This window comes from Mustela lutreola, chromosome 8, assembly GCF_030435805.1.
Source record: "Mustela lutreola isolate mMusLut2 chromosome 8, mMusLut2.pri, whole genome shotgun sequence".
Lineage (NCBI taxonomy): Eukaryota > Metazoa > Chordata > Mammalia > Carnivora > Mustelidae > Mustela > Mustela lutreola.
The window spans coordinates 103,735,137-104,023,494 of NC_081297.1; the positions used below are offsets into that span (position 1 = coordinate 103,735,137).

At 40.2% G+C, this 288,358-nt stretch overlaps 4 protein-coding genes, 1 long non-coding RNA gene and 1 pseudogene across 7 annotated transcripts; 3 read left to right on the plus strand and 3 right to left on the minus strand.

Annotated features, from left to right (window-relative positions):
• Positions 1-67,178: 67,178 nt before the first annotated feature.
• Positions 67,179-184,127, plus strand: FRS2 (fibroblast growth factor receptor substrate 2). 3 transcript variants are annotated; one of them, XM_059186297.1, is made up of 11 exons: positions 67,179-67,366; positions 118,456-118,551; positions 119,734-119,776; positions 130,529-130,575; positions 157,728-157,826; positions 168,019-168,113; positions 173,746-173,837; positions 175,077-175,263; positions 176,079-176,237; positions 176,625-176,788; positions 178,365-184,127. In XM_059186297.1, the coding sequence occupies exons 7-11, from the start codon at positions 173,772-173,774 to the stop codon at positions 179,313-179,315; spliced, it is 1,527 nt and encodes a 508-aa protein (XP_059042280.1). In that variant the 5' UTR covers positions 67,179-67,366; positions 118,456-118,551; positions 119,734-119,776; positions 130,529-130,575; positions 157,728-157,826; positions 168,019-168,113; positions 173,746-173,771; the 3' UTR covers positions 179,316-184,127. The 3 variants fall into 3 exon arrangements, with proteins under 3 accessions (XP_059042280.1, XP_059042279.1, XP_059042281.1); XM_059186296.1 differs by lacking the exon at positions 130,529-130,575; XM_059186298.1 differs by lacking the exons at positions 130,529-130,575; positions 157,728-157,826.
• Positions 90,639-91,131, minus strand: LOC131839146 (macrophage migration inhibitory factor-like; annotated as a pseudogene).
• Positions 184,128-188,608: 4,481 nt separating the features above from the next.
• Positions 188,609-206,099, plus strand: CCT2 (chaperonin containing TCP1 subunit 2). The gene is made up of 16 exons (XM_059186299.1): positions 188,609-188,764; positions 189,514-189,588; positions 189,691-189,756; positions 190,393-190,504; positions 191,030-191,106; positions 191,218-191,330; positions 192,130-192,332; positions 194,412-194,512; positions 194,704-194,831; positions 196,862-196,965; positions 199,698-199,817; positions 200,180-200,308; positions 200,508-200,611; positions 200,896-200,995; positions 201,969-202,110; positions 205,816-206,099. The coding sequence occupies exons 1-16, from the start codon at positions 188,762-188,764 to the stop codon at positions 205,844-205,846; spliced, it is 1,608 nt and encodes a 535-aa protein (XP_059042282.1). The 5' UTR covers positions 188,609-188,761; the 3' UTR covers positions 205,847-206,099.
• Positions 206,100-206,589: 490 nt separating this feature from the next.
• On the minus strand, positions 206,590-211,012 carry LRRC10 (leucine rich repeat containing 10). Its single transcript, XM_059186300.1, has one exon. The coding sequence runs from the start codon at positions 210,953-210,955 to the stop codon at positions 210,116-210,118; it is 840 nt and encodes a 279-aa protein (XP_059042283.1). The 5' UTR covers positions 210,956-211,012; the 3' UTR covers positions 206,590-210,115.
• Positions 211,013-232,730: 21,718 nt separating this feature from the next.
• LOC131839151 (uncharacterized) lies at positions 232,731-238,956 on the plus strand. Its single transcript, XR_009356827.1, has 3 exons — positions 232,731-232,796; positions 233,991-234,069; positions 238,854-238,956. It is a non-coding gene; the product is annotated as an uncharacterized LOC131839151 (long non-coding RNA).
• On the minus strand, positions 237,580-274,726 carry BEST3 (bestrophin 3). The gene is made up of 10 exons (XM_059186301.1): positions 274,511-274,726; positions 272,834-272,999; positions 269,590-269,684; positions 268,863-269,096; positions 258,206-258,360; positions 256,735-256,812; positions 256,494-256,646; positions 252,968-253,048; positions 251,079-251,230; positions 237,580-239,697 (listed from the first exon to the last, which is right to left on the minus strand). The coding sequence occupies exons 2-10, from the start codon at positions 272,983-272,985 to the stop codon at positions 238,755-238,757; spliced, it is 2,043 nt and encodes a 680-aa protein (XP_059042284.1). The 5' UTR covers positions 272,986-272,999; positions 274,511-274,726; the 3' UTR covers positions 237,580-238,754.
• Between the last annotated feature and the right edge of the window lie 13,632 nt (positions 274,727-288,358).

Genomic DNA, 288,358 nt, shown 5'->3' on the forward strand with positions numbered 1-288,358 from the left:
AATGAATAAATAAAATGTGCTATATCCACACAATGGAATATTATTCAGCCAAAAGGAAGGAAGTACTGATTCTGCAGCATCATGAATGAACCTTAAAAACATGCTAAGTGAAAGAAGTCAGACACCAAAGCCACATATTGTATGATTCCATTTGTATGAAATTGCCAGAATACCCAAATATTTAAAAACAAAGTTTATCAGTTGTTGCCAGCAAATGGAGAGAAGGGGATTTCTATTTGGGGGTGATAAAATGTTCTGGAATTAGTGGTGATGATTGCACAATCTTGTGAATACATAAAAACACTGAATTGTACATTCTCAAAATGGTTTAAATGAACACTGTAAATTTGATCTCAAATTTTAAACGTTTAAGTGGCAAATTTTGTCTAGAGTTCTACAGACTTTAAAAACATTCTACAAGCTCTTGATTTCTATATCTCCATTTGTCTACATGTAGAAGAGAATATTTATTTACCAAGGAATAATTCATTGAGCTAAAGACTTTTTAAAAACAAAAGAAACACAGCTAATGAGGCAGCTCACTTTTTACAAGAAGATTAAAACAGAAGTTTCATTTTTCTGCGTAGTGGTAAATAGTGTTGCTATCCAAATTTTATACATAGGAAACTAAGGGACTATAGCTAGATGTTGGGTCAGCCAACAGTGTGACTCAAATTAGTAATTAGTGTGACTCAAGAAAGAAAGACTTAATTTTTATGTTCAAACCATTAGCATTTTAAATTATTGTTCATCGCTAAGTACTTCTCAAATCTCCTTTCTTTGACTAACTGGATTAATTTAAGAAATAGGAACATCAGGTGGCAAGAATGCAAAGTGTTGAGATAAGAATCTGGCTAGCTATTAGCAACATTTTCAAAATCTTTGGGGTTAAGTTCTATTGGCTGGAAAATAAAAGGATAGATAACTGGAATCTCATGTGGAAGACATTTCAGGTACTTGTTCCTAAGCATTATCCCTAATATCTGCAGGGTGTTTTTAAATCTTAAATAGTAATAGACTTTAAATTCTTGAGATTGAAACCAAAGAATGAGATCATGGAGGTATTAGCTAGAGAGAACATGAGTAAATATTTTTTGAAATTGGAAAGAACTGTTAAAGCACAGAGGGAAACTCAGAAATCGAAAAATTCTAGCTCAAATGGAATGAGTTTGGGAATCTCTTGGGATTTGCTTTAAAAATAATCTGGGAATAATAGAGGGGAATAATCTAGGGAATAATCTATGGGAGAAGGTAGGGGGAATAGGGCATATGATGAAACATGACCATATGTTGATAGTTTTTGAAGCTGAGCAGCAGGAATTATTCTTTCTACTTTTGTATATGCTTGAAACTTTTCATAATAAAATTTTTTAACATCAGATAGAAGAAACTATTAAAATTCTACTTTTCTTCTTCCTGAAGTCAAGAACTGATAAAGTCATTTTAATCATAACACACACTCAGAAGATGACAGTAGCTTCCAGCTGCATAGTTTACATTTTTACTTCTGTATCTCTTATTTTAATAATTCTAGCAGATTCTTCTCTATTGATGGGATATGATAAAAGTCTGGAAGGATGGGGGTGCCTGGGTGGCTCTATCAGTTAAGTGTCTGACCTTTTATTTTGTTTTTGGTCATGAGATGGGGCCCCAAGAGGGGCTCCACACTAGGGGAGAAGCCTGCTTGAGATTCTTTCTCTGCTTCTCCCTTTCCCCCCAAAAAAAGAAAAAAAATTCTGGAAGAATGGATGGGAGGAAGAATGATAGACTGTTGCTATCTACATTATATATGTGTATGTTTGAATTTTTGCAGTAAGAGTGAATTTCATTTGAGTGGAAAAAATAACAAAATAGTTTAAGTGAAAAGGAAGAATAGATGTCTTTTTTTTTTTTTTTAAGATTTTATTTATTTATTTGTCAGAGAGAGAGAGAGAGCACAGGCAGAGTGGCAGGCAGAGTCAGAGGGAGAGACAGGCTCCCTGCGGGGCAAGGAGCCCGATGTGGGACTCGATCCCAGGACGCTGGGATCATGACCTGAGCCGAAGGCAGCTGCTTAACCAACTGAGCCACCCAGGCGTCCCTAGATGTCTTGATTATCAGAATATTGCCTCCTGTGAGCCAGATCATTATGAAGTGTCATGTGACAGTTCAGAAAAATGAAACATGACTTGTGAATTATTAGAGAAGCTGATGAACCAGGACTTCAGAAACTACTGGAGGGACTCCAGTAAGCATCATCCCTTGAACTGGGATAAATAACATCATGAACTCTCTGGTCTGGCTTTTTAATTATTTGTAGTTATTTTTAATTATTTGTAGCTGTTTTTTCATTAATTAGCCACCTAGATTTCTATAGCTTTGTGGTTTTTTTTTTAAGTTTTACTTGTCTTTTTTTTTTAAAGACTTTATTTATTTATTTGACAGACAGAGATCACAAGTAGGCAGAGAGGCAGGCAGAGAGAGAAGGGAAAGCAGTCTCCTTGCCAAGCAGAGAGCCCGATGTGGGGCTTGATCCCAGGACCCTGAGATCATGACCTGAGCTGAAGGCAGAGGCTTTAACCCACTGAGCCACCCAGGCACCCCTAGATTTCTCTAGCTTTGTATAATATGTTCCATGATATTCCTAACTCCAGGTAGCCTCCCCTTCTCGCACCCCAGTCTTGTTTACTTTGCCACTTTCACTGGCTGTGCAGCCTGGCTTAACTGCTCTCTATCCTCTACGAGGCTTCATTGCTCTGCAGTAATTCTTTGTCTTCCCTTAGTGAATTCATCATTGCTGTTTGAAAATTTCCAGTGAACCGAATCACCACTCCCCTTATTTCACTAAATAAGAATCATAAAATCAGAAGAGAGTTTAGAGAATATTAGACTCAATTCCTTCATTTGATGAGGGAATACAGTCTTGCAGGAATTAAATGGCTTTCAAAGTCACACAATCTTTTGGGGCCAGGGATAGAATTTGAATTCAGCATTTCCTGACTGAGCAGCCATAGTACTAGAGCACCAGAGTACAGCTCCATCAAGGCTTACACAAGATTCTATGAATTGGCTGTCCCCCTGAAATAAACTTGCCAAGAATGAAGGAGGGATGTACTGCTACCGATTCAGTCAAATCCCTATCATCAAAACTTTGGTTTATTCTCCTTTCAGCTAATCTGGTCAAATCATGGTCTCAAAATTAATGAGAATTGTCATCCCTACTTGGTTTAATTACATGCATGAATTGAAACCACAATTCTATTTACTCTTATTGTGCACATCAGCAGATGACCTCAGTTCTTACATCATTGAGATTACTGATGCCATTCAAATGGATCCTGCTCACTTCCACCCAGCCAAATTTCCTCTTTGTTCTTACCAAATCCTTCTTTCTTTCATCCCCCTAATGTTGTTTCCATCTGTAGTTTTGATTCCAATCTATACTACCTACTACTGCAAATTTATAATTGGGGAAAAATTGCTTCGCTCTCCTGAGCCTCCGTTTGTTTTAGTGAATATGAATATACTACCCACCTCAGAGAATTCTGTTTAAGGGAAAATGAAATAACATATGTAAAAGCACTTCGAGTGGTAAGAATAAAGAACAATAATTCTAGCTAGCTGTTTGTAAACGTTTTCAACAAAATACAAACTGAACCCAGCAACATACAGAAAGGATTAAGTGATCTCATGATCAATGGGCTTTACACCAGGAATACAAGGTTGGTTCAACATGCAAATACCACTCTGTGTTAAAGGCTGTTAGGGGTTGAATGGTGTCTCCTCAAAATTCATATGTTAAAATCCTAACCTCCAGTACCTCAGAATATGACTGTATTTGGAGATAGGGCCTTTAATGGGGTAATAAAGTTAAAATCAGTCAATATGACTGGGTTCTTATAAAAATATTAGGAAGACCATACGAAGAAGATAGCCATCTAGGAGTCCTGGAGAAAGGCCTCAGAAGAAATCAATCCTGCTGACATTTTGCAGTCAGACTTCCAGCTTCTAAAATTGTGAGAAAAATTTATGTTGTTTAAGACATTTATGTTGTTTATGGCTCTTTGTTATAGCAAGGAAACTAATAAATACACCATATAATAATAATAAATAATGAATAATAATAATGAATAATGAACAATAATAATGAATAATGAATAATAATAGAAACACTCAACAAACTAGGAATATAAAGGAACTTCCTTAACCTGATAAAAGCACTTATATAAAACTCATAGTGAACATTATACATAATCGATGCTTTTCCCGTAACATTAGGAACAAGGCAAGGATATTTGACCACATCTATTCAACATCTTGCTGGAGTTTCCAGCCAGGGCTACTAGGCAAGAAAAAGCAATAAAAGGCATCCAGATTGGAAAGGAGGAAGAAAAACTATCTCTATATGCAGAGAACATGATCTTGTATCTAGGAAAATCCTAAGAAACATACACACATACAAACTACTGGAGCTAATAAATGGGTCTAGTATGGTTGCAGGATGCAGGATCAATATACAAAAGTCAGTTATATTTCTATACACTAGCAATGAACTGAAAATAAATTTTAAACAATTTTATTTATGACAGCATCAAAAAGAATACTTAGGAATATTCCTAAATATTTAGGAATATGACACCTAAAGTTCAAGCAACCCAAGAAAAATAGATAAATTGGACTTCATCATTGAAAATTTATGCTTCAAAAATCATTATCAAGAAAGTGAAAGGATGATTCACAGAACAGGAGAAAATATTTGCAAATCATATGTCTGAAAAGAGGTTAGTATCCAGAACATATGAGGAACTCTTAGAACTCAATAATAAAAAGAATTAAAAATTGGACAAAAGATTTTAATTTCTCCATTTCTCCAAAAAGAATTTTAAGTGGACAACAAGCTCATGAAAAGATGCTCAACATCATTTGTTATTAGGAAAATGCAAATCAGAACCATTATGAGATACCATTCACTGGGATGACTATAATAAAAGAAAGAGACAATAACAAGGGTTTACAAGGATGTGGAGAAATTGAAACTCTCATACATTGTTGGTGGGAATGTAAATCAACATAGCTGCTGATGAAAATAGCTTGGGAGTTCCTTAAAAAGTTAAACATAGGAATGCCTGGGTGGCTCAGTGGGTTAAGCTGCTGTCTTTGGCTCAGGTCATGATCCCAGGGTCCTGGGATCGAGTTCCGCATCAGGCTCCTTGTCCAGCAGGGAGCCTGCTTCTCTCTCTGCCTCTGCCTGCCACTCTGCCTGCTTGTGCTCTCTCTCTCTCTGACAAATAAATAAAATCTTTAAAAAATAATCTTAAAAAAAATTAAATAAATTTTTTTAAAAAGTTGAACGTAGGGGTGCCTGGATACCTCAGTTGGTGGAACATGCAGCTTTTGATTTCAGAGTCATGAGTTCGAGCCCCACAGTGGGTGTAGAGATTGCTTAAATAAATTAAAAAGAAAAAGTTAAACATAGAGTTACTATGTGACCTAGCAGTTCTATTTCTAGGTATTTACCTAAGAGAATTGAAAACATATGTCCAAACAAGAACTTGTACATGAATATTAGTAGCAGCATTATTCAGAATAGCCAAAAGTAGAAACATTCCAAATGTCCATCAGCTAATGAATGGATAAATCAGATGTGGTTTATCAGTACAATGGATTATTTGGCAATAAAAGTGAATGAAGCACTACAATATGTTAACAATATAAGTAAACCTTATAAACAGGCTAAATGAAAGATACCAGACACAAAAGGCCATATGTTGTATCATTCAACATATATGAAATGTATAGAATTGGCAAATCCACAGAGATAGAAAGTGATTAGGGTTTGGAGAGCCTGACTAGCTCAGTCAGTAGTGCATGTGACTTCATTTCGGGATCGTGAGTTCAAGCCCCACATTCAGCATACAGCCTACTTTAAATTAATTAATTAATTAATTAAATTTTTTAAAAAGTGATTAGAGTTTACCAGGGTTTGGGGGGTGGTATGGGGAGTAAATGGTACAAGATTTCTTTTTGGAGTGATGAAAATGTTCTGGCACTGGATTGCAGTAATGATTGCACAACCTTGTGAATATACTAAAAAGTTTCTGACTTGTATACTTTATGGTATGTGAAATTACACTTTAATTTTTAAAAAATATCATTTACTGAATACTAAATGGCCCCAAACTTGGCTAAAGACAACTCAGTGAATGAGATTAATATTATTATCCCCATTTAACGAATAAGAAAACTGAGGTTCAAGGAGATTAAGTGCTTTGCCCAAGGACACATACTAGGAAGCACTTGAGCTGAGCAGACTCAAATCTAACTCCAAAGCCCCAGTGCTTAATCACTCCCAGCGCCAATCTATCCTGGTCTAAAATCATTAATATTCCCATTACATGTCTGATAATACCCAAATATTTGTGTGTACATAAACAACAGTTTAAATACATTTTAATTTAATTTAATTTAGTTTTAACACAGTTTAAATACATGCCATATTTTTATAGTAATGTATATGTATGCATATATGCCTAACAGAATGCATAAGTATACTATATAGTACATGTAATATATAGTAATATAGATCTAAGAGGTGCCATCTGACTCTTGATTTCGGCTCAGATCATGATCTTAGAGTTGTGAGATCGAGCCCCGTGTTTTTGTTAGCTCCTCGCTGGCCTTGGAGCCTGCTTGATGTTCTCTTTCCTTCTCCTTGTGCCCCTCCCCACCCTCTTTAAATTAAAAAAAAAAAGATATAGGTGTATTATAGCTATATATATTACCCACAAATCAATAAAAACATCAACTCAAAAGAAAAATGGGCAAAGAATATGACTAATACACAAAAGAAAAAATAAAAATAGTGGTCAATAAATATTTGAAAAGATCTGTAAACTCACTACTTATTGGGGAAATGCAAGTTAATACAAGACCATGCCTCCTTCATTGTGGGGACAAAATTTAATGACTTCTAATAAACAGCATCCCTGAGAGTGAAGGGGAATTGGTACTCCTACCCTGCTGGTGTGTATCAACATTGACAGTGATTTAATATTATCTATCAGAATTTTATATTTATGATTTAACCAAATAATTTCACTGCTAGGAAACACTCTTATTTGTACATGAGGATGTTCATTGCTTATTTGTAAGTGAAAAATTGGATCTAAATTAAATGTCTACCAATATGTATACAATTTTATGTAAATTATTTAATGAATAAGAATTACTTTTGGAAGAAAGCACTGAAATTGGAGTGGTATTGGGGAGGATGATCAAAGGGTTAATAAAACTGTTTTCCTTTATGCATGAGAATTTGACCCTTGGTTTCTCAGTCAACTTGATAAAGATAGAGTGTCCACCCTGCTCTTAGTCAACACTGCACGTGGGAAAAATGATCTCTGTTTGGTAATTGACATCTGGAGTGAGAGAGCTATCAGTCTGCGGCAGGAAGTCCCATCTTCGGACTGAGTGCTGTGACTGTAATTGTTGTGTCTCTCACAGAAAGCCTAGAAGCTATACCTATGAGGAGCGAGGCCTGTAAGCTAAGGCAGCTTCTGTGCTTGTCAGATGGGCACTTTGCTTCCTTGGACCCAAGCTGTATGCTCAGTGGACTGCTGCCTGGACTCCTGGGAGGGCTGGCCCACGCCCTAATGGTGGTCTGTGGTTCCTGTGCCTTTGGAGGGTCCCAGTGTGGTCTATCATAGAGTTGTGAGTCAAGGTATCATTGAACCGAAGATCTTCCCTGTTAGGCAGAGTCAGAAGGTTTCCACGGCAAAATGAAAATAAAGTTGTAAGTGAAAAAATTAGTTTACAGGGACACCTGGGTGGCTCAGTCAGTTAGGTGTCTGCCTTTGGCTCAGGTCATGATCTCAGGGTTCTGGGATCGAGCCCCACATCGGGCTCCCTGTTCAGCAGAGAGCCCGCTTCTCCTCTACCTCTGCGCCGCAACCTCCCCCCAACTTGAGCTCTCTCATTCTTGCTCTCTCTCAAATAAATTAATTAATAACAAAGTAAGTTTACATACACCCCCAATTTCAGCCAGCAGAATCTTCATGCTACTCCTTAAATATACCCTGCCTTCTCCTGCTCGTACACCTCTGTCTTCTTCCTTTGTTAAAATGTTGCTTTTCTTCCAGGCCCCAATTTCCCTTTCCCTACAACCAAGTAAGCTTATTTCCTCGAAACTACCATAGTACCTTGCTGCTTCTCTTCCGGGTTGTAGTTCGTCCTGCTGCGAGAAAACTATGATACGCTTCTATTGCCATCCTTCAGATTTTCTTCACTCTTGGCAAAAGAGGGGAAGTTAGTTTTGTTTATCTTGACAACAGTTTGTAAAGCGTTTGGCATGCCTAGCACCTAGAAGTGATCAGTAAACAGTCACTGGCACTTTAGTGTTCTCTGTCCCTTGGCCTTTAGTATCTGCACTAGTTCTAGTCCATGGTGAGGCACAATTCTAGTGGCAGATCTTGGCTTTTCCTTCATCAAGTCTAGCCTGTCCCAGGACTGGGCACACAGTCTTGCCCAGCTGTGTCCTAAGATATCATCAGCATAAATAAGTCGAAAATGAAAACTGAGTTTGGCCTGAAATGTGCAAAATTCATATGGGTCGAATTATGACAACACTGTTCATACTTAAGACTTTAGGAAATTTAAGGGTGCCTGGCTGGCTCAGTCCGAGGAACACGTGACTCTTGATCTCGGGGTTGAGTGTCTGAGCCCAAATTTGGGTGTAGAGATTACTACAGAAAATAAATAAATAAGGGACACCTGGGTGACACAGTTGGTTAAGTGTCTGCCTTCGGCTCAGGTTATGATCCCAGGACCCTGGGATCAAACCCCACATTGGGCTCCCTCCTAAGTGGGAAGCCTGCTTCTCCCTCTCCCACTCCCCCTGCTTGTGTTCCTGCTCTTGCTCTCTCTCTCTGTCAAATAAATAAATAAAATCTTTAAATAAATAAATAAAATAATAATGATAAAAGCGGTGCCTGTGTGGCTGAGTCGATTGAGCATCTGGCTCTTGATTTCAGCTCAGGTCATCTCAGGGTCGTGAGACCGAGCCCCATGTCAGTCTCCACACTCAGTGGAAAGCCTGCTTGAGATTCTTTCCCTGTGCCCCATCCCCAGCTCAGGCATGCTCTCTCTCAAAGAAATAAATCTTTAAATAATAATAATAAATAAGAGGGAAAAAAGACTTAAGGGAATTTGACAAATTTATAGTTTTTTTTTTTTTTTTTTTTTTAGTTTGGTGATCCTAACTAAGCTATTTTTATATCCTGGAGAGTAACCTATCCAGTCTTTTAGGGTAGGGGTCTGTCTGTCTGTCATCTTTTAGAAGGCCAGAGAATATTTTAGGCTTCATGAGGTTGGTTATACGTTCTCTGTCACTGCTCCTCACTTGTGCTACTGCAGCAGAAAAGCAGCTGTGTACTAATGGAAACTGAGATTTGAAGGTCCTATAATTTCCACATCACACAATAGTTTCCTTCATTTGATTTTTTTTTTTTTTTAAGCGTTAAGAATGTCAGGAAACATCTTTAGTTCACATGCCATGAGAAAACGGGGGAGGGCCAGATGCAGCCCCGGAGCCCTAGTCCTGCTGGTCTTCTGTTTCCAAGACTAGGTAGGAATATACAAGAATCGCCAACCCCAAGAGGGAGCTCTGGGATTTGCTCTGTGAATTCAGCGTCGCAACCTCAGTTTGGGCCTTTGTAAAGGTCCCTGAGCTGACTAGGTTAGTCCAAGTTGCTCCGTACAAAAGCGCTTTGCAGGAGAACCATGAAGCACAAGGACACGCTGATTTATTTCTTCCATTTAATCACATGAAGGCTTGTCAAGTCCCTGTTTCATGAGTGGCTGCAAAAGCATTAAATCATGAGGAGTTCATTTCCTAACCTCCTAAACTTACTGCAATTTGGTTTCTTCCTTCACACTGATGCCCACATCATCTGAGACCTTGGGGTCATACCAACTGGGCATGTTCGGGGTTTATCTTATCTAACTGAATTGATCACTTTCTTTTCCTTGAAACCTCTCTTTCTTCTCTGCCTTCCTCTCTCCATGATCTTTTTCTGTTTGTTTTCTCACTGGTCCTTTTGGCCAATTTTTCTCAGTCTCTCTCTCTCTCTCTCTTTTTTTTTTTGTTTTTAATTTATTTTCAGCATAACAGTATTCATTGTTTTTGCACCACACCCAGTGCTCCATGCAATCCGTGCCCTCTCTAATACCCACCACCTGGTTCCCCCAACCTCCCACCCCCACCCCTTCAGACCCCTCAGATTGTTTTTCCAGAGTCCATAGTTCTCAGTCTCTTTTAGTATTCCCTCTTTCCCTCTGTTTATTCTGTAAATATTTTTTAATTTTCTAGAGTTCTATCTTAAGCCAGCATTTTTATTCTTACTTATGAATGACTGCAAATACTGTTTTTTTGTGGGTTTTTTTTTTTTAAAGATTTTATTTATTTACTTGACAGAGATCACAGGTAGGCAGAGAGGCAGGCAGAGAGGAAGGGAAGCAGGCTCCCTGCTAAGCAGAGAGCCCGATGTGGGGCTCGATTCCAGGACCCTGGGATCATGACCTGGACCCTGGGATCATAACCTGAGCCGGAGGCAGAGGCTCCAACCCACTGAGCAACCCAGGCACCCCTGCAAATACTGTTTTTATGCTTATTGTCCTAAGTCTAGATTTCCAGTCCAAATTCCCATGCTGAAGTCTGTACATTCATTTACCTCCTAAACAATATAGTTAAATGTTCTGTGGGCATCTCAATTGAACACGTCCAAAACCAAAATTACTGTCTTCTGTTCTGATCTTTTCCCCATGACCAACCCCCTACCTTGGTAGATGGCATCACTACCAGTCCAGTCTGCCATATTGTTAACAATATACAGGATCTTGTCAACTGCGGCTCCTCTGCCGAGAGCTACAGTCTCTAGTCAGAGGTCAATCATGTGGCCTTCCTCCTGCCCCCCAGAGATGATTGGATTTGGGGGGATACTTAACCCAATCTGGATCGATCGGATTATCTCCTGGGATTATTCTCAGCCATTGTGGGTGCTTGAACTAGAGCTGGTGCAGCTGTGCACATGGAGAATAGAAAATTGGTCTATCCCGAGGGATTGAAGTTGATACACAAAGAGGAGAAGGGAGAATTGAAGAAATGGTTGGAGTAATCTTTTTTTTTTTTTTAAGATTTTATTTATTTATTGGACAGATAGAGATCACAAGTAGGCAGAGAGGCAGGCAGAGAGAGAGGAGGACGCAGGCTCCCTGCCGAGCAGAGAGCCCCATGCGGGGCTCGATTGGGGCTCGATCCCAGGACCCTGGGATCATGACCTGAGCCGAAGGCAGAGGCTTTAACCCACTGAGCCACCCAGGTGCCCCTGGTTGCCCCCCCAACTTCCCAGCGGCCTGTGTCTTGCCTGCAGGGCTGCCTGTGTCCTTGAATCACCACCCTCTGATAAAAAAATAGCTGGCCTCTTAATGTTTGTAATCAATTACTATATTGAATTTTCTCTACTGAGTTATCTAACATGAATTTTGTGTTCCTGGCTGGACCCTGACTGATGTAAATATCTTTGCAAATGAGCACAGAGGTTGACATCATTTATTTTAAGAGCTGCTTATGTTTCACTGTACAAATTTCTACAGTTTGTTTCATCATTTGGCTATTGATGAAAACTTGTTTCCAAGTTTTTTGCTACTGCAGTTAGTGCCGTAATGAACATCTTTGCATATATAGGTATTTCTATAGGACAAAGTAAAATTGCCAGAAGTAATATTGCTAGGTCATAAAGGGAAATATGTATTTTTTTATTTTAATGATATTCCCAAATTTCTGCCAAAAGTTTGTACCAATTTATATTACCAACAGTTGTGCATTAGAGTGCCTATGTACCCTATCCCCCCCAGCTCTTGGCTGATCTCACAGGTGAAAAATATTCCATTGTTTTGATTTGCATTTCTTTGCATTTTGAATGAGAATAAGTAACTTTTCATACTTTTTTTTGGGCATTTGAATTTCTTTTTCTGTGAACTGCCAAGTAACTGGTTTTATTTTTTGCTTTTTTTTTTTACTATCATATAACATGAACTTTATCTAGAACAATAATAAAAAACATCACAGATAAAGACTGCATATTATTCCATTCTGACTATACCATAATTATTCTTTTACTATGGGATATTTAGATTGTTTCCAATTTTTTTTCATAGAATTTATAAATTCTTAGATAAGGAATTATCAGGACATAAGGGTGTGTGTGTGTGTTTGTGTGTGTGTGTGTGTGTTGTGTTTAAGGCTTTTCATACACACTGCTGGGTTACCCAATGAAAAGTTCATCCCAGTTTGTGTTTCCATCAGCAGATTAGGAGGGTGTTCATACATAAATATGAATTTGTTCATAAATATAATATAATTATGTTCATACACAAATACACAAAAGTAAACAGCCAAGAGGTAATTTCCGGAGTTTGTATCATGGACTCTGCACATGCAAGATGATCGATTGCCTGACTTGGGGCCTGCAGAGTCAGTCTCCAGAATTGCACATTGAAGCTGCTCAGGTCTCCAGCATGAGCAATTTCCTTTATCCATAACGGTGGAGTCAAAACTCCAGACTGGTCCTTTTCAATACGTTCTCGTTCATTCCCAAACTATTTGTTGAGCACGTATTGTGCTGTGAGGGTTCTTCTTGTCCTGGAGGTCTCCCATCAAAAAGGGTGAGAGCCATAGTTACACGTAGTTAGAAATACCGTGTATTTAGAAAAAGCTTGGGTTTTGCAGGCGACCCAATCTTAGACTTGTGTGAATTTGGGGAGGGTGCTTAATTTCTCTGAGCGTCAGTTTTTCTCTTGCATACAAATGAGATTATGAAACTGCTATCAGACGACTGACTTAAACAGCCTGAGTGCCTGGCACATGTAGGTGTTAGCACAGGAATTAAGTGTGTGGGCTCTGGAGTTAGGCTACATGGATTTAATCACGGCTCCATTGCTTAATGGCTCTGTGATCACAGGCAAATTACATAACCTCTCTGTGTCTTCTTTCCTTAATTTAAAGTGGGCATAGGGGCACCTGAGTGGCTCGGTTGGTTGAGCATCTACCTTTGGACCAAGTCATGATCCCAGGGTCCTGGAATTGAGCCCTGCATCAGGCTCCCTGCTCAGCGGGGAACCTGCTTCTCCCTCTCCAGCTCCCGCTGCTTGTGTTCTCTCTCTCTCTGTGTCAAATGAATAAACAAAAATAAAATAAATAAATAAAGTATGCATAGACATTCTTCATACTGTTGTTGTCGAAGATCAAATGAGATGATATATGTAAAGTACTTAGCATAGTGCCTAGAGCCTAGTAAATGCTCAGTTAATATGAATTGTTTTAAAACAGCTTTATAGGGGTGCCTGGGTGGCTCAGTGGGTTAAAGCCTCTGCCTTTGGCTCAGGTCATGATCTTGGGATTGAGCCCCGCATCGGGCTCTCTGCTCCGCAGGGAGTCTGCTTCCTCCTCTCTCTCTGCCTACTTGAGATCTCTGTCTATCAATTAAATAAATTAAATATATATATATATATATATATTAAAAAAACAGCTTTATGGAAGTACAATTTACATAGAGGCAGACTTTTATTGTGCCTCAGTTTATTGCACTTCACAGATACTGCATTCTTACAAGTTGAAAAGTTTAAGACTTTAGTGGGAGGAAGTAACTGCAGATGTGATGGAAATAACAAGGGAATTAGGATTGGAAGTGGAGCCTGAGGGAGCACCTGGGTACTCAGTGGGTCAAGCATCTGCCTCTTGATTTCAGCTCAGGTCATGACCTCAGGGTCGGGAGATGGAGCCCCACATCGGGCTCCACACAAAGTAGGGAGTCTGCTTGGGATTCTCTCTCTCCTTTTCCTTCTGCCCCTCCCCACTCCCAAATAAATAAGTAAATCTTAAAAAAGAAAGAAAGAAAGAAAGAAAGAAAGAAAGAAAGAAAGAAAAAAAGAAAGACAGACAAAGTGGAGCCTGAAGATGGGACTGAATTCCTGCAATGTCATGATAAAGTCGAACAAATGAAGAGTTGCTTCTTATGGGTGAGGAAAGAAAGTGGTCTCTTTAGGTGGAATCTTGTCCTGGTGAAGATGTCTTGTCAAAATGACAACAAAGGATATAGATTATTAAATAAACTTGTTGATAAAGCAGAAGTAAGTTTTAAGAGGACTGACTCCGATTTGAAGGAAGTTCTGTGGGTAAAATGCTGTCAAACAGCATCACATGCTACAGAGAAATCATTCGTGAAAGGAAAAATCAATTGATGTGGCAGACTTCATTGGTGTCTTAGTTTAAGAAATTGCCACAGTCGCCCACCCTTAGCAATGGCCACCCTGATCAGTCAGCAGCCATCAACACAGAGGCAAGACGCTGCTTAAGCAAAAAGATTATAACTCACTGGAAGCATTTTTTAGCAATATGTTAAAATTAAGGTATGTACATTGTTTTTTTAGACATGATGCTATTATGCACTTAATAGTCATAGTGTAAACACAACTTTTATGTGCACTGAAAAACCAAAAAATTCATTTAACTTCCTTTATTGTGATACTCGCTTTATTGCAGTGGTCTGGAACCAAACCTACATTATCTCCAAGGTATGCAAGTAGTGTTAAGGGCTGAATTGTGTACCCTCCCAAATTCCTATGTCAAAGTTCTAACCCTTGGTATCTCAAAATAGGTCTGCATTTAGGTGGGGTGGCCGGGTGGCTCAGTTGTTAAGCATCTGCCTTCAGCTCAGGTCATGATCCCAGGGTCCTGGAATCAAGCCCCCCTGCATGGGGCTCCCTAATCAGCAGGGAGCCTGTTTCTCCCTCTCCCTCTGCCTGCCATTCCTCTTGCTTGTGTGCTTTCTCTCTCTGTCAAAGGAATAAATAGAAAATCTTAAAAAAAAAAAAATCTACATTTAGAAAGAAGATCTTTCAAGTTTTAATTAAATTAAAAAGAGGCCATTAAGGTAGACCCTAATCCAATGTGACCAGTGTTCTTGTCAGCAGAGGACATTTGGACACACATGTGGATGGAGGGAAGATGATATGAAGCTAAAGGGAGACGATTACCACCTACAGGCCATGGAGAAAAGCTTAGAACAGATCCCTCCCTCACAGCCCTTGAAAGGAACCGACCCTGCCCACACCTTGATCTCAGACTTCCAGCCTCCACCTTTGAGAGAATACATTTGTGTTATTTCAGCCACCCAGTCTGTGGTGCTTTGTTACAACGCCCCTATCATAAAATTCACCTATTTTCGTGTATAATTCAGTGATTTTTAGTAAATCAACAGAATCCTGCGATCTAATGCTAGAACATTTTCTTCACTCCTCGAAGAAACCCTTCCCCCATTTGCATCTACTCCCCATTCCCACCTTCAGCCCCAGATCACCACGAATTTTCTGTCGATATGAATTCTCTGGTCATACAAATCATCTCCAACAATTAGGCGATCTTACATGTCAAGAGCTCACACATTCTATATTCTGATTTTCTGTTTGTTCAAATATCTTTTATTGAGTTTACATGGGTTTCCTATAACTTCTACACAGTCACATGCCTTCTATCATTTATTGTAATATTAGGAAGACGAAAAATATTCCATGGAATTGCAGAACTGTCGGAATGGGATTGAAATATTCAGTCAAAATGACCAGCGTGGTCATAAATTCAGAAATTATTGCTTGTTTTTAGCGATCAATAAGGAAAAAATAAAGACTCGGGGAAGAGTGCCCTCTTGAAGTACAGGAGGATAGAGCGCCCAGGCAGAGTTACCGTAGAACCGATAATGAGATCCACTTCCCATGACGAGACCTGAACTGACGAGCTACTCCCCAGAGCTGCTCAGGCCCATTTGGTAACTAATCGGGACATCCCATCAAGACCACACATGCAGGGCCCACCGGGACAGCAGAGCACCCTTACTGCCAAATGCAGTGTCCAGACTGCACGTAGAAGGGGCTTTGTACAACAACCCTTGTGTGGAGAAAATCCGCTTAGATGCAATCAAGTGAGGGCCTTATGTCAGAACTACCACTGGAGAAGTCTAGGCTTTTCTCACCCGGAAGACCTGGCCCTTCTGTTCACTTTATCAACCCAGAATAACTTTACACTGAAACTATGGATCGTGGTACTGATAAGTATCTATGTGACCATTTATTTAAGAATATTTATCAAGTGCATTCCGTGTGCCAGATATGTCTCTAAGCCCTTGGGAATCTATCTGTGGGTCAACAAAGGTCCCTATGCTGGGGAGCATTTGAGAGGAGAAAGCCAGCAAATGAACACTAAACAGAGTCAGAATAAAGAAGTTAACTCAAGTGTGAGGTCGGAAGGTGTGAAGTTAAAATTAAAGCGATGGAAAGGGGTTGGGAGCACTAGGAGTGAGCATAGACAAGGATGCGACTTTATTCTTTTACTTTTTTTCCCCAAGCCACTTTACTGATGTGTGGTTGACATACAAAAGGCTGTATGTATTTATTGTATCAACGTGATGAATTTAAAGATACATAAACAGCAGAGAAATCACCACCACTCTGCACGCCTTAAATAGATCCATCACCTCCGAAAGCTTCCTCCTGCCCTCTTTATTATTCTTTTCTTTTGTCAGGAGTTTGCAATTTTAAATAGGGTGATCTATGTCAGCCTTATTGAGAAGGTGGCATTAGAACAAGACATAAAGGAGGGGATGAAATTAGTTAGCAATTCTCTCTGTGGTGCAGGCAGAAGGAACAGCAAAAGCAGTTCCTGGCCTGTTCGAGGAGCACCCAAGAGGCCACCGTAGCTGGAGTGGAGTGTTCGAGGGAAGAGTAGCTGAAGTACTACAGTTAAGGACTTCAGTTGTTATTCCAAGTGAGGTGGGAAAACAGAAGAGCAGTGTCATCAGAATCAAGTTTAGAAAGACCCTGTGGATGGACCGGAGGGGAGCAAAGATAGACACAGGAGAGTATAGGTTAGGAGCCTGTTTCAGAATCCAGATAAGACATGGTGGTGGTTGAGACCAGGAGTAGAAGCAGTGGACATGCTGTTTGTGCAAATGGAGATTCATTTATCCAGCAAGTAATTCATAGGCACGGTACGTGTGCTGGAATGCTGTGGTGACCAACCTATGACAGTCCCTCCCCTATTACTGTAGATGATAGTAATAGTTACCAGGGATAGAGGGCTTGCTACAAGATGGGTTGGCTGTAAGAGGTAGAAAGGTGTGTTCTCAGTGAACCTGGATCTACTTTTAAAAAACTCAGGTGCCACTCTTGTCCCCATTAAAGGGGAGGAAGGTCAAACCCTGAGAGGGTTAGTGAGTAGCACAACAGGCAAAGGCAGAACTCAAGTATAGTCGGGGGTGGTCCAGAATGCCTCCCTTAAAGATGGCAGCCATGGCAGGGTTATAACAGGACGGTTTGGGAGGGAGGGGATGACTTTGAAGCTGGAGTTTTGTTTTGTTTTTTAAAGATTGTATTTATTTATCAGAGAAAGCAGAGTGAGAGAGAGAATGGAGGGAGAGCGAGAAGCTGAGCAGGGAGCCCGATGTGGGGCTTGAGCCCAGGACCCCGGGATCATGACTTGAGGCAGAGGCAGACACTTATTAAACAGCTGAGCCACCCAGGGCACCTTGAAGCAAAGGATTAACAGTTTGCCAGGGGAAACGGTGAGTGTAGGGAGAGGAGAAAGCAGGGGTAAGAAGGGGGATGTTCAGCGTACAGGGAAGATCATGTACAAAGACAGACCTAGCAGAGAGGAAGCAGGGCCTTGCGAAGACTGAAAAAAACTCCACCATGGTGTTGGATCCCCAGATGTGTGAGGGCTGGTAATATAGAATGAACCAGAAAAACAGACAGGGAATGCAGCTTTGGATACATGCGTCTATGGGTCAATAATCCACTAATCGTGTTTTCTTTCTCATGTTGCAAATGTATCGACTGGAAGAGAATGGATTTTGGAGTCAGAGAAGCAATGGCAGCCCAAGAGGCAGCTTGCAGTGGGAAGGCTAAAGCCCCAGATCTCCATCACCCCTCCATCCAACCCAAATAAATATGCTAAGTAATACTAAGTAAAGCAATGGGCTAGCTATGCGAACACAGCTTCAGGAGAAGTCCTCTGCCTGCATTTCCAACTAACCCTTTCGGAGCCTCCATTATAGATAAGACTAACTAAACCCTTTTCTACCATTTATTAGTTGAACATGAATTAGTTCACATCTATAAGCTTCACTTATCTATTCAAAAAAATTTACATAATATTACCCATCTCAGGATTATCATCACTCTGAGCTCATGCAAATTGCATGTTTGACACTTCTATTCATTTGCAAAGTTCAAATATCTAAATAACAATTCAACATTCTGATAAATAATGCATTTTGATTATCCCACAAATTGGATATATGATTCAGTTTTGGTTTTTTTTTTTAAAAGATTTTATTTATTTTATTTGACAGAGATCACAAGTAGGCAGAGAGGCAGGCAGAGAGAGAGAGGAGGAAGCAGGCTCTCTGCTGGGCAGAGAGCCTGAAGTGGGGATTGATCCCAGGACCCTGGGACCGTGACCTGAACTGAAGGCAGAGGCTTTAACCGACTGAGCCACCCAGGTGCCCCAAAATGATTCAGTTTTAAGTGATAGAAATAAATATTTAGTTCCACAAACTCCATTCACCTCAGCCCAGAACTTCCCATTTATTCCAAAATAAGATGGGAATTTCTTGGCATGTGATGTCTGGAAGGAGGGGAATGCACTGACGTGTCAAGCAGAAAATCCCCTGGACTTTGATGGTAAGAGCTGGTCCGGCCCACTGAGAAGTGCACCTGACAAATGGGGGTTATCTGGGGTACTGTGGTTGATTTCATCAGTGGCATTGGGAATGAATTTGCACTGCCTTGCACTTACCTGACTTTCTTTCTCAGAAGAAATGTTACCATAAATTGTTTTGTGAGACATGAACGACTGGGCAAGGAAGAAAGTCTTCCACAAAATACTGTAGTCATTGGGAGGACAAAACTCTGGGAAATTCACCCAAATTCTCATGGGATGCTGACAGATGTCTGCAAAGAACATAAGCAGAGCAGTTCAAAAGCCCTTTATCATGCATAGTGTGAGCCCACGTGCATATGGAGCAGTATTTTGTCCTCAAAGCCAGGGGCCCTCAAACTTGTACCCCTCTATTAGTTTTTTTTTTTTATATATATATTTATTTATCCATTGTGGGGGAGGGGCAGCAGGAGGAGGGGTAGAGAAACTTCAGCAGAGCCCCGCCTAGGAACCTAGCTCAACCCCATGACCCTGAAATCACAACCTGAGCCAAAACCAAGGGTTGCAAGCTCAACCGACTGCGCCACCCAGGGGCCCCTCTAGTATTCCTAACTTAAGTTAAGTGGGCAAAGGTCCAGTGTACTCAGTGGTTCCAAATCAATATTTAGTCTCACAAAAGTATTTGGAGTTGGTCATGGACCCAGTGACGGTGACAGTTTCAAAACAAGTATGGGTCCAAAAATGGGAGAGAAATACCCCTTTGGGCTTGGTACACCCATAAAAGCCAAGACTGTCTGTGTGTGGGGACAGGTAGAACAAAAGCATGTGTGCAGGGAGATGACTACGCGAGAAATGGACTCAGGGGAATCATGTGTGAGGGCAATGCAGGGAGGGAGAGCACGGGACGAGAACAGAGTAGAGGCCTGTCCACGAGGTCCCAGGCGGAAACAGCCGCCCTTCTTTAAATGTCATGTGCATCGCTGCCTGAAGGTGACATCTCTCAGTCTGAAGGATTCCTATGAAGATTAAGAAGTCTTGAAATATATTTGTGGAGGGTCAGTTCACATCTGATTTCTATTCGCCCGTCATGCTCTGAGAGAACAGAGCCATCACACCAGCCTTGGAAGCTAGAGGCAGGGGGATCCTCCAGGCCTAGCCTCTCCTGAGCCCATGGTCCCACCTCAAGTGGCAGAAGAGTAGAAAACACTGTGGCATCCCATCTCCGTCTCTGCCACCCCCACTAACTCTTACCTGTACGCTGTGCTTCGAAGAGCAAATGGGTACAAAGAATGCAGCCTGCTTAGTTGTTCTCTTGCCCACGAAACAACACAGCAACAAACAACCTAGAGGCTCTTCTGTCCTCTGGTGTGTTTGATTTGTTATCTCACAAGCAGTAAAAAGAAATTCTCCTGAGTTTTATAATATTTACAGTCCTCTAGCTAGGAAACTGGAGTTTGCCCAGGAGGCATAATGCAAAGTGATTGTCTGGCCCCAGGGAAAGCCCAGAATTCAGAAACACTCCTGTTGGCCTGGTGATGTTTATCAGAACGGTGAAGATTTCCAAATGGCGCTTATCAGTGTGTGAAGGCACTTATCACAAGTAAGGAAAGACTTCCATTGATTTGGTTCAAAGGGCAGCCCAAGACACACAGTGGGTCACATTCCCTGCCCAGCTCCCTGCAACCCTCCCACCACCGCTGCACGACCGCCCGGTTCCCCGGGGTCTGGGTTTAAAATGACAAGCCGTCCATGACAGTTCACTTTCCTCTCACATCGGAATGAAATGCTTAATTTTGATTGTAAGAATGCTATTGGTGGGAGATGGATGGGTCAGTACCCACTTGTGTCAGGACCAGATTTTCAAGATCTCAGCTGAATGTCTTCAAAGTTTCTGAACAGAGGAGAAAGGATGACCAACTCCTAATGCATGAAGGCAGTATGGGCAGGAGGCCCAAACTCCTGTGACTGTAAACCCTTTGCTTTTCAAATCTAATTCTCAGTGTTCTCCACTAGTGATCCTGCGATGTTTTAGGACTAGATTTGCTGTGTTTCTAGGACTGCTTATTTATTGGTGTTTCTGTGAAACAAGACAAAACATCAGCCATTTGTTATTGTGGAAACAGTCTCAGTGGAAATCACAAGGACTTAGTTTGATGTGGGCATTTTTGTTGATGCCTCCCCAGAAATGCTTGAGTTAATATTTTTACTAATAGGAAAAAAAAAAAAAAAAAACCCAGCAGGAAAAGCTTTTGAAGACAGATGTCTCTTTAAAAAATTGCTGATGGGGAGTCTTTTCTCATGTCGCGGTTTCAGCGAAGGTGATCAAATAGAATCCATCATACTTAAAGTTTCTGGCTTTTTTGTTGATCTCAGTCAAATAAAACTGTGTATTCTAGTGAAGCAACCAAAGGTCAAAGGCCAAAGGCCAAAGACAGATTCTGGTGATTGTCTTGTCTCAGGGAAGCCATTTTAGCAGTGACTTCAGCCTTGGCATGTGTTCAAGTCATGTTCAGAGAATGGAAGAGCTCCAGAACCTAAGTCAGTTTTGGACTGCAGACACTGTGCTTGCAATTTGTATAAGGCGCTTTATACTAGTTTTCTGATCTGTACCAAATCTTGATTGCCAGCTATCTCTGTTAAATGTCAATAGGTAAATAAACGCTAGTCTAAAATACTCACTTGTCAACAATGCGATGTATGTTTTGGAAAGAGTCAACAACCAAGAATTAAAGTGACTTCAGCTGGTTTTTCCCCACTCATTTCCCTTGGTAGAATCCATCCTTGTGTGTTAGTTAACTCTTGGTTCTTTGTTTCATACTAGACTAAAACCCAAGTAATCTAAATACGATGGGGCTAAACCCTCAACCTGGTTACTTGACCACCGTCATCATCGCTGGTAAATTTTAAGTATAGTTGACTTAAGTTTCACTTCAGTCCTTTCTCCCGCCCACCTCTCTGACCTTTCTTCCTTTAGTGCCCGATTCAAGTGTCCCATCCTCTGAGCCCTCGCTTTCCTATTCTCAGTCAGTCCTTCGTGAGTGAAATCCTCCCTTACTTTGCACGTTTCCCTACTGCTCACCATACTTTACAGTCATGTGTTTATGTGTCATTCTCACATGTTGAGAACCGCATCAGGGCAGGAGCTGTTCCACATCCATCTTTGTATGCCAGCACCTGGCTCCCTGTCTGGCATTATAGAAGACTTGTCTAAATACTTGTTGATTGAAAGGATGCCATGTGTTGGGCACTCAGCTGGGAAAAAAGATGGAGAAGGAGTCAGTCCATTTTCTCAAGGAACATACAACATAGTGGGCCAGAGAAGACCCGGCCATAAATACAGTATAAGACTGTATGTGACAGGTGGCATTATCAGTGAAATATTTGAGATGGGGCTCAAAGGATGCTGGGAAGACCTTCCAAACTATAGACCTGCGTCAGCGAAGGGAGAAAGCATGAGGTATCTAAGTTGTCTGGTGAATTTCAAGTTGTCCAGGTGGCATTACACAGGTGTCATGAAATGGTGGGAGGTTCGGTTGGAAACCTTCAGATGGCTGAAGGTCATAAGTTTGAGATTTTTTTCTTCAAATGATAGAGGACTACTAAAAGTCCCTGATGCACTAAGAACAGTGTGGGAGAGTGGCCTGTCATTGCTTTGAGGTTTAAATATACCTGAGTTGCTGAGAAGAATGTGGACAGGAATCTTGACTAATTCTATGTCTCATTCTCTTAGCTACTGAATGTAGAGTAGTAAAGAGACATTATCACAACAGTGTTTTAGAAGAACGAATTTGCCAGGGTACAAAGAATGAGATCTGGAGAAGGGGAAGGTCAGGTGGCCAGTTGGAAAGCCAAGAGCTTTGAAGACCTGAAGAAATGCCTTAAAAGTCAAAGGAAAGGAATAAGGTGGTTAGTAGACTGGGTCACTCTGAGAACTTCATCAACAGATAACTAGTCAGGAGGGACATGTTTTGCTTAACGGGAGGGGACAAGAAGCAAAGATGATGAATTACATTTCAAATGCATTGAGCCTGGGGTGCTTGGGTAGCTCAGTGGGTTAAAAGCTCTGCCTTCGTCTCAGGTCATGATCTTAGTGTCCTGGGATCGAGCCCCGCATCCGGCTCTGTTCAGCGGGGAGCCTGCTTCCCTCCTCTCTCTCTCTCTGCCTGTCTCTCTGCCTAGTTATGATCTCTGTCTGTCAAATAAATAAATAAAATCTTTTTAAAAAATGCTTTGAACCTTGAGGTGCTGGAAGCACATCCAGGAGGATATTTTCAGCATATTACTGGAGATATATGAAAAGAACATGAGGAAGAGAGCAAGAGACGTTAGAGACAGAGAAATTTGGAAGCTCTTCACGTGAAGGGATGGGTGGCAAAAGCCACATGATTCAGTGAATCCATGGAAGTGAGTGGGATCTTAGATAAAAAATTCCATGACTAAATCTTAGGAAACGCTTTCATTTAGGGGGCAGGAGAAAAACAGCCAGCAAAATCCCCTTGTATTAGGGATCTAAGAGAACAGGAAACAGGAGGCTAAGGGAGCCAAGCTGGTGGTGGTTTTTGGAGAGGTTTCCATAGATGCAGAGAATTCAAGGGCAATGAGGATGGAGGAAACACCTGTCTATCACATAACTTGAAGATCACTGGTAACTTTCAAGAGGGCACCTCCCGTTGCAAGATAGGAAGAAAACCAAAAGTCTAGCAAGGGATTGCAAACCCAAATGCTCATAAGGACCAGACAGGTAACAGAAGTGAGCAAGGAGACTGTGATGATCTAGCAATCACATGCCCCACCCAATGGTAGCAGCCATGCCCAGACCATTGTTGCCACATGGAAAGGGTGACGCAGTATAGCCAGCTATCTGACCTTTACAGGGAAGACTGAAGTTCTTATTTTTAAGTGAAATTTTCCAATTTTAAAAACATGTGAGAGTCAGATGAAACACACCTATACACTGTATCTGGTATTTCAGTCACCAGTACTGACAACTTATACTAGGTTTGAAGGCATTAATGAGAGGAGAGGAATCTTTTAAGATATAACTGGTCTGTTGAGTGTTTTAGAGACTGGAGTGCTAGCAGGTAAAGACAGAAGATGGAAGATTCTGGAAAGAGAGGTCCAAGGGAGGAGGTGGAAGTCGTGAGATCCATAGGAAGAAGAGATACACTTTCCTTTCAAATGAGAGGGAAGAAGAGAGTAAGAGAAGTGTTAAATATTGAGAATGAGACTTGAGGAAAATTAGGGAAGATTAAGGACTTTGAACTTAATTTCATCAGTGAACTCTTAGAAGTAGATGTTGAGATTTCCTGCTGAAGAGGAGGGAGGTGAGGATTGCACTTGGGCCATGGGAGGGTGGGGACTGTAGCAGTAGTCCCCAGGGTTAGGGTTCACCAAGTGACAAATCAAACAAAGATGTGGTTGAGGTTGATGGGGTACGTCTATAGGGATTTTACATTTAAGCAGCACTTATTAAGTGGATTCTGCATTCTGGGCATCTGGGTATTCTAGTCAAGTTAAGGAGATAGGTGAAGAAATAAGTAATTATCACAAGGCTATAAATGTCACAGAGGGGTGCAAACAGGGTGCTTTTGGGACAAGAGGAGAAACCTCTTGGAAGACTTTCTGAGGAGAGAGGGTTTACGTCTATGTTTGAAAAATAAGTTGTAATAGAAAATAAGCTGATGGTTAACAGAGGGGAGATGGGTGTGGCGATGGGGGAAATAGGTGATGGGGACGAAGGAGGGCTCTTGTTGTGATGAACACTGGGTGATGTATAGAAGTGTTGAGTCAGTCACTATGTTGGACACCTGGAACTATTGTAACACTGTATGCTAACTACACTGGAATTGAAATTAAGACTTATGTAAAAAAGTTTTAGTCATTATGAAGGCAATGGTGAAATTCAGAAGAGACAACATACAAAATATTAGAGGTAATAGCAGGCATGGTGCATTCTGGAATTTCAACTAAGTCCCTGTGTCTGAAACAGAATGCCCTTGGCAGAGCTGGAAAGGATGAAAATGAAGAGTAAACACAAAGAAACATGAATGGTCATGGAACTTCGACTTGCCCTATAGACAAGAAAAACCCATAGAGGGACGCCTGGGTGGCTCAGTTGGTTGGACGACTGCCTTCGGCTCAGGTCATGATCCCAGAGTCCCGGGATCGAGTCCCGCATCGGGCTCCCGGCTCCATGGGGAGTCTGCTTCTCCCTCTGACCTTCTCCTCGCTCATGCTCTCTCTCCCTGTCTCTCTCTCAAATAAATAAATAAAATCTTTAAAAAAAAAAAGAAAAAAAGAAAAACCCATAGAAAGATTTAAAACATGACAGTGACATTATCAGTTTGTTAGAAAGAACATATTGACTATAATTGAGATCAAGAAGGAAGCCAATTTTGATGTACAATTACATACTCAGTCACAGAGGATATATCTTGATTGATTTAAGTTAATAATGGCAGTCTTAATCTCTTTATCCACTGATTAATCTAGGGTTGGGATGTGTAGCCCACTTTAGGTTAATAGGATATAAAAGGATGTCTACAAGTAGCCTCTGGGAAAATAGGCTTTGATTAGTAGGAAGTACTTGAGAGGAAAGTTTCTGTTTCTCTATTCTTCCTCCCTTTCGGGATGTTGTTCTGTGAAGACAATAATGTTTGGACCTGCAGAAATTATTTTGAGATCATGGGGCAGTAAGTCTAAGGATGAAAGCAACAAGTTGAAGATTGCAGAACACAAGACAGACCTTGAGCTCTTGCTGTTGGAGGAGGTCATCAAGAGGATGTGACCACTGGTTGACCCACAAACTGGACCCAAGCAATCAGAGGTTCTTCACCTTCTTCCCTGTCCTTGGAGTATACCTTTCTGCCCACCATTTCTATAGCCAGAGCCATTTCAAGGGCACAACTTGAGAAAGTAAAGTGTCGTTGAGACCATCTGAACTGTGTATGTGAGTAAACTCCATTAAGGCCTCTAAATATAAACCTTTAAGATTCTGGTGACCAGGCATAGAGATCTACTAATCTTGTGCTGCCCAAGATGAACCTTGTATGAAAGTCCCCTTGCTTATTAAACTTCCACCTAGCAATCTGGAGTTGTCCTCCTCTTTTTTTGATCTTTCCTTGCCCCCATGTAGAGGGTCCAGTTTCAGATTTCACTTAGGGAACTCCCAAGGTTGCAAACCAACTATGGTGACACTTTTGTTTCCAAAACCACTCTGGGATGATTGGCCTTGAACCTAACAAACCAGTAATCGGTACACCCATGACTTAAATCATGATTAGTTGGATATTTTGTTAATTGCCACATCTTCTATGTGGCCATCACAGTAGAAAGTTTAAGAAGAAAGTTAGAGGTAATCACTCATGTATAGTCCTATTTTTGTGCTCAAGAGATACAATGCATACTATTAGTCAGTCTTCTATATCTATCACCTGTCCTTACCCTTCACTTCCACATGTCACACTCAAATTAGACAAAGCTACCTTATTCATTCATGTTCTCATCATTGCAGCTTTACTTGCTCTCTCCTAAATAGAATTCATTTCTTTCATTTAAAGTCCCAGTGTCACATGATGTAATGAGCACTTGGTGTTATATATAACTGATGAATCACTGAACTCTACCTCTGAAACTAATAACATACTATATGTTAATTAATTGAATTTAAGTAATAAATAAATAAATAAAGTCCCAGTGTTGGGGCACCTGAGTAGTGCAGTTAGTTAACTCTTGGTTTTAGCTCAGATCATGATCTCAGGGTCATGAGATCCATCCTTGCATCAGGCTCTGCACTCAGTGCAGAGTCTGCTTGAGATTCTCTTTCTCTTTCCCTCTGCCCTGCATGCTCTCTCTCTCTCTCTCAAGTAAGTAAATCTTTAAAAAAAATAAAAAAATAAAAAAAATAAAGTCCTAGTGTCTTGGGACCCCTGCCGGCTCAGTGGATAAAACATGCAATTCTTGATCTCGGGGTCATGAGTTTGAGCCCCATGTTGAGTGTGGAGATTCCTTAAATAAATTAATTAATTTTTAAAAAATGAAATCCCACTGTCTTGATATTATATTTAACTATAGTTAATTGTGATGCCAGGGGTCTTGTTTTCTTTATCTGTGTGCCCCAGCACAAAGGCTGGCAAATAATGGGGCTCAAAAAAATGTGTTTTAATGGAACTTTGATATAGAGGGTTTAAATAACAATAAAGAGAATATTGGACCTATTTTATATGTTTCCCCAGGTTTGCCTCATTGACCTTCAGGCTGCTCCCTGATAGAGAATCCTGATGGTGTTTACCTCCCCTGGTGTGAGGAACATCTCAGGCATGGCCTCCATCACACCCATATAGTAAGAGTTATAGTGGAACCATCAGTGTCAAACCATCTCATCTTGGCTCATGGAGCCTCTGACTCCTCCAACCACTTCCAGACTCAGAGGCAATACTGTGCTTCTCAGGCTGTGGCTTCTGAAGTGGCAGCCTAGAGAGGTCTTGGGTTACACAGCCCAGGAGTATAAAGGACTTATCACTCTGTGAGGTCTATTTTGACCAAAGAAAGACAGGAAGTGAAGAGGAGCTAGTACATTAACTCTTTTCCCTTCCTCATTGATGTACCACTCTGGGCACCATGATTCTATATGGCATGAACAAGCAACTCACCATGTTTCTCATGAAGCCATCACCAATCCCCTAATGTGCCACTTTGTATTTACTATTTCTCCATCACTGATTGGCTTCCTCTCTACTCACTTTTGCTGCTCTGGGATTTTATCGCCTTCTTTCTAGTTATATTAGAATATGCCCTCGCCTCAACCGTTGTTCTTTAGGCTAAGAGAAAGATTCTATTATTCAGCATCAGTTTTCTTATTGCATCTTTAAAATACATTGTATATTTGTGGATGCCACCTCAGTTTATATTCTTTGAAACACACGTAGCCAGGGATGCCAGATGGTACAGGATTTTTAAAAACTCTTTTTAAGTAAACATTATCCATGAGAGATATTTCTTAAAAACCAGTCTGTCCAATTTTTAAACATACTTTTTTTGTTTGTTTTAAGGTTTTATTTATTTGAGAGAGAGAGAAAGAGCATGAGCTGAGGAAGGGGCAGAGGCAGAGGGAGCACAATGAGGGCTCAATCTCAGGACCTTGGGATCATGACCTGAGCCGAAGGCAGAACTTAACCAACTGAGTCACCCAGACACCCCCAATTTTTAAACATTTTTTAAAGGAGGTTAAACAAGGTCTCAAGGGCACCAAATTAATGCCTATGATAAGCAAATATTTAATTGTCCTTGATTTTAAACACTGAGTTGTCAGTTTGAGTTTGATAATGACTCCTTTAAAGTGGCATCATTTCTCAAGGCATCGGGCTTGTGTTGACAAGTTTCTTTGGAAGACTAATGGAAAGAAACACAATTAACTTTTGCTTAATGTTTGGTTATCTTAATGTCATCTTATATCAATAAAAGCTACAGCAAGTGATCAGAGTATATGAGTTATTTTTCTTTTGACAAATGTGGAATACTAGATTATTTTTAAATCATTATTCTGTTTATCAGAGACTTTTTTTTTGGACACAGTCAAATTTGTTTTATACTGAATACACGGAGGAGTTATGTATAATTAATGGAAATATCCTCAGGGGAAAAATGAGGCTTCCATCTCAGTGGCAACATAATCATCCTGAATTTATGGATGACTCTTAACTGTAGGGGTCTGGAATCATTAGCCAAAGTAAATGAAAAACATAATTTACAATAAAGATATTAACCTACATAATTTTATTTGAGATAACAAAGTCTGAAAATGTTAGCATATTGCTAAGCTACCCAGAACAGAAATACAAATACAAAGAAAAAGAATAAATATTAGGTCTGCTATGGGAAGAACTAACAGAGGAATTATACAAGTCAAAAGGACATTTCAAGAAAAATAAAAAAGGAATACAATAAATCTGGCAAATATCACATTCTCGATAATTTGAATTTCAAATTATTCAAGCATACATTCTCAAGAATAGAAAAGCCTTCAGAAGTCTCCCAATTGAGGTTGGAAAATAATAGCATTAATACTAAAATATGCACATATTAAAGACAATCAACTCTCAACCATCCACTAATGGATGAAGGTACAGAGGACCTAAAAATCAATCAGCGAATGTTTATTAAATGCTAACTGTGGTACTTTTGTCTAGAGACCTCTGCCTGGATACTTGCAACTATGTTCCCTGACCAAACTGGAAATTGCTAGTATAAGCTATGACCTGCTTAATAATTGAGCTTGCCTAATCGCCAAGCTCTCTGGAGAAGAAAAGATAACAACAGATATGGCAGGAATGGTAAGGGAGGTAGGATGGTCTAAAGTTGGAGAATTCTGTGACCTAAATGTTGCCACCAGTACAAGCAGAATAAGGAAAAACTTTTGGAATTACTTAGAAGCAATCACTGGTATTCTTCAAAAGAGCAGTTTCGGACACTCCATCTCCTGGCCATGTTAGAATAATTGGAACTGGAATCAACCTTAAGTGACTAGGAAACTGGACAAAATATAGAAAAATACTGTTTTCAGACTCTGGACAATAGGTGTGGGATTGTGATTCCTTGAAGAGGGTAGCTCTAAGATGGTCATGGCTTTCTGTCTGGAGACACCTGCCTGGCCACGGAGTAGGAAGGCGTTTTCCATATAAAACACAATAGTTTTACTAAGTTGAAGTGACAAAGTTCAGAATTCAGGAAGGCTGAAGCTGCTGGAAGTTTGTAGGGCGAAGGGGCGAAGTAGCAGAGAGGAGGAAACTACCTAGAAAAAGACTTCCAGAAGTTTGTATGGGTTTAATTGGAGTCTTTGCTGAGTGCAGTGAAATTCCACAGTTTGGGTAGAGAAAGCCTGGGGAGCTGTGAGCTGAACAGTTTCTGAGTTTACATAGAGCTGGGATCGCTCAAGTTCTCACTAGGCAGAGAGGAGAGTCCCCATTGATCACTGGGAGTATTCTACAGAAACCCTCGAAAAATCATGCTTTAGTAATGTTACTAAACTACTCCTAGAATAAAGGCCACTTTACATCCATTCTAAAAAGGGTTAAAAACAAGCCCCCAAAGCATCGAGTACCTTTATTGCCTACCATAACAAAACACAACAATTTTTAAAGGAAGACAGCAAAACCCAGATACTCAACAATGTAACTCATGATGTCCAGCATCCAATAAAAATTTACTAAATATGCCAAGAAAAGGAACATGTAACTTATAACCGGAAGAAAAATCACCCAAAAAGGACCCGGAAATGATAAAGATGTATAGAATTAGCAGATAAGTTTGTTAGAGCAGGGCACCTGGATGGCTCTGTCAGTGGAGGGTCTGCCTTCAGCTCTGGTTACCATCCAAGAGTCCTGGGATCGAGTCCTGTGTCGGGCTCCCTGATCAGTGGAGAGCCAGCTTCTCCCTCTCCCTCTGCCTGCCACTCTGCCTACTTGTGCTCTCTCTCTCTGTCAAATAAATAAATAAATAAATAAATAAATAAATAAATCTTTTAAAAAATTTGTTAAAGCAGCTCTTATAACAATGTTTGGCTATATAAGTGAAAACATGAGCAAAGTGTGGTACCTGGGTGGCTCAGTCAGTTAAGCGTCTGCCTTCAGCTCAGGTCATGATTTCAGTATCCTGGGGTCCAGCTCTGTGTCTGGCTCTCTGCTCAGTGGGGAGCCTGCTTCTCCCTCTCTCTCTTCCTCTGTGTTCTCTCTCTCTCTCTCAAATAATTAAATCTTTACAAAAAAAGAGAAAGAAAAGAAAACATGAACAAAGTGAGAGAGAAATGGAAGACATTTGGAAAAAGTGCAATTTCAACAGAATGGTGGAGAGAGATGCCAGACCGAAAAAAGGGAAGGAATGAGGAGCACAACTTGAAAGTAGTGGGCAGAGACCGTTTATTCCAGAAAGATGGCTGCAAAGACAGAACGGGGCAGCAAGGCCTATCAAAGACTTGGATTATTGTTGTTTTTCCCCAGGCATGAAAATGAAAACTAAAGACAGTTGTTAGAAAGAAGAAATTATGTGAGGCTGATGGATGGTTCTAGGCAGCTTTAGAGAGAAAACTTTTATCTCTAAAGGGAAGAGGAATGATTTTTCCCTGAGATAATGGAAAGAGGCTGAGTATAAAATAGAGACAGAAAGTTCAAGGGAATTAAACAAGGCCTGGGTAATTAATGGAGTTTCAGTAAACAGGAGGCAAAATCATTTACTAAGAGGCCACGGGATTGGGAAATCCAATGAGTAAAAAAATGAGAAAGAGGAGCCTGAATCAGAGAAAATATAAGCAATGAATAAAAGAACTACAGCGGGGTAGCCCAAAACAGCCCCATTTCCCCAAATACTGAATTCAGTGGATGCCAGAATTAGTAAGAAGGAAATAATAAAATGCAAAAGAGCAGGGTTTGAGTTCAAATGTGAAAAGGAAAATGATTTCCCTTTTTATTTTAGTATGCTAAATCCCAGTGAAAACTTTCTGGGAGAATAATGTTGAGGGGGTTAGATGGTGAAGACAATGTGTCCTGGAAAAGAAGGAAAATGAGAGGTGGGAGAAACCAGATGAGTTGGACAAGAGTAAATGGCTGTAATCTTCAAGCCACAAAATGTTATTTTTGAAAGTACATTTGTAAGCTTGAATAATAAAACTAGGCATAAGTGACCCTGGGTTGCACTGCAAACTACAAAACTGTTAAATTTCTGTGTTGCACCTTGAGGTGGAGGAGTCAGGTCCGGAGTCAGAAGACATGATGTTGTGTCTGGCCTCTGACAGTGACCGTCTTTACGGGCTAGTTATCTCATCTCTCTGAGTCTGTTTCTACATCTGTAAAATAGGCAAGAGGCCAATGATGCCTACTCTGGATGAATTTGCACAAATCAAATGAGATTATACACAAAAATGCTTTGTTCTCTGTTTAGTGTTATAAAACACAAGACACGTGTAGATGTTTTTTGGGTTACCCACCCAGCTCCCAGTGATTCATCTTTCTCTGAGAGTCGCTTTCCCATCCCCCAGTTGGATTTACTACATCACTCCACCCACCTACCCACAATGGATTGGACCAGGATCGAACAACTAATCCTAGATGGGCCAATCAGAGCCTCTGGGAAATTTAGACTTGGGACCAAGTGTATCCAGTTTGAACTGATTATCTGAACAGAAACGTAAACTGTGGAGCAACAGGTTGGTCATCTGCTGCCTGCTGAGGGTGGGGAGATGGGGAGAAAGCCAGACTAGAGAGAGAATGAAGCTGATAGGCAGCGGGAGCCGAGATAAGAGTGAGAGGGGTGGGGCCGACGACTAATACTTTGGATGGCTGTACAGTTCTGGGTTCTTCCTCTTGGCCCAGCTGCTTTATTTGTCTGGGTTTCTGTGAAACACTCCTGTGTCCTAGACAGGACAAAGACTGTCTTTTTTTTCCCCCCCATAATATGGCTCATACGTTTTTCTGTACTTTTCAACTAAAGAATCTTAACTAAAGCAATATAGTGTCCCTCTACCCCACCCAAAATTCATGTCTACCCAGAACTTCAGAATGTAACCTTATTTGGAAATTAGATCTTTGCAGATGTAGTTAAGATGAGGTTACACTGGATTCAAATGGCTTTGAATCCAGTGACTGGTGTTCTTAGACAAATAGAAGGAGATACAAGGAACGCACAGAGAAATCCATAAGAAGAGAAAATAGGCGGGGCACCTGGGTGGCTCAGTCAGTTAAGCATCTGCCTTTGGCTCAGGTCATGATCCCAGGGTCCTGGGATTGAGCCCTGTGTTGGGATCCCTGCTCAGCAGGGAAGTCTGCTTATCCCTTTGCCTCTCCCCCTACCCATTGCCTGTACTCTCTCCTTCTCTCCCTCCCTCTTTCTCTCTCTCAAATAAATAAATAAAATCCTTAAAAAAAAAAAAAAAAGATGAAGGTAGGCAGAAATTGGAGTTATGCTGACACAGGCAAAGGGTGCTTGAGGCCACCAGAAGTTTGAAAAGCCAAGGAAGAATTCTTCCTTAGATCCTAAAGGGGGAGCATGGCTCTGACAACACCTTGATTTTGGGCTTCTGGCTTCCTAAACAGTAAGAGGATAAATTTATGCGGGTTTTAAAAAAATTTTTTTGAAAAGATTTTATTAATTCATTTGAGAGATACAGAGAGAGAGAGAGAGAGAGAGACAGCATGAGCAGGGGGAGAGGGAGAGAGAGAAGCACATTCCCAGCTGAGCTGGGAGCCCAATGGGGCTTGATCCCAGGACCCAGAGATCATGACCCAAGCCGAAGGCAGACCCTTACCCATCTGATTCACACAGCTGCCCCAAATTTATGTTGTTTTAAGCCACCCAGTTTGTGTTACTTCATTACAGCAGCCCTAGGAAACTAACACAAGGAGTATTATAGGACAATTTACCTCAAAATTGCTGTTTTCAAGCTTTGTTGTCATGGAAACAGCCAGACTCTATACTAGAGAGAAACTTCTGAAGCTCTCAAGTGTCTTCTAGGCCCACAGCCCCCTTTCTGAGAAATAGGTCCCTCATGGTTTGTTCTGCATAAAGTTGTTATATTTCTTACCATGTGAAACCACTGCTACTACTCCAGCCACATGTGCTTAGAACGCAAGTTTCCTGGGAATGAGCTAGTCAGAAGGAGGCTAAGAAGAGTTTGGTGTCAAACTGCCTGATAGGGTTCACTCTGTATTAGATGGTGACAAATCAACTCAACCAGGTGATACAAATACTAGCTAAACAAACAGTAGGCAATATCCTAATCCATGCTGAGATTTTGTTTCATTTCTCCATGAGCCTATACATGTCCCCGTCTGGGAAGCTCTGTGACCAAGAATGGCTGCCATAAGCAGAGGACATCCCACGATGGCTCATGAATCCTAGCAACATACCCCCATTATCAGGCATCATCTGGGCACACATCCTGTTTCAACTTGTTTCAGTCTGCTCACAATACAATAAAAATTCTATAGGCTGGTGCCTTAAACAACAAAAACTCAGTTCTAACACTTCTGGAGGCTGGGAAATCTAAGGTCAAGGTGCTGGTCAATTCAATTCTTTTTTTTTTTTTTTAAGATTTTATTTATTTATTTGACAGACAGAGATCACAAGTAGGCAGAGAGGCAGGCAGAGAGAGAGGAGGAAGCAGGCTCCCCACTGAGCAGAGAGCTCAATGCGGGGCTCGATCCCAGGACCCTGGGACCATGACCCGAGCTGAAGGCAGAGGCTTTAACCCACTGAGCCACCCAGGCACCCCTGGTCAATTCAATTCTTGAAGAGAGTTCTCTTCCTGGCTTGCAGATGGCTGCCTTCTTGCTGTGCCCTCACATGGTCTTTCCTCAGTGGGTGCACAGAGAGAGAGAGAGAGAGATCTCACTGTGTCTCTTCCTTTTCTAATAAAGCCATCAATCCTATGGGATTAGGACCCGAACTTTATGACCTCATTTAATCTTATTAACTCCTAAAAGCCCTATGTCCAAATATAATCACATTGGGGGTTAGGCTTCAACCCTTCTCCCTAACATCTTGTTAGAATTTTTTAGCAAACAGCTGGCTCATTCAAGATTCTAATGCAGGGGATTGAAAGACAATCTTAGATCATTTCTATTACCTCAGCAAGATACAAAATGCTTCTAATCACATAAACGAGGACAAACACACATATACGTATATACACACACATGAATATACATTTATAGTATATATATTCATAACTTCCTACATGCCAGATGTTGTGCTAAGTGATTTATATATATTTAAACATATATGTGTGTGTATCTATATATATATTTTTTTTTCATTTCATCCTTACAACAATCCCTTGAGGCAAGTAGTATTACTATGCTCATTTAACAGTCTAGAAGAGCAAGGCACAGAAAGGTTAAATAAATTGTCCAAGCCCATACAGCTTGTATGTGCTGATGTTGGGACTCAACCCACACAATCTGGCTTCAGAATTCATGAATTAGTAAGCCATAGTCCCAGTTATGAGAGACTGCTAGTATAGTGGTTGAAGCAAGGCACAAGCAAGGAGGTATAGATAGGAAGATTGAAGTCAGAAAATTATGGGCAATGTACTCTTATGGATGAATCCTCTCTCAGCCTAATAGTCTCCATGGATTTTGATGGCCAAGTAATAACTGACAATCCCAGAAGTAAACACAACTTGCCTTGGAATAAGACTGTATCAGTGTGTGGCTCCATGTGTTTACTTTATCTGTCTCTGGACATTGGGCAAGCCATCCAGTATTTGTGGAAAGAGATGCAAAACCTCTCTCATCACATGCTGTATGTACCAAGTAAAGAGCTGGTCGCTCAAAAGTTTTGTCCCCAGGGCAGAAAAGGAAGAAGATTGTGTTCCTTCCCATTGCTCTTACTAATCAAGTGCTCCTGTGTGCTCCAACAAGAAGTTCTTCTTAGTTGGATGAATGAATGTGTAGAGAGGCAAGAGGCCAGGACTTATGGGCTCAAGAATGTGTAAGATTTATTGGAGCTGCTGGTTAGAACACTGCTGTTTTCGTGAACTGGACCAAAATGCTCTCACACCAAGCTTTCACCAATAAAATAAATAGCCTCAGGTGTCTATCGACCTAAGAGGACCTGCCTGTAGTTGACATAATTGCCAAACCACTCACCGGGAACTTGACAGATGAGTCCTTTAGCTTTCAATTCAGGATGAGAATCTGCACTAAAAAAATGAGATTAATCCTTTTCAAAGATAATGTGAATTCCTATTTTCTTAATCTTTCATTCATTCAACAATATTTATTGAGGGCCTACTATGTGGTAGGCACTATAATTGGAGATTGAAATAGGTCAATGAGCAAAATAAAGATTCATGCCCTCATGGGGTTTGTATCCTAGTGTGGAAAGATAGGTAATTAGCAAAAGACATAATGAATAAGTAAGTTATGCAGTGTATGCCAGGAGTCTATCAGTGTTTTAGAAAAAGAAAGAAGAGCAGAATAAGAGGAATTGAAACTGTTGGGAGCTGGTTGCAATTTTTAATTAGAATAGTCAGGGTAAGCCTTATTGAGAAGGTAACATTTGAGGGAAGGCTCGAAGGAGTTGAAAGGATTGGCCAAGTGGACATCTAGGGAACGAGCACACCAGACAAAGGAAACAGCAACACAGGAGTGTACGTTTGAAGAATATCAGGAAGCCAGGGTGGCTGGAACAGTGCAGTGGGGTGGGGAGGGGATTGTGGTTGATGGGAGAAGGAAGAAGGACATGTAGGCCACTGTAGAGACTTCTAATTTTATACTGTAGGATTTTTATTCTAAATGACCTGGGACACTCTAGAGGGTTTTGAGCAAAGGAGTGACATGTTCTCTCTTATGTTATAACCAGATCACTTTGACTGCTGTGTTGCAAGCTGATCATATGACAGCAAGAGCAGAAAGGGGGAAACCAGAGAGAACGCAATTTCATTTATCAAGAAGAAAGGCAATGCTGGATAGACTAGGCTGTAATAGCGGAAGTGATGAGAAGTAGTCAGATTTTGGATGGCATTTGTGGGTAGAGCCCATTGGAGTTGCTATGGATTGGATATGGTGTGTAAGAAAGAAAGGAAAAAAAAACCCAGATGAGTTAGAAAACTGTCATCATCAAGATGGAAAAGGCTGCAGGTTGTTGGGTATATAAATATGGAGGTCAGGGAAAAAGTCTGGGCTCGAGTTATAAATGTGGGCGTTATTGGCATACAGATGGTATTTAAAGCCAAAGGCTGAATGAGATCACTAAGGGAGTGAGTGTGGCTAGAGCGGAGGCCCAGGGACTGAGGCTTTGAGCACACCAACATGAAGGAGCTGGGAGGAAAAGAGGACTCAGTAAAGGACATCAAGATGGAGTAATCAGGAAAGGAGAGAATGCAGGAGTGACGTTCTTAACCAGGTAAGAAGGGGTGCGATCTGGTGGTATACAAGTGGAGGGGTTGGCTCTGGACAGGAGCACAGGGTGGTCTTCCGTACTAACCACACATTTTGGCTAACTGAAGGCCCCTTCATATATGGTGCTGTCTTTACATAGTAAAGATCATTCTGGTTATCAAGGAATTATTTTATGGTCTTCTGAAAGCTGTTGCTCGTTGGCCATTTGGTAAGTAATAATTTCACCAACAGTCAGTGCTTCACAGGTGCTGTCCCACAGATCTCACTGTTGAACACAACATATTATCTGTCTTTCTGATGAGGTGGCACAGCTCAGAGGAGTTCAAATCCCCATGACCAAGCCAGGAATGTAACCAAGTTCTTGGTGTTCATTTGCAAAGGGCTGCCTTAATAGAGTACCACAAACCAAGGGGCTTGCCAACAGAAATGTATTGTCTTCCAGTTCTAGAAGCTAGAAGAAAAAAATCAAGATGTTGGCAGTGTGACTTCCTCCTAAGGCCGAGAGAGAGAATCTGTCCCATGCTTCTCTTTTGGCATCTGGTGATTTGTTGGCAGTCTGGGGCCTTCTGACCTCATAGATGCATCACCTTCATCTTTACCTTTATGTTTACGTGGTGTTCTCCCTGTGCTTATCTTTTTGTGTCTGAATTTTCGCTTTTGATAGATTCCAGTCATTTTGGATTATAGGCTCACCCTACTCCAGTATTACCTCATCTTAACTAATTGTATCTGTAAAGACCCTATCTCCAAATAAGGTCACATTCTGAGATACTGGCAGTAAGGGCTTCAGCATGTGAATTTGGGGTGGGGTGGGGTGGGATGCCAGCCTTCATGGTATAGATTAGGCAACTGCAGAGCTTGTAGGATTGGAGTCAGTGGGACTGAAAAGGTCTTCCTTGTGCTCCTCTCTGATGCCGGTCTTATCATTTGAACCTGTCGTCTTTGATTTGACTCTTCTTTTTTTCCTAACACTTTATTGAAAGAAAAGCCAACAGAAGTAAATGGATTCAGCCTTTTATGTGACTCAGATGTGACTGTTTTGACCTGTTTTAGAAAACAGAACCTTAAAGAAGAAGAGCTCATGATTGGGAAGGTGCAGAGGGACGGGATTTGCAGGGATAGGTGCTCCTTAAGGCGGTGTCCATGTTTGTTGAATACACGTTTGCCTTTTATTACAACCACCACCACCCAGCTTCCTCCCTCCTCACTCCTGAGATTCTAATGCTGCAGGTGTAGAGCCAGGACCCTGCGTTTTAGCATGCCTTCAGGTGATTCGGATGCTGCACCTTGACAGGTGTGAGAATATTGAGGTTGGAGCCAGACCAGGTCTCGCCCTCCAGAGAATGGGCAGAACTCCAGCAACCCCGATCTCAGAGCTACGGGGGCCAGAAGAGACCATCAAGATCACCTCTTCAGATAGAAAACAGAGCCCAGAGGTGGTGAAGCCAGAGCATTTTGAGTGCTTAAGAGCGGAGAGAGAAGCAAAACAGGACTTAAATATAGTAAGAGGATTACGATGGATAAAATGAAAAGAGAGAAGAGAAATGTGAGGAGTTGCCCTTAAGCCAGTGTCTAGACTAGATAATGTCTCCTTTCTCTGTCTCACGTCACAGAAGTTGTCCCGCTTCAGAGGAGGCCACTTTCCTGCTTCTGAGGTTGGTTTGGGTTCCTGAAACAGGTTCTTACCCACCAGACAAAGGACAGGCCTGTGTTTTAATGGTTATTTGTTGGAGCCCACTGCTTCTCCTGGCGCTGCACTGTCCTCAGCATATGGAGATAAAATAAGAACCCAAGAAAAACACTCAGAGCGTGTGATTGTGTGATGCAATCCGCAGATGACCCACAGCTAACTATGATTAGACTCTGATAGGTGGACTTCCCGAGAACATCCGGAGAAGAATGATCTGTGTCTGGGTGATTTCTTTAGTCTTCTTTCACCTCTTGACCTCACTTAGTGTTCACAAGAACCCTGGAATACATATTGCCCTCCCTTGACAGGTATTTTAAAGATGAAAATATGACATGCCCTTTTCCTGCTTATAATCCTTCAGGGATTCCTCACTGTTTACCCGTTGGCTCCTTCCGCGGGGAAATGTGTTCCAAGTCAATAACCTAAGAGAAAAAAGGGCAATTTGTACAAGGATGTACATTACAGCTTTATTCACAATATTCAACACTGAGAACAAACCAAAACCCAATAAGAAAGGGGAGGGCTGGGCGCCTGGGTGGCTCAGTGGGTTAAGCCGCTGCCTTCGGCTCAGGTCATGATCTCAGGGTCCTGGGATCGAGTCCCGCATCGGGCTCTCTGCTCAGCAGGGAGCCTGCTTCCCTCTCTCTCTCTCTGCCTGCCTCTCCATCTACTTGTGATTTCTCTCTGTCAAGTAAATAAATAAAATCTTAAAAAAAAAAAAAAAAAGGGCAGGGCTAAGCAAATCCCACCCTCCACAACACTAGAATACTCTATACCTGCTTTATTATATATATTTTTAAAGACTTTGTTCATTTGACATACACACAGAGAGAAAGTACAAGTAGGCAGAGGAAGAGGGAGAAGCAGGCTCCCCGCTGAGCAGAGAGCCCGATGTGGGGCTCGATCCCAGGACCCTGAGACCATGAGCTGTGCTGAAGGCAGAGGCATAATCCACTGAGCCACCCAGGCGCCCTCTGTACCTGCTTTAAATGATAAGAATCTGGTCTACCCTGAGTCTGTGTATAAAGGTGGCAAATGTGAAATCAGTTTAATAAGCAGGATGAACGCCCTGATTTCAATTCTATAAAAATACGAATATGCCTATTAACAAAGACCCAGGCAGTAACAAAAAGTAATGAAACGTTTGACACTGTATGTGAATCAGATCTGCTGTTTCCATGTGACATAAACATTTCAGTGGGGGAAAATAATGCCTTTGGAATTTTCTTCTGAGGACTCTCACATAGGATTTTATACTGTAAAGAGAAAAACGAGACATGGAACTCAAAACCTTAAGACGTCGATACAAGAGGGCGGGTAAGGACATGGTGACTGTTTTATGTTGGGACGGCCGTGTTTGAGTCAATTCAAGTCGGAGCCAGGGCAGGGGCTTGGCCACCCAGGGTGGGTTCACTGAGGGTGCTTAGCGAGGCACATGTAGCCTTGGCTTGGGGTTCCATCAGCCCCTGCTGCTACCACAGCAGTTCAAGGCCAGTGGGAAATCACAGCAGAGAAAGTGCCGCCCTATTAACTGAGAGAAAAACTGGTCAGACTTGATCAAGCAGAACATTAGCGTGTGATGTCAAACTGACCTTCTGTACAGTTTCAAAGAGGCTCAGGAACAGTTCACCAAGCTCTCTTCTCTTTATTGGTCTTTGCTGTGGCCGAAAGCATAAAAACAGGGCACCAAGGGCTTGCTGTCAGTGAACACAAATGACAGCAATACCCCTGGGGCACCTGGGTGGCTCAGTGGGTTGAAGCCTCTGCCTCTGGCTAGGTCATGATCCCGGGGTCCTGGGATCAAGCCCCGCATTGGGCTCTCTGCTGAGCAGGGAGCCTGCCCCCCCCCTTCTCTGCTTGTCTCTCTGCCTACTTGTGATCTCTGTCAAATAAATAAATAAAATCTTAAAAAAAAAAATGACGGTAATACCCCAAATTCTGTAACTATTCAAATGTATTCATGAGGTCTCCGGCTAGCTTTTTTTTTTTTTTTAAACTTTTTTTTAAGATTTTATTTATTTATTTGACAGACAGAGAGATCACAAATGGGCAGAGAGACAGCCAGAGAGATGAGGAGAAGCAGGCTCCCTGCTGAGCAGAGAGCCCAATGCGGGACTCGATCCCAGGCCCCTGGAATCATGACCTGAGCCGAAGGCAGAGGCTCAACCCACTAAGCCACCCAGGTGCCCCTCCAGCTAGCTTTCTTTCAAGGTTCTTATCCCAACCCTAAGTCTTACAGTATTTGCCTTTTGTACCTTTCAGCAAACAACATTAGCATCCCTTGTATCCCCTTTAAGTTTTGTCATTCACTGTGTACAGGTGGGGAGTGAGGAGTTGGTCAGAAAATGTTGCCCTTCTAGATTGTCTGCATTTTTTCTCCTTATAAATCTGGATCACTCAATCTTGGCTTATCCTGGCTTGATCAGGCCCTGAGAAAAAACTGGCTCTTGCATCCCAAACTCATGTGAATCTAATTGGTATCAGAAAATCAATTTAATCATTGACGATGAGAGATACAGCAGCCAAGTGGGGCAATATTTATGTTGGCCAGTTTGCAAGTTCTCTACCCACAAATGAAACCAAACAAAGATTCGTAGTCTTTTGCCGCGTGAGCGTAAGCTACTGTACAGGGAAGGGTTTGATAGAGTTTTATGTACAAACTGATCTACCTAGAATTCCCTGACTTACTTCCAACGTGCATGACCTCTGAAGGCCCAGTGCACACCTCACCTGTTCTTTGAACCTCTTCTACTTCTGGGTTCTTGGGAAAAATTGATCACTTACCCACTCAGGTGGCCATAATTTTCATACCTCTATTATAGCACCAATCACCTTGTATTCTAATAATTCTTTTTTTTTTTAAAGATTTTATTTATTTATTCAACAGACAGAGATCACAAGTAGGCAGATGGGGTGGGGTTGGGGGAAGCAGGCTCTCCACTGAGCAGAGAGCCTGATATGGGGCTCAATCCCAGGACCTTGGGACCATGACCTGAGCCGAAGGCAGAGGCTTTAACCCACTGAGCCACCCAGGCACCCCTCTAGTAATTCTTGATCTATCTGTCTCTTCTGCTGTTTCCATCACAGGGTCAGGACCTCTCTCACCCAGTTGTTGCTCAGTGCCTTACACATATTAAGTGCTCAGTTCAGGATTGCTAAGTGGAGTTATTTCTCCGTCTACCCTAACAGCCTTTCTAAATCAGTTTTTATTAAATAGAGGTAGGTGGATACTAAGAGAGGGAAAGAGACAGAGAGAATCCTATTCCCTAACCGTGGGAAACCTGTCCAAACACTATACTGTGGAGAAGCCGTAAAAGCTAGTCTTAGGCAATACTCAGGGTTATGTTATGTTTTCACCCGGACTGATCAGCTTCTCTGATCCTTCTATCATTATTCTTTGGCCTCCCTATAGGCCCTGGCTTATTTATACCTTAGTCTGCCTCTTTATTTTAGTGAACAGTTTGATCCCTTCCACAAGCATATTGATTTGGATTCTCCTAACTCCCCTTTACCCACCTCAAGCCCCAGAAATGCTGAATCAGAATCTAAATTCTAACATGACCCACAAGTGATTTGTAGGCATACTGACATTAGAGAAGCTCTGCTTTACATCTTCAGGGTGCCCGCTGCTCCTGGCTGTGTGGTTTTCCTTTCTATCTTGTCCCCTGTCATTCTTCAGACATTGACAGCCCTTGTATTAGTTATCTATGGTTGCATATAAAATCACCTCAACTCACCAGCTTAAAACAATACTTATTATCTTACCGTTTCTGTGCATCAGAAATCTAGGCAAGAATTTTTTTTTTCCATAAAGAAAGAGAGAGAGATACAGACAGAGCTGGGGATGGGGGAGCAGAGGCAGGGAGAAAGAATCCGAAGCAGGCTTCATGCCCAGCCTGGACCCGACATGGGGCTCGATCTCACAACTCTGAGATCATGACCGAAGTGGAAATCTAGAGTGGGATGCTTACCTGGCTGAGCTTACAAATATGTCCACAGTAAAAGCAACCTTAACTCAATCACTGTCTCAAACAATGACTTCATCACTTTATTTCTACCATCAAATTTATGTTTAGTTTTATTAGAATATTCAAATATAAAGGAAAGGAAAGGGAAGGGGAACTTGGCTGGCTCAGTCGGTAGAGCATGCAACTCTTGATCTCAGGGTTATAAGTTCAAGCACCATGTTGGGTATAGAAATTACTTAAAAATAAAATCTTTAAAAAAAATAGTAGAATGCTATAATAGCTACCAATATACTTGCTCCTAGATTGAGCAATTATCCATTTCTTGTTTATCTTTCTTTTTTTTTTTTTTTTTGGTTTTATTTATTTATTTGACAGACAGAGATCACAAGTAGGCAGAGAGGCAGGCAGAGAGAGAGGAGGAAGCAGGCTCCCCACGGAGCAGAGAGCCCGATGCGGGGCTTGATCCCAGGACTCTGGGATCATGACCTGAGCTGAAGGCAGAGACTTTAACCCACTGAGACACCCAGGCACTCCTTATCTTTCTTTTTATGAAGTATTTTAGATTAAATTATAGACACCATGACATTTTACTCCTAAATACTTTAAAATGCATCTCTTAAAAACAATGTCATTATCATAATTAACAAAATTAATAATAATGTCTTCATATAATGGGACAGACCATATTCATATTTTCTTAAAGAGTTCAAAAAATATATTTTACAGCTTTTTTTCAAGACAGGATTCAAATGAAAACCACGTGTTGCTCAGGTTGTTATATGGCTTAATTTTCAACTGTTGATTTCAACAGTGCTCCTCTCCCTCCTTTTTAAGTCTTTGAATTGTTGTATTGGGCCCATCGCCCCTAGCTTTCTCCACCTTATGGACTGATCTGATTGTTTCTTTTTTGGTGTCATTAATCTTGTTCATCTACCCCTAAATTTCCTGTAAAGAGGAGATGAAATATAAAAGCTGATTTCAATTCAAGTTAAACATTTTTGTTTGGAATTTTCTTAGCTGGTGTTATATACTTTATATTGTGTCACATTTTAGGCACATTTCTTCTGATTGTCCACTTTTAGTGAAGCTAACTTTTATTACTGGGTTAATGTGCCTCCTTAACCCAGTAACATTTTTGGCACCTCTATAGATTGTAAACATCCCCTCTTCTGTATGAATGAGTATCAGTCATGGTTCATAGAGGAAACAGAAGCCAATCTAGATTTGTCTTTTTCATCAGAGAGAGAGTTAATTCAACTAATAAGCGCTTCCAAATTCATTGGAAGAGCTGGAAAGAAGGCTGGAGGTTAGGCCTTCAGGGGGCTGAAACAGACTAAATTTAATGACTGGGTCCCAAGGCTCATGAAGCCATGTTGGAGCTGTATCTCTGCATTCTCAAATCTAGGACCTAGATTGCCATGTTGGAGCTGTATCTCTGCATTCTAAAATCTAGGACCTAGATTGCCATGTTGGAGCTGTATCTCTGCATTCTCAAATCTAGGACCTAGAATTTAGCAGAAAAACTTATGGTCTCCATGTCCATGCTGACCAGATGCAACGGCCAAAGGAAAAAGTTGGCCTGCACATAATTTCTACCTTCCATATCTAATGCAAGTGCATTTCATTTTTGGAACCTAATTCACATCCTAAAAACTAAGATATAAAACAGTCTGCATTTTTTAAAAACTTTCCAACCAGCCTCTGCACATCATAAACATTGGAGTATTTGTTGATTGGGATAATCTATGACATCTACCACAGTAGGACAAGGGCAGGAAAGGGGACTATACCTGAGACTTCTAAGGTTCTGTGGCAGGAATAAGGATCTTTCTCCTGGGCTCCTTGCTCTGCAGGCACACTGCAGAATGGAGATTACTAATTCTCTGTATACTTTTTATTTCTGAAGATTTTGCTGATCTCTCTCATCTATTCTTGCCTCATTTTACATTTTGTTGTACTTGATGGTTGTGATTTTTAAATTCTCATCTTTATTAGAGTTTTGGGAGAAAAATAAATAGCAACATTTTCATATCTACTAGATGATTCTCGAACTGTTCCATGGACATGTCTGATGATAGGATAGCCTTCCATGTCCTTGTGTGGAGGATTTGTGGGATATACCAGCATACCGGAGTGCATATTAATAATTTTTAAAATTCCCCTAAGTAATTTTAATAAGCCCTACCAATACCACCATTTTTGTATTACTTACTCATTTCTGTGTACCACATTACTCTAAAACTTAATGGCAGGTAACAATAAACATCATCTCACAAACAACAAATATAATCTCAGAGTTTCTGTGGGTCTGGAATCTAGTCTTTATATTCTTATCTGGCTATAGTTCACTCATTTTCATTGCTATAAAATGCTCCATTGTTTGCATGTACCAAATTTATGTATTTATTCTTTTATTAATGGACATTTAAATTTCTAGTTTAGGGCTATTATTAACAATGCTGACGTGAAGAATCTCTTACATGTAGCTCATAAAAAGACTTGTTAGCACATACTTCTTGGGTTTATATCCAGGACTGGAATTGCTGGGTAAAAGGTATGTGTATTTCCAGTATTTATTAGATATTTCACATCTTCAAAGTTGTACCAGCAGGTGTGTGAGACTTAATGATGCTCTCCATCCCTAGCCAATGCTTGGTATTGTAAGACTTCTAAAATTTTTGGCAGTCTGATGGTTATGAAAAGATATCTCACCCTGCTTAATTCACTGACATTTGAGGTTGGGTCCCTTTTCTTATGTTTATTGGTTATGTGTTTCTTCTGTGAGGTCATTATTCATACCTTCAGTTAATGTTTCAGTTGATTGTTTTTGTGGGTTGTTGTTTTGGTTTGGTTTTTGAGAGAAAGAGAGAGAAAGAGAGCAGAGGGAGAGAGAGAATCTTAAGCAGGCTCCACACCCAGCATGGAGCCCCACGAGGGGTTCGATCTCATGACCCTGAGATCTTGACCTGAGCTGAAATCAAGAGCCAGATGCCCAACTGACTGAGCCACCCAGGCACTCCTCAGTTGGTTGTCTTTATGTTTCCATGGACAGGTAGGAGCACTTATAGATTCTGCATATTACCTTTTGTTAGTTAAACTGATTCGCTCAACAAACATTTATTGAGCACTTAGTGCACGTAGAGGCTACAGCAGTGAAGACAAACCAAAAAGCTTCTTAGTCCATGAGGCATACATTCTAGTATAAGTAGAGAAACAATAAACAAAATAAATAAGATTATGTATATTAGATTTTACATATCCTGTGATAAATGCTATAGGAAGAAATAAAGCAGGGAAGGGGGATAGGGAGTTCTGGGGAAGTGTTACAACTTAAAATAGGGGGGTCAAGGAAAGCTTCACGGAGAGACTGACATTTGAGTCAAACCTGAGGAAGGTGGGGAAATAAGCCACAGAGATATTTGGTGGAAGAGCATCTTAGAACAAAAAATGCAAGGGCCTTGTAGTTGGAGCATAAATGGTTGGTGCAGGAACAGCAAGGAGGCCAGGGGGGCCAAAAATGAGTTATAAGAGAAGAGATTTGAGCAGTAAGGTGGGGAAGGTGTGTATGCAGAATGTAAAAAGTGTTGTGGGCCATTACAAGAACTGGACTTTTTCTCTCAGTGAGGGGATAAGCCATTGGAGGAAAGGAAAGATTTGAGCAAAGAAGTGACTCAATCTGATTACTGTTTGCTTATTTGTTTAAAAATTTTATTTCTTTTAAGTACTCTATACCCAGTGTGGGGCTCAAACTCACAACCCTGAGATCAGGAGTTGTATGGTCTACCAACTGACCCAGTCAGGTACCCTGACTTACTGGTTTAAAAGGTCCACTGTGGGGTACAAGAGCAGAAGAAAAATGAGTGGCTTTCAAAATAATCCAGGTGGAAAATCATGGACTGAGGTGTTACTGAGGTGGTAAAAAGTGATTAGAAAAAAAATTAAAAGATAACTTATAAGTAACTGTGACCCAGCTGAGGTTAGGTAGCATTTGTTGGGATTAATTTTTTGTTTTCCTATTCTAGAGGAACTTTCTCTAGTGATGCTTAGAACCAAAACTGTAGATGGAGAAAACAAAGGTAACCAACCTGTGGGGATTGGTATGATGATAACAGTAAACAGGCACAAATGGTAATAGCATGGGCTAAGGTGGTACCAGTAAAAGTAATGAGAAGTTTTCAGAATCTAGATTTTGAAGGTAGGATTGGTTAATAAATTGCACACAGAACATAAGCAAAAGTGAGAACTCAGGAATGACTTTAGGTTTTGTGTTGTTTTGTTTTGTTTTTTATCCTAGAAGGTTAGAGTTTTTGTTAGTTCATAATGATAAAACTTCAAAAAGATCAGGGTTGGTAGAGAAGATTGAGAGCTTATTTTGGACCTCTTGTGTCTGAGTTGCGTGAAAGACATTCAAGTAGAGGTGCCCAGTTGGCAACTGGACATGTGAACCAGGCATTCAGGAGAATTTAAAGGGAGTTTTACTAGTCAACATTGATGAAGTAACAAAAAACCTCCAAATCTCAGTCAATTAGAGTAACATTCATTTCTTGCTCTTGTTACATATGATTATGGCTTCCACTCTAGGCTGTGAGCCAGCTATGTCTGATTCAAGTGTATTCTAATTTGAGCCCTAAGCTGAAGAAACAGCCACTATCTGGCGCATGCCACACTTGTGGCAAAGGGCAGAAGCAAGAGAGGCCAAACTAAACAATGCAATACAATTTAAAGTTTCTCTTTGTGGTATGAACCACATGCTTCTATTCTATTCCATTCATTGGCTCAAGAAAGTCATACAGCCCAGCCCTGCAATGAGACAAAGATGTATACTGTGCACTGAAGAGGCATTTCAAGACAAATCCAAAAGTGTGGATGTACAATCTATAGAAGAGAGGGAGCAAATTGTTGTAAACCATAGTTCAATCTACCATAAAGTGTCTACAGACATTGGAAAGAAGAAATCCAAAGACTGAGATATTTCAATGTTCAGAGGTCATGGAGATAAGGAAAAACCAATAAAAGAGTCTGAGAAAGAGCAAATAGTAAGATAGGGAGAAAACCAGGTTGGAAGTCAAGTAAAGAAAGGGTCTCACGAAGGAGGAATTATCTTGGTCACACACATTGCTAATAGGTCAAGCAAGATGAGGACTGAGATTGACCAATAAATTTAGCCACATGGAATCTTTGGTGATCTTGACAGGAGAATTGATGACACAGTGTGGGGGCAAAATTCTGATCAGTGTAGATTCAAGAGAGAGTGAGAGGAGAGAAGTTAGAGATAGTGAGTATGGGCAGACTACTTTTAAGAATTTTTGCTTAAAGGGAAAGGAAGGAAATGAAAAAGTAACTGGTGGGAAAAGTGAGGTTAGTGGTAGTTTTTGTTTTGTTTTGTTTTTTAAGATGGGATAAATAAAACCATAGTTTTATGAGGATAAGAAAGGTCCAGTAGAGAGGGAAAAAGTGATAATGCCAGCGAGAAAGTAGACAACTGGTGTACTGAGATCCCTAAATAGGCTGGAGGGGGTGAGATCTAGTTTGTTTATTTATTTCTTTAAAAGATTTTATTTATTTATTTGACAGACAGAGATCACAAGTAGGCAGAGAGGCAGGCAGAGAGAGAGGGGGAAGCAGGCTCTCCGCTGAGCAGAGAGCCCGATGTGGGGCTCGATCCCAAGACCCTGAGATCATGACCTGAGCCAAAGGCTGAGGCCTAACCCACTGAACCATACAGGAGCCCCTGAGATCTAGTTTAGAGTGGAGGACTGGTCTTCATTAGAACTGTAGACACAGTCTGTTCATAGCAACAGGTGACAAGGCAGAGCAAATGGACACAAGTGCAGGTAGGTGAGTAGATGTGATGGTGGGAACAGATGGTAATTCTTTTCTGGTAGCTTCTGTTTCTCACCTAAGTAAGATGCAAATCATCAGCTGATGGAGCAAATAGGGAGGTATTGTCAGAGGTTTGAAAATGAAAAGAAAGTATGAGTAGTCTATGAGAATGAGAGATTGAATGCACTAGAAAGCAATAATGATTGGTAGGTAGCATTAAGGGCCTACTTGATGTTAATGATAACTATGTGGGTTTGTTTGTTTTTTTTTCCTACACCCACAGTCAGCAGCAGAGGTGTGGGTGCAGAGTAAGTGGAGAATTGGATTTGTCCAGATAACCAACAGGCAGAAAGTCAGATTTAAGTAAAATTTGTCATGTTAAAAAAAAAAAGTAACAGGGACAAGGTAGATTAAGATGTATGCCAAGAGGAGTTAGATAATGGTTGATCATGGAATTTAAATTGGATAATAATGGAAGTAGAACATGGCACAAGGTAAGGAACAATAAAATGGTGGAAGATTGAATAGATTATAGGTCCAAATATATTTGACAAATTATTGGAGTCAGAAATAAGCTTAAAGAGTAGAAGTCCTTGGGATACGTGTGTGGCTCAGTTGGTTAAGCAACTGCATTCGGCTCAGGTCACGATCCTGGAGTCCCAGGATCCAGTCCCACATCAGGCTCCCTACTCAGCAGGGGAGTCTGCTTCTCCTGCTGACCCTCCCCCCTTTTTGCTTCACTCTCTCATTCTCTCTCTCTCAAACAAATAAGTAAAATCTTTAAAAAAAAAAAAAAAGAGTAGAATTCCTTGGTCAGAGAGTGGGATGCTTGATATTGGCATTATGGAGGAAGTTGCAGCCATGGGTGATAAGAAGATCTAGAGCAGTACTACTCAACAGAACTTTCTGTGGTGATGGGACTCTTCTGTAACCATTGTCTAATATGGCTGCCACTCAAGCTACCGATCACTGAAAATGGGCCAACCAAGGAAATGAAATTTAAATTGTATTTACATTTAATAAGTTTAAAATTAAATGCAACATGAAGTGAGTAGCTACCAGATTGAGCAGTACAGTTCTAGAGATTCGACCATGTTAGTGGTGGCTAAGTTGGAAGACAACATTACTGGAGAAGAGGGGGCCAAATACTTAGAGGCCAGATTATTGAAAGGACCATATCAGGAAATGGATATTGAAGTCACCAAGAATTATGAAAAGAATAGGTGTGGAGTGACAGTGAACTGCAAGCTAAAGTCTTCAAGGAAAGACAGGTGTCTCAGAGTAGGAGGAGGGGTATATCAAGGAGCAAAGTAAATGATATAGTCACATAACATGTTAATCAAAACAGAGGGTTTTAGGAAAGAAGGAGGGAAGGAGAAAAGTTTAATCAGCAAAGAAGGAGGACACTTACCCCTTGGTCTACATCCAGTGGTTTATATAGACTTTGAAAAATATGTTCTTTCATTGCAAAGACAAGTTTGTGGATTCTTTTTTTTTTTTTTTAAGAATTTATTTATTTATCTGACAGACAGAGATCACAAGTAGTCAGAGAGACAGTCAGAGAGAAAGGAAGAGAAGCAGGCTCCCTGCTGAGCAGAGAGCCCAATGCAAGTCTCCATCCCAAGACCCTGGGATCATGACCTGAGCCAAAGGCAGAGGCTTTAACCCACTGAACCATCCAGGCACCCAAGTTTGTGGACTCTTATTACTTATTTATGGTGTCTTTGGTTGAATAAGATTTTCCTTCTTAAATTTGGAAAATGTATTCACTTTTTTAATGATTCTCATTTTTAAATCTTAATTAAAAAATCCTTCCCTACTCCAAGGTCATAAATATATTACCTTAAATTTTCTTCTAAAATGTTATGGGTTTGCTTCTCACATTTTAGTTTTTAATTCCTCTTAAGTTTATTTTTATACATAGTATGAGATAGAAAACAAATTTAATTTTTCCATATAATCTATTTTCTGAAGTACAACCTCATGAAGTTCATTCTTTCTTACAGTGTTATACCATCATATTAATTCTGTAGTAGCTTTTGAAATTAGTTCATTTTATTATAAAGTATTAATGTAGATGTATGCTGTTTAGTACTCAGTGTGTGTGTGTGTATGTGTGTGTGTGTTTTAATTCTATAATTACTTGGTTATTATTTCTTTAAATATTGTTTTTCCAGCTTCCCTCCATTCTTCTGGAACTTGTATTGAATGTAGGCTGGAGCCTTTCAATCTGTTTTTTATGTTTCCTAATTGCTTTTGCTTTAGCGAGCTAGCTAGCTCTTTGGCTGTCTGTGCTGTATCTTAGGTAAGTCTCTCATCACCGTGTTCTAACTCAGTAAAAAGTCATTCTTCAAATGTATCTAGTCTAGAGTTTAACCCATCTATTAAATTTGTAATGGCTATAAAAATGTGTACTTTTGGGTGCCTGGGTGGCTCAGTGGGTTAAAGCTGCTGCCTTCAGCTCAGGTCATGATCTCAGGCTCCTGGGATCGAGCCCCGTATCGGACTCTCTGCTTGGCGGGAGCCTGCTTCCCCCTCTCTCTCTGCCTGCCTCTCTGCCTACTTGTGATCTCTCTCTGTGTGTCAAGTAAATAAAATCTTAAAAAAAAAATGTGTAAGTTTGGGGCGCTTGGGTGGCTCAGTTGTTAAGTGTCTGCCTTAGGCTCAGGTCATGATCCCAGGATCCTGAGATAGAGCCCTGCATTGGGCTTCCAGCTCCATGGTAAACCTGCTTCTCCCTCTCCCGCTCCCCCTGCTTGTGCTTCCTCTCTCACTGTGTCTCTCTCTGTCAAACGAGTATATAAAATCTGTTTTGAAAAAAAAGTGTAGGGGTGGTTGGGTGGCTCAGTGGGTTAAGCCGCTGCCTTTGGCTCGGGTCATGATCTCGGGGTCCTGGGATCGAGCCCCGCATCGGGCTCTCTGCTCAGCAGGGAGCCTGCTTCCCTCTCTCTCTGCCTGTCTCTCTGTCTACTTGTGATCTCTCTCTCTCTGTCAAATAAATAAATAAATAAAATCTTTTTTAAAAAAGTGTAAATTTTGATCATCTTTAGTTCCTCCTTTTTTATATCCAGATGTTTTATATTTTCTGTAAATTCACTTTTTATAAATTATTATTAATATTACTAGAAGTAATTCCTTGACTTACATTTTTTAAAATCCTAAAAGCATTTATTTAAAAATAATTGTCAGGAGCGCCTGGGTGGCTCTGTTGGTTGTGTCTGCATTCGCTCAGGTTATGATCCCAGGGTCCCAGCATCAAGCCCCGCATTGGGCTCCCTGCTCAGTGGGGAGTCTGCTTCTCCCTCTGCCCCTTCCCTGCTCATGCTCATGCACCCAGGCACCTCTATTTTGGTACAGTTTTGAAGTAGGGCTCGAACTCTCCCTCCAAATATCTAACCATTTGTCCTCATCTCATTCAACAAATTATTTATTGAATTGTCAATTTCTGCACTGGGCTATTTTTTAAATCACCTCCAAGTCTGTCTTTTTTTTTTTTGGTCTTAATCTTTGTATTCCCATTGTTACTACCCGAGTTTCAGTCATTGCCATCCTGCTGACTGTTACTTAGATTCCTGCCTAGCCCCCTTTTTGGTCTTCCATTCCTTAAATATGTTGCAGTCGAAATGACCTTTGTGACACAAAATTGATCACATTCCTGCCTGCGTGAAACCTTCCAGTGACCATCCCACTCCCCCAGGATGCAGAAAAAACCATTTAATGGAGTTTACCCTTATGTCACTTCATTTTTGTAGCTTCATCTCTTGCCATTTATTCTCTTCCCCCTCGTTTCTACTCTCCACCCCTAAAGCATTTGGCCTTCTGAATATGCCACAGTCTGCCTCCTTTCTAGGCACATGCTATTCTTGGCCTCTGCCCTATCCCACTGTATCTTCGGTGACTAACTCATCTATCCACAGCTTTACTACAATGTCACAACCTCCAATAAGCATTTTGTGTTTGGCCTTGAGCCCAGATTACGGGCCTCTCCCATATGAGACTTTCCCTATTATAGTACTACCCATGTGGATTTACAATTGGCTATTTGCTTCCCTTCTAGACTGTAAAAGAGTTGGAGAAATTCTGTGTTCTACTTCTGAATCGTTTGCATCTAATACATAGTAATTTTTTTTTAAGGTTTTATTTATTTATTTGACAGAGATCACAAGTAGGCACAGAGGCAGGCAGAGAGAGAGAGGGAAGCAAGCTCCCTGCTGAGCAGAGAGCCCATGTGGGGCTTGATCCCAGGACCCTGAGATTATGACCTGAGCTGAAGGCAGAGGCATATTAAATTTCTACATGTTGTTTTTGAATTTGATAAAATTTATCAAATACAAGGGCACCTGGATGACTCAGTACGTTAAGCACCTGCCTTCGGCTCAGGTCATGATCCCAGGATCCTGGGACCCAGGATCCCTGGGATCCTGGAACACATCGGGCTCCCTGCTAAATTGGGGACCTGCTTCTCCCTCCCCTCCCTGCTCGTGCTCTCTCTCCCTATCTCTGTCTCTCTCTCAAATAAATAAAATAAAATAAAAATTTATCAACTACATGGTATATAGCAGACACCATGCTGAACTATGGGAATGAAAGAGAAAACAGGAATGACAGGATCACTCCCCTCATACAGCTTATACTCTAGCAAGAGAGACAGGCAATAAAACAAAAAAATAATGAAAAAAACCATTGCAACTGGTGTTAGGAAGAATATAAAGAGTTGGGACACCTGGGTGGCTCAGTTGGTTAAGCAGCTGCCTTCGGCTCAGGTCATGATCCCAGCGTTCTGGGATCGAGTCCCGCATCAGGCTCCTTGCTCCACAGGGAGCCTGCTTCTCCCTCTGACTCTGCCTTCCACTCTGTCTGCCTGTGCTCGCTCTCACTCTCTCTCTGATAAATAAATAAATAAAATCTTTAAAAAAAAAAAAAAGAATATAAAGAGTTGGCTCTGATAATGAATAATAGAAGGTCCTACCTAGATAAGATGGCCGAGAAATTCTGCTTTGAGTAACTGGCATTTAAGCTAAGAACTAAAGAATTAGAAGAGGACAATCATGTGAAAAGCTGAAAGTAGAGCATGGAGAGCAGAAGGAAGGGCAAGTGCAGAAACCCATTTCCCAAGGCTTCGTGCTGAGACAGATGAGAGCTTGGTGTGTTCTGGAAACCCAAGTTGCAGAGTTGTAACTGTGGGGATAAAGTGCATGGCATGAAGTTGGAGGCTTTAGGCAGGTAGCCAGATCATGCAGGGTCTTTACACCACAGCCAGATACTTGGATTTGTTGTAACAGGCCTGAAAATCACAGAAGGGTTTTAAGGGTTTGAGGAGGGGAAAGACATGCTTCAATTACATTTTAAGAGTTCACTCTGGCTGTGTTGATAATGGAACATAAGGAGTTCCCCCATGGATGTGGAGGGACTAGTTAGACAGCTATTGCAGTCATCTAGGAGAGGGAGAGTGGGAACTTCAAGGAGCACAGTCACAAATAGAGATAGACACAAATTAATTCAAGGTATGTTTTGGAAGTAGAACGATTTGAACTTGCTGATGGAGAGACTATGAAGGATAAGGGAAAGGGAGGAAGCTAGGAGAACTCCCAGGCTTCTGACTTCAGTGACTGAGTGAATGACCGGTGTTACTATTTATAGAGTTGGGACAGTGGGGAGGAACGGCTTGGGGAGAACACAAGGAGAGTAGACATTCTATTTTGACGATGTGAAGTTTGAAATGTCTGTGAGACAACAAAGTAGAGAAGTTGTATTAGCAGTTTGAATATGTCAAGTACATTGAGTACCTGGAGCTTAGGTGAAATGTCTAATCTTGACACAGCCTTCAGCACAAAGCCTTGGGAAATGGGAGAGCTCTGCAAAGAACAAAGTTCTTGTGAGAAGAGAAGAGAGATCAGTTACCAGAGTGTCTCTTCTCCCTGGCCTTGTCATTGGATTGAGCTAGGAAAGAAATGCATGCATATACATAAATATGTATTCACATACATACATACACATATTGTATACATATATAAAAACACATTTACATCCACATTTATTTCGGTATCTATCTATCTATATTGAAAACTGTGAGTACACACTCACATGTTCCATTCCAATCTACTACTACAGGGGCTCATTCTAGCTTTCCCCCATCACTATTTATACCGCCTTCTCTCACAGTGAGAACCTGGCCTGTCATTATCCTCAGGAGTCTACAGATTTCCTTGATTTCCCTGTGTGTGTAGCCAACCCATGCTAGAATGCCCTCCCTGAGCAGGACCTGTCTGTCCCTCATGAGGTTCTTCTGCCTAGGAAGAAAGTTCATTTCTTTAAAATGTAGGTTCTGCATGTCTTATTATGTATAGTCTTTGATATTTTCTTTGTTCTGTTGGTGTTTTGAAAAGGCATTTTTAGGGGTGCCTGGGTGGCTCAGTGGGTTAAGCCTCTGCTGTCAGCTCAGGTCATGATCCCAGGGTCCTGGGATACAGCCCTGCATCGAGCTCTCTGCTCGGCAGGGAGCCTGCTTCTCTCTCTCTCTGCCTCCCACTCTGCCTACCTGTGATCTCTGTCTGTCAAATAAATAGATAAAATCTTTTTGTTTTTTAAAAAGGCACTTTTAAAGAGTTACATTTTCTGATTGTTGCTTGTATTTGAAAATGCTGCAATATATGGTTTCATTTTTCATGGTGCCAGTTTGAAATGAAAACTCTGTTTTTATTTCCTTGCTTTTATTGTTATCAGTAACACTGAACATATTTCGAATGTTTACTGGCCATTTAAATGTATATTTCTGTGAAATGTATGGATCCCTTGTTTATTCTATAGCAATTTTATCACTTTTTTGGGGGAGTAATTTTTCCCAGGTATTTTATTCTTCTTGATGCAAATGTGATTGTTTTCTTAATTTCTCTTTCTGTTACTTCATTATTCGTGTATAGAAACACAACAGATTTCTGTTTATTAATTCTATCCTGCAACTTTACTGAATTCATTTACTAGTTCTGATAGTTTTTAGTGAAGCTTTGGGGTTTTCTATATAGTATCATGTCATCTACAAATAGTGACAGTTTTACTTCTTCCCCACTAATTTGGAAGACTTTTATTTCTTTTTCTTGTTTGATTGCTGTGGCTAGGACTTCCAGTACTATGTTGAATAAAAGTGGTGAGAGTGGACATCATTGTCTTGGTCCCGAGCTTAGAGCAAAAGCTTTCGGGTTTTCCCCATTGAGTGTGTTGTTAGCTGTGGGAGTGTTTTTGTTTTTGTTTTTAAACCAGGCTTCCCAAATTCCTTATCAATTCAGGAGAATATTAATCATTTTCTTATCTAAGTTGTCACCAATATCTTTCAGTTTTTTATTTGTTTTTTAAATCTATCTTATTTTGATTTTTGACATGTGGAATTTTTCTTTTTTTGTAGTTAAATTTTGTTCTTTAGTGACTCCTCCTTCCCTTAGTTTAGTTTAGAAAGAGACCTCCCCATCCAGGGATTTAATAAACATACCCCCGCCCCCTCCCCCAACACACACACTTCTCTTTCTTCCTCCTTCTCCTCTTTTTCTCCTCTGTCTCTTCCTTCTTTTTCATTAAGGTTTGCCTTAAGGCCAGCTTTAAGTGAAAGGAACCACTAAGCCAGCCCCAATCACTTTGGTCTCCTTTGCTGGGGTCGGGAGGGGGGAGTCTTGTAGACCAAGAAAAACGTGGATTTGGGGTAGATTTCTCTACAACACAACCCTCTCCCTTTCCCTCCTATATAAGCAGTTCAGTGTTGAGCTGCCTAATAAGTGTATGCACATCTGACAATTCATAAACGGCCACTGTGAAAGGGGGTCTTTAAATATTCTGTATATAAATTTAGCCATTTATACAGAGAGAATGAAAAAAAAATATGGCCTGATTTTGATCAGATGCTGCTTGTTTCTCCTTACACCATGGGGTTCTGTTCTATGTCATTTCCTTTGAAGTCAGCGGGAGCTCTGCACCGCCAACACCGGGCCCCATACACGAAGGTGAGAACTGCCATTACGATCAACTCTTCGGCAGTGCGGTGGAGGGAACATTGGTTCAACACACTTGGTGGCTGCCCTGCAGATCCCACTGTCTGTGAGAGCTTTGTTCAACTGGAGCAAACAAGAACTTTTTGAATTTGGACACACAAGGGCTCATTCAGCAGAGCATCCCCAGTTCTGAGAGGAAGCACAGTGCTGGGCAGACATTGCAGCTTTCAGCCAGCACACTGACGGCATTTCTCTCACATTCTCTCCGTCTGCAAAGAGACTGTTTTCAAGACCCCGGAATGGTTTTCTATAGATTGGAGGGATGTATAAATATTTTTCTATGTTTGTACTCACGTATTATGAGGGGCAGACTACATTCCTATCAAAGGAGTTGGGCCTTTTCAACGTGGAAAGCAAGAATTCCTTGCAAATTGTAGCTGAGCATGTTATGGGTTGAGAAGCAGAGCTTACAAGAGAAGCAGGGAGAAAAACTTTGATGAGGATATGATACTGGAAATAAAGAATCATGTACATTTGCTTGCTGTCTCAGGAGCCGCATTTTGTTAATTAACCCATAGAAACTCTCTCTTTTCCCCCCGCTTTCACAATGAACAATATACCATTTTTTAGGAAGCCAAATCAAATGGTAGTTCCAGGTTATTGTTCTATAGGCATCCAAATGAATAGAGGGCAAAGAACAAATTGCCCAAATTGAAGGATGATTTTTATTCCTCTAGTCATTCCTGACTTTGAAATAGTGATATCCCCTTACTGACCCCCTCCTCATATCATTCTGCTCCTATCCCCGGGCCTTTGCTTAGGCTATAGCATACAAGTCCCCTCACTTCCAAGGACCCCTCCCAGAGCAGGATGACAGCGTTTTGTGTTGATAACGTCTCCTACTAGATGGCATCGGAGTGCAGCAGGCATTTTTAATCTACAATTTCAAATTCTTTTTCAGAAAACTTGTATCCGCCCCGAATATGGAATACCCTTTCTTTCCACAGGCCATCAGGTGGGTAGCATGTAGACAATATTTAAATCCCTGGGACTGGATGAGAGGAAATAAATGTAGATGCTGGAGAAGAGAGAATGGAATTCTGGGACATTCCAAATTCAGGGGACTGGGGAGAAGAGAAAATATATCTGGGAGTACACTCCATATGGTACATGAGTAACAGCATCATTCTTTGAAGCAATAGTTATGCTGTAATATAATAAACTATTCTACAGAGTGAATATGCCTTCATTTATATAAGCTATCTTCTACCAATAGCTTTTTTAAGTATATGTGCTGCCGAAGAGAGCCATTCCTCCCGCTCTCAGCTTATCCTGTACTCCTACCTTCCCTTCATACAGCTTGGTTAACCTTGGATGAATTTTAGTTTTTTGTGTCCAGATGAAAAAAAATGGAAAAATTCAGTAAGCACAACATATTACATTTATATGTTGAAATACAGTGCAGCTGTGATTTTTAATAAGAAAATATTCACAAAATCATGTTGAGTTAAGAAAGAACAATCTCAATTTATACACAAACATGCACACATACACACAAAAATATAAGACCAGGAAAAAATGCTGTATGTGATCCCACCAAAAGTGTAACATATTTCTGGGTGGTGGTTTTCCAGGTGACTTTTATTTTATTTCTTAGGCTTTCCTGTGTTTTTCAAATGTCTCTCATTTAAAAAAAAAAAAAGAGAAAAAAATGGTTTTTTAAATTAATTAATTTTTTTTACGTGTACCTTAATTATGTTGCTTCATAGTAGGGAAACCAGCTTTGATTCTTTACTGCCTGAAAAGATAATGCCCACATATCTTAATTTAGTTGTCAGCACCCTTCAAACTACAGGCCCAACCAACCTGCTTGCCCAATCTCTTTGTTTGGGCTAAAGGGATCTACTCAAGGTCTTCTGAATGTGCTCTGTGCTTTTCTACTACTACGCATTTTTGAAAGCTGTGATCCTTCTTATTCCCCTCTTTCCCTTGTAATTTCTACAAATCCTTTAAGACACTTCTTACGTCCCACCTCTTACTTGGTCCTAAGACCACGCCTGAAGGAAGAGGTCTCCAAAGAGAAGAGGTTCTATTATTCATCTAGAATTTACCACAGAGGATTTTGCACTGCTGTGGTTCCTCCTCCCTGAGTCCATAACTTCTCTCTCCAACTGGCCTTTTGATTCTTAGAGGGCAGATTCTGTGACTAGAATTCTTAGTGTCCCCAGACCACCCCCACCCCTGTGTCTTTTGTTTTGTTTTGTTTTTTAAAGATTTTTTATTTTAGGGGCGCCTGGGTTGCTCAGTGGGTTAAGCCGCTGCCTTCAGTTTGGGTCACGATCTCAGGGTCCTGGGATCGAGTCCCACATTGGGCTTTCTGCTCAGCAGGGAGCCTGCTTCCTGCCCCCCTCTGTCTGCTTCTCTGCCTACTTGCGATCTCTCTCTCTGTATAAAAAAACTCTCTCTATAAAAATCTCTCTATATATAAAAAAATAAAATCTTTTTTTAAAAAGATTTTTTTTATTTATTTGAGACAGAGAATGAGAGGGAGAACATGAGAGAGGGGAGGGTCAGAGGGAGAAGCAGACTCCTTGCTGAGTGGGGAAGCCAAGGGTACTCCAGCCTGGTTCTCTAGGATATGACCTGAGCCAAAGGCAGTCACACAATCAACTGAGCCACCCAGGCACCCCTCACCCCCGTGTTGTCTTATATATTTTTTAAGCTTTTATTTATTTATTTGACAGAGAGAGATCACAAGTAGGCAGAGAGAGAGGGAAGCAGGCTCCCTGCTGAGCAGAAAGCCAATGTGGGACTCAATCCCAGGACCCTGAGATCATGACCTGAACTGAAGGCAGTGGCTTAACCCACTGAGCCACCCAGTGGGTTAAGCCCTCCCCCGTGTCTTATTGACAGTATGTGTATAATAAACATTTGTAGTAGTTTTCAGTTGGGGTTATTTCAAGTACATCTATATCTATAGATCTCTATCTCTACATATTCGATCTCTCTCTTTACATATATGTTTGCATCTTCTAAGTACAATGAGCTTATTGAAGGAATAATAAAATTTCAGCAGTTAATTGACTATAAGGGAAATATTTTAAATATTTTAAATATATGTAGTTATAAACTACTTCTTTCTTCCATTACAAAAGGTCATTAATCTTCTCTTTGGGGAGTGTTCTCTTCTTACTGTCTTCTGAAGCTACAACTCCCCCTACCCCAGCCCCTGCCCCATACAGTCTCCACATGTGCTCTACCTTTGTGGGTGAAATGCTTCCTGTCTCAGTAAAATCCAGCTTCTAAACGAATTTCTGTTAGTTTAGAGAGCAACTTGAGGATTCTGCACTTGGCACTGTTTGATTTCCTTGGCGTCTCTCCATAGTCACCATTTAGAAAGCTCCTGGTCGGCAGGGTTTCTCTCCATCATACACTCTGAGGAGATTAAAAAAGGATTGTATTACTTTGGCTTGAAAATGTGATGGAAAATGAGATTTGCTTTACCAAGAAAGAAAGCTTTTGAAACTTAAATTGTTCTAATAAAGCCCTTATACAGGGATAGTTCTTGATGGACTAAAATGATAGATACCGGAAAAGTTCCTTCTTACTTGGGTTGCCAGTAAGTAAATAGCACCATGTTTAAAATCACTCACACAAATAAAGCAAGCTACAAAACAATATGATCATATTTATGTTTTGCAAAATATAGGTGTTTATGTCCTTTATAAGCAAGTTTGGGGGGGCGACTGGGTGGCTCAGTCATTAAGCGTCTGCCTTTGGCTCAGTTCATGATTCCAGGGTCCTGGGATCCAGCATGGCATCGAGCTCCCTGCTCAGCAGGAAGCCTGCTTCTCCCTTTCTCACTCCCCCTGCTTGTGTTCCCTCTCAATAAAATCTTTTAAATAAAAAAAAAAAATTTTAAATTGGGAAGATTAATATCTTAAAAAAGGTCTGAAGTACTAAAGAGCTAACAGTACATATGAAATAATATCTTTATTATTTACTTCAAGATTAAAACCATGCTAAAATTAAATAAGCATAAGGAAGTCTCAACAAATTCTGACTTTTAAAAATCTATGCCTTTGTAAAAATGTCGAGTTCTTTACAAAAAAAATTTTGGGGTCCTGGTTTATTGGTGCCTATCGGGTAATTCTGTTTTGTCTGTCTATTAGGTAATTCTGTTCTGTTTACATGAATGTAAATGCACAGAAAAAGTTCTGGAATGAGAACACCCAATCATTAACACTGGTTCCACCTGCATAGAGGAGTAGGCTGGGGAATAGGGGAACCTTGTACTTTTCCATTTTACTCTATTTTTTCTCCTCATCATCTATACCCAAAATGTAGTCATTTATTTCACATTCAATTATTAAGATAAACACATTGGGAAAGTAAAATGCCCCACCTTTTCTTTTTTTCTTTTTAATTTTTAAAATTTGAGTGTAGTCGGGGCGCCTGGGGGGCTCAGTGGGTTAAAGGCTCTGCCTTCAGCTCAGGTCATGATCCCAGAGTCCTGGGATTAAGCCCGCATCGGGCTCCCTGCTCCTCCTCTCTCTCTGCCTGCCTCTCTGTCTACTTGTGATCTCTGTCTGTCAAATAAATAAATAAAATCTTTTAAAAAAATTTTTGAGTGTAGTCGACACACAATGTTACCTTAGTTTCAGGCGTACAACATAGTGATTTGATAGATCTATCCCTTATACAATGCTCACCACAGGTGTGGCTCCCATCTGTCAGCATACAATGCCATTCAGTCTGACTTATCTCCCTTAGCTGAATACCTTTAGTTCCAGCCATTTTGTTACAGATGACACAATCTCATTCTTTTCTATAGCTATGTAATATTCCACGTATAAAGAGATATATATGTCTATATTCCACCACAAATTCTTCTCAGTCTTTATTTTGCTATCAGATTTTAATATGAAATGCTTCTATTTGATAAATGTTCTCATAATCTGGAAGGCAGCTCAGATCATCCTCCCAACGGAGTGTGCCCATTTTTCCTTCTTTCATTCAGTAAAACATGGTTACATAGCTATCTGCTATTAGTCCTTCTCAAATATTGCTGTTAGTCATCAGCACGATTACTAGTCAGTGAGCTCTTATGATCTGCCAGGTCCTATGCTCAGCTCTATGTAACCTCTCACAACAGTCCTCTGAAGTGGGCTTTCCTGTCGCTGTATTTGACGGTGGAAGGAGTAGAGGCTCTTGTGCGAGCTGGTTCATACAGCTGGAAGGTGAGGCAGCTGAGATAGGTCTCTGGCAGACTGACTGCACATTCTGCAAAGAGAAGAGAAAGGAGGTGGAACTCGTCTGTAGCTTAAGATTGTTACTTTTTTTCATAGGTGGCATATACACTTTTGCCTAATTGCGAGGTGAATAAGCATCTGGGTCTGGTTGATGTGTTGGTTGAAAATTACTATTATTATGAGGATGATTATTATAGTATTTAGTAATTATGCAGTGCTTTATACTTCAAAGAACTGTGCTTTATAATCATTTATTAGCTATGTCTCACAACATCTCTATGGTACAAGATGCACTTATTGTGCGTATTTTGCAGAAAGAGAGAAACTGAGGCTGAGTAAATTGGGCCACAGCTGCGTGAGACACAATGAAGGTGGAATGCGACCTCTTAAGGTCTCGAGACTCATGGAACCGCCCAGTCTGGACAACAGAAGTTTAATTCTTGAAAGCTTTTAAAGTGAGGGGTCAGTTCTAATACTTTCCCTTGATGTTTACTTAAAAATTAAATGTAAAATATATTAAAAATTGATGACCACTCCTTTTTAGATCCTCCATTTTTGAAGATTTTTTTATTTATTTGTCAGAGAGAGAAAGAGAGAGCCCACGCACACAGCAGGGGGAGTGGCAGGCAGAGGGAGTGGCAGGCAGAGGGAGAAGCAGGCTCCCCGCTGAGCAAACCCCCCCAACCCCCGCCACCCCCATGTCAGATTCTATCCCAGGATCCCAGGATCATGACCTGAGCCTAAGACAGACGCTTATCCAACTGGGCCACCCAGGGGTTCCAGATCCTCATTTTTGAACTTTTTTTTTCAGTTTTGAACTTTCACTGCATTTATGTCAATGTGACATTTTTGCTTGAATTCGACTTCGTTATCTCCCATTTCCCCCCACAAGCACAATTTATCCATGGATATTGGTTTCCAGTGTCAATATTATATTGCTTCAAATTGCTTCCATTGTTTTAAAGCTATCTTTTGTTTGCCACATCCATAGGGCTGTTCACGGTAACTTGATATAAAAACAAACTTGGTGCAAGAATTATATTGGAATTAAAAGAAGTCTTAGATTTCTTTCACTTAGTTTTAGACTTACACATTTCAAAACTAAAGATTGTAAACATGTCAACATGACTTGGGGTGGGAGGGAGAGATGAGAAGATTCTGTGTTAAGTTTATTACAGTACCTATTAAAAATCTGGAAGCGATAGCACGCACTCTTCCATAAATCTGGTAGTCTGAGTTGAGGGGCAGCCATGGCTCTAGCACATGGGAAAGGCTCAGTAAATATTAATTTAGTGGTCAAGACCATGTTGTGGAGACAGATTGCCTGGGTTCTAATCCTGGCTCCATTACTTACTAGAACTGCAGTATTTTCAAATTTTCAGCTTGTGGGGGTGGGGTGGAGTGGGGAGAAAAGGCTCATACTCCATTAAATTAGTTATCATGAAATTTATTCAAGTATTTGCTATTATTTGTTTTTTCAATTTTCCAGGCTGTTGACAAGTAACTTTAGCTACAATGCCTTTAAAATGTCAGTGGTAATATTTATCATTTGATGTCTCCATTTGCCTGGCTTGTTTAGAAACGGTACAACATGGTATCCCTCAATTGTCTAGCCAGGAAAAAAAATTTAAAATTACCCTAAAATACATTGCAGTAAGTAGTTATGAGCACCTGTAAAATCTGCAATCTTCTATACTTGTTTCTTCAAAACAGCCATGTAACGCCACACACCAGACAGAGGCTCTAAACTCAGTGCCCACCACAAAGATTTTACATGTGAATGAGGCTGACTTATTGTACTACCTGGATAAGGAGGCTGCATCTGAGCTAAAGACACTGACGCCTTGTGGGGCACACAGCCAGTCTGCCAGAGTGTCTGAATTCTCAAGAGATGCTGGAAATTGGGATTTTTACTTGATATGATATTTCTCAATTAAAATATTTGACTGAATTTATTTCTTTTCTTAATTTTTACCTTTCAGTTTATTTCTTAGTACAAAAGACTGTGGTCAAACAACACATTTGAGAGCCATTGAATGTCAACTGTCAGCCAATTACACTAGCAGATACACCGTGTTGGTAGTCCAATCAGCAAATACATCCAATAACTTGCGCTAAGGCATGACTAAAAGTCTTTACAAAACTCATTAAGTCTAATGTGGAGATGGGCAATAATGTCACAGAAGAGAGTGAAAAATGCTGGAGCAGAGTGTGGAACCCAGGGACTTCTGCCTGGTGAGTTAAGCACTTGATCAGGCCTAGGTTAAAACAGACAAAAAAACAAAGACGCCTATTATTTGAAAGCTTGGCAAATGGTGGACACCCAAGTAGATGGCTCTTTTGTTTCACAAAACACCTTAATGGATTTTTGGGGTGGGAGCTCGGCATGGACAGGGCCAAGCCTTGCACGGTTGCAGGGGGACCATTGCTATTGTGGCTTGTGCAATTGGCACCCCTTTGAGCACCATTCAGGTTGTATTCTTCATGAATGGTACCCCCTGGATTTGTGCAACCTGGTGATTCTGTCAACAAAGATAGGCCTGGAGTCTGGCCCGAGAGGAGGATTGAGCTAAATCCTTCTACATAATAAAGAGGAATTTTAAATCTTTGCGTAGTGGGTGGAGGCAGGAGGGTGGAGGGGTGCCTGTAATGGGGAGAAGAAAAGGGTTTGGAGGAAAGATCTCTAGAATGAGGGTGGGCCAGCCATTGGGCAATAACCTGGAGCCTAGGAACTTGGTGAGAGATTCCCTGTAATTTTTAGAAGAGATTCATAAAACCCTCTGTCATCTTCTCTAACTTCTAGAAGACACTGACATATGAAGTCAAACAACTTTTTCTTTGGCATCAAGTATAGCCTTTGAACCTCTTATGTATGAATCAGCAGATAACCAGGAAAAGATTCAGTGCTCAGACTCACATAGCAACCCTGGGTTAAATATACAATACTGTAATAACTTGCCTTTTTACTGTTTTTCTTCAAAAAGCTCCAAGTGCTTATACTTTTATTTCCTCATTTGTTCTGACATTCCAGTGTGGGAGGGGAAGATTTATGATAACATTATTTATAGATGGAGAAATTGAAATAGAGATTAAGTCGCTTACTCAATGTTGCATAGTTTGGGTGGTGGAGCCCACACTGGAAATTGGTTCTCCAAGCTCCTGCCACGAAGTGGAGTGAGCATGAGTTCTGGAATTAGGGAAATCTCTGTTTGAACAATCCAGATTTCTGCCCTTTCGGTATGAATGTGGCCTTAAGTCAATTACTTCATCTAGGTCTCAGTTTTTCTCGTCTGTAAAATTAAGACCATAAAACCTTATACTGGTGTAGTGAAGATTAATTTAGAAAATCCATGGAAAGTCCTGCCACAGAGTAGTTCCCAAATAAGATTAGGTCCACCCTAACCCAGTATTATCTGGTTGAATTTCAGTACAGATGTAAAATAATCAAAAAAGAGTCCTCCATGAATACTCATTTTTTTTTTCTAGCCTTATCTCCCACTGAGAGCAAAACATGAATAAAAGTGCTTGCACACATCATTTAATTCAATGGGAGAACTTTTGCTTCAGTGGAGTTATTCCTGTTGGGAATTGTGGAAGACAAGATGGTAGAGTGCAGTGTTTCTACAACTTGAGAATGTGGCAGAATCACCTGCAAGGCCTGTTAAAACACAGATTGCGGGGCCCCACCCTGGAGTTTCTGATTCACCAGGTCTGGAGTGGGGCCTAATAATTTGCATTTTTAACAAGTTTACAGACGATGTTTATGTTGCTAGTCTATGGACTACACCTCCAAGAAGAACTAGCGTGGTTAAGTGAAATCCAGGAGGTGGAGCCCAGCAATCTGTGTTTTAACAAGAACTCTGGTAATTCAGCAGCATTTAGCAGTTTGAAAACCACTGGCATAGTGAGCGCAAAGCATCTGAGGAGACAGGCCCACATTCAAATTCTGACTGGGCCATTTACTCGTCAGGTAACTGTTCGGTAACAGATCTTTAGTCTACCTGAGTCCTGTGGGAAGCCTGACAAAGTTCAGGATTCCTTCTGACTGTCCATCTAGGCTTCTATGTGGAAAGAGCAATTAGTGAGTTCTGCCAATCCAGGCTCTGTTTTTCACTTCTTCACACTGTGAAGCACGAAAGGCTGTTTAAATTTGGGTATCTGGGAAGTATTTACCAACACTTCTGCAAACACAAAAATAAACAAGCAAGACAGCGGACAACGCTGTAAATAAAGCCAATGGCAAAGGCATTGTTTACATCTTAAATTCATAATAACGGGTTCTGAACCATTTCCATTTTCCTGCCTTTCTTAGTAGAAAATTTAAAAAAATCTTCCTCCCCCACAGTTTTAAGAGATGCTTGTAAATTTGTTTTGCAGACAGGATGCCTGTTAAGAGGATCCCCCACCCTCCCTCCAATAGTCTGGCCCTAGATAGGGAATCTGCTTCAGATGTTCTGTGCCTTCCTGATTTTGTGGCTGAGGAATTCCCTTTTTCTTTAACTTCTTTCCCTGCTTGGCATCTGACCCTGTGGGTCCTCAGACTGTCTCAGCTCCCAGAGTCACAAGTGTCGAGGCTGGCCCCAGGATATTCTTTGGCTTACCTACCTTCATTTTTCTTATTGCAAAACCCTCTACTCTTTATTTCTAATCTTTTCTGTTGTCTATTGCTAACCCAGTTTTCCAAACTGCCCCCATTAGAGTGATCCACAGGAGGAGAAATCCTTCCTATTGATGGTGACCCAGGAGAATTGTTGACTTTTATCCAGTCCTGCTTGGTACCAGGTACACTTAAGTGTTTATCGCGCAGGTTCATTTTGAATTCCTACACAATCCAGAGGTGATTATCCATGAATGTATACGCACACACGCAAATGAGGAAAGCGAGGCTTAAAGAAGTCAAGCAACTTGCTCAAGGCGAGAAAGTAAAAGTACCTAATAGGACGCAGGCAGTAAAATTCCAGGGTCTCCTGGCTCTTGGCTTCTGTTCAAATTCAAATGATGCTGAAATATAGGACTATAATTTGCCTCCTGCTCTTAAAGATCTTAAAAATTTTGCTAGGGGTAGATGAGATTTACACACACAAGTTAAAATCGAGAGCCACTGTTCGTGGCATTGGGTTTGGTACCTTGACCGGCTTCTTCCTCTGCTTGATACAGGTAAGAGCAACAACCTCAAGTGGTTTGGAGATGATTGACCGAGTTAAGCGCCCAAAGCGCATAATACAGTGCTGTCACGTAGTAGGCGTTCAATAAATGTCAACTATCACTATTCTTTTATTTTTTTTTTTAAGATTTTATTTATTTATTTGACAGAGAGAGATCACAAGTAGGCAGAGAGGCAGGCAGAGAGAGAGAGAGAGAGAAGGAAGCAGACTCCCTGCCAACAGAGAACCCGATGCGGGACTCGATCCCAGGACCCTGAGATCATGACCTGAGCCGAAGGCAGCGGCTTAACCCACTGAGCCACCCAGGCGCCCAACTATCACTATTCTTAAAGGAGGCCGACGGGAGTGGAGAGAATACTGGAAAGTCGGGAGGCCGGCTGTATACAGCGGACCCGTGCACCAAAATTCTCCTATCCTCTGTTTCGTGGTCCGGAAAATTAGGTGGCTGGAGTGGACTAACTGGAAGAGCAGTCAGGCACGCAGCCACCCCCTCGGAGATCCGAGGGGCCTCGGGGCAGAAAGGGTTAGTGACGACTCTGGGGGCGGCTTTACGGAGCTCAGCGGGAGAGGCCCCGCCCCGCCGCGCCCCGCCGCGCCCCGCCTCGCCCCGCCTCGCCCCGCCTCGCCCCGCCTGGGAGGCCCTGGCAGCTCCAGCCCGCGAGCAGTTCCGGTGCCAAAACGCTTCCCTCCCCCGCTTCCCCGGAAGTGCTTTTCCAAGGTTCGGGCCGGAGAGAGGCCTTGTAGGCACAGCTGCTGAGCCTCGATCGGCTTCGAGTAGGAACTCCTGCCTGGGTTGGAGCCCGGGGGTCCGCGGCTGCCGACCCGTGCCTGCCTCCTCCCAGCGCCCGGGCCGCCGGTGAGTGGCCGAGGGCGAGCCGCCGGACGGCCGCGGGCCGCGTCAGGACTTGTGCTCTCGGGCCCCTGCCGCCCGCTCTATGCTGCGGGCTCGGCTGTCGGGATCCGGGGATGGGGCTTGTCTACCGCAGAGGTCCCCGCCGAGTCCGCCCGGCGGGAAGGAGCGGGCGGCGGGGCCTTGGGGTGGGCGGGGCGGAGCCGGAGAGGGGGTTCCTGGAGTTGTTGTAGCCGTTGGGACTTGAGAGTGGGGATGGGCCGGGCCTCGGTCCACCCGTCCTCCTCATTTCTGCTCCCCCAAGTCTTCCGCGTTGCCTCTCCGATTTGGTTTCCTCTGGCGACCTGGGGCCGGGAATCTGGACACCAGACTCAATCTTGGGCTCCGGTTCTCGACTTTGGCGTCCCCCGGGTCTGTCCTGGGGTCGGTAACTAGCCCGGGTCCCAGGGGTGTCGTCTCCTCAGTCTCTGGGCTGGGCGATGCATGCGTAGATGCCGGGGATCTTTTGCAAACATCCAGACCCGCCACGGGGTTGCCCTGGGATCGATTTGGACTGCGCCCGGCACCGGTTCTGAATACGTAGGTCAGTGTGGCACCACCGTGCCTCCCATGGTCTTTTACTCGCTGGAAAGCTTGCTCGAGCTGTTGCCGAAGTCATTTAGGAAAACAGCTTGCTTGGGGAAAATCAGTAGTTAAGAAAAGTTCCCTTATTTTCCTGCAGGCTTAATAAAAGGATGCTATTCTCTAATATGCACTCCTTATTCTGGTGGCATGGCGAGTTTAGTCTGCGGCTATTGCACGAACTGGTTACAGAGAGTTGGAGAATTACTTGCACACCCTCTTCCCCGAAGTTTGTATACTTTCATATTTGGATCTGTCATTTTCCTTAACTTCTAAAAAAACATTTTTGTCAGTAACTCCTCAGAGGTCCCCTATACTGTTAAGAGTTGTGCTGCAATGCAGAGGTTCACATAGGTAGACAGAGGTGATGAGTGTGCGTGTGTTTTAACCTATATTTTGGGGTATTTACCTCGGATAAGTTGAGAATGTTTAGAGGAGAAAGTGATGTAGGTAGTTTTTTTAGTGAACAGATTTCAGGTGGTGAACTGCTGGAAGGTTTGTAGGCGATAAGGGTTTTCCGCATTTAATAGTGATTTTTAAATTAGGATCACAAGAGAGTGTGGTTGTGACTGTCTGCATTGTTTTTGTTTTTGCAGTGTAAAGTATACACAAACCACCTTTGTGAATCATGACACTTAACTGCGTTTCTCATCTTGTGCTTCTATTAGGACTTATACTGTAGTTTTTTAGGTACTTACCTCATTCTCTCTCCTCCCACTACTGGAAGGGGAGGTAATAGGGAAAATAGACTGAAGTGGTAAGTTCAGTGAGCTCTCCTGTGCAAAAGAAAATGTATTTCAGTGTTGTTGATTTTCAGCAAAGTGTGGATGACTTTTAAAAAAATTGTTTCTTTTATTCCTTTATTGACTGTGGTCAAAGGGTGGTTGATTTTTGAAGTCCCTGGAAGTCCCTGGAAGAAGTTGTGGAGGGAAGATTAGTTGCCCAAGTTTTAGATTTAGATAGAAATTGTAGATTCTTAGCCTTTGGAAGTACTTGATTGTTTAGAGCTTATGGTTGGAATTTTGGAATCGAGAAAATGTGCAAAAGGGGTCAAGTTAGATATGATTATGGATCCACAGTGAGAGTATGATAGATAATGTGTTTTGAAGGGAAATATTTGAAGAATTGTAAAGAGGTGATCAGGGAATTTCACATACCTTTAGGTACTGTAAATTTTGTTATGTTCAAGTCCATTCAATAAATATTAAATAAATAAATAAATGAATATGAATATTTGCATTGTAAATTTTATTGTATTATTCAAGTCAATGGGTACTGAATTTTTTTTTTAAAATATTTTATTTATTTGACAGAGATCACAAGTAGAGAGGCAGGCAGAGAGAGAGGAGGAAGCAGGCTCCCTACGGAGCAGAAAGCCCAATGCGGGCTCGATCCCAGGACCCTGGGATCCTGACCTGAGCCGAAGGCAGAGGCTTTAACCCACTGAGCCACCCAGGCACCCCTGTGGGTACTGAATTTTTGCTATGTTAGGCATCAAGCGATGTTGGGCAACGATGTAGGAACAAATATACAGCCATAACCTTTAAAATTCATGTTTTGGCAATAATTTTCTAAGGTATGTCAGAAATCATGAAGAGGTAAATTGTATTGCTTAAACATATTACAGATTTTTTCTAATCATAGGTGGGTGTTGTGTGGTTCATGCAAAACACGGAAAAGGCATTATAGGGAACAAAGAGTAAGTATTTGGTTTTCAGGAATTTGAAATCTAGAAGGGGATGTAAGATATTTACATAAAAATGTAAATACTGTGTGAGGGGCTTGACCTAAAGTTTGGAGCTGTATGAAAGGAAAATGGGTTCATTTTTAATGGACTAATCAGCTAAAAAGTGGAAAGTGGTGGAGGTAAAGAAGTACTCTGAAGCTATTGAGCACTTAGCATCGTGCTCTGTGCTAGTTGCTTTCCATACATTTCCCAAGCTTCATAACAACATAAAAACATCTTTCTTAATTAACAAGGAGGGCAGTGCTCCAGTGTATTAAGTAGCTGAGCCTCAGTGTGAATCCAGGTCTGCTTGGTGCCAAAGCCCATGCATTTCCATTATATCATGCTACGTCTCAGTGAACTGACAGCCTGAGTTTCACATTGCAGAGGGTAAGACTTTTCTAAAATAAGAATTTTAGGGGTCGGGAGTAGGTGGAGGAAGGCTTTTCAAATAAAGGGAGTGATGTAAGCACAAGGGTGGAGGTGGGAAAGTTCATTGTATACCCAGAAAATTTAGTGGATGGCTTGCTTAGAATATAGGGTTCATTTTTGGAAATAAGAGATGAGGTTTGAAATTCTAAGTGGGTCTGGGTTGAGGAGCATGTTTAAATGCTGTATTTAAGAGTTCAGCATTTAGGAGGTATTGAGAAACTACTAGGTCTAATAGTGTAGTATGTGAAATGGTTTGAGGTAGAAAGCCAGCTTTCAATATAGTATCCATACTGGGTGAGGACAGTGGCATTGAGATGGGGTGGGTGGAGGAGGGCTTGTTGGGGAAAGTTTGGAGAAACTGGAAGTTGCAAATTACATTCATTTTAAATGTATGTGACGGGGATGGTGGTACTCTTAGTACAAATATAGGCAAAGAGGTGCATAATAAGATAAGTTTTGAATATGTTGAGTTTTTTTTTATACTTGCAAAACATTGGAATTGCCCAGAGGCTTTTGGAAATGTGGGTTTGTAGTTCATGAGAGAGGTCAGTGCTGGGCATATATTAAACATGAGTGTAGAGAATAATACAAATAGATGTACTAGTTGAGTCTGTATAAAGAGATGAAAGAGCTGAGAGGGAGTTTACAAGGAAAGAAAAAAAATGAGCCTTTATTTTAGATGGCATCTGTTTAAAACAGAAGGAAAAGATAGTCTGTACTGTATTCTGCTCCCTCTCGTTGCAGATTCAGATGGAGTACAAAGAATCTGATCATGGGAAAATCCAATTGGGAAATAAAATAATGCTATCGTTACCCCATTTCATGGAGGATGAACTCTTTCAGACTCACTTGTTCCAGAGTGTTAGGCTTTAGTTACTTAAGAGCTGTCATTTCTTTTGGGCATTTGTTGGCAAGTGATATGTGAGGATTTGGATGCAGATCTCTGACAGGTATTCTGTTTATTCATATTTGTGACTTTCAATTTTGGTTTCAATATCAAAGGCCTTTGAATATTCAAATACAATTTTTGTCCCTCCTATTTCTACTGGCTGCTAGTAGTGCCTTTCCTGGAAAATTGTATTTATTTATTTATTTTTTTAAAGATTTTTATTTACTTATTTGACAGAGAGATCATAAGCAGGCAGAGAGGTGCCAGAGAGTGGGGAAAGTAGGCTCCCTGCTGAGCAGAGAGTCTGCTGCAGGGGCTTGATCCCGAGACCCTGAGATCATGACCTGAGCCTGAGATCATGACCTGAGCCGAAGGCCCAGGCTTAACCCACTGAGCCACCAAGGTGCCCTGGAAAATGGTATTTAATTACATATTTTTCTCCCAACTCTCTTTTATAAGTACTGATCAACACAGGTAGTTTTGTCTTTCATGTCCTGATTATCCTAGAGGGATGGAATGGTAAGATACTTTTGTCCATAATGTAATGATACATATATAAAAATTATGTATTTTTATTTGGAAACTAAGGACTATAGACTTATGAAATTACATGTAGTTTTCTGTTTGATATTTAAATATGGGGAACCGGTGTGTTAATATGTAAAAGATTGTAATAGTTTGTAGAATGAGGCTCAGATTTATAACTTCTGGAGGGCAAGGTTATTATTTTTAGACTGCATTTCCAGGGAAATGTTTATTTCCTTCTTGAGGATTAACACATTCCTTTTTTTTTTTTTTTTGAGAAATATGTTTTTTACTATATCAGAGGCTCTTGGGAATGTCCTGAGTCCTGCGTCAGTCCCGTTGGAGGCAGGGGTGTTGTGTCTGCTTTGTCTGGGCTGGTTGGCTTAGTTGCAGTGAGCCTGGTATTAATGAGGCAAAGGTCAGGAGTTCCATTTAGCTTCGGTCTCTGAGTGATGGCCAGGGAAGTACACATCTAGCCAGCTGTCTTGGAAATTCTTCAGTTGTCATTGGTCACAAAGGTGACTGGCTTAGGATGGATCTTTATACCACTGAAAGAATATTAGAGGAAACTTAGCATAATGGTTAGTAATTCTGACTTGGGAATTAGACAGACCTGTGTCAGATTTCTCAGTATACGATGTTGGGAGAGTCCCTAAACCTCTCGGAGCTTCTACTTCCTCATTATTGAAGAGGTTAATATTTGGTTTGGGCTTGTCCTACTGTTGTTTTCTTTTTCCAAGTGGGAGTTAGCTGCTTACACCTGTGGTTCCCCAGTTCTGGACTGTGGAGAGGTGTCAGTCCATGACAGAGTTTTTTCTCACTTGTCTGAAATGAGAATGGATTCACTTTTCATGAAGCTAAATCTGTTGAATTTAAAAGATAATTTTTTCCCCTAAAATTATCTTTTACCATTTTTGATGTAAGCATATTAATTCTTTTATGAAATAACGGTGGTGGTAATTGGTAGTTATTTTCTTTTTAAATGTTCTTGGCAAAATAAAAGTTGGCAGCTCTACGCTGGTCTTCCAGTTTTGTTCTTAAGATGATGGTTCTGCGAAATCTGAAAATCTTGGCTTAAACGGAGCCAGGGAATTGGGGGAGATTACTCATCCAGTATATTATACATAGTCAAGTTAGGTTTGGGGGTACATTCTACTGTCCTTTTACCCTATAGGGACTGTATTTTGATTCTCATCACTCACTGCTGAATTAGTTTAATGTTGTCGAGTTTTACATTAAGACTTTCAAGGAGCAGTTCAGATTGTTTTCAGTTCATACAAGTTACTTCAGATTATTTAGGGCTGTATTTCTCAACCAGAGTCCCAAGAGGAAACCGGTGAACTGGAGGGGGGGTGCTGCCTGGGGGTGCTGCTGTAAGTCATTACTCTGTTGATTAGTCAACAAGATAAATAACTGGCCTTTGATATAATGAAATATTAGAAATTGGCTTTCCTTTTCACCTCTTTTGCAGGGAAGATCTTTGAAGCTAGATCAAGAAAAGTTTTTTTATTTAATAAAGCAAGTAAACCTTATACAAATATCAGTATTCAGAATGCTTTCTAGAGAAAGAATGGTTCAGCACTTTGCATAATGGGTTATGTAAGTGGAGCCACAGAAGTCCTCCTGGGGACACAAACCAATTATTAGCATAAGCGCTATTGAAATTGCATTCAGTTGTCTAGATGAGGAGCGTTTTGACTCCCTTCTTCACTTAGCAGCATGGGGGTGGGGGGGTGCAGAAAATTTAAGGTGCAGATCTAGCCTAGATGTTAAATTAAGGTTTAACATTTGTTTCCTTTTAGTGTTTTGGTTAAGTAACTTTAAAAATTGGGAGTGCTGTAGAAATACTGAATATGTTAGAATGCCTAAAGCAAAATTTCAGATTAGGCTGAAATAGCTTTGGCCCTCTGTCTTTTAATTTTAAAGGAGACTGGAGTTTTGCTTCTTTCGATATTAAGGATGTTATTGTTTTATAGAGTTTTGTTGTATATTACTGTTCATTCTAAATAAAAGATCATATGGAATACGTTTATTCTAACAATGCTTAGATTTTTCCTCCAAAGTATTCCTATTGGCAGAAATGAATGGTATGCTCAGAAGTCTGGAGAGGTAGCCCGAAGTGTCCTGCTATAAGTAGAAAATTTCATGATTCCTGTAGAGTTTTATTTTTAAAAATTCACATGAATTTCATGTTTTGGTATTTTATGTATATGTAAACAGTGTCTTAAAGTCAACTAAAATTAGTCCCCCCAAGGGCCGTATGTTCATCCTATGGGTTTTTCATATCTCTAGGACATGGCTTGCATGGCAGTTTAGTGGCACTGTGCTTAACTGCTTCATTTTGACTCATTTTTTTAAAAAAATGCTGTGTTCTGTTGGTTTCTGTGGGGATGGTGGACAATTATTGACACTTTTATATGTTTTTAACAGAGAGCAAACTGTTTTGAATACTAATCAAGGAGCTGTAGTTTCATAGAAATAAAATGCCTTTAAGAGGAGATTTAATCAATTTTAAGATGTTCTTTTACATTTAAGATTATTCAATTATCAGTATATTTCACATGTTAAAAATATAGCATCAGTGTCTAATTGAACTTTCTGTAATGATGGAAGTGTTCTGTATCTTTACTGTTCGGTCTAGTGGCCCTCATATGGCTACTGAGCAAAAATGTGTCTGGTGTTACAGAGGAACTAAATTTGAAATTTTGTTTGATTTTAATTGATTTCAATGTGAATAGCCACGCTTGGCGGCCAGTGACTACTGTATTAGATAGTGTTGCTCTCAAGGGTTAGGAAGACACGGAGAAGGGATGTTAGAAATCTTCATGTCATCCCTCAGCTCATTTATAGGCAAAATTAGGCCCTCGATAAGTATTTCTTAAATGAAATAAAATTTTTATTGTTTCAGTTTTTTTGAAAGATTTATTTACTTATTTGAGAGAGAGAAAGAGAGGGCGCGTTGGAGCTGGCGTGCACATGTTGGGGGGAGGGACAAGGGGAGAGGGAGAGAGAAACTCTAAGCAGACTCCACGCTTGTGCAGGTGCACACAGGCTTGATCTCCCCTTCCTGACCCAAACCCAGTTGGAAGTTTAACAGATCATCCCACTGAGGCGCCCCTGTTGTTTCAATTTTTAAGACCAAGGTTTGTGAAGTATTCTAGATTTTTAGAGAGTGATCACTAGTCTTGATTTTTTTCTTTTGTGTTGATTTAAAAACTTTACTTTTGTTACAAAAGCATACAGTATACTGAATATACAACTTAAACAATCGTAAAATAAATTGCATTGACTGTATCTCTGAAGTCAATTTATACTCCTTACCACTTGTGTTCTCTGACCTGCTTCCTAAGAAACCACCATCTAAATTTTGTGTTAATCATTCCTTTTTCCTTTTAATTTTCATGAATTAAAGAAAATTTCATTTCCCTCTCTCTTCCAGTTTGGAAGTTAAACTTAATGTAGTTTTCCTTTATTTTAGTCTTCCCTGACTCCCAACAAATTAGATATGATTACTTTTTTAAACACTGTTCCTTTAATTTGCCTCTGCTTTACAAGTATCTTTGCTAATCATTTTCATTTGCATCTCAGACCTCTTGTTTGGGGTCTAAGATAATTTTCTCTCTGCCTGAAATGTATCTCTTAGAACTTTCTTCAGTGAGGGTCTGTTGTTGGAAAATGCTTAGTTTGTTTGAAAATGTCTTTATCTACATCTCATTCCTGAAGATGGGTTTTCTGAGTATGCATCCTATGTTAGCAGTTATTATTTTTCTTTGTTCATTATAGATCTTATTCCATTCTCTTCTGGCTTTTATTGCTGTTGAAAACTCTGTAATCCATCTAATTGTCATTCTTTTATTAAATTATATTTAGAATATTTCGGATCTGTTTTCCACATGTTCATCTTGATATGTCTAGACGTTGATTTTTCTTTATTTATCAAGCTTGGAATTCACTAGGCCATGGAATCTGACGATTGGTATCTTCAACCATTTTGGAGAAATTTTGGCCATTTTCTCCTCACTTGTATTTGAAGTTGGTCTTCTTACTCTAGCCTCCACGCCTCTTAACCTGTCTTTGCTATTTTCCATTTCTTTGTCTTTCTGTGTTGTGTTCTGGATAATTAGATCCTTTCTTCCAGTTATTTAATTCTTGCTTCATTTGTGTTCAGCTAGTTTATTGAATTAAAAATTTTTTTCACTTTAAGTATTATGTTCTTTTTTATAGTAAAATATGCATAAGGAGAATTTACCACTTTAAATCTGAAAGTGTTCAGTGATGTTAAGTACATTCACTGTCACCTCTGTCCATCCCCAGAACTTTTTTTTATCATCAGGAACTGAAATCTGCCCATTAAACAATAATTTCCCATTGTCTCCTCCACCCAGCCCCTGGCAAGAACTATGTTACATTCTTTTTCTATGAATTTAACTATTCTAGGTACCTCATATAAGTGGATTATACACTATTTGTCCTTCTGTGTGTCTGGCTCATTTCACTTACCATAATGTCTTCAAGGTTCATCCATGCTGTAGCATGTTACTAGGGGCGCCTGGGTATCTCAGTCATTAAGCGTCTGCCTTGGGCTCAGGTCATGATCCCAGGGTCCTGGGATTAAGCCCCACATCTGGTTCCCTGCTCAGTGGGGAGCCTGCTTCTCCCTCTCCCACTCCCCCTGCTTGTGTTCCCTCTCTTTCTGTCTCTCTGTCAAATAAATAAATAAAATCTTCAAAAAAAATAAAAGTTTTATTTACTATACCTTTTTCATTTTTAGAAGTTTCATGTAGTTCTTTTTACAACTGCTTTATCCTTATTAATTTTTGGTAGTCTTATACTTTTTCTTGGTCATGTTGTCAAGCTGTCTTTTATTTCTTAAAAACCTATTAAATATACTTATTTTATACATGGTCTCTGATAATTCCAATATTTGAAGTCTTTGTAGATATGATTCTGCTGTTTGTTTTGCTGTATGAATTTTGCAGAGTGATTTTTTTTTTTTTTAAGATTTTAATTCATTTATTTGCCAGAGATCACAAGTAGGCAGAGAAACAGGCAGAGAAAGTGGAGGAAGCAGGCTCCCCGTGGAGCAGAGAGCCCGATTCGGGGCTCAATCCCTGGACCCTGGAATCATGACCTGAGCTGAAGGCAGAGGCTTTAAACCACTGAGCCAACCAGGTGTCTCTGCAGAGTGATTTTTAATAGCACTTTAAAATTGTATAGATTAGATCTTACAAATAAACCCCTGGAGGTTAGTATCCTGTTTTCTTAAATTTTGCTGAAGGTCTTATCTGGTTTATTTACTGTATAGTTACTTTTTTCCCCTTACAAGTAGTAAATAACTTGTAGGGAAGTATCCTAGTCCTAGTGTTTTTTATTTTTTCTTGATGAAAAACTTAAGTATAGTAATATACCTTACATTTGTATAGGGCCTTCTAGATTGCTAAGCATTTTTATATTTTATGATTTTATTTTAAAGTCCTGGAAATAAAGACTCAGAGACATAGCTAATAAGAGGTAGCATTGGAATTTAAACCCTGGTTTTCATAAGATTCTTTTTACTAGTTATGCTTGCCTTTTAGGTTACTAGATAGACTGTAATCTCAGGGTCTTGTCTGTGACTTGTTCACTGTTACACTGTCAGTACCTTAGACTTTTGAATGAATAAATAATTATCATCGGGGTTCCTGGGTGGCTCTGTCAGCTAAGCTTCTGCCTTCAGCCCAGGTCATGATCTCAGGTTTCTCAGATCGAGCCCCAGGTCAGGCTCCCTGCTCCATGGGGAACCTGTTTCTCCCTCTCCCTCCACTTGCCTCTACCCCTGTTTGTGCTCTCTCCCTCTCTCTCTCCCAAATAAACTAATAAAATCGTTTTAAAAACCTAACAACATAGACATGAATTGCTGTCTGACAAGTGTTTTATTTTATTATTTTTTTAAAGATTTTATTTATTTATTTGACAGACAGATCACAAGTAGGCAGAGAAGCAGGCAGAGAGAGGGGGGGAAGCAGGCTCCCCACTGAGCAGATAGCCCAATGTGTGGGGCTTGATCCCAGGACCCTGGGATCATGACCTGAGCCGAAGGTAGAGGCTTAACCCACTGAGCCTCCCAGGCACCCCTGACGAGTGTTTTATAAGGTGGTTCTATTGTAGTCATGTTATTTATGTATTTTGTGTTTATATTTACATATATATAATTATGTACATATAATCATTGAGAGCTTAGAGCTTGTGTGGAAGGGGTTTTTAATGCTTTGTATAACTCTAGCTAAGTTTTTTTAGATCAAAAATTTGATGTATTTGCCTATAGCAAAGAAAATTTGGTTTTCTTGAAAACATTAGATGATGAAGATTAGTGAAGTGGACTTTCTGATACTAGTTCAATTCTTTTTCTAGTTATTAAACAATTCTTTTAAGACTTAGGTGATGGGACGAAATGATTCAAGGTTTTCCTAAGGTCACTTTTTATCCTGATAAACTAGGGTGAAGTGTTGGTTAATGTAATCTTTTGATCTGGTGAATTGGTAGAAGCTGGTCCCTAGCTAAATTCATGCCTTTTTTTCTCTGACCTCTTACTTTCTATGTCCCATTCTTGGTTAAAGCTGGAGGGACTTGGGCATTGAATCTTGGCTAGAACATGGATTCATTCACTGAGTTGGTGAGTCCGTAAATGGTTCTTGCGAGCCCAGGTATCAAGAACCATTTTAGGCATTGAGGTTAAGACGGAGGGTTAAGATGGATGTGGTTGCTGTCAAGTAGCACAAACTAGAGGTCATGAACTATTATATCCTTTGTCTATATTAGTCATTTATGTATTTAAATTGAATATATGTAAGAAAATCATATTTCTATCTGTTGAAACTTTTCTGGCAAGGGAGAGGATCCTGAGGGCTGTTGCTTAATGGAATATATAAGTATAGGGTTTGAGATTCAGAACTATTCAGTTAAGCATATTCTGAAAATTGACTGATACTTTCATTTAAATTGAAGCCTTTTATTAAAGCCTTTTATTAAACCTGACCTAAGTAAGTTATGGTTCAATCTAAAGACTGCTATTTGCCTCATACGTGGTTTTGTGCATAGTTAGTATGTAGTAGTGTCTTGGAAATTCTGTATTTCATGGCTCATTTTACATTCCTTTATCTCCCACCCCCTCAAAAAAAAAAAGCATAATATATTCACAAGCACATGTATTTAAAAAAAAAAAAACACTTTTATTTTGAGGTAGAGACTCATAGGAAGTTGCAAAAACAATAGTGTCCTATATACTTCTTACTTGGTTTCTCCAGTGGTGATATCTTACGTAGCTGTCATAGAATATGAAAACCAAGAAGTTGATATTGGTACATTTGTGTTAACTAGACTATAAACCATACACAGATCTCACCATTTTTAAAAACCTGCATTTCTGTGTAAGTGTGTAGTTCTGTACAGTTTTATCCCATGTATTGTTTTGTGTAACCACCATAATCAAGATTCAGAACTATTCATCACCACCAAAGAATTCCCTAGCATCACCTCTGTGTATTCACAACCCTACCCAACACTAGTTTTGCCATTATGAGAATATTATGTGAATGAAATAATACAGTATGTAATCTTTTGAGGTACATATTTTAAAAATATAATTTATTTTAATTCTAAAAGTAGAATAACATTTCAGAAATGTTAGACAATGGAAAAAACATACTTTGAAACCACCACTCTAATAGTCATCATTTTGGAGTTTTTTTACAGCCTTGTTCATATGATGTTTTATATCCTATTTTAGTATATGCTCAATCTTGTTTTTTTTTAACTTAATGTTATATTAAATATTTTCTGTTACCATCATACTTAATTTTCACTATTACAAGAAATGTTGCAGAAAACACCTTTGAGCATATAGATTTCTTCATATTTTTAGTTATTTCCTTAGGGCAGATTCCCAGATGTGTGATATTGAGCCAAAGGATATGAGGGTTTATTAGTCTTGAAACATTTGGTCAAATTGCTTTTCAAGAGGATAGTATTACTAGTACTGTTTTACGTATCCTTCTTAGATTGGATATTAGTGTTACTTCCCTTGCCCCCCCCCGCCCCAATTAATAAGGTGAAAAAGGTACTTCATTGTTCTAATTTTAGAGTGCAGTTCTTTATGTAACTTTTTTTTCCTTGAAGAAGAAAATTGGTTGTAATGTCATAATGACATGAACTTTTAAAAGTGTGCAGAGAAAGACAATTATCATATGATCTCCCTGATATGAGGAAGTGGTGATGCAACATGGAGGCTTAAGTGGGTAGAAGAATAAATGAAACAAGATGGGATTGGGAGGGAGACAAACCATAAGTGACTCTTAATCTCACAAAACAAACTGAGGGTTGCCGGGGGGAGGGGGTTGGGGAGAAGGGGGTGGGATTATGGACATTGGGGAGGGTATGTGATTTGGTGAGTGCTGTGAAGTGTGTAAACCTGGTGATTCACAGACCTGGGGATAAAAATATATGTATATAAAAAATATATGTTTATAAAAAATAAAAAAAAAAAAAAAAAAAAAAAAAGTGTGATTTTACTTTTAAGTAATTTAGAAAAGCATTTAAATATCTCTGTTAGTGTTCAACAGTTCCGAGCAAGAGGTTGAATCACCAGATCCTTGTCTTTACCTTAACTGTAACCTCCTTAGTTGGCAGGTTTGTTACCTGCCAAATGATTGCCAGTTTCTGCATTGGTTCTCTTTGGTCTCTGCCATTATCTCTTAATTACTATCCTAAGTCTGGATCCTTGACCTTTCCCGTCTAGAATGGCTGCTCCCTCCAATGGTAATACACTGGCACCTCATTCATTTTTCTTATGTTCTTGTCAGCTTTAGGTGCACGGTCGTGCAATCATGTTAATGCATTACCGTTGATGTTTATCCTTATGGTTAAGTATAATCCTAGGGACTCTGTATAATCTGGGGCATTCATTAGGATTAAATGTCTTCCCTTTTTTGACAACCACTGCAGAAGTTATATGGCCAATAATGTATGGGGCATGTATAATGTGCATGAATAAAAAAAATAAAAATACAAGGAAGTTGTATACTTTTTGCTTTTCTGTATGTTTCAGAAATGTTATTCTTAGAGCAGTAGACCGTCAGGGTAATAACAAAACCCTTAAAGTAAAACAAGTTTTTAGTTGAATGTTACTAAGTGCCATGCACTGTGCAAGTTCTTTATTTAGTCTTCACAATTTTCCCTTAAATTTTTGGGATAGCTAGATAGGAGGATCTCATACGTGATGTGGAATAGATAATTGAGAAATTTGATTAGCAGGGAATTATAAAAAAGATACATTATTTGTAACTTGAATATATACTACATTCCTTCACCGTTTCTTTCCCTCTACAGCGTCAGTGTTTTTCTTTGTCGATGGGTTCTTTGATTAGAAATCTGGATTGTCTAGGAGTGCCTGGGTGGTGTAGTCAGTTAAGCATCTGACTCTTAGTTTTGACTCAGGTCGTGATCTTGGGGGTCTTGAGATCAAGCCCAACCTTGTGCTTTGCACTCAATGTGGAGTCTGCTTAAGCTTCTCTCTCCCTCTCCCTCTGGGCCCTGCCCCCACTTGCACTCTCTTTCTCCAAAGTAAATAAATAAATCTTAAAAAGAAAAGAAATCTGGATCATCTTTTTGGCTTAATCTCCACCCAGGAGTCATTATCTATTGGATATCATAACAGTATCCCTTTCCTATAGAAGAGAGAATTTGAGGCATTTTCAATGTGTTCTGTAAAATCTTTCTATGTTTTATGATTTTTTGGTTATACTTTTAAAGCTGTTTTATGTACACATAATTCCATATTAACTTTTTAAAAGTTAATTAGCCTTTGAATCTTTTTGAATTTTTCAACACAATTTTCAGAGACAGAATCTGTCAGAAACAGCTGGCTCTTATTAAGTGTCTAGCTCATTTGGTGAGCAGAAGGGTGGGGGCACATTAAGAAAGTGATCTGCTTAGAAGACTCTACTAGGTGCAAGTGGTCAGCCTGCGGTGGGCATCAGGGGGTGATTTATGGAGGGACTGGAGAGCATTATTTCTGTAAGATGATAAAATAGAGGACTGTTAAAAGAGTTTCTACTGAATTATGAACCTTACTTCCATTTTACAGATGAGGAAGCTGAGTCCTCAGGGAGTTGAATAACATTCCTGAGACAGATACTAAGTGGTAGAGTCCAGGATTTGTACCTGAAATGTGAATAGATTGAAATATAGTGTGTCCTCATATGTACTGTGAAGTGTTCGATGCCTTTTAGGTCATCTGATTTAGTCAGTTCAGTGAGTACACGTGAGTGGTCTTCAGGTTGTGCTTGGGGGTAGGGTTTTTGTGGTTATTCCACATCTTGGGTCCTAGTTTTATTTTGCACTTAAGTATTTCTTTTGTGCTAAAAGAAAAATAAGAGCTATAAAAAATAAGAGCACATACCCAGGTGAAAATTAGGCTTATAGTAATTTGTTTTGTTTTATATTGGATGTGTGTATGTGACTGCAGTCACATACAGTGTTGTAACTGCTGAGGAAATTGTGAAATGAAAACTTAACGGGAAAGATGGAGTGGAGAACACAGACATACATAAACTATGCTCTTCCTCCTATGAAATTTCCTTCATAGTTTGGGATCTGAGCATTCATCTTTATCCATGTTATTACTTGCTATTTCATGAAGCATCAGTTGAGCTAGTAATTCATAGGTTCTTTCTGTGCTCACCCAGAACACATTAACCTTTTCCTGATAAATGTTTTGTCAATATTTAGAATCTGGTGTGTATTTTTAGTTTACATTTTGCTTTTTTAGAACAGTTAAAAAAAAAAAAAGCGGGGTGCCTGGGTGGCTCAGTGGGTTTAAAGCCTCTGCCTTCGGCTCAGGTCACGATCCCAGGGTCCTGGGATCAAGCCCCTGCATCGGACTCTCTGCTCAGCGGGGAGCCTGCTTCTTCCTCTCTGTCTGCCTGTCTACTTGTGATCTCTCTGTCAAATAAATAAATAATAAAGTCTTTAAAAAGAGAAAAAAGAAAAACCTAAAATACTCAATTTCCATTGATTTCCAGATGTTAGAATCCAAAAAAGTCTTGCCACAAAATAAAATACATATATTACATAATAATTCATGAGGTTTTCTATTTTTATCACTACAACCGGGGCTTCTGATCACTATGAGATAATTGGTGTTGCCACATGGAGTTTAAATTCCAGCCTTCCAAAAAGAAATTTAATTATTTTAGTTAGCATAGAAAGCTATATTTCAGATAGTATATGAGATTATTAGGCTATTTCTAAATCTTGAAAATTGCTTAAGGAACTCTTGGTTTTACCTTTGGTGGTCCTTGACTCAGAATTAAATTCATTGATATGAATTTAAATACTCATTTGTGTAGTTGTTAAACCCTGACTTTGATTTGATTATAATTAATATTATTATTAGCAGTACTCTTTTTTTTTTTAGCAGTACTCTTTAATTGAGTGTATCAAGTACCTCAAATACTCTTGAACCTAATGAATAATTTAGTAAAAAATACAGAATGAAAATGAAAATTGTCAACTGATAACATTCTTGCCCTTTTTCTTTGTAAATGTCAAGATATGTAAACCCCACCCACATAATAATTGGCACTTTTTTACCTCCTATTTTCTTAAGTACATCTTTATTTCATGAGTTTGTTTGTTGTTTGCATTGGTCTAAGTATTTGAATCTGGCCAAGGAATATATAGATTTTTTGATATGCCAGCTAGCATCTTTCATTTACTTGATATATTCTAGACCTCATTAGACTAATTGGTTATGACAACAAATCTTTGTGCTATATAATTTGCTTTTGTTTTGTTTTAAACAGATCATTAAGTCTGTAAATTTAGAATGGTACATAGCAATATAGCTGTGTGCTTAGATGGAAATCAGTGTTGTTAACAAGAGATCCAGTAGAAGGATTTCTTTCTTTCTTTCTTTTTTTAAGATTTTATTTATTTGACAGACAGAGATCACAAGTAGGTGGCAGAGAGACAGGCAGAGAGAGAGAGGAGAGGAGGAAGCAGTCTCCCTGCTGAGCAGAGAGCCTGTTGCGGGGCTCCATCTCAGGACCCTGGGATCGTGACCCAAGCCGAAGGCAGAGGCTTTAAACCCACTGAGCCACCCAGGCACCCCAAAAGGATTCCTTACTTTACAAAAAATAAATGTGATCCTCTCCCTAATTATTAATTACCATGTTATATACTCCACCCCCTTCAAGATTTTTTTCCCTAGTTTTTTGGTTTTATAATTGAACAGTCAGATTGTAATAAACTTTTTTTTTTTAAGATTTTTAAAATTATTTATTGGACAGGGAGAGAGATCACAAGTAGGCGGAGAGGCAGGCAGAGAGAGGGGGAAGCTGGCTTTCTGCTGAGCAGAGAGCCTGATGCAAGGCTTGATCCTAGGACACCGAGATCATGACCTGAGCCAGAGGCAGAGGCTTAACCCACTGAGCCACCCAGGCGCTCCTGTAATAAATATCTGAAGCAGAGGTGGAAGAGGGCATCAGATTAGTATTAGCAGCTTTGTTATTTGTTCTTTTCAGGTAGTAGCAAAACCAAAAATCGTATTAAGTAGCAACATTTAAAACTTAGCTTTAGAGTTTGAACTGTTTCTTTTAATTTCTTGAGTTTTAGTTGAGGGACCATTTTCTTCAATGTTACTTGAAATTTAAGAGATAAGAAGAATTCCTTTAGAAAAATGGTATCTTAAAAGTTTGTTATTTTGCCATTGGAAACTTATTGTCCACGACTTTGTCCTTCCCCTTCACCCTGCTTTTTTTTTTTTTTTTTTTTTTAAAGATTTTATTTATTTATTTGTCAGAGAGAGAGAGAGCAAGAGCGAGCACAGGCAGAGTGGCAGGCGGAGTCAGAGGGAGAAGCAGGCTCCCTGCGGAGCAAGGAGCCCGATGTGGGACTCGATCCCAGGACGCTGGGATCATGATCTGAGCCGAAGGCAGCTGCTTAACCAACTGAGCCACCCAGGCGTCCCTTCACCCTGTTTTTTAACTGCCTTTTGGATTCAGTGATTTTGGTACTTAGATTTTTACTAAATATTTCTGGTGCATGTAGCCATTTGTGATCTAGACCCTAACAGGAATTTCAACCAGATAGTTTTTTTCTTTTTTTTTTTCCTTTTGGTAAAGTACAGTTTTTAAGAGTGCTGACAGAATTATAATGCATCCAGTTTTATTTATGTTATCAAAGTTGCAGTGAGTGAGATAAATTCTTCACGTATTTCTTCATCTCTTATACTTTGTTTTGAGTGATTCAAAGCTGCCATAGTTGTACACATTCTCACTAAGGAGATGTGCCCTCTACTCTGGGACGTTGGTTGTTGGGTAACCTCTAGAAGCGTATGTTCTCAGTTCCACTTAACATTGCCTGCAGATGAACAAGTAGAACTATTTATGCATCATAAGGTCAGGGAGAATTGTCTAAATTCATTAACAAATTTTTAACTTATTCATTATTTAATAAGATTTATTTATTTATTTGAGAGAGAGAACACGCGTGCGCGCACCAGCAGGGAAGGATGGAGGAAGAGGGAGAGAGAGAAAGATTCTCAAGTACTTTTCCCGCTGAGTGGGAGCCCATCACAAGACTTCATCTCAGGGCCCTGAGATTGTGACCTGAGGTGAAATCAGAAGTCGAACAGTTAACCAGCTGAGCCATCAGGTGCCCGTTAACTTATTCATTTTTAACCAAAAGGGCAGTATGTGTACATGGTCCAAAATCTAAAGGTACAAAAGGGTTTATTGTGAAAAGCACGTCTCCTTCCTACCTCCCTGTCTTGTAGGTCCTCCCCTCCCTTGAGATAGTTGCTGTTTGTAGTGAATTTTCTACATTTACAACTATACCTACTCTTTTTATTAGCTGTGTCCAATCTGTTGTGTTGAATATACTATAAATTCCCTTTTTGGTGGACATTAAGCTTCTTTCCTATCTTTTATAAATAGTGTAGTAGTATTTTATGTATATTTCACTCCTGTGCAAATATATCAGTACTTCAAATTGTAGAAGTATAATTTCTTTGCCAAAGCTATATATTGCAATGCATTAAAATTTTTGATAGGTACTGACAAATTGTTCTTGGTGTATTCATTTTCTAAAGTTAGAATATTAGTTTTATAAGGCAGTGTTTGCATAAGTATGATCACCAGTTGGTTGTGTTGTTTATAACTAGATTTATCTTCTTTATTTTTATTTTTTTATTTTATTTTTTTATTTTTTTTATTTTTTAAGATTTTATTTATTTATTTGACAGAGAGAGATCACAAGTAGGCAGAGAGGCAGGCAGAGAGAGAGAGAGGAGGAAGCAGGCTCCCTGCTGAGCAGAGAGCCCGATGCGGGACTCGATCCCAGGACCCTGAGATCATGACCTGAGCCGAAGGCAGCGGTTTAACCCACTGAGCCACCCAGGCGCCCCTTCTTTATTTTTATTAATAAGGTAGTTGCAAATGGATTGCTCACATTGCACAAGCTACCGACATTTGCTTGTTTACTTTGTCAAAATGGATTGTTTTAATTACTAGCAGTCATTAGAATTTTATTCTTTTACATAGGTAGCCTCTGTCTTGTAAACGAATTGCTTAAAAAGGGTTTTGGCTAAGTGCTGGGTATAGGGGAAATGGGGAGTTGAAAAAAAAATTGGAATTAGGAGCCTATTTTTCTAATTAGTCTTACAAAAATGGTGTTTAGCCTACTCGGTCAGACCATAAAAAATGATGTAATCCGTTATATCACAATGTATTCAAAACACCCTTTAAAATACTGGTGGAAATTCATTCATCTGGCTCCATCCCTACCTTAAGAAGCTGGGCTGTGATTTCCAGGACTTGGGGCTGGAGCCTAGGGGTTAGATAGGGTGAAGCCTGAGGAGCAGAATGCCTGGAGGCGGGCAGTGAGTGAGTTGGAGGTAAAAGAGTGAGAAAGAGCAATAGAGTGAGCCCGAGGTGGTTAATTCTTTCTTTCTGTTGCTACCCGGTTGTGCTGGGACAGGGTTAGGGAGTCCCATTCAGGAGATCCTGATATCTGGGATTCAGGTGACTTGAGATGTATTAGAGCTTGATGGAGGTGGTGGAGAGGGATGGACAGTGAACATGTTTGTAAATGTCAGAAGGTTTCTAGAGGCTGAGGATGGGGAAGTGGAATAGAAAAGATTTCTAGTGATAAGACAAAGAACCATCTGTAAAGCATTTATAGCTCTCTTTTTAAAAATCTTTTATATTTTTTTGGAGGCAAGTGGGTGAGCAGTGTTGAGGGCATTTTAAGCATTGTTTTGGGGGAGAGGACAGTGACATCTTGGCTTCATACAGATTTTTTTTAAAGGGTACTCTAACCATTCTTCCTTGAAGAGGAGACATACACAAAGGCTCTGACTTAAAGAGAATGTTCTGTTATATCCTAGTTGGTTTAAAGGTATCTGGGCTGGTCCCCCTTGAAGTGGTAGCAATAATTCTCTTTCTGTTTGGTTCCATGGTGGAGCCAAACAGAGTTGACTATACACCCGTTGTCCTTCAGACATGTCTGAATTTCTCAGCCTATTTATGAGCATCAACAAACACTTTGTGCATACTTCTGCCATGGGTTGAATGCGTCTATTTTCCTTTAATTTAGCTTAAAACTAGTAATGGAATTCCTGAGGTTTTGAGAGGAATAGTGTTGGCAAGCTTAGTTTTGAAACTAAAGGCAAATTAAGATACCAAGCAAAACAGGAGACTATTACTTTAGAAAGGGATCTTGAAACTCTGCTGACATTTGCAAACCCAATGTCTTATATTTATATAAGCTTTAGATAGGAACTGCTATTTTTCTAAAATTGTTGGTTTAAAAATAATTGTTACATTTGTGCATTTAAAAAGTTGCTTCTAACACACTTTGGGTATGCTGGAGCTCAGCCTTTTCAGCAAAGTACTCAGACATTTGGGCATCAGCCCTTTTGGTCTTACTCTGTCTCAGGCCATTTAAGTTAATTAAGATGGATCGTGGATGTTAGGAATTTGATAAGCTTCCATTAAAATCTAATGTGGTTTAAAAAATTGCTTAAAGTGGCCTTGGAATATGTTAAAATATGCCACCATCAGAAGAATTAGGAAATTTAGCTGAGTATTGCTAAAATGACAAATGATGGCACTTGTCATTTTAATGTTTGTTTCTTAAATGTACTGTTTCATCGCCTTTGGAAGAGATAAGCTGCAGGTACCCTGAAGGATTATACTAATTAAAAATAGGACCTTCCCTGATTGTCTATTTAATTTTAACTTTTGTATGTGTGTCATTAGTATTCATTTATGGCCTCAGTATTTATGTAAATTTTGCCCATCAACCCATGTTGTACTATATGTTGGCTAATTGAACATAATAATAATAAAAAGAGAAATGGCATAAAAAAGTGTTAAGTAAATACCTTCTAATATTACAGAGTTAGAACCTTTAGGTGGTATATTATAGAGCAAAATACCAATTGCTTCAAATAAACGAAGACCTAGAAGAAAAACTGTACATTGAATATATTCGGCTTAATTTACTTTGTGCTTGGTGGCCTAGCCCTTTCCTACTAGTGTTGATTTTATACTATTAGAAATTCCATTAATTATTTTCTCATATCTCTGCTTCAGTATAAGTATATCCTTGTTGTGTGGATATACCCGTTAATACCTTTGGACTAACTGGACTGTAGTTTGCAATGCTAAACTCAGTGTAGGTTGGTGGTGTAGTTCTCTAACATGGGAGTCTCTCAAAATTGAATATATAATGAATTTTAGGAATTCTAGGAATTTTGAGAAATTCCTAATTTTTAGGAATATTGAGAAATAGTATCTACAGAACTACTAACAGCATGAGAGGTTTGGAATCTTAAATAGTTGTAACTTACATTTAACTTTTTGATAAAGCATTAATATTTGACTTGTCATAATACTGTTTTCCTCCTTTATTTTATATTGGTAGGATTGGGTCTAGATTATAATAGCTAACCTGAAAAGTTAGTAGAGCAGAAAACTCTTATTATTACAGGCAATAGAGAGTCATTAAAGGTTGTTGAATAAAAGAGTAATTTAGTAAAGATAACTTTTCAGGAATATTATTCTTATAACTGTATGTATAACATATTGGGCAGTAAACTTCATAAAGGTCAGTTTAGAGGCTAGGCAAGAGGACATAATGAGAGTCTGAATCAGAATGCTTGAATAGGGAAGGAGAAATGAGTCTGGATGGGAACATTTTATAGAATATATTTTTTCTTGATTATAAAAATACAGTAAATGTATAAAATACAGGAAAATGTGGGGAAGATGGTACCTATTTTTATTTCTATCATTTAGAAATATAACCACTTTAATATTCTCAGGCATTTCTTTTTAGTTCTGTTTAATCTTATATCCTCCTGAGTGCACCCCCACCTCAAAACTTTGGAGAAAGAGTCTACAAGGCTTGATTCTCTTCTCATAGATTATGAAGTTTTAAAAGAAAATGGTTTTCTAAGATGATATAATTTTATTCATGTGCTACAGGAACCCAAGACGTGTTTGGGAATGAGTGAATTTGGTAACTGCTGGAAATCAGTGAGTAGATGAAGATAATGCCTAGGTTTGTGAGATTGTGTGAATAGTGGGAAAGGGGAATTTGGCTAGCTTCTGATGGTGAAGTTGGAAGTGGTGTTGGTAGTGATAGAATGATCCAGAAGAGAATGGGTTTTATTTGAAGGTATTGCATCAGATGTTCTGGCACAATATCTGAAATTGAAATATGAAGCTTCGTTGAGTATTTGGGGTGATCACAGTGAGAAAATGTGGAGGAAGAATTGAGTTTAGAAATAGCCACAGTTCTGGTCAGAACAGTGTTTCTGATGTATCACTGTTTCAAGGACCACTCCAAAATGCAATTATTTCCTTATTATTCTTTAAGTGACTTTTTAACTTAAATACGTTTATTTTAAAGGGAAATATTATATTGGTGCTAAAAATGGCAAACAAATATAACTTGCTTTAAGCAGTTGGCAATGGAGAAATGAAAGTGATAACACCAAATAGAATAGTAATAATTTTAGCTAGATAAATCCTCTGAGTTTCAGTTACTCAATTAAAAAAACCAAATGAAACAAAAAAAAAAAAAACAGTAAGACTTTGTAATTTGAAGGCTCAAGGGCTTGACAAGCTAATAACTTTCTCATGAAACGATTCATTATTATATATATGTCACCTACTGTGGTATATATCCCATGCTTTGGGAGATGCTGAGCTGTGGTAGAGGACGAGGAATCTGCTGTGGAAACAGGCAGTGAGTGGTCACACAATGATAACCAGGAGAGAGCGATGATGTCCTAGAAGTCTTAGGGTGTTTCAAAAAGGTATGTGTGATGCTGTTGAAAATCAAGGAAAGGTTTTTGATAACTTGCATTATCAGGATATGGTTATGTCCATTTAATGTACACTAAGAAGTTTCTGCATTCTGGTAATTCTGATATATTTGGATTCAGCCAGTTGCCACTGGCAAACATGTAGAGATTGATAAAATACTTCCTTGGTGCGTTAGCAAGTTTTATCTGGGGTATATATATAAATAGTGAATAAAAATGTGGAGAAAGAACAAGACATTTATGAGGAAATAGATTCATGGCTTTGAAATAAGTAACTGTTAGAATATTATTTCAGTCATGTTAAGCTTATGACAGATTTTAGCAGGGCTAGTTACTTCAATAGTCATGATTAATTTGTAGATCCAGGCACAAGCATAAATTAGGCTGCCATATATTATAGACAAATACATAATACACTTACCTATGTATGCACATTTGCATGCACACAATTACAGTTTCCCTAAAGAGGAATAGAATTCCCCTGCCCCCTTTTGGATCCTATTTTTAGGAAATTTGATTGTACATCTTCATAGGGATAGGGAATAATTTTGAGGAATAATTATTATGCAGTTTTTGTCTCTCTGTCATACTCCAGGGTATGAACCAACACTGGTCACAGGTGTGAAATTCCTTTAACTTTTGGTGGGTTGGTGAAGTTAGTGTATTAACACTTTACTTTTATTTTTGTTGTCTTTTTTTTTTCCTAGCCTCCAAACTGTTTATTTGGCCGGACTTGGAAGTGGGGGTCGCTGTGGGAGTGGGGGGTGGAGTGGGCACAATATTGTGGATGGCAGGGCCTGGTGCAGGCGTGTTGGGCAGGTGTGGCCCTCAGGCGAAGGTGGAGCCGTTCCAGCCCACGTTGGCAGCGTTCAAGTCGCAGTAGTTGATGTAGATCCTATCCGGGCTGACTCGCAGGCAATCAGACGGCAGGCGATCGGACAGGAGGCCGCACAGCAACTTGCTGTAGAAGCGGTTCTCGGGCCTCCGATCTGCCGGGCCTCCGATGCTGTGCAAACTGCAGAGTGCGCACGGCTGGCTCACTGGAGCCGCCGAAGGCCCTGGGCTGGTCTGGGACCACGTGCACCGCGATGCACTGGGCCGGCTTGTCGGTTGCCTGCGCCAGCTGCTGAGTGAGCGAGCTCGGAAAGGAGACCGTCCGGCACGGAGGAGCGAGGAACGTTGGTGTTCACCACGGACAGCCGCATGCTGGCGGAAAAACGGCCCGGACCGGTGCACTAACTGGCGAGCCTCCCACTGCAGCCCGGGAACCTGAGCTCTTTGTTGTCTTTAAAATGAAAATTTGTCCTTGAACTCTGAATAAATTTTGGAAGTGCTTTGAGTTTATAATGCTAAAATCATTCTGTGAATTACCCATAATAGTGCTTTGTTTTTCTCTGCATTATAAAATTTGTTTTCAGGAATGTGTGCTTTCCACACCCTTTTCCAAGCTGAATTTAGGTGATCCCGATTTGAGATTAACCTTTTTAAATGTAAAAAAGTTTTATTTAGGAACTGGAGTACTTGAGAAAATTTATCAAATTGATACATATGATGATTCAGCCTTAGTCCCTTGCCCCATTTTAAAGAATGAGATGAGGGGCGCCTGGGTGGCTCAGTGGGTTAAAGCCTCTGCCTTCGGCTCAGGTCATGATCCCGGAGTCCTGGGATCGAGCCCCACATCGGGCTCTCTGCTTGGCAGAGAGCTTGCTTCCTCCTCTCTCTCTGCCCGCCTCTCTGCCTACTTGTGATCTCTGTCTGTCAAATAAATAAATAAACAAAATCTTTAAAAAAAAAAAAAAAAAAAAGAATGAGATGAAGTGTAAGTAGACAAAATACATAGCGGCAGTTGTCGGGGCCCCCAAACCCTATAACCATCCTGAAGTATAGTACTGCATCATCTAACCATCATTTAGAACAATGATTCTTTGGGGCAGAAAGACGTTCATGACTCCCAAGCAACCAACCAAAAAAATCATTTTTAGGAATGTACCTTGTTTAAGTTGGGAAGTGCTGTAGAAGTAATTGATTCTGGCAGAAAAGAAATGTGTTAAAAGAGAATTGGGTATCTCTTTTGCCATTACATGCTCTGGAAAGTGCTCGAGTCTGAAACTGTTTCTAGTGGAAGTATGATTATTACGATATTTCTTTTATATCGTATTAGGGCCTTTAAACTTATTTTAAACCTATTTTGAGCAACATGGGATTTGTTAGAACAAAGAAGCGAGATGGAAATGTGATCCACCATGTAGAAATATGCTCTACTGCTCACCTGGAGATTTTTCTGGTTCTGTGTTTCTTCAGGGATATTAGATTCTTCAACTCTGGCTCTGCAGAGATGGGGTGGTGGTGTGGAAAGAGGCAAGGACTTGAACTGGCCCCATCAACTGAAAATAAATTCTTCAGTAGTTTTATGTTGGGATTTCATGATCATATTGTTTACCAAAATGCCATTCTGTTATTATTGATATGTTTACCAGGCTGCAAATATTCTTTAATGGATTGCATCTGTTCAGGCATCTGTAAGAGCATCTGTGAAACAACTATATGGAGAGACATGGATCTTTTTTTGGATTTTTTTTAAGACGTCATTTATTTATTTGACAGACAGGGATCAAGTAGGCAGAGGGAAAGGGGGAAGCAGGCTTCCCGCCAAGCAGAGAGCCAGATCCAGGGCTCTATCCCAGGATCCTGAGATCACGACCAGAGCCGAAGGTAGAAGCTTTAACCCATTGAGCCACCCAGGTGCCCCTCTGTTTTGTATTAAAGGAAAATTATTTATTACGATGGACTTTGCTGGGTGCAGCATATTCAATTGATAATGTAGTTATCTCAGTTTCTTAGTCAAAAAACTTCATATATAACATGGTTTGAATTTGGGTTATAGACGGCTCATTCAGGAAATATGTATTGCCTGCCTACGTGTCAGGCATTTTTTAAGGTGCTTGGTGTGCTGCAGAGAATGAGAGACATGTCCCTGTTCTAATGGTGCTTTCATTCCAGTGAATGAAAGAAGCAGCAAACAAATCAATATGTTTGGTCTGGTAATGATAAATATGAAGGAAGTGAAAGCAGGGCAGTTTGCAGTTTCCAAGCATGTTCTTCATTATGGTGATCCTTCTTTAGTTTTTGGTCAACTGTATGCTCTGTATCAGGCCTTCCTGTTGTGGTGTTGGTAAAGGTAAATGGAAACTTGCCGCAGTAGCAGCCTACACCCTTACCCTCCAAGGAGTCCCTGTATTCATTTCTGTCGCTGTGTAACAAATTGCCACAAACTCAGTGGCTTAAAACAACACCCATTTATTAACTAGCGCAGGGTTCTGTATGTCAGAAGTCTGGGTGTGGTGTGGTTGGGTTGTCTACTCAGGGTATTGCAAAGCCGAAATCGAGTTGTCATATGGGCTGAGTTCTTGTGTAGAGGATCTTCCAAAGCTTACTTGCAAAGCTCAAATTGTTAGCAGGACTCACTTCTTTGCAGTTGTGGGACTGAGCTCCCATTTCCTTGCTGCTTAAATAGGAGCCACGCTCAGCTCGTAGATACTGCCTGTATTGTTTGCCACATGGCTCTTTCCATCTACAAAGTCGGCTGGGGAGATTGTTGCTCACGTCCAGTGTGTCTCACCCACCAGTCTCCCTGGCTTCTCTGTCTTACTTAGACCTAGATTTAAAGGGTTTATGTGGTTAGCTTGGGTCCCCCTGGATAATCACTTTTTCTTAAAGTCAGCTTTATCATGGGAGTGAAATCTGTTATCTTCACAGCCCCATGGGTAGTGCAGGGTATGTACCCTCGGAAGTAGAGATCTTGGATCTTACAGTTCTGCATACTGCAGATGGTTACTGTTGTGTGGCTATCAGTAAGCACTGCAGTTGCCACTGCTGTGTGTGAAGAGGACCATCAACAGCTCTACTCAGTACATTTATTAGGTATCACGAGGTTCTACAGTGATAGGAATGGGTTTCTCTCGGGCTCCTAAGAGGAGTTTGAGTCATAAGCTGTTAGTAGGAAGTAGCCAGAGTGGTGGAGCAGTATGTGTCTCTGCATTTTGCTTTTCAGTGCTAGGAATGAGATGGGAAATAGTGGCTCGGGAGAAAGCAGAGGAAAAGGGTAGGTTCTGAAGGCCTACTTCACCCCTGGGGCTCAGGCTCAGAGTTGAGCTGTTTCATAGAAATGAGATCACCAAGGGTTTTTTGCCCCCCAAAAAGGAAAATTGGTATTAGTTAAATATTTTTACAGACTTTTAAAGATTTTATTTATTTGAGAGAGAGAGAGAATGTGAGCATTGGGTGGGGGGAGTGGGACAGAGGAAGAGGGAAAGAGAGAGGATCTCAAGCACACTCCACGCTGAACATGGAGCCCAGGTGAGACCATGAGATCATGACCTGAGCCGAAATCAAGGGTTGGATACTTAACCTACTGAGCCACCCAGGTGCCCCTTTATAGATTTTTAAAGTCAGAGCTTTTAAGGGAATTTAAAGCATAGATCTGGGAGATGGAAATGAGAGTTTATTTAGGAAAACGAACGAAACAAAGTATAGTTTATAGAGGAAAATAACTTGTCTACTATGTTAGCCATTGCATCCCATTACAAAATATATTTTTTCAGGTAGAAAAATTCTTATGATATAAGAATGTCTTTTCTATTTAATGCACTACCGTGTAACTTTAAAAACACACACTTAACTTTTTCTTCATCATCAAAATAGAATCATGGAGTCTGATGTGAGTAAATGGACAACCAGTTTTAATTCCGTGCTTCCTAAGTTAGTCACAATTGTGCATCTGGTTGTAGAAGTCTTCTAATTCTTAACATGTTTCCACTTTCCATTCTTAAGGAGTACTGCATGTCATATGGTACCTGATATTACCAATGAGGAAATGGAAACAAAGGAAATGTCAACCTTCCTTTGCAGTAGACAGTTTCTGGCTTATGTGTTGGGAGTGTATTTCTTTGGAAACATTTCTCTGCTTTTTAGTGGTGGGAAAGTAGGATTCACTGTGTACTAATCTTGGAAAACTAATTACATAAAACGAAGGATAAATTAATTTGTTTAGCAGTAGGGTTTAGTAAGTGCTAACTAAGATTGTATTCTAATATTAGGGAAAAATTCAGATCTATTGAATCAGTGAACAGTATGTCCCATAAGTTTTGATTTATGTTTTAAAATACACAGGTGGTCTTAGTTACAAGTAAACAAGAATACCACTTAAAAGACTTGTAGTGGAGCATAAAAGTTTTATTAGACATGGAGCTATGTTTCTGCCAGTAACTCGACATTTTGAGGACAGATAGCATCCCATTTCCAATTTGAGATTGGGTACAAAAATATCCTAGGGCTGAGAATAGGCATAGTAAATTGTACCAACAAAAACCTTTTGTCTATTTGTAATGGAGGGAAAGTCTTCATTGAGTATGCATGGGAAAATGTGATATACGCTCTTTATGTTTTAGATGGGACCTCATGTTTTCTGATGATTACTCTGTACCATTAATTTTCAATGCCAATTCCAAAAAATGTCCCTGCATATGAATTCCTTGTTTGTTTGTGTTCTGTTGTTTTCATCTTTGGCTAATTAGAACCCCCCCCTTCTGTTTCATTAATTTTTCTCTTCACATATTCTTCAGTTAATGTTTTTATAATACTCTAACCTAAAATTTTCTCCTAGTGTTCAGTAAAGTTGTCTTCAGATGTCTTTTATTTTCACCCTAACACTGTTTGAGTTGGCTTTAAGACATGCTTATTTTGCATAAATTTCTCCTTATGGAGAAGAATCACATGTAGCATTAACACTTCTGGGAATTGTTTCAAAATTTAGTTTATTGTCTTAATGTTAATAAGACTTCTCAAAGTCTGGTTTTTGGTTCTATATTCCAAAGAATATATTTGATTTTGTTGTTTTAATTGGGTTGTGTAACATTCAGTTTGATCCCAAATCCTCCATAAAATTAAAATTAACTTTTAGTACTCTTTATAGTTTATCCAGTGTTTCAAAATGGTACTACAAATATAATATGCTGATAAATTTGGGAAGTACCAATATGTATTCTTTAGGGGAAATTATTTGAATATGATATACTACTATTAATAACAAATGTATTTAGTGAGATTGTTTAATAAATATTAATACTGTGCTTAGCTATTAGATAAAACTTTGTGGTGGCAGCAATTAAAAATTGTATGATATAATTACATAGAGTTTTTATAGTTATCAGTGAAATGTAACTACAGTGAAGTGGTGTCTGTGTCCGTTAGGGAATATTTTGTTGGTCAAATATTTAACTAGTTTAATACATGATCATTGAAACAGACTATAATACACAATAGTCCATATTCTGTATGTTGTGTGTGTGCATGGCACATGAACTGATATATTTTCAAAAAGTTAAAACGAATAAATTCCTGAAAGGCTAATGTAGTATTTTAGTTTAGTATTGTTACTATTCGTTACTGAGTTTGTGAATATGATGATTGATAAAACACTTATCTCAGTTTCTGGTTTGTTCTTGATACCTACTACAGTTATTACCTTATTGATAGGATACAGAAAATGAAATGTTAAAATTTTTTTTTTTTTTTTTTACAATTTATTTATTGGGAGGCCTGGATGGCTCAATCTGTTAAGCACCTGCCTTAGACTCAGGTCATGACCCCAGTGTCCTGCTATGGTGTCTTGCTATCCTGTCCAATTTCCAGCTCCTGGCTTAGCAGGGAGTCTGCTTCTCCTTCTCCCTCATCGCCTCCCTCTGCTTGTGCTGTCTCTCTCTCTGACAAGTAAGTAAAATCGTAAAAAACAAAACAAAATCTTCATTAGCTTCCCCTTTAAAAATAAGATTTATTTATTAGAGAGAGAGAGAGAGCATGTGCGTGAATGAGGGGTGTGTGTAGGGCGGAGAAGGAGAGAAAGTTTTTTTTTTATAAAGATTTTATTTACTTGTATGACAGAGAGAGACACAGCGAGAGAGGGAACACAGCAGGGGAAGTGGGAGAGGGAGAAGCAGGCTTCCCACACAGTGGGGAGCTGGGTGCAGAGTTCTATCCCAGGATGTTGGGATGGGGAGCCTGAAGTGGGGCTTGATCCCACGACCCTGGGATCATGACCTGAGCCAAAGGCAGATGCTTACAGACTGAGCCCCCCAGGCACCTGAGAAGGAAAGAATGTCTTAAGCCAACTTCTTGCTGTCTTGGGCTGATCTCGTGACCCTGAGATCACAACCAAAGCCCAAATGAAGTCACATGCTTAACTGACTGCGCCACCTGGGCGCCCCTAAAATGTTAAATGTTAATCTAAAATAGAAGTGGTCAAGAAGATGTGTACTAAAATCACAATATATCCAAAGGTAAGTAGAAATAATCCATCCAGAGCTACATGGCTGCACAAGAGCATGGGTTTTAGGGTTAGATTCCCTGAATTTGAATCCTGGCTCCACCACTTAGCTCGGTGACTTGGGTAAGTAGTTTATTATCTCTACTTCAGTTTGTTCATCTGTAAAATGGGGATACCTATGTCATAAGGCTATTATGAAGACAAAAGAAATTGTAAAGTGCTTAGAATAATGATACACATAATAAACACTATATAAATGTTGGTTAAATAAGATTTTAAATTACAGAGTATAGGACCATTCATGTGTTTTTTTTTAGTCATTTACTAGAATCATAGGATTCTCCAGTTCATTCATGTTGCAGCCTTCGATTCTTTACCAATTCCTAAGGCTTACTGCTCCCGCTGTCAGCTCCACTTCTCTATTTCTATTTCTGTATTTCTGTTTCTTTTACCTCTGCTGCTGCTTCCATTTTGTCTCCTTTTTCTGCATCTGCATTATCATCATCATCATCAAAGACTCTGCTAAGTTAAGATAGTTTCCAAGATGTGCCATTGGAGGCTAAGTATGGCAAGTAGAAATGCTCAAAGGTGGTCACTCAACTAAGTAGTAGTAAAGTGGCAGATCTGGGATTAAGGCTCTGGTCTTCCACTCCAGGTACAATTGCTTTTTTCATTGTGCCACAGCTGCTTTAGAGGGCTGAAGGTTGTCCTTGGTTATTTTGTGCCTCTATTCAAGACTTCTTTTCCCTGCTCCTCCCAATAACACATAAACACACATAAAAATATTGGAAAGAGGGCACCTGGGTGTCTCAGTTGGTTAAGCGACTGCCTTCAGCTCAGGTCATGATCCCAGGGTCCTAGGATTGAGCCCTGCATCGGGCTCTGTGCTCAGCTGGAAGCCTGCCTTTCCCTCTCCCACTACCCTTCTTGTGTTCCCTATCTTGCTTGGTCTATCTCTATCCCTGTCAAATAAATAAATAAAATCTTTAAAAAAATATTGGAAAGAAATTTAATTACACCCTTTGTATACTAAGTAAATGGGATCACTTAATTCGGTGGTGGCTTTCTGTAGGAGGAGGAGGAAGCACCTGGCTATTGCTCAGGGCTGTTTTAGGTGGGAATGTAATGGGGAAGCATAGGAGTCTTCTGCTTTTGCCCATGTGGAAACAGAAGGAAGTGAGAGAGAATATAAGGGACTACCTGCTAGACCAATGAGTGTTTTTCAGTTTGTGATGGATATATATTTTTAAAGACTTTATTTATTTATTTGATGCAGAGAGAGAGAGAGAGAGAGAGAGAGAGCGCGTGAGCACACCACCACAAGCAGGGGGAGGAACAGAAAAGGAGGGAGAGGGACAAGCAGACTCTCAGCTCAGTGCAGAGTACCATGTGAGGCTTGATCTCACAATGCTAAGGTCATGACCTGAGCCAAAACCAAGAGTTGGGATGATCAACTGACTGAGCCACCCAGGTGTCCCGGTGATGAATATTAATCTAGTTTGGAATACACTAGTAAGAATGGATACCATTTGTATATGTGCAAAAGCTAATAAGACCTTATTAACTTAAAGAAGGGAAAAACTTAGGTATAACAAGTAATATAATTTCTGAGAAAGCTTTTAATAAGTTTGTGACTGATAACCATATGGCATAATAACTTGTGCATTTCATGAATGTTTTCATTTAGGTATATTAAGCATTTTTCTTTCTCTTTTTAAAGTTTATTATTATTTTTTTAGTAATCTCTATACACAATGTGGGGCTGGAACTCATGACCCCAAAATCAAGAGTTGCATGCTCTATGACTGAGCCAACCATGTACCCCAGGGATTTTTAATCCCTTTTTATGTTGTTGTCAGTTTACAACCAAAATAACTTAAAAAAACACTGGAAAAATTCTGTATGTGAATTCTTGAAACCATGACCAGCTCTGAAATTTGCTGCCTAGCATCATCCTCCCTTTCTCTGACCATTAGAATGGCCTGTTGTCTAGAGGACACACTGGAATGGTAGCATGTCTCAATTTATTGGAAAGACCATGGTTCTGGTCATGAAAGTTTGATGGTCTTAAGTGAGACCTATTTGGCTAGCATGTATTAAATCATACTCAAAAATGGGTGTTGTTTCTTTTTTACAGTGACTGTAACATTCTAATGTTCTTTGTTGTTAGAGGAGATTGAGTTTGATAATGAAGTCAATCTAGTGTAAAATACTTAACATGTAAAGTTGTATGCAGTATAATAGATAGATTATAGGACTGGGAGTCTGGAAATCTCAGCTATCCTTACATACTTTTGTTGCTAAATAAAACTTTGTTATTGTCTTTATGGAAGTGTGATTATAACACTCCTATTCTTCTTCAAATAATAGAATGAGGCTATTCAAAATAGTATGAACATTTACTGATACACAAGATAGTATGGTTGTTGGTTACGGTTTATTTTTTCTTCGTATGTAATTTTCCCCTCTGTTTGCTGCTTCATTTATTTTCCTTTTTCTGGATCAGTTCTCTCTCAGATTACTTTTTAAAAATTTTGCATACATTTGCTTTCAGTATTTCATTATGAAAAAGTTTAAGTATACAGCAAAATCTAGAAAGAGAGCCATTGATCTTTCTCTTCAATTTCTTCAAATGCTTTTCTACTTGGAGCCCAGTTCAAGGCCTCATTCCATTTTCAAGGCAACCATTATTTTTCTCTTCTTTAAATTTATAAGTATCATTTTTATTTCATAGTTTAATACTCAGCAGTTTCTTTTATATTGTTCATGAATTGTTTTCATGTCTTAGTCTTGGCAAGCCCCACCCCACACACTTCGTACCTTTTCTGCATTGCTAAATTTCAGACTCCTTGAATGCAGGAGTCTTGTCTCATATGCATCTCTCCCTTTCCTGTTTCCTAACATGTGGACACTTAAGTTTTCCTTGGTTGCTGTATCTGTCACTGTTTCTTGTTTCAGTGTATGGGTGTTCAGTGTAAATAATATAACATGCACTAGTACCTGCTCATCTGCAGGGGATATGTCCAGGGATGCCTGACACCGCAGATAGTACCAAACCCTATTATGCACTGTGTTTTTTTCCTATACATACGTACCTGTGGTAAAGTTTAATTTGTAAAATAGGCACAGTGAGACATTAACAATACCTAATAAAATAGAACAACTACAATAATACATTGTAATAAAAGTTATGTGAATGTGGTTTCTCTCAAAATATCTTATTGTACTGTACTCACCCTTCTTGTGATGATGTGAGATGACAAAGTGACCACATGATAAGATGAAGTCAAGTGAATGACGTAGGCATTGTGACGTAGCATTAGGCTACATTGATCTTCTAATATTATGTCAGAAGGAGAATCATCTGCTTCTTCTGGACTGCGGTTGGTCAAGGGTTTAGGAAATCATGGCCAAGAGGAGGGGGATTACTGTATATGATTTTAAGGCTCTTAAGCCTTTGTAGAAGTTGTTTATATTTAGAAATCTGTTATATAGTCCATACATGAAATTGAGCAGTTATATGTTGTAAATCAGCACTGGTTATTATTAGTACTACTAGAAGGGGAAACCAAGATTCATGGTTTTTTAACTTTATATGAAAAGAACTTCATTAATTTAAAAAAATTAGTAGATTTTGGGCGCCTGGGTGGCTCAGTGGGTTAAGCCGCTGCCTTCGGCTCAGGTCATGGTCTCAGGGTCATGGGATCGAGTCCCGCATCGGGCTCTCTGCTCAGCAGGGAGCCTGCTTCCCTTCCTCTCTCTCTACCTGCCTCTCCGTCTACTTGTGATTTCTCTCTGTCAAATAAATAAATAAAAATCTTAAAAAAAAAAAAATAAAATAAAAATAAAAAAATTAGTAGATTCTGATGTAGTTGCTCATGGTTTTAATCTTGTGCTTTGAAGTGTTTTCTTTTTCTGGAATGAGGTTCTTGGTTCTGACTGTGTAGAAGAAATATGTTAATTAGATTATATTTAGTTGGTGAATTTGTACCCACAAGAATGTGACTTTTAAAAAGTTGCAAGTTGCTACAGTTCTTGCAGATAAGATTGTTTCCTGTTTTCTTTTGCATATTTAGTACTTTGTATATTTTTCCATGAGGTAGCCTTTCAGTTTGCCCATTTGTATTGTTTGACATTCAGACTTAAAGGTAAATTAAACACTACCATCCCTGGTGCTTACAAATGCTAGCCATTGAAAATGTCAAAATTTGGATTTGACCCAAGAGTTACATATAATAATAAGCTTTTGTATAAATATATCTAAATATATATTCTTAGGGGGGAAGGAATAAATAAAACACTGTGTTCATGGAGTAGTTTTAAACAGTTAGGCTTTAGAATTGCTACATGCCCAAAGTATTTCTCCAGTGAATTATATACTGTATCAGTTTGTGAATTGTGTTATAAGAAAGGTATTTAGTACACTGGGCCTCAATACTACTGAAAACTCAGTAGAATTGACAGAAATCAACATAATAGTTTGAAAAAATGATGTATATACAACTGAGACAATTTTACATCTTTTTTACATGACAAAATCAGCTTTACCTCTTTAAAGTTTTATTTAAAAATTATATTTGTGTATATATAGTTTTATTGAAGAATAATATTTCAAAGCTTATAGAAACAGCAGTTTTCCTCTCTCTTTTTACCTCTGATTCCCAGTCTTTAGAAGCAGTTAGTTTTAGTTCTTTCAGCTGTTTGTTCTGATACTTGCCTTTATTTTTCTAAGTTAGTTCTGCTTTGTGTTGGCTTTTCGTTTTAGACAGTAGTTCATTTTAGTGGTAGTTCATTTTGATTTCCTTCTAAGAAAAATGAGGATTAGTCATCGTAATTAATCTACTGCCTGCAAACATTTACATAAACTTCCTTTTCTGTCATGTTCCTTTTATAGGATATCGGATTTGGGGGGTAAATTCTTTATTTAATATTTAAATTATTATGACTATGCAAATAATTTTCACAGCTGAGTCACAAATTCACTGGGATTGCGTTTCCTTTATTGTCCAACTTAATTGTTTTTTCAAATAATTATCCGAGCTTGGAATTTTATGTACTTTGTGCCTGTTACTAATCCATTCGCAGTTCTCTGACAAATCTAAGATGCTTTCAGTATCGCTGGGTATATCAGGCAATCTGTCAGTCCCATCTTCTTCTTGGAGACTGCCTTCTGTATCCCGTGTGGAATGCAGACTTTCACATAATTCTTCCTGTTTTTCAGTCAGGGATTTCATCTTGCTTTCATTTGTGGCTTGTGTTCCTGAGATTGGGGTCTCTGCTCCATCCTCCCCAGAGATGCATCTTTAGACTCTTTCATCAGGGCTGAGAAGATTGGTGTTTGGGAGGACTTAAATGAGGTTTCAGTCTATGATCTCGTTTCTCATCCCATGCTGCGTTTTTGTCTTCATCATGCTTCCGTTCTCTGAATTTCTCCAGCATGAATCCACTTACTTCTCTTTTTTATTGTGGTAATATTGTGGTAATATGATAAAATATACATAACCTAAAATTTTCCATTGTAACCATTTTAACTGTACAATTCAGTGGTGTTAAGTACATTCACATTGTTGTGTAACAATCACCACTGTCCGTCAGTCTTCAGAATTTTTATATCAGCCCAATCTGAAAATGTATGTATCAAACTCTAACTCCCATGTCTCCTTCCACTGCAGCCCCTTGCAGCCATTTCTGCTTTCTGTCATCACCATCTTGTTTCTCGATGACTTCGTCGTGGATTTAAGTTTCAGCTTTCTTGCTTCTGTTAATTAACACTTTTCTCCCTTCCTGGCTTCCGGAATATTATTGACTTCTCTCATGTGCTGTTGTGTCTTTCCTCATTTTCTTTATTCTTGTGGGTTTTATACTTCTAAAAATTGTAAACTTTTAAGGTGAGGTTTTAGGAAGGAGTCAAAGTCAGTCTCGCTTAACTGAAGGTCTGCTCTCCCCGCTACATGCCTCATTTATCATTTTTAAAATTTATTTAAAAATATTTATTTGAGAAAGATAACAAGAGAGAGCATGAGCAGGGGCAGGGGAGAGGGAGAAGCAGACTCCCCGCTGAGCAGAGAGCCTGACGTGGGGCTCGATCCCAGGACCCTGAGATCATGACCTGAGCCGAAGGCAGCGGCTTAACCCACTGAACCACCCAGGAGCCCCTACATGATGATTTTTGATAGAAAAAGTAAAATGACCAATCTGGCTACTATTAAAATATTTAGTTCTTTGAATTTTGTATATGGACAAGTTCTGGAATGATCTCCATGGACGATAACAGATTATGGCATCTAGGTAATAATATAAGCTGGGAGAAATAGTATCCTCCATGTGTTATATATCTGTTAAAATTCTGTATTCTTTAAATATAATTGAAGATCCCCAGATTGTCTTCAACAGAAATGTATTAGATTGCAGTGTCAATATTCGTGCTCTTTTCTTCCTAAGAAGAGTTTTAGGCAGCTCATTGATGACTTTGATATTTGGCATGCTTGTTGTCTTCTAACATCACCCTTCTGAAACTGTGTACTGAGGGAAGAGAACCCTCCTCCATTTGTTCAGCAGTTATGGAAAACTTGCTTATGCACCTAAGCATTTGTGGATACAGGGGAGAAGAAGGCATACTTGTTTTTTTCAAGGAACCATCATCCCTTCATCATTTCAGTAATATTAAAATCAGATGTTCTGGCAGAATGTGCTCACTCACACTCTTTGACCCAGAATTCCATTTATATCCACTTTATAAATGGAATAAAAATGTGCAGAGAAATTTATGTATAAGATATTCATTAAAATATTAATTATAAAAGCAGTAAAAAAGATATAAATTTTGGTATAACCATTATATTTTCCAGGCTTTCAATAAAAAACATGATATTACTTGAATAATTAAAATTGTATTAAAACAAATCTGTTCTGGTCAAATTATGTGGGAGGATGGATAGAGGATTAGGTCAATTGTTGATTTCCATGATCCATTAAGAGAAGTGGTAAAGTGCTCAGATCTGTGTTAAAGGTTGTTGTGAAGATTAAATCAAACACTGTATGTAACCTAAAACAAAACAAAACAAAACAAAACAAAACAAAAACCCAACTCAGTAGATATTTGGGGTTCTTTCTCTTACTGTTTTTCCTTACACGCATTCCCTCCTTAATGTTTTTTTTTCTAATCTCCCTCCAGTCATTCTAAACCAGGATTGGCAGTATTTCATTTAGTCTGACAACTCCCATTGCTCTGTAATAACCATCTAGAGGTTTCTGAGGCTTTCGCCAAGCTGCAAGCTCCTTCACCTGTTACCTGTTTCGGCCAGTTTTGAAGGAGGGGAGGTAGCAGTACTGTATATGACCTTGGGTTTGTAATCCTAGCTCTAAACTTTCTTTATCTCTTTACATGACCTCGGGTTTGTAATCCTAGCTCTAAACTTTGTCTCTTTACACACCTAGTCACTCCCTTTTCTCTTTGGGTTTTCAGGTATTTTTTGTTCTTGTGCCTTATTCTGATATGAGTATGTTAGCTCTCATCTGCTTCCTTTTTAAAGCATTTTGATTGTTACTGTTGTTTGATACCATAAATTACTCATTATAGAGTAGTACTCCAGAAACAGTCTTAGGGCCTCCTTAGTCTTGTTTCTTCTAGGCCTCTCATGAAACATAGATATAGTTAGCTTGTGAGGCTGACTTGAACATGTCACATTCATTTTATTTTTTTTGAACATGTCTCATTTAAAAAAGAGTTAGGTTCTGTTTGAACATTTTCATTTGACTCCCTAAGTCGAAAGCTATGTTTAGCTTTAACCAAATGCAAAGAAACTTTTCTGTAAGCGATAATAGTTTTCTTTTAGGGCAGGTAGATTATAACCAGAAACAATTTGTCATTGTTAAATGGCATGTTTCAATTTTGTTGTTTAGGTATAATTCTTGCAGTAAATTACAACCAATAAATTATAACCAGTGATTAATGAAATATCCCTTAGCACATAAGCAGAAATGATTTCGCTTTGTAACACATCAAGTTATATAGAAATGAAGTTATGGACACCATAAAAAGTCTTTACTTTTCTTGACTTTTTCTACATTGATAAGGCCAGGGTATTTTTAAAGTATCATAAATCAGACCTTTATTTATATTAAAAAGAGTACTAACAGTTGGATTTTGAAATCACTTGCCTTGGCTTTAATATTTTTTTGTTATTTTTAAATTCAGGAATTAAAACCATATGGTGCTCCATTAACTTTATTTTGACTCAGTTTGAAGGACAGGCTGAAGATGTTTTAGTGATATTACTCAGCTAGAAATCAGAGGATGAGTTCCTTGGGTAAGCTGTGTTTAACTCTTACAGCCTCAGCTACTTCTATAACATAATTTAGGACACTTAATGCATAATTGTCATGAACCCTAAAAATCTATGGCCTTTTTTCTTCCCCCACAAATCTCTGCCAAAATTCAGGGTTTTTTCTACTGAATTTTTTATGCTTTAGGTGTATATTAGATGTCAGTATGCATTTCCAAATGCTTGATTATTTTTTCTGAATTTTAATCTGAAAAGACTGTCAGGTCTTTTTAAAGCTATATTTGATTTTGTTTAGATTGTTCTTCTAGTCATTAAAGCGTAGTTTTAATTCTATATGATAACTGGCTCCTGAGATTCAAAACAAAACAAAACACATTTAGTCCCCCAGTTTTACCTTCCCCACAAAAACAAACCTTGTATCACATATGTATTGACAGGTAATAAAATTAACATATTTGAGCCTTAACGTTCTAAACAGTGGGAAAAAAGCATTACTGAACTGTAAAAAACTGTGTTTTATATATTGAAAAATCAGCCTGTGACAATCAGGCACTTACTTGCTGTGCCCCGTTTTAACAGAGAATTGAATAGTTTTGTTAAATACAGGTATTTTATGGAGTTGTTTGTTACAAGAGGACTACTTAAGGCCTTTTGATAATAATTTTTAAAATTTTGACCTTAAGATAACCCTTAAGACGCAGAGGGAGTCCCTTGGTGGTAGAACCTCAAGTGAATAGCTCCTGCCCCAAAGCAAGCTGTTGAGAATAGATACAAGGTGGTTTTAGGTGTGTTAGGGTCATTTCTGTTACCTCAATAATAGTCACTCCTTGCATTTAGTTACACTTTCTTGTGTCATTGCTTATTATTGACTGTATTCCTTTGAAAGAAATCTCAAATTGATGAGTTATTTCCCATCTTCTGAATTAGGAAAGTGGTTATCTAAAATGTATAAAAATAAGATTTCCAAGGCCTTACAGGATAAAGCAGTTGGTTGATAGTGAACAATACTTTTTTATCTCTGGAGAGATTTAAAATAGAGTCTCTTTTCCCATGTGGTGGTGGGGCAAGTGAAAATGGATGTAAACCGTACCTGATTTGTCAGTAAGAATTCCTGGTGGCAGTAAAAACCAATTCAGGCATATTGCGTATTTTAAAAGGATACCTAGTAGAGCTCAGGGGCTCATCAAATTGTTGCTCCAGGGTTAGAGAACCAGTATTCAGGGCTAAGCAGCCAGAAACAATGCCCCAAATCATATTGCACAATGATTCCCATGAGGATGCTGGTAGCATCTAGAGACAGACTGACAGACGCCACAGCCTGCCCCAGTGACGTGGCTAGCTCTGGATGGCTCTGAATGCTGCCACCTCTGCCCAGGACTTGACCTTGCTGCAGTTACTCCACCGTTAATGTGGGAGCGAGTTCCTTTTGGTCTCTGTTTTGCCTGCCCTCTAGTTACCCATTCATATTCTGGGCTGGGCGTGTGTGTTTGGCAGAGCCCATGTCCTACATGTATACAACATGTGGGAAAGTGTTTAACTTTTGAAATCATAAAATTGGTGGGGGGAAGTGGACTCTCAATTTTAAGATGTGGAAAACTATTTGACCTTCTGAAATCACAAGGTGGAAAAGTTCCCAAACTTAAGGGAAAGTTAGATGCTGGGCAGACCCCCCCCCCCCCCCAAAAAAAAGATAAACTATTGACTCCATATGATGTTTTATATGTAGTACGTGTTGAGTCCTTTCTGTGTGATAGTCATTGTGCTAAAAGTGTCTTACAAGCTGTGTCATAGATCATCCTCACAGTGTTAGACATGAACTAGTAGGCCAAGAGGGATCATATAGTTAGCCCGTTCAGAGCTGAGACACAAACTCAAAGCTATGATTCCGAAGCCTGTGCTTACAACTTCAGTATTAAACTGACTCTTTAAAAACTCCCCTACTCCCAGTATATTTATCTCAAATTCTTGTAAATAAATCTGTTTGACCACTCAGTTTATTAAAATCTTATGTATCATATATATGTATTTAAAGGCAGTTGAAAATTTGTGGCTTTAATTTTCTATATTTTCAGCTGACTGAATAATTTCTGATTCTTTTTCTCATTTTGTGATTTGTAGTTTCTCATTTTGTGACTCTGCCACATGCTATAGTCTGATACAGTTCTTTTGGAATATCAGTGCTTGGAAGCCAGTTACTGAGTATAAGGGAGACAGAAGGACAGTCTGTGACCAAGACTGAAGACCAAGACTGAAGCAGGAAGAGAAAAATACACACACACACACACACACACACACACACAGGGAGAATGACACCCCCCACACCCCCCCCACTAGGGAGACACAGACAAATACATATGAAAGGAATGGGGGGGCATACAACACGTGTTATCCTCCTATCAGCATCATTCTTTGTGTCCTTTGTTACTTATAATGGCAGCTTGAAACACAGTGGAACTCCCCCTCCCCTGCTTTAGGAAGGTCACTGAGGCCTTTTTTTTTTTTTTTTAAGTTGAAATCAAGGCTTTCTCTAGAGTAAACAGTAAGTTTAAGCCTCTATACCAGTTTGCATTTTAAATTGACTTATGAACTATTTTAAAGCTAAAAAAGTATGTGATATCTAGGAGTAATAAACAGGAGCTGTTATTTAACTTGGGATGTATCCAACTTGGTTTGGGGGGTGAAGAATCATGAAGAGAAACTCCCATAGTTACTATGATGTCAGCCAAGTTAGAGTATTTCTTCATAAACCACAACTCTGGTTAATTATTGCTTTAGCACAAGTCTGTCTGTCCTGCAGATTTTTCTGTGCTACCAAAATAGAGCTTTATAATAACGTTTTTTTATCCATTTGTGCCTTTGGGACTAAATGGGCAGCTGTAACTTTTGTGAAAGTGAGTAGATCAAGTGCCCTTCCACACACATACTCTTGTAGGCAGTAAATGTGGGTTGGGTGCTAGAGAACTACATGATGTAAGGTAAATGTCCTTTAAATTAAAAATGATTTTTGTCATCTTTACATATTACAGTTTTAATACTGAATATATTATGTTTTTTGTCCTTACCTCTGTCTCATCTTTCTTAGGATATAAATTTTAATTTGAGAACTCTTTATTTTTCTATGAATTTCTTGTTTTGTCCAGTGCTGGGTGTGTACAAAGGATTTTTGTATAAATGCAATTGTTGTTATTTACTCGACTTTTCTGCTACTTTAACTTTGAGATTTATGCCTTTTTTTTTTTTTTAAAGATTTTTATTTTTTTATTTATTTGACAGAGACAGATCGCAAGTAGGCAGAGAGACAGGCTGGGGGCAGGGGAAGAGCAGGAAGCAGGCTCCCCGCTGAGCAGAGAGCCCGATGCCAGGCTCCATCCCAGGACCCTGGGATCATGACCTCAGTCGAAGCTAGAGGCCTAACCCACTGAGCCACCCAGGTGCCCTCCTTTTTTTTTTTTTTTTTTTTTTAAAAAAAACATGTTTAGTGGGCCAGCGATGCTCAAATGGGCAGTAGTCCTTTTATTAAGCTACCAGGTTGAAAATATGATGTTGGCATATAGACAAGTTTCTTATCTTGATGGACGTTAGCTAATGTGAATTTAAATAGTCATCTTTTAAGAGATGTCCTGCTGGGCCAAAACAGTGATCTGTCCACCTGAGACTGACCTAAAGAGCTACAGCAAGGAAACCGGTTACTTGTTCGAATTCTGTCATTCCTAAAGGACACATGGGCCATTTCTGATTTCCCTTAACTTACGTGCTGTATTCAGAAATCATGCATTTAAACTCTTCAGCATGGCACTCCGTTCTGCTTGTATTATGTATGCATTAAGCTAAAATACTTACTATAAATTTGTTGGAGTGGGTAAGTCTGGGGGGAAATACCATTTATAATGTGAACTTCAGTTCTTTCTTTGCTCATAAGCTGTTTCAGTTTCTTCACCTGTAAAATGTAAAATGATTTCACAGGTTTTTTTTCCCCATTACTCTCAACATCTGTTCTGTTATTTCTAATATGGCCAATTTCTAAGGCTTGTCTTTCTCATTCTCCTTCCATCCTAGCATTTCCTCTTCTACGTGCCATTTAAATATAGACTATTAAGCAAGTTCTTTATGTATCATGGAGGTACAAGTTGTGTAGGGCCACTGAATTCCTTTGAATTATCTAAAAGTTGTGTGGATTTTTAGGAGAAAAGTATTTAATAGCTGAAGTTCAAAGAAAACAGGTATAGCTTGTATTTAGTATTTCAGGATATGGATTTATTGAAGGTCCTTTCATGTGACATGAATTCTGCTTTTTAATTTGCTGGAAACTAGTTGAAGACACTGGTCATTCCTTCTTTTGTCCCTTGTACGATACCCATCATGAGAGAGTATCTTAAAAAGAGTTTGGTTGTGGAGAAAAAAGTCTCTAATATATTGCTGAAAACTATTTAGAGCCCACCAGAACTTCTAATGAATGAAGGTGATATTTTCCTCCTCTAACAGATAAAGGAGGAATTTAGAAAAAAATTACAATGCTTTCTTGGTTGATTTCTATTTTTGAAGTTACGGGTTACCATCTAGGAAAAAAAAGGGTAGAAGTGAGCATTATAAAAATTGTTTCTCCTTTTGAGGGCATTAATGGAGTTGGGTTATAGTTCCTGGGACACATACGTATGATGACAGCATCTTCAAGAAGAAGGTATCAAATACTGAGGTATTTCGGTATTCAAGTAACTCCACTCCCTGAAAGAAGAGTAAACCTGTTTTAATATCAAGCTACTTTCCTTAGTGACTGTTTTATTGTGTGTAGTATTAAAATTCATGAAAAACAATAAACCTGCAGACTCTGTGATACTTAGATTTGTATAAATGTCCTTGTTATGTGTAATGTTGAAGACACTGAAGAAATTAACTCTGGAAATATTTACCTTGATGTTCTAGGTAGAATCACATGTTAAGATGTCTTGTTTCTTACTAAGAAATACATTTTATATCATGACCAGCGTGTGCCTAGCATGTTTGTATACAAAACAGAAGGTTTTAAAAATAATAGTTACTCATTCTGTGTGTGTGAGTGCCAAGGTAAAGAAAGGAAGGAGAGAGAGAAAAAGACAAACATTAACTGTAGGAAGAGATTGTATATGTGATAAAGTTTTAAGAAACAATACTGTGTGTGCTATCTACTTACATTTTGTTGAAATATAAAATAAAATAACAAAGCTGTAGGTAATGCCCCCAATGTTGACTTGAAAACCATGCAGTTTGGAGTGCCTAGGTGGCTCAGTGGGTTAAAGCCTCTGCCTTTGGCTCAGGTCATGATCCCAGGGTCCTGGGATCGAGCCCCACATCGGGCTCTCTGCTCCGTGAGGAGCCAGCTTTCTCCTCTCTCTCTCCCTGCTTGTGATCTCTGTCTGTCAAATAAATAAATAAAATCTTAAAAAAAAAGAAGAAAAAAAAAAAAAAGAAAATCATGCAGGCATTCCCATTATCCTTATATTATCCTTATTTAGTCTTAATGATAGGCCTGCACACAAAGTATTTCATCTTTGAAAAAGAAACACTAAAATTCTTAAGTTATTTTGAAAAAAATAAGGTTGTATTATTCATAATTGGTGTTATGGGGAAGTGTGTCCTCTCCTTAAAATTGAGAGAGATTTTTTTTTAAGTGTTAATTTATGCTGACAATTCCCAGGTCACAATCAAGTATTTAGAAGACCAGCATATCTGTTTAGGCCTTTGGAAACTTTAAGTCATCAATCTGTTGAGTCTCTTCTCTGTGAAGAGGTCCATTGTTTAAATGGTACGTTTTTTAGTCAATGGGGATAATTTGTTCCAAGGAGTTTTCACTTTCTTTACACGACTAAGGACAATTCAGTGAAGCAAGGCTACCTTTCCCCAGTGATGTGTCCTGATTATCTTTGTCTTTTTATTTTACAATAGGTATGTTACTTTGTTTTATTGTGTCATAGGCAGTGGGTGCATCTAATAATAATTAAATTTACATTTCTGAAAAAATATTTCTACAGCATTTTTAAACTTAGTTTTTATTTTTTATTAACATATAATGTATTATTAGCTCCAGGGGTACAGGTCTGTGAATCACCAGGTTACAAAATATTTTCTGATTGATGACTCATTAAACATTAGGTTCTGTTCGTTATAAAGAAGTGAGGCCAGTAAGTGTTATCCTATCCCATGGAGTCAGGAACTAAGTTGTTTCACATGAGAGAATTCTCTAGAAAAGGAAAATTACAATCTTAACTCTACTAATTCTGTTGTAAATTTTAAGAAATTAGTGGGGTACTCTAATGTTTGTATTTGTCTATATCTATATTACCAGGAGTGAAAGAAATATTTCAAACATCTGGAAAAGTACAGAAACTATTTTTGATAAATACCTGTGTACCCAGTCTATTGTATCTTAGTGTTTCTTGCCTGACTTCTCTGAGTGTATGGAATAACTATCAGTGACTTACAAGAGATAGAAGTTAGTCATAGTGAGAGAATACTAGTTACTGAGCCGTGGTGTGACTAGTTAGTTACCCAGTTCCCTTAGACCTCAGTGTAGCATATTTTTCTGATTCATCTCTTAATGCCATAGGTTTCTTTTCAGTATATGTAACAGTGAACTTTCCCCTTTGTCCTTTTATCTAAAGCAACTTTTGAAGAATGGAACACATTTCTTGTATGAGCTGCCTGGATTTACATGTTACTCCTATAGGACAGATGTGGTATTTGTGACTAATAATTTCATTCCAGTTTAGTACAGATCATACTAGTGAAAAGAAAAATTTTGCATCATGGAGCTGTTTCTTTCTGGTTTGGACAAGTTATTTAACCACTCCGTGTGCTTTTTTAAAATAGCTTTCCCATTGAAAAGTTCTGAGAATTAAGTGAGCTAATGTAGATAACTGGTACACAGACGTTGCTCAAGAAGGGGCACCTGGGTGGCTCAGTCCGCTGAACTTCTGACTCTTGATTTCAGTTCAGGTCATGAGATCAAGCCCTGCTTTGGGGCTCCGTGCTGGGTGTGGAGCCTGCCTGAGATTCTCTTTCCTTCTCCCTCTGTCTCTGCTCTCCTGCTGCCCTGCCCCCGCCTGCCACCTTCTGTGCCCACAGGCACTCCCCTCCCCCCCCAAAAAGGAGTTGCTCAAGAAAGGTTACTTTAATATCACAAGCCTTCTTTGAAGTGGTTGAACTTGCTAAAGTCTGATTTCTAAACGAGTGGGGTATTTCTGCACAAAAATACTCAAGACTTCTCTTCACCTCCACCCCCACCCAGACACAGCTGATTTTAACATTAAATTTCATCATCCAACTCTTAGAATCCCTGCTGTTTGTTTTTGGTTTATTTCTGTACCTAAGGTCTGATAGGCACATAACAAGTGCTTTGTGAACCTTAAACTAAGTGAAAATAGATTGTTCAGATGAAAGGTATGTGGATAAGTCAGTTTTGGGGCAATTCTAGAGATCTCTTGCCAGAACTGGTATCTTTGTTTTGGTCTTCAGAGCCTATTAAATGTGATCACTGAGTCATACTTGCTGTTTTCTCTGTCCCCTGGCTATGTCTCTTAAGACTCTGAAGCTTGCCAGCCACAGGATGTTTAAAAGGCAGAGTAGGCTTTAGCCCAGGGGAGTTTGTTTATTTAAAGAAAAATAATTAAGTTCAAACATCCCTACCATGTCATAGCTAGTCTAGTCATGTTCGAGTTAGTGAGTTCTTTTGATTCTTTCTGGTGGTCATGGTACCTAAAGGTATCAAATTTGAAAGTAGTTTAAACTTTCTCTGAGATTACTTGGAACTTTATAATGTAATCCTAAAGAGAAGTCCCTAAAGGAGTGGAGGAAAGGGCCAATTATTTTGCTAGTTGTTGTTTTTTGATGGGACTCATTTATTTATTTATTTTTTAAAATTTTGGGACGCCTGGGTGGCTCAGTTAAAGCCTCTGCCTTCGGCTCACGTCATGATCCCAGGCTCCTGGGATCAAGCCCCACATCCAGCCCCACATTGGGGCTCTCTGCTCAGTGGGGAGCCAGCTTCTCCCACCTCTGTCTCTTCCTGCCTTTCTGCCTGCTTGTGATCTCTGTCAAGTAAATAAATAAATAAATAAATTTTAAAAACATTTTATTTGTTTGATGGGGCGCCTGAGTGGCTCAGTGGGTTAAGCCTCTGCCTTCAGCTCAGGTCATAATCCCAGGGTCCTGGGATTGAGCCCCGCATAGGACTCTCTGCTCAGCAGGGAGCCTGCTTCCTCCACTCTCTCTCTCTGCCTGCCTCTCTGCCCACTTGGAATGTCTGTCTGTCAAATAAATAAAATCTTAAAAAAAAAAATTATTTATTTGAGAGAAAGAGAGTACGAGCAGTGGGAGAAAGCAGACTCACTGCTAAGCAGGAAGCGCAATTCACGGCTCCATCCCAGGACCCTGAGATCATGACCTGAGCCGAAGGCAGAGGCTTAACTGACTGGGCCATCCAGGTTCCCCTTTAATGGGACTCATTTATTTTTCAAATCATTTACCACTCCTTCCTAGAGTTATGATACAGGTGATTTAAAAACAAAATAGCACCCCCAAAAAAAGCACTGTTGTGGCTTTACCTTCATTAATTCTTTGAAGTTGGGACCTTAAGAACCTTTTTAAAGGGGGCAGTGTAATTCTGCAGATGTTTAGGCACAAAGATACAGTAATTGGTCACTTTCATATTTTGGTTAATTACCATCTCCAAAATATTTCTCCTTACATATTCTCTGCCAGATAAGAATATCTGAGGCAGATATTTTGTATTTTGAGCTCACCTAGGGTACCAGGACCTATCTCTTGATAAGATAACTTAAAAACTAAGCCCTAGAGGAAGTGGAGGAAGAATAAGACAGATACTGTTCTCCAGGCAGAGGAAAAGAAAGACAAGTCCTTGAAGTGAGAATGTGCTTGAAGTGTTTAAGGCAAGGATCCTTAACAAGGAGGAGAATGGTAAGAGATCATGTTTGAGAGAAGTGGAAAGCAAATATAAGATCATGTCCTTATGGCCTTTGTTAGGGATTTTGGCTTCAGACTGGTGAGATGGACTCAGAGGGTTGAGCGGAAGAATAACATGATCTAACTTTCTTTTGTAAAAGACTTATCTGACTGACTTATTGAGTTGAGCAAAGGGAGAGGCTGAGAGATCAGATAGGGAGCTATTAGGGTAATATGGATGAGAACTAAGGTGGCATGGACCATGGTGGTTAGAGTGGAAATGTTAAAAATGGTAACATTATGGATGTCTTTTGAAACTGGAGCTCCCAAGATGAACACTTAGTGTGTAGCGATAAATATTTCTGCACACCATTTTTTAATGATGTTAAATTAATTGCTGGGTTCAAAGTTTGTCTACTTGATTTATCTATTATAAAGTTTCCTTTTAGTTTTTTACCTAATGGTTTTAGCAACCATTGATCATTATTTATTTACTTATTTTTAAAGATTTTAATTTATTTATTTGACATACAGAGATCACAAGTAGGCAGAGGTAGGCAGAGAGAAGGGGGGAAAGCATGCATATATATATATATATATATATATATATATGAAATATATTTATATATAAATATATATATTTTTTTCTTTAAAAGATTTTATTTATTTGACAGAGATCACAAGCAGGCAGAGAGGCAGGCAGAGAGAGAGAGACAGAGGGAGGAGGAAGCAGGCTCCCTGCCTAGCAGAGAGCCAGATGTGGGACTCGATCCCAGAACCCTGAGATCATGACCCAAGGTGAAGGCAAAGGCCCAACCCACTGAGCAACCCAGGCACCCCTTTAAAAATATATTTAATGTTTTGGAGGCACTTGGGTGGCTCAGTCATTTTAGCATCTGACTCTAGGTGTTTTGCTCAGGTCCTGATCTCATGGGTCATGGGATGGAACCCCACGTTGAGCTCCGTGCTCAGTGGAAGTCTGGTTGTATATTCTCTCCCTCTGTCCCCTTCCTCTGCTCATGTGCAGCCTCTTTCTCTCAAATAAATAAATCTTTAAAAGAAAAATATATATTTAATGTTTCAATTAGTGGTAGTCATTCCACTTTGATGTTCAAAATGTCATTACCATTGATATGTTCATTTGATCTTAAAACATGTCTCCAGCATAAAAACTGTAAAACAAGGTTGAGAAGTCTGACTTTCATCCCTGTCCCTTCCATCCTGCTTTCTTTTTCCTTTAGATAACCATTTAAACATGATTTTGGTTTATCCTTCCAGTGCTCTTTTCCTTTTGAAAGAAAAAACCCCGAGGTTTGTATTAATATTTGTAGTTCCCCTCCCCGCCCTTTTTTTAAACAAAAAGAATAGCATTGTGTGAAATACTAATTCAGGTATAGTATGGGAAGTAGAGAGTTCCTGGTTTCCTTCGTGGTTATCGCCCTCGACCCGCAAGGACGACAAGACGCCCCAGTTCGGATGCATCTTCTCTCTCTTTATTTCCACAAGTCTACACACTTATATACACTTACATGACCAATCAGCGAGCAGGGTACAGGAGCGAGCAAATCAGGCTGTGCACCTAAAGGAACAGCTTCGCTAGCAACCAATGCTGTTTACTTCCTCTTTGGGCGTTCTGCTTAGTCTCACGAGGCAATCCTAACCTGGCAACTAGCCAGGCGCCATCTTTTAATGGCGGAGGCCGCCCTGGCCAGGGGCCTGCCTCCGACACGTGGTTATTCTTGAGATTTGTCAACTTTTTATTCCATGTAAAAAAATTTCTTATATTCCTTCCTGTCTCCACAACTAGTGGTTAAAGAACATACATGTTAAAAAAAAAAAATAGCCTACTTTACTATTGGGACTTCATCAAGATAAAAAACTTTTGCACAGCAAAGGAAGCAGCAAAACCAAAAGACAGCCGGCAGAATGGGAGAAGATATTTGCAAATGACATATCAGATAAAGGGCTAGTATCTAGAATCTATACAGAAATATCAAATTCAACACCCAAAGAACAAATAATTCAGTCAAGAAATGGGCAAAGACAGGAACAGACATTTCTGCAAAGAAGACATCCAAATGGCCAACAGACACATGAAAAAGTGCTAAGTATCACTTGGCATCAGGGAAATACAAATCAAAACCTCAAAATACCATGTCATACCAGTCAGATGGCTAAAATTAACCAGTCAGGAAACGACAGGTGTTGGTGAGGATGCAGAGAAAGGGGAACCCTCCTACACTGTTGGTGGGAATGCATGCTGGTGCAGTCACTCTGGAAAACAGTATGGAGGTTCCTCAAAAAGTTGAAAATAGGGGCACCTGGGTGGCTTAGTGGGTTAAAGCCTCTGCCTTCAGCTCGGGTCATGATGCCAGGGTCTTGGAATTGAGCCCCACATTGGGCTCTCTGCTCAGCAGGGAGCCTGCTTTTTCCTCTTTCTCTCTGCCTGCCTCTCTGCCCACTTGTGATCTCTGTCTGTCAAATAAATAAATAAAATCTTAAAAAAAAAAGTTGAAAATAGAGCTACCCTATGAGCCAGCAATTGCACTATTAGGTATTTATCCCAAAGATACAAATGTATTAATCCAAAGGGGCACATGCATCCTAATGTTTATAGCAGCAATGCCCATAATAGCCACACTGTGGAAAGAGCCTAGATGTCTGTCAACAGATGAATGGATAAAGATGTGGTACACACACACACACACACACACACACACACACACACAGAGGAATATTATGCAGCCATGAAAAATCGGAATCTTGCCATTTGCAGTAATGTGGAAAACTAGAGGGTATTATGCTAAGCGAAGTAAGTCACCATCTGATCTCACTGATATGGGGAATTTGAGAGACAAGACAGAGGATCATAGGGGAAGTGGGAAAAATGAAACAAGACAAAACCAGAGAGGGAGACAAACCATAAGAGACTTTTAATCTCAGGCAACGAACTGAGGGTTGCTGGAGTGGAGGAGGGTAGGAAGGATGGGGTGGCTGGGTGATGGACATTAGGGAGAGTATGTGCTATGGTGAGTGCTGTGAATTGTGTAAAACTGGTGAATCACAGATCTGTACCCCTGAAACAAATAATATATTATGTGTTAATGAAATAATAAGAAGAAAATAAAAAAGAAATAAAAAAAAATAGCCTACTTGCAACATTTAGCAATATTTAGCAAAATTATATATCTAGCAATTCCCCGTTTGGAGTTTTCCCCCAAAGATTGCAGTAACAAAATTACATAGTGACATATGCCTTTGTTCTGTTCCTTGAAGGCTGGTACCGTGTCTTGTCTTTTAATTATGGGCTTTGTTTGCTGGGGAAAATACAATAACGATGACATAGTTGGCATTGATAGCAATGGTATATGTGTGGAAGAAATATCATTTTAAGAATTTACCATTTTGAAATAGTACCAGGTTAAATATTTCATCAATTAAAATTACATCACTCATCAGTTTATTCAGTCTTTCACTGAATATTTACCGAGCACTTACTGCACGGCAGTCATTGTCTTAAGTGCTCAAAAGATATCAGTACATAAAGCCAGTAAAAATCTCTTTTGGAGCCTTCTTTCTATAGGGGTGTATGGGGGGGGGGAGAGATACAAACATACATTATTAGTTAATTTATTTTTTCCAAATGTGGAGTTTTAGGGCTTCTCTCCTACATCTTCCTTTTTTCTTTTTCCAGTCTGTAAATGGCATTCTTAGGAATTGCAAGACCCTGCTGGGAGAAGGCATTTAGGACTGAAGAATTTATAGATCTTTATACTCAGTATGTGTAACGTAATTCTGGTCTCATGGGGTGATAGCATATATTCGAGCTCTCTCACTTCATCCTCAGCCCTGGTAATGTTTTTTATTAGAAGGTTGCTCAAGAAATTTTTTGATAACTCTTTTTATAGACACTAAAATTTAGGAAATTGTCCTTAAAGATTTGATGTTTTTGTTATGATATGTTCTTAATGACTATGTCTTTATTTCAGAAATGACCACTAAGAAGTAGACGCCCAGATGCAAAAGTGATGAAACAGTCAATTTGTCATAAAATAAGATGCAGCTGTGGCTTTTCAACCAGATTAGTAAGTGCGGCCCGAATTTTTTAAAACTTTATACTTATTTTATCTACTTTGAAAAACATTTACTAGAAAGTATAGTGGACATTTTCTTAAGTGTTAACTTGTGTTTCTTTTGTTACTTTGGATTGTAGTACAAAATAGAGCATGTAGCTCTACAGAATGTATGCTGTGTTGTACCTTTTTAAGAACCGTAAAGGTTTATAAAATCAGAGCTTTAGAGGAAATACATGAAAAAGAGTCACTATGTTACCACTATCTGAATACAGCTCTTTTTAAAATGTTTGTATATTTGTTTTCCTTCCCAGTCTCTGTTCTGTACATTTTTTAAAAAACATCATTTTGATCTTAGTATTGTGAAGAGTATGCTTCTTTTATATCTTTTAAAATTAATTGTTTTAGATGTTTCTCCCTATGAATAAAAATGTACTCTTTAGTACAGGGTTTCTTATTGGGGTAATGAAAATGTTCTGGAATAATATGGTGGTGATGGTTATATAACTTTGTGACTGTAGTAAAAACCACTAAATTTTACACTTTTTTTTTTTTTTTTATTTTTTTTTTAAAGATTTTATTTATTTATTCGACAGAGAGAAATCACAAGTAGGCAGAGAGGCAGGCAGAGAGAGAGAGAGGAGGAAGCAGGCTCCCTGCTGAGCAGAGAGCCCGATGCGGGACTCGATCCCAGGACCCCGAGATCATGACCCGAGCCGAAGGCAGCGGCCCAACCACTGAGCCACCCAGGCGCCCCTAAATTTTACACTTTAAAGGGGTAAATTTTATGACATATGGAGTACACCTAAAAACTACCTTTCGGGATATCAAATCTTGGTAAAACCCAATTGAGTACCGGTTTTTAGAATATGAAAATGTGCTGAGACATCACTATGTACCTAGAAGAAATGATTTGATAGTCAGTAGAATAGTGTTTTTGTAATAATAAAAATAATGAATTTTATATTTTAATACAAATATTAAAATACTTTTTAAATACTTTATAATTTTATACTTTATACTTTTTATACTTATTTATTTTGTTTAAGGGACTTACTGTCTCTTAAGTTTTGGTAATACCAAATGTCATGACATTCTGAATGTACTGGATTAGCATTTTGTTAACTTTTTATTTTTAAGAGGCTTCCTGTTTTAAAACCAACATTTTAATTTTTCTACCTGAAATTTTTTTAGGAACAGAATTGTATCTATTCTTCTCAGAAGAGAATTCCACAAGGTAAGAAGTTGTTATTATAGTAGTAAACAAATATAGTTGAATATAGGCTTAATTACTCTTTATTTTTTAATCCTTTCCCTGTATTTATTTCATGTCTTTTCTTGATTATTACAAGATTATCACGAATTTTTTAGCTCCTCCTTTACTACCTCAGAATTTGCAAACAAGGTATATCTCATCTTATTTGAAGTTAAGATTAAAAGGGTATGACAAAAGTAGTCACCTTTGAAACTCAAATAATGCTTTTCACGGTATCCTTATTCCTAATATTATTAAGGAACTTAATTCCTAGGATCCTTAGGATTGGGTTTGTCCATTTTAGAAAAGAAGTTTTCCTCTTCCTTTGGGACACATTCAGCTTTTTACCTTGGTGGACATTACCTAAATGACTTGGGGTGGTAGAGGAGTCATAGAGGCTCTATTAGAGGCCTTAAGTTAAGGGAGATTATTTACCTGGGTTTCCACCTATGAAAATTATAGAACTCCTACATTCACATTAAAAAGTAGAATGCTTTCTCCTAGGTAATTAATAAAATATTTAGTAACAGTTAGTATTAAAAAAATTCCAAATGATCTTTACAATGAATTTTAAATCAACATTGATTTAGATTGTTAGACTTTTTAGACTTCTGAAAGATTGAAATGCTCAAGTGAGTAGATAGTAAAATCACCTCTTGGTGTGCTTATTACCCTATGCTAGTCATGCTTGACTTTAACCGGTTACATTTACAGGAACTCTTTGGTACGGGTAGTAGTGATCACTGCAGGTGAATTTAATCTGTCAACTGGAAAAATGCTTATAAAATGAATTATTCAGATCAATAACTGTTTCTCATTTATTGTCCTTTGTCCTGAGGGGAACATGGGCTCTCAAACACATCTTTCCCACCTGTTTTTGAAATTGCCACAGATTTAATCAGGTCAGTTTTTATCCTGATAACTGAAAACACAGGGTTAAAATAAAGAGACCCATTGGTTCATGAAGAGGGAGTGGGGAACAAAGCATCACTAGTTTTCACTTCCAGGTTTCTTGTGAAGCTTTTCCCCTGTATTTTTCTTCTATCTTTGGACAGTTAAGAGAGGGAGTCATGGAACCTGTGTATAGCACTATCTGACCCTCCAGGTGCTATTCAAAGGCAGTGCTTCAGGAGAAATCCAGATTGTTCTTTTCTTGGACCATTGTGCTTAAAGTGAAAACAGAAATTTCAGAAGATTTAATTATAGTGAACTTGATCTCTTACACCTTTGTCCCTGTTCTTGGGGCAAATGGAGTTTGAATTCTTAAACATTAATACAGTCTGTTATACAATGGTGATGGATCATGCTATCTGATATCCTTAGGGCTCTCCTGTAAGTGTTCAGTAAATACGTATGTTTATAAACACTCAGATTCTTTCATAGCTTTTTTTAGAGTAGAAGATAATCAAAACAAGATTATTCATATTTATATAGTATCATCCTCCTACACTGTCAAAGGTATTAAAAGGACAGTGACAACTTTAATAAAAATTGTTAACTGTACACTCGCAGATGGTTGAAGTGGTAAATTTTATGTTATATATACTTTACCACAATTTAAAAAATTGTTTAAATTCTTGAGCAACTCTGTTTACTGTGAAAGAGGATGGCTATGCTTGAAGTATCAGTTTTTAACCTTAATTACTAGAGTATTGAGTTAGTGATATTCCTTAGTTTGTGTCATACCCATCATTACTGGTTCATTAAAGGACTGTTTTTCTGTTTTCCTTTATAACTAGTCCCTATATAAGTGACCCTTTAATATATTTGATATGTATCCCTTTATGTCATATAAAATGTTTTATTATTTCATGTATTTTAATTATACATTAGGCTTTAGTCGAATTCTTGTAGTCCCCTTCACTCACCTCCCTCTTTCTTTCTAAAACCTGGCCATGTTGCTGAGTGTTTGTCTAATTTGTTTTGTCTAACTGGTACATTGTATTTTAGGTTATTTATTGAAATGAAACTGTTAATGTATCAAATTCCTTAAATGTATAAGGAACATTAAATGAACATTTAAGAGAAGTCCAATTTGTGTTCATTTTTTAATATTAAAATTGTATCTAGGGTGCCTGGGTGGCTCAGTGGTTTGGGCCTCTGCCTTCAACTCAGGTCATGATCTCAGCGTCCTGGGATCGAGCCCCGCATCAGGGTGTCTGCTCAGCAGGGAGCCTGCTTCCTTCTGCTCCCCCCTCTGCCTGCCTCTCTGCCTACTTGTGATCGCTCTCTGACCCCCCCCCCCCAAAAAAAATTGTATCTAAAAGATGGAATTAAATGCTGTGGAAGATAAGAGGAAACATAAACATCTGTCTCAAAGGCCAAGAGTCTGTTAGAACAGTCAAAGGAAAGAATTGTGGGGCCTAAGAAACACATGTATTTTTCTTCTAGAAACAGTTTGTTAAAATGCTCTGGTCTCAGTGTTAGCCCACAATAACTTAATAATTGAAAGATACCAGTAATATTTTAGAACCTCCCCATTACCTATTACTTCATTAATTTTTACCTTGTAGTATATTTCTTTGACGCATAACCATGTTCTGTGAATTCCCATCACCGAATCTAATACAGAGTAAGAACAGTACAAATGCAGGTTTCTAAATTAGGGATGCAGAAATACAATTTCATCTGTAGTAGCACATTATTAGCAAAACAGCTTCTCTTGGATCCCCTAACTAGAAACTACCAGAGAGTGGGAACTTCAGAAGCTCTGTGTCCATGGTGATGGTATGCCTTTCACCAATGAAAAGGATAGAAAGAGGAACACTCCTGTGAGGGGAAAGGGTGATTCCTCACTTGAGAAGAAGGATAATGACAGCTGTGATCAGATCAGGGAAGGGCTTCTAACAGATAGAAAAAGCTAAAGGTACCTTGTGGGGAGTAGTTTGTGTGGGAGGAGGATTTTAGGGGCACTTTGTTCTGGGAGCTAGGAGAAAATGTTACTGATTCAGTAGTGGAATGGCAGGGGTAAGGGAATTCATGTTTGCTGAAAGTGAAGTCAGTTTGAAGCTTATTTATTTATATGTTTATAAGGTCTTTGGGGAGAAGACCAGCAACTCTGGAGGTTGTTATTGAGTTAGTATCCCATGCATTGTTGAATACTCCCTACACTTTTAAAAAATAACAGTTTGGAGAATTAGATTAGACATCAGGTAACATAGTCCTTTTTTCTAGTTTGATTAGTTTCTGAGTATTTTATATGGCTTAGTAATTTCATTACTTTCACCTTGTTATCTTAAGAGATGGCATAAGTAAAACAGTCTCATTTTACAAATGATGAAACTAGAAATGGAGTGAGCTTTAGGGTTTTTTGTTTTTTGGTTTTTTTTTTTACTAATCTATACTGCCACCCTGTCAACTGATATTTTGCCCTATATAGGATATTTAGTTACTAGTTTTAACTTAAAAGAAATGTTTCTGACCTGGAAGAAACTCATAGCCTAAAAAGTTTTAAAAACACATATATAGAAACAAAAATATAACCAATGAATAACTATTGATAGTCACTTAACCTTAAGGTTAATTAAAAAGCTTTAATAAACTCACTTCAGTTTTGTCTGCTACTGTTAATATAGAACATTATTTCAAAAATATTTCCATTTTGGGGCACTTGGGTGGCTCATTCGGTTAAACATCTGCCTTTAGCTCAGGTCATGATCTCAGGATCCTTAGATCCAGCCCCATGTGGGCCTCCCCACTCAGTGCGTTATCTGCTTGTCCCTCTCTCTCTACCACTCCCAACTCCATTTGTGCACTTTAGCACTCTCTCTTTCTCAAATAAATGAATAAAATCTTTTTAAAAATTCCAATTTATAACAAATACCATAAATTTAGTTTCTTTTAAGTTTAGAATATGCCTGTTTCTTAAGGATTTGGGGTCTAGGTAGATGGATGGGACAATTAGAATCCCCAGTTTGTGGGAATGGAACAAGCAATTTGATCTCATATATTTCAGAATATGGTAATCCCTTCCCCCCAAATCATTTGTTTGTAGTTTGAAAATCAGGGAAACTTATAAACCTGTATTTTTTTCTCCTGAGTGACTTAATTTGGTTCAGGCCCAGCTTTAGTGGTATAAGTACAGATCAAGTTTGGTTCTGAGTAATCCAGTTTTATCCTGGGGCATTCTAGGTCTGGTGTTTCTTTGGATATACTAACCATTTGGTTTCAATACCTCATTGACATTTGATCCTCTGGAAAGATTGTGAGAGATTTCACATGTAGGTGGTGGGATAAAGGAACCCAGATTGTCTCATAGTCTATTGAGTAGATTGGAGTTATAGGACTTTGAAGTTTAGTAATGTTACTGTTATTCAAAAATAGGCTGTGGTGTTAAAAAGACAGGTCTTCTGACTCTGATTTCTTGTTGTATATTGAGACTTCCAATGTGGTTTAAGTAAATGTGAACTTTAAAAAATGTGGATAACTTTATTTTTTTTTTATAAAAGAATACAGTTACTTCAGATACCTTTTTTGTTTCACGTTCCAATCTTCTTTAGAATTCCATATGAGCTGCCCCCCCCTTTTTTAAAAGCCACTTGCTTTCGAATTTAAAAAAGAAAAAACCAAAAAACCAAAAACTCAGAATAGGTTGAAACTTGACACAAATTGCTGCCACAGAACAAAAGTGCTGATCAAGTTAAATCAACCCCTGTAATGTGTATTGAAAGGAAAACCTCTCCTCTCTCCCCCAGTTTGAAGAACAAGCATTTTTCCTGCCAAGAAGGGCTGACTTTAAATGGACCAGCTGTCCATATTAGGAGCATTGGGTTGCTAAGGTGACCATGGCTGTTTGGAGAAGAATGCAGCTGAGAGGGCAAGTTCTTGATGTGTGAGCTGAGGGAAGGAATGTGGTGTGATTGTGCATCATTCCTCCTAATCACATGCTCACAAAGTGCTGTGTGGGCAGCATGGAGAAACTACAAATCTGAGGGCTACAGCTTGTGTGTGGTTAAAATCATTTTGTTTTCATGTGAGCCGTAGGCTTACAGTTTAGATTGAAAACATCTACCTTGTGTGTGTGTGTGTGTGTATGTGTGTGTGTGTGTGTGTTTTGGGTGTGAGGAGGGTGTTCGATGGTAGTAGATACATTGGGATTGAGTTTGTTTTGTATGATGGACACATACTTTCATATGGTGAGACAAAAATTATCTTGGGATAAATGTTCTTTCCATCTCATCCCTTTCTGTCTTATATACGGTGTTATTAGTTCCCCCAAGGGAATGATGTGTTCCTTGTAATTATATCTTGGGCACTTTTAGTTTCAGAATTATTTGAAACTCCTAAGAGTATGTTGTCTATTTGGTCCATTTCTCCCCTCCTGCCTTTTTAAGATAGTTTTTTCTCTTCCCAAGGTAGATCTTAATACATTATATTTCTTCCCTGAAGCTTCCAAAGATAGGTTTGGCATTTGGTAAAAAATATAATTCAAGGAACAGTGGGAAGTGTCAAACTAACAAGCCCACTTACCTAAAATACTATTTAGATTTTACCATGGACATCATTGCTAATATTTGAAATGAGATACAGCCATATCCATTGCTACAGACACTTACTGAATGAATATGAGGTTTTGTGTTTTTTTATCCTTGCTAACATATCATTACAATAACAGGTTGATCTTAAATGAGAACATAAATGTGCAGTATCTTTAAGATGTGAGGTCACTGGACATTGGCAGTTCTGTATTACATAAGCATTCTATTCTTATTCAGATAATCTATGTGCTTTGACACAATTGCTGTTTAATTGATTAATTTATAAAATATGGAGAGAAATTAAAAGATGAAAATAATTTGATCATTGAATTCATTTGGTTATTCTCATGGTATGCCTTGATAACTTTTGATGGCATTCTCTATCAACTAAATGCTTCACGGTTTTGCCTTTTGCATTTAATCCTCAAATCTCCTAGTAATTGATTTTTGTGACACGTATGGGATATGAATTCACTCTTTCCATGTGGATAATTGGTTATCCCAGTACTGTTTATTAAAATTGTTCTTATTTCTTCCCTGATATATATGAAATTTCTTATGTCATAAATCAAGTTTTCATATAGGTAGTTTTATTTCTGTACTCTCTCTTCTGTACCATTGATCTTTTGTCTACCCCTGAATCATACTATCTCAGATATTTCAGATACTCAGTTTTGTTTCTTGTCTTGTTCATGACCTGAAAAAATGCTTTCAAATTTCACGGTTTATTATTTTTTTAAAAAGATTTTATTTATTTTTTTGACAGAGAGAGAGATCACAAGTAGACAGAGAGGGAGAAGCAGGCTCCCCGCAGAGCAGAGAGCCCGATGTTGGGCTCCATCCTAGGACCCTGAGGTTGTGGCCTGAGCTGAAGGCGGTGGCTTAACCGCCTGAGCCATCCAGGCACCCAAATTTCACGGTTTAAAATGATACTTGTGGTTTTTTTAAATGATCGTCTTTACCAAATTGAAGAAGTTTTCATTCTATTCCTACCTGGCTAGGACTTTGGTTTATCTGTTCATTTTAAATCATGAATGGATGCTGAACCATACTGAAAGGCTTTTGTATAACTTCAGCAATGATTGAAAGTTTTTCTCTTTAATTTGTTGATGTAGTCAGTTACATTGATTTTTTTCAAATTAGGTTACCTAAGCATTGCTAGGATAAACCCAATTTAGTCATGTAGGGATTATGTTTTTTTTTTATTATAAATTATTAGATCTGGTTTGCTTAAATTTTGTTTAGGATTTTTACATTAATATTCATGAGTCAGATTGGCTTTTAAATTTCCATGCTTATATTATCCTGGTTGGATTTTTAACGTATCTCTCTTTTTAAATGTTAGCTGTGTTAAAATATACGTATTATAAAATTTACCATCTTACCCATTTTTAAATGTATGGTTTAGTGTAGTGTAAAGTATATTCACATTGGCTGTGCAGCTAATCTCCAGAACTTTTTCGTCTTGCAAAACTGAAACTCTATACCCATTAAACACTCTTCATCTCTCCCTCCCCATCACCGTGGCAACCGCCATTCTTTCTATTTTTATGAGTTTGACTACTGTAGATATCTCCTAGAAGTGAAATCATACCGTATTTATCTCTTTGTGCCTGGCTTTTCACTTAGTATAATGTTGTAGCATGTATCAAAATTTCCTTTTTAAGGCTGAATAATATACCATTGTATGTATAAACATTTTGTTATTTGTTCATCTGTTAGCGGACAAGTATGTTGCTTCCACCTTCTGGCTATTGTGAATAATGCTGTTGTGAACATAAACATACAAATAAATTCTACACACTTCCTTAAATGCTTTTGGATACAGACCCAGAAGTGGTATTGCTGATGATGTGGTGATTCTATTTTTAATCTTTGAGGAGTTGCAATCCTGCTTTTCGAAGCAGCTACACCATCTATGTTCCCACCAGCAGTACGAAGGGTTCCAACCTCTCCATATACTTGCCAACACTTATTTTCTGTGTGTGTGTTTGTGTGTGTTTTAAGATTTTATTTATTTATTTGACAGAGAGAAACACAGTGAGAGAGGGAACACAAGCAGGGGGAGTGGGAGAGGGAGAAGCATACTTCCCACAGAGCAGGGAGCCCGATGCTGTACTTGATCCTAGAATCCCAGGATCATGACCTGAGCCGAAGGTAGCCGCTTAAGGACTGAGCCACCCACTCACCACCCGCCCCCCACCGTGTGTGTTTGTGTGTGTGTATGTGTGTGTGTGTGTGTGTTTAAAGATTTATTTGAGAGAGATCAAGAGAGGGCATCCGCACGTAGGGAGCCGGGCAGAGGGCTAGGGAGAGAAACAGGCTCCCTGCTGAGAGCAGAGCTGCCTGTGGGGCTTGCGACTCCATCTCAGATGACCTGAGCCTTTGGAGCTGGGGCATTGATCTCAGGACTCTGAGATCATGATCTGAGCTGAAATCAGGAGTCAGATGGTGAACCAATGGAAGTCACCCAGGCACCCCTGTTTTCTGTTTGGTTCTTTTTTGATAGTAGCCATCCTAATGGTTATGAAGTAGTATCTCATTGTCGTTTTGACTTGCGTTTCCTTATTAACTAGTGATGTTGAGGCTCTTTCCATAAAATTGTTGGCCATTTGTGTATTTTCTCTGGAGAAATGTCTGATCAAGTCCTTTGCCCATTAATCAGGTTACTTGTGTAGTTGTTACTGTTGTTGCTTATCAGATATATGTTTTGTAAATTTTCTCCTGTGTCTTTTAGGTTGCCTTTTCAGGCTGCTAATTGTTTCCTTGGATGCCTAAAAGTTTTTAATTTTGATGTAGTTCAGCTTATCTATTTTTACCTCTGCTGCCTGTGGGTTTGGTGTCATAGCCAAGAAATTATTGTCAAATCCAATGTCATGAAGCTTCACTCCTAGCTTTTTTCTGAGTATTATACTTTTAGATCTTATATTTAGGACTTTATTTTGAATTAATTTTTGTATAAAGTATAAGGTAAGGGTCCAAGTTCATTCTTTGGCATGTGGATATCTTATTTTCTCAGCACCATTTCTTGAAATGATGGTCTTTTCCTCCATTGAATGGTGTTGGCATCCTTTGTCCTGATTGGATTTTGATATGAATTAGAAAGTGTTTTTCTTTTTTCACTGTTCTCTAGAAGAGTTTGTTTAAAGTTGTAATTATTTCTTTTTTTAATATATTTGTTGTTTCTCCACCATTTGGTGGGACTTACTTGTAAAACTATTTGGATTTGATAATTTTTTTAGTGGAAAGATTTTAAACTAACTGTTCAATTAAAAAAAAAAAAATCCATTTATTTGGGAGAGAGAGATAATGAGAGAGAGAGCACGAGCAGGGAGGAGAGGGAGAAGCAACTCTTGATGCGTGGCTCTATCCCAGGACCCTGGGATCATGACCTGAGCTGAATGAAGGTAGACGTTTAAGTGACTGAGCCACCCAAGTGCCCCACTGTTTGATTTTTTAATAATTATTTTTCTGTTTAGATTCTCTATTTCTTATTTTTAAATGCTCGGTTGATATATTTGTCCTTTAAAAACTGATAATAAAATTCACCCCTTTAAAGTGTAAAATTCAATTTTTAAAATATTCCCAAAATTGTATAACCATCTCCACTGTCTAATTCTAGAGCATTTCATTATCCTCAAAAGAAGTCCTGTACCCACCAGCAATCACTCGCTATTCTCCCTTAACCCATCCCTGACAACCAGTTATTTATTTTCTCTATGGATTCAACTATTCTGGGCATTTCCTGTAAATAGAAATATATAATATGGGACCTTTTTTGTCTAGGATCTTTCACTTAGTGTAATGTTTTCGAAGTTTATTCACATTGTAGCCAGTATCAGTACATCTTTCCTTTTTTGGTGGACTATTATTACATTATGTGGATATACCACATTTTGTTTATGCATTAATCAGTTGACACACATTTGGATTATTTCCATTTTTTGGCTATTATGAATACTGCTATGAATCTCCAAATAACTAGTTTTTGCATACACAGATTTTTCAGTTATTTTGGTTGTGTGTCTAGGAATAGAATTGCTGAGCTCATATGGTAACACTGTATTTAACCTTTTTAAGATCTGCCAAAATGTTTTCCAAAGCAGTTGCACCATTTTACAGTCCCATAAACAGTGTGTGAGGGTTCTAGTGTCTCCCCATCTTGGCCAACACTTGCTGTTGTCTGTCTTTTTGATGATAGCCATCCTAGGTGGTGTGAAGTGGAATCTGTGGTTTTGATGTGCATTTTCCCAATGACTGACTAGTGATGTTGAGCATTTTTTCCTGTGCTTATTGGCCTTCCTTGGAAAAAGGTATATTTAGAGCTTTTGTCCATTTTAAAATTGAGTTGTCTTGGGGTACCTGGGTGGCTCAGTCGGTTAAGCATCTGCCTTCGGCACAGGTCATGGTCTCAGGGTCCTGAGCCCAATGTTGGGCTCTCTGCTGCCGGGAGCCTGCTTCTCCCTCTCCCTCTGCCTTCTGGTACTCTCTGTCTCTCTGTCAAATAAATAAATAAAATCTTTGAAAAAAAAATTGGGGCATATGGGTGGCTCTGTTGGTTAAGTGGCTGCCATTGGCTCAAGTCATGATCCCAGGGTCCTGGAATCAAGCCCCCCACCCTCACCCCACATCGGGCTCCCTGCTTGGTGGAGAGTCTGCTTTTCCCTCTCCCTCTGCCTGCCACTCTGCCTACTTGTGCTCTCTTTGTCAAATAAATAAATAAAATCTTTTTAAAAAATCTGTTAAAAATTGAATTGTCTTTTTATTGTTGAGTTGTAAGAGTTCTCTATATATTCTGGATGTTAGACTCTTCAGATATATGGTTTCCACACATTTTCTCTAGCTCTTTTGTCTTTTTATTTTATTTCATTGTGTCCTTTAAAGTGCAAAAGTTTTTTATTTTGATGAAGTTCAATTTATCTTTTTTTCTTTTGTTGTTTGTGATTTTTGGTATCATATCAAAGTAACTTTTGCCTAAAGGTAATGAAGATTTGTGTGCTGAAAGCTTTATGTTTTAGCTCCTACATTTAGGTTTTAGATCCATTTTGAGTTAATTTTTATATATAGTAAAAGGTGGAGGTCCCAATTTATTATTTTGCAATTGGAAATCCAGAGGTCCCGGTACATGTGTTGAAGAGACTATTCTTTCTATTTGAAATTATCTAGGCTGCTCTTTTGAAAATCAGTTGACTATAAATGTATTTATTTATTTCTAGATTCTCAGTTTTGTTTCATTTGATCCATATTTCTCTTCTAGCCTGTACCACACTTGGTGATTTGATGCTTGATGACAGTAGCTTTAATGTAAGTTTTGAAATTGGAAAGTGTGATGCATTTTTAATAGATTGTATTTTTTCTAAAAACTTTTCAAAAATCTTTCCAAACTTTCAAATTTATTATCACTAAATTGTCCACAATATCCTCTGATCAGCTTAATCCCTATAACATCTCTGTAAAGTTTCCTTTTCCTTTTTATTAGTTTGTGTTATCTTTTTCCCAACTAGTTTTTCCAGAGGTTTATAATTTTAATTACTCTTTCAGAGAATGAACTTCTAGTTTATCATCTTGTTTTAAATATTTTCTGTTCTTTTAGGGCCTGCTATTATTTCTTTCTTAGAACTTTTAGGTTTTTGGTTTTTTTCTCTCCTTTTACAAAGACTTGAATTTGGGTTTTTAGTGCTTAAATTTGCTTCTGAGTATCATTTGAGCTGCCTTTCTACAAGTTTTGATATATAGTATTTTTGTGTATTTCCATTAAAAAAACCTCTTATTTGCCTCAGGAATTATTACAAAAGCATATATTTAATTTCAACGTAGTTAGCTTGTAAATATAATTTCTGTGATGTGTTCCAAGTTGATTTCTTCATGGTCACAGACCATAATCTAATTTGTAGAGACTAACTTTAAGACCTGGTATTTGACTGATTTTCATGAATGTTTATATGCATTTGGAAAGAATGTGAAATCAGTTGTTTAGTATAGTACTTCATATGTTTGTGAGCTTGTTAGCTGTTCTACGTACATCTTTCATGGTTTGCTTAGGTGTTGTTTGGATTTGGGTTTGGTTTGATTTTGGGACTTATCAGTTTCTATGCTGAGAAAGGCATATTAATGCCTCTCGCATGGTGGTAGGTTTGGCAGTTTCTTCTCTAGATGTGGTAATTTTTGTTTTATGTATTTTGATTCTGTGCTATTAAGTACTTACATTTCGAATTTTTTTCTTTTAAGTCGAAGTTTTTGTTGGATTGAAAGGCCATATTCAAAACTATTTTGCCTTATAGTTTTGTTTTTTGTGGTTGGCTGTTTTCTTGGGTTAATATATCTGTTCTAGGGTTAATAGTATTTTTCATCCTTTAGCTTTTCATTGGTCCTGTATTTTAGTTTGTGTCTTGTAAACAGGGTATGGTTAAATTGTGTTTTGTTCTGAATGACAATATTTTTTACAGGAATTTCAGTCAGTTGTGATACTGGTAGATTTAGATTGATTTCTGTCTTGTGGTCTGTTTTTCCTCCTCGCCTTTTTTCCTGTTCTTCCAGTCTTTTGTTTGGAGTTAATGTGTTTGAAGCCTGTTTTCACATTTCAGTCCCCCTAACATCTTGCACACATGTACTCTTGTTTGTAAATTAATGTTATTTATTTTTTCAGTGGTTGCTCTAGCCTTTTTAAGAAGTCCTTTCTAAAAGGAAGAGTTTAAATCAGTATCTTTAATCTATCCTTGAATAATGTAATAACTTAAAATGCTCTGATTGTCTTCCTTCCAGAAATCTATAACACTATTGTCTATTACTTGAGTTTTAATATATTTATCTCTTGCATATATAAAAAAATTTTATGGGGCACCTGGTGGCTCAGTGGGTTAAAACCTCTGCCTTCGGCTCAGGTCATGATCCCAGGGTCCTGGGATCGAGCCCTGCATTGGGCTCTCTGCTTGATAGGAGCCTGCTTCCCTTCCTCTCTCTCTGTCTGCCTTTCTGCATGCTTGTGATCTGTCGAATGAATAAATAAAATCTTAAAAAATTTTTTTAAACATTATTATTTTAGATAGTTGATCTTTGTTTACTGTTTCCTTGGTGCATTATCTGAGACCTTCCATATGAAACAATTTTTTTCTACCTGAAGTACATTCTTTAGAATTTTTTTTTTTAAAGATTTTATTTATTTATTTGACAGAGATCACAAGTAGGCAGAGAGGCAGGCAGAGAGAGAGAGAGAGAAGCAGGCTCCCTGCTGAGCAGGGAGCCCGATGCGGGACTCGATCCCAGGACCCTGAGATCATGACCTGAGCTGAAGGCAGCGGCTTAACCCACTGAGCCACCCAGGTGCCCTAGAATTTATTTTAATGAAAGTCTTTTGGTGAAGGTGAATGACAGTGTATGTGTTTTGTTATTTTAATCTGAAGATGTGTTTATTTCATCTGCATTCTTGAAAGATAATTTCACTGTGTATTGAATTTTAAGTTTTCTCATCACATTGAAGACATTATTTTGATGTTTTGACTGCCACTGTTGCTGTTGAGAAGTAAAATTGCCCTCCCTTTGAAAATAATCTGTTATTTGACTGTTTTTTTTTTTTAAGATTTTTATTTATTTATTTGATAGAGAGAGATCACAAGTAGGCAGAGAGAGGAAGGGAAGCAGGCTCCCTGCTGAGCAGAGAGCCCGACTCAGGGGGCTCGATCCCGGGACCCTGAGATTATGACCCGAGCTGAAGGCAGAGGCTTTAACCCACTGAGCCACCCAGGCGCCCCTATTTGACTGTTTTTTAAGCCTTTTCCCATCCTTTAGTGTTCCTAGTTTTATAGAATGTATTAAAATTTTTTTTGACTTTATTTTTTATTTTATTATTTGTAATTCTACTTGGGATTCTTTGGGCTTCCTGGATCTGAGGACATCTTTGAATAATTATGTTAAATTCTTGACCATTATATCTCTGAGTAATGTCCATTATTTTCTTTATTTTCTCCTTCTGTTTTTTTCCCCCATCAGGGACAGTTTTTCTTCAGAACTTAAGTACTCACATAAGTCCAAACTTATGTGGACTTTGGCAGAGGTCATGGGGAAGCATCTGTAGGTCTAAATTAGGGTGGGGATGTTTGGTCCTTCCATGCATCATGAGAATAATTCTTTTTTTTTTTTTTTAAAGATTTTGTTTATTTCATTTGACAGACAGAGATCACAAGTAGGCAGAGAGGAGACAGAGAGAGAGGAAGGGAAGCAGGCTCCTGGCCGAGCAGAGAGCTCGATGTGGGGCTCGATCTCAGGACCCTGAGATCATGACCTGAGCCAAAGGCAGAGGCTTAACCTACTGAGCCACCCAGGTACCCCCATGAGAATAATTCTTGATTTTCTTGTTGTGAATGGTACAGTTCACACAGTAATATAGTTCTGCATACAGTTTAGGAACTACATAGGCAGTGAAATCACTCACTCTAGAAATGGTCTCTGATGTCTCTACTATATTTCCAGTGATGAACTTTTTTTTTTTTTTTTTTAAGATTTATTTATATGTTTGTCAGAGAGAGAGAAAACACAAGCAGGGTGAGTGGCAGACGGAGGTAGAAGCAGAGTCCCTGCTAAGCAAGGAGGCTGATGTGGGTACTTGATCCCAGGACACTGGGATCATGACCTGAGCTGAAGGCAGACGCTTAACCAACAGAGCCACCCAGGTGTCCCCAGTGATGAACTTCTAAATGACCTTGTCCTTTGCTGCAGCCCTGTTTTGACAAAGCTGTTTTACCTCCTTTTCATGGTCATCTTGGAAACAAGGGCTCTATAACTGATGACATATATTAGGCCTTCTTATTCTAATTTCCACATTTCTTACCCCTTTTCATCTTTTCCTTCTCTACAAATTTATTTAAATTTTATTTAAGAGCTTGCCTGTAGTTATAAATACTTACACAAGATTTTTTTTTCCTTCCTTCTACCAACACCAAGGTCAAGCAGGCAAGTGTGCTTGTTCTCAGCGTCTGCTAAGTAAGTTTACTGTTCATTTAGCTTTGCTTTGCAGTATAGTCTTCTGAATTTTCAGCTACATGCAAAGTTCTTTAATTACATTCCCCATATTGGAGAGTCTCAGGGTATACAGCCTGTCTCCAGCACTGTAGTTTTCAGAATAGTTGTGAGGTAACCTGAAAGTCAAGAGCCACCTTCCAGGGCTTCTCTGTACATTTGTGCCAAATTAGGAAATTTAAAAATAGTAAGGAAATATTTATACAGCATTCTAGATTTAGGCAGTAGATCCAGTCTGAGCATTTAACCTACCATGTTGCCAGAAATGGAAATCCTTGATCTCTTTCAAATAAACATACATTTTAGGTAAGATTTATGTAATAAATACGGCACAGAATTCCCACCAGCAGGCCTCCATTTAAAAAAAGCTCCTAACTTTTAAGTTTGGACAATTCATTCCTTTTTTTTTTTTTTTTTTTTTTTATGTGTAAGCTAAAATAAAATGTTTAAGGTACACACACCCACACCTACACTTAATTTTCTGATTTAACCAACTTAAGTTCTGTTTTAAGTTGGAAAAGATGGGTTTTACTGAACTTGCTTAATATCTGGGGCAGTGGGAACAGTACTGCTTCTTTTATGTGGGGAGCCCTTAATGTGAGTAGCAATAAGATAAGGAAAAAGGTAAGTATACCCAGGTATTCTGAATTAAAGTGAAAGAACAGTTGTACCATTCATTTCCCCTTCAGTGCAGATGATTCGTAGAAAGTTGGGGACAGCATTATAGTCCATCTTTGTCTTCCAAATTGACTGTTAAAAGAAATTTGTTAGACTGTTGGAGCAGATATGTGAGGGCACACCAAGCATGACCATATTTAATATGAAACAAAAAAGAAAAACTTGGTTAGGATTTTGACCCTAGTTTTTTTTCTTTTGGAAAAAATGATACTGGTAGCACCTTATTCTTGCAGAGGTTTTCCCTTTCTGGGAGTACTGTAGCTTCATTTTTCCTTGAGGCCAGGAAGCCAGTCTTTCGGCTACTTGAATCTCCTAGAAACAGCCTTAAAGCTTTACTTTTCTGTTGAGAGAAACCTCCGAAAAGATTTATCTTCTCTGAGACTAGTAATATTGATATATTTTTTCTTCTTTTGTTTATTAACATGAAGAATTATTTTGGTTTTTCTAATATTAAACCAACCTTTGACATTGTTTGCTATGCTAGTATTTTAGGAATTTTTGCACCAATATTCATGAAGGACATCAGCCTCTAATATTCTTTTATTGTGCTATGCGTGGTATCAAGGTTATACAAGTCTTAAGATGAGTCAGAGAGGATATCTTTATTTTCTAGGATATATTATGTAAAATTATTTCTTAATTGCATGTTTGATAGAATTCATCTGTGATGCCATCTAGGCCTAGAATTTCTTTATGAGAGGATTTTTTTTATTCCTAATGGAATATTTTAAGATTTTTAAGACTATTCATATTTTTGCTTCCTTTTGAATTAGATTAGGCAAATTAATTTTTTCTAGGAATTTATCTATTTCACCTAAAATCTCTGATTTTTTGGTATGATATTATTGTAATATTATCTTATCCTTTGACTAATTTTGAGTACTGTTCAGACTGTACTGGGGACCTATGTGGGCCCCTGATATCAGATGGTCTGGAAAGTCAAAACTATCTTCATAATTTTCTACTGTGTTGACATTTGCAATGCTGCTCTAAAAGCAATGGTGAGTAAAACTGCTAACACCTGAACACAGATGAAGGCGGTGGCACCAAACCAATTATTAATGTTTTTTCTTTGTCATACATTCATAGTTTCTTTTTTTTTAATATGCAGTTTAAAAAATAAAGAAATAAAAAAAATCTAGTTTTATTTAAGAATGACCTTGATGTGGGGTGCCTGGGTGATTCAGTTGGTTAAGTGTCTGCCTTCAGCTCAGTTCACGATCCTAGGGTCCTGGGATTGAACCCTGCATTGGGCTCCCTGCTCAGCCTTTCCCACTGCCCTTCCTCCCCTTAAAAAAAAGAATGCTCTTTTTTTTTTTTTTTTAAAGATTTTTAAAATTTATTTATTTGAGATAGAGAAAGAATGCGAGTATGAGAGGGGACAGGTCAGAGGGAGAAACCAGCTCCCTGCTGAGCAGGGAGCCCCATGTGGGACTCGATCCCGGGACTCCAGGATCATGACCTGAGCTGAGGGCAGACGCTTAACAGACTGAACCACCAAAAATATTAATTTCACTAGATCTCGACTTTGAGTACTCATTCTATGTACTAAAGCATGATAGTCATCTTCAGAAAAAGTGCTTGTTCAACCAAGGTGTGAGCTAAACTAGCTGCTTTTTTCTGTAAAACCTCCTCCCCCCCCAAAGAAAAAGTGAAAGTTTTTGGTTATTTGAACTAATGTATTTGAGATTTGTTTTTCTTAAAAATGTACTAAGTGCGCCTAACACTTCAAGAAAAACAGCTGTATTTGTAGCCAATATTAAAATAAAATTTTCAAGTAAAATTTGGCATTTTGGAAAACTTGTACCTAATACTCTGAGCTTGACAGCTTCCCAGATACTTAAAGGCTTTTCTTGTGAAGTGGGTATTGATATTAAAGAATGGAATTTTCTTTTCTTTGTATTGTATTCTGAATTGTGTCAATTTGGAACACCTGCATAGCTCATTGAATCAGTATTTTCCAGGTGTCCAGTGTGTAATGATACTAAATCACATAAGGGTCAAAGATCCACTCAAAGTGCAAGGTAAATCAATGGATTTTAATGTCATAGAACATGAAAAGTTCATTGCTAGGGTTTTAGAATCCACAGTGTAATTAGCCTTCAGGAAACTACCATTTGTTGAGTTCTGGTATAGTTTCAAGAATATCAACATTTTTTTGAAATAATGATTAAAATATTATCTTCCCCAACTGTGTATCTGCTGTGAGGCTAGATTTTCTTCATATGCTTCTATACTTTAACCAAAACAGCATATTGCAGAATCAGCCTTAAGAAACTAGCTGCCGGGGTGCCTGGGTGGCTCAGTGGGTTAAAGCCTCTGCCTTGGCTCAGGTCATGTTCCCAGGGTCCTGGGATCGAGCCCCAAATCAGGCTCTCTGCTCAGCAGGGAGCCTGCTTCCTCCTCTCTCTGCCAACTTGTAATCTCTGTCAAATAAATAAATAAAATCTTAAAATTAAAAAAAAAAAAAGAAACTAGCTGTCCTCTATAAGGCCAGAAATTATAGATATTTGCAAAAATATGTCACTTGTCTTATCAAGTTTTTTGGAAAATAAGTTTTTTTAAAAAGTTTTTTTCATACAGATGTACTTTATGTTAACACCTCATAAGCTTATCCTTTTAAATAAATTAATTAATATTTTAAACATTTCTCACATTTAACTTCTAATTTGGTAAGTGTCAAGAGATAATCCAGTTAAAAGCTCTTTGAAAAGGGATGCCTGGGTGACTCAGCTGGTTAAGTGGCTGCCTTCGGCTTAGGTCATGATCCCAGCATCCTGGGATTGAGTCCCACATCGGGCTCCTTGCTCAGCAGGGAGCCTGCTTCTCCCTCTGCCTCTGCCTGCCAGTGCTCGCTCTCGCTCCTCTCTCTCTCTGACAAATAAATAAATAAAATCTTTAAAAAAAAAAAAAAAGCTCTTTGAAAAATTTCTCAAATAAGTTTTAGAAGTATAAAGGGATCCTGAGACCAGAAAGTTGCTGACTTGCTTGCTGACCTACAGAAATCATAATGACATATCATTTGTATTTCTGACATTATGCATTTGTCCCCCTTTCCTTTTTCAAAATAAAAGGACATGTCCCAATTATATATATAATATATATAAATTAGTCTCCTTTATGGTTTTCAGCTTATTTTCAAAATCTGTAAAATGATGATAAATACATCTGTAATTGCATTAACTAATTTTAAAACTCCATAGGTCCAGTACAGTCTGTGCATGGATGTATTTCTATATTTTGTTACACAAGTTACCCCAAAATAACATAAAATTCAGTTAAAAACAGGCCCTCTCGGAAGCAGTGACATCCCAGTGGCAAGAGCACACCTGGTTCCCAGATCTTGGTTTCTAATACAGTTCTCTATGAAAAGAAACCAGGGGTCCTTGGAGAAAAGACTGATTCAAGGACTGGGGCAAAGAATATATAAGATCAGCCTAGAGTATCTTGTAGTACCAAAAAGTAAGAAAGTGCTTAAACAAACTCAGAATGATGGGAATATGTCAAAGGGACATAGGAGCCAACTGAAAGAAGTTCCAGTGGTAAAAGGTGGAAAATTTTGAGCGAGAAAATAAGTGTAATGTAGTATTGGATCATAACCCAAAGTATAAAATAAATACCCATGGCTCCATATGGTATAAATAAGTTGTTGAAGAAATAAATGGTGAAGAGACAAATTTCTTGTGCAAAAGAACTCCAAATAATTGATGTTGATAGTCCATCTTCAGCAAGGTAGAGTGGAACCTCACTCTTCGAGTGTGGGCTCTGTGCATGGTGACTTCCTTTTAAAGAGTACACTAATGAAAGGAGATTAGGAGGAGTAACTTCACAGTGGAGAAATCTGGTAAACACTACCTTAGCCAGGTCAGTAGTGATAAGTCATACTGGTAGTTTGTTCCAAAAGATGTGCTGTAATGAAAATGACACTTTACCTCCTTGATCTTCCTCCCCAAAACCCATGACTCCAGTCTAATCATGAGAAAAACACCAGAGAAATCGCAGTAGAGGGACATTCTACAAATTACTTGACCAGTATTCCTTGAAACTATCAAGGTCATCAAAAACAAGGAAAATCTGAGAAACCGTAGCTATAAGGAGCCTAAGGGGGAATAACTAAATGTAATATGGTATCCTGAATAAGATCCTGCAAGGAAAAAAAGCATATTATGTGAAAATTAAGGGAATTCGAATAAAATATGGATTTTAGTTAATAATTATATATCTATATTAGTTTATTAATTGTAGCAAATGTACCATACTAAACCAACATGTTATTAACGTGTAACACCAGCTGTGGAGTCAATCTAGGGATTCTGTACTATCCTCTCATTTTATCTCCAAATCTGAAACTGTTATAAAAATAAAGTTTATTTAAAAAAAAACAAAACAAAACCAAGTTCCTTAAGTACGTTTTTAAACCCAGAAATCATGTTCTTAACAACAACTTACACCAGGTTTTTGCTTATATTCCACTCTTAAAAACATATTACTCCTGGAGCAACCCAAGTTTTTGAAAGTCTAGTAAAAGAACAGTTTGCTTAAGGGTATTGCATAATTTATTTTTATAAACAGACCCAGCATTTATTATGTTGTATTTAATGCCAGCTTTTGGCATACTCACAAGTAGTAGAAAATTGTATTTATTGATCTTAAGTTCTTTTTAGTATCATTTTAAATTTTTTATCTTTAAATCAAAATTTTTATTAAAAAATATTGACCATACCTTTGAATGTATAATTTGTTATTTGAAAGCTCTTTCTTATTCTTTGATATAATCTTATGACATTTTTTGTTAAAGATTTATTTGTTTGAGAGAGAGTGTGCCCACAGGTTTGCAGGAGGTGGGGATTGTGGGCCAGAGGTGGAGAGAGAGGGAGAGAATCTCAGGCAGATTCCCTGCTGAGTGTGGAGCCCTACCTCACAGCCCTGAGATAATGACCTGAGCTGAAAGCAAGAGTCTGTCACCTAAGCAACTGAACTGCCCAGGAGTCTAAATCTTACCATATTTTTAATTAATTTTTTATTTGAGTGTAGTTAATATACAATGTTACATTAGTTTAATCTTAACACATTTTTAATAATTTAAAGACTACTGGGGGTGCCTGGGTGGCTCTGTCGGTTAAGCATCTGCCTCTGCCCAGGGTCCTGGGATCGAGTCCCGTATCAGGCTTCCTGCTCAGTGGAGAGCCTGCTTCCCCTCTCTCCCTCTGCCTGCCACTCCTCCTGCTTGTGCTCTCTATCCCTCTGTCAAATAAATAAACAAAATCCTCTTAAAAAAAAATAAATAAAATAAAGAGTAGTGGTTTTAAATGATAAATTATTTCTCTGTTTTTCAGAATAAATTTGCCTTAGACACTTGAGTGGTGATTTGATTATCTTTTTATTACTAAAGCAGGTGTCACTGGGGCCATATATTAGGAAAATAGCATTTATTGCCTCCAACCCACCTATTTTCCTGTTAGGGGGGTGGGAATGGGGAATCGTGTACTGGATATTTTTCCCTACTAACATACTTAGTTTTGACAAAATAGACATATAAATTTGTAGCATTTTAATTAAAAACTGAAAATGTACATGCTAATAGACCCAATCTTAAACAGTTGCAACCGTGTCAACAAGAGGAACACAGCCTTATTTTGTTAGCTTTACTTTTGGTTTATTTGTAGATAGAAGAAGAAAAGGAGGAGCCCTTTTGTCCTTTGAATTTTTAAGCAGATTTTTTGAGTTAGCTAGTGTAAAGAGAGAAAATATTTGAAAAACCTAACTAATATTAATAGCTAAACTGTTTCAGTAGCCTGTGATATTCCAGACCCCTGCTTTCTACTTACATAATCGTATTCCTCTTTTAGCAGAAGTATCTACCAAATAACAATACCAAAGAAATACCAAATATTAGACCAAAGATATTGGTATTGGAATTGCATATGGCAGGTAATTCAGACGTTATGCAAAGAACATACTAATTTGTTAGGCATCTTTTGATGTTAAAAATTACAAGAGCTTAGGGAAAGATTCAGGATCAGAAATCCAACATAAATAGTAGTCTCAACCCTAGAAGTCTATTCACCTTTACCTATGTCTATGCCAAGACTGTAGAACTTAAAGGAGTGATGTAGCTTGGTGAATGAAAATAATATGGCTTGGATAATGATTTTGTGGTAATCAAGTTGCCCAGTTAGACTCTTCAGGTATCACCTCTGCTGTAACTGCCGTCCTAATGACAGTCTTTGAATCTGTGTAGTAGGAGAAGGAGGACATCTGGTGCCACCCAAGTCTTGTGAGGATAGTTGCTCATTTTGACAGCCATGGGATGACATTGCTTCTGAGAGAAATTTTGTGGTACTATATGTTAAATTTTAAAGCATTTTTCATGAAATAACTGTCAGGGTTCAGACCAATCTAAGTAATAAATTTTGAGCTGCATTTAAAAAAATAATCTTAAGAAGTAACTATTAAGTAACATGTTAATTAGTTAAAATGTAAGATTATTTGGTTGTAGTTCTTTTTTTTTTTAAGATTTTATTTATTTATTTGGCAGAGACAGAATGAGAGAGGGAACACAAGCAGGGGGAGAGGGGAAGGGAGAAGCAGACTTCCTGCTGAGCGGGGAACCTGATGTGGGGCTCGATCCTAGGACCCTGGGATCATTACCTGGGCCAAAGGCAGACACTTAATGACTGAGCCATCCAGCTGCCCCTTGGTTGTAGTTTTTTTTTTTTTTTTTTTAAGATTTTATTATTTATTTGACAGAGATCACAAGTAGGCAGAGAGACAGGCAAAGAGAGAGTGGGAAGCAGGCTCCCTGCTAAGCAGAGTGCCCAATGCAGTGCTTGATTCCAAGATCTTGGAATCAAGCACTGCATTGGGCACTCTGCTTAGCAGGGAGCCTGCTTCCTGTCTCTGCTGAGCAGAGAGCCTGATACGGGGCTCAATCCCAGGACCCTGGGATCATGACCTGAACCAAAGGCAGAGGCTTTAACCCACTGAGCCACCACGCAGGCACCCCTTGGTTGTAGTTTTATTGCTGTGTTTTATGTTGAAGAAATTCAGGATGAAATTTATTAGTAAGTATGTTGTAATTGTGAAACATTAGCCATTGTTCAGTACCTATGTATTCATTCATCTGAAGCTTACTGAGCATATAGTATGTGTCTGGCACTGTCTAGATACTGGGGAGATAGCAGTGAAGAAAACAAAGTCTTTGCCTTCCTGTGCAGTTTACATTTTGTGCTGTCTGTGGAGGAGAGAAGCAGGGAATCCAACAATAAGTCAATATGTAGCATGCTAGTTGGAAATAAGTCATTTGAGAATAATATAGCAGTGTAAGAAAAAGAAAAGGAAAAAAGGGAGTACTGTTTTGATATAGGGGTTTACGTATTTCATATAATGTGCTCAGGAAAGTTCTCTCATAAGTTGATCTGAGTAAAGATCTGAACTAAGTGAGGGAGCAAGGATATCATATGGAAGAAGACGGTTTTTGACAGGACAACAGTTGCAAAGTCCCTGAAGTAGGTGCCTGCATTTTGTCTTCAGAAACAGCCAGGGGGCCCATGTGGCTGGAATAGATGTGGAGGGGGAGAGTTAGTATGTGAAATCTGTAATGGGAGCCGGAAGGGCAAGGAACAGTACTAAAATATTTGGGATCTTGTAGTCCAGGCCATTAAAAAGTCCTTCAATTTTGGGCGCCTGGGTGGTTCAGTGGGTTGGGCCTCTCTGCCTTTGGCTCTGATCATAGTCTCGGGGTCCGGAGATCGAGTCCCGCATTGGGCTCTCTGCTCAGCACAGAGCCTGCCTCCCACTCTTTCTTTCTCTGCCTGCCTCTGCCTCTATCTGTCTCTGTCAAACAGATAAATAAGATCTTTAAAAAAAAAAAAAAAGTTCTTTAATTTTTGACTTTTAGGGGAATTGAAGGAAACCTGCAAAATTTTGTCTGGAAAAGTTGTGAACAACTTTGAAATGGGCAGAAAACGATAAGCAGGTTTTTATCTTGCTCATCCATTGGGTTTATCTCTGTCTCATTTTCTTTGAACTACTATACAATTCTGTAATTTGCAGAAAACTGCTAAAGAAGTACATAATTCTCAGGGCGCCTGGGTGGCTCAGTGGGTTAAGCCGCTGCCTTCGGCTCAGGTCATGATCTCAGGGTCCTGGGATCAAGTCCCGCATCGGGCTCTCTGCTCAGCAGGGAGCCTGCTTCCTCCTCTCTCTCTCTGCCTGCCTCTCTGCCTACTTGTAATCTCTCTGTCAAATAAATAAATAAAATCTTTAAAAAAAAAAAAAAGAAGTACATAATTCTCTTTCATAGGAGTGCAAATTAAAATTGTGTCTAGCAGAATACAATTGATTATTGCCCTGTAAAATAGACCCATTTTATATCAGTTTGTAGATTTAGACCAGAATTCCCTGTTCTTTGTGTGTTTGTAGTTCTTGGAATTTTTCTTTGAACCAGTTGTAACATTTTAATGACTCTCTTATTAATTAATGAAAAATAATATCTTGGATATATTATTTTACTTTATGTATGAGTCATGATTTTTTAACCATTGAAGAAAATTTCAGTAACGCTTTTTGATAGAATTAATCTGGTTGCTCTGTTGAGAAAGGACTGGACCAGGACAAGAGCAGAGGCAGAGATTAATTAGAAACCTATTTCAAAAATTCAAATGGTGGTAACTTAAACCAGAGAATCAGTGGTAGGGAGGGTAAGCAGTGTTTGAAATTGGGATATATTGAAGATAGATTGAAAAGGATTAATAGGTTGGAAAGTGAGAGAGTGTCAAGGATGACTATAAGATTTGGGGTTATTAATCATAATAAAATTCAATAAAGTTAAAGAGATTTTTTAATCCTAAAAGTTCATAAAAAATCTTTTTCCCTTTTAATTATTTTTAGGTTGGTAATTTTTATTTTCTATTTTTAGGTATTTTAATTGGTTTGAGTAAGAAATGTAAAAGCTGGTGACCATGGCTCTTTTCTCATAAGATGTTTTCTCCAGTGGCTAGAGGGCAATACATAATTACTGTATTTAAAACATCAGTAGCAGCTTGTATCAGTCAGGGTTCTGGCAGGAAACAGGACTCTGACAAGTATAATAGAAAAGAATTCAGTGATGGGCTTATTTGCAAAGTGTAGGCACATTAAAGGAAACCAGCAAGAAAGATGAGCAGGCTAGTTAGCAATAGCAGGAAGCTGTTACCACTTCTAGATCTGAGAGGGACAGGGAAGCAGATGAGTACCTGAACCGGCAAGAACCATACTTACAGGAGGGGGTTGCCTGATAGGAGCCATAAGAAAAGCTATGGGTGGAATGGAGTCATAGCCAGCCTGGTCTGTTGGCATTCCATGCAGGTCAGGCTTTCAGGGAACAGAGCAGAGTGGCTCTGGAGGGTCAAATGGAAAATGGCCAGAATTGCAAATAACTTTTAAATTCTGCCATTAAAAACAAGTAAGCCAACAAACAAACTCATGTGCCTGGGCTTTAAAAAGAAGAGAAAAAAATTACTTTTTTAGTAGTAGAAGTTATGTAAACTCCGTTGGATAGGTTTTGATGACATTAAACAGGATTATTATGGCTAAAAATCAACCGTAAAAATTGGTTAAGGCTTACAAGGTGTTTTTTTGTTGTTGTTGTTGTTTAAGATTTTATTTTTAAAAATAATGTCTGCACTCATTATGGGGCAAGAGTCGCACGCTCCACTGACTTAGCCAGCCAGGGCTGCCCAAAAAGTTTTTTTTTAAATTGAGGTAAAATTGGCATGGAATCTATTAGTTTCAGGTATACAACATAATTTGATATTTTATACACCACAAAGTTATGATAGGAGTCTGTTTTCCATCTGTTAACATGTTATTGTGGTGTATCATATTGCTTGATTTGCAAATTTTAACATTTTTGCATCCTTGGAATAAATCCCACTTGATCATGGTGCACGATCCTTTTAATATTTTTGAGTTCGGTCTGCTAATATTTTGTTGAGAATTTTCGCATCAATGTTCATTATGGATATTGGCCTGTAACTTCCTTTTTTGTGGTAATTTTGGTTTTAGTACATCATAATACTGTCCTTGTAAATGAGTTTGGAAGCATTCCCTCCTCCTCAGCTTTTTGGAAGAGTTTGAAAATGATATGTATTAATGTCATCTTTGAATGTTTGGTAGAATTTACCACTGAAGTCTGGCCCCGTACCTTTGTTCATTGGGAGGTTTTCCATTACTTATTCAGTCTTCTTACTAGTAATTGGTCCATTTAGATTTTCTGTTTCTTTTTGACTTAGTCTTGGTAGTTGTGTTTCTAAAATTACCCATTTTTTCTTTGTCCAGTTTGTTGGATTATAATTGTTCATTCAGTAGTTTCTTACGATCCTTTGTATTTCTGTGGTGTCAGTTGTAACTTTTCTTTCATTTCTAATTTTATTTGAGCCTTTTTCTTGGTGAGTCTAGGTTAAAGTTTTTTTTATATTTTCAAAGAACTAAATCTTAGTTTCATTGATTTTGTTTTCTTTTTCTGTTGTATTTTTTAGTCTCTCATTTATTTCTGCTCTGGTCTTTATTATTTCCTTCCTTCTATTAACTTTGAGCTTTGTTCTTTTTTTTCCCCCAAGTTCCTTTAGGTATGAAATTAGATTGATAGTTCTTCTGTTTCTTGAAGTAGGCTTGTATCATTGTGAACTTCCCTGTTAGAACTGCTTTTGCTGCATCTCACAGATTTTGGATGGTTGAATTTCCATTTTCATTTATTTCAAGGTATTTTTAAAATTTTCTCTTCAATATCTTCATTGACCTTTGGTGGCTCAATGGCATGTTGTTTAATTGTCACACATTTGTGATTTTTCCAATTTCTTCTTTTTTTTTTTTTTAAAGATTTTATTTATTTATTTGAGAGAGATCACAAACAGGCAGAGAGAGTGGAGGAAGCAGGCTCCCTGCTGAGCAGAGAGCCCGATGTGGGGCTGGATCCCAGGACTCCCGAGTTCATGACCTGAGCCGAAGGCAGCAGCTTAACCCGCTGAGCCACCCAGGCGCCCCTTTCCAATTTCTTCTTAACTGATTTCTAGTTTCATACCATTGTGGTTGAAAAAGAGGCTTATTATTTCAATCCTGTTAACTTATTTTTATTTTTATTTTTATTTATTTTTTTATTAAAAAAATTTTTTTTAATTTATTTACTTGACAGAAAGAGATCACAAGTAGGCAGAGACACAGGCAGAGAGGAGGCAGAGAGGAGGAAGCAGGCCCCCTGCCGAGCAGAGAGCCCGATGTGGGGCTCGATCCCAGGACCCTGAGATCATGACCTGAGCCGAAGGCAGAGGATCAGCCCACTGAGCCACCCAGGCGCCCCTGTTAACTTTTTTTAAAAAGATTTTTATTTATTTATTTGATAGAGAGTGCCCAAGCTGGGGGGGAGGGGCAGAAGGAGAGGGCGAAGCAGACTCCCTGCTCAGCAGGGACATCCCTCCCACCACTGTTGTGTCTCTCCCCCACGACTCTGAGATCATGATCTGAATGAAGTCAGACAGTTAACCCACTGAGCCACCCAGGTTCCCCTCAGTCATCTTAAATTTGTTAAGATTTGTTTTGTGGCCCAAGATATGATTTATCCTGGAGAATGTTCCTTGTGCACTTGAGAAGAATGTGTGTTCTGCTGCTTTTGGGTAGAATGTTCTCTGTATGTATCTATTAAGTCCATCTGGTCTAATGTGTCATTTAAATAAATGTTTCCTTTATTTTCTGTCTGGATGATCTATCCATTGATACAAGTGGGATATAAAATCCTCTGATATTACTGTATTGCTGTTATTTCTGTCTTTAGGCCTATTATAGTTTCTCTCTATATTTAGGTGATCCTATGCTGGTGCACAAATATTCACAAATGTTATATTTTCTTGTTGGATTGATCCCTTTATTATTATGTAATACCCTTGTCTTTTATTACATGTTTTGTTTTAAGGTCTGGTTTGTCTGATCAAAGTATGGCTACACCAGCTGCCTTTTCATTTTCATGTGCATGGAATGTCTTTTCCCATGCCTTCACTTTCAATTTTTATGTCTTTAGATTTGAAGTGAGTCTTTTGTAGGCAACATATAGATGAGTCTTTTAAAAAAAAAAAAAAAAAGGTCTATTCAGCCATTCTTTGCCTTATGATTGGAGAAGTTAGTTTACTTACATTTAAAATAATTGTTGGTAGATATGTATTTATTGCCATTTTATTAATTGTTTTCTGGCTGTTTTTGCAGTTCTTCTCTCATCCTTTCTTCTTCTCTTGCTCTCTTCCCTTGTGTTTTGATGCCTTTCTTTAGTGTTGTGTTTAGACTTTTTTTTTTCAGTGTCTTTTGTGACTCTATTACAGTTTTTTGATGTCATTTTAAAAAATATTTTATTTGTTTATTTGATAGAGAGCTAGAGAGAGAGTACAAGTAAGCAGAGCAGCAGGGAGGGGGGAAAGAGAGAAGCAGGCTCTCCACTGAGCAGGGAGCCGGATGCGGGGCTTGATCCCAGGACCCTGGAATCATGACCCGAGCCAAAGACAGCCGCTTAACCAGCTGAGCCACCTGGGCGCCCCTGATGTTCTATTTTATATCTTTTTATTTTGTTGGATGCCTTAACAAATTATCATAATTCTAATTAATTTTACTACTTTTGTCTTCTGACCTTCATTCTAGCTTATAAGTGGTTAATCTACCAACTTTACTATATTTTCACCTTTACCAATGAGAGTTTTAGTTTGTGTTTTCTTATTAGTTATTCTTCTTTTATTCTTTTCAGTTTAAATAAGTCGCATTAACATTTCTTATAAGGTCCGTTTAGCTTTTGCCTGTCTGGAAAACCTGTTATCTCTTCTTGAATTCTGAATGATAACCTTGCTAGGTAGAATATTCTTTGTTGGAAGTTTCTTCCTTGCAGTGCTTTGGATATATCATGCCACTTTCTTCTGGCCTTTAGATTTTCTGCTGAAAATTCAGTCTTATGAGGGTTCCCTTTGTATGTAACAAGGGTTCCCTCTTACTGCTTTTAAGATTCCTTATCTTTAACTTTTGACATTTTGGTTATAATATGTGTTGGGGTGGATTGCTTTGGGCTCATCTTATTTAGAACTCTTAGTGCCTCCTATACATGGATGTTTGTTTCTGTCTCTGGGCTAGGGAAGCTTTCAGCTGTTCCTTCTTCAGATGAGTTTTCTGCCCCTTTTTCTTTCTTCTCCTTCTGGGACATTTATAATATGAGTGTTGGCTTGCTTGATTTTGCTTTACTAGTCTCCTCACTTTTAATTGATTGACAGATGCTCTGTTTGGATGAGTTTCACTACTCTGTCTTACAGGTTACTGATCCTTTCTTCTATTTCATCTAGTCTGCTGGTGAACCCTTCTTAGTGTGTTTTTCAGTTCAGCATATATTTCATCTTGGTGACTTAATGTGTGGTACTTTCTTATATTTTCTGCCTCTTTGTTGAAGTTCTCACTGTGCTCATTCATTCTTCTTCTGATTGGTGAGTTTCTTTATGACCATTACTTTGAACTCTTTATCGGGTAAATTATCTTACTTATCTCTGTTTCATTAAGGTCTTTCCTGGGGCTTTATCTCGTTCTTTCATTTGGAACATATTCCTTTGTCTCCTCATTTTGCTTGTCCTTCTGCATTTGTTTCTATGTAGTAGGTAAATGACCTATCTCTCCTAGTCTTGAAGGAGTGTCCTTGTGTAGATGATGAACCTAGATGAACCTATTGTTCAACCTTGCTCTAGCTCTTGGTTGTTTCTCAAACCTTTGTGATTGTCTGAGTAGGCTGATTTATTCTCAACAGGTCCTAGTTGATGAGGATGTGCCAAGACCTGCCAGTGTTCCAGAGGGAATGATCTCAATCAGTACCTGGTTTCAGGCCAGTTGGAAGCCAGATCCTCAGGCTTTTAAAGTATGCAAATATATACAATACTGAGGGACTGTAGTCATAAACCCTGCTGACTTCCAGACCAGCAGTTCTGGAGGTATCCCCCGGGCCACAGTTGAAAAATCAGGGCTTCAGAGGAGTCTGTAAGCTCATTTCTGGGAAGTACCAGTGATCTGTGTTGCAGCCCAGGGAGGGCGCACAGATGGTGCCTCCCTGCTTACATTTCCTGAGAGAACCTCTGTAATAAGTGTGTGGCAGAGCTGAAGCCTGTACCTCTTGGTACCGAGGGTATGTTTCTGTTTGCTGTTTGTGTAGTGCCTTGGGTATAATAACCTGCCTAGAACTGTCTTTCTGACTTTTATAGTCCTGTGGAGCCCAGAAACACAAGCCCCTTTGGCTACTGAGGCCAGGTGGTCAAGGGGCATCCACTGTATGGACTGTGCTCACCCATGGGTTTTATGAGATGGCTAGAGAGTGCCAAGGGTAGAATAAGCCTGCAAGGAAAGAACTTTGGGGGTGGGGCATGCCCATGGCTTTGGCAAGGCTGTGTCTGCATGTGCCTGCCTGCCATGGAAAGGTAGAGGGAGAGTACAAAAATGGCACTTGCTGGTACCTCTCTGCCCAAAGACACTCCCAACTGGTTCTTGCTTCTCTAGCAGATAACTTTTTTAAGATTAGTAAATAAGTCTCCTTCACATATAATTCAGTTACCTCTCAAACTGCTGCTTTTGCACTGGATCCAAGGATAAATGAGTCCATACTCAAGTCCCTCAAAAGGAGTACCTCAGAACCTCACAGCTCTCCAGGTCCCCTGGACATAAACCCTTTTGGTTTGGGGACTTGTCTCTGGTGTAGGTCTCAAGGGTTGGGGTGCCTGAAGTGAGGCACAGACTTTTCATTCCCTGGGGAGAGGCTTCAGACTGTGAGATGACTTGCTGTGGGTAGTTGTGGGGTCGGGGTGAGGAGGTAGAATAGTTGGTGAGACCATGTCTATCCCTCACTTACCTAACCTGATGTAGCCCTTTTATCCCTTTTTGGGGGAGCTGTTCAAATGGCTAATTTTCAGTTCTTTCTTAGTGGGAATTTTTTATAGGTAGCTGTAGATTTGGTGTGTCCATGGGAGGAAGTAAGTTCAGGCTCTTCCTATGCCACCATCTGGGACAACTTTCTAAAAGTTTTTATATCATATTAAATGTTTCACTTTGGACTCACAAGGTTAAAAATGCCTTTCTTAGGGTGCCTTGGGTGCCTCAGTCAGTTAGGGTCTGACTTGATTTTCAGCTTAGGTCATGATCTCTGGGTTATGAGACTCAGCCCCATGTCAGGCTCTGCACTGAGCAGGGAGTCTGCTTGATATTCTCTCTGCCTCTTTTTCTGTCCCTCCTCCCTGCTCACATGCAAACGTTAAATCAATCTTTTAAAAAATGCCTTTCTCTTTTTTATGTGTTTTACTTAGAATTAATTGGAAATGATTTTTAAAACTTCATAGAACCATTACTTTATATTACTAAATATTAAAAAACCTTTTTGCTATATCTTTCTCTTTGTTTTTTTTAATGCTGCAGGTATTCGGATTTAGTTTAGTCCTTGGAAACTACTTCACTTGAAAGAAAGATCAAAGTCATCTCATCCCCTTCTTGACCAGTAGTGGAATCTATTGAACCTTGCTAGTGACTGGAAACGCAATTCTTTTTAGAAGATGAAGTCTGTTTTATTCTCACAGACTTCTGTGTTTTGGCCTGATTTCTGTTTCAGGAGTAAATGAAGTCTGTTACTCCATGAAACAGAAAGAAATTTGATGACAGCTGACTGTTTCTGCTCTGCTTATCCTTACTGCTAAATATTCTTTTCTTCAAACTAACTTTACGTGGTTTCTGTAGTCTTTCCAGTGAGACTGTTTCTTACCCCATCTCACCTTGAATCATTGTATTTCCTAGGCTTTTGTGATAGCACCCTCTTCGAGATTTTCTTTTGGGTTCTTGTACAGTGCCTGTCTAGTCTCTTTTGTGGACTTCCCTTCCTCTGCAGTTCCCTTAAATACTGGTATTTCTGAGTTTCTGTAGGTCTTACTTTTCTTTTCACTGGGTAGTCTCATCTTGGCTCATGCCTTGCATCCATAAGTTGATGATGTAGATTTCTATCTCTAGCTCGGATCTCTTTCCCACTTGGATATCCATAGGCATCACAATGTGTTCAAAACTGAGCTTACCTGTTTCTCTAAACCTTGTGTTCTCCCTGTGTTCCCCAGCCCAGGTCAGTGAATGTGTACATTCCTTGAGTCTTGCTTTCCTTCCCAGGTTAATCAGTCATCAAATGTTATTAATGCTCATGTTTGTATTTTGCTCTAATCCATCTTTCTCCATTTTCATTGTTCACTACCCTAATTCAGACCCTGCCCCCAACTGTTATTACTGCCACCTCCTCCAGACCTGTAACAACCATATGAGGTAGGTAGTGGTGGTGTTTTTAACTTGCCTATGAGGAAACATAAATTCAGAAAGGTTGAGTAAGAGTTCAGATTTCTGTTGCCCTAAAGCCCATGGTATTTTCATTCTGTCATCCTGCCTTGCTGGCATTATCAGAGATTGATACTGTCTTCTGCTGGAGGAATTTAGCATGCTTAAAGCAAAGCCTTTTATTTTAGATTTTGATATGGTATATTAAAATATGTTAAGACAGCAGAGCTGTTGTAGACCATTTATCAATTATGCGATAATTAAGATTTTGCCTTCACTGCATTCTGCCTTATTTAGCAGGGTTCTAGTTTGAGAATTCACATTTGCAGTTGGCATGTAGAGGCTTTGACAAGAATGTTACATGTACCTAATTATATGAGACTAATATTCTTTGTAGCTAACTGTTGAATTAATTAAGTTCACAGATTTCTTTTTTTAAAAGGAGTTAAAGTGATAGCTTTCAGCCAGTGCTGGTGAAAAAATATTGGGAAAGTGAGACAGAGTAAAACGTCTTAGAAATTCTGTTTTCTGTAGATATTTGTTTCTCCGCACTTGCCCTTAAAAAGGAAAGATTTCACCATTGCTTTAAAATTATATTTTATCGTAAATTGTGCTCAAAGGGAATAACCCCAGTGATCTGAGATGTACTTTTGAAGATAGCTCTTCAGGATTACCTTGACCTTGTGTAATTGATATCCTGAGTTTAAGATCAAGGTAAAAACTGATGTAAAACAAACCATGAAACCTTTAGGTAAAGAGTGCATATTGTCTTTGTTAATTAAAGTGGTAGATGGAGAAACTAAAAATTCTAAATTTGGCTTTTAGTAAAATTTTGGTTAATTTTTTCACTTCATTTGTCTATTTGAAGAATGAAGGAAATAGTTCCCAACTGTCCGTCCTGAAAGATTGTTCTTGAGACAAGTATCTACCAGGGCTCAAAAGAACATTGGTTTTAGACACTCTGAAATCCTGTCACTTCATTGTAACTATCTTCTAGCATCTGGGAAGGAGCAAGGAAAGGATTTTTAACACAGGTCCCTTAGTGTCATTTGTAATGAGTTGAATGTTTTTATTGACTGTATGCTGTACTTCATTGATTCTAAGACTTTTTCCAATTTTATTAGTAGAAATTTAGGTGTATCTTAAAATCAGTGTCATGTCATAGTTCAGTTGGCAACTTCTTTTCTTAGTGGTGTATAAAATATCAGCCTTAAACTCAGTTGTGTCTTAGCTTTGATGAAAAACAGTGTGTATCTCCATTGGTATTGACAATAATAACAAAATACTAACAATAATAAATAATTGTTACTGTGGCCTCCATACCTAAGGATCTTTTCTGGTCGCCTCTATTTTCTTAAACATAGCTAGGACTAGAAAGTAAGCAAAAAAGGCTTCTAACAGTTAAAATTGTTGTAATAAAGCCCTTGAAGTAAATACCATGCATTTTAACATAAAATGTTCTTTTGTCTCTGAGTGCAGGGCTATATTTTGCACCTATTCTTAATAGGCTTAGTTATCTGATTATAGAGTCCTCAAGGACTTAGAAGGTAAAAAAAAATGCACATACATGTTTACTTGACTGTTCTAGGACCTGCTGTACTACCAACTGAGAATGAGGGTGACTATAAACAAAGAATTAAAAAACTTTTTAAAAAAATGACACAAACCTGGAACTGGCCATACAGTGCTAGTTTAGTAGGGACAGATAGCCTGATACAGGTTAATCAGCCTCATTACAGCTTGGAAGAAATTCTATCAAAATGCAGTCTGTTTGATTCCACTGGCACTTCCTCCTTTAAGGGACAAAATATATTTGATTTTGTCATTTTAGAGTGGGAAACATTTGTTATTGATTTAGTTTCCCCTCTTATTGTTTAATGGACTTCTAGAACATATTTTGCCCTGAGGGTATCAGAATAATAACTTTCGTGATACCTTTCAGATGTCTGAAATAGGATTTGTTTATGTAACCCCAGTGGTCTCTAGATCCTGATCTTGAGCTAAGTAAGGGTTGGGCATAGGTTGTAGGAAGGTGCTGGAGAAGTCAAAGATAGAGGAGAATACTTAAAGAGCACATCATAGTACTGAAGAATGTTTCTGGAAGCCCTCAGTGGCCAATTGTATACCAGATGTCCAACTGTATTGTTATTATTAATTTTTTTTAAGATTTTATTTGTTTAACTGATCTCTGTACCCAGTGTGGGGCTGGAACTCACAACCCTTAGATCAAGAGTCACATCTTCCACCAACTGAGCTGGCCAGTCACCCCCAACTGCATTATTTATGTTTGAAATAAACTCAAGCCATAAATCTCCACAAATTCTTAGTATTACAGAGCCTTTCAGGACATTCCTCTAAGACGTGTGAATTCTGAGCATAACTCTGCTGGCTGTGAACACCTTTAGCCTCAGAGTGGATGTTAAGTTCTGTGTGTTGGCAGTTTTCCAGCATTTACTAATTAGGTTATGCCTACTTAAATACTCCTGGCAGTTTCCCTTGGCCACTGCATTCTTCACACTCTGCCCTAACCTGTTTTGTATGCAGTCTGCCTTTGGGCTCTGCTTTGACATTTATAGCTTTTCTTTCAAAAGAAGTTTTTAATGAAGTATTGATTTGTATATTCTTTAGTTAATAGTTGTTGATTATAAAAGCAATTCACTGTAGAAAATGTAAAGAGAAAAATTTGCTTTTCATCCTGCCACCAGTGAACAAATGTTAATATTTTAGTGTATTCTGGTCTAGTCTTTTTTTTTCTGGGTTTAGGTGTTGTGTGTAGGGGTGGGAGAGAGAAAAATAAGTGTGAATGTTATTTTTTAAAATGAGAAGCCTCTTATATTTGCTACTGGGCACAGAGAGTAATTTTTAACATGAGCTTTTTTTTTTTCCCCCCAGTACAATTTTAGAATCACAGAAAAGTTGGAAAGATAGTACAGAAATTCCCACATGCCCTTTACCTGGCCTTCCCTAATGTTAATCTTATGTAACTAAGAAATTAACACTGGCACAATGCTATGAACTACAGACTTTATTTGGACTATCCTACTTTATCCACTCATGTCCTTTTTCTGTTCCAGAATCCAATCCAGGGTACCATATTGCATTTTAAAAGAACAGGTTTTTGTTTTGTTTTGTTTTTTTCCTTTTTTCCTCCTTAACTTTATACCATGAACATTTTTTTTCGTCATTAGGTGTTCTTTAAACAATGCTTATTAATGACCCCATAGAAGCTCATCAAATGGGTAGGTGTAAATATTATTGTAAATATTTCTAGTTAGCTTTGTGTGTTGGGTGGCATCTTGTGAAGTTGAAGAGTGTTAGAAAACACACACACACCAGCCATTTTTTTTAAGTGGCGTACTTGAATCAGGTGATTTTAATGTTAGATTATAACAATAATTTTGAATGCATTACCCTAAAATAAGAAAATAATCAGGCTTATTTTCCTTTGAGAACATGTTTAAGAGCATCTTAGGTTGAATTAAATGCAGAAACTGATGAGCTATTCATGAAGCAGTTCGTTTTCAGGGTTATTTAGAGTTGCTTGGCATTTGCCTGACCTAGGCAGATTGTGTACATTTTATATACACAAATCAGTATTTAGCTTTTTAATGTGAGTCTAGTACTAGCATGGTACCCACCTGTGTTTGGAAATACAGATTTATGATATATTCTACCTATACATTTAAATATTCAGTTTTGAAAATTACCACTTTATTTCCTTTTCTGATATCCTTCATTAATGTTTATTTAGTTCTAGGTTAAGCATATAAAAGACAAAGTGAAGATACCTAGAGATTTCCTTGCATGGCTTGTATTATTTTGTAGATGTTTACAGCTTGATTGATACTGAATAAGTTTCATATGTAATATGAAGTTTGAAGTTAGAGTGGCTTGCCTTTAGTGTTTTGTTGTTTACAGAATTAAGCCAGATGCTTTTAAAGAACTATTTGGTGTACACTACTAATAAGCAAAATACTGTAAAATTCATACTTGGGTTTTACCTCTTACTGTTGCTCTGTTCAGTGAAACCTCATAGGTTGGATATTTATTATGGTAGAGTTCAGTCTGGGATAGTGGATTACTCTCTATTAGGAATAGATGTATAAACATCTAGAGGTTTAATGTATAAACTAGAGGTTTATTATGTATAAACTAGAGGTTTAATATGAGGGTAAGTAATCATTTGTTAATTTGACACAGTTGTATGAATTAATATGTGGAAATGACTGAGTTGAAGAATATGAACTTGGAATTCTGATACACAGTACTTAGAGAAAATTGAATGCACTATATCTGTAAGATGACATATATTTATTCCAATTTTCAGAGTTAGTGATAAATATTTTCTGGAGAATGCCTTATACTTTCTTATTGCTATCTTAAAATTACATGTCGTTTTTCTCTAGTGGATTTTTAGTGGAGAGAGCTCTGTGACCTGTTACATAGAATGTTATCACTTTGATGTTACTGGAGGATGGTATTTGATTTCCTTGTACATATTTTTATGTGACAGCGTAAAGTACTAAACTGAGAGTTTCTCTGAGAGTTCCCAAGGTTAATGATACTTTTTCCTACGATTGAAGGTGCTCGGATTGTTGCCATTGGTACTGATTACATTGTTGAGTTAGCTAAGGCAGAGTGACTCATCTGCTGGGTTTGTACATCTGTAGTTGTGTTTTTCTATCTTAGGTCAGAGATTATGGACAGACTTCATTGTATAAATTTCTTTTTATTTTTTTTTTAAGATTTTATTCATTCATTTGAAAGAGAGCAACACAGGGAGAGAGGAAACACAGCAGGGGGAGTGGGAGGGGGAGAAGCAGGCTTCCTGCTGAGCAGGGAGTCCGAGGTAGAGCTTAATTCCAGGACCCTGGGATCATGACCTGAGCTGAAGGCAGACAATTAACTGAGCCACCCCATTGTATAATTTTCATCACCGGTGTTTCTGGGTATAAGTATATTCCAAGGTTATACTCCAGGATTGAATAATGACCAGTATAATTAAAGGCAAATGGTCTTTTATATAATATTTCACTTTAATTTCTCTTGTTTTATTTTTATCAAGCCATTTTAGTATCATTTTCTGAGTATTTGCTAAGTACACACTTAAAATTGTTGATAGGTAGATAAATGGTTAAGGTATAGCTATAAATTCTTTCATTTCATTCTTAAAAGTTAAAGTGTATGATTCAAAATGACTTTTTCCAGGCCACCTGGGTGGCTCAGTGGGTTAAGCCTCTGCCTTCGACTCAGGTCATGATCTCGGGGTCCTGGGATTGAGCCCCGCATCGGGCTCTCTGCTTAGCAAGGAGCCTGCTTCCCCCACTCTCTCTACCTGCCTCTCTGCCTACTTGTGATCTCTGTCAAATAAATAAATAATTTTTTTAAAAAAGGAAAATTATTAAATAAAAAAGAAAAGGACTTTTTCCAATTCAATGTGAAATATGAGATTAAAGTGGGTAACTTTTTAGGTCTCAAAGGAGTATCTATAGCAAGTCTAGGTGCTGTTGGGAGAATGCTTATGTTTATAGATGGATACTGTGATTGATAGGTTAGACTTTGGGTGTCATAGACAGTAAAACATCAATATTGTATTCTTTGGAATTAGAAATTCTCCTTGTACGGACTCTAGATTTTCTGCTTATAGGATAGTATTTTGGTAAGATATTAGTGGCATCTTTACGATTATAAGTGAGAACGTGAACTATGGAAGTGCAAACTGACCCTTCATGAAATGGCATGAGCCTGCCTTTCTACATATCTCTTAATATTTTCCCATGCATACCCTACATCTCAGCTGTAAAGAATTATTTGCTGCGTCTCGAGCAGGCCATGTCCTTTTATGCTTCCATGCTTTTGCCTGCACTCTTCTTGATCTGGATTGCCCTAGCCTTAGCAAACTCCCTTCAGTCTTTTAGGACTCGACTTAGAGGTTACCTTTCTCAGGAGGCCTCCTGTCAATTGTCTTTGCTTCTGCTGTGAGCAGTTTTGATGGCACTTGTGTATGGGTTTGTAACTCAATCACGTTTTCATTTTCTTGTCTGCCTCTTTCACCAAATAATAAGCTCCTTGAAATCAGGGAGTATGTCTGTATCTTATTTCTAGCATTTAACTCAGTGTCTGGCAAAGAGAATTGGTGCTCAGAAAATAATTTGTTGAATGTTTCAGTATGAAGATGGCAAAAATGAATGAACTCAATTTTTTATTTTTTATTCTCTCCTTAATATTGATAATTGTTTATAAATTATTATTACCTACTAAGTAATTTTTTGCAAGCTTCAGTCAAACAACTATATCTGAAATAAGAAAATGTTACTTTGTTAATATTTTAGATTTATCCACAGGAAAATGAATTGTTACCAGTTTAAATATACATAGGTATGTGCTTAATTTTCCTTGATCATGCTGGTTTTACTTATCTCTTACAGAGAAAACAGAAATGAGAGGAATCTGGTTTAAATTACAGTACCAGGAATTTAGATTAAAGAGTTTCCAAAAAACAAAGTACCAGATATTGAATGAAGTGTGTAAGTAATGTAATTGATTTTTTGAAGAATTTAAGAAGGAGGGTGGTGTGGTTAGATGGCTATGGATTGCAAACTAGTTCACCAACTACTAGTAAATAACCAACCCTAGTAAAATAAAAAACCTAAAGGGAGAAAAATCTCCGTATATGGACTTAAGAATATGCAGATACAACCATATTCATGGATAGATGCTTAAAAAATAGTTGAGTACTTGTGTGTGTGTGTGTGTGTGTGAGATTATGGTACTTCAGTTTTCAGCTAACAAGGAAACTTATGTTGCAGGTGTCCTTACTTTTCATAGAATGGCTCTGGTTTTGGTGACTAGCGGAAATATACTGAGAAATCTCTCCACTTAGCTTGTTTTTGTTTGTTTCTTAGCTCTTCGTCAGAGTAATATAAAGAATAAAAAGTCCTTAGCAGTGTTAAGAATAATCAGGAAACCTATATGTCCCAATAACTAGGCAGACCATTGACATAAAGAACAAGTTTTTTGAATGTCATTCTCTTGATTGTTTTAATGTAATTAAATGTGGCAGTTAGCTGTGCCCCGATTTTAGAGTTATATTGCTATGCTTCTAACTATAGATATTCTGTCCTGGCTGCATTTGAACAGAACTACTGTAGTATAAGCCAAATTCACCCTCAGTGCTAGTGAACTGCAAGAGCAAATATACCTTCCTAAGCACCAAATTTATAATCACACTCATGAATAGAGTTCAGTGTTCTCTTTGCTTGTCATTCTGTAAGAATCATATTGGAATAATTTAAGGCAGCTTTACTAAATTTATTAATATAATTCTTGTTATGAGGATAGTGATTAAGTTTTAGGCTTCTATGCTTATAGTGGAAAAGGCTCCTTTGTAATACAAGACACAGGATTTTACCTGTAGCAGTGATATAATAATTCCTTGTCTTTTTAAACACTATATATTTTTCTTAGTGTTTTGATAGCTAGAATTTGTTTGGTTTTTCACAATAACTCTGTGAAATAGGTATTCTAATCTTATAATAAGATGAGGAAATTTAGGCACAGAATGGTTGACTGACTGCCATCTAAAACATCGTTTTAAAATAAATTATTGTTATTATTTCAGTGGCTAGCATTTACTAATTGCTTACTGTATACTAGGCACTGGTTTAAGCTTTTTATAAATAGTAATTAATAAGAGCTTAGGTTTTAGAGTCAGATTTGGATTTAATTTGGCTCTTCTTATTAGCTATTGACCTTGGAAAAGCTACCTAACTTCTTCAAGTCTTGGTTTCTTCATTTGGAACATAGAAATAATGATAGTACCTACTTCATAGAGTGGTTGTATAGATTGAGATAATCCAAGTGAATCTATGTCTAGTGTACAATGAAGACTTTAAAATCAGTTTGCTATAGAAAAATAAGGTGTTATAGATAATATTTAGTATAATTTTTAGCTTCTTGATAATTTTCCTGACAAAATCATTGTATTCTTCTTGAGTATGGAGTCATAGTTGATCTGATATACCTATTTTACAAAGTAACTTACATGTTACAACAAGATTATAGCTCCATATAGTGTCTATAGCTACCTCCTTCTTCTCACTACCTCCAAATCACCTTTTGGTTCTAAGTCTTTTGCTAGTGAGAAGAAATCAAAGACAGTTAACAAGTCATGGATAGTCTCTAAAGCAATCATGTTTCAGAGTCAAATGCAGGACACCTATTTAGGTTATGTTCATTCCAGGAGTGCTGTGGTATAGCAGTTTTTAGGAACTTAGAATGTGTTTTTGTATAGAAAGAAGCCCATAGGGGCGCCTGGGTGGCTTGTTAAGCTTCTGCCTTCCACTCAGATCATGATCCCAGGGTCCTAGGATTGCGCCCCACATCTGGCTCCCTGTTCAGTGGGAAGCCTGCTTCTCTGTCTCCCACTCCCTCTGCTTGTGTTCCGCCTCTTGCTGTGTCTTCTATCAAATAAATAAAATCTTAAAAAAAAAAAAGCCCATAAAGTCTTTTAATCCCTGACACAAGACTGACATGCTGAATATTTACATTGATAAACAGTAAAAGCAAGTAAAAACTTCACAATACTTGGCATTGCTGATAATCGAGGAAATAAAATGGTAAAAGTGAATATATATTGATACTCAAAAAGTATGGTGGAATAGGAAGCATTAGTAATCTATCTCCCTACCTAGGCAACAGTTGCGCTGGCAGAATCTTTTATAGCTGTTTTGGTACTTCCAAGTTATTGAAGTTATTGGAGACTTGCATGTACCAGCAGGCTTGGCTATAAATTGCGATTAATTTCAGTCAGCTTCGGCTCTCAGCACAGCTACCCATCTTTTCCTCCCAGCCCAGTGCAGCTTACACACAGCTTGTGAGAGCCAAGATAGGCAAAAAAGATCATCTTTTCCAAATGTCAGAGATCTATACTTGGGTCACTGATTGCTGCTTCTGATTACAGAAGTACATACAAAAGAAGTGGGCAACTACCTGGAGAACAGTATGGAAGTTCCTCAAAAAGTTGAAATTAGAGCTACCCTACCATCCAGCAATCACACTACTGGGTATTTACCCTAAAGGTACAGATGTAGTGATCCAAAGGGGCACGTGAACCTGAATGTTTTTAGCAGCAATGTCCACAATAGCCAAACTATGGAAAGAACCTAGATGTCCATCAAAACATGATGGACCACATCTTCTTTACCTGCATAGTATTCCATTATGTATGTGTATACAGCAAAATAAGTCAGTCAGAGAAAGACAATTATCAAATGATCTCTCTGATATGAGGAATTTGAGAGGCAAATTGGTAGGGAGTAGGGAAGAAAAAAATGAAACAAGATGTGATTGGGAGGGAGATAAACCATAAGGGACTTTTAATCTCGAGAAATAAACTAAGGGTTGCTGGTAGGTTGGGAGATAGGGATAGGGTGTCTGGGTTATGGACAGTGAGGAGAGTATTGCTATGGTGAGTGCTGTGAAATGTGTAAGCCTGATGATTCATAGACCTATATCCCTGGAGCAAATACATTATATGTTAATTTAAAAAAAAAAAGTGGGCAACCAACTTTGTTGTTGCAACCCCCATTGTTGCAAGCCCCTCCCCTCCAGCTAAAGTGACTTCTAGGATTTTAAGGACTAACACCTTCTTTTGCCCCATTCATTTTTCTCTTTTTTCCCTTTGGGAAACAGACATTAAAGACTACAATATTCAAAAACAACTGCATGTATAGGGAAAATTTGAAGGTGACCTCACATGTCCAGAAAAAGGCCCAGAAAAGATCTGAGAAGACAGGACCTTAAGTGCACATGTCAGATTGACTCTTGGCACAGAGCCAGCCTACAACAAATTAAAAATAAATAAATAATAAGAACAATCACAAGAAACAGCAAAAGGGAGGAGAAGGAGAGAATCTGGTTTCCAGAACTACCTATTTTTAGGTTAAAATGTTCCAGTTTTCAGCAAGAAAATCACAAGGCATACAAAGAAATAAGAAAGAATGGGCCATTTAAAGGAAAAAAATAAAATAGCAGAAATTGCCTCGGAAAAAGTCATGATGATAGTAATATTACAGAAAGATGAAAACCAGTGGTCTTAAAGATGCTTAGAGAATTAAAGGAAAATGTGGAAAACAAAAATACCAATAAAGAGAAAACAAAAAGAAATCAAATAGAAGTTCTGGAGCTGAAAAGTGTAATAACTAAAATGAAAAATTCAGTAGATTCAAAGGCATGTATGAGTAGGCCAAACAGAGTCAGCAGACATGAAGATGGGCCAATGGAAATCGTCAAGTCTGAAGAATGGAAAGAAAACGGATTGAAGAAAAATGAAGAGAGCCTGAGAGAGCTGTGGTACACAGTCAAGTGGAGCAACATACATATTATGGAAATGCTAGAAAGAGATGAGAGAAACAGGAGGAGAGAATATTTAAAGAAATAAGGGCTGAAAACTTCCCAAATATTATGAAAGACACAAATATAAATATCCAAGGAGCTCTTTGCACTCTAAATAAGATTAAATCAAAGAAACACACACCAAGATGCATAACAGTAAACTTCCTAAAGCCAAAGACAAGGAGTCTTTTCTTTTTAAGATTTTATTTATTTGAGAGAGAGAGAGAGAGAGGGACAGAGCATGATTCGGGCGTAGGGGCAGAGTGAGAGGGAGAAGGAGGCTCCCCGCTGAGTGGGGAGCCCAACATGGTGCTTGATCCCAGGACCCTGAGATCATGACCCAAGCTGAAGGCAAATGCTTAACTGACTGAGCCACCCTGGTGCACCCCAAAGACTAGGAATCTTGAAAACAGCAGGAGAGAAGCAAATCATCACCTACAAGAGATCGTCAATAAGATTATTAGTGAATTGATCATCAGAAACTTGGGAGGACAGGTGGCAGTGGGCTTATATATTCATAGTGCTTTAAACAAACAGACAAACAAAAAACAACTGTCAACCAAGAATTCTGTATCTGGCAAAACTGTCCTTCAGAAGTGTTGGGGTAATTAAGACATTCCCAGATAAGCAAAAGCTGAGGAAGTTCATTACCACTAGACCTGCCCTGTAAGAAGATGTGCAAGGGAGTCCTGCAAGATGAAACAAAAGGAGAATAGGCAGTAACTTGAACCATATGGAAAAATGAAGAACTCACTAAAGATAAATACAGGGGAGTTAGAAAAGCTAGTGCTATTGTAACAAAGATTTGTAACTGCACTTTTTGTTTTCTATATGTTTAGGAAATTAATACATTTTAAAGGGGAAAAAAGCTAGTATTATAATTTTGGCTTATAATTCTTCTGTTTTCTATATAAGAGACTAATACAGTGGTGCCTACATGATTCAGTTAAGTGTCTTTCTTTGGTTCAGGTCATGATCCCAGGGTCCTGGGATCAAGTCCCACATAGAGCTCCCTGCTCAGCTGGAAGTCTGCTTCTCCCTCTCCCTCTGCCTGCTGCCCCCCTCCCCACCACCGTGTTCTCTTTTTCTCTCTTTCTTCTCTCAAATAAATAAAATCTTAAAAAAGAGAGAGAGACTTAACACATTTAGAAGAATGATTAGCTTATCTTTTTGGACGCACAGTATATAAAGTAGGTTTGGGTCATCAGTAACTGAAAGGAGTGAAGATGGAGCTGTAAAGGAGCAGAGGTTATTGATGTTAAGCTGGGATAAATTCACATTGGACTGCTATAACTTTAGGATGTGAAATCTAATCCCCATGGTAACTGCAAAGAAAAGAGCTATAGAGTATACACAAAAAAGAAAACCAGAAGGGAACTTAAACATTTCACTGTAAAACAACCAGGTAAACACAAAAGACAGTAGTATAGGAAATGAGGGACAAAAAGCTTAAGGCATATAGTAAACAAAGAGCAAAATGACAGAAGTCACTCCTTATCGGTAATTAATTGCAAATGCACTAAGCTCTCCAGTTAAAACACAGATTGGCAGAATGGATAAAAACACATGATCTTATGATATGCTATCTACATAAGACTCACTTGAGATCCAAAGACAAATAGATTGAAAGTAAAATGGTGGAAGAATATATTACATGCAAATAATAACCAAAAGAGGATATGAGTGGCTATACTAATATAAGATGAAGTAAACTTCAGATTTAAAAAGGTTATAGGTGAGACAGATGAGTGGCTCAGTCAGTTGAGCATCTCCCTTTGGCTCAGGTCGTGATCCTAAGATCCTGGGGTTGAGCCCCATGTCAGGCTCCCTGCTCAGCAGGGAGCCTGCTTCTTCCTCTGCCTGCTCCCCCTACATGTGCTCTGTCTGTGTCACATAATAAAATTTTTAAAAAATAATAAAATTAAAAGGTTATAAGAGACAAAGAAGATATTCTATATTAATAAAATATTCAACAGAGCAAGAAGGTATAAGAGTTATAAACACTTACGTACCTAATGAAAGACCATCAAAATACACAAAGTAAAAACTGACAGAACTGAAGGCAGAAATAGAGTTTCACAGTAGTAGTTGGAGGCTTCAGTACCCTACTCATAATAATAGATAGAATATAAGTTAAGTAAATAGAGGGCATAACTAACTAGAGCTAACACACATACAAAACACTGTACCCACCAATAATAGCATCCACGTTTTTCTCAAGTGCGCATGGGCCATTTTCCAGGATAGATGATATGTTAGGCCACAAAGTAGGTCTTAATAGATTTTATTTTATTTTTTATTTTTATTTTTTAAATACATGAAACTAATAGAGATCATGCAAAGTATCTTCTCTAACCACAAAGGATGAAGTTAGAAATCAACAACAGGGGTGCCTGGGTGGCTCAGTTGGTTAAGTGTCTGCCTTTGGCTCAGGTCATGATCCTAGAGTTCCAGGACTGAGTCCCACATCAGGCTCTCTGATCCATGGGGAGTCTGCTTCTCCTTCTGATCCTCCCCCCTGCTTTTTAAAGATTTTATCTTTTTTTATTATTATTAAGATTTTATTTATTTATTTGACGGACAGAGATCACAAGTAGGCAGAGAGGCAGGCAGGGTGTGGGTGGGAAGCGGGCTCCCTGATGAGCAGAGAGCCCGATGTGGGGCTCGATCCCAGGACCCTGAGATCATGACCTGAGCCAAAGGCAGAGGCTTAACCCACTGAGCCACCCACATACCCCTCTGGTGCTTTCTTTCTTACTCTTTGTCTCTCAAATAAATAGATAAAAGTTTAAAAAATTAGAGATAAATGAAAGTAAAACACAATATGCCAAAACTAATGGGACCCAGAGAAAGTAGTACTTGGGGAAATTTACAACTATAAATGCTTAATACATTAAAAAAATAAGAAAGACCTCAAGTTAACAAGCTAACTTTATAACTTAAGGAACTAGAAAAGGAAGACAAAACTAAAACTAGCAGAAGGAAGGAAATAATAAAGTCTGGAGCAGAGATAGATGATATAGAAAATAGAAATAAAAAAGCTGATTCTTTAAAAAGATCAACAAAGTTGGCAAATGTTTAGCTAGATAGACTAATTTAAAAAAAGAAGACTTGAATTACTAAAATAAGAAATGAAAACCTCTCCCCACTTTCATTTCTTATCATTACATATTCTACGAAAATAAAAAGGATTATAAGAGAGTGCTATGAACAGTTTTTACTAACATACTAGATAACATTGAGGAAGTGGACAAATTCTTAGAAGCAAAACCTACCATGACTGAATCACACAAAAAATAGAAAATCTGAATAGACCTGTAAGTAGTAAGGAGATTGAATCAGTAATTTAAAATATCCTGACTAGAAAAGGACTGGTTTCATTGGTGAATTCCACCAAACATTTAAAGAATTAGTATCAGCTCTTCTCAAACTTTAAAAAAAAAAAAAAACTGAAGAAGAGGGAGCACTCCTTAATGCATTCTGTGAGGCCAGCATTACCCTGATGCCAACGCCAGACAAAAAACACTATAAGAAAACTATAAACCAATATCCCCCCCTTTTTAAAGGATTTTTTTTTTTTAATTAAAAAAAATTTTTTTTCTTTAATTTCTTTTCCGTGTTCCAGAACTCATTGTATATGCACCACACCCGGTGCTGCATGTAATACGTGCCCTCCATATTACCCACCACCAGGCCTACCATCCCCCTCCCCCCACCCCTCCAAAACCCTCAGTTTGTTTCTCAGAGTCCACAGTCTCTCATGGTTCATCTCCCCCTCCAATTTCCCCCAAATCCCTTCTCTCCATCTCCCAGTGTCCTCTGTGTTATTCCTTATGCTCCACAAGTAAGCGAAACCATATGATAATTGACTCTGATGTGGGGCTTGATCCCAGGACCCTGGAATCATGACCTGAGCCGAAGGCAGACGCTTAAGGTCTGAGCCACCCTGGTGCCTCTTTAAGTCCTCTTACGAGGAGATTCTAACATCTGTTACCACATGGATGAACTTCAAGGACATTATGCCTAGTGAATGAAGTAAGACAAGCACAAAAAGATAAATGCTGTTATCTCATTTATATGAGGTGCCTAGAGTAGTCAAACTCATAAAAAGAAAAAGTAGAATAGTGATTGCCAGGATTAGCTGGAAGGGGAAATGAACTGTTTAATGGGTACAGAGTTTCCATTTTGTAAGAGGAAGAAGTTCTGGATAGTGGTCACACAACACTATTGAATATACTTAATAGGACTGAGCTGTGCACTTAAAAATAGGTAGGGAGGTAAATTTTATGTTTTGTGTCTTTTACATGAAGAGTATTAAGGGGACGCTTGGGTGGCTCAGTCAGTTAAGCTGCTGCCTTCAGCTCAGGTCATGATCCCAGGGTGCTGGGGTCGAGTCCCGCATTGGGCTCCTTGCTCAGCAGGGAGCCTGCTTCTCTCTCCGACTGCCTGCTTGTGTGCTCTCGCTCTCTCTCTCTCTCTCTGACGAATAAATAAATAAATAAAATCTTAAAAAAAAGAAAAGCATATTAAGAAAAGAAAAAGTCTAAAGGTGGAACAGAATAAATTTTCAGAGATTTTGTTGGATGCTTTTTAGTATTTTCAAGAGCTGTGTAGGTTGGTACATAGATTCTTTAATATGTTTCACTTCAAGACTTAAGACTTCTCCTTGATTTATGGTTATGGAGGATCACCCTCCCTTCTTTTAATCATATTTACTATGATCAGACTTACTTCAAGATGGGAGTTGTGAGATGCTTATCAATGGAATGAATAAAAAAGAGGAAGAGAGATTTTCCTGAGTTAATTGGCTGTCTGATATCTCCCAGAAGAGATGACAAACAATATGTATTCAAATAAGAGAACTGATTTGTTTAGCTAATCAGCAAGATAATTTTACAAGCTGAAGACAAAGCATAATCATATAATTACAATCATATAAGATAATATTATATATTAAGCTTCTGGAGAAAAGCAGGGTGTTCTGAGGCAGAGTCCCTGGGTTGCTTCCCCCTCTAACGTAGGGTATCGCTGCAGCTTATGGGGGAGCTCAAGCAAGCACCTGGCCAATCTGTTTATTTTGTATATTGGTTTGAAGTCCAGAGTTGAAAATTTTGTTTGCATGTGGATTCATGATTTTAAAATGTTTGTTTTGGATATCAGTCGTTTGTTAACTTTAGTCAATATGTAGATTAAAATGAGACTATTAGCAATAATGCCTGATACAGTGTAGTTATTCAGTAAATGTTAGTGCCCATGCTTGAGTTTGATTTTTTCTGTGTTGTAAAAAAGGAATAGATTGACCAGAAATTTCCCAAAAGTTTATTGAAATCTCTTGAAACTCTAGATAATAATTTATTGCTATAAGGTGTGTCATTATCCTGTGACTGCGTGGCATGCTTGTTCATATTGACTGTATCCTGATGCCTGACTTCTGATTTGGTTCTGGAGGGCTCTTCTAGATTAGGTATGGTGGGTGGATTCTAAAATCAGTCTTGGGAGGAGTAACGGTGAAGTTTAAGGAAAGTGACTGGAGGGCGCCTGGGTGGCTCGGTGGGTTGGGCCTCTGACTTCAGCTGGGGTCATGATCTCGGGCTCCTGGGATCGGGCCCACTTCGGGCTCTCTGCTTGGTGGGGAGACTGCTTCCCCCTCTCTCTGCCTGCCTACTGTGATTTCTCTCTCTGTCAAATAAATAAAGAAAAAAGAAAAAAGAAAAGTGACTGGAGGTGGAGAATTAGCCTACCACTGGGTGAAATTAGCTGGAAAGGAACTTCAGAGGTGGTTTGGTCTGCCCTCTCCTTGTATGGCTGAGGAAAGTATAGAGAGAAGTGGTTTGTCCAGTGTCATAGCTAAAGTGGAGAAGCCAGAGTCAGCCGCTTCTAAAGGTTCTGATACCCAAACATTCTAGAACTTAGACTCTAGCATTTTTTTTTTTTAAAGATTTTATTTATTTACTTGAGAGAGAGACAGTGAGAGAGAGCATGAGCGAGGAGAAGGTCAGAGAGAGAAGCAGACTCCCCATGGAGCTGGGAGTCCGATGCGGGACTCGATCCCGGGACTCCAGGATCATGACCTGAGCCGAAGGCAGTCGTCCAACCAACTGAGCCACCCAGGCGTCCCAGACTCTAGCATTTTTACTTGACTGTGTGAATGATAACCTGTACATGTCATTTTCATTTTAAAAAGAAATCTTTTATGAATCAGATTTTTAAACTTTGGGGTTTATTGAAATAGACTAATTGAACTAACAGTGCTACCAGAAGTCTCATAAGGAAATCACTGTTTTATAAAGAAATAAGAAGTTCTTGACTTTTTTCTGTTCCTAGGTTAAGTCAGCAAACAAAGAAAACATGGTATTTTGAAGTATGATTAAACTCCTGATGCTGCAGAAGAGGCTAAGAATATTAATGGCCAGATCTAGGTAAGTTGAGGTTTACCTTTGGGGGAAAAAAAAAAAAAAAATTTAAGTTCCCATTATATTCTTTTAAACAAGAGATTTTAGGTTTGGTTTGGTTTGGTTTGGTTATGTTTTCTTGAATGCAGTCATGTTGCCTCCTGACTTGCAGTTACCGCCAACAAATAAGGACAGATGGCTTTAATTAAACTAAGGCAGTGTTTACCAATTTAAAATAGTCACCCAGGTTGCTGCAGTGTTGATCTTCCCAAATGGTAGCTTCCTTTTGTCCTTGAATATACCCTTGGTTACTTTCCCATGTTGCTTTCTCGAGAGAGCATAGTTATTTTGCTGAGTTAGGAATTTGGTTGGGCAAGATGGTGAGGCCGTATGGTTTCTCATCAAGTGTTTACAGTATTAGTGTATATTATTAGGTGTTCCACGACTCAGATGTGGTCTCCAAATATGAATCTGGTGGTTGTTAATGCAGAATATCTAGTATCTTGCCTTTCCCCTTGCCTTGGAGTTTGTGGTTCAGGAGGAGGACTCAGAGATGCACATGAGACTCCGCATTAAAGTCTCTTTGTCTTCCATCTGTGTCAGGCTCTCATTCCTACTAAGGCTGTTCTTCAGCCTTAGTGAAGCTTCCTGTTCCTTTTTGCCTCCATTTTTTTGCCCATTTCTTCAAGGCCTCCTCTTCCTTTACTTCTGTCCTGACCAGACCTGGTTGATGTATCACTTCAGACCCCCATTATTGCCAGTGTCCTTTAATTTCCTTGTCCTCTTACCCTCTGACCCCGGGTCACAGTTCAGTGTGCCCTCTGAACTGCTGAGCACTACTGTAAAAGCAGCAAATCTTCCTTTCCAGTTTCCGCTGAGCTCTCTGGGCAGCCTGCTTAAATCATCCTGCTACCTTTCTCGGGCAGCCCCTCTGTGAGTAATCCTCCCGTCCTCCTCAGGTCCCTCATGCTGCAGGCTTGCCTTCTTTTGCACAAAGGACATTTAAGATGATAGGTATTACCTACTGAGCTTCTCCGCTGTGCTCCACCCATCCTTACTGTCTTCCCTCTGTCCTCAGAGGACAAGGCATTCCTACTTCTAGGGGCAGACTTCTGCAACTCTTCTCCAGTCTCCCCTCCAGTCTCCAGTCTTGATCCATCATGTAGCACATCTTTTTCCTTCTTTTTTTTTTTTTCTCCCTAAAAATTTTAACCTATCTTGATCTACTGATCACAAACCTGCATCAGTCTATGTCATCTGAAAACAAATAACTCAAGCAACGTATTTTCTTTTGAAACCACATCTGTCTACACCAGAGCACTCTGCCCTTTCCTTTTTGAACCTGTTCTTGAAAGAGCAGTTTCCATTCTCTGGGGGGGCTTCTTCCTCCTTATCTTCCATTTGTTCATTTCAGTTTGGTTTCTGCCTCTACCAGAGGGTTTTGAATCGAACCCTCCTTTGTGACACTTTCTTTTTTCAATTGGTATTATTCTGATTCTTTTTTCCTCCTTTACTTCCTCCATGTCCTCTAGTACTTCCACATTTCCCAGAATTGGAATTGAAATTCTCTACAATTTGAACTCTACACCCCTTTTTATACTGTCCTTGGGCAGTGTGTTCTGTTTTATGGCTTCAGATACCACATGTGTATCAATATTTTACCTCTTTCCTCAAATCCACACTCATATATTTAACTCTCTATTGCATATCTCCATTTGGTTGTTCTCTAGAATCTCCACTTAACTTGTCTCAGGCTGAGCTAACCACCATCACTTGCACTTGCAGACCAGCGTCGTGGTTTCTTTCGCGGGGAGTGGAACCAGCACCCATCACCTGCCACCCTGGAAAACTGCCTCTTCCTTCCTGTCTGCCTCACCACCTGCTCCATACTGCTCACTGGTCTCCCCAAATATTTTAAAAATTCATCTTCTTTTATCTTTATTCCCAGTATTGCTGCTCTGGTTTTAGGTCTGTAGCACATTTCATTTTTCAGTATTTTCCAACTGGTTTTTCTTCTCTGAACTGAACTGCCACCTAAATTTATTCTGCAGGTAGATGTATTTAAAATGAAGTCCTGAGCACGTTACTTTCCTGGTTCAGATTCTTCGCTGGCTTTCCATCACATGTGGGAGCAAATCCATCCTCCTTAGTATGGCACACAAGGCCTTTAGGTCACATGTTAGGCTTTTCATTAATCATTGTTGAGCTGAATTGGAACATTCTGTGTGGATAGAGTTTTCAAGTAGGTTGTACCACCACCTGCGTACCCTTGACAGCATGGGAGGTGCTGCCTTGACAGGTAGCCTGTCAAGGTTGAGGTCAAGGAATGATTCTCTAGGGGTCCCTGGCCAGCTCAGTTGGTGGAGTGTGTGGCTCTTGATCTCGGGGCTGTGAGTTTGAGCCTCAAGTTGGGTATAGATTACTTAAAAAGTAATTTAAAAGAGGGTGCCTGGGTGGCTCAGTGGGTTAAGCCGCTGCCTTCGGCTCAGGTCATGATCTCAGGGTCCTGGGATCGAGTCCCGCATCGGGCTCTCTGCTCAGCAGGGAGCCTACATCCTCCTCTCTCTGTCTCTGCCTGCCTTTCTGCCTACTTGTGATCTCTATCTGTCAAATAAATAAATTTTTTAAAAAATCTTAAAAAAAAAAAACCAAAAACATTCCTTTGAGGCGTTACGTTTTGTGGCAGAAGCTGCACTGGAGTGATCTCTTTAGCGCTTCGTGTTCAGGAGCGGGTCAGTGGTGAGGATGGATGTGTAATTTCAAGAAGATTTTGTTTCCATCATTTATCCCACTACTTAAAAAAAAGTTTTTAGTAATCTTTTGCCTCTTTCTCATCCCATAATTTATTAAGCAGTTTCAGGCATTCCTGGTTCTGTTGCACTTAGACTTTTCATTAATCATCGTTGAGCTGAATTGGCTTTATTGTGCTTTGAAGATACTGTGATTTTTACAAATTGAAGGTTTGTGGCAACCCTGCCTTGAGCAAATCTGTCAACGCCATTTTTCCAACAGCATTTCCTCACTTAGGGTCTCTGTATCACATTTTGGTAATTCTTGCCGTATCTCAAATTTTTTCATTATTATTATATTTGTTATGATGATCTGGGATCAGGGATAATGACTTCTGAAAGCTGGTTAGCATTTTTATTTTTATTTTTATTTTTTTAAGGTTTTATTTATTTCAGCGAGAGAGGGAACACAAGCAGGAGGAGTGGGAGAGGGAGAAGCAGGCTTCCTGCTGAGCAGGGAGCCCGATGTGGGGCTCAATCTCAGGCCCTGGGATCATGACCTGAAGTGAAGGCAACCACTTAACGACTTGAGCCACCCATGCACCCCAATGGTTAGCATTTTTAGTAGTGAAATATTTTTAACTGAAGGTACATATATTGTGTTGTTAGATATACTGCTCTTGCACATGAATAGTCTGTGCAAAACGTAACTTTTATAGGCATCAGGGAACCAAAAACTTGATCTTGATTTGACTCACTTTATTGTGACACTTGCTTTTTTGCCACAGTCTGGAAGCAAACCTACAGTATCTCCAAGATATGCCTGTATTAATTTTTTTAAATTAAACCCTTATGGGCCACGTTAAGACACGGCTGTGTGAGGTGATGTTCTTAGTGCCCTTGAAAATTCAGAAGATAAGGTTCCTATCTTCAGGGAGATCACAGTGAAGTGAGTGTTGAGACAGTTAAACATTATAATAGAATGTGATAACTGCCATGAGAAAGTAATGTTCATTTGACTGGGGAGACACTGGATGCCATCTAGCTTCCAGTTACCTGGAGTCCCAGACCTCCATCTCATTGTTCAGGACCCTTTCTGTGGTTTGGCCATATTGTGTTACAGCTGACCCTGTACTCCAGTCATCTTAGACACCTCCCTTTTTTCTGAATGTGGTGCCACCTTTCCTGATCTGCCATGACCTTTGTCTTTGCCTTCTTTGTACCCTCTTCTATCTCAAGTACCTGTGTCTATTTTATGCCGAGAAAATAACTATTTTCTGTTCACCTTTTTAAGTACCAGCTCAGATGGTGCTTCCCGCCCCGCTAACCCAGAAAGTTACTTGCTCCCTTTTCTGTGCCCACAGGACCCTTCTCATATTCTCATACAGTGTTTAATCATAATGCATTATCTGTTTACATGTCTTGTCTCTCCCTTTAAACTCATGACTCTTCAGAGGTACATACTGTGACTGAATCATCTTTGTGCCTGGTTATTCGCTGGCATATTACTTAGAGTAAGCTGCCACATATGAGTCTTAATTAATTTACTATTTTACTTCTTTTGGTTTGTATACCAGTATACTTTTTCATCTGCTTAATACTCACACCTGCCAGCATCCATTACCTTTGTTTAGTACAGTTCAGTCCAGCCAGCTCACAAGAGACATAGAGTACTGCTCTGTGCTAGGTAACGGGTTAGGCGTGGGAAATGCAAATTAGTTCTTGGGAAGGAGCTTGTGGTGGAGTAGGAGTGAGAGTTAAGTAAACAGATGATCTGTCACAATTTCTACTAAGGAAGCAATGTGAAGAATGCTGTGATACTGGGAAGCCAAGGGTGCTTTGGGGGCTATGCAAGAAGTAGGACTCTCCCAGTGGCTTGGAATCAGAGGAGGCTCCATCAAGGAACTGCACAGTTGGATCTTGAGAAGGGAAAGGAGCAGCGTGGAAGGACGAGTTGCTCTGGGGGACTGTTGAATGTGACTTGGGAGGGCTTGAAACAGAGACAGAGTTCAGATTAGATCTGTAGCCGGGGATGAGATTATAAAGAACCTCATGTCATGTTGATGAGCTTCAAATTTTTTCCCAAAGGTAGTGAAGAGCCCCTGAAGAATTTTAAACTGGTTTTTATCAGATTTGTGGTTTTTTTAATCTAATAGCTTCTTGTGCTTCCTTCCCTTCCCCTTTCCAAATATTGTCATATTCGTTCTGACTCTTCCCCTTTTTTAAGTGATGTTTTAAATTTTTTCTTTGTTCATTTGGAGTTTTCCTGAACACTTAATGTCACTTAAAATCTATTATCTCTAACCTTGTATGGGAAAGAAGGATTAGACAGACACGCTCTATCAGTTTTGCTGATACTTTCTACATTGAGTTACTCCTTGATTGTTGGGTTGTTTTTCTCTCTTAATGAACTATTCCAAATTTTTTTGTGTGTCTTATTTACCAATCACCTTCTGCCTGGTGAGGTACATGAAGGATATACTTCAGTGAATAATAAGAATCAAAATACCTTCCAACCTTGAAGTCCAACATCCCTTTGGAAATTTATTAAAAGAGGAACATGAAATTTCTGATAAACCATTACTTAATTAATGGATTAATTCCACAAATGACTTTATTTAAATAGGGTTCCATATGAGATGAGACCCTAACTTTTGTTAAGATAATTTAAAAATAGGCAGACCTTTGCAATTTAAACTGGAAATTTGAGATTTCTATGAAGACTGCCTCACAAAATTATTTTCCTTGTCACTGAGCAGAGTTTACCAGCTGAGTGTGTGAAATCTAGCTCAGCCCTATACCATCTTGGGCTTAAATTTCCTCATCAGGATAATGCAGGCCTTGTACTAGATGATTTCTAAAGTCTTTTTCTGTTTTGTGATTTTTGTATCCTACATTTAATAACTTTTTCCAAATTATCTTTCGTGTAGTGCTCACATGGTCTTCTGAAGAAGCCATGGGTAGCTGTTGTAGCTGTCCAGATAAAGACACTGTCCCAGATAACCATCGGAACAAGTTTAAGGTTAGTAAAACTGGTTGAGTTCTATCTCTCTGCCTAGTCGGATATTCTTCTTTTTCTCCACATTATGTATCTTACTTCCTCACTTTTATCTCTAGACTCTTCTTTTTCTCTTTGTGTCCACTCTGCCTTTTCTTGTTTTAACAAGTGATGACAATATGTTCTTACTGACAGTGTGAAATCCTCCTTTACTTTCCCTTTAGTCCTCTCCATCCAATTAGAGCCATACAGTTTTAGTAAAAAAAATTTTTAATGCCATTTTATAGGTGCCTCTTCAGTCTGGTCACCACCTCCCAGTCATTGCTTCATGCCTGGATAGTTTCTTAGCTGAACTCTGCCTTGAGTCAGTCACCTTTGTGATCCATCTTAGAGTTGACATCATATTAATCATCCTCTTTCATCATTCTAAAACTTCTGGTGTTCTGTTACCTAGAGCCCAGATGCTCCATTTCTTACCTCTCCACAGCCATTTAATGTCTCTCGTAGTCTAACCTCAGGTTTTACACATCATGGCCTCTGGATCACACAGACCCATGTGTAAGTCGAAACCCTGCTGCTTTGTAGGTTTGTGACTTGGGCAGGTTACCTTATCACTGTGTGTTTGTTCCAGTTTTGTACAGTGGAGAAAATAATATTATCTGCAGTTTAGGATTAAATGGGAAAATACTTGGAAAGTACTCTGCCAATCCCAGAAATACAGACTGCTTTCTCAAAATGTTACTGACTCCTAAACTCAGCAGTGCGAGGCCTGCCCTTCCGTGAACTCTGTGCCAGTCTTGTCTTGGTCTCTCTGAAACATACTTTCTTCATGTCTGCTGTAGCACTGCACCTTCAGGGTTTGCCCCACAACCCCTGACCCACCAGTTCTCTCCTGAGGCCCAGCCCAAGTCCCTCCTCTTCTCACGTGAAGGCATCTCCATCCACCCTAGGCCACACTTCCTGCCTTTTGCAGCCTCGGTTGCACCCATTTGTCAGTTGCTCACATACAGCCTTGTGTTGTTGACTTCATGTTTGTGTATCTGATACGCTCACTGGGCATGTGAGCTGCTTGTGGGTGACACCAGGTCTTACACTGCTGCATAGCCCATGTGCTACACACAAGTTGGCTGGTGGATGAATTAACAAAGGAGCGAATAACTGAACCAGTCAGCGACAGTGCCTTTTACTGACAGACTGGCGAAATACGTGTATGACTCTCCAGCGGGAACATTAGGGTGTTACTAATTAAATTTTCTTTTTTAGGTCATTAATGTGGATGATGATGGGAATGAGTTAGGTTCTGGCATAATGGAACTGACAGACACAGAACTGATTTTATACACTCGGAAACGTGACTCGGTAAAATGGCACTACCTCTGCCTGCGGCGCTATGGCTATGATTCAAATCTCTTTTCTTTCGAAAGTGGCCGAAGGTGTCAGACTGGACAAGGTCGGTGGAGCCTTTCATTTTTTTTCTTCTCCAAACAGTATCACATTTGAAAATTATTCTTTCAGTTATTCTATTTACAATGTTAAAATTAATACTTTACTTTTTTCCTGGTAGAAAAAAAAATCCCCCAACTAAGTGGATTGTTAAGAAAGAGATGCAGTAAACCATGACTTCATTTATCAGGTGTTTACTCAGCACATTCTCTATGTCCAGAATTTTGACTTATATTATTTAAGATTTTCAGTAGTTGATTAACTCCAGTAAATTGACTATGTATCTTTACTGTTACAACTTCCTGGGGAAAGAACCTAAACTTTAGAGTCAAACCGAGCATGGTTTGGTTTTTTTGTGGCCTGCTGCTTGATAGGCCTTGCACCAGTTACATGATCTCTGTAGAACATCAGATATCTTGTCTGTCAGAAAGGAATGCTGATCCCTAATTTACAGAACTCTTGTAATGATTAAACAAGGTAAGGATCGTAAACCATGGATCGAGGCATGGACAAATGGTGAAGGATCACCTTGGTAATGGTGACTTGGGTGCCCCCTGCTGTTAAAAAGCAGACCAAAGGAAGTGTTCAAATCTTGTTTTTATCTGCCTTGTTTTGGACATAGGAAAATTATTCTGTGAATTTCCTTTTGGGTTTATGTTTTGAAACAGAGACTATCATTAATTTATCAGACATTTGATTAAAAGACCCTTCTTCCTGTCAGTGCATAGATGTTTACTTTACAGTTCTGTTCTTTCACAGGTGTTCCTGTATTTTTTTTTAAAGCTACAGCTACCATTTTCCCCTTCTCTTTTATATTTATAGGAATCTTTGCCTTTAAGTGTGCCCGTGCAGAAGAATTATTTAACATGTTGCAAGAAATTATGCAAAATAATAGTATAAATGTGGTGGAAGAGCCAGTTGTCGAAAGGAATAATCATCAGACAGAATTGGAAGTCCCCAGAACACCTCGAACACCTACAAGTAAGTACCAGTTTTCCCTCTTGTATTTTGAATAATAGACATTCATAAACTTTGAATTATGGATATTTAATCTGTAACGCCTTAGAAATCACCATTGGCTAAGAAAAGTGTAATGGTTGTCAGTTCTTTTTTTTAAAGCTGATAGAGCTGTAATTATCGATATTTTTAATATTTTAAGTAGGAACATATTAAAAGTTCTGTATTATCTAAAATGTGAATGGAAAGTTGGAGTGGAAGGAGGATGTTGTTTGTGCTCTGGTTTCTGTTGCGTCTTACCAGAAACACCTTGCCTAATTTTCTCAGCTTAGATTCCATTCTCATTCACTTTTATCTCTATCTTCTCCCCATATCCTGCTTTTCTTCTTAAACCAATAAACAAAAACTCAGCTCCAGGGTTTGCTGCTCAGAATTTACCGAATGGATATCCCCGGTATCCCTCATTCGGAGATGCTTCCTCCCATCCGTCAAGCAGACATCCTTCCGTGGGGAGTGCACGGCTGCCTTCTGTGGGTGAAGAATCTACACATCCTTTGCTTGTGGCCGAGGAGCAAGTAAGCATGTGCTACTGTCTAATAGGATGACAGACTGGGTGGAGTTAAAGCATTGCTGCGCTGATGCGTGGAAATTTCAGTCTGAATTTTAGCTTTCACTGTTTATGACTTTTGTAGTATAGAATCAGAGGAAACAGCATATATTTTCTAACATATGCCAAATACGTACAGGTATGGAGGGAGACATAGCATCACAGCAGCCTGTGGACTCACAGGAGAGGTGTATCTGTAGGGAAGGACGGATAGAACTAATTGTCAGTTCCGGTTACAATAACCTCCAGTGGATCTGGAATTTGTACTGCTTTTTATATCAGTGCACTACTGGCAGCAAGGTGCTTTCGTTGTCAGTGTTTGTATGAGGCTCTTTAATGTTTCTAAGTATTCTGTTTTTCATTTGAGGAATGAAGTATTTGGTTGAACATCGTCTGTATGTTAATTAGTTATTCTTATCTCTCGTAAACCAAATGGTCACATATCATTAAGAAATTCTTACTGTTTTAAAATCTGTTTCTCTGTGTTCTCTACATAGTAAATGAATTCTTAGTTACTATAATTACACTTCCCTCAGTTTTTGCATTTTTTGAATTTTTTCAAATTTTATGAATAGTCTTCCAAACTTTCTTTTTTTTTTTTTCCCCAAGATTTATTTATTTGAGAGAGTGCGCACATGTGCGTGCTTGTGAGCGTGGAGGGAGGGACAGAGGGAGAAGGAGAGAATCCCAAGCAGACTCCCCCACAACCATGCTTCACCTCTACCCTGCCACCCTCCCACCACCCCCATCCCCTCCAAGCCAGAAGCCCAACACAGTGCTCAATCCCATGACCCCGAGATCATCACCTGAGCCAAAATCAAGAGTTGATACTTAATAGACTGAGCCACCCAGGTGCCCCTAGTCTTCCACAAAATATCGTTGACCTTTTCTAAATAGTGATGATTTCTTAGTAGATTGCATTTATTTTATACCAATGCATTTTATAGAACTCTTATTAAATCTGGCAGGGTTTATCTCTTTATTTGGCCACATTATCTGCAAATCATGATAAATTTGTTTCTCTTTTTTTTTTAATGCTTGTTATTCCTTATTTCTAAATTATGTTTCAGCGCATTATGAGAATTTCTAAAAAGCATCAAAATGATAATCCCAATATGTTCCTGACTTTTTTTGACAGAATGCTTTTCATGTATCAAGTACAACATTATGTGTTATTTTAGAGTGGTTATTCTGTTTTTGTTTTTGTTTTTCTTCGATTTTTATGTATTTATTTGAAACAGAGAGTGAGAAGCTGACTCTCCACTCTGAGCAGAGAGCCTGACTGGGGTTCAGCCCTAGGACCCTGACATCATGACCTGAGCCGAAGGCAGGTGGTTAACTGACTGAGCCACTCAGGCACCCCAGAGTTATTTATTCTTTTATCAAGTGAAGAAAGTGTTTCCACATTCCTCTTCTCTCCCCACCTTTTTATTAGTGAAAAACAAAAACAAAAGCTTTGAAGGAGAGAGAAAGTTAATCGATAAAATTTAACTGATATGGTCAGCCTTTTATTGGTTATTGTCCACTCTTCTGTTTTGCTTTAGGTACATACCTATGTCAACACTACAGGAGTGCAAGAAGAGCGGAAAAACCGCACAAGTGTGCATGTCCCGTTGGAGGCGAGGATTTCGAATGCTGAAAGCAACACACCAAAAGAAGAACCAAGTCGTGTTGAGGACAGGGACCCTCAGATTCTTCTTGAACCCGAAGGAGTCAAATTTGTCTTAGGACCAACCCCTGTTCAAAAGCAGTTAATGGAAAAAGAGAAACTGGAGCAACTTGGAAGAGACCAAGTCAGCGGAAGTGGTGCCAATAGCACAGAATGGGACACTGGATATGACAGTGACGAGCGAAGAGATGCGCCCTCTGTTAACAAGCTGGTGTATGAAAATATAAATGGGTTATCTATCCCTAGTGCCTCAGGGGTCAGGAGAGGTCGTCTGACATCCAGCAGTACCTCAGATACCCAGAATATCAACAACTCAGCTCAGAGAAGAACTGCATTATTAAACTATGAAAATTTACCATCTTTGCCTCCTGTTTGGGAAGCCCGCAAGCTTAGTAGGGATGAAGATGACAATTTAGGACCAAAGACCCCATCTCTAAATGGCTACCATAATAATCTAGATCCAATGCATAACTATGTAAATACAGAGAATGTAACAGTGCCGGCAAGTGCTCACAAAATAGAATATTCGAGGCGTCGGGACTGTACGCCGACAGTCTTTAACTTTGATATCAGACGCCCCAGTTTAGAACACAGGCAGCTCAATTACATACAGGTGGACTTGGAAGGCGGCAGTGACTCTGACAACCCTCAGACTCCAAAAACGCCTACCACTCCCCTTCCGCAAACCCCTACCAGGCGCACAGAGCTGTATGCTGTGATAGACATCGAGAGAACTGCTGCTATGTCAAATTTGCAGAAAGCGTTGCCGCGAGATGATGGTACATCTAGGAAGACTAGACATAATAGTACTGACCTGCCCATGTGAGCCTGGAAGGCGGTACATTGTTTGCACCTTTGTGAAGTTTTAACCAATGAAGATGCAAGTGCTTCATTGTCATTTCTAAACACTAACTCCTTTTATAGACTGATAAGATTTTTTTTTCTGAATATTTCCTGTGCTTCTTTAACTAAAGGGAATTAATGTAGAGCAGGTACTCATTAAAGAACACTAATTTCAGTATGTACTACTCATTACTGTACAGCAGCATTCCCATTTTCACAGTGCCTATTTAAAATGAGAGTTGAAGCGAGTGACATGCTGGTTGATTTTATCAGTAGTCTGGACTTACGCATATCATTCATGTCTAAGTCATGGTTGGCATTTAAAACATTTTATAAAGCCTCTTGATAACGTGCATTGCTAACAGATAACTCTAGGCGTTGAAAGTACTATTTGTAGATTCACTATTCATGGTATATGGCCTCCAGCATGTAACATGAGGAATCCTGTATTTCATTAATTGTAGGCTTTTTGACTTGAGCCAAAACATGTAAAGGAAATAGAAGTACCACACCTCCTTATATACCAGTCAGTTCCTTTGCCTTCTGCGGTACTAGGAAGAGTCATGCTCCCGGGAATATGGTTTGCTCTTGGTGTGTTGAAAGGCAGGAAGGAGACAAGATTTTCTGTTTACTCATCTCATGATGTCATTTGAAGGGCATGCCCAGATATCTTAATCAGAATTACACTAGACTCAAAAAATCAGTCTCAGGTCACTTTACCCAAAAACATTTGGAAATCTGAACCACAATCTCCTGCAAGTTTCTCTCCTGTAGATTATGAACAGTGACATTGTTTTCTGGAGGCGTTTGTGCCATTAGGTTGCCATTTACCTTCAGTTTTTTCCTTTGGTGTTCGGGATGTCTTATTTTGTTGCTTAATGTCTTTTTTTCCATTTAAAATGTTCAAGTTTGTATATAGTTTTGAAATTGGATTATGTGTTCTTTGTCGTTTCGTTTGCATTTTTGTCAAATTGTGGTTTTGAAGGTTCATTTGGAACTTACTGTTATTCTATAACAGGGTTGCCCTTGTCCAGTATTTATTTATATGCTGTTTACTTTTCAAGTTGATGAAAACATTCGCTCAATTTGAAACTTCACTTGTGTCCATAGGTGATCTCTTTAACAGCCGAGGAAAAAAAGGAAGCTACTTTTAACACGCAAAGTTCCCTAAAGGTACTGTGTTCTCTCTGTGGGCACCCTCCCCAGCACTTTAGCAGTGATTCCCTCGTCACGCGGCTGCAATTATATTTTGCCCACAGTAGTGCTCCTCAGCTCTGTTCTCCTTTCACTCGTGGTTGGAGCTTCGGTTATCCCTTGATTCCATTAGAATGTTAGGAGTGTTGCCAGCATAGCAGGTACAGTGGAAGTCTTAGAGCAATGAGATTGTGTCATAATTTAGGATTTAGAATGAATTGAAGTTTATATAAACAGAAGAGAGTCCATAAGTCCTTAACTCTTGGAAAATCAAGAGTGTTCCAGTTTCTCAAACGCTAGAGAAGATAAGGGACGGTACAGTAGAAAGGCTAGGTTCCTGTTTTTTCTAAATATGAGGAAGTTTGAGATCATGATTTGGATCTCTCTGCCAGATGTAACTAAGGTTAATTGAGCATGAAAAGGTTTCAGTCATAGAGCACCCAACCTGATGAGTAAATAATTATAGAACAGTGGATGGATTAGCAGAATAATAGAGTGGGACCATTATAAAGAAAATAAATTATTAAAGGTATCTTTATTATTTTCAGTGCCATTGGTTTATGTGCATAGCAGAATTTTCTTTCTTCTTCTTCTTTTTTTTTTTTTTTCTGTGAACTTGGTGCTTAATAAAGTGTTCCCTGTTCTCTAGAAAGAGAGCAGTGGTATAGGTGTGCAGTTTCCATTTTTAATACATTGTTCCATTTATGCTTTCTTCTGAGTAGATTGCTAATTGTGCCAAATTTATGTGATGGTTTTTGTAATGTGGAATAAGAATTATGATGGAACCAGTACATGTGGTTTTCTCCAAAACAAGCAGTCAAGACAGAACCTCCAAATGAAAGGGCTGACCTATTGATTCATTTTGGAGGTTGGATACTTTATTTTCTTTCTTTTCCTCATTATTTTCATTTTCCTTCCAGATTCTAATTAGTTTTTATGTATTTTAGGTAGCTCCAATATAATCATTGCAGGTTATGCTTTAAATACTGTGTGCTTTAAAATGAAAATGGGACCAATTTGTCTGCTAAGAATTTGATTTTAGGTACTATGTGTATTAGGAAGATGTATACAACTGGTGTTTATTTCTAGATGTCTCTGGAAATCACCTGTGTTCCTATTTAATAAAAAGTAATGTAGAACACTACTTGTCCTTTGCAGTAGTCTAGTCATGGGCATTAGGCTCTGTCCTGGAAGAATATACCTGTTACTAGGTGCATTTTAGAATGAGATATTTTATTGGGATATAATTGTGGCCATATGTTTCAGATTTTCTGAGACAGACCTAATTTTAGATATTCTGTTCCCGTTGGTAGACCATGGGATCCCACTTTTTGGTTTTGGAAATAGAATCATCGTTCATATGCTTTCCCCCCAATAGAGTCCTCTTTTATCCATACAGGTGATAACAGCTTTTTATCCCAGATCAGAGGTTGGAAACTGATATGGGTATTACCTGTCTTTTTTCGTCATGTCTTTTACTTCCCAGTTTCATCTTCCTTTAAAAATGAAAATATGGTGCCTTCCCTCCCTCCAGAAAGATTGGCAAATAGTTCCTTTTATTTACTGCTGCTGTGGAGTGATGAGATATGCACTTTACTCTTGAAGACTCAGCAAAAAGCTTTTCACTTCCCAGTATATCCAGAATAGATCACATTTGGGACTTATGAAAATTTGCCAAGCAATCTTTGTTTTTTATAGATACTAATGTTGACCCCACAGTTCAATGTTGTAAGTCAAGCTAGTCTTTGTTTATTCCTCCCCTCCTCAAAAAAATCTGTGGCACAACATATAAAAATGTACCTCAATAATGTTCTATTAAAAATGGGACAGGGGCCTTATGTTTTCATAATTTCCCAGTAATGTGCCACCATATTTTTGCCTCAAGGTAAAGGTTTTAACAAGCTAAAAAGTACTTCCCAGTCCCCACTGTGCTGTTCCTAACCCATAATGCCCAAGTGTTTTGTGCAATGTGTAGTGTGTGTGTATAAATATATATATATGGATATGGATATAGATATACATATATATATATATCTCCTTGAAATAGACATACCATCAGAGACAACATTCAGAAGTAACTGATGTATTGGCATCTTGTCATATTTCTGATATGTGAGGTATACGGTACTAATTACCTTTTCCCTGATGTTTGCCAAATTTGAATAAAGGCATTGGTACAAAATTACAGAATGTATAGAAAATGTTTTTGACTTGAAAAACTAACATATTTTATGACATACCACAGTATACTCTGCCCAAACCAGCACCCTCTCTATCCTGTTCTTTACATCCCTATTCCCCATTCCTACTTCCTCATTTTTTGGTATAACACAATTCTTTTGTAGCATCAATACAATTACAATTCTATGACAATTGGACAATAGTAGCATGGAAACGGACTGGTATTAATAGTACAGTAGTCACCGGTGTGCCACATTTGCATTAGTAAATGCAAAATATACATTTTATAAAGGAAAAATTTTGTGTTAAGTTTTTTATTTTCATTACATTGTATAATACTGTAAGATTATTGTATGTCCTAATTTGCATTATAAATGTTTTTTTCCTACGTAAAGGCATAAATATAGCAACTTTGTATAAAGGTAGCTTGTTAGATTTTTAATTTTTTCTTTTATAAAAATTGTCTAACAGTGGGACTACCATTGCCAAATTGTATATGAAATAGGAATTTTATCCCCTATGGTTAATTTCTTTTATAAACATTCCATATTTCTCTAATAAAAGTCATAAGTGATACTGTACTATGCATAAATTGTATATTAATGCTGTTTCATATCAGCATTTTAAATTTTGGTTTGCATTTTTAATATTGGCAAAATTTACCACTGTTGATTAAACCTTGTTGTATATGTAACAACATCTTTTGCCCTCTCTCCCTTCCCACCCTTTGTTCTCTGTTTCTCCCTATCAGTGCCAACTTCATACATTTTGTAGCATGGCAATAAAATATAACTTTTACACTGAGGCCAAGTGTGGCTTTTTGGAGGACGTGGAGCTGGGAGGATTGCCCTCTAGTCGTTCTTTGCATATGACTTTTTGCCATATAAACCATATCTCCAGGCATGAGAAATTATCTCATATATGATGTAAACATGCTTTTAAGGACAAGTGTGAATGTGCTTTTAAGCTTAATTTTTGTCATAACAAATAAGAACTAATTTTTTTTATCTTTGGAAAAGTCACAGTTCTTGGGGTACAATCAAACCTTTATTAACTGGAGTACTTAAAGAATAAGCTAATAATTGAATTTAGTTCAACAAGGGCTAAGCAACACATTTTTTAAAATCCTTATTTATTGTAGAGTATTAGTATACTGTCCTAAAAATTATATGTAAAATATGGTTTAATCTTAGATGATTTAGAATCTTGCAATGCCTTACTGTTGTCATTCTGGCATAAATTTCCATAATGAGGTACTCAAGTTGATACTGGAATCTGAGCTGACTATACACTGACCTTAAGCATTCATGAAAAACTGCTTTGTTGAATAAAATCTGATTGGAGTTCTTATGGTTACTTTCCCCTTCTTGCCGAAAGTAGATTGCAATAAAACCCCAATAAAAGTTTGGTTGGATACCTATTTAAAGTTTTCCTGTATTTATATTTCACACATTTCTTAAAACTTTATGATAAGAGGTTTTATTTCTTAGTCTCCTGTCATTGCCTTCCATTTTCAAAGCGATCGTGTAATGAATGGATTAAAAGTCCATGTTTCATCAAAGTGAAATGAAATTGTGTTTGACAGACTCTCTCACAGTTTTATTCATGTGGCCATTCAAACTAGTAGTTCTCAGCTTTGAGACTCCAAACCTATTTTTGAGTCACAGCGTGAGCACTGCAAAGCCTATTTGGGTACAGCTCAAGATGGAGATCATTTAAACAATGGAGGGATAGATGAGTCCACGTATGATTGGCTGCTTACTGTGTGCCAGACACCATGGAACCCATAGATTGGTTAAGATGTGGCAGAGATGGCATCTTGGGAAATTAGGGCATTTGTCCTCGGAAATTTAAAACTTCTTTGGGTTATTTCTGTACTTCTGAGTTTCTTTGAAGACAGTAGCCATTCACACGTTATTCTTATTTAATGGATGAGCACGAACTAGGTCCTGTGCTACCAATAAAGATAGCAGTCCTTGGCTCAAAAGTTTAGAATCGCTTTTCTAATGGGGGCAGTGCCCTTCTGTCCCGCCCCCACCCCAGAGAACTAAGCTCTGAGACAAATATAATAAATTCTTCTGATACTTCTAGAATGGTACTAGCTGTATACCTTAGGAGAATTGAAAAAAAAATAGTTACTCCAATTATTAATAAAAGTGGTATGATAAAGACACACAAAGGAAGGGCATCGAACTCAAAGAGCAGAGATTTTCTTTTTTTTTTTTTTAAGATTTTATTTATCAGAGAGAGAGAGAGGGAGAGAACAAGCACAGGCAGACAGAATGGCAGGCAGAGGCAGAGGGAGAAGCAGGCTCCCCGCCGAGCAAGGAGCCCGATGTGGGACTCCATCCCAGGACGCTGGGATCATGACCTGAGCCAAAGGCAGCTGCTTAACCAACTGAGCCACCCAGGCATCCCAAGAGCGGAGATTTTCAAGAAAAACCTAGAGAAGATAATCCCTAAGGTGTTTGATGAGAGTCTTCGTAGATTTAGAGCAGGAGAGGAAAGAATGTCTTAGGGAGAAGGAATAAGGTACAAAGGCCCAGTTGTATATAACTATACATAGATCATGATTGTTCATTGGTGACAAGGGGTTCCGTATGGAGCATAGATTGCAAAGGCAGGGTGGGGGATAGAGGAGGAGGAAGAAATGTGAGCACAAAGGTGTAGAACAGGAAGGAATTTTTGTTTTAATCTGAGGTGAGAATTTGGAGGATTTTAATCATTGGAGAAACAATAGTTTAGAAAGATGACTCTGGGGACGCCTGGGTGGCTCAGTTGGTTGGACGACTGCTTTCAGCTCAGGTCATGATCCCGGAGTCCCGGGATCGAGTTCCGCATCGGGCTCCCACCTCCACGGGGAGTCTGCTTCTCCCTCTGACCTTCTCCTCGCTCATGCTCTCTCTCACTGCCTCTCTCTCAAAGAAATCTTTAAAAAAAAAAAAAGATGACTGACATCAACATAGAGGAACACTGGAGGGTGTGACATTGTAATGAAGCAGGGAGATTGATTTAGGCTCTTGTAAAAATGGAACCTAAACTGGATAAATGCCTCTTAAAAGGCATTGTTGAAAGAGTATTTACAGGCGAGGTACTGCTGTGCAATAAACCACCCTAAAATATAGTGGTTTAAAGCACCAAATCCTGCCATTTCTCCCATTGCTATAGCTATAGATAAGGGTGAGCAGACCTTGGAACCCACCCAAAGTTACAAGGCTAGTAAACAGGAGCTGAAATCCAAACCCAGGCAGCCTGGTCCCAGAAGCTGAGCGTTTAATCCCTCGGGGACAAGGGTGACACCAAAGGAAGTTGGAAAGGTGGAAGAGTCAAAAACACATGCAAAGGGGAAAGGACAGATTGCCTAGAGTCCCAAAATAAGGGGTCTCCTGGTTGTTTCTGTCCTAGCTCCAAATGTCCTAGCTCCTAGTTTCTGTCCTTCATCCAAATGCCCCTGGCTATCCCCCCAACTTCGCTAAATTCCAGAAGGGAGGGGCATTGATTGGTTTCTCTATCATCCATAGTCTCAGGCTTGGGTAAATCTCAGGCCTGTGGGAGGAGATAATGTTTCCAGGTTCAATGATTTGGTCCACAATGAAAACAACCCTTTTTGATATTGTGCAGGCATCTCAGCTTCTCACTGTGACTCTTCTCAGTATGTGCTTTGGGAACTTCCCATTAAAGTGCATTTCCTGCAAGAAGAGCAAGTTTTCAAAATCTTGGTTTATTTAAAACAGCAATTTGTCCAATCTGAACACCACTTTTCATGATGGACCTTGAGAATAGTGTAAACCAGGGTCAGCATATTTTTTTCTGGAAAGGATCAGATAATAACTATTTTAAGCTTTAGGGGCTAGACAGTCTGTCACAACCACTCTGCTATTGTATATAATTCTGTATCGCGCTGCACAGTATAAAAAAGAGTGGGTTGGGGCAGCTGGCTGGCTCAGTTAGAAGAGCATGTGACTCGTGATCTCAGGGTCATGAGTTCGAGGCCCACTTTGGGTGTAGAGATTACTAAAAACAACAAAAAAACAACTTTAGAACTATATATATCAAACAAAACGGGTATGCTTGTGTTCCAACTAAGCATTATGAACACCAAAATACAAGTTTCATATAACTTTAATGTATCATGAAATAGTCTTTTTTTGCCCCAATCATTTAAAAAATGTAAAACACAGGGGCGCCTGGGTGGCTTAGTGGTTAAGCTGCTGCCTTCGGCTCAGGTCATGATCTCAAGGTCCTGGGATCGAGCCCCGCATCGGGCTCTCTGCTCAGCAGGGAGCCTGCTTCCTCCTGTCTCTCTGCCTGCTTGTGATCTCTCTGTCAAATAAATAAATAAAATCTTAAAAAAAAAATGTAAAACACATTCTTAACTCTCCAGTCATAAAAAAAAGGTGGGAGGTTAGATTTGGTTCCCCCCCCCATAGTTTGTCAACCCCTGATGTAAACTAACCCTCTTAAAAAATATCTGAAGAGCTAAAACAATTAAAAATTGTAAACATCTACCCATTTTTAAAAAATTGTTATGTTGGTCACCATACAGTACATCATTAGTTTTTGATTCATTGTTTGCGTATAACACCCAGTGCTCCATGCAATCCATGCCCTCTCAATACCCATCACCAGGCTCACCCATCCCCCCACAGCCCCTCCCTTCTAAAACCCTCAGTTTGGGGGCACCTGGGTAGCTCAGTGGGTTAAGCCTCTGCCTTCGGCTCAGCTCATGATCCCAGAGTCCTGGGATTGAGCCCCACATCGGGCTCTCTGCTCCACGGGGAGCCTGCTTCCTTCTCTCTCTCTGACCACTGCTCTGCCTGCTTGTGATCTCTATCTGTCAAATAAATAAAATCTTAAAAAAAAATAAATAAATAAAACCCTCAGTTTGTTTCCTGGAGTCCATAGTCTCTCAGGGTTCTTCTCTTATTCTGGTTTCCCCCTTTCATTTTCCCCTTCCTTCTCCTAATGTCCTTCATGCTATTCCCTATGTCCACAAATAAGTGAAACCATATGATAATTACTTCCTCTGCTTGACTTATTTCACTTAGTGAAATCTAAGAATTACCAGGAAGTCCAAGCATTTGCTAAGTGATCAATTATTCAGAGGGAGAAAAGAGTATCAGTAGATGATATAAATTTTTTTAAAGCACATTTTACTGTAACTGTCCTAGGCAGTCAATTTAGAGTTAAGTAGAAAATTTTGTTTTTAATAAACTGAAATATTTGGAATCAATCTTGGTCTCTACCAACACATTATGTAAAAGTATATTAGTCATCTCTACTAGTGGAGGGGAAAAGAACGAGTGAAATGTGATACATGAAAATGAGCAAGCAGGGCAAAGATAAAGTAAATGTCTCCATCAAAGTTTACAAGACTTTGTCCTAGACAGTCAACGTCCAGTTAAAAGACACTTTTTAAAGTTCAATGAAAGGACTGTAACACTTCCTCGTAACTCAATAAATAACGTTTAAAATTAAAATCGCAATAGAAATATTCAGTAAGGTAACCGTAATCCCAGAACCTCCACAAACTGAAAAAGCTGAATGCGCTTGCTTCTGAGGAAGGAAGTGGTGAGGTCGGTGAATTGTTTTTCGTTATTAGCATATAACACTTTAAACTGTGTATATGTGGTACTTTAAGGCAAATTTTTAAAGATTAAATTTAAGAAAAATTAAACATCCGAGCAGAAACTCCGTTGTTATAGCAACTCCGCGGCGCAGCTTCCCTTTTGTTCTTCGAGGGGGGGGGTTCTACTCCCCGGCTCCACCCCATACGTCAGATCCTCCCCTCCCTAGTGCGGAGCGGATGCCGCAAGGGGCGGAGCGCGAGCCAAAGCTCCGCCCCCCAGCGTGATGAGCGGCGTTTCGACCGCGGTCCTCCACTCAAAACCGGCTCGCCCTCCCTTCCCCCAGAGGGCGGTGCCAGGCCGGAGCTGCGCGCCCTCCGGGGCTCCGCCCCATGCGGAGAACGTGTGCCGTCATTTCCGGCTTCTCTTCCCTCTGGTCCCGGGCGTGAGCTGAGGAATTCGCGTGTGTGCCGAACTCCTCGGAACCATGGTGAGCCCGGCCCCGCTGGCCATATCTAAACCCTGCCGCGTCCCGCCGCGCCCTGCCTCCCGCTGCCCCTTCTGTCCTCCCACGGCCGCAGGCTCCTCGTGTTTGTCCCGGAGACCGTCGCACATGGCGCGGGCCGCGGCGTGTGGCCTGCGCCGGGCCCGCCGGCGAAGCCCTCCACACCTAACGGGGAGGTGTGGGCCTCCATGCCAGTGTCTTGTGCCGACTGGGCCTCTCCCTAGTTTCAGGACCCCAGGCCCGGGGGTCAACCTGAGAGGAGAAATTTCTAGTGCTGCGGGCGGGTCGGCGCGACAGGCCCCGCCCTCACTCCCGGGGCGGAGCCTGCGGCCGCGGGGCTGAAAGGGCTGGAGGGTGAAGATGGAGGCGAGTCGGCCGCGTTGCTTCGTCCGCCTGGCGGTTGTTGGCGCGAGTGGTCTGCACCTCCTGCCTGTCTTATCTTTAAAGTCATCTTCAGTCTTGCCGTTTTTAACATTCTTTTTGGTGTATAATTTTTATTCATAGAGTACTTGTAGACCCAAAGGCAAACCCTCCTTGCTGTACAAGTTGTGTAAGTCCCTCACGCCCCCTTAGTGAATGAACGTTCCAGTGACGGAGAACGTCATTTCTTTGAAAAATTACGCTGTGCTATAAATTAAATTTCTTTTAAATATGTACGTGTATTTCCGGCGGAATGTAACTATAGGCGTTAAATAATCGGTATTCAAACGGACTGTTGATTTTTTCCCTTTTAGGCGTCCCTTTCCCTCGCACCTGTTAACATCTTCAAGGCTGGGGCTGATGAAGAGAGGGCAGAGACGGCTCGTCTGGTAAGCCTTGTTCTCCCATTCTTTTAAAGATCCAGTTGAACTTTAGGAATTTTAAGACGGTAAAATTGATTTTTACTTTTCAATCTCTGATTTTTACTCCAGTCTTCTTTTATTGGTGCCATCGCTGTTGGAGACTTGGTAAAGAGCACATTAGGACCTAAGGGCATGGTAAGAAAAACAAAGAATTTTTGTGTTTTGATACTGATTTACAGCTGTTTTTGGAAATCTAGTTAATAGCTCACTTTTTTGGGATGCCTGTATGCATAAGACATGGGTATGTTCTCATTCTTAAAAATCAAAACAGTACTCCTACAGCTAAAGTCCCCTTGGATCACCATCCTCAATCCCCTCCCCAGTGACAGCCATAGTTATAATTGGATGTAAGTCTTCCTAATACTTGTTTTTATGTAGATATGTGTGCAAATTATGTATTAGGTGTTTTTTTAATAAATATTTTTACTGTAGGTACTTATATTTTTCTGTAGGTTGCTTTTTAAAATCCCTTTTTTTTTTTTTTAAATTTTTTTTAAAATCCCTTTTGCTGTAGATTTTTATATTTTATATTTATTCATTTGTTTTTGCTAGTACAATGCTGAAAAACCTTGTTAGTGTCTCCCTGTTACAGTGTTTTCAGGGACAGACACCAGGGTTTGCTTTTGGAGTGTATGCATTAAAAAAGTCTGAATGGATACTGCCAAATTGCCATCCAGAGTATTTACACATTAGTAAATGAGAGTACATATTGACCCATGCATTCTTGACATGTATTTATATCTTAACTTGAATCAAGTATGTTCTTTTTAGGATAAAATTTTGTTAAGCAGTGGACGAGATGCCTCTCTTATGGTAACCAATGATGGTGCAACTATTCTAAAAAACATCGGTGTAGACAATCCAGCAGCTAAAGTTTTAGTTGGTGAGTCTGAAAATGATAAGATTTTATTAATATTTTTAAAACACATTTTTAAGTAGGCTTTGTTGACTGACTACTTGCAATTAATTGATGTCCCCTTTTTAATTATTATTATTGTTATTATTATTATTAAAATATAAGCCTCTGTGGTTCCATGCAGTTTTTAATGATAAAACATGTTCAGAGTGAGAAGTTCCAAAGAGTTTGTCAGGTGAGGAAACTTAGATAAGTGAGATTCTGGTTGGTAGTGGGTATGTTTGGAGAATTAGTTGAGCTATGGAGAAGTAATTTAGAATGTATTTAAAAGATTCTATTTATTTATCTGTCTGTTTGTCAGAGAGAGAGTGCACAAGCAGGCAGAGTGGCAGGCAGAGGCGGAGAGAGAAGCACACTCCCTGCCAAGCAAGGAGCCCGATGCGGGACTCGATCCTAGGACCCTGTGGTTTAACCGACTGAGCCACCCAGACGTCCCTAGAATGCATTTGTATCAAATATAAATGAGTTAACTAACTAGCTTCTTTCTTCTAGATATGTCAAGAGTTCAAGATGATGAAGTTGGTGATGGCACTACCTCTGTTACTGTCTTAGCAGCAGAATTACTAAGGGTAAGAGTATCTGAGAAACTTTAACCTCATTTTATTGTTTTTTTACTCGTGTATCAGAAGTAGTCTGTTAGTGTTTTCTATTGAAGAATGTTTTCTACTATTTATTAATAGGAAGCAGAATCTTTGATTGCAAAAAAGATTCACCCACAGACCATCATTGCGGGTTGGAGAGAAGCCACAAAGGCAGCAAGACAAGCTCTGTTGAATTCTGCAGTTGATCATGGGTTGGTATACCAAAATAATAGTTTTAAATATTTAACATTCTTTTAAAAATAGGCTCAGTGCAGGATGTCTGAAAAACAGTGAAAAGCATACACAAACATGACTCTATTGCCTCATCCTGCCCCAATAACAAACCCCCACATTACACTCCAGATATAGTTTGTGTTTCCAGCTTTTTGTAGGTAAAAATCACGAAAAAACAAAACAAATAGAATCATTGCGTAATCATTCTAACTTAGTTGATTAATAAGCATATATTTGGGTGTCAGTATTCTCTGCAGTAGTTTAATAGGGGTATGCATTTGTTTATGTGACTGTAGTGTAATTTACCTATCTATAGTCTGTTTTAATAAGTTTTAGATTTATAATAATATTTTTGACAAACTTCAAGAATGTTTCAAGAAGTATAATTGCTGGGTCTAAACACATGTATGTATTTTATGGCATTTTTATTTACAAGTAATCTTTATTTTCATTCTTAATTCTTTATTAATTTCATTCCTTTATTTTCATTTCTAGTATCTGTAGAGCAATACTTATTTATCCATGTCCTTGAAGAATTTGGTATTTTGTTTGCTTGTGTTTCTCTTTTTGTGTTTCTTTTTTTTTGCCTGATTGGTGGGGAAAATCGTTTCCTTTAATTTTTGCATTGTTTGATTACTTGAACTTTAATTTTTTTGCTATGGCTTCGAGCCCTGACTGGGGAGAAATTATCTATTGATAAATATTTTCTTGAAAAGAAAAATAGGATTGATACCTTTGAAGAAACAGGCATGAGTCTTTTTGGTTTTTCTCTTTTAGTTCTGATGAAGTTAAATTCCGCCAAGATTTAATGAACATTGCAGGAACAACATTATCCTCAAAACTTCTTACTCATCACAAAGACCATTTTACTCAGTTAGCTGTAGAAGCTGTTCTCAGACTGAAAGGTTCTGGTAATCTGGAGGCCATTCACGTCATCAAGAAGCTAGGAGGAAGTCTGGCAGATTCTTATTTAGATGAAGGTATATATATATGTATATATATGTTGAATATGGGAAAACAGGCTTTGATCAGACATTGAGGGCTATATAATGAATCTTGGGTTTTAGCTAGTCAGGATTTCAGAAAGAAATCCTGGTTTCTTTCTTTACAAAGAAAATTTGCCTTTAAGAATACAGATGGGGGTGTGCCTGGGTGGCTCTGTGTTTAAAGCCTCTGCCTTTGGCTCAGGTCATGATCCCAGGGTCTTGGGATTGAGCCCCTCATTGGGCTCTCTGCTAGGTGGGGAGCCTGCTTCCTCCTCTCTCTCTCTCTCCCCCTGCCCTCTCTGACTACTTGTGATCTTTGTCTCAAATAAATAAATAAAATAAAATAAAAGTACAGATTAAGGGCACCTGGGTGGCTCAGTGGATTAAAGCAAGCCTCTGCCTTCAGCTCAAGTCATCGTTGGGGTCCTGGATCGAGCCCCACATTGGGCTCTCTGCTCTGTGGGGAACCTGCTTCCCCCCCACCTGCTTGCATCTCTGCCTGCTTATGATCTCTATCAAGTAAATAAATAAAATCTTTAAAAAAATACCGATCATATTGCAACTATTTTTGTCTTTTTAATCCATTTATTATACTTTGTGCTTCATTTCACACCCTCCCAGCATTTCTTTGATAATCTCTAGGTTTTACTTAATACCTTGAAGTTTGTGCAGTCTCTAATAAAGAGAAATGGTAGTTTTAGTAAAAGTCAGCTCTTCTCAAATGGCTTTTTTCAGGAAGAGTTTGTGTAAGTCCTATCATTTATTGGTAGGTATTGAGATTACAGTTCTTGGTGTTCTTAACAAGTAGTAATAAGTCTTAGTAACTGCTGTTTCCTTAGTAACAGTGTCTTTTGTTATAATTTTTCAAAACATCTTTATATTGCGTTTACAAAGTGGCTTATGGAGTGGAATGTGTAAGCGTTCTCTTTTATAGAGGAGAAACAGGAACAAGTTGTGCTTTACCAGTGATTTGTACTCTAGGTTTTGCTATATTTCTATTTTGCTGCTTTTAAAGATTTTATTTATTTGAGAGGAGAGAACGAAGGCTGGAGTGGGGTGGGGGTGGAGAGAGGAGGCACAGAGGGAGAAGGAGAAGCAGACTCCCTACTGAGCAGGGAGCCCAGTGCAGGGCTCCATCCCAGAACCCTGGGATCATGACGAGCTGAAAGCAGGCACTTAAGCAACTGAGCCACCTGGGCACCCCATTTGTCTCTGTTTCAGAGGAGTAACAATTCTAAAAACACTGTTGATTTTACATGCAAGGGCTGTGTAGCATTTTTAATAGAGGCTAATGGTAAGGTAAGATAATGAGAACAAGGATAGCTACCATCTTGAATGTTCTGTGCAAGCATTCTAATGGGAATTTTACTTAAAATCTCATTTATTCCTCATGATGTTGACCTAGTGTTTGAAAATTAGGTTCATCTGATTAGAGCAGAAACCCAAGATGATAATGTCTTAAAAAGGCAAGCGTTCTGTGCATCTAAAAGAAGCGTGGAGAGAGAATTCCAGATAGGCCCGTAGGCTGGAAACTAGTGTTGTGATTAACTCTTGTTTTACAGATGAATAGCTAAGGTTAATTTGTGTAGGGTTGCTCACCCACCCTGTAAACAGCATAGGCAAAACGGGTTAGTTTCGTTTGACTCCATTGTACATATTTTGGGGGGGGGGGGGGTTGTTTTTCATTTTATCACCAGTGTCAGTTCTTTAAAAAGTTCAGTACTCTCTAGCAATACCTCGTTTTCCTGAATCTTCATCAGTTTTCTGTTGTTAGTTTTAAGCTAATGAAAGTGGGCTTACCAGCTTTAATTACAGTCCACACCTGCGTATTGTGTATGTATGTGAAACAAAAGTTTCACATGAAACTTTTATTCTTAAGGTTTATGCTGTGCCCTTAGATTTCTACCTGCTAAATTGATTTTTATGGTCACTTGCTTTAGTGGAATTCTGTATAGGTTCTAGGGACTTAGGTGTGTTGGACTTAAATGGATTCTTTGAAAGAGTAATTTGATAAAGCAGAGATAAAGATTTATCAATATAGTTTTGAAGTATTTACTAAAATCTGTATTGTAGGCTTTCTGTTGGATAAAAAAATTGGAGTAAATCAACCAAAGCGAATTGAAAATGCTAAAATTCTCATTGCAAATACTGGTATGGATACCGACAAAATAAAGGTATGTTAACTACATTTCTTAGAATTCTAATTGTTAGCTGCTTTATGAATTCAGGCTGTGAAGCAGTTGCACTGAAAAAACCTAGAATATATTTAAATACATAATTTTAGTGTCTTTACATAAAAGTATTTATGTTGTGGGATTCAGGAGTAATGAAAATGATGCTATTTTTATTCTTTCCTTTGTCTTAGATATTTGGGTCCAGGGTGAGAGTTGATTCTACAGCAAAGGTTGCTGAAATAGAACATGCCGAAAAGGAGAAAATGAAGGAGAAAGTTGAACGAATTCTTAAGCATGGGATAAATTGCTTTATTAACAGGTCTGTATGTGCTTTTGCTAACAATATTTGTAATAATCTAATGATTTTTGTCTACAAAGGCATTTGCAAATACTTCATTTTATTAGTGACTTGTTATTTAGGAATGGTAATTTTCCTACCATTCTACAGCAAGGCATCTGCATCACCATTTTGGTGATGTTTTAGGTTAATACACTTGATCTATTTATATTAACAATGAGTTTTCTGGTCTGGCAGTTACATTGTAGTTTTGGGCTGTAATATACATATATTTGGTGGAGAGCTTCAGCTTCAGTTCCGTATTTAATGGTGGGACTTTGAAATAGCAAAAAGCTAATAGCAAAGAAATAAAATAATGAAGAAATGAAAAGTAATAGATTTAGGGCTTTAATTTGTATGAAAAAGTATGTATAATGTTTCCCATGTTTTCTTTCTTAATTGTTAGTATCAAAGGTGTTCATGGATTTTTTTTCCAAAGGCAAAGCAGTGGAGAATTTTTTTCAGTAAAACTAGAAAAGGCTCTATAAAGTCACGACTGTATCCAGTCCAGTAGCCTGAGGCAGCATGATGTGGAATCACTGTCTAGGTGGCAGGCAGTCTGGGCTCACAGCTTTCTTCCATGGCTCTCTGGCCATTTCCTACCTTTGGGTTCCTGATATTACAGGGTCAAGTACCTAGGATCCAGTGGTACTGTGTGCTACCTCATATCAGGGTCTAGAGTGGGCAGCAGAGGAATCTTGTTTGCCCCTAGAAGCTCAAGCTGGAGTTCTGGCAAGAAGTCCTGACTGCTTTGAACTGTTTGCTCATCCCCACATCAGGGACTTTGTGTCTAATTTTCTCTCTGTTTAGATCTCTCAGATTTTTTTTAAATGGTGAAAATACCAAGAGGAACAGCCTAATTCTAGCAATGAAATGGCAGTGGTTAACTTTGACAGTTAATATTTGGTGAAAATCAAATATTTGTGGGGAGATGGAGAGAGAGTATCCTAAGCAGGCTGCATGTCCAGCATGGAGCCCAATGGGCTGGATCCCACGACCCTGAGATCATGACCTGAACTGAAATCAAGAGCTAGAAACTTAACTGACTGAGCCACGCAGAGGTCCCTTACATTGATTAAAAAAAATTTTGGGCCTTTTTTTAATGTCCCATACTTTTAAACATGTCATTTTTACTCTTAATAAGATCTGGGGCGCCTGGGTGGCTCAGTGGGTTAAGCTTCTGCCTTCAGCTCAGGTCATGATTGCGGTCCTGGGATCAAGCCCACCCCCCCTGCCCCCCCCCAGCCCCCACATTGGCTTCTCTACTCAGTGGGGAGCCTGCTTCCCGGCCCCACCTCCCTGCCTGCCTCTCTACATACTTGTGATCTCTCTGTCAAATAAATAAATAAAAATAAAGTCTTAAAAAAAAAATAAGATCGCATTTTTTGGAAAATAGTAAAGTATAAAGAAGGAACAGAATCTGAGGTCTAACCTTCCTGAAATTCTTTAATTAAGCTGACTTGCGTATGTATGTATGTTTGGTGTTCAAGTTTCAGTTTTTCACTTAGCTGTGAACACGTTACTAACTTTTGTAACTTGCCCTTTTTTTAACCTAACAATATAAATTTTTACTTAAAATTAGTTTTTATAATTGGTAAACTCTGTGTACACCGGCACACTCCTAGGGAACATTGAAGTCATTGGCAGGTTTTGCCATTCTCTGTAAAATTTTTATACATACTTTCACTGAAGATTTTTAATATCTGAATATTCTTGCTGTAGAGCCTCAGGAGTGGAATTAAAGCTTGGGAACATTTATATGATTTTTGATGCATTTCTGCTACATTGGTTTTCAGAACTGTGGTCTAGTTTACTGTATCAGTAGCAATATAAAAAAACAACTTGCTTGCAGTGCTAGCATGGAGGCACTAAGTTGTGTAATTTATGTATTATTGTATGTGACATTTCTAATTTGTATTTATTTGGTAAGTAAAAATGGTTCCATGTTTTTTAGTCTGATGTATTTTAGACTTGTGAAATAACAATTGCAAACGTTTTTATTTTATTTGTAGGCAGTTAATTTATAATTATCCTGAGCAGCTCTTTGGTGCTGCTGGTGTCATGGCGATTGAACATGCAGATTTTGCAGGTGTGGAACGCCTCGCTCTTGTCACAGGTATGGGAAAAAAGGCATTAATTTTCTAACGCTAAACACTCTTGGATTTATTGATGGTTAGTATATGTAACTTTTGAGAGTACAAAGAAATACTTTAAGGGACTTTGAATAAAAATATTCTGAATTCTGATTTACAGTTTTTTGACATCCTTAGATACCAAATTATCTGTCGTATTTGCCATAGGTTATGGTTACCTTTGTTACATTGTTTTAAAGATAGCAGATCTTTTCTCACAAACCTACAGGACCAGTGTTCCACTCCTAGTCTAAAGAAACTAAAGCTTGAAAAAGGACTCTCTTAAGGTTTATCTAGTTTATTCGTTTATTTCTGGTGCTGAGTAGTTGAATGCCTTGTGCCTTTTGTGGTAGTAAGTTGTAATAATAACTTCATTGAACACTTGTTAGAGAATGGATCAAGTGCTTATAAATATTGTTTTTGTTAAATTTTTTTAAATTTGTGGAAGTAATGTGGTGCCTGGGAGGCTCAGTGAGTTAAGTATTTGCTTTACGCTCAGGTCATGATCCTGGGGTCCTAGGTCAGCCGTGTATCCCATCTGGCTCCCTGCTCAGTGAGGAGCCTGCTTCTCCCTCCTCTGCTTCTGCTACTCGTGTGTTCGCGCCACCCCCCCCTCCTCCACCACCCATCAAATCCTTTTTAAAAATTGTGGAAGTAGGGGCGCCTGGGTGGCTCACTGGGTAAAGCCTCTGCCTTTGGCTCAGGTCATGATCCCAGGGTCCTAGGATTGAGCCCCGCATCGGGCTCTCTGCTTGGCAGGGAGCCTGCTTCCTCCTCTCTCTCTGCCTGCCTCTCTGCCTACTGTGATTTCTGTCAAATAAATAAATAAATAAAATCTTTTAAAAAATTAAAAAATAAAAATTGTGGAAGTAATGTTGAAATAGTGCGAAACAATCCAGCAGTGAATAATGAAAAGTTAGTATCCTATAATTTTCTTCAGTAGAGGTATGAGTTTCCTAATCCCAGTTATGTGGAATAGAAATGTATTTATAAGTAAGAAATGTTTACGCCAAAATGACATAGTGTGCAAATTGATTACTTTTTTATAGTAATAGTTTTTAAAGTAACTGCTAAGTAGCCCTTGAAAGACGAAGTTTTGCAGCCTTTATTTAATTTTTAGGCCCTTGATAATGAATGAATGGGTTGGAAAGTTGACTTGAGATCTTGCAATGAGAACTAAGGAGAGGGGTTTGAGATGTAAAGCTACTAGGAATGTTGAATTCAGTTTTCAAATGCCATAAGTATTAGAAATAAAAAGTATTACTAATTACTGTAAAGAGTAGAATTGGTTTCATCTCAGAATAACTTCTAAATCCACTTTTAATATTTTGAGAAGCGTGTCTTCTGACCTAAAAAGAGATATTTTTCTTTGATCAGTTACTTTGAAGTGGGTTTACTTGGTTTAATTAAAGTTCTTTAAGAGCTATTACATACTTGATGCTTAAGGTGATAAATTTTATGGTGTAATTCCTCCCTTAAGGCGACAAAATTAAAGGTAATGACATAAATGTGAATGATAGCACATTAATGGGATAAGTTGATACCATAAGAAGTTGGTACATGAATTGCCATGTATATTCAGAAGAAAGAAAATTCACTGTACCAAGCACAACCCACTGCAGAGTTGACCCCAGGGCGCCTCTCATCCTTAGTGTATGTGTTGTCAAGGTGTATGAAATTGGTTCTTATAAATGTCTAGAAATACATTGTCAGCAAATTCTACATAAGTGAGTGAATTTAGGATAAGTGAAAATTCTCATAAACCAGATCAGTCTCATAAAAAAGAGTAAAGAACTAGAAAAAGTGGAAACTGAACTTTGGCAGTTAAGAACCAGGGAAGGAAATCGCTGAATCTTTCAGCTTACACTGCGGGAGATGCAGAGAAAATAGGAATAGAAATAAAACCTAAAAATAAAAAATTTGCTTTTTGTTTTAAAAGATTTTATTTATTTGAGAGAGTACATGGAGAGCAGCAGAAGGGGAGGGAGAGAGACAAGTGACTCCATGCTGAGTGTGAGCCTGGTGGACCACTGGATCTCACCATGACCTGAGCCAAAACCAAGAGTTGGATGTTTAACTGACTGAGCCACCCAGGCGCCCCAAAATAATTCACTTTTTTGATACCTCATTAGGTTTGCTCTGGGGTATTCTCAGTTACATTTCCCCTTTTCCTGGGCCTTATAGGGGCATTGTGAGAATTCAGTTAGGATTAGCAAGTGTCAGGTGTTCCTGTCAGCAGTTTCTAATGGCTATATCTGTTGACTTAATAGAACTAGTCAAATGCTTCATGTTTTGGGAAATTGAATCATAGGGGTACTGGTCTTGTACTAGATGAAAAGAGAATTTGAATTTAAATTCAGACTTAAATGTTAAAGTCCCAATTTAACCTTTGGGAAATAGTATTATATAATGTGCATTTAAATCTAAAGATAGACTACTTGGATTTGAATCCCAGCTTCACCATATATTTGTTTGAGTTGTATAACCTTGAATAAGAAACTCTAATATCTCTTTGTCTCAGTTTTTTTACTTCTGTATCAGATAATAGAGCATCTCTTACCAGGGTTGTTTTAAAGATTAGTCAGTTTATATGAAGTGCTTCAAAGAGTGCTTGGCATATAGTAAGCAGTCAGCTTAAAATCTGTTCATTAGTTCTCATTAGAAAAAGAATTTTAAACATACTGTGCATTTAATTAATAGGTGTTTATGTTCATAGGTGGTGAAATTGCCTCTACCTTTGACCACCCAGAACTAGTGAAGCTTGGAAGTTGCAAGCTTATTGAAGAAGTCATGATTGGAGAGGATAAGCTCATCCACTTTTCTGGGGTAGCCCTTGGTGAGTGATTATGTCGATCCTGATAAGGTTCCTAAGTCTTTGAGAGGCTCTGTTGATATTAAAAGAAATAGTTATTATATTTACTAGAATATGATGTATCTTAATTCCTGAGAAGCATAGGGTGCATGTTAATTTCAGTCGAGGTCAAACTCATGTTAACCTTGCCTTTATGGACAGTGTGTATTCAACATGATTGTTTGTGAACATGGATAATTATCAAAAAGAATGTGTAACAGCAGAGAGGACACGTTAGCTTTTAAAACCAAATAATAATCATAACCAGTATCTACATAAATAATAGAAGGCAAACTCTTATTTTTTGTAATCGCTGTGACCTAAGAATATTTTTCTTTTAACTTTAGGCGAAGCTTGTACCATTGTTCTTCGTGGTGCCACTCAGCAAATTTTAGATGAGGCAGAAAGATCTTTGCATGATGCTCTTTGTGTTCTTGCCCAAACTGTGAAGGATTCTAGAACAGTTTATGGAGGAGGTAAGTGTTTTAAAAATATTAAACATGTTTTATTCAAGTATATAGTAATGGTTTTGGCTTTAATGGTTTTTAGAAAATTTATATGTAATGCATTTGCATTTAATTTTAAAATATTTGACATGTCTAAGGGAAATCAGTAAGTCAGTGTTTTGGAGATAACTAAACATCATAGTCCTTGGAATTTCATTTTCATCTGTAGGCTGTTCTGAGATGCTGATGGCTCATGCTGTGACACAGCTTGCCAGTAGAACACCAGGCAAGGAAGCTGTTGCGATGGAGTCTTACGCTAAAGCACTGAGAATGGTAAGTTAATAAAGACATCTGAACTTACACATCTGTGAGTATTAATAGTTCTTTAAATGAATACATTTTTCTCTCTTGGACATGTTTGCTAATTTTTGGCTTTAAGAAAAAGAACTGGTTCATACTACTTAAATTTGATTCTAGAGCTTATCTTTATGAGCAGTAATTAAAAGGAACAGTTTTACCTTGTTCCTAAATATATAATTTTAAAAAGCTGTCCTAGTTTAGACTAAATCAACTTTCTTCTTGTAGAATAGTTACCATTTGTCTTTTTCACTTAACAGTTGCCAACTATCATAGCTGATAATGCAGGCTATGACAGTGCAGACCTGGTGGCACAGCTCCGAGCTGCCCATAGTGAAGGCAACACGACTGCTGGACTGGGTAAGAAAGCGATTGTAGACATAAAGAGTAACTCTTTACCAAAATCTTTTTTTTTTTTTTTTTTAATTTTTTTTTTTTTTAAGATGAATTCTTAGGATAATCATAGAGAAGATTTCTGTGGTGATTGCCTCTGTCACCATTGTATTTCCTAGGAGAATGTTTAACTTCATGTTCTCAACATTGTCAGAACTGTTCTTCCATAAGGGGTATAAAACTAGTTAGAAGACTTGTAATTTATTATGTGGTGACTATAGGACTTAAATTTGTAAGTAGTACTAATATCCTGAAATAAGTATAAACTTGATTAAATTCTTATATTAAATCCTGTTCTCACAGGAAACATATTATGAGGTATTCTGGAGTGTAGTCTTTACATAGATAACAGTGGCCAAAAGGATAAATTTAATTCAAATTGAAAAATTTCCCAGTGTACTATCCCAAGACACGGGAATAGTCATTAGAGGGTAGATAATCCTGCCACTGGAGAAGAGAGATATAATGAATAATTAATGATCTTTCAGAAGGTAAAGTACTCTTCTCACAAGAGGAGAAGTAAGTGACTTTTAAATTCTCTTCCAGTTCTTAAGAATCCATGGTAATTAGCAATGAGCACATTTTCTATACTAATTTTATTTATATATATATATGTACACATAGGCACGCACATGTATATCTATTTATATAAAAAAGGTTATTGGAAAAGGTCATTGAGTGTTCTGTGTAAATTTTCCATTACCTGAGCTAGTTATCCTCTGTTAGTACAGATGATCAGTAGTTGAGCTTTTAATTTTCTAAAAGGTTTTTCTTGAATGTTAGGCTGATGAGAATGCACTAAATAAATTGAGTGGTTGAGTCTTGTAATCCCACTTTTCATAAAAGTATTAATTTTACTTTTACTTAATTTTACTAGAGATTTTGATAATTTATGTTAAAACTATTGTTGCTTATTTAGTGAATACGTCTCTCTCTTCAGATATGAAAGAAGGTACCATTGGAGATATGGCAGTACTAGGTATAACAGAAAGTTTCCAGGTGAAGCGACAAGTTCTTTTGAGCGCAGCTGAAGCAGCAGAGGTGATTCTTCGTGTGGACAACATTATCAAAGCAGCACCAAGGTATCGTAGCACTGTAGTAGACATTTTTTAGGAAGCAAACAATAGGTAATTGCATGTATTGGGTAATTGTAATTGATAGTAAAAGGCATTTCTGCCCAGCTAAAAGTATTATGCACATTATTTAAAATACATAGTCACAACTCTTAGATTTAAGTCAGGAAAGCATAAAGGGAAAGACGTATGGGTGACATGGAGGAGCTCTTAGGATTGAAAGGTCACATGAGCCAGGCTTGAAAAGCCTGCATGGGGCCAAGGGCTGTAGTGCTAAGAACAAATGTCTTTTCCCCAGGCTGAGTCTGCTCCAGTCGTTTTCTGTCCTGTTCACTTTTCATATAGATTATCTTAAGGTCATAATGTGCTGAGTTCCTAACATGTTCCTGTTCTTGTTTAGAGAGAGAGCAGGAGTGTAGGAAGGTACAGAGGGAGAGGGAGAAAGAAACTCTGTCAGATTCCTCGCTGAGCTTAGAACCCTATATGGGACTCAGTCACACAACCCTGAGATCATGAGCCAAAACCAAGAGTCAGATGCTTATCTGACTGCTACCCAGGGGCCCCTCTTCAGTTTTTCTAAGTTGTTAGATTCTTTCAGAAACTCATTCACACAAAAAATGGTTACGTAGCCAGAAAATCTTAACTTTTAAAGATTCAGTCAATAATTTTCATTGTTCTTACTAGTACTTATTAAAACATTAAATTTTGCCTGTTGTGGTGGTTCAGGGAGATGGGAGACAATGGTTGCTTACACCAGGAGATATGAAGGTAAGGGTGGTGAGAAGGAGTTGATAAAAGATTTTGAAGGTAGAGCCAGCAGAATTTGATTGTGGTTTGGGTATAAGGTGTGAAAGGAAAGGGAATGGAGGATAATCTAAGGTTTTTGTTGGGATAAGAAAGTTTCTTTTAGATGAAGAAGACTTTGGGAAGGAGGTTGGGGGTGTCAGTCTTGGGCATTTGAGCTTTCCATTGAGAAACCAGTTGGGTAATCAAAGCTTGAAGTAGAGAAGCTTGAGCTGGAATTTTAAGTTCAGAAATTGTCAGCCTACATGTGGTATTTAAAGGCCATGACACTGACAGTGTTCCCAAAAGAGGGAATGTAGCTAAAGGAAGGAAGGAGTTTTAGGCACTAAAGACACTTGAGAATTCCAGTAATAAGTTTGGAAAGATTCAGAGCAAGTGGCAAAGGACACTAAAAAGGAACATGAAGTACAGATAAAGGGTAATTATTAACTGGGTGATGGATACCTGGGGATTCAGTATCATATCTTTGCTTTTTTGTACATTTGAAATTTTCCAAATACAAAATTTTAAAGGTTGGGAGCATGGGTGCCTCTGAGTTAGAAGGACGACCAGAGAATGTGTGTCTCAGAAGCCAAATGAAGAAAGTGTTTAGGGATGGGGCATGATCAGCTGCCATAGCAGTACAGATATATTGGCCAAATAGATAAAAACTGAAAATTGACCTTAACAGATTGGATTTAGCAACAGAGGCCATAGGTATTCTTGACAAGCAGTTTTGTAGAGTGGAGGGGTCAAAAATCCGAAGTAGGTGCAATGAAGCCAGGAAAAGAAGTATCAGAGGATGTGTATATAGACTGCTTTCTTGAGGAGTGTCTTGTGAACAGAACCAGAGGAGTGGGATGGGAGCTAGAGGACATGGGTCTCAACTGTGAACAGTTCGTTAGTGCTGTACGTGGGAGTGATCTTGTAGGGGGGTGATGGATGCAGAAGAGGAAGCAGCCCGCTAAGTAGCTGTGAGAAGGAATGGGAACAGGGAAGGAGGAGCACTGTCAGGAGATTGCACCTTAAATGGACTCTGTTACGAGGACTCTTTGTGCAGAACCCAGTAGCACCCACATCAGTGGCTTGCTTCTGTGAATGGCAGCTGTCCCTTTATTATTAGAAGAAAAGAGGAGAAAATAGTGATTTGGATGTGGAGAGAAAAGGGGAGTGGTATTTAAATCTACTGTGGTGTAGTGGAAGGAGGAATGGGCTGAAAAATCTGAATATTCTCTACCTCGGGTACTGGTAGGGTAGGGTAATGGGGAATGGTCCTAGTTTGGAATGGAGCACTGGTGCAGGAAGGAAGGAGTTGAAAGTTTCTTAGAAGCTGTGCCAGCAAAGATGGTAGAGTGTGGTTCTGTTTTCTCCTGCCTTTAAGCAGAATGATAGCAAAAAGAAACTGAGGTCCATTAAGTTTTCTGGCTTGGTGGCAAGGTCACATAACCACACCCACCCTCAGAAATCTTTCCATGACTTGGCACCCTCAACCACATTTGAAATATGCACTAAGATACCTCATTTGATCTGAGACCACTGTTTTAGTGGTTTAAGTGTCTTTTTTTTTTTTTTTTAAGACTTATTTATTTGACAGAGAAAGCACACAATCAGGGGGAGCTGCAGGCAGAGGGAAAGGGAGAAGTAGGCTCCCCACTGAGCAGGGAGCCCAATGTAGGGCTCCATCTCAGGACCCCAGGATTGTGACCTGAGCTAAAGGCAGCCACTGAACTGACTGAGCCACCCAGGCGCCCCGGTTTAAGTGTAAATTAAATTTCGTAGATGTACTCAGTAATTTTCAATAAAGAAACATGGGTAATTGTGTTTAACTCAACCTTCTCAAAGGATTCTTTTGGACTCTTTCATATTTAACCTCCGGGGGATTCATTTTCCAGATTAGTTGCCCTCTGGCAGCTGCTGGAGAACTTTTTCTGTATTGGGATCTTTTAGTATCCTTAATTATATTCCCATAAGCTTCCAGGGTTGGAAGATTTTTTTCTTTTCTTTTCTTTTTTTTTTAAGCCTTTTTTTTTTTTTTTAAATTTATTTATTTTGACAGAGAGAGATCACAAGGAGGTAGAGAGGCAGGCAGAGAGAGAGAGGAGAAAGCAGGCTCCCCACCAAGCAGAGAGCCCGATGCGGGACTCGATCCCAGAACCCTGAGATCATGACCTGAGCTGAAGGCAGAGGCTTAACCCACTGAGCCACCCAGGCGCCCGGAAGATCTTTTTCTTTATATGGTTCCATTATGCTGTACTCTCTAAATTTGTTTTTACACTTTTTTTGCTTCTCTAAAATGATTGTTATACTTGACTCTAGAAGCAGTGTTTATTTAGGTGTAAAGTAAAAAAATTCTCTAGTACCTTGCCATGCCTCCTCACCAAAGAATAAAAGTTCAACATCTAAGATGTATGTGAAGGGCAGTGTTTTCATACTTAGATGAGTAAGCTGACCCTGTCACTAGCCTATCTACTGGCATTCATTTTCATTCATTTAGAAAAGTGATACAGAGATTCTCATCTAGAGGCCCCAAAGCCTTGTCATTTTACAACTTCTGATTAAGAGTAAACTGTCTTTGTCTTTGACTAATCTAGTAAAATGCCCTAACACATTAGTTGTAAACATGAATTAATCTTTTTCTGGAGAATATGTATATGTTAAATAAGGTGTTTGGATGAGAAGTTGAAAATTATTAAATACCTACAGGTCTTCACATTCCACAGATTCTGTACTGTTTTCTTACTAATATAGTAATAATTGAGAGATGTTAGTAATGAGATAGAAATATCCTTGTTATAAAGAATTGGTTATGATCGTTTTGATAAAATTTAGGATTTCAGCTGTGTTTGTATTTTATATAAACCTTTGGTTACAATCGTGCTTTTTAATTTTACCATTGCCTTTTCTTAAGTGTTTGTTTTGTAATACTTGCAGGAAACGTGTTCCTGATCATCACCCCTGTTAAACATTCCCATGTGCTGTTGAGCTCTGGACCAGTTAGTTCATAGCAGAGTTGTGTTTGAAAGACTTCGATCTTTTAAAGAAGACTGTGGAATCGAAGTTTATCTGTGGCTCTTATATCCTTAAGTTTGGACATTTAACTGACCTTCTATTTTAACATGGGTCTAATTTATTTGCTGTTCATTTTCCATAAAATTCAGTTGATTTAAAAGTTCATTTCTCATACTGTGCATCAAAATAAAAATTTGAACAATTAATTGTTCTTAGTGGTTTGTACTTTTTTATTTAATGGGAGCAAGTGATTATACTCTCAGTATGGAGTTGTTCGGCTTATCTAGTGGTTGATCTCACACGTTTATGAAATAATGATCTTGTCAAGTCCAAGTCAAATGTGATAAACATAGATTAGTCTCTTGGTTTGTAATCATATATAACCTTTATTTGCTGTTTAATTTTGTTTAGTGAAAGTATCTTAAGGTTTAGTTCCCAATTTAATTTTGTGTCATCTAAATACTGTCTATTAACATAGGACAAAATGATGGTTTCTGTTACTTCAGGGTTGAAAGAGTCCTGTTTTAAAAGTTGTTACAGGCTGCTGCTCAAGCATCTTTGATGCTTTAATGGGTAATATTGTCTCACTTAAAAGAAGATGGATATGGTTAGATTTAGACATGGATGGTTTAGGATTTTTTGTTTTTGGCAGATGGATTCAAAAAAGAGTGGAAATAGGGATAGAGGTGTAAGGTGAATTTAGGTTTGGAGGTTATTAATGCGTCAGTGTATAGCAGAATGCCCAAGAAATGAGAGAAAGCCTAGCTGTAGGTTGAGTTCTTAAAAGGTATCTCTGCTACCTTAATGGAGAGAGATTTTATTCCCATAGAGGAACAAAAGGATTTTCAAAGAAATGCTGATAAAACAACCTGTTTTGTTGTGTTTTTCTAAAGAAGGCTCTACATAGGGCTGTTTGAACCCTGACCCTGAGATCAAGAGTCACATGCTCTACCCACTGAGCTGGCCAGGCGCCCCTAATCTGTTTTGTTTTTGTCCAAAAAGTTTGAACATTTTAATACTACTTTTGTAGAAGCTATTAAAACTGGGAAAACTTGTGGTTTTTTTGTGGTCCTGGTGTATATCCTCCAACATTCACATAAAGGAGAAACTTCCTGAGATTATCAAAGAGAATTGTACTGATTTTTTTTTTAAGTACTTTATCACGTCATAACATCATTTTTCATCTCCACACCTCTGGTGGAACAGGTGAGCATATCACGACACAGAAAACCTACAGAGGTTTCAGTAGAAATAGGTTTAAACATCTGTGCTGAGGGTACTAGATAGTTTGGAGTAAGATTTTAAAAGGATACTTGGGCATGTTTTCTCCAGAGGTCTTAAAAAGAATACACCTTTAAGTATTAACTAAAAAGAGGTGGAAACATGGGAGCTTTGTTGTTATATCCAAGGATACACCCATGCCTCTTCTCTTTGAATTCATAGCCATTGAAGCCCTTACGTTGTTATCATAAACCTAGACTATCTCATGATCATGAATTTTAATGTCTTCTCAATCAGAACTTAAATAACATAGGCCCCCGTGTTCCTGTAAGAATCTTAGGATGAAGTTTCTTGTAACTCAGGAACAGTAAATATGGCAGCAGTGAGTTTTCCACAAAACTTGGGACATTGAAGTAGAGATTTGGAGTGTAAATAGTAACCACATGAAAAATTGTCCAAGTTCTTGGGATTTTTAAGTCTATTCTAAGTAGCTTTCAGTTTTTCTTTGAAGGTTAATATGTATACTCTATTCTCCTTTTACTGTCTTCAAGCAAGGATCTGGTTTTTGCCTGCTTAGAGGCCACTGGCCCACTTTCCTTGCTGACTGCCTCACAGATTCCTGTGGTTTAACTTAGGAGGCACAGGCAGGATGTGGAGATAGGGAATTGATATTTTCTTCCTGATTTTGCTCTTTGTCTCTGGAAATGTCTGCATCCTTGTGAGACCTATCAGTGCTGTTCTGCTGGTAGCCTCTTTCTTCATGCCTTTTAGCTCTTAGAAAATTAGGATAACATTGCTGTTCCCTGTTCATCTAGCTTCATGAGTGGTGACTGCTGCTCATAGCCTACGTATCTGGCTGTCTCAGTACTATCTTGATTCCTCCCATCCCGTCATGATGTTGTTTAGTAATAGTTCCTTAGGATTCTCTCTCCTTCTGCCCCTCTCACCCCATGTGTGCACTTGCGTTCTCTCTCTCAAATCAATCTTAAAAAGATTTTTCTGATACATAACATTTAGGTTTTGGGACTTTTAAAATTAGGAGAAAAAAGTTACATTTGGTGGTGCTTTCTCCCCTTTTGAACTTTCTAATTATGTCAGAATTTTAAGAAAACATCAGAGGGTTGTGGAACTATTAATATGCACTTGCATGGTTACTTTATAAATAATTTATTGAAATCCTGTAGCAAAAACATTTTTGGGTAGCTAAATCAGTGGTGAAATCTTAAACATATTGTTTGAGGAATGTTTGTTGTATATTAGAAGAGAATCTCTTGACTGTGTGCCAAATGTTTATAATTTGCATTCAGTTCAGAGCAGTTAGCTCATTAGACGAGCAGTGTGTACACGTCAGCTGGTGTCACACTTGTTTGGTGGCTGCAGCCTACAGCTGTATTGGAAAAGGTGGGCCCATTAATCTCAGGAGGAGGAAGACAGGGTCAAAAGAAAAAGAGCCATCTATAAGGCTGACTATAGATACAGCCCAGAAGGGGTTTCTAGCATCAGCTGAGTATAGTTTGATTTCAGTCAAACATGAGAAAATAAACTGTAAATCCTAGCTGCCTAATAGAAATCTGGATTGGTTACTAAAGGACTTAAATATTTGACAGCCTATGACATTGAATGATTAAAAGGATCTCTTGGCAGTCTAATCAGTGGGTTGTAGATACACTGCATAGTGGGAGGTAGCAATAGGAAGAGATTGTGATACCAAACTTTCTTCCTCTGGTTTAGCAAGAAATATTTATAGTAGGAAAACACATGAAAATAGTCTGTGCAGTGTCATTTTAGGACCAGACTTTGCTGGGCAAAGATGCTTTTACAGCAAAAGTAACTAAAAACTAAACAAAAGTTTTAGTAAAGATTATACTTTCTGTGTCCTTGATGGAAAGGTTCAAGAACATTAAGTACTATATTAAATCACCCATTGTGACAGCAGCATCTTTAAGGTTGATGTATTTGTGGGAAGAAGAAAAGTTCACAATTTACATATTAAAAAAACAGCCAAAATATCTAAGCTCTATACTGACCATCAAAAGTCCCATTTTATCTACAAAAATCAAAACAAATCAGAACAAAGGCTGTATATACGGCTAGAGTCAGAAGTGTCCTATGTATACCACAACCTGCAACTCAGATTTCCAGATGCTTGTTTCAAGTAAACCTTTTTCACCTACTACCTTTATTCTAATACAGCTCTGGAAATGTGGTTTCCTCGGAATGGGATTCAGTTCTGCTCTGGTTCGTGAATGTGAGTAAACAGAAGGGCTGTGCTCTACAGAGGCAGGCAGGATTACAACTGGGCTTGCTTTTGATAAGACCACGTTGTCTACTGTCTGGATGACTTCTAGCATTGTAGTAACAGTAAGCGGTTGAGAGCAGACCTTGGGTCAAACCCCTTAGGGATAAACCATCTCAGTCAGCGTGAACCTCTGTCAAGTGTGAAGTGGCAGCCAGACTCCATCAGGAGGCATTTTTCCATCAGGGGTCTTCTCGGCTTGCACTGAGCTGCAGGGAAAAAGCTTCATCTTGAGCCTTTGCAACAGCACCGAGTCTCTGAGTCTGACTGACTAGGTAGAACTGTCTTTTAAAAAGTGACCCAAGTTAGCAATATTTTCTTATCACTTATGGTCATTCACAGTAACACCGATATACCCTGCAAAGAGCTGGAGCCAGGCCACCAGAACTCAGGTGAATTCTTTAATAAATACCTTATTTGAGGAGGTCATGAGAATCGTGACCAGCCATTTCTGGAGAGGGAGAAGGACAAAATGTCCTAGCACTTCTCGTTCTTCAGTTTGGAGAAGCTGATTTTCTTGCAAAGAAGTCCTCATGCTCCCCAGAGCACACAGCTTCACTTTGGTAGAGATGTTGGCCAGAAGTTTTTTGCAAAGGCACCCCACATGTCCCCGAGCAATTCTTTGCACTCTAAAGGAGAGGTCTCCAGAAGGTCTCCAGAAGACACTGGAGTTGTGTCCTTGGCCTCGACTGACAACTGAAACATTCAGGAGTTGGGAGGAAGAAGTAGAGAAGGCAGGGCAGGTGCCTCTCCATCCTGGCTTTCCTCCTGGGTCAAGGCATAGCGCCTGGCCTTTCTGGGGTCAGGCTCTGGCGTCTCCTCGGCCCATCTTCCTACACGGCGGACCCCTTTGGCCACCTTGGGTGCATTCCTGCAAGGATTATGGTCATAGATGACCAGCTTCAGACTTGACAGGTGAGCCAGGCTGGGGAAGTAATGGATACTGTTCCTGTCCACATCAATCACCTCCAGGAAGGGCATGTGCAATAGCACAGCGGGGAAGTCAGTCAGCAGGTTGCCTGAGAGCCAGATGGTCCTCAGCTCCTGGAGGCGCTGGAGTCGGGCTGGCAGCAGACGCAAGGCATTGGAGCCGGCGTGCAGAGTCTTAAGGAGCCTCAGCTCACAGACCACATCTGGCAGCTGCGTGAGGCAGTTGGCCTCGACCCACAGGGTCCGGAGATTCTGGAGCCGGCTCAGCTCACTGGGGAGGTCGCAAAGTTTGTTGTTACCCAGGTAGAGGATGCAGAGCTGTTTCAAAGTACACACCACCTGAGGCAGAGCCTTGAAGTTGTTGAAATCCAGGGCCAAGATCTGCAGATTCTGGAGCTGCCCCAGCTCCGGAGGCAGGCTGTTGAGGTGGTTGTCACTCAGGTAGAGCTTGACCAGCTCCCGGAAGGAACACACGTGCACGGGGAAGCGGCGGAGCTGGTTCCCACTCAGATCCACCATCTTGTCCGTCGGCATCTCCCGGAGGTCTCTGACCAGGTAGCTCTGGCAGCAGTCGGCGGGGACAAAGGCCACCAGGGCCCGGATGGTGTTCCCCATGCAGAGGGTGGAGGCACAGAGAGCCCCAGCCCACTGACTCGCTGAGGGGCTCCCCCGGGGGAGGTGGACTGCCCAGAGCCCCATTCTCCTCCCGTCCTTTATAACCTGGGATTGGCCTGACGAAAGCCAGTCTCTTCAACAGAGAAAAGTGCTCCTGACAGCCACTTGAGTGTCGGGTGACAGCCTGACGCACAGGGTCTGGGAGGCCAGGTCTGATTCGCAGACTCACTTTCAGTCACCTAAGCTCCTGTGGCCTTTATCTACATTTTTTTGTTCGTTTCAAGCTGAAAATAGCTTCACTGTTTTTTCTAACGATAAAACATTCAGACATTATATGAATGTGTAACAGAAGGAAATAGTCCTCTTGCCCCAGAATAAATACTCTAAACATTTTAATGTCTTACTCACGGGTAAATACTGTAAACATTTTAATGTACATCCTCTAGCCTTTTTGCTACAAGTAACCAATTTATTTTAAAAAATTTACTTACACTGTTTAGGAGTCTTTTATTGTAACATATGGACATATTTTTGTGTTTGCAGCTATCTACACAATTATTTTAACCACCTGTATTCCATTATACGAAAGCATCGTAAGTGCAGACAGGTCTCTAATATCGGGCACCTAGCTGGCTTCCAGTTATCTCGTACAGCAGTGTGAGCAGTCATCCACTAATTTCCCAGGACATGTCCTTAGAGGTGTTCTTGGGTCAAAGATACACATCTTTTAAAGGCTTTTCCTTGATAGTGTTCTTCCCTACCCCTACCACATCTGAACCGGTGTACATACCCTTCCCAGGTAATGGTTTTCCATAGTTTACAGTTTGCCTTTGACAAAAGATAAGCAGAAAAGAGAGAAAGGGTAGGCCAGCCTCCTGAAGCTTAACTCAATGAGGATGTATTTCTCCAGCCGTCTGTGGCAGAGAACAGCTAACTGCCAATCTAAGGTTTCTGCATTTCCTTCACAGTGTCCAGCCGTAGGAAGCAGCTGGCCAGTCAGGACAGGGCCTAGTACTGGTCTCAGGCAGAGAATCTAATTCTGGCCAGTGGAATGTGGGCAGAAGTGCTACACGTCTCTTCTAGGCCTGGCTCATATAAAACAAACCTTGCCTTCCTGCACACTGTTTTTCCCCATCTGCCTGCTGGATATCAACACCCAGGGTGACCTTAGAAGCCACCGTGTAGAAGTCACATGTTGAAGTTGGCAGGGCCTTGGTCATCCTGGATCCCTGAATCAGTGCTAGGATCAGAACACTTCCCCGCCTCCCTGCACACATGTTCCCTGTCACCCGTTGGATTTAGATAAGTGACAAATAAACCTCACTTTTGTTAAGCCATCCAGATCTGAGAGCGTATGGATTACATTATCTTAATGAATAGAACATTCGTTAAAAATAAGGAGGTAAGTCTACAGAGACTGATATGCAAAGATATTCAGGATAAGTGAAGTGGGGGGGGGCGGCGAGACTCATTTCCGAAGTATTTTATGAGCCCATCTGTGAACAAATATGCATATATTCCTGTCTATTCATAAAAAGATCACTGAGCCATAAGAATGAGTATCTCTGGGGAATCTGCCTAAAGGTTTTGGGGTGATCCTGACCTTTCCATCTTTCTACAAGTATCCTCTTGGGACTGTCTGAATGTTTTTTCTCTTTTAAACTACAGACATATATTTTAAACCTATTGCAAAAGAGATAATCCATCAGCCTGCCTGCTGTATGGGTAGAGTGCTAGGGTTTGGGGCAGGCTTGGCATACTCTTTACTCTCCTCCAGGGCCTTTACTACTCAAATTGCCCCTAACAGCCTGAGCAGAGCAGGAGAAGAACATTCTGCGTGAACGGCTGTACCAGAGCTCTCTGGTGATGCCGCACCACTACCCGCCTTTCTTCTCAGTCACAACTCAGTCCAAAACTGAACGTCCTTGGACTTTCTGCACATTGAATGTCAGAGGCTATTATCTTGAGCCTTCTCCTTGCTTTGTTGATTTGTACTATAATAACTAGCCTCTCAACAAGGACTGTGCTTGGCTTCTATATTTAGCCTCCCCACTGGTGACCACAGATGGTCATGGAGCCACTGCCCTGTTGCCCCTAGAAATAATGAGAACAATGATTGCTACCTGTTACTATTATTTGTAACTAATCTGCTAAATACGAAACACTGTGCCAGGTACTTTCCATCTACCATCTCTTCTCAGAACACCTGCCAGATATATTTTTTAAAAAAGATTTATTTATTTTAGAGAGGGAGTGACCTGGGTGGGAGGGAGACAGAGAGAAGCAGACTGTAGAGCACAGAGCCCGACACAGGGCTTCTATCCCAGGACCCATGACCTGAGCTGAAATCAAGAGTTGATGCTCAACTGACTGAGCCACCCAGGCACACCTCAGATCAATATTTTTTATCCCCCATTTTCAGATGAGAGAACGGAGGCTCCAAAAGTTTTCCTTATAACATCAAATATTTATCGAGCACCCATTGTGTTCTAGATGCAGGGAATCTTGTGGCTAACAAGATAGCTAGGACTCTAGCTCACGAAGTGTGCAATTCCACCAGAGCGGGCATGGTGGTTTCTCTTCCTGGAGTGACAGTCCCACCAACTGACAAACTCTGCCCTCACAGAACTTCCATGCAGCACTTTTAATGTCTTTGTTGTTGAAGATTATTTATTTGACAGAGGGAGAGCTCACAGGCAGGCAGAGGGAGAAGCAGACTCCCTGCTGAGTAGAGAGCCTGATAGGGGACTCAATCCCAGGACCCTGGGATCATGACCTGAGCTGAAGGCAGATGCTTAACTGAGTCACCCAGGTGTACTCGGCACTTAAATACCAGCCCCTAAATATGAGCAGGTAACTAAGGATAACACTATGGTTGAGAAAGTTCTTCTTTTTTTTTTTTTTTTAAATCAAAGATGGAAATGGAAATAAGCAGAATAAAAGAAAACAAAAATAAAAACAAAAAAAAAAATAGTGGAGAGAGGAGAGGATTATAACTAGCCATACTACAGTATTTTCATAGTTTGCCCTGCCCTCATTTTTCATTCCTTTGTACTGGGTTTTAAGTGAATAAAATATCCCTTAGGAAGCACAGAGGGTTATGGATTAACCATTAACCAATACACCATGACTGGTGGATTGACCCACTTCGGTGGTTGTCCCTGGCAAAGGGACAGCTTGCAGATTCAATGGCATTTCATAGGCCCACATGACCCTCTTCACAAAAGACCACATCCTCTCTGGCTACAGATGTCTATGAATACATAAAATGTATCACATGACCCCTGTAAGCCCAGAGGGCTCTGTACTGGTTGATCTAAGGGACAGGTAGGAGATGTTCAAGGTTCAGTGCAGCCAAGAACTGAAGATGGTGAGAAGTCTCTGAAAGGGAGTGTCAGAACAGTGTAAGAAAGCAGCGGTTTAAAGCAAGAGATGGGGGAGTCAGGCCTGCTGCTGACAATGACTGGTTCCTGGGAGGTTTCCCAAGGGCTTCATGCTCACAGCCCCCCACTCCTTAAGGCACATAGGGCTGTGATCTTGAGGCTTCAGGAGAACAGCACTGACTGCTTCATCTCTGCCCTCCATCTGCTGTTCTATCCACTGTGCCCTTACCAGCCTCCACCTACCCATTTCCCACCTGTCGGCCACAGCGCCTCCTTGTGGCGTCAAAGCCCCACCTCGAATCTCAGCAGGGGCTTCTGAGTCCCGCAGAACGAAGCCCGGACTCCTCAGAGAGGCGTACAGGACCCTCCAGGATCTGCCACTGCCCATCTCTCCAGTCCATTGAGAGCTTCTCTCCTCCCCTGCTGCCTCCTGGAGTTCAATCGAATGTGCCACCTGTCCTGCATCAGAGGGGACGTCCCTGCCCCCCCCCCCATGCAGCCCCCTCCGCCTGGGATGCCCTCCCCAAACCCCAGCCCTCTCCACTATTCTGATTTCTGCTGTTGTACCGTGTGTTATGTCCTGACCTCTCAGATGGGGTTTCACTCCATCTAGTGATTTTACACCATGCTGATGATACTTTCCTATAAAACTAATTGTCCGCTTCCATGAAGGGACTATAATCCCCATGAGGGCAGATTTGCTGGGACTGCCTTCCTGTTCAATCTGTCTGTCTCCCTCTCTGTGCCTTGCCCCTGGTGGGTCCTCAGCAAGCCACAATAAATGAGCTGATGCTAACTGGCCAGTGAACTAAACCTTTTTTTTTTTTTTTTTTTAATTTTATCTATTTGTTTGACAGACAAGTAGGCAGAGAGGCAGGCAGAGAGAGAGGAAGGGGAGCAGGCACCCCTTTGAGCAGAGAACCTGATGCAGGGCTCGCTCCCAGGACCCTGGGATCATGACCTAAGCTGAAGGCAGAGGCTTTAACCCACTGAGCCACCCAGGCGCCCTGAAGTAACCCTTGATTTGCAAACAGAAGATATTATTTTTAAGTACTAAAGACAGCACTAAATATAGGAAGGAACACAGATGTGATTTATTATGCTCATCAGTACTGCTATAGAGAGTACCTTGTATAAAAAACCTTGAGTTTAACACACACCTGATTGTACTTACAATGTATTTAGAATGTGATATATAAGTATAAAGTTTCACATTATAAAAGTAATTGTTGGGGCACCCGGTGGCGCAGTCAGTTAAGCATCTGACTCTTGGTTTCTGCCCAGGTGGTAGTCTCAGGGTCATGAGTTCGAGCCCTGTTTTGGGCTCCCACTCAGCATGGAGTCTGCTTGAGTTTCTCTCTCCCTCTCCCCTGCTCATGCTCTCTAAATAACTAAAATCTTTAAAAAAATAAAATCTATGTATCTTGGAGTAAGTCCAAGGTTAGGCCTGAGAATAAAGGCTTCTCTTTTCCTATCACCCCCAGCTCCACTAGGTCAAGATCTTCTCACATATATATCCCCCAGTGTTGTGGTAATTGTTATGGGAAATAAGAGTGTCTTCTACCCTTTTTACTAAGTAATACAGAGAACGAAGTGTTAGGGTCTGTACTCAAGTCTTTTCCCTCAGCCCTGAAATGTTCCCTTGAAGCAAAGTGTGTGTGTGTGTTACATGTGTACACATCTGTGTGTGTGCACGCATATTTATGTGTGCATGCATGTGGCATTCGTGTGTGGTGCACATGCACATGTGTGTACACGTGTGTTTGCATGTGTGCGTGCATGCACATGTGTATTGTGCATATGTATCTGTGTGTGCATATTTGTGCGTGCATGCATGTGGCACGTGCACGTAGCCGCACGTGTGTGTATATCTCTGTGTATGTATCTGGCGTGCATATTCATGTGTGTGTGTGTGGCTGCATGTTTGCACATGTGTGTGTGTGTGTGTGTGCATGGCATGCATGCATGTGGTATATATGCCGGTGCGCGGGTATATGTGTGTGTGTGCACAGACGTGCATGTGTGCCTATGTACATGTATGTGGTCCCTTGAAAATGCTTTCCGGCCAGCTCCTCATCTTCCTGCCTCAGCTTAACGAGCATTTCCACCCTATTTAGTGAGGCTGTTTCCTTTCTACAGTGGTTCCCCCCTGCCCCTCCCACCCCAGCCCATCTTAGCTCTTATCCCAGTTTGCGATTGTTTTCTTTCTTAGTTGTCTTGCTCTCCTGCAGAACTGTGAAGTCCCTGAGGCCAGGGCAGTGCCAGTTGCATTCACTTCTGCGCTCTTGGCATAAGGACAGCGCCTCAGACAAAGTGGGCATCAGTTTATTCCACAAATAAGTGATGAGCTGCAGACAGAATTCCCCGCCTTCCTGGAGCGTCTGAATAAAGGAAAGAAGGATGCGTTGTTCTCAGTTTGATAACAGAAATTCCAATCACTAGCAGCCAGTGACTCACAATGTATGTTGAGTAAATAGATTTTTTTGCTACCACTGATTATCACGGAGGTCAAAGAGAGTAGATTCTGAGAAAGACTCGGATTTACCCAGGATAGTTGGAAGAACCCGGAACGGAAGTCACGGTCACTGGATGGCCAGTAGGATGAACAACTATTCTGAACCTGCCCGAGTGCAGTGCTGGGATGGAAGCCGAAGGTTTCCCCTGAGATTCAGCCCATGACCCCAGCACCAGCCGAGTACCCGCCCCCCCCCCCCCCCCATGGACAGGTCTGATGGTGAATTCCCAAGCAGCTCCCAAGATACTCTGTCAAGTTCACTAGATTGTCTCTCAGGCTTGAACTGCTGGAATCGGTTCAGTAGCAACTGCTGAGCCAAGACAATTATTCTGAGAAAAGGGAGCTTCCAACGTGAGCAGCGCCTTGAAACGCTGGCCCTGAGGGAGTTCCACAGACTCCTGCCTCACTGGAGGGAGAGCCAGCTGGAGGGGACCGGAAGTGAGACTGGCAGCCGCCTCACAGCCTGCAGGTGAGTGAAAGGACCAGCTCAGGAAAACGAGCTGGTAACCCTCAGGAGCCAGCTATGAGGGGACACCTCTTCTGAAGCGGGCTTCCTCGAAGGCCGGTTCAGAGATCCTCTGCTCCCTGCTGTGCGGAGGGTAGGATTTGCCACCAGAGCACGGATCAGGACTTTCTACTTCGCTGGAATGTCTCCCGACTCTGCCAGTAAGGCAATAGGTCCTCCCGGTTTGTCAGCCTTTGCCTATGGTGCTTCTCTAGGGGTGATCTTGCCCTTCAAGAGACAGTTGGCAACGTCTGAAGACATTTTTTGTCTGTCATAACTCCGAGGGCGCCGGGCATCCCGTGGATGGAGGCCAGGGTTGCCGCCGAACCTTCTACAGTGTACAGGAGAGTCCCCACAACAAAGAATTGTCTGGCTCAAAAAGTCCCCGTTGCAGAGGTTGAGACGCCATGGGCCACATCTTAATGCCAGCCAGCCCTTTCCAGGAAAAGCAGCACTGAATTTGTAAAATGCATACATTTTAGCTAGTATTTTATCTTCTTGACTAGAATACATATTTTTCAGCCATGGGAAAGGTTTTCTTTCATTTTAATAAGATGGAGTAGGATGGCATTGAAAGACCCATTGTATAGCTATACCTTCGAGAAATTCCTGGCATTCTCAATATTCTTAGATTTTTCTGACAAGTAAAGGGTTGATAATGCGAAAGTAGCATTGGAAATTGGAATTGCTTGTAAACTTTATAAAGGACTCATGAATTCTCTTTTAAGTTGCTGGGTTTTTTCTATGTTTTGTTTTTTGCAGAATAGGGGTCAGGGGGTGGGTGAATCTTTAATGCATTTTCCAGTAGAAACTGGAAATCCCAGTTAGTCTACGAGAATTGGCTTAATCCATAGAACAACAGAAGTGCCGGGATGATATACAGTTGTTGCATTCTTACTGACTTTCGGGTATAAGATGGTTTCCATGAGGAAATGGATTCTGAGCTGCGGCACAAGCATCAGGACCAGCAGCCAGAGGGGCTTCAGAGGATGGTTGGTGCTACTGAATTCTGGGACCACCCGGAGCTGAGCCCACCGTGGCCTCATGCGAGCAGGGTTCCATTAGCAAGGAAGAAAGAAAAGGTCAGGTGGGAAACCAGCAGTGCCTGCCATGGGCACATCTAGCGTGTATGGGTTGGTAGTTCGGTGGATCTGGGATAGGATTGTAGTTCTAGCATTTCCTGTCCTGTGGCCTTGGAGAGGTCGCTGAATCTCTTTGAAAGTCTTTCTACATTTGTCAAATAGAGATGATAAGAATGTCATGGTGAGGACTGAATGACGGTAAACGCCCGGAACGTAGGAGAACCTTAATACAATACCGGCTTTCCCCTTTCCCACTGCATGCTGTGTCTGTTAACAGTCAATACTGGCTTGGTATGATGTCACGTCTTTAAGGAATGTCAGTATTTGCCCAGGCTCCAGTCACATCCCTAAAACCACGGCTAACTTAGAACCTCCTAGAATGGATGGAGCAACCTCATAACTTTTGCAACCAGTGAGCTGTCAAAAAGCCTGGTGAGTAGCAGACAGCCACTGAACAAGGACAGTGAAGCCGATCTTGGAGGCTCTGCTGTGCCTTCCGCTCATCATGGCATGGAGAAGTAGAGAACTTTGGCCCAGCCAGAGGCTATGACGTTGTCTCTCCTTGACTGTCACCTGCCATCCCCCAGACCCTGCTGAGCTGTCACTGGGATGGGACAAATTGAAACTGAGGATTGGCCTGACCATTCAGGCTTGCTCATCCCTCTCTAGCTTGTCAGAATTTCCTTGATCCAAGGAAAGCCTGGCAGGCCTCATCTTGGAGAAGCAGGGACTCTGAAGGAGTTTGGGAAAGACCGCCAGCCACAAATTTTTTCTGGAAGCTATCTGTGACATTTCCCTTAGGAAGTATATTTACATTTAAGAACGACTGAAGAGCAGTTAATGTGATTTACCAGAGTAGATTCTCTGAGTAGACTGGGGGCCTGGGGACATTAGCCCTGAAAGGTCACAAACTAACCTGAACTCCCCAGAGGCCTAGGATAAGCTGTGTTTTTCTCTTTTCTCTTGTTGGAGAGTTTCTCCCACCTACTTTCTTCTTCTTTTTTTTTCTTTAAAGATTTATTTATTTAATTGAGAGAGGGAGAGAGAGAGAACATGAGCAGGAGGGGCAAAAGGAGAGAATCCGAAGTAGATTTCACACTGAATATGAAGCCCGATGCCAGGATCATTCTCACAACTCTGAGATCACAACCTGAGCTGAAACCAAGAGTCACAGGCCTAACCCACTGTGCTACCTAGGCACCTCTCTCCCATCTACTTTTGGAGGGAGGACTAGCACTCGTTCAATATTGCCCAATCAACGGTGTCGTTCAGATTGTGGGGCTCGATTTGAATCCTGCCTGCCTAGTTAAGAGTCACACTGATGGGAAGGGGGTGCTGTGGGAAAGGCCCCTATTCGGACTCCAGGAGTCTGTGTTGGAATTTCTTTAATTGCTGTATGCCTGTGGGCAAGTTGTTAAACTTCTCACCCTCTCCTTTCCCTCATCTGAAGATGAAAGGGGTTGGACCAGGTGGGCCATAAGGTCCCCATCAAGCTCGGCAGCAGAGACCTCCCACTGCCTGATCTCAGTGTCCACACACACAGTGTAACATTCAGCAGGGCAAATGGAGGTTCATTAGGGTGCAGACTGTGCTTGAGAAAAAGTTATTTTTGTTTTAGTTTAAATTCTGGGACACTAAATTAAAATGGCAAAGACCTTGACCAGGCCTTCCTTTTTTTTTTTTTTTCTCTTTTGCATATCTCTGCCATTCCCTTCTCTGAGCCTCAGTTCACTTACTTGTACAATTGGAGTAGTCGTACCCACGGCATGGGGTTGTCATGAGATAATGTGTTTAAAGTATCTTGCACATTAGAAGGCGCTTGAAAAATGGTTGATATTATTATTCTTTTATTATTAGTGTTATGATTAGCTATGGGGCTGGGATTATTGCAGGGAGCCCTAGTGGCCAGCTGTTTCTCTCAGTTCCTGAGTCCTAACTGGCTTCCTGGTTCGGTGCTGGGAAGACCCAAAGCCCATTGGGCCAATTCTATATCCTTTTGGTCCACTATACACTCTCCCAACTCTTCCCCTCACCATGGCGTATTTACACAGAAATTAATCCTATGATCTCCCATATGGATGTTTTGTTTCCATACAGCAAAAACAGCTTTGTATTGACCTTGAATGATATTCTTTGACATGTTGGCCAGATGGCCGTTGTTTGAATAGCATCTGGCAATGGCTTATGTCCCCCTTCCAGGGGCAGATAGCAGCCTCACACCAGGTTCCCTCTGCTGGAGGAGGAGGGAGCATTGATAAATCCTTTCCTTGAATGCTTTGGATGGCCGTCCACAGACGCGCAGAAAATGAGCCCTAAGTCAGGCAAACCCGTGGAAGTGGCTCCACAGTTGCCGGCGGTACCTTGGGTTGAGCTCCTCTGTCAGAAGCATGGCCCTGCAAAAAATGACTTTCCCTAAAAATAGGGCAGTTGGAGGTGTGGTTCCCCCAGCAGACCGTCTTCCCAGCAGCTTCGCGACAGGCCAGCTGATAAAACCGTCTACTCCCGGTGCCCCAGATGGCTCACAGCTGTCTTCCAGACCAAAGGGCCCTGGGGACACCGGCCTTGCTCCACATGTCAGGCGCTTTTCATCAAACACGACGTGTGAAGCCGGAGCTGGCGTCATCAGCCTGTAAGGCTTGCCAGAACCTCTAGAAAGGATTAGGAAGTGTTGGCAGTCGGAGCTGGAACCACATTCCAAAGCCCAGAGATCTCCTTGTTTCACTTTACATGGACAAGGTTTTTTTTTTTTTTTTTTTATACTTCTACCAAAAATAGGATTTTTCTACCACCAGAAGTTGGGGGATAGTATAACATAGTGGTTAAAGACGGGCATTCTGGAGCCAAACTTCCTGGGTTTGAAGCCTATTTCTTTTTCTTTTTCTTTTTTCTTTTTTTTTTTTTTTAGAGCAGTTTTCTGGTCATAGAAAAATTGGACACAAAGTACAGGAGTTCCTACATAGCCCTGTCCCCACACAGCCCTGTCCCCTGCTATGGACATCCCATATGTGGTGGTACGTTTGTTAAAATCAGTGAGCTCACAATGACCCATCATTAGTATCCAAAGTCTGGAGTCTAACTGGGGTTCACCCCGGGTGTTGTATATTTATGGGTTTGGACAAATGGCTAGGGAGGCGTCCGCTATTGTAGTAACGCAGAGAGTAGTTTCACTACCCTAAAAATCCTCTATACTCTGCCCACTTGTCTCTCCTTCTCCTCTAACAGCAGAATACTGATCTTTTCTTAAAGATTTGTTTACTTATTTTAGAGAGAGTGTGTGTGTGTGAGCTGGGGGAGGGGCAGAGGCAAGGAGCAAGACCCTCCAGCAGACTTCCCAGTGAGCACAGAGCCCAACCGGGGCTCGACCCTGTGACTCTGAGATCAGGACCTGAGCCGGAATCAAGAGTTGGGTACCTAACCCACGGAGCCACCCCGGTGCTCCAGGCAGCCACCAGTCTTTTTACTATCTCCATAGCTGTGCCTTTTCCATAGGAATCATGGAGTCTGTAGCCTGTTCAGATTGGCTTCCTTCACCTAGTCATATGCCTTTAAATTTCATGGCTTGATTGCTTATTTATCTTTAGCACCAACTAATATTCTGGTGTCTGGATGTATCTTAGTTTATCCACTCACCAACTGAAGGACATCTTGCTTCCTCCCATGTTTTTGTGCTTATTTTTTATTTTTGGCAATTATGAATGGAGTTTTCAACTTCTTTGTGTAAATGCCAAGGAGCGTGATTGCTGGGTCATATGGGAAGAGAATGCTAAGTTTTGTTAGAAGCTGCCCAGCGGTCTTCCAAAGTGACTGTACTGTTTTGCCTTCACACCGGCTATGAATGAGAGACCCTGTGGTCCCACAGCCTTGCCAGTACTTGCTATTGTCAGGGTTCTAGATTTTTGAAACTTTTGATCATCTGAGACAAGTCCCTAAGCCTTGGTTTCCTAGTTTGTGAAATCTGGAAAACAGCGCCTTTTATTATTGGGTTGTCGTGAGGATGAAATAAAGCCACCCACACAAGGCATGGTATGTACACTCTCAAGAAATATTAGCTGTGACGTTTGGATTTGGTCGGATTTCTGTTTTCAAAAGCATGTGAGATTCTTGGGCACAAAATGATGTTTCTGTTGGGGCTGGGTTGCACATAACGAGAGTCGGCCCCCCACCGTTTCCCACACTGAGGACTTCCTGTTGGGTCTCCTTTGAAGACGCTACACAGTATATACCTGCCTTGTTCTCCATTTACGGGTGAGGAAATTGCAGCCCAGAGAGGTTGCGCTGACTCAGGTGAAGTCACCCAGCTAAGAAGTAGAGTCAAGTGAGACTTCAGCATGAGATCAAGGGACACCAAAGTCCAACACTTAGCCCCTTGTGACACTGCCTCTCCCAACCTGGTCTCCTTGCCAACCCACCTGTATCTTTGGCTTGGAAATTAAGATTCACAGGGTTGTAGTCTTTCCAGCCCATTCTCTGGTGAAGTCAGAAGTCAGGTTCCCATGTGAGTATTAATTAACCCCAAACTGGACAAAGGTCAAATGGTGATGTTGGAGTTCAGGTTGACTGTTCTGCTCTTCTGAGGGCTCGGCCAGTTTCTAGTGTTTGCCCATGTTGCTGCATGTTTCCCCCACCTCTTCATTGGCCAGCTCCCACTTGCCCTCAGGGCTTGGCTACCACATTATTTAATGCAGTGAGACTTCTGGGTCAGGGGCCCCCTTTTGCTCTTTTAGCACCCTGTCTTTTCCCCACTGTAGCTCTTGCCACCCTGTATTAATTATACTGCTGTGTCTGGCTCCCCTACTAGGGTTAGCACCATGAGTGCAGAAACGCTAGGGGTCTTGTCTGCCCAGTTCCCATGATGACACTGGACCCCCAAGTTGGGATTAACAGGTATTAGTGGAATGAATGACTGAATGACTAGACATAAGGGGGTGGTCCTGGACTGCAACACTGCATCTGGTGGGTTTTTTTTCCAGACCAGTCTGGGATATTGGCATTGACATCCCACCTGAGGCAATCACCATGGTGTTTGACTTGGGATAATCCAACTTCTGGATTTCTTCTTCCTATTGCAAGAGCAAGGAGCGCAGTGAGGAATGCCATGGGTAGGGGTGCTTCAACACTCAGGTGGACTCTTGAACAGCAAAGCTCTTCTCCCCATCTCACCAACTCTGTGCACAGAGCATGAACCGCAAATGGGCTTAATACATTCTGTGGCCCCTTATATTCTTGGGGTAGGGGTCCCAAAATGCCCTTCCTGGGGTCTCAACTGGAGATAAATCAGTTGGTACATGGTGGTTTGGTCATATTTGTTGACAAAATGTAAACATATCGCTCTACTGGTTGGTAAAGAACTGTTGCCCAGAGTGTGCTGATGCCCCAGTTTCTCTGGCCCTTCTCCTGAGATCCCTTTCCTCCCTACAAATCAGGAAATAGGGTGGTAATTCTGGTGTGACAGGAGGCCCCCAAGACCCCACTTCAGCTCCACGGCTGGTGTCATACTTCTTCAGTCTGAGTTTTTACATAATTTGAGTATTACCCCTGGTAGAGTCCTTCCTGTGTTATTGGGAAATGGTCGAGGGAAGAGGGGAGAAAGGGGAGGAGGAGCAGGGGAAGATTCCAGCAGGATGTCCATTTCCCTGGCATTTGCATAGAACTAAGAGGATGTAGGAATTTGGATATTCCAAATGAATGAGGAGTGGTCTCCAGCTGCCCTCTGTACAGACAACTGCTCTCCACGTTCCTTCAAGGAGCCGCCTACCTGGAGAATAGCCACCATTTCTTGAGCTTTGATATGTGCGCAGTACTCAGATAAACGTCCATTGACCTCTCCTCACTCCTCTTGAGGAATCTGAACAGTTACTCTGATCTTCCAGACGAGGAAACGGGTCTGAGAAGTTCAGCCATGCTCAGCTCGTCGAGCTGGTTCAGGGGCAGAGTTGGAAGTCTGACTGAAGATGCCACAGCTCCACAGGGACTGCGCTGGAGGGGAACAGCTTCTTTCCAAGGCAGAGAGAGGCACAGAGACTTCTGGCAAGAAGAGCCACTTTCCAGGAAACAGTGCAGAAAAGTGAAACAGATTCACAGAGAGGGCTGCCACAAGGCCACGTCCCTTTGGTGGCCAAAAGCAAACTCGCCAAAAATCCCAAGCCCTGGAGGTGGCTGCCTGAGGGCTCCCCCTGCTGAGAGCCTCTGTGCTAACCTCTGCTGGGAGTGAACCAGGCTCCAGCCCCCGAAGTTCTCGCCCTCAGCACCTGCCCTGTGGGCAGTGCACTCGCCCTCAGCACCTGCCCTGTGGGCAGTGCACTTGGCTGACTGGCCGTGTGACCTGCCTTGAGATTTCCCACGCTCAGTCTCCGTAGCACCCCTGGGAAGTACACTTGCACAGGCTGGGATATTGCAGAACTCCTGGCAAGGAGCTCTAGGTCAGATTCTTCCTGGAGGTCCTAGTAGATACCTGTTGCTTTGACTAGGAAATATGAAAATTTCATCAGAGAACAAAAATTCTTTTCTTTTTTCTTTTTCAGATTTTATTTATTTATTTGACAGAGATCACAAGTAGGCAGGAGGCAGGCAGAGAGAGGGGGAAGCAGGCTCCCCACTGAGCAGAGAGCCCGATGTGGAGCTCAATCCCACGACCCTGGGATCATGACCTGAGCCGAAGGCAGAAGCTTTAACCCACTGAGCCACCCAGACACACCTTGAGAACAAAAATTCTTGAAGAAAGGAAATCTTTAAGAATCTTCTTTAGTGAAGAATTTGCACTAGACCTTGATTTCAGTCATGAAAAAAAAGATGGATAGGAGAAAAAAAAAAAAAAGATTTGAAAAGAAGCATGTTAAAATGCTAAGAGTTGTTCTGATGTGTGGCAATGTATTTTTCTTTCCATTTTCCCAGAAAATAATGTATTTACTTTTACAAGGAAAAACATACATGTTTACTTATTTAGTTTAAATTCCCCCTTTCCTTCTGCGATGGCTTATGTCTATCTTGAGGCATTTGAAAAGGATGGCCAGGAGCAGACCAGCCAACCAGCCAACCTTCCTCTTTGGGACTTGGAGAAAAATCATCTGAGTGCCCTGAACAATTTCCTCATTTGTGAAATAGGAAAATAGTGAGCTTGGTAAGGTTAGGATGAGCATTAAATGGCATTAGCTGGGTAAAATTTTCCTTACAAATCTGGCTCATGGTAAATGCTCGTGAGAAGTGGTAGTCCTCACGATCACTAATTGGCTCCTGATGTCGTTAGTTATTCTCAGGAGCATCAGTGTTCCTGTGACCAGCAGAGGGCACTCCTGGCCCCGGGAGTCCACGGGATGGTCGGACACCAGGATTCCACTATTGTGTGCCTGTCCTAGGTGGAGGGATGTGAGGAGACAGCAGACAAGTGCCTCTGCCTTGCTCATTGGTCTCTAAATTCCCAGCCATGTGTTGAGATGAAAATTTGTGTTACAGCTGGCAGGGCTGACCTTCTCTAGCAGTAACAAAAAACTGACCGTGTTGCTCACAGAAATGCGTATGAGAAGGATTCCGATATTTCCTGTGGAGTTCAGTTCGGCAAAGAGGGCAAGCATTCTGCCTTCAGGACTGGAATCTCCTGGGGAGACTGGTGTTCTCCTGGTCACTGGCTCTGGGAGGCCAAGTGGAAAGAGGGCCACACTCTCTGAGCTGGTGACTCTAATCTCTCTCTCCAGCCCTGACCTCTCCTCTAATCTCTAAACTTGTCTGATAGCCAGCTGTCATTTGATGTGCCTACTTGGATAAGGTTAAGCATACCCAAAATAAAACTGTTCTTCCTGACTACTAACCACCACCACCACCAACAACAACTACTACAACAAAAACAAAAGTGAGCCCATACTCTCAAAATGTCATACATTTGCTAAACAAATATTTCTTGCGTGTCCACCTAGGGCCAGACAGTGGTCTAACCTCTAGGGAGGGGTCACAGCAGTGAGCAGAGCAGGCTTGATCCCTTCTCCCCGCCATTATGGGGCTATATGGATAGAAGCCAAACGTTTGTAACAAGAAGTGGATTGTGCTGCTTCACTGTGCACTGGTAGGAAAAACACACAAAAAAATTATAGTATTATACTTGCTTCTGGGTGCACATTTGAGTAGGGCCATGTGAAATTATGACACTTCAGTGTAGAGAGAGAGAAGGATGGTGAGGGGATCAGGAAATGTAAAGATTATCTGGCAAGATTTGCTTTCAAGGAAAGGTGAGTGTGTGTGTGTGTGTGTTCACGTGTGCAAGAGTGCGCATGCGTGTGGGAGGCTTCTAGAGACACAGCATAATGGCGTTCTTCAAGTGTCTGTGGTCCTCACCGTGGAGAAGGATGGACAAATTAGGTATGGACCCAGAGGGGGTATGGGAATGGTGAGATCCGGCTGGCAGGAGGCAGCTTTTGGCTCAGTGTGGTGAGGGCCATCTACCGAGTGAGGTGGTGGAGCATGAAAGGGTCACCTTGGGAGGGGCGAACTGCCTTTCACTGGAGGGTTCTGGCTGGAAGAATCTTGGCAATGCTACTGTAGAAAGGATTGTATCATGCAGTGGGGTCCTGAGCTAGGCGACACCAGAATTCCTTTCCCACCCCGCGTTCCTAGGAACTGGATTTCTAGGATCCAGTTTCCAGGATCAGTGATAGAGAGACCGAGTGTGGATGCCTTTCTGTCACCAGCCTAGTGCCTGTGGGATATCAGCAGCCACTGAGGTCTGTTCCTCAGTGTCCTGTCGATGAAGAGACTCTATTCCTTAGTGTCCCATCCATTCAAGGAGAGAGGAGCAGTTGGATCTGAGGGTCTCCCAAATATGGTGACAGCTGACGCTCCCTAGCTCTGCTCAGGCCAGTGTGTCAAACTTTTTTTTTTTTTTTAAGATTTTATTTATTTATTTGGCAGACAGAGATCAGAAGGAGGCAGAGAGGCAGGCAGAAAGAGAGGAGCAAGCAGGCTCCCCGCCGAGCAGAGAGCCCGATACGGGGCTTGATCCCAGGACGCTGGGATCATGACCTGAGCCGAAGGCAGAGGCTTTAACCCACTGAGCCACCCAGGCGCCCACAGACTTTTTTTTTTTTTTTTTTTTTTTTTTTTACTGGGGCGGCCTTGTCTTCTCTGTCTCCATCCTGATCTACCTTCCCACTCTGACTAATGTCCCTAGGCACTGAGCCTGGAGGGGCTAGCGGAACCACCTCCCTGATCTCAGACAACAAGCTCATCTTTGTTTTCCCTCTCGATAAGACTCTTAGCTCCCAATTTCTTAGATTTTTTCTCTTTGGTAAACAACCTATTTAAAAGAGATTTGAAATGTGAACCAAAGTTTTCAGAAACAAATTATGTGTGACTGGGCTGTCCTTAGTTCCAATCTGGTAATACCTTTGGATTACAGGAGGGCGTGTTTGGCCTGCTGTTCAGAATAAGGAGGGGGCAGGCCACATAAGGCACTTGGGTTACTGAGTGGGCCTGGGAGATTATGTGGGATTCCCCTCCTCATTTTTGCCTTTTTCCGTTTTCTCCCACCCCACCCCACACTTCCTTTATTTTCTCCTTTTTCATCTTAGACCAGCAACCCCAGCCCCCAGTAAGCCTCCTTCCCACCCAAAGCCCTTCCGTGCTTTGGAATGCCTTCCTCCGGTTTCTCATCTTCAAGGCCCTTTCTGGTGGTGGGACTGGGGTGACAGGGGGCCGGCAGTGCCATCCAGGCAGGGTGACCTGAGATTGATGGGGGTGTCCTGCACCCCGGTGACCAGAACCTGGTTCCAGGAAGGACCTGCCTGGCCAATGGTCACTCCTGGGGTGAGTGTAATTTTTTTTTCCTTCTTCTTTTTGGCATAAGATTGGGACTCCAGAAAGGGGCACACTGATTTGGGGTGACTCAAATGATTAATACAGAGAGGAACCCTGCACATCCTAGATGTGACCCTACTTACTCTCCAGGCCCGTCTATGTCCCACACTTCCCCCCCCAGAGGCAATTTCTAGTGTGTCTGAGAACCTTCAGCAGCTCTCACAGATAAACATCACCACAACCCTTGGTTTAGGTGGATGAAACCAGAGGGTCTGACTAGGGTGGGGTTTCCTGAAGTTCAACATGCTAAAATGCTGCCACCTGGAGGCAGGTCTGGGCCTCGCTGCTGGAGAAACACCTCCACCTTTCCTTCCCCTCTTGGGCCTTTGCCTCTGTCAAGTGGAGTTCGCTATAGGCTTTTGTCAACTCAGTTGAAGGCAGGACATTGAAGAAGTTATGTACTTCGATCTTTGACTCCGGAAAGGAGTCCTTTCTATGCCTTCAGGGAAAACACCTTGAACATTCTCAAATCTTACTTTTGCTCTAAAGTCAGGCCCACTTCATTAAATGATAATAAAGACAGTTAACAATTATGAAGCCATAACTTTCCATCAGGTCCTGTGTTAATTGCTTTACATCCATTATTTCATCTGACTTTTAAAACAGCCCAGGGAGGAAGATACAGGCATTGATGCCATTTTGTAGTTGTTGAAACAGAAGCTAGAGCAGGTCAGATAAGTTGACCTAGGTCACATAGCTAGCAAGTGTCTGGGCCCGACCAGAACCTTATTCAGAGAATCAGAATCAGAGCCCTTATTCACCATCCTGTTTAATACTAGGAGGAAACAATAATGGCAGCAAACATTTATCATGTGCTTAATATATGACACACAATATACTCCGAGTTTTTTCTGTACCAACTCATTTAACACGAATAATAACAATAATCATTACGATGATCCCCATTTTATCTCCGAGGAAACCAAATCACAGAAAGGTTAAGTAACTTTGTACGAGCAGTGGTGGGTCCAGAATTCGAGCCCACACACTGCGTGTCCCAAAGTTCACCTTCTTCCCGTTTATGTTCTCTACTTGACAAAGGGTGATTAGGCTGTATTTGAAGCTGAGTTTTCTGAGGGGAAAATAAAGCAGAAGCAGGAGCTCCCTCTGCCCCCCTGTGCCTCTGGTGCCCTGGGCCCTGCGGAAGACCACGTATTTGTCTCCCATCACCTTCCCTGGGGATCCACAGGAGCGGGTGTGTCTGCTGACACTGACAGGGGAAAGGGGCGAGCACTGGGTTGCGGAGCTGGGTGCCCACATGACTCCCATCTGCTCACTGGGGGTCCTGGAGTCCCTGAGGGATGTGCTTGGATGCCAGCGGATTGCAGGTCTCCCTGTGGATCTTCGCAGTGTCGTTTGCAACAGAATGGCACTGCCTGCTTGGTGGGCTAACAGCAGAGTGGGGTTTGCAAAAGCCATGCACAGGGGTGGCCTCAAGTAACAGAGGTCAGGCAGCTGCAGAGAACCCCCCTGGTGGCTGGGGGGGGGGGCAGACTCCAACCCTAAATGTTGACGGGACAGAGGGAGAGGCTCCTTTCCAATCTGATGCTGGGCTTCTTCCTCATTGTTCTCCATCTCCGCAGGGCCTCCCACAAGCTCTCTGAGCGTCCCTTGTAGTATGTTCTGAGGAAGGGTCCTTATGGCTGTTAGAGGTTTCTTCCCCACACCACCAGGGCTTACCAACTAGGGCCTCATTGTTTATTCTTCTACTAGTAGGGAGACTGCCTTTTTCCTTACAGGGGTGAACTTAGCTTTTAAAAGTTAAAAAAAAAAAAAAAATTAGATATCCTTGGTGTGCCTGGGTGGCTCAGTCAGTTGAGAATCTGCCTTTGGCTCAGGTCATGATCCCAGGGTCCTGGGATGGAGCTCCAGGCCAGGCTGTCTGCCCAGTGGGGAGCCTGCTTCTCCCTTGCCCTCTGCCTGCTGCTCTGCCTGCTTGTGTGCAGGTTCTCTTTGTCAAATGAATACATACAAATCTTTAGAAATTACATATCCTTTTATCCGCCCTCTCTGCGGAGCTGCCCCTGTTACCCCGTGTTCCACACCACTGGCTCGGGAGCTGACCTCAGACTGAGGTCAATGGCTGGAAATAGCAGGAGGGCTCCAGGCAGCCCCTCCCTCCCCATGGCAAGAGACAGCCAGCCCGCCGGCTACTATGAACAGCAGCTAGAGTTTCTCCAGTGGGAACGACACACAAATGACATGCTGTTCCTGGGTTGTCTGGATCTGACATCCGTGCAGGGCCTGCTGCCAACGGAGCCTGGTCAGGCGTGGCCAGCTAGTGCCAGAGTCCCTGCGTCCAGAATGATTTGCCCTGTCAGTGAGCCAGGGAGAACACCAAGCCTGTCCAGCTCTCCCGGAGAAGCAGGTCAGGAGGAGGACGGAGTACAGGTTTATCATGTGCGGGTGGTAGCTAGGGGCTGCTGGAGTTTATAGTAATACATAGGCCGAGGACCTGCCACCACTAACTTTCCATCTTCTTCCCCTTTCCCTCTTGGCACGGATTAGGAGCTCACGGTGGTTGAGGTCTCCGTGGAGCTGCGGATGTTTTGGTAAAAGAGCAGCCGTTTCAGGTCACCCCCCAGGGCCAAACCAAGTGAAGCAGGCCCAGCTAGGGCGGTAGGCGGTGGCAGAGACTGTGGCCCGCTGGACAATCCTGGACAAGCAAGAGCTGGGAGGAACTCAGACTCAGGCCACCGGCCACCAGTTTCCGCTGCGGACCTAGTTCATATATCCAGCTCGGGTTTAGACCGTGGAACTGTTTTAAGTGCTTCTGCCCTTGCACTTTGCCTTCGCTGGGCTTCGGGGATGCCCCTGCCCCGATCCTTGGGTAATGACCCCCTCGCAGCGAGTGTATGCAGCGGCGAGGCGCCCAAGTCAGCACTAATGAGAACACCGGTAGAGTGGAAATGACCACGGAGAACCTCTCATGGAGCGACCACTTTATCAGGCTGTTTCCCCAGAAGCCCGCGTGCCGGGATGCTGAAAGTCAGTGGAAGGGTTTCAGCAGAACCACAGACGACATGTGGCTTCTGTTGAGGAGACAGAGTATTCGAGGAATTCTAGGTCTGTGGCTTTACACGTGGGCCTCAGGACGGGGCTGAGGGTGGCCGTGAACACCCCGGATCCACCCATCTTGGAGGAGAGCCTGTTCCAGGAGGGTGAAGACAACGGTGGAAAGCCCCGGGTCCCGGCTGTAACATCTGCCCCTCGGCGGGTCCCCAGCTGGACAGGGATCGCCTCTGGGATCCCATCCGCCTGCCTTTGAGCGTGGCGGGAGCCTGAGCTATCCTCGCAGCACAGACCTAGGCGGGCGCTCCCCGCGCGTCAGGCGTGGCTCTCACAGTTCGGTCTCGGCCTGATGGAGGACATGGCTTAGATCTCGTGGGTTTCTATGCGGTCGAGTATAACAGGAGTTTGCATGCTTCAGGCATTCAAATGGGCAAATCACTAGTCAAAAGACAACAGGAGTGGGTGCATTTTGGAAACGGTTTGTATTTAGTGGGGAGGAATTGGGAGTTTGATGGAGTTGAACTCAGCTTTCTCTTCTCCTGTTCATACCCCATCTTTCTTCTCTCTCAGATGCCACTTTCCTTCAGACCAGTGTATCTGTCTTACAGGAAGTACATGGAACTTTATAGACTGCTCACTTAGCAGGAGGCGATGGGGGGACCTGCCTCAATCTATGGAGGAAAATAAAACTGGACACCTACACACCACTGTAAAGATTCATAGGAAAATCTAAGAGAGTGGGAGAGCATCCTGACATAGGTGGCCAGAAGGATTTCTTATCCAAAACTGCAAAAGCATTAAAAACAAAACAAAACCTTGATGAACTTGATTATGTTAAAATTAAGGATTTCTAGTCAACAAATAACAACAAGGCAGACACTTTTAATAGACACTCAAAGGGTTACAAAGATCGTTGCAATGTCTAAAACCATTGTTTTAGACTGTCTCCTATTGTTCTAGAATATAGAAGGAACTCCTGAAAGTCAACAAGAAAAACATAGAAACGCCTTAAATAAAAGGGCAAAGAATTTGAAAAGGAAATCCAGAAGAGAAGTCCCAAAAGAATTAAGAAGTATATAAAGGGATGCTTAGCGTCATTAGTAAATCAGGTAAATGTCATACAGTGATCAGTAATACTTAATGAGCAGGTAAATGTCAATTAAACAAGGATTAGGTGTCACTTTACGCTTGTTAGACTGGAAAAATGCAAAACATAGGTAGTGCCGAGCATGGGGCAGGGAGAGGATGGAGGGGAGAAACCATGGGTTGGGGAGGGCCAGCCAGCTCTGTGGTTCTGGAGCGTGTCTGGCAGGAGGGACTCAGGTTAGTATATCCAGACTCTGTGACTCAGTGACTGTGACTCCCAGGTATGCACTCCATGGGGGCCATAACGGAAGCCTTTGGAGGAGGAGCTTACCGTGGAAGGGAGGGAGGCAACAGGGAATAGATGAGTGAGAAAGAAGACATCTCAGAAGATGCCGGAGTTAGAAGCAACAGATGGGAGGTACACAGGGCGCTTGGGGGGGACCTTAAAAACATTGTAGGGAGTAAATAAACACATGAGGAAACAGATGAGACCTAGAACATAAAAATATTCACCTAAGTTAAAACTTGCACCCAGATGGAGGTTGTGTAAGAACATTTGCAAACAAAGGGCTTTACATTAAACAAATTAAAATAGTTCAGAGGGGAGCAGGATTGGGGATGAAACAAACATACAAACAGGAAGAGAAGGACAGATGATGTGAGAGTCGGAGGGCCTAACTCCCACCCACTTCCACTCGCCCAGCTTCGCGGTTGACACAGCAGTTGCTTCACGAGTGACTGTGAATAAAAGTCATAATAAAAGGCTGGTGACATCATCCAGGACGACGCTAAGTCTCTGATGTTATTCTCCTGGGAACGCTGGGAAATCCATGATGTCGCTTGGCCTGTGGGGAGGAGGTAGATATCCTACTCATTGTAACAATTCTCTACTGAAAAATGTCCCTTCTATACAAAGTAAAATGCCAAATTATATCTCTAGAAGATATGGCTTATTTGTTTGATCCTTAGGGAGACGTAGATAAAGGCTGAAACTCTCCATTATCTAGCAGTGCATTGGCGCACGTTCTTATGTAATGTTTGGTAGAATATATTGTCACCACCCATTCTGTGAGCCACACTGCCAGGCTAGCAATGGCGTTTGGCCACTCTTCCTGGTGAAGAGCCATCCAGGGAATTCTCTCAGGGCAAAACTCTGGGTTCGTACCCACTTTTTCTGGATTTGGCCTGTTGGCTCCTTCAGCGTCAGGGAGAAGTTGTGCCCAGTTTGCCGCTGGCGCTCACCGCTGGAGTTCAGCCAGTGGCTGAGTCATCTGCTGTTCCCTAGTCCTCACTCTTCTTCATCTCTCTTCGTTAGTCTCCCCAATGGTTGTCTCATTTTAACCTTCCTATTGGTCCCAGTCAGGGTTCCCGACCGTGGTATTTGTGGTCGGCTAGCTGTTGTGGTGGTCTGTCCTGTCCAGTGTAGGATGTCTAGTTTAGCAACATCCCTGGCCAGTCGCGCCCCCCAGAGTGACAACCCCAAACATCTCCAGAGATTGTCAAATACCTCCGGCGCGGGGTGACAAAATCACCTCCAGTGGAGAACCACTAGCTTACACACACCGGCATTTCTGTACACGATCTGTTTGAGAAATGTTCTTCCTTGTTTCAGGGTATAAGATGCTGCAATCTGTTTGCTGACTCTATTCGGTAAAAGTTTAAAACCAGAAGCTCCGAGAAGATGGGTCCAGGTAAGCATCGAGCCACATCTACCTGTGGCAAAAAGGTTGGGGCCCATTTCCTGAATTAATTCAGAAATAAAGCAACCACCGCACAAAAATGGAAACCCTCAGTCCGAGTTAACTGAGTCATGAGGGCAACTGTGGTTCTTGGGCCGCTGCGTTCCCGGGTCGGTGCCTTTGTTTCCTGTTTGCATTAACCACAGGCGCGTGCCCCGCAGAGGTGTGAAGGGAGGCTGGGAAGAGTGGGTGCCAGTGTGCCAGTGGGTTGGGATCCTTCTGGATTCTCTAGGATTTGCAATAGGAGGACAAGGCGGGCATTCTCAAATTGGTTCTTTTGACTCAGTGGCCTTTTTGGTGGGAAAACTGTCCCCCAAATTAGGGTTGGTAGAACTAAGAAAAACAGAATGCATGTGAAAAGACTGAGGATCTCTGTGAGATAGTACGATAAGATGAAATGAAGAAAATCCTTGGTTATGACTGTTAATACCCCTCCCCCCCCACCCAGCACTTTAGAAAATGTTTGTTGTGGGTCACGTACGTGATGATTTGATGAGGGAAGGGCAGGTGGAATCAGATTTGAATTTGGCTCTTGCTTCAGAGTTTTTACAGTTGCGGTGCTTATTCCAAAATACCCAGATTTAATTCCAAAAAGAACCGGGTTTGGGGAGATTAGCTGCCCTAAGGCGGTCCTCTGACTTCAAACCAGGAGTGCGAAATTCTGTAGAATTATAGTGGAAAGAACAGGAGCAATTAATGGTTCCAAGTTCCACATTTTGGCTGAGGAGATTGGTGCAGAAACTGGGTGGGGGAGGCACTCATCACCATGGTGATAAGTCTGGCGAGAAGTGAAGGAATGACAAAACACTAGAGAGAAGGAAGACGGGGGAGATGCTGGGAAGTGTAGGAAAGAAAAAAAAATGAAGCCAAAAGAGAACAGACAAGTTTCTTGAATGAAAGAGATTAGAATCCTTGAGAATAAAGGGACCTCAACAAGCAAATGGCCAAAGTGGAAAGGGGCAAGTCCTTTTTCCTGCAGAATCATGGGGTCATCAAGTTCAGCCCAGCCCATCAAGACATTGCTGCCTGGGACTTCCAGCCTTTTCTCATAAGCCCCCTCAACCCCTCCCAAGGACCAGAGAGATGGTGCTGAGAAGAGCCCATTTCACAGATGAGACTGCGAGAGGCATAAGGACAGGGGCTCGTTCAAGTTCATAGAGCTACAGGGGCAGAAGTCACAGGCCGGTTTTGTACTCCTTATTCCATTACACCACATGGCTGCCTGGGCTCAGCGGATTCTCAGAAGGTAGATGTTACAGTGAGAGGATTTTAGAAAAATGATTGAGGACTGAATCAATTTCTCTGGAGAAGAAGCTAGAGAGCGAAGGCCCTGAAAATGAGAACATGTGAGGGGATGCCTGGGTGGCTCAGTCGGTAAAGCGTCTGCCTTTGGCTCAGGTTATGATCCCAGGGTCCTGGGATCAAGTCCCGCATTTGGGCTCTCCTCTGAGCGGAGGGCCTGCCGCTTACCCTGCTTGTGCTCGCTGGTGCTCTCTCTCTGACAAACAAATAAAAAATCTTAAAAAAAAAAAAAAAGAGGATGTAGGAGTCTTTAAACAAATGGACAATTTTACATTTCTCCATTCCATTTAAACTGTGTTTTCCATGGCTTAGCTGAACCCAGCTGTTCACGTGACAGTTAAAGAGGGGAGAGAACGGCCTTCTTAGTTTTGTGGGGGGCATCAGGGGTCATCCCTGAACTCTTGGATGACAGAGAAGAAGTTCCACCGGCCTTTACCTTCCCTGATTTGTGGACAGGACATGGCTAGCTCCTGTGGGCTGAGAGAGAAGGGGATAAAGGGGTCTTGGCCTCGTGGCACTCTCTGGCTTTGAGGACTGCATCCGATGCATGGGAGAGCCTATTCTAGGGGTTGGACGAGCCAAAAAGACTAAGCCAGCAGGCCCGGTGACCATTTATGCAGGGGGTAGAAGTTTCCAGAGCTCAGGAGAAATTGGGCTACGCAGGCAATGAAATCAGGCACCAGAGAAGAAATTCTTTTTTTTCTTTTTCCAGCTTTGGTCTGTGTTGGGTAAAAACCCATTTTAGAATGAATAGAGATTTCTTCATCTGATCTGGGCATTTGCTAGCTTGAATTTATTGCTGAATTCAACCACATGGGCTCAATGAATGAGTCATTATTCAGCTTTCAGTGCAAGGAGGAAACAGGAGGCCCCCTCAGAGTCTGATGAAGTACTGAGGAAATTAAATAGTTCTCTGGACAAAGGTGCGTAAGTGATGGATGGAAGCAGAGATGAATGAACACTTCCCTAGTCCAGAAGAGTGGACACCTGGAGTCATACATTCTGTTTGTGTGTCATTTATCACCTTGGATATATGAACAAAAATTGCTTATATTTTGAAAGCAGCTAGGTAGAAACTTGTTTGAATTTGAGCAATAGATAAAGCCAAAGAGAAGAGAATTTCAACTTAAGTTGAAATAGCCAAAAAAAAAAAAAAATAGCAATTAGAGGCTGGGGGAGGGTTAGGGCTGGCTCTCAGCTGCGTTTATATCGGGGCTTGATCACATAGCCCTTACAACCCTTTGGGAATATCAGTCCCTTCCCTGGTGCTAACCCTCTTGACCCACATAGAGAACCGTCGATGTATAGTATTTCTCCCAATATTATTTCCTTTCAGTCTTTGGAGAAAATCCAGTTAAAGTAAATGTCACTGCTGTCATGCAGCTTGGGTGGCCCAGTTGGATGCAGGGTCTTGTAAAAATGTGCTAATTATAACATTACATGTTGGGAGTGGTTGGGGAGAAGGGTTCTGACTGCTTTCTTCTGTCAGAAAAATGAAGCGGATGATGGCTGGGCTCAAAGTGGGAGCAATGCCCTCCTGTATGCGTATGTAAAAGACCGGGTAGGAGCACCCGGAAGGCTCAGTCAGTTGAGTGTCTCATGAGCCGCGTGAGTGGCTCAGGGCATGGTCTCGGGGTCATGGGATCGAGCCCTGCATTAGGCTCCACGCTGAGTTTGAAGTCTGCTTGCGATTCTCTCCCTCTCCCTCTGCCCATCCCCCACTCTCATTCTCTCTCAAATAAATAAAGTCTTAAAAAAAAAAAAAAAAAGACCAGGTAGACTCAAGCAGGAAGCACCCAGACAGAGGGCCTGCCAAGGCTAGAGGAGTTTGAGCATGGCTTCCTTGGGGCATCCTCCAGAACTGTGGGCGCACGGCTGGCTGATTCAGGGCCTCACACATGGCTTGACACAGTGAGGACGCGCCCAGGTTAAGAGGGTGGGCTCTTGAGTCAGGTAAACCTGGGTTTGAATCTGAGCTCTACCCCTTTCTGGCTGTGTGTTATAAGTCACGCTATTTTGCTTTTCCAAAGACTCTGTTTTCTTCATCTTTAAAATGGAGAGACTAGTATACTGACCCATAGAATTCCTGTGGGGATTAGTGAGATTCTCTGTCAACTTTACAGGCTGCTGCCTGGACCCATGTGTACTCGATAAGTGGTAGCAATCAGGGTTATTTTATTTATTAAGTCATATGTAGTCAAGCTTTGCCATACGACAGAGATAGTGAGAGCAGCACTCCTAAGACATGGCCTTCTCCACACGAAGTCAGAGGTCCCAACGAACTGCCGCCCCCAACAACTCCTTGGAGGGAACTGGTCAATGTCCTGTCCCCATCGTGCCATCCTGGACCCCCTTAACCTCCCAGCTCCAATATCTTACCTCATGCCAAACAACCTGGCAGACGCAGTAACTGGTCCCATGTTGTGACATGACTGGGATTTTAGCTTAAGAGTTCGTGTTAAATACACTCAAGCCTTGTTACTCTTTGGTTCCATAAGCATTTGCTTATGAGATTCCTTGTCCTCTTGGCTTCCGATTTCTCCAGTGTTCAAGACCAGGGGGTGGGTACAGAAAGAATGGCCATGGCTGCCATCAGCCCCCCTGCCCTTTCCACTGGAAGGCTCGAGTGCGTCAGGTTGGACTTGTGGACATCTTTGATTGCCCTGTGGGAGGTGCTGCCAAGGCCTCATCGTCTGCAAACCAGGGCAAAAAGTAAGGAGCAGAGTTTGCAACAGAAAATAGTACAACCTGAAAGGTGGGACAGAGTAGAAGGGAAAGACAAAAGGATGAGAGAATAAAAAGAAAACAGAGAAAAAGAAATGGAAAGGAGGTGGAGGTTGTAATGCTGTGAAGCTTAAGAATCAAGAAGGGATCGTAGTTCGAGAACGTGGTAGTGAGATGGTTAGAAAGCCTCAACGAGTCCGTATTAGGAAGGAGCTTTTGCAGCATTGTGTGACCCATATCCCTCTCTTTATGACTGAGGAGTTGAAGAAAAGAGAAAAAGTGGGGAGGAGAGCAAACTTTGTCTGTCTGGGGGCAAAACTGGGGGACTATCGGCTACAGGATCCTTTCCAAAGGTAACATAATCTCTGAATTATAAGCCATAGATATATTATTAAGATTCCTTGTTTGGTTAAGATAGGTTGCTGTGGTCTGTGTGACTTCTGTGAAAGTCACCTTGTAACAGATGATGTGAATGTATTTGATTTTCTCAGTTCTCAGACACTAGGATCATAATGCCCTGTAGTTTTAAGTAGCTTATATAGTATGAAGGCTTTTTCAAAAGTTGACCAGTCCTTAGGTATGTTTTGGAACTAATGCTGGAAGTAAGAACCTCAGCTAGAACCCGGTCCTAGAGGTTCTGGTCTTCCTTTGGGTGGTTCCTCAGCTGGCTCGTTGTTAAAATCTATTATATCTGTTTCCTTGGTGTCCAGGTTTTCCATTAAATACAGCATATCAGGAGAGGCTCGAGAGCCAGCCACAATGTTGATTCCACTGGTCTCTGAAGATGTTTCTGTGTCAGGTAAGAGAATGGGCTCAGGGCTCATGGGATCTGGGCGGAGGTCCACTGGGGAGGTGTAGTTGGACTCCAGGAACCCCGGGAGGCTCCACCTTTTCAAGAACTTGTCATCATTAGGGTCTTTCCCAGAGACAAATGTGGGGACATTTCTTTCATCTTTGGCAGAACTAGTCTGGGGACTGGGGTCCCTCGGAGGTGTCCTTTTCTCTGAGGGGCAAGGAATCAATCCCACGGGGACTTTCTGTTGTCCAGTCCCGCTTGGCTCCACCCCAGTAAACTCTGCACTCTGGATGGAGGCCATGGAGCCATCGGACGCAGGCACTGATGCCTCGGCCACTGTGATCAGTACCTCAGGCACCTGCGGCATTTTGGTGGGGGAGACCCTCACACTGGACTGTGGACTCAGGCTTTGCAAAGTGCTCGTCCGGCTGGTCTCCCTGATGGTGGACAGCTCCCCCAGGCTGGAGTACATCTTGATGCTCCCCTCTGGGGAGCAGGTCTGGTTCGGGGTGCCTGGGACACGGTGGTAGCTTCTGGAGGGCACATCCAACAGATCCCTGGCTGGGCTGACATCACCGCTTGGGGGAAAGAACATGGAGCTGTCACTGGCCTGCCGGCTATAGCTTCTTCTCTGGGGGCTGGAGGGGTGTTCGTGGGCGCTCAGGAATCTCTTGACTCTCCTAATCATGGAATGGCGGTGGCCGTGCTTCTCGTAATTCCACAGCCAGTCCTCGCCAGGGAAGTCGGATCCGGACAGTCTGAAACATATAACGACACAATGCAGGCAACTCGGCTTTGGGACCCCAACCCTCTGGGAGGTGTCTCAGAATTAAGGAGAGTCTGGAATGTTTGCATTCCAGATCTGGAAATGGAGGGGATTTTAACCTGAGAGAGTCTAGCAGAGATTCTCAGAACTTTTGGTCCCAGGACCTTTTTAAACTCTGAAGCACTATTGAATACCCCAAAGAGATTTGTTTATGTGGGTTATGGCTATTGCTATTTACTGCATCAGAAATAACTGAGGAATATAAAAAATAAAACCCACACATACAAGAATGTGCAAGCACGCATTCCATTAACTGTTAAGTGATGACATCATCACGTAGCATGGAGCCTCTGGAAAATTCCACTGCACACTCAGGAAAGAATGAGAGTGAAAAAGGTAAATAACATTTTAGTGTTGTTAGAAAAATAGTTTTGACCTTAAGGACTTGGGTCTTGTGGGGAGATCCTAGTTTTTAGGGATTCCCAGCACTTCCTAGACCATTCTTTTGAAAATCACTAATTTAGAGATCTGAACATTAATCAAAAAAAGGATACAATGTGGGGCACCTGAGTGGCTCAGTGGGTTAAGCCGCTGCCTTCGGCTCAGGTCATGATCTCAGAGTCCTGGGATCGAGTCCCACATCGGGCTCTCTGCTCAGCAGAGAGCCTGCTTCCCCCTCTCTCTCTGCCTGCCTCTCCATCTACTTGTGATTTCTCTCTGTCAAATAAATAAATAAAATCTTTAAAAAAAAAAAAAAAAGGATACAATGTGCATTCCTTCAGCCTTTTTACTTGTGAACTAAGGCCATGAACTAACGTGCGTGAACCCCCCAAAACAATGGATCATAGCTAAATGCAAGATCCTGCAAAACACAGCTGACATTTACATTTATTTAAGTACCTCCTTTCATTAATTCACTTAATTACCATGTTCATTGTGTGAGCTGGTACTATTATGATTCTCACTTAACAGATTCCTGAGGGCTATGTAGCCTGTGGGAGCAGAACTCAAATCCGACTTCAAAGCCTTTGTTCTTAATCCCTTTATTATATAGAGTCTGCTTCAGGGGGGTCAAGTGTTAAGGTAGGCCTGGGAGTGGCCGGGGGCGATGTAGATTAATGAGTAAAACAGTCCTTGCCTACAGGTAATTTGTTACCATCCCTGGTCTGCTCACCGAGGGTTAAGAAAGAAGTAATGTGAACACTGTGGCAAGAGCACAGCCACAGAGGAGGGGTGGTGTGTGGCGTGTGGCCTGGCCATGCGGCCAGGCTCTGAGCAGCTGAACTTTGATTGATTGGGTAATGTTGCATTTTCAACATTTGGGATGTAAAACAAATAACCCTATCCTTTTGAATCTTCTCCTTCAAGGCTGAAATAAAATGGGTAATTGGGATAGGAGTGAAAACTATGCAGTAGTTAGGCCAAGTCCGGCCTCCCCGTACATGGTGCACATACGGTCTTACTGAGGTTCAAAGTTAATCCTCAGCCTGAAACCACACATGCTCGCACTGGCTCTGGGAGCACCCATGCTCCGCTGGCACAGTCCAGGACTCGTGAGGCTATCCGTGTGACTGTCGATGGGGACGAGATGCCTGCACAAGGCCAGGTGCACTTTCTGTGACCCAGAGGGTAAAGTTGGAGCAGCACAAAACGGGTGTAACCTGAAAGGGCACAGTGAGCAGCAGAGAGAACGTCGTCGTTCCGTGTTTATGAATAAAAGATGGCTGAGTGAGATGATTAACCAGCTGAATGTCCCGGGACGGCGTCCGGTTACAACCTCGTGCTGTTCTTCTAAAGCCCCAGCAGGGCTCTCGGCTACCGGCTACCGGATAGCCTCTGCCCCGCCCCCGCTCCCCCCCCCCCCCGCCCCCGGGGCTGTGCCTGGCTCCGATTCTCTTACACACGGACTCCAGAAACGCAGACTCATGCCTCAGCGGCCTGGCCGCCCTCCTCTCCTTGGATTTCCTGAGGTCAGATCTGCAGTCACACTTCAGGAGGGCACTTGGTTACACAGGGCACCCAAGGAGGGACAGTGCGATCCTTCACTAAAATGACCACGCTGGGAATCTGAGGCGGAGCTGGCGGGCTCCCTCAATAGGGTGAGCCTCTGTCCTCCATTTGGGGTCTTTACTTTTTATTGGGGACTTTTCTTCATTGAGTCCTCCTGAACCACACAATCCTGTAAGAACGATAGTATCTTCCAAGAAACCCGGCTGTACCATCAGTACTTCAAAACTTTGTAAGCCCTAAAAGGACACAATTTTCTAATGATGCACTGATGTGAGGGACATGTATATTCAATGGGGGCAAGAGGATTAAGGCCCTGTGTCACCAGTTAGAGAAAAACAGAGCGGCTGCAAGGCGCAGACTGCAAAAGGGCAATGCTCTTGTTCTATTAGTACTGATTCATCAACTGACACCCGGCAGGGCTGCCCATGAGATCCCTCTGCACCTTCTTGCCTCAGGAGACTGGTGTGGACGCATGAGATTTATCCGCTTACCCGACTCAATCTATGTGAGCACTGGTTATGAATAAATTGGGTGCACAAGTACTGTATCACATCATTTAAAAGGCGGGAGAAGCTTGTATATAAATAGCTACATTTGAAGGTCAAGTAAGCTTTCAAGCTGGCTTTGACATCAAGTAGGAATCGAATGGGCAGAGAAGGGACTGAGCATTCCAAGTGGAAGAAATGACTTGAGCAAATGAGACAGGAGAAACTCTAGGGTGTTTATGAGGAATGGGAGATACCTGAGTTGTGTCAAGAGCAGAAGAGTGTCAGGCAGACAGCTGAGAAGATAGCCTTGGACTGTGGTATGGAGTTTCACATACTAGGTTGAGGGATTTGGACCTGACCGCAGAGGTGGGTGGTTCTGGACTGTCTTTGTGGATGGAGGGCATGAGTAGCCATGTGCTGTTTGGTTGTAGTGTGCGAGCTGGAAAACTACATGGAAAGCAACACTGATGAGTATGGTCATCCAGAAATGCTTTGGATGAGAAACATGACACAGGAACTTTCCATGCTGTTAGTCTGGAGGACCCAATAGGGGGTCCTTGGAGGAACACTTGGCAGCCAGGATCTGGGTAACTGATGTGGTGAAGGAGGCCTTCCTGGTGTTTATGTTCAGTCCAGAACATAAACTGAGACTCCCTAGCAGGTGTACCTAACGACCTTTCCTCCAAGTGTTTCCATGTGTGAATGTCTCACCCCCATCTCCTTTCTCCCACAGTCATGGTTCCCAATATGATGGCAGAAACCATGGTCTGAGAACAAAAGGGTTTAAAGCTTTGAGTACACGGAATGGAAAACATTAAAGGTTTTTCATTTCTCAGTTGGGGAGGCTTGGATGTACCTTTTAGGTCCTTTTAGACCTTTAGACTTTCTTCTCCTCCTTATTTGGTTTTTGAAGTATTCCTTTTGTATAAACGTTAGTACAATCCTGAGGCCCAAATATAACACCACTTAAAAATGCCTCAAAACAGTGATAGCGGAAACATTATATTGCTTTACATTAGAGAAGGTCAGCTGAAAAAAGTCTTAAGTTCTGGAATTTGCTTGGAGTTAGATAGGCAGGTAATTAGAGCTCAGAGGACATTCATGGAAAGTGCCATGCAGCCATTAGTGTCCAGAAGATGGAATTTGAGTATTGCCTCTGTGGTGAGGAAAATGATTTATTTCAGGAGCTTACAGAGCCAGGATTTCTGCCGCCTGGGCTGACTGTAACCAGCTGTGTGACCTGAGGAGAGCCACTTAACCTTTCTGTGACTCAACATCTTACTCGATAAACTAGGACAACAGTACTTTGTCTACATGCCTCACAGGCTGTTGGGAGTTCAAAAGGAGCAATAGATGTGGAAAAGCTTTGATGAGTAGACGACATGAAAAGGACTCTGTCAGTGACTGGCAGACTGTCAGAGGCAACTTCCAAGTCATCGCTGACTTCTCGCACCTGGTTGGAGGAGAGGATAGTGTCTGCCCAAAGGTTACTCCCTTTTCTCCTCCCAGAGTATATTTTACAAGTGTTACTACACCTTAGAGCTGCCAACTGACAATGAACATCTTAGAAGGGAGGACGCTGACAGTCATTTCATGGTTTAGACGAGGGCACTGAAAGAATGGAGAGGAAGCATGGGGACAGGAGAAACTAGGTTCCTCTGGAGAAGGAAGATGGGGCTGATCAGGTGGTTTTCGTGCCACTGGCAGACGTGGCCCAATCCGGCAGTAAATACCGACTACGCAATGTAAATCATCAATACGGAAGAAATGATATTAAGGAAGGTCGTGCCAAGTACTGGGCTCTTTTCGAAGGGGTGGAGAAGAGGAAGTGGGGGACAGAGACTAGGTTCTGTTAAGCCAGTCAGGCTAGTTGGAGCTAGCCGAGCCAAGGAGGGAGAGCATGCACTATTTCTACAGGTCACACTGGCGCCAGGATTGGATGTGTTCTTATTTCAATCTCAGCTGTTAAAAAAGATCAACAATCCACATTTTCAAGATATCTGTTGAACACCGACAACACCATCAGCCCCACAGTCTCCCTTTCCAGTGACAGATATCTGAGGGTCTGAGCAGCAGTGATTTAATTAAGGGCTCTTGAGAAGCTGCTTGAGCTGGTCAGGGCGCTGAAGAACACTGGTCACCTCCTGTTGCCATAATAAGAGGCAGGGGACAGGACTGCTGGAGATGGCGGCGACTTTCAGAATTCTTGGGCTGTGTCTGATATGGCAAGACCAAAACAGCTCTAATGACTTGAGAGGTTTAGTGCATTTTTTTTTTGGAGCAAACTTTTTTTTGGAGCAAACTTTTTACAAACCTTTCTCACGTGAATGATAGGTAAATATAGAGCTTCAAAAGATTGAAGGGTAAAAGTAGATGATGCTTGCCTTTTTTAGTCTGGGCCACGTTTTTTTTTTTTTTTTTTTTTTTTAAATCAGCCCCCAGATTTATTAATATATAACTGACATAGAATATTCTGAAGTTTAATGTGTATGATGTGATGATTTGATACACGTGTGTATTGTGGAATGTTTGCCACAAAAAGGTCAGCCAACATCATCCCCTCACATGGTCGCCATTTTTTTTTCTTGTTGCACCACATTTTAAGTGGTATTTTGACAACTTAAATTCAATTAATTTAGGTCATTTTAACAGAGTTTTAATAAAGAATTTAGGAAACTCATATTTAATATGATGAGTTCTACTTCTCACATCAGATTTATTGTGTTCAAATTGCTGGTGTTACTCAAAGTCAGGCAGCTGCCTTGGAGGGAGATGATAATTTGCCTGAAAATCTATCAGAGCAGCAGGAGCACATGTGGAGGAGCATTTATTCACAGCAAAGCAAAATGCACTTTTCAAACCCATTAGAGGTGAAGGTTGTTATTTATAACCTTCTTCACTGCAGAATCTTGTCAAAGCGGTAGCCCAGGATTTATGAGATGGGAAAGGTAACTCTCATTCTGTGCTGGGAGGTGTGGGGAAAATCCACTGTGAGGAAAATCCAGCAGATAGAAGGCTGCATTCAACCAGCATTCCCCCTACTCCCTTGCTGGAGGCCAGTTTCTAGCAGTGGCACATCACGGGAGGTTTGCTGAGCCCAGTGAGATGCACGCGGAGCTGGCAACCTTCCCTCTACCTTTCTCTTGCCTCCTTGCTAGTTTGAACCAAAGATTATGGCAAATCTGGCAAAAGAACAGGCATATCTAGCCTTCTGTTACCACTCTGGTTATGCTCACTTGGCCTCCATGGAGTGACACAAAAATAAATTGTGGTCCAACATGGGGGTTCACTTATGGTCCCCCACATTTCCACACTATTGTAGTCTACAAGAGTTTTGCTAGAAACAGAAATTAAGTCATCTATACCTCTTATATCTTTAAAAAGGTGAAAACTGAGTGCCAATGGTGAAGCCATGTTGGCATATGGAAGAATCGCTGAGAAAGTTCTAAAATTACCAACTTAATGCCATCTCCTTGGGAGGTTCCGTCTCTCCACCCTTTCTGGTACATTAAGTGAAAATCAATGTTCCAAGAATACCTTTTTGTTGAAGTTAGTGATTTAGAAATTGAGATATTTTGGGTGGTTTATAACCAAGCATGCAATAGTATACATCAGCCTGTGTATTTTTTTTATAAAGCTAAAATATTTTAATATAGTTAGCTAAGAGAGGATTACTGCCCAAAACACCCATCTAGAAGTATATTTAACACAATCTAATAATTTGCTTGTTAAATACAGATTTTGGTATGATAGAGCTACTATCATTTAGAATACATCTGACTGTACCGTGCAATCCTAATGCTTTGTGCACATTAAATATATATGTATAATTGCAAAAAAGTAATTATATTATCTCTACATATTCGCAGAACCTTTGGAATAAAGAGAGATAAGTAAATTAGTCAATAAATGTTCAATAAACCCCTCAGCTCCCAACGAGAAGAAACTTACAAACGTGTATATTTCTCCTCTTTTCTTAGTGCATCTCAAAATGACTTCATAGACACATTCCTTGAGATCACTCTAAAAGCGAGGAAGTGGTGACATATTTGGATCCTGGCTAGAAGCCCAATAAAGCAGTGTCCTTTAAATGGTGCTGCAGCCAGAGGTTCAAGGTTCCCAGGCTGAGAGCAGGTGTCTACATCAGCAGGACACTGAGAGCGAGCACAGCCCCATGTGTACACACTTGTGTGATCCATTTCATAAGCAGCTAAAGTCCCTCTTCTCCAGGATTGGGAATCCTTCAGCTGTTATGGATAGATGTTTCAGTTGGGTTTTTTGAAGGCCTTGAAGGGATTGCTCCTTCTTTACTCTTGGTGGTTTTGATTTTTAAGACAGGATTAAAGGGAGTTATGAGACTTCAGGTCTTTCATTTCCTCAGAGACTTATAAATTTGCACTAATGATAATTCCAATGCTTAAAAAAGAATAAGGATTTTGGAATGACTAATGGTGCTATAATATGAAAAGCCTTCTACCTCTAACTAGCTGTGGTAGGCTAGGCCTGGCTCTTACTTTTATTTTCTTTTTTTAAAGAAATTTATTTTCAGTAATGCTGGCTTAAGTTTAAGCATCCTAGGTTTTGTTTTGATAAAGTTTGGTTTCTTAGACGTAAGTGTTTAGTAGCACTCAGAGAAGACCCATTTGCATTTTTGGGGTTTGGGGTGTGTTTTCTTCATGGGGGTCTTATGGACGACTCTTCTTAACGACCGTTTGCGGGTGTTCTTTTTATCTTGGTTAATAATGTCACCACGGTAAGGACAATGACAAATGCATTAATTAAAATGGCAGCCCTGCAATATATACTTTAAATATCTTATAGCTTTATATGTCAACTATACTTCAGTAAAGTTGAAATTAAAAAAAAACAAAACCCTGTTACTTCAAATATACTAAGATTCCTTGCTATTTTTTACTCATCTTGGCTTGGAATTTACCCTTTGCTGGATCCCCGTATTCCTATCCTCTGTGCTAGCTCCTAATTTGTTCCTAAAATGCACCTTACACTCCTCAGCTCCAAGGAGCTTTGTCTGACTCACCGGGCTTGGTGAGCATTTCTTGATTGCCGTGTTTACCACGTTGTATTATAACCAGTCTCCTCCTCGTTGTGTCTGTGAGCTTCAGAGGTATTTGTTTTGCTTTGGTTTTCGTTTTTTGCCTCTGCCAGGCATTTGGCATAAAACCTACCATATACCAGACCGTGAAAGTGTATTTTGCCTGGAATAAATGGACGCCTTTGTTGTGTATGCAAAGATACAAGGAAAAACACCATATTTTAAGTTTGTACTTGAGATAAAAAACGGGGGACAACTTGTTTTATTTCACTAATGTACATTTGGTAAATGTGTAGAAAATAGGGCAATATTTTGAACATGTTCCTGAATATAGAGGAGAGAGGAATTGTCTCTAAGGAATTTCCTTTTTATGTGGAAATGAACAACGTGCCAAATATGAAGGACAACATGATGCAGAGTAATTTCTCAGGTTGCCCCTGGATAGCACTTTTGCTCAGTTATGGAAGGGCATTGCCTTGATTTTTAGAATTTCTGGGTCATGGGAATTGTGCTCATAAGCGTGAAATATTGATATGAAAAGATAAGAGGACTTTTATTTCTGAGTTAAATCTGCTGGGAACATATATCCTCAATAGAATAAGAAAATAAAAAACTTACTCATCCAGGGAAGGATTTTATATGCACATTAAGCTGCAAACACTTGTCTGAAATGTTTGCAACTATACTATTTTGTCCCCTGGTCTTGATTCTCATGCAAAAGGCTCACTGGGTCATCATCATCAATAAAATCACCTGGGCTACAATAATCCTTACTTTTACCTTTGCTTTTCCCTGAGCTTCAGTCAGATGGCTCTATTGGTATTGGCATTGTATTCGGTGAGTGAACAATGCAATGCTTAGGGAATCATCTTTTGTAATTTTAGAGGACATCTATTGCTTTTCTTAGCCTAGCAAACCATTCACCCTTTCCTGGTAATACCACCCTAATTTTCGTAAGACATCCACTCCATATGGTTGGGTACGGCTGACCACATCCCTTGGTCCAAAGATGGACATGTGAACCAGCCTTGTCTAATCAAAACATCATGTCTCCCCATTGATAGTGATTGGTTCAAGAATGGGCATGTTAGCCAAGTCCAGCCAACGAATTCGGTACTTTAGTTTGAAGAGTTGGAGAACAGGTGTACTCTCTCTATAGGGTTTGCTGAGAAGTTAGGTCATAGGCCTAAAGCTTCTGGCTGCCATCTTGCGATTTTGCATCAGGAGGGGTGAGCCTGCCTGAAACCTGAGTCAGTGGAGAGAAAAGTGGGAACAGAGAGACAGGGCAATAGTGAGTGCTGGTGACATTCTCTGAGTCTCTGGATCCAGCCATGCTCAAAGTGAGGCTAGTCTCTAGATGTGACTCAAGAAAACCCTTTTTTGCTTATAGTTAGCTGGACTTGGTTTCCCATCACAGGCAACCAGAAACAACTTAGACAAGTTGCATGGTCCTTAGACAAGAGCACAGTCCTGGAAGGAATCAACAGTGATGGATCAAAGAGGGCATTTCTGTGAATTCTCCAAAAGCCTGCATTCTTGTAGTTACGTTCCTGGGTTGTGAGGATCCCCTGGAATGGTCCCCATTCATGCAGAGAATCAAGACCAATTGAGCTTTTACCTAATTGTTTCTTTGACTAATTGGTGCTAGAGGAGTCCGGTTAAATGCCTCCCTTAATAGATTCTGGCCTTTGCCTGAGCCTGTTCCCATCATGCTAGCAAACAGCCTGTCTTAATTGCAGGAATGCTCTCTGACAGCTAAAAACTTAGCTGCATTCTTAAATATCATATCTCCTAGTTTTCTCTGAAGCATTTTATTTTCTGTTCTACATTTCCCAGAACTAGTTTAATACAAATAATAGCTTAGACTTGTTTAATCTTTCTGTGCCTCACTTTGACATCCACAAATAAGAGATTCACACAGGTCGATACTGACAATGTTCCGTGGTCATATCTAGAGTGTTTTTGTGTTTACAATCTCATTTAATCTTCTCAATAATTGTTTGGGGTATTTTCTTTGAGGTCTTGTAAATCCTTAATTCTGAGTTTCTATATTTAGAAATAGGGGAAATATATATTTTAATGCTTTCTAAGGAACATGGACATTCACATGAGAATGTAAAATTATGACCATTGGGATGAATGTGCAGATCAAGATAAAAATCTTGAGACCAAAAAAAAATAATTTTAACCATCCTGCACAAACAACTTATTGGACCACAGCAATGGAGCCCAAGGGCCAAAAACCATCACTGCGACTGATTCTCTGACCCTATCAAATGTGCTGGTTTCTTTTCTTTATAAGTTAGATCTTTGAACACTTTGTATTCATCAGTGATGGGAATGGAGGGAAATGTTAAAGCCTACTGAGTTGTCCAAAAACAAACTCACAGGAAAACAACTATTATTTTTCCAAAACTGAGAAGGATTTCAAAGTCCATGAAACTGTCCCTGCAGAATGAGTGACAAAATGATGAGAAGTGAAAACCACAGGGAATGACTCTTCATGGAGCCTGAGCAGCCCGCTGGGGGAGGATTGAACACCCAGGCTGGAGGAAGCCCTGGGTAGGAGAGTCTGGGCCTCAGCAGGCCTTCTAGAAGCAGAGGAAAGTCTAGCCTGGAACCTTCTCTAAGGTGTGCTTTGAGGACAACAAGGCAATTCTCCTGGCTCCTAAATCATCTCATTATTTGCCACAATTCCTAAAATTCTCCTTTTTCATCTTTCCCTTTGGATCTTAGAAGGCTTTCAGCCTCAGTGGCTCCTTTAGGGGAGGGATGCCACAAACTATCATTTGTTAGGATTAAGAGACATTTGGCCCAGGGTAAAGCCTTGTAGGAATAGGGCTGTAGGAATAGGGTGGAAACTAGATATCCTGATGGTAGGGAAAGAGGAGGACTGAACATGGTGGGGGAGAAGACAGAAGGTCCCAGGTGGCAACGACAGGACACGAACTCGCCTCACAAATCTGAGAGCTGGCCTTAAAGAAAGGCAAACACAGTTTTGCCCAAAGTTATAAGAAAAAGCCTACAAAAGTTTTTGTCTTCTCTACAATTTTTTAGAGGGGTTCTTCTTATTTTTCTAAATTTGTCCATAGTCTTCTCTTTAAGTTACTTGGAAACTGTGGCATCTGCTTTCAGCAAATATACTTAAACTTCCCCCACATTCACACATTTCTCCAAAATCATATACATTATCAGATTTAATAAAATTATTCAAGAACTGTGCATGATTTAGTTCAGGTCTCAGCCCATTTATTTAAAGCTAAGTACAGAGGGACAGATTGTTAAGTTAAAACCGTAGAACAGAGACTGACTTGTCAACATAGTTGAATTAAAATCCTAGAGAAAACTTTTGATAAAACTTATCACATTCCTTAAGATTTGCTTGCTCCATGTAGTCTAATGCAGTGCCTGCACATGGTATATGCTTAGTTAATACTTGTTACAAACAAACACATTTAATTATGATAGTCATAATTAAATGACTATATAATTGAATGATTAAACTACTTTTCAAATTGGAAGGGGGAAAAAAAGAAGATGGTTTCATAACTATTGGAAATTTTTCTGTGGTATAAAAACAAGGTGAAGTGCAAATTACCCCCAATTACACACACATCACATTTAAACCAGAAACTAGAGTCTCTTTACTCTCAGACTTCCTTGGGCATGTTAATTATATCTGAAAATTTGAAAAGGCTACTCCTCTAAGATATTAATAGTTGAGAATTGTCATGAAAGTAAATTCAAGATTAGGACATAAAAAATCAGAACAGTGCCATATTGTATTTTCCAAATATTGATGATTTAAAAAAGTACACTTACCCCATTTCGACAGTTGACCCCAGAAATGAGGGTATGCAGTAGTCTGCAGCTGCCAGTGTATAGGGCGGTCGAGCAGCAGAATCGTCCCAGTAAATGTCCTTCTTCATCTTAGGTAAGCTCATGTGCATCTCATCCACAGCTAAAAGAGAGACCTAAAATCATTGTTTTATTGTTAGAGTAATTCGGATATGAGTTGTGTAATCAAAGAGAGTAAGTTCTAGTGGGTGGATGGGATTTGCAGGAGGATAGAACAGTCTGAAAGAGTAAATATACAAATGTCTGTCATTTATATTTGCTGTAACCAAGGCTGCTTCACAGTTGTGCATGTTGTTCACTGCACAAGAGCACTTGACCTTGGCAATGGGGGTTAAGTGGGGCTATAAAACTGCCCAGACTTGGTTTATCAAGCCATAAGCCCAGAATGGAGCCAGCAACGTTTTACCTGGAGGCAGGAGAGACACCTTTTTCTTCTTTGTTCAGAGTTACCATGTTGTCTAATGGCTATCCTGACAGCAAACTCATAGTTCCAGACATTACAGGAAGTTGAAGATTCTCAATATCCCATTCTGTTGATTCCATAAACATAGTTACACTTGATATCATTTCTTATGCATCCTGATTTTTTTGTTTGTTTGTTTGTTTGTTTGGAAAAGTATATCAGCAAATCTCCACAGCCTGGGGCCATATAGTGCTTTCTCTTCTTGACTTTGACACACTGAGGCATGAATAAATTATTAATCTTCTGCAAATCCAATTCTTCCAAAGAGCGAGTGGCCTAACTGTTATGCTTCCTCCCTGACAGACTGACAGTGTGATTGTTGGAGGAGGTCACAGAGAAGATTTAATCTCTGTTGACCTGAAAGCTGAACCCAGGCAATCACCCCCACCCCTTCCCTGTTCACTGGAATGTACATTCTGCCTACTGTTCTCACAATGGAGCCATGTCAAGGACATAGCCTTGAGAGAGCACCCTGTTGTTGAGACCATCTTGACTGAAAGTAGGGCTGAACACAGTTAAGGGCTCTGTATAAACTTGGAAGATTTTGGCAGGTGGACATGGAAATCTACCTATCTTGTGGCTACCCAAGCCAAGCCTGGTCTGTCAGTCCCCTTGTTTAGTCAGCCTGCCACCTACCAATCTGGAGTGGCCTGGCTTCCCTTCCTCTGTGCTGGGCCTCCACGTTCAGGCCAGTTTGTGAACTAACAGTGATCTACGATGAAACACTTGAACTGTTTAAGAGCTGCTTGAAGCAAGCAGACAAATTGAAATTCTTTTCTCAGCCTGTGAGGGAGACAATGGTCTGACGACAGTCCTATTAGAAAGGAAAATTCTCTCATACTGGTGCTTCTGAAAAACCTCTCTGGAATATGCTGTGGGGTCAGGGTCCTGGGGCCCATTTGGTTTTGTTCAGTTAGATTTGAGACACAGGTTGTTGTGGCCCACATGCCCAGTGCCCTGCTGGGTGGTCATCTGACCACAGGCTCCTACATCACATGAATTCGGGAACTCACCTCCCACCAGATCATGTCTGGCTGTCATTTTATGTCCCTGCTCCCCCCACTTGGATGGCAACACAGAACAGATGAAAGAATGGATGAAAATATTGCTCTGCAGAAAGATGGAAGAGGCTCTGTAAAGCTAATAAAGAAACTTACAAAGAAAATTGGCTTGAACTTCTACTTAAAAGGGACTAATCTTTACTGCAACAGAGACCCAGGACCTGTGAGGTTCCAGAAGGACGTGAGACAACATACTGAAAAGCCAAACCTCTTTCATCTGTGGCTAAAGCTCTGAAGCTCAGGGGCCCGAATTCCGAGTCTGTTCAGATTTGAAACACCATAAGGGATTCATTATTAATGTTTGTACAAGAAAGAGAAGCTCCTCTAACCTGCAAGTTTCTGTCAATGCACCAGTTGGTTTCAAAATCATCATCATCTTCTCCAAATGGGTTGATAAGCTGCTCAGCTACCTGCAGTGGAGAACACAGAGCAAGGCCATCATGATGCCTGTGAAGACTAAGAAGGCAGGCTGAGGGTGATGGAGATGACGCCCTTTGCCACTTCCATGATATGAAGCCCAGAGGGGAGTGGGTCATTCCACCGACACTGATATTTATCCGCAAGTGAGACTTGACTCTCAGACCACAAATGAGGCACCTGGATGGGCTTGCTCTCTAGTGGTTCTGTCTGTCTATTCAGCTGGGGACAGTGCAGACCCTCCCCAAGAGAAGCTGTGTACTGTCTAGAAGCCCAGTGATTGATGCTCAGGGGCAGATCTAGCCAGTGAATGTTGAAGGAGCACTGACAAGGTGCAAGGCACTCTGCCGGGCACCTGTGGGGCTATGTAGCCTGTGAGCTGAAGAAATTTATAAGGGCCCAGGTGATGAGACCAAAATTTAACCATGGGGAAGATAAAACAGCAAAGATTTAAAACACAATTAAAGAAAATAATACAAGGAGTTTCCACAATTATTGGACATAACAGCTAAATGAATGAGTCAGAGAGCTAGCGAGTCAAAGTTGGAATTTGACTCCCTTTGTTTTATTCTAAAGGGTTTTCTGGTACCTGGTCAGTTTCCCACTGGGAAAAGTATAGGTAGCTCCTTATCGCATTTTTTTCCACATATTTTCTAATAGTTGATGGATATGAAATGATCTTACTGTGTTCCAGAATTGGAGAGCCTTGATGAGAGATTTATATGCCAAATATGTCTCGCCTCCTTTTTAAATAATCCCTTTGAGGAGTGACTGGGCGGCTCAATTGGTTAAGCATCGACTCTTGGTTTCATCTCAGGTCATGATCTTGGGGTTGTGAGATCGAGTCCCATAGGGGGCTCTGCGCTCAGCAAAGTCTGCCTAGGATTCTCTCTCCCTGTCTTTCTGTTCCTAGCCCTGCTTGTATTCTCCCTGTCTCCCTCAAATAAATAAATTTAAAAAATAATATCTTTGATTTTTATTATCAAGATTGTGTGTGTGTAGGTATGTGCGAGAGAGACACAGAGACAGGTTGGGGGGTAGAGAGATTTTACATTGGGCTTAGATGGGAAAAAAACAAGGGTAAAAAATAAAGGCACCATTGATTAGTTGAGTTTCTATATTCTCAGACTATTTGGTAGAAAATTTACCTACTTAATTTTTAGGATGTAAGTCTAACCATTAACCACTTAGAACAGCTGTTTTCAGCCTTGGGTGAAGATCGAAATAACCTGAGGAGCTTTAAAGGCACTTGATGCCTGGGTGCCTCCCTCGATTCTGATTTAACGGGTGCGAGGTTGTGCTGAGTTCTCTGTACTGGGTGAAGCTCCAGGAGGTTTAAGTGCGTGGCTGAAGTCGAGAACCACTGACTTGGAGATGCATCTCCCTTGCTGTAAGTGACGAAACTGGGCAGGGCCTGTGCCCCGAATCAGTCAGCCTCACAGCAATATTCTTGTCAAAGTCCCTCACTGCACCTTCCAGGGGCAATCCACTCTTTCTGGCCCGAGGTTGTACCAGGTCACTGGATGGGCCTTAAAAATATTTTCGTTACATCCAGAATTTCACTTTTATGGGATCATTCCTGTATATAATATTAGAGTTTACACTTACCTACCCAAATGATATTGTGTTTCTGGATTGACTATCTCAAGAAATAGCTTTTAGTTTCCTTAGAAGCTCTCTTTCCAGCAAATAACTGAGTAATATACTATTTATAAGGTTAAGATGAGGTGGGTTTTTTTTTTTTTTTTTTTTTTTTTTTTTACATTTTGAAAAGATTTATAAAGATTAGGATGGGCAAAATAAAACAGCTGCTTAGAAAGTGAGATCTTTCCATCTAATCCATTGGGTGGGAAAGCAGTTCTCTCCTTTTATGGCTGTCTATGTCCTAAAGGAGCTAAGACTGTATTTTCATATTTTGCCTTTAAAAGTATTTTATAAAGGAGCAGAATGCTAATATTTTAGAGAGCATTTCATGGGTGCCTGGGTGGCTCAGTGGGTTAAAGCCTCTGCCTTCGGCTCAGGTCATGGTCTCAGGGTCCTGGGATCAAGCCCTGCATCAGGCTCTCTGCTCAGCAGGGAGCCTGCTTCCTCCTCTCTCCCTGCCTGCCTCTCTGACTACTTGTAATCTCTGTCTATCAAATAAATAAATAAAATCTTTAAAAAAATATTTTAGAGAGCATTTCAGAAGGCAGGAACTGTTAACAGTTGCGTGCAGGCTGGGCAAACACCACATGGACACAAAGCAAGGAACTCAGGGGACAGGACAATAAAAGATCAGAACAATCCAGTATTTGGGCCAGCCTGGTGATTTTCTCTCTATAAAACCAGAGTCTTCTTTTTTCTCTAATGGGAGAAGAGAGCTGTTAGTTTCTCTTGCTCTTTCTCTGTCTTAAATGGGTAAAAATAATTAAGGATAAGTGTCACTCAGCTGAAAATGTTTTGCCAATTATTAAGGACATGCCTTTACTTCTTGAAATGCCAATATATTTATTTTTCCTGATTAACGATTCAAGCCAATCAAAGCAAAGGCACTGGAGGGGAAAACTTTGCCACAGCCTGGAAGGCTGCTTTAGTGCACCCAAGGTGTGGCTGGCTGCAAGGTCAGCATTGGACATTTCATTTTATTCAAGTCATCTTCAGACTGTCATTAGATTTCAATTACCTTAATGGAGCCGTTGTCTTTGTGTGTATGTATACTACTTCTCTTGCCTCAGGCTGTGGTGTTTTTGCAGGCATCCAGGACAGGCTGAGGGGCAGATGTGGGGTGGAGGGTGCTGAGGGAGGGGGTGGAGGGCACTGAGGGGTGAGGACAAACTCAATTCTGCACTGATGGTGGGACAAGTCCTTCTCAGGACTCTGGCCTGTTTTTAATTTCCTGGCAAACCAAATGTCATCATAAATCCTGCTATTTCTGGTTTTGATTCTGATGAATCCTTTTCTGAGGCTCAGTTCTAGTTGTGGAAATGGGATGCCTTTAATGTGGGACAGCTAGTAGGATTTCAGGGAGTCACAGTTAACTGCAGAGTTGAGCTGAACCAAAACAATAATACAATGCGAATGCTGAAGCCTGATATATAAGTCTTCTTATTTACCCCTTTCACTCTGCCTAGTTGCCAATTGTGGCATAAAAAATCAAGGCAGTTACGGTTATTACTTTAATTACATTACTAGAATCCTAATGGGGGCACACAAAGACTAAAAAATCAGTAGCCATAAAAGAGTGTTCTTGTAATCTCTTTGCTTTAGATGGCTGTAATATGGTACTCCTCACATCTCTCGAATCCCTACTTTAAAAGTAATGACATCTCTGGGCGATTCAGTGTTAAATCTACCGTTGAAGGGCTCATGAATAAGTGACTCAGTACAGACGCAGGGTGCAGAGGGTAAAACATGACAGGGATTACAGAGTAGGTCTCAGGCGCGGAGACCGTGGGCTACCTTGAGCCATCCCGCGTAGAAGAAGAACTGCAGGAGCGTGAAGATCGGAATGTAAAGGTCTAGGTCATGCCCCGCGTAGCCTTTGGTGGGATCCAAAAACTGGCGTCCAATCAGGCAGGCGAAGAAGAAGGTGTAGACTGCCAGGGTGACAACCTGTGGCGGAGAGAAGCCTGAGTGAGAGCCCGGCGCCAGGTGCCTACGGCAAGCAGCAGGGAAAAACCGAGTGCCAAGGGCTTGATACCTGGGTGTAGACCAGTGGAATCCCAACCCAGTCGTAGCCAAATAAGAGGCTGCACCAAGAGCGGTATTTGTTCATTTCCTAAGGCAGAAACAGTAAAACATAGTTTACTAAGATGATGGGTGAGGCAGTAAAGATTTCCTGGGATGTGTAGTGTGGCTGTGGCTTTTAGAGGGGTGCCTGGGTGGCTCAGTGGGTTAAAGCTGCTGCCTTCGGCTCGGGTCATGATCCCAGAGTCCTGGGATCGAGCCCCGCATTGGGCTCTCTGCTCAGCAGAGAGCCTGCTTCCTCCTCTCTCTCTCTCTGCCTGCCTCTCTGCCTACTTGTGATCTTTGTCTGCCAAATAAATAAATTTTTAAAATATATTAAAAAAAAGGAATATGTTCGTAAAAGGATGAGGCTGACTTTTTAAGGCTCTAATTGGTTCTGAGAGTGACTGCGAAAGGAAACATTCTGGAAATGGTCATCAACATCGTTCCACAATGCAAAATGGATGACTGTAGTTGGACGTTTTAAAAATATTAAAAGAAATCAGGACTTTATAGAGCTATCCCCTACTCTATTGAATCCATAATTTCTAACATGTATGTTTCCCCAAAGTGGTGATGGGAAGGCAGGCATTAATATTTTAAATAAGTCATTTCTATCCATTTTGGTACATTTCTGTGAGAGCAGATTTTTTTTTTTTCCCTGTTTCTCTACCTCTTTTGAAAACATGTTTGCTATAGATTTTAGAAAAAAAGAAGCACATCCTCTGCCCCCGGCCCCCACGAGGACTTTACAACAACACTTACATTGATAGAGAATAATCTCTGTTTGGAGCAGGAAGAACTCTAATCCATTGATTCCACACCCCCCCTTTATCAAGCATAAGTTATTACATAAGACTGGGAAGAGGAGTTTATGTTAATTTGGGAGTTATTTTTATATCATTCATTCATTTTGCCTGATTCAGGCAGAAGATGGTCATAGCACATGTCTATCTAGCCCTTCTGTAAATTTGCTTTTCAGATGACCTCGGGGTTATTTTATTTAATGAAAACATCATTTCATTTCCTGGAGTATCTGAAAAGTTGGCTTAACCTCAGGAAATTCCAGCTGGGGGGATCTGACTGGACGGGTTTATTTTTACTCCAGATTTTATTCTAGGATCGTGGAGCCAGGGATGGTAAACACACCATGTGGACACAAGATCATTCAGAACTCTTGGCAGCTATTGGTAATCAATTAAGGGACACTTTCTTACAGAGCCTGTTACAAAGCCTAATTCTGTTTAGACTGAGTTTCTCAGCAACCAGCAGCAATCAATATGACTTAAAACCTGTGTATTATTCCTGTCCTGCATGTTGAGGGTTCTGATACTGGTTCCAAAGGAACCGGAACAAAGCAGACTTGTCCTGGTCTGACCTGTTCCATCCAGATCCTTGCTGGTCTCTGATTAGCCTCTTAGACTGATGATTTGTGAGGTACTTACAGTCATCAATGATTGTAGATCAACACTGTCTCTGATTCTACCTTCCTTTCGGGCTTTTGCTGCAAGATTTCCAAACCAGATGAATGGAACCCAGTATTTCAGATGAGGAGATTTGAGATGGTCAAATAATTTTCTTTCATCTGCTGTCATAAAACCTTTAGCACAAAATAAAAATAGCACAATTATGCAGAATTAGTCTAGCACTAATACATTACCATAAATATTTTCATGGTTACTATGGGAGCATACAATTTGGGGATATTAAAGATGCATAAGAGATGCCTCAAGTAGTTTATACTTGTATTAGAAATAAGGAATGTGTGTGCGTGTGAATGCAAACACATTTTTTAATCTAACAATAATATATATCTAACTATATATATACTGTTACCTAACAATAATATATAAGTTATCTAAAATAATATATAAGTCAAGGCACGTTGGTAATCCCTCATAGAGATGGCCATTAGGAAGTAAGGTGACATTAAATGGGGACTAGAACATCTGGGGAAGGTTCCCTCTTTAGGTTTTGGTTTATTCATCTAAAATTGGGAGCAAGAATACTTAGAAATGTTAGGATTAATGGGTGACCTGGGTGGCTCAATCGGTTAAGCATCTGCCTTTGGCTCAGGTCATGATCTCAGGGTCCCAGGACTGAGTCCCACATCAGAGAAGACCTCTTCTCCCTCTGCCTGCCTCTCCCCTTGCTTGTGCTCACTCTTTCTCTGATAAATAAATAATAAAATCTTTAAAAAAAAAAAAGAAATGTTACAATTGAAAGAATTAAAGGTGTTAATATATACAAAACACTTAGTATAGTGTGGAAACCATGAATCACATACTTTTGCTCCTGCTTGCTTGCTCCCTCCACAGTCCTGATTAACCAAGTCCCCTTCTGTGAAGCCTTCCATGATGTTGGTCTTCTCCTTCCCTTGAGATTCCCCCCTTCAAATTTCCCCAGACAGTGCTCTCTGTTGCCTTGTATTAGGGATTGTCATACTTTGGAAGGGCAGTGAATGTACGATGTAAGGACCTATTTAGAAACTGTCCCTGCTCCCCTTCCCCAGGGGATTTACTTGAAGACAAGTCCTGGAAACCAGCTTCAGGTAACACAGCCCAGATACAAAGGTGGATCAGTGGGGGGATGCATACTGTCTCCCTGGTTACCAAGGAGTATGGGCCGGTCCTTTGGGAGCCTTTGGGCACCAATCCCTATCAAGGTGTAATAGGCTGGTTTAAATGTCTACTAGGGTAAATTCTAACTCAGTTGGTCACCTAGCATCACTGTGGAGTTTCCTGTGTGTGTAACAATCTCATTGGTCACCTGTGCGTGGCCAGGCCTGACCGCATGGCCTTTGCCCTTAAAAGCTAGTCTGTGAAACAGAGAAGGGTCACCCTCTCTTGTAAGAGGTGCGGCCCTGAACTTTCGGTTAGATTCTTGATGCTTGGCGCGAAATAAAGCTTTGCTTGACCTTCGCTTTATATCAGTCTCGCTCCTTTAATCATGGACCCATTATTGTGGCATAACAATGATCTTCATAGTGCCCACAGCATATCTTAAAAGTATAATTTTTACAATCTTTATTTGTGTGTGTGCATGTATATAACACAGTTTGCCTGAGCTTGCAGTGACCTCTCTAGCCTCAGTTTTCCCAGATGTAAAAGAGAAATGATAGTACTACTTCCCAGGCACGTTGCAGAATTACATGAGATGGTGAACACATGTCAAGAGGTTAACATAATGCTTAGCACATACCTAGAACTCAGTAAGTGCCAAGGCATAATACATTATGAAATTTTAGTTATCCACCCCACCTCCAACATGCACAGTAAGGAAAGAAGAGATTTGAATAAGAGGAGAGGAGAAATAAGGGAGCAGGTTTATTTAATAAACAAACATTTACTGAATGTCTACTGTGCACCAGGGTTTGTTCATATAAATATCTACCTTATTTTTTATGTATTTGGGGGTGGGTAGGGGCAGAAGGAGAGGCAGAGAAAGAATCTCAAGTAGACTCCCCACAGAGCACAGAGCCCCCACATGAGGCTCAATGTCATGACCCTGAGATCATGACCTGGGTCAAAACCAGGAGCTGGACACTTAACCACTTGAGACACCCAGGTATCCTTCAAGTATGTACTTTAAAAGCTTGCAGTTTACTCTTGACCTTTTGCTTTTTAAAATATTTGATTGAGTCATTCAAATGCTACAGGAATCCAGAAGGACTAAAAGAATATTAATAAGAAAAGTCAGTCTCATTTTCCCAGCTACATAGTTTTCTCTCTGAAGGAATTACTGTGGCAAGTTTATTGTGTATCTTTCCAGAGAAATATCATTCAGGCTTAATTTTTAAGAACACAAATGGCTTTGGGGCGCCGGGGTGGCTCAGTGGGTTGAAGCCTCTGCCTTCGGCTCAGGTCATGATCCCAGGGTTGTGGGATTGAGCCCCGCGTCGGGCGCCCCGCGTCGGGCTCTCTGCTCATCGGGGAGCCTGCTTCCTCCACTTTCTCTCTCTGCCTGCCTCTCTGCCTATTTGTCATCTGTGTCAAATAAATAAATAAAATCTTAAAAAAAAAAAAAAGAACATAAGTGGCTTTACACTAAATACATACATATCTGTCATTTGTTTCTATTTTTTGGTTATATCTTGGAGATCTTTTTTTGTTAGTATATACGGAGTGGCATCATTGTTTTTAAATGGCTGCTATCTAGCTAATTGTATACAATGTTCTATTTAATTAGTCCTCTTTTGAATAGATATTAAGTTGTTTTCGTTTTTTGGCTATTAAAAAAATAATAATGATGCAGGCTCCTGGGTGGCTCAGTTGATTATGTGAGTGCCTTTGGCTCAGGTCATGATCCTGGGGTCCTGGGATCGAGCCCAACATCGGGCTCCCTGCTCAGCAGGGAGACTGCTTCTTCCTCCACCAGCTGTTCCCCCTGCTTATGCTCTCTCTCTGTCAAACAAATAAATTAAATTTAAAAAATAATGCAATTACTATTCTTGTACTTATTCCCTTGAATTTTTAAGTGGACTTTTTCGGTGTTAATTGTAATTTAGTACCAGTAATGTTTTCTGAATTAAATCTTTTTTCAAAAATAGAGTTTTGTTAGATACTAATTTTGAGTTACTTTTGTCTCAGGAATGTGGTCATTCGCTTATGAAATTCTAACACATTCATATGAAAATCGACTTTTGCCCCAATGTAACCTAGTTTATATCCTAATCACCTGTAATCAATTTACAAACATGATTATTCCGCTTTAAGTAATCCTCCCTCCTTACCATGGAGACGTAGTTTTATTTCAGAGGTGTTACTCTAATAGAAGAGGCGTCAAAGAGAAGAGAGACCTGCTCATTTTGAAAGTCACTGATTCATAGAGCCTTGGAGTTACCTAGATCTCGGTCAGTGTTTTTGAGAATAGGGGCTACTGATCGTGGGTATCTGAGTCACTTGTGACATCTGTCACCCATGGAGAGGGCTAGGCTCCACCCTCATCTACTAAATCAGACTCAGAACCAGCTCTGTGCCTTACCGTCTCATGTGGGTACTTCTAGAAAATTCTGATTCAGGTGGTCTAGAGTGAGGCTGGGCATCAGCATTCATTCAGATCTTCCGGAGTGATTTAATGGAATTGGGTCCAGGCAGGCACATGCGTACCAAGCTCTGCCGGAAATTCTTTTTTTTTTTTTAATATATATATTTTTTATTATGTTCAATTAGCTAACATAAAAACTAACATCATTAGTTTTTGATGTAGTGTTCAATGGTTCATTAGCTGTGTATAACACCCAGTGCTCATAGCTGCAGGTACCCTCCTTAATGCCCACCCAGCTTCCCCTCCCTCCACCCCTTCAGTTTCACTCCTACAAGTCCAGAGTCTCTCATGGTTTGTCTCCCTCTCTGATTTCTTCCCCTTCCGTTTTCCCGCCCTTCCCTGGTGGTCCTCCTCACTATTCCTTATGTTCCACATACAAGTCCTGACACACAGCAACGTTTGAAAATCACTGCCCCGCCGAATGAAGATTCTCGTTATTCAGTATTTGAAGTAAACAGAGTATCAACTACAAAGCCAATATTTACCAACAGGAGACTCGTTTTAGATAATGCTCAGGTTATTTATATTGGCTTAGAAGGAAATTCCTCATGCCTGAGGAACTGGACTTTGTCTGGATGTCAAAAATAAAAATGAGCCTGATCATTCCCTTCTCGATTCTCAGTGTATCTCAAAGTTCTTGCCTGATTGAGATACTCTGCCTTTTTTTTTCTTCTTTTTCTTTTTAAAGACTGGCAGAGCATGATCGAGCCTTGTTACAAGAGGTTAATAAACTTGACCTGTCTTGGCTCTATGCTTAAAGATGTGTAGCAGAGGTTCATCCTTTACCTGGAAGCCTATTCTCTGACATTTCATATCAATTGGCTAGCAGTTACATTCTTGGGATTTATGCTGCAATTTTCAAAAAATTACCCCGTTTATATGCCAGTTGCAAGCTCTGTCATTTGACCAAAGAATAACTTTACCTCTGCTTATTTTTTATTCAGGAGTATGGATCAATTTGTGCTGGCAAGTTCTTTTTCGGCTTTTTAGCAGAATGCAAATATGCAAAGTGAGGGTTTATTCAGGGCAGACACGAAAGCTAGAGTTAGCCTCTCTCCCAGGTAGCACACCCACTCACTGGAAGGGGACAGGCAGAGCAAGGAAAGCTGGGGATTTTTAGTTTTTCAGCCCAGAGGTAAGGAGTACTTTGCTCAGCTCTATGGTTTGTCAACCAGACATTAATGTGTCCTCCAAGAGTGCACAGGCATGGTGGTTTTTGCTGCTCCCCTCAGGGTGACATGTCTTACTAAAAGTAACCCCGTCTTTGGAAATCACATCACTGGTCAAGTACAAGGAAATCCACAGATTGTTGGTCAAATCAATTAAAAGGATGTTTGTTATGAAATGGAATTCTATCCGTATCAGTACTTTAGGACACTGTAACCAGAGACCAAGGAACTTTTTCAGAATGTGGTCATTATGCTCATTGCTAGGACTGCGTGATCCGCACACCCACTGATCTGCCACAGTTTGGTAGCACTGTCAACTGGGCTGGTCCTCACACCACCCTGTGACCTTGACCTGTCAGTCTTCATGCCATATTCCCTCGGGTCCTACCCATAACCCTGACATTGTTGCTTTGTCTTGCTGTTACATCTGCTCAGAGCTCCTCTTGCTCTCTTCCTTCTGGCTTTCTGGCCAGGTAGGCTCTGTTCAACAATTTTCATACTTGTGCCAAGAAACCTCCTTAGTATTTCAAATCAGAGTAACATACCCCACGCCACGTTTTTACTTGCAACTAGAATTGTGATTTGATGGAATAGGACCTTCTACTTTAAGGTAAAATGTTACTGCCCTCAAGCCAAAGGCCTAATTAAGTCCACTGATAAACAATATTCCGGTCTTTAAAATTTTTCATCTGCCATGCAGTTGGTCTGTTTTGCCTCAGTTGAAGCTCAGGCAGATGTCTTAGGCTTTTAAAGCAGAGTGTGCAAATGAGACTCTATTAGCAGAAGAGCCAAAAGCTCAGCATCTCAAAGCTTGAAGGCAGAATGGGTTTATTGCCAGTTCTTTCTGAAAGAGAAGGTTGTGCATTCAGCATCCGAGCCCATCTCAGAGAGATGACTTTTTCAGGAAGATTGCAATGTGCCTGGCTAATTTTTATCTCTGTACTGTACTTCCAAAATGAACTGAATGCAGCCACCGGATTTGACTACAGTGCTCCTTTAAACTCAATGGTAGAGGTTTAGAAATCCTTGTCAGCTGGAAAAATCAAAGGGAGGTCAGAGAGATTGAGGGAGAGAGATGGAATCACATTGTGAAACTGCTGTGGGCAGGATGTGAGACTTTTTTTCTTTTTTTTTAAGACCAGGGACCACAGTAAGAAACATTGTTCCCAAACAATGATTGGTTCTTTCAGCTGGTGGTCTCTCTGATATTTCCTGATCAGTTTAGTTCTGTTCTGTTCCATTCCATTAAAAAATGCTGATTGCGAGCTATTAAAATGACTTAAGAACCCAGTAATGAATTACAAACCATAGTTTGAAAAGCTTGAAATAGGATATGGTTGAGTGAAATCAGTTTTTAGGATCGCAATCCTGGCCAGAGACAGAGAACATTTCCTCTTTTCCTCATGTGGATAAAACATCTCTACTCAGCCATATCCCTGTCTCCTGATAGTTCACCACCTTCTACACTTGACACACAGGAAATAACACCCCCTAAATCAGTGCTCTGAGCCCTCGCCTGTCTGGGTGGCCCAGAATTTTATTTTCCCTGAGTGAGCAGATGTGAGGTGATTTGCAGGTGAGGTTGGAGGGGTTGATAGCTGTGCCCTGTGTTATGGTACAGTGCTTCCTAAACTCTGCTGCGTGTTAGAGTGGTCGGGGGAGCTTTTAAAACTCTTGATGCCTGGGTCGCATCAAACACCTATTGAACCCAACGTCTGGGGTGGAAGCCAGACATCAGTATTTGTAAAAGATCCCTAGTGATTTCAACTTGCAACAAAATTTAGGAACATCTAGCCTAGTGCACAGAATTGTTATGCCATTTTAGCATTCTCGGCCTGGGGTCAAACATCCTACAGAGCTTCCGGGAGCTTGTTTGAGGTGGGGACTCTTAGTTGTTAAGCCCCAGACATTCTGATTCCAGCAGCTGCCCAGGAATGTGCAATTTAAAGTCCCCTTGATAAATGAATGTAGTCTATGATCACACTTTGAGAAACATTGAGTGGATGCCTTGATAAACTCTTAGAACTGTGTGGAATCTTCAAACCCTGACCTGCTGAGACTACCCATCATGGCATTCATTCAAGTAGGGTTCACCGTGCACTTTCTGTCCTATGTAAAGCAAGTGTGCATAGGTGAGTCAAGTTTCACTCACAGGATGACATTCTGTCTGTTCTGGGCACAGCATGTGAGACTATAGAGGTAACTGACTCAGCCTGTAAAAGTTCAGCCAGCAGGAAAAACTGGCACAGCTGCGAATGCCACTGTCCCCTTGATCACCTCTCTGGAGCACAGAGTTGTGGGAGATCTCACAGAGACCAAGAAGCCCCACTGCCATGGAATGCATTGGAAAGAACTTAAACAGCCCCCCACAGGGCAGGAAGTGAATACTGTACAACAGCCATTTGATTTTACTTAGTGAGAGAAGATCACAAGTTACATGATCTGAGTATGGGGCTAGCTTTCCAGCCAGTGCATCTAAAGGTAGAACTTGAGTTTCAACCCCCATTTGACAATTGGGAGCTTGCTTAGTTGTATTAATGTCTGTTTACTATAAGTGCTGCTAAAAATTCTGATGGGTTCTCCTCAGGGTCTTTCCTTATAGAAGAAGCTCAAAGAACCTCATGTTAAGAGTCAAGGGCTTTAAGAATACCAAACAGTGTCCTCTCCTCAAATTTTACTGGTTTCTTTCATTTTCTCTCTCTCTTTTTTTATTTAAGTAGGCTCTATACCTGAGCCCAATGCAGGGCTTGAACTCGTGACTCTGAGATCAAGACCTGAGCTGAGATCAAGAGGCAGACACTTTACTGACTGAGCCACTCAGGCACCCCCAATTTTACTGTTTTTTAATCACTCTTATGGGCTACCAAGCACAAAAGGAAACAATTTGGGAGAAATAGAAATACAATGTAGAGATATAAAGTTCAGCTGTAAATACATTTGTGTTTGTCTCTGAAAATGATTCATGTGAGAAAAGATTTGTAGCAATTTTTGCTGAGGACAGGGATCATATCTATTCTCACTTCTAGTTGTGCTCCCCTGCTCAGCACAGTGCCTAGCATATCATATACACTCAACAGATCTTTGTTAAATAAGCAAATACATGACAGATTTAGCAACAGCTTTAGTAATGTTTCTTTTAGAGGAGTGTAGATAATTTCCCATCACCTATTTCTGTGATTCTGGTGAGTAATTTTGAAGAGAAATTTTTTTTTATCCTGATCACTATGAAACACCAACTAAAATGTTTTGATTCAGTTTTATTTCATAATGCAAATACCCATTTAAGGCCATTGCTTGAACTGGAAAAGGTCTGGAATTGTGCACCTGACCTGACTTAGGATGAGTGACATCTTCCAGGGCTGGTAATTGGAATGACTGAAATTTTCCAGGCCAGGTTTGTTGCCAATAGGCAAAATGATAGAGATACTTCTGTTATAGCTCCTCTGGTAAATAACTGAGAACAGACCAGTTTAGGGAATTTTCAGCATTACAGATGTTATTTTGCACTCTACGGGTATTTCTATTTCGTGTGAGCAGAAATGAACCCATTTTATTTTTAACTTGAGAAATTTAACCTGTAACATCAAAGCATATGTATTGCCCCAATGATGTTTGATCCTTTTAATTTTCCGGACTACTGGAACTTGACTGTCCAACTTCAAAGCAAGGAAAGTTAGGGACTAGCAGGTGGGTGACCTAGGTCATCTGGCTCTAGTCAAGAGATTGCCAGATGCTTCAGAAGGAGATGCTGGTCATTCTCTCTGCCCTCTACTCAGTTCTGAATTCCCAGAAGATTCCCTGAAGCCAGGCAAAGCTGTTAGAAGGAAACTCCAACCATCTTAAAACCCATTGTCTCTCAGAATATGATCCAGGGACCCCTTGCCTCAGAGTGTCCAGGGGCTTGTTAAATCCATTCATTTCTGGCCACCACCCCAGATCTACTGAATCAGAATCTCTAGGTGTGGTATCTTGGGATCTGAATTTTTAGCAATATTGACTTTTAACAAAATCTACTATGCACTGAGGTTTGAGAACATGTACTTCTCCTGACAGGTGATTTTATGTAGGAAAGTCACCAGACAGGAAGTAGGTTTTCTTGTACCCTCAACATTGCCTCCAGCCTTTGCCCCCACTCCTCTGGGGCCCTTGTGCTTTACTTACTAGCCCTCTCTCCCCTCAGGCAGAGCAGGTGCCCTGGCTCTGGACTCAGGACATCTGCCAGACATTTTCCGCCATCCCTGAACTTCCTGTTCTTCCCAGAAACGTTGGCACAGGCCAAGGACAGTCAGACAGTGATGGAGGCATGTGTCCAGCTGGGGGGAAGTGGAAACTGACCCCATGTGCACACTGACTCAGCTTTCTCTGTTGGGGAAAGGAGCAAGTTTGGTGAGCCAGCTGCCAGTCCATAGAGAGGGTGCCTACTCAATATGGTGGACTGTGGGCCAGTCAGGAAGGATCTGGCCTCTGGAGTGGCTCCCCCAGCTCGGAGGGCAGTGGTTTGGAACCTTTGCCTTTCTGCCCAGTGCGCAAACTTTATGTCCCTGTGGCTACAAGCTGTCCAATCACTGCTTTTTCTGCTTCTTGTGAGAACACTTCAGAGGGAGCGAGAACAGTACGGACATGTTCCCTGTGATGTCAGGGAACCAGACCTCAGAGGCACCCGCACAGGCCTAGGCACCCTCATGGCTCCAATCAGTTCTGTCCACACAAACCAACTGAGTCACTGAAGTCAGCATGAGGCTCATTATGCCCATGCATAAAAGCCTCCTCAAAAAAGCCCTCAAATACCAACCTTTATTTTAAAAAATCTGTTTTCAAGGCCATTTCAGAAAAGGAGCCTGGATACAGCAACCTAATTTGAGACTGTACTCAATATAAAGGCAGAATCACCTCACGTTTTTTGTTTTTATTTTTGTTTTTTAAAGGTTTTATTTATTTATTTGAGAGAGAGACAGAGAGAACATGAGAGAGGAGAAGGTTGAAGGGAGAAGCGGACTCCCCGTGGAGCTGGGAGCCTGATGTGGTCCTTGATCCCGGGACTCCAGGATTATGACCTGAGCTGAAGGCAGTTGCTTAACCAACTGAGCCACCGAGGCGCCACCTCACGGTTTTAAAATGTGTATTTATTAATCTATCCCAACCATCTATCAGACCGACAAACAACCACCAAGCACAACCACCAGTTTTTATTCGGTGCCTGCCCACAATGATCTCATTTAATCCTCATCCCATTGAGGTCTGCTCTGACAGCTTCTCTCCTAAATATTAACACACCGAAGAGAACCATCCCCCCAACATGACTTGTTCCCAGCACACTGTGCCCAGGAGCGCGGATTGAACAAATGCATCTATGTTTTTTTTTTTGGGGGGGGGGCGGGTTCTTTTCAAAGTAATCTCCACACCCAGTGTGGGGCTTGAGCTCACAACCCCATGATCAAGTGTTGCACCTTCAGCAGACTGAGCCAGGCAGGCATCCCCAACTCCATCTACTTTGAGGAGTCAAAGAGAGAGCAGAGCCACACTGCCTAGACAAAAACTCATGGTTGGTTCCTGCTAGAATGGACTTTTAGAAAAGGTCAGATGATATTAACATGGTTCTAATAAATATAGTAATTATTATTATAGTATATTTACCTAAAGGCCATGTGACTCTTTGCCACTTAATTTGAAGTTGACTCTCTGCCACTTCTCTTTTGCACCCCTAGGAAACTTCTTGAGAGCAGTGACTATGTCTTACTCATTTTTGCCTCTGAAGACTGTTTCTGGCACATAGGAAGTAATCAGTAAATGTTTCTTGGATGAATGAATAAATAAAATTTCAGAGGGATTTTGGAGGGTCCCATCTAGGCTGAGGGGAGTCCACGGAGGGCAAAGGCGTTCACCATACCTGCTTCAACCACGTGGTCCATGGTTGGGAACCTTTTGTACACAGCCGTGCTCACAGAGCGGAAGATGAGCAGAGACGTGAGATTGACGTAGCGCATCAGCGTCCTTCTGAGCAGGCGCCCGTGCTCGTCCCTTCCGTGAACACTGCTGGAGATGAGGAACATCAGCCTGTCCGGCCAGGGCAGATTCACAAACTGGTTCCACCATCGGTTCACTACCAGAGTGACATAAAACCCTGTAAAGTGACAGGAAACGATAAAGCCATTTCTTGCAGCATACATGGTGACCCTGATGCTTTTAGCAGAATTTCAGCTTTTATAGGGATTGGGATGTAAAAATATGTTGCTATCTGTATCTTAGAATTTTGCCCTCCTAAATAAATAAATAAATAAATAAATAAATAAATAAATAAATAAATGTAATTTGTGCCTGGCAAGGCCTTAGCACCCAGTGAGTGGGTATTAGAGTTCAAATATTGACAGCAAAAATGGAGCGTTAGTGAAGAGGAAGCTTGATTGTCCAGTCGCCAATGATTACCTCAAACTCGTTTGGGGTTAATTTAGCCAAAGCAGTCCTGAAGGAAAACCTTACGGGTGGCTGGGGTTCTATCGCAAGCGGTGGCTTTTCAGGCATGCCTCTCAGCTTGGAAACACTCCCATGCAGAGTCATCGGTGCCATCCTAACGGAGACAGCTGTGTGGCTGCACTCTGCGTGTGACCTATACTTACCAAGCACAAAGGTTACTGGAATTTGTTCAGCATATCTGTCACAGTAAATTGATAATTTTTCAAAGTAACGTTTTTGGGCTCCTGTAAGTAACAATCTGGAGCAAAAATAAAATGCATAGCCCTTTATGATATTATACTTCTGCACTTGCTTTGCAAGTGATATTCAGTGCAAACAATTAAGCACAAATAATTGTAATTTTTTTTAAGGCACAGTAACTTTTTTCCTACCTGAGCTGATGTATCTCAAAGACTTTTTAATTGCCGAATGGTTCAAGTACCAATGTTTTTAGTACATGAATGTTATTGGCCATTAGACAGTTGGGTTTATTAACTTTTATTTTTAAATACTTTACATTTTAAGCTTTTGTATGATGAATACATTGGATTTAGAGCAAAATACCTTATGAAAGTGTCCAATTTTCAATTATTCATCAAGTATGCTTAAAAAAAAGTATCTTGATTAAATGAATTAGTTATTAAGTTAATTACTAAATAATAGCCCTAAATTTGACATCTTGATCTTACTCTTCCCTGAATATGCTACTTAGCACATTCTTGATCATATGTGCTATACTTCAAGGGATATTATAACTTTATTTCATAGCCTACAATTAGATAAAATATAAAACAATGCAGATATAACTAGAAGTAAAATTTTTTATTACTATATTTGGTGGGTTTGTAGTTATATAATATAAATATAAAACTTTATATTACAGATCTGACCAAAATTCATTTTCTGGTATTGTTTGACATAAATTCATTTAATGAAACTATTATTGATGTTTATATTATAGGGAGGGGATTCAGAGGCAGAAGAAAGGTCTCAAGTCATGGTCAAGATCTAGAAAGAGGAAGAACACAGATGAATTTGCATGAAAGAATGAGAACAGCTGTTCCAAGGGAAGAAGAAATCCCTTGGAAATCCATGATAACATGTGCCAAGGGCGTGTTTGAGTCAGGAGAACTTGGATAAGGGAAGCAGAGGGATAATGAGGTAACAGGGAGCCACCAGCCAGATTGCAGATGAAAAGCTGGTGCTGAGAGGATTCTGGGGTGCAGGGTGAGCTTGGGGTGCAGGGTGAGCTTGGAATTCCTGCCTTGGCTTTGGAGGAAGTGTCAGAAATTCTCAAGTTAGGAACGGGTTGTGCAGGTGTGTCAAGGTCATGCCAATGACAAGTCACAGCCAGAACAGTTTCTAATACTCAGATGGAAATGGTCAAAGAGGATTTAAACGTGGAAAGCACAGGCCATAAGGTCAGAGGAGCCCAGGTTTGAATTCCAGATCAGCCACTTAAAGATTTGGACTTGGAACCTATCTTTAAATCTCTCGAGCCTCAGTTTTCCCATTTTTTATAAATGGGAATAATAATAACTACGTGTTAGGAATGTTATGAAGCTTAAAGAATATATTATATATACAACTACTTAACATATGATGTCATACTTAATCGACTAAAGAGGCTGTTATTATTAATAATTGGCCAAAGGAAAAAATATTCAGCTATTAGCTACATAGAAAGTTTAGTAGCTAGAAAGTACTAAAATGATGATTTTGTCAAGTTCATCCAAAAGTAAAAAGAGATATAATCAAAGAAATGAATTCTGTCTTTGACTTAGGATTTTTGCTAAGTGTAATTATTTGCTTATAATAGAATTTTAAAATTTAGGATTATTAGTACACATGAGAATGACACTGTGTCTATATTTTCCTACAGGTATGTTTGACTTTCTTGGTAAAGTCATAAATGACTTTGAGTTCTTGGTATGTCTTTAATCAAGATTCAACATTTATTTTAATAAGATTTTATAGTTGAACATTAAAAAAATGAAGAATGACTAGCACAATTGATCATTATTATAAATGGAGGTACTTTATGGTCTAAAAAATTTTAAAAAAATATATGCATACTATTTTATGGAGTATAAATAAGATATTGGAGCAAAAGTGGAGGCCCCATGGAGGATTTCTGGCTAGGATGCAGCTGCTCTAAGTGCTCTTCTATCCTAAGCAGCGGTAGCAGCAATAAACTCACATTAGTAAAAATAAACTAATGAGACAATTATTCTGAAATGTCACGTGCCTTCCACCATTTCATATTCTGAAGGATTAGATGACACAAAAATAAATTGTCCAAATAATATTGTATTTATAAGACACAACTGAAAGAAGATTAGAGGTTTGTAAATAAAACTTTCCCTTTACAGATATTTTGATAGGCAGCAAAACAGCTCTTCCTATTCTACTTTTGATAATTATCAGCCGGCCAAATTACTATCCCTCTTCTTCAGATGGAGTCCTGCTGCTGCAAAGAAGAAGGCAGGTAAGAGCAATGATAACACAAATTTGTTCATCTGTATGTGGGAAAGAACAAACTGAACTACATAGAAAAGGAGGAAATACAGCCTCAAAAACCTTTAGCTTTTTTATTTTAAGTTCTAACTTCCCCCAGAGTAGAAATGAATGCAATCAATTTTAATTAAAAAAAAAAAAACAAAACTCACAAAGCTTCTCTTTTGTACTATTGATAAAATTTTATTAAGACCATGATTTTAGCCATGAAAGTATTTCTTGGACATGATTTTGCTCAGATTTTCTGTCAGTCTGACAGGCGTAGGTTGTGATGTTATAAAGAATAAACATCTTCCGTTGTGAATATAACACACCCCAAACTCAGAAGATATCAACAAAATAAATTAGTTTTCAGGCCTTTATTTAGTTGAGGTATAGGTAAGATTGGCAGGCACCATCCTGGATAAGATCTCGTCATTCCAGGCAAAAGATAGGAAAGTTGCCTGATATATACCATTCTCAAAGATGTTCATTATGTAGGTAGTTGCTATAAGCTGTCAAATTACAAACTGACATTATCAATGACAGAGCTGAGATGGGCACAAGTGATTATGTGTCTGTGGCCTTTGCCATTCCAAATCATCGCTGTGTATTTAAGTATGAATCTTCCCTTTTATACCTCTGGCGAAGTTTGGCAACATGACTCACTGTGATCAGCTAACGTGGGGCTGGAATGAGAGCCACCTGAATATGATAGAGTCTACTTAACATCCTGAGCATGGTTAGGTGTGGATTAAAATACCGTGTCCTGAGTTGAAGAAGGCAAGAGTGGATCATGCAAAGGAGGAGATTACATAATGCAAAAGTCAGCGGCAACCAAAGACTCCGATTTTTGAGACTGTATTCTTCCATGATATCTGATGGCCATAGGAGACATGCAAAGGAAGGTACCTGTACACCAAACTTATTGCCGTGTAAAAAACAGCAAAGACAATAAATTCCCTGTACAGTAGTTTGTAGATGCTGCCTCTCCACTTGAGGAGTAACCTATGAAATCCAAAAAAAGTCGCATTTGCTACTTTACTGGAGTACGTGACAGTCATCTTGGATAGCTTTTCTAGAAGAGCAAGAAGACAAAACACAAGTAAAAAGCAATGTTTAAGTTTGAGCGTTAAGTCTATCTCTCAGACTCAAGCCCCTAACCAGCCATCTCCCCATTCTGCCTTGCTCTGTTTAACTGATTTGGAATTTGGCGATAAGCACCTTCGCCCTGCTGAATCTTTTAGGAGGAAAGGGGAGTTAAGTAGTCTCTGGAAAGGGTGATATTGGAACTTGCATTCATTTCTAAATGTTATCCAGGTTTTATAGTCATCACTTAGTAATATTTAAATGAACAAATGTGATCTGAGAAGTGTGTTTTCTTAATTCATGGGAAGATTTAGGGTATCGATATGCTATATAAATTGACATTTCCAAAAGCACCAGCCAAATGTACTCTCTGGGTCTTTATTTGCTAAGGTATATAAAGAAGTATCTATTTCACCCTTAAATTTCCTGAGGGGGAATTGATAGCTCTCTACTTAGAAATCAGGAGATACTGTTGAAAGAAGCAAGCCTCTTGTGGGAATTTAATTCATGGGTCACTTTTGCTGGTTTTAGTTGGATGTGGGTACCTCTGTAGTGGGGCTCCAAGTGCATGGGAAACCCTCTGTACACTTTTCAAGGAAGGGTCACCGTGATAGTAGTGGACTTTTCCCTGGAAAAATCATCATAAAATACCTAGGGAGGTTCACTTTCTTTTTGGAACTGACCAAAATGAGGCCCCGATTTGGGTTCTCTCTACTTGGATCTGTTCCGTAGATGTGAGTAGGATGAGAATGGGACCCCAGTGCCTCGTTCCAGTGAGTTCTCTGGAATTCCATTGCTTTTCAACAAGACAGAAAACATTCAAGTTCTGAGATGGCCTTGAACTAATCCGGCACCACTACTCTCTAACATGGAGCAGAAACAGATAACAGGAGAGGTCTCTGAAATCTTTTTTGCTTCAAAAGGATCTATGAGGAGGGTCTTACAGAGAGCTACTTAGATGGAAGTTATGGGGGTTTTAGAGAGATTTGGGCTAGACACAGGAAATAAATCCTCTAGCAGATTTCTTACAGGAAGTAGCCTGCAGCACACATTTTATCTAAACGAGAAAACTTCCTGTCTTTATTTGGAGGTGAGAAAACAATCCAATTCTGATTTGCCTAGTTTCCCTGAAGAAATAAAACTCTGGCAATACATTCACAAACTTAAACTTTCAGCATCACTGATGTTAGTAAAGAAATCGGGGCTTTTTGGCATAAGGAAGTGGCATTACAAGAGGACGGCAATCATGCCACAAAACCAGTCTCATTTTCCCATCTTTACCTTGTCTCTCTGTCTAAAGTGAGTAGAGCCAAAATGGGGGGAGAGGAGCATAATAAATTAAGCCCACTTCATAATTTGTTCTCACGGGCAGTCTCATTTTAGCTAACAGTCCTCAACTTGGTTTAACAGCTCTCCTATCTGTTGCAGCCGTCAGAAAAATTAAGATCGGATAGAGTAGAGGTCAGAATGAAAATACACGGGTACTCTTTGTGCACTAACCTATTTCTTGGGTTCGGAGACTCCGGCAGGAAAGAAAATCTTGCAATTTCAGGCTCCCCCTGAAGAGGAGCCTTCAGGTCCGTGCTGTGTTCGGCTTCCCACTCCGCTCGTGCACACTCAGATTTCCTTTCCTTCTCTGGCCACCGAGAAGACCCAGAGGGTGACAGGTCCAGGAGTTAAATGTTTTTCCACTTGCGGAGGCCTGTTTATGCCAATTTGCCCACTGATGACAGTTATAGCCGGGAACAAACAGAAGCAACAGCTGCTGATGTAGCTTTTTTCTACTCTATAATTATAACTCCACCTGCCGCCCAAAGTACCCCTTTGAATGAGAAGTCGGAGGTGACGTGAAGGAGGTTGGGCCCTTGAAGTCTTGTTATTCTCATTTTGGTTCTACCCTGGGATCAAGGAAGACAGATCCATTTTCCCCTAAAGTGTTCTGTTTAGAAGTTCACTGGCCACAAAGGGGAATCAGGGTAGTCTGTGTGTGCTTAGGATGAAGAGTGAGTTGTTGTGAGGCCATAAACTGGGGCAGATGAGAATATATACAAGATTTTCACTCGTTTGAGAGGTATTGAGAATGATCTTCCCTTCAAAGCAACAAGCATGTGTGTTTGTGAATGCATGGGCATGTGCGCGTGCGTATTTTAGAAAAGCAAAGAGAATTATTGTGTGTGATGATGGCTTAGTGCAGTGGAAAACAGCACACGGATTCATTACATTTGTTACCCTTCTGTGGGCAGCTAGGAAAATTTTTTAATAATTCAAAATGGCTTCCATAGTTTTCTTCTTGAGAGAGGGAATACATTGGCATTCTCTAAATAGTGAAATAAATAATTCAGGGCCTTTGCAACCTTCTAAAGTAATGTGTGCCCCAAGCATTACAACTTTAGTTTAACTGAAACAACAACAAAAGACATATATTTTTGTGAGGAAAGAATAAAAAAAATGCTTATTTTGAAGTTGAGGAATATACATTGAAAAGGGTTTTTTAAGTAGCATCTTTAAGTTTTATATGCATTTGCCTGGTTTCTTTACTAAACTATAAGAACCCTAGAGCAAAGACAGAGCATAGGTGTCTAATATCTTGCTCCCATCCCTGTTCACAGTTCTAGAATGAAGTGGATAATGGATATTCAATATGCATCTGTTGTTTGATTAACATCTTTTTTTTCCAGTAAGAAGAATTACTGCCTTTATTTATTTTTTTATTTCTTTTCAGCATAACAGTATTCATTATTTTTGCACCACACCCAGTGCTCCATTCAATCCGTGCCCTCTCTAATACCCAACATCTTATCATCACTGTGACGCTTCTGTGAGTACATTTGGGGGAATTTGTGAACATTTTAAAAACACATGTATCATGCTGCACGTTTTACATGTGGTTGCCACGGGAAGTGGTTGACTAGACCTGATGGTGCGTTTATAAGGGTTTGCAAGACTAATCAGTGTTATAGAGTTTGAGCAAATCTAAACCCGAGTGCTTATGAAATAGAAACATGGAGAGTATTTTTTAAAAAAATTCTTACTTTTGTGTCTCCTACTGAAACATGGCAGGATTCCCAGCAGTAAGGACCGTGGAACCAGGGGAGTCGGCCTCCTCTATGGGGCACTGTTGGCTGGTCTCACTTTTAAACAAGGTTAATGATGCTCATCTTTCCCATTACACTGTTTTGAGGAATGACTAATTAATGGTTAAGATCGCATTTGAAATGCACGTTAGTCAATAATGATTAGACTAAATGAACAAACTCTCATTACTGAGCTCTGAGTCCGGGGGCTATTTCTAACAATGTCCAGAGAGATGCCTTTCAGAGATGAACTCATTAGAGGGGACAAGCCACTATAGCTTATTTCAAAATATCCAACAAACGCCAAATGGCACAGTTAACTGGTCATATGACTTTTTGAAGAAAACTTTAAAGTTTCTTGTTAAAAATAGACATTTTCCCAGATTCTGAAAGTAACATATGCTTATTAAAAAATAAAAAGTAAAACAACGCATAAAGAACAGAGTTATACTCTATATTGCTACCCTAGAGGAGTGATAATCATTTGGCACAGTGTTCATCTTTCCAGATTTCTGCAGAAAATATTTTAATTCCTATAATTAATAGTAAACAATAAGATAGACATCTCTTTTTGTATATATATGTGAGTGTATAAATATATGTATACACATAGACACAAACACACATATATATATATATTTATACAATTCCAGTCATATTTTGACAGTAAACATCAAGTAATGTGATCCTGACCACTCTGACTCTCAACGAACCTAATAAACACATTTGTCTTTGATTCCAGTAAAGATCCAGTGACAGGAAAATTCATAAAAAAAGAACAAGGGATCATTTCTAAGTGATGAGAATACTGATATTCATCCGTAGGTGTCTGGATAAATCACTGGTCATTCCTCAAAGGCAAACAAGAACAAACTGAAGTAACATTGCCAATTCCTCGAGTAGAACCAGCTTTTTAAAAAGCCCTACATTCATTTTAAACTCTTCTACTTATTTCATTGATGTGAGAAATCCTTTTGTTTTTAAAGAAAGGTATTTTTTTTTAAAGATTTTATTTATTTGACAGAAAGAGACCCACCAAGAGAGAGAACACAAGCAAGCAGAGTGGAAGAGGGAGAAGCAGGCTTCCCGCTGAGCAGGGAGCCTGATGCGGGGCTCCATCCCAGGACCCTGGGATCATGACCTGAGCCAAACCCAGATGCTTAACGAGCTAAGTCACCCAAGCGCTCCACTTACATTATTAAATAAGGAATAAGGAATAAGTAAACATGTTTGAACAGGATAAGGGCTTGAAAAAATCTGTGTTACAGAAAGACTGTGTAGAGAGAATGTGATGGATTTGAGTGGACAGGGGGTATAAGAAGGGAACCAGTCTGGAGTTATTATGGCTGTTCCTGTAGGAACTGGGGTGGTGGGTGAGTGGAATGCAGAGAAAGGACGGTGAGAGAAAGCCCAGAGGAAAACTACCGCAGGAGGGAAAAAAGGTTGCGGAGGCTTGGGGGGAGTGAAAGGGAGAGGAAAGGGATGTCTTCTAGGACTCTTCCTTTGTCCTTGGAGCCCACTTGCTCCACAAGAACTACAGAATACGATTTTGAATTTGTTCAAGTGACATGGTTCTCTGCAGAGCACCATGCAACTTTGATGTTTGATTTGATCCTGTAAATAAGAACATCTTATCAGAAAGAAATGGGTGCAAAGTAAAATCACAGGTAGAAGCCCATGGGCCCATAAAAAGTCAAGTCGTTGAATTATGTATGATTAGATAATCCTCAGGTTTTCTGTTAATAATCCTGTTAATAATACTTTTTCTGGCATTTGCTCATTTTGCAATATGCTGGCTCTCTACAAAAGATAGTAGTCAGGGCTGAAGCCCAAGAAAAATTCATAGAGTAAACTTTCAATTGAGAGCATTCATTCATGCTTTTTTTCCCCACAGCAGGGTACCTTGGCTCAGCTGGTTTGAGAGCATGCACAGTGATATTTTTTCCCTACAGTTAATTTTCAGTGGGCTCAGAGGGGCTGTAAGCTTCTTGAGAACTCCTGCTTTACTCTTTCCCTATTTACTGGTTGCTGTGAAGCAGCTGACTGGGACAAGCCATGTGTCAGTCCAGATGTATGGAGGTTTCTGATACATGGTGTTGGTGATGGAATGCAGCCAAAAGTCAAACCAAAGTGGGGTTAGTTAAGTTTTTTTCTTTTTGACTTCAGGGGAGAAATAGAGAACGTCTAGGATTAGAAGGGATATTGAATTTTATTACAGATGAAGTTCTAAGCTCCTAAGGGACTGGATATTTGAGGAGTCATCATCACTTTCTTTACACCGAGTAATTGCCAACTCAGCAGAACAGCAATGCATTAGTTCAAATTCTGAAGGTTATCTTTTTCTAATGGACGGTACAGAAATGTTGTTCTATTTTAGCGGTGGAAGCCTAGAGTCTAGAGGGTTCTTACTATGGTGCTTAAAGTGTATCCTGTGCTTTCTAATCAATTATATTTCTTAAATGGATGGGACTGCTTAGCTCAGGTACATTCCTGATTGCTAAAGGAAAAAACAAAAAACCAAAAAACCCTGCAACATAAAACCAACCAAAGAGCAGTATAGTTTTACATGGAAAAGTATACTGCTTATACTTTTTTGCATAAACAATATTTTTTATTCTAATATTTGTATATGCAAATCCAAGTATATTGCTTATTCCAAACAGCCAAGAGATTCTGTTACTTTACCACTGTAATGGTAGGAGGTGGCCATCTGGAAATTATAGAACTATAAAGGGAAGATATAGGTGAATAGAAAAATTCCAAGCATAAATCTCTGGATGCCTCTAAGACACCTTTCCATCTGAGGTAAAATGCATGTGGAAATGAAATACAGATGTTGGTTCTGGTTCTCTCACATGGTGGGTTGCTGCTTAATGGCTATTGCTGGAGAGGAGAGTGGGTTTGGAGTAAGAGAATGAAGGAGAAACTTCAGTTTGTGTTCCATATATTTTTGTATTTTTAAAGTAACATCCATATTTTCATATTTAATCATATGCAATAAAAATCTTATTTAATACCACTTCCAAATCTACTCCTCCACCTCAGATCTTTTATCCAACTCCAGAATGTTCATCATATTCTCATCAACATCTCAAATCCAACATGCCCCAAACTGGACTCCTGATCTTTTTCCTAGAAAATGCTCCATCTGTCACCTTTCATGTCAATTGATGAAAATTCCTTCCTCCCAAAAGGTAAAAACCTTGGAGTCACTCTCCACTCCTCTCTTTCTTTCCTACCACAGGCCAGTCTTCCACAAACCCTCCACTTCCCAGATAGACTCAGAAACTGTCACCTCACTCTCTGCTCACGTGCCTGGTCTTCCTCCCCTGCCTCCCCAAGCCACCATCATCGCTCTCACGGCTTGTTCTGGCAGCTTCCCGGCACACCTCCCAGCTCTCCACTTGCTCTCTTTCGTCCTCTGACAAGAAGGCAGAGTGCTCATACTGACAGGTAGGTCAGGTGCGTGGTGTCACTCCTCTGCTCAAAGCCCCTCCACGGCTCCCTCTTAAAAGCCCAAGTCCTTCAACTGTCCACAAGGTTCATGGCTGCAAGGCTCCATTTCCTCTCATGTTTTTTTCCTATCATTCTTCCCTATCCTGTGGGTCACATTCCTCTCCTTTCCTTCCTGGAACATATCTGGCATGGTCCCATCCTAAAGCCTGAGAAATGGCTCATCTTTGTGCCTGGAATGCCCTTCTTACAGGTATTTGAGGCATTGTCTCCCTCACTCTTTCAGATCTTTGCTCAAATCTTTTCTCCATGATCTGATAATCTTACTTAAAATTGCACACTGACCCAGTGCACCTCTCTCCCCCTTGCACTCCTGTTCCCCTTTATCCTTTTGCTTTTTATCCATGCCATTAATCTCCTTTAAAAAATATATATTTTATTTATTTATTTGACAAGCAGAGATTACAGTAGGCAGAGAGGCAGGCAGAGAGAGAGGGGGAAGCAGGCTCCCTGCTGAGAAGAGAGCCCTATGCAGGGTCGATCCCAGGTCCCTGAGATTATGACCTGAGCCGAAGGCAGAGGCTTAACCTGCTGAGCCACCCAGGCACCCCTATCTCCTTTATTTTTAAGAAAAAGTCTATCTATGTATCTATGTATCTATTTATTTGACACACAGAGAGAGAGAAAGCACACAAGCAGGTGGAGCAGCAGGCAGAGGAAGAGGGAGAAGTAGGCTCCCCGCTGAGCAGAGATCCATGTCTCCTTTAAATGTACCATCTAATTCACACATATATTGTGTTATTGTCTACTCATCCCTACTAAATTGGAAGTTTCACGAGGGTAGGGGGCTGTCTGTTTTGCTCACTGATGAAAACAAAGTGCACCCAATGCCTAGTTCAATAAATATTTCTTGAATGAATACATCTAAAGGAGAGACTAGAGAGGTTTCCACTTTTTTTTCATGTAAGTTTCATGAGCACAGATTCCATTTTTTTTTTTTAAAGATTTTATTTATTTATTTGACAGAGAGAAATCACAAGTAGATGGAGAGGCAGGCAGAGAGAGAGACGGAAGCAGGCTCTCTGCTGAGCAGAGAGCCCGATGCGGGACTCAATCCCAGGACTCTGAGATCATGACCTGAGCCGAAGGCAGCGGCTTAACCCACTGAGCCACCCAGGCGCCCCCAGATTCCATTATTTTGTTACTTGCTTTATATCTAACACCTAGAGAAGTATCTGGCATCTCACAGGTACCCAGTAAATACTTGTGAAATGAATAAGAGAACATATATTTTTATTCAGATGTTTAAGCCTATCTTTTTCATAGAAATGTTTCTTACAGGATGAAAATGAAGAGACTGGGAATTTTTCCTGCAGCGGTTTTATAGCGCGCCAGAAAGTGAGAGGCTGAGAGCACTTCGGGACCTCTGAGTACTGACTCCGCGTTCTTCCTGGACTGTGGGAAGCTACGCCTGCATTGTGTGGTCACCTCTTTTCTGAATTTGTGTATCCTTCGCTCACTCAGGAATTTAGAGAGTAGGAGTGTGGGTGGTTCCAGACAATCATCTGTAACTCTGCCTCTTACAGTGTTTTTTTTACTGACCTCAAGGAGATTTAGTGGAGGATACCACTGTGCTTTAAATAGCAATAAGGAAAGAGGCAGGAAAAAATTGATTCCTTTCACTTCCTATTGACTACCCTTTGGCATCATTTTGTTCCATGCACGGGACTGAGTACTCACTTTGCTGGTGACAGATGCCTTGCACACTCATTAAAATAGCAGGGTAATGAAAGAATGAATACAGTAAATGGCCTTTAATGCTGGTCTAGGTGGTGATGATATCACTTATGGTACACAGAAGGGGTCTTGAGGTTCCTGACCTTGAATGCCCTTCTGGGATAGGGGTTATGGTTCTTTGTGAAGATTAAATTACCAAGGTCCTTTAGTGGACTATTAATGACTAAATGCCAATAGCAGAGTAATAGTATATGAGGAGTGTAGATATGCTGTTAAAGGTTATTTCAGAGCACATTCTGACATATTTCAATATTTTTTGACATAAAAATGGAGGTAAATTGAGAATTAAGTCTTGTCTTTACTCTTTAACACCCTCTATGTACCCTGATAGTTTGGGGATGACTCATATTCACTCTCTTCTGTTTTTCCCATAGGCTCATAATGAGACTAAATTAAAAGCCCAAAAATGAGTTGCATAAAAGCAAACTCAATAGAACTCAGCTCATAGACCTCATGGCTTTAAGAAAACGAGGTCTGAGTGTGTGTGGACAAGGCTACTTTTCCCTTAGCACAGCACTGTCTTATTACAAGAAGACCAAAGAAAAAGGTAAGTTATATACAGTTTCCTTTTCATTCCAGCAAAACTAGGGGGTTGCTTTTTTTATCTTTGCCTTCCCTTCTGCAAACCCATCTTTTAAAGGTTTAATTTAGTTGTGTTTATCATTAGACTATTTAAGAGAACCAGGATAGTTCTTTGTAAACTTCATTACTATCTAACAAAATTACATATTAACTCACTTTTGACTCCACAATCCCATTTCCAAAAATTCACCTTGAAGCATGCCTCCAATAATGCAAAAATGCATATATATCAAGAAATCAATAGCAGCATTATTTGCAGCTGCAAAATATTGAAAAGAATCTAAATGCCTCTATGTAGGCCAGTGGTTGAATAAACTATGGTAGTCCACAAAATGGAGTACACAGATGCAGAAAGGATTAAGAGTGATCTTTATAAATTGATAGGGAGTGACTTCCAGGGTATATTGGGTGAAAAAAACAAAATGCAAAAGATTCAAATAAACACGTGGGAAGATATTTGACATCATTAGTCATTAGGAAAATGCATATCAAAACCACTTCACACCCATTAGGATGGCTATAATTAAAAAATAAACAAACACGGAAAATAGCATAGCATAGCAAGGATGTGGAGAAATTGGCACCCTTTGTGCATTGCTGGTAGGAATGGAAAATGGCTATGGAAAATGGTCTGGTGGTTCTTCCAAAAGTTAAACATGAAATTACCCTATGATCTGGCAATTGTATTTCTAGGTTTTTATCCCAAAATATTGAAAATAGGTCTTCAAACAAATATTTGTGCATGAATGTTCAAGGCAACACTATTCACATTAGCCAGAAGATGGAAACAACCCAATTGCTCATCAGCTGATGGACAGATAAACAAAATGTGGTAAATCCATACAATGGAATATTATTTAATCATAAAAAGAAATGAAGTACTGATACAGGCTACAACGTGGATGAACCTCAGAAACATTATAGTAAATGAAAGAAGCCAGATACAAAGGTCACACATATGGCAGAGTTCCATTTATATTAAACATCCAGACTAGGTAAGTCCATGGAGACAGAAAACAGATTAGTCATTGGCAGGGACTGTGGGGAAGGAGAAATGGGGAGTAACTTCTTAATGGTTATGGGGATTCCTTTTGGGGCAGTGAAAATATTGTGAATCTAAGCAGAGATGGTGGTTGTGTGTGAATGTACTAAAAACCAGTGAACTGTGCACTTTAAAATAGATAGTTTTATATTCTGTGAATTGTACCTCAAAAATAAAAGAAAGGGTCCCTATGGTATGCCTCCTTTCATGAAAGAAAAAGGGGGGAGATAAAATATATACGTATCTGTTCATTTGTGCAAAAGATACACAAGGATTAAATGTAATGAAGTCGGGTACTCAGCATTGGGGGGGAGTGAGGTGGGAGGAATGAGGAAGTAGGAGTTGGTAGCAGGGTTGGGAGAATGACATTTACCTGATACTTTGTTTTGTAGTTTTGGATGGCTCTGACTCTTAAAACCATAGTACTGTTTCACATATCCTCAAAATAAAGAATTAAAATCAACCAGGATGTGAGGAAACCCCAATTTGGAATACAAAGAGTAACAAATGGATATAAATATTACTGATGAATATCATAACCATACTAAAGAAGTTAGGGAAGAACCAACTAACTCTGGAAGATAGTATTTAGACTGTATAATGTAAGGCTAAAGACAGAACTGCCTGCAAATAGTATCCTCTAGTTTGTAAATTTTTTTCCTCAGGGGTGTGGGTTAGCAATTCTGAAACTACTTTATCTGTATACTAGGATAGAAAAAATAAGTAATGAGCTTTGGTGAGAAATGATTGATTCCAGGGGAAATACAAAATGAATCTGGAATAGCTTATGGTGCCATAAAGTATGGAAGTACTAAAAAATGATGGCATGTGTAAAAATGATACAAGAACCCACTTGAAACAGCTTCTAATGAAAGGTAGGACAAGTTGAGCTAAAAAATAACAATGATAGTAATGGATTATAACCTGGAAAATGAAATAGGTATCCCTGAGTTCATGCTGATACAAATAAATAATTGAATAAATAAATAAATGGGGAGAAGGAACAACTCTTCTTTAATAAATATAGAAGGAATGATAGAAAATCAACAAAAGGCAAAGACAAGAATAGTTAATGGACACTAAAAGCAGTGAAGATAAAGAATGTTGAGAGATAGGATATTTACATAAACTCAAAGTATTTCCTAACAAGATAGTTTTACTTACAAAAGGATAAATAGTGCTTTATAGAGATGAAACCTGGCTAATACTGTACAGCTACGTGATCAAAGTCAACTTCACCATTAAAAGTCATTGACATCAGAATCCTTAAGATGAGGCACTGAGAAAGGCATACCCTCACTCTTACTGTATTCCTACTTCAAATGCATAACCTCAACTTAATACCGAGAAAACATCAGACTAATTGAGGGATATTCTACAAAATAATTGACCAGTCTTTGAAAATGTCAAGATCATGAGATATAAGGAAAGACTGAGAAACAGTTACAGACTGGAGGAGATTAAGGAAACATGACAATTGGATCTTGTACCAGAAAAAGGACATGAGCAGGGCAACTGGTCAAAATTGGATAAGGTCTGCAGACTAGTTAGTAGTATTGTATCAATGCTAACTTCCTGGTTTTGACCACTGTGTTGTGGTTAGTTAGTAAGATATTAACAGTAGGGGAAGCCAGGTGAAGAGTATATGGGAAATTTGGTGCAACTTGTTTCTAAGTCTAAAATTCTTCAAAGTAATAAGTTAAAAGAAAAGTCTTTCTCACTTAAAACCTTTTTGTTGAGGCACCTGAGTGGCTCAGTAGGTTAAGCCTCTGCCTTTGGCCCAGATAATGATCTCAGGGTCCTGGGATCGAGCTCCGCATCAGGCTCTCTGCTCAGCGGGGAGCCTGCTTCCCCTTCTCTGTCTGCCTGCCTCTCTGCCTACTTGTGGTCTCTCTCTCTGTCCAATAAAGATAAATAAAATATTTTTTAAAAATTCTACAAAAAACCTTTTTGTTTATTTTGCTCGCTTTCACATTGAGCTGAGGCAAGATTTTGAAAATACGGGTAGAGTGACATCATTACTTTCCCTTTCAAAAAAAAAATAAGAGATTAAGGAAGGAACTTGGGATTATTAAATTAAGATGTTTCTGGTCCCTCTCCCTTCCTAGAGAAAAGATTAAATTGAAATAGGAAAATGGTGCGGCAAGATGTGGGGGAGAGGATCCAGTGGGATGAAATGATCTCGGAAAATGTTACCATCCCTCTGCCTGAATGAAAGAGGAGAGGGAGAGGTTAGTGGAACCCAGAGAGGGCAGCTGAATGAGGAGGGCACTGGATAGGATATGTGGGTGCCTTCTGGGGTAGGACACAACCAATTGACAGTAACAAAGCAGGGGAGCCTGGTGAATAGAATGGCCCAGTCTTACTTGTCTTCTGCCTTCCAAGCTCCTGCCAGGGCCTCAGACCCGCTGTACCGAACCAGAAGCCAGAGGTCAGTTTAAACATACCCGCCTTTAGGGATTCAGAGGGGAGTACAGGGATCTGGAGGAAGAAAGGAAAGCTATCAAGTACTGAGATCAGCTAGTCTATCCCCCTCATTTTGCAGATGAGCAAAACAAACCTCAACGAGGGAAAAAAAAGGCATCCCATGTCACAATAAAAGGCAGTGTGATAGGGCTGAAAACCCATTGGTCTTTGAGTTGAAACACCTAGGTTCTGTCTTGGTTTGGGGCTTCAGTTTCCACACCTATGAATAAATGAAGTAGACTAAAGCAGTGGTTCTCAGTTTGGGGTACACATACCCCTGGCTTATCCCTGAAGGCTTTGAGGAGACAAAAGGGCATGAATAATTTTAAGTGTGTCATTTTTTTAGACCCACATCTTCCTTATATATATGTATTCTTATCTAAAGTTAATGTGCTTTCTTTTTGATAATTGTTCTTCCACTTGACAAAAGAAAAGCCTTCTCCTTGGCCATCTCAAATATTACTATAATGCATTATTTCCAGATGTGGGGGCACCAAATGAAGGGACATTTTGAAAATGCATTATTTTGGGGGCATATACCTGTGACAACAAACCAGAGACTTTCAAGGAAGAAATATTGGAAGGGGCAGCAATTACTGAGGACCAATATGCATTCACACATAGACTTTCTGCGAAGGGTTTGGATCTTACAAATAAACATTTCACATTTCAAACCTAAGGATGAAAGCAGGTCTTTGTTTTTTCAGGAGGAAAGAAGTTTCTAGAGACAAACAAAAAAGCCAGACTCTTAACTATAGAGAACAGACTGGTGGTTATCCATGGGGATTGGGGAGTAGGTAAAATAGGGGGATTAAGAGTGCACTTATTCCGAGGAGCACTGAGTAACGTACAGAACTGCTGAAACACTGTATTGTATGCCTGAAACGAATACAGCACTGAACATTAATTATACTGGAATTAAAAATACTTTTATTTAAAAAAGTAAAATTGTGTCAAATCTACCTCGATGAAGCTGTTAAAAACATTTAAAAAAATTCAAATCTGTTTCTGATTTAGATGATGAACAACTTGAAATCTTCCTGGAACTGGTCATGCCACATACCAGGCTGACTGGCACAACTGTAAATGATAATATGCAATTGTTTCTACTTCTTACACATATGGTTTTATTATTGTATAGAGCTCTTGCGTCTTCACAGAAAAACCAGTTCATGGTGAGTTAGACAAGACCAGTTGTCACTTCTTTTGAACACTCTTTTTATTTTATTTTTTAAAGATTTTATTTATTTATTTGACAGAGAGAGACACAGCAAGAGAGGGAACACAAGCAGGGGGAGTGGGAGACGGAGATGGAGGGGGAGTGGGAGAGGGAGAAGCAGGCTTCCTGCCGGGCTTCCATTGGGCCTTGATTCCAGGACCCTGGGATCATGACCTGAGCCATAGGCAGATGCTGAGTCACCCAGGTGCCCCTTTTGATCACTCTCAAACTCAGACGTAGGAATTGCCATGCTGGCTCAGCCTTAGATTTATCTTACTCTGGTGTCTCCCTGAGGAGTAGCAGTGATCTCTTCAATGGCAACTTTAAGGCTAATAATTTCCAAGTTTCTAGTAGTTGTCAATTATGATTCTGCCTTCCTTACATTCCTCTAACATCCCCTCCAATTCTTGAAAATAGTATTATTGTTTTGTTAAAATGACAACATGCTCACTGTAAAATTTCGAACAATTCAGGATAGTAAAATGGAAGGACAGAAAAATCCCAAATTTCACCCATCAACAATAACTGTTAACATTTGATGATGGTCTTTCCAGATACATTCTATGCCTAGAGACACATGCACGTTATTTTCCATAAATGAGACCGTCTTATGCATGCTGTGTGGTAATCTGCCCTTCCACCGAACACTATGCTATGAGATGTGTGCTGTACATTACACATTTTTTTTAGATTATTTATTTATTTGACAGAGAGAGATCACAAGTAGGCAGAGAGGCAGGCACAGAGAGAGGAGGAAGCAGGCTCCCTGCTGAGCAGAGAGCCCAATGCACGGCTCAATCCCAGGAATCTGGGATCATGACCTGAGCCAAAGGCAGAGGCTTTAACCCACTGAGCCACCCAGGTGCCCCCACATCACACATGTTTTATGTATGTGTTCAATACTCCGTTTAGATTGTTTCCAGTTTTTCACTTTCAAAAAACTCTGTGACAAACATTCTTGTGCATATTTCTTTTCATGTTTCTGCAGTGTCTCTGCATTAATGGATGGTATTAGTTTTAGATTGTAGACACCTTTGAGAATCTAATGAGAGCTATGTACTACCTCCCTTGCAAACTACACATAGTCATATACCTCATTTTGACTTTGACATTTTTTGTGTGTGGTTCCTAGATATGCCCCTCGAAGTTCATCCTTGCTGAGGATACTTGCTAAAGATCCTTGGCCTCCAAATTAAGAATACCTACTTTAGGGGCACTTGGGTAGCTCAATGGGTTAAGCCTCTGCCTTCGGCTCAGGTCATGATCTCAGGGTCCTGGGATCGAGCCCCACATCAGGCTCTCTGCTCAGCATGGAGCCCACTTCTCCCTCTCTCTCTGTCTGCCTCTCTGTCTACTTGTGATCCCTCTCTGTCAAATAAGTAAATAAATAAATAAAATCTTAAAAAAAAAAAAAGAATACCTACTTTAGAATCAACCTGTACGTTTTAATAGCCTTTAAATTTATTTATATTAATTTATCACATGTGAAGTACTCATATGTCTCTCTGTCTCTTTTAATTGGGTCCAACCCTCCAGGCTCTGTCTAACTTTGGAGGTTTGGTGACATAGTAAATAATCAGATTACATAACTTTCCATTGATTGCCACAGGGGCTGATGTGATTTTGAACATGGAACAATGTATTCCATCTAACTTTATAGGCTTTAAGAAAGTCTCATAAACAAAAATTTCATAGGTTAAAAAAAAGGTATTGGA

Bases quoted from the DNA above. Each gene is read 5' to 3' on its own strand.
- FRS2 (XM_059186297.1), top strand. From the start codon at position 173,772: ATGGGTAGCTGTTGTAGCTGTCCAGATAAAGACACTGTCCCAGATAAC. The intron at 175,264-176,078 runs GTCGGTGGAGCC...TTATATTTATAG, and splicing joins AAGGTGTCAGACTGGACAAG to GAATCTTTGCCTTTAAGTGT. The intron at 176,238-176,624 runs GTAAGTACCAGT...ACAAAAACTCAG, and splicing joins AACACCTCGAACACCTACAA to CTCCAGGGTTTGCTGCTCAG.
- CCT2 (XM_059186299.1), top strand. The intron at 189,589-189,690 runs GTAAGCCTTGTT...TTTTTACTCCAG, and splicing joins GGGCAGAGACGGCTCGTCTG to TCTTCTTTTATTGGTGCCAT. The intron at 189,757-190,392 runs GTAAGAAAAACA...TGTTCTTTTTAG, and splicing joins CATTAGGACCTAAGGGCATG to GATAAAATTTTGTTAAGCAG.
- LRRC10 (XM_059186300.1), bottom strand. From the start codon at position 210,955: ATGGGGAACACCATCCGGGCCCTGGTGGCCTTTGTCCCCGCCGACTGC.
- BEST3 (XM_059186301.1), bottom strand. From the start codon at position 272,985: ATGACTGTCACGTACTCCAGTAAAGTAGCAAATGCGACTTTTTTTGGA. The intron at 269,685-272,833 runs GTACCTTCCTTT...TTTTTGCTCCAG, and splicing joins GCAATAAGTTTGGTGTACAG to ATTGTTACTTACAGGAGCCC. The intron at 258,361-268,862 runs GTATGGTGAACG...TTTGTGCTAAAG, and splicing joins GGACCACGTGGTTGAAGCAG to GTTTTATGACAGCAGATGAA.